Source organism: Solanum lycopersicum, chromosome 2 (assembly GCF_036512215.1).
Source record: "Solanum lycopersicum chromosome 2, SLM_r2.1".
Classification (NCBI taxonomy): Eukaryota; Viridiplantae; Streptophyta; class Magnoliopsida; order Solanales; family Solanaceae; genus Solanum; species Solanum lycopersicum.
In genome coordinates this window covers 45,760,381-46,048,738 of record NC_090801.1, presented here as the reverse complement: position 1 = coordinate 46,048,738, position 288,358 = coordinate 45,760,381, and the positions used below count along the sequence as shown (strand labels likewise).

The following is a 288,358-nucleotide window of genomic DNA, read 5'->3' as shown; positions in this document are numbered from 1 at the left end:
GTATTTAGCGATGAATTTTTCATAACATATAGTTAATTATTCACTACAAATTACAAATTTTAAGTCTCGCAATTTAACAACTTACATATTTTGTAACAATTTTTTCACTATCACTAAATTAGAGGTTGATTAGAGACAGTAAAATCTATCACTAATCATATCATATTACTATATAGAAGAGTGAAGTGAGGGACGACCAATGACAAAGTTGTAAATAATCTCATTTTCGAGGGAAATATAAAATTGTAATTATGATGACCATGTGTCTATCTAAAATTATGGGACCCATTTTTTTAGAAGAGTACTTATTATTTTATTATGCTTCATTAACACCTTTTCTTTTTGCACTAAAATAAATATGATTTAAAATATATCAAATGACAGTAAAATTTTTTTAATAAGGAAGCATTAAAATAAAAAATAATATTAAAATAGATAGATAGATAAACTAGATGAAATTAAAGTAAACTAAGAGTCTTACTAAATTGGGATAATTCCCAAGTACCCCCTCAACCTATGCCCGAAATCTCAGAGACACACTTATAATATACTAAGGTCCTATTACCCCCCTGAACTTATTTTATTAATAATTTTTTACCCCTTTTTAGCTTACGTGGCACTATCTTGTGGGCCCAACGATGGTTGACTTTTTTTCGAACTAGTGCCACGTAGGCTAAAAAGGGGTAGAAAATTACATATAAAATAAGTTCGGGGGGTAATAGGACCTTAGTATAGTATAAGTGTGTCTCTGGAATTACGGACATAGGTTGAGGGGGTACTTGGGTATTTTCCCTACTAAATTTATAATAATAGTTATTTGGTAAGAGTTTAAAATTTTAAGAATCAAATATTGAAGAGAAATAATAAATATTTTTTCCTGTAATTTACGTGCATTGATAATAAGAATATTTTGATGATGAAATGTTTTATATTTCAAAATTAAACAAATCAGAATTTATTTAATTATAGTAGATTCTTTACTTTATTTACTTAATATTGTTATTCTTTTGTCTCAAACAAGAAGTTAAGAATCGAAACCCATGAAATCAATACATTGGTTAGAGAAGTAAATAAATTTAAGTTGGTTACTATTTAGAAAGAGATGGAAAAATAGCAAATTCCTAATAGAAATTTTAATAATTATGCGATATTCATATGGAAATTCAATTAGTTATACTTTGCTTCGCAATAAGGCCAATTCGGATATTTGATTAAGAGAGAAGCAATATCACATAATGTTGATGCACTATATTCTTTGATGGTTATTATATATATATATATATATATATATATATATATATATATATATATATATATATATATATATATATATATATATATCATAGGAAAATAAAAAAATTTTGTAATGATAAATTTATCCCTAATACATTAAAGAACAGAATAATTTTCTGTATATAAAATATAGACATTAGTGGCGAAAATAGATTTTCTTCAACTACGAAATACATTTAACTATAGAGACAATTGATTTTATCACTGATTGAAGTAAAATAACTCGCGACAATATAATTTTATCGGTAGTAATAACCTTTTTAGTGACAAAACATACTATTAACTACAAAAAAAATATACATACTTTTTACGACGTGTCAGAATTGTTTGAGGATTTGGGAACGATTTTTCTTTTGTAGTTAATATAATGTTTTCAGCTACGAAACACTAAATCGTCTTTGTATACTTTTAGACGAATTATTTTTTGTTTCACAAGATTTTTAGTGATTTGAAATATGATTTATAAATGACGATATTATTTGTTCCTGATAAACGAACTTGTTGTAGTGTATAGGCATGAATTTCTCAACTCAAGGACCTTCATGGGTAACATGTAGTAGCCCCATGATTAGGAATATAATCCATAAAAAGTTCATGCCAAATTTTTGGGCATGAACGACTCGAGTTAAGGGTCTATGGAATTCATGTATATGATTTTTCTCATTTTCATACTTACTTCATCAAAACTTAGCCCAAATCAATAGTTGATCTCAACGGATTCACAATTGAACACAAAGACTTTCTTGAACTCTACTCTTAGCTCTTTGTTGAATTTGAATAATGAATAAAAGAGTTATGGTTCATGATATGAAGGATCCGATGATAATGTAGACTCATGAATACATTTTCATCATTCTCATACTCACTTACTCGAGTCTTGAAACAAGTTATTAGAAATTAGAGAAGACTCCTCAAAATACTCAAAGGGACTTTTTAAAAAAATTAAAGATTCAAAGAACTCTCAAGATTTAACTCTTATCTCTACATTGAATTTGAATTATGAATTCAAGGTTATTATTGTGGTAGGAAAGATATCGTTATGATTAAATGAATTTTAGAGATTTAATCATGATGAACGGTCAAGAAAACACTGTATGGAAGTGAGTTCGCAACACATATATGCATTTTAATATTTGATCACGAAATAATAAATTTTAAGATTGAAATATTGGGCCCGTTAAGGGCCCTTTCATATCTAGTATTTATACAAAAGATAACTCTAGGCCCGCCTACGTGGTGCCACCACAAAAAAAAATCCCTTTTAATTTATTTATTTCCAAAATTACCCTCTCCCTTTCATGAGAAGTCACGACTTTCATAAAAAGTTGTGACTTTTATTGAAAAGTTGTGACTTTTATCAAAAGTTGTGACTTTTATGAAAAGTTGTGACTTTTATGAAGAGTTGCGATTATTATGAAAGGTTGTAAGATCTATGAAATGTTGTGACATTTCCAAAGAGTTGTGACTTTTCTGCTAAGAAATAATAGACATTTGTTCACACTACTCTTTATTGTCTATAAATAGAGGGGCTTCCTCTCATTTTAAAATATCGAAAAATCTGAACTGCTTCTTCTTCTGCATAGTTAAATATTTGATTATGAATTTTTTCTTCTTCTGTAAAATTAAATATTTATGTACTTTTGTCCTTTTGAGTGACTCACTAACAAGAAGACATTGTGTTTTTTGTAAAAAGTTGTGACTTTTATTGAAAATTCGTGACTTTTATGTTGTAACTTTTATGAAAATTTTTGAATTTTATGAACAGTTGTGATTCTTATTAAAGGTTGTAAGATCTATGAAAGGTTGTGACATTTCCAAAAAGTTGTGACTTTTCTGGTAAGACACAATAGACATTTGTTCCTACTATTGTTTATTGTCTATAAATAGACGGACTTCCTCTCATTTTAAAATATCGAAAACTCTGAACTTCTTCTTCTTCTTCTTCATAGTTAAATATTTGATTATGAATTTTTTCTTCTTCTGCACAATTAAATATTTGTGTAATTTGCTCCTTTTGAGTGACTCACTTACAAGGAGACATTGTGCATTCAGTAGGCCCGATTGTTCCTTTATGTTTCATTCTATTGTTGCAGATCTTGGTATATTTTCTTACTGTCATTAATTTATGCTTATGATATTAATTATTATATTTGAGTGCATGTTTTTGACTTTGTTGTTTATATTTATCTTTTTGGAAAGTTATTGTCATAAGTATTTGTTAGTACAAACTATACATAAATTCACCTACTGAAGATTCACATTTTTAAAGAATCCAATTATTTACAACATTCTCCAAAGAAATATTTTCTTCTCCATTAGATCAAGCCTACAAATTTATATGATTTTTTGTTATTAAAACTAGGGATAATGCCCAAGTACCCCCTCAACCTATGCCCGAAATCTCAGAGACACACTTATACTATACTAAGGTCCTATTACCCCCCTGAACTTATTTTATTAATAATTTTTTACCCCTTTTCGACCTACGTGGCACTATCTTGTGGGCCCAACGATGGTTGACTTTTTTTTCAAGCTAGTGCCACATAGGCTAAAAAGGGGTAGAAAATTATTTATAAAATAAGTTCATGGGGGTAATAGGACCTTAGTATAGTATAAGTGTGTCGCTGAGATTTCGGACATAGGTTGAGGGGTATGTGCGCATTATCCCTTAAAACTAGGAACTAGTTATAATTATATGATACACAATGATTACTATTCTCTTATATCAAAGTACTTATTTGGACTTTTTCCCATCGTCGCTTTCTTTTCTTTAATCCTTTAAGGGATTCCTTAATGTTTTGTTTGTGCACAATTTCAATTATAAACACTATCATAACTATATTACATATGAAATTTTGGATTATGGAAAACACATTATGACTACATATTAGTTATTGGTATATTATATGATTATGGAACATTTTATTCTTGATAAACACATTAGTATTATATATATATAAAATAATATTTCAAATTTAATTGAAAGTGTTATACTAACGAAATTTGCAATGAAGAAAATTCATAAAAATATTCATGTGAGTTTCTAATTAAAGACACCATGTAACCATGGTAAAATGAAATTATGTTAACTAGGAAAAAAATAAATTTTCCTTCTTTTAATAAAACAGATTGTATACTAGAATTGAATAGTCTCTATACTATTGAAAAAACATATATAAAAATACTATAACATCAAAATAAAAGAATAGTTCTATTCTAATAAATCTTAAAGAAGAAAGTTATAACCGCGCGAAGCGTAGACCCATTTACTAGTATATATATAAAGGAAAAATTAGTAAAGTTGTCAAAAATAATAACTTATTTAGTAAAAAAAAATCCATACTTTATAAATATTAGTAATAATGTCAAAAATGTCATTACTTTAAAAACTTTATGTATCCCAATTTTTTTCCTATTTTATCTCCATTTTTCAATTAATTTTATATATCCTTTATAAAAAAATTCTTCTCATATTTATCTTTTAAAATTCTTAATTCTCTCTCCCATTTTTTAAAAAAATTCTCTCTCATATTTATCTTTTCTGATTTTACTCCAACATTCAAGTTGCCAATATTTCTGCCATATATTTTGTTTTTTATTTTAATTCAAAAATTGGATCAACAAGAATTCATTTGATTAAGGTATCCTAATTTTTTTATATTTTCATATTTCTTTAATGATCTTGTTTTTGTTTAAATCTTAAAAAAAATTATTTGTATTTTTCAATCTTCGTGGGGGTTTACTCTCCAATGGCTGAATCCAAAAGACTTACTAGAGGTATTCATCTTAATCAACCAATTTCTAGTGATTTTTCATCCTTTAATTTATTTATTACTCATGAAATAGCGGATAATGTAGGGTCCATTGCTAAAATGAGGGAAGAAGAGGGTCAGAACATTTACAAGACCCAATTGGTGTGCAAAATCTTCCTCAAATTCATAACACAAATGTAGAATTTTCGTCTACTTGTGGGGATCTTGAAAAAGAGGATGACAAACGAATAGTTGTCGAACAATTTTCTATTAGTCTGTTTTGTATTTATAGTTCTTTTTCAGAATTTGGTATTCTTTTTCAATTTGTATTCAAATCACTATGTATACTATCAATATTTGTATTTATTAAAAATATCATGTTGCATAGTTTAAGAATCTTATATTTGTCCCTAATTTGTATTCATCCAAAGGTATGTAAACTAGTTATGTATTTTATTTATAAGAAGAAGAACTTTCTATTAGTTTATTTATATTTGTATCAAATACAAATACAAATAATAAACATTTTGGAATTAATACGACTTAGAAAAGAAAACAAGTTTCTGAAGAGAAAAATAAATACACAGTGAAAAAACTATATGAATAAAAATGTATTTCTTAAATAACTACATATTTATTTGACATACATATTGGAATAAATACAAACTTAAAATAAATACAAGCTTCATTATACAAAATACAACATGAAAACTAGAATGAATACAAATACAAATGGTATACATATTGGGATAAATACGATTTAAATAAGCATACAAAATTCCAAAAAATAAAACAAATACACTGTAAGAAAAGTATGTCAAATAACAGATAAAACTATATCTATTCAAATTTCTAAATTAAAAAAATTTAAATTTAATAGATAAAACTATACGTATTATCATAAAGTTTTATAACAATAATTAGTAAGAATTGACTATAAATTTTTTTGATTATATGATTTTCATAAAAATAATTCGTGAAAAATTCATATTGAAATTTTATAGGTGTCGTACTTCTTTAATTGCGTGACTTTCATAACAATAATTAGTGGAAATTGGATATTTATTTTGGTAAATAAAAGTGTTTAAAAATAAACAAAAAAAATTAAGAAACTTGTATATTGAATTTTTTTAGAACAATGGAGAAAGGTGTGTTTATAGAAAATGATTAAAAAAGAAGAAAGAGTTGAAAGTTGGTGTATTTTGATAAATTGTAACTGATGAATTAAGCATTTGATTTTTAAAAAAGATAATGATCTCCGCTAAATTTCTCCAATCTGTTTAATTTTAACTAAATATTGAAAGTGTTGTTAATGAACCCTCTTAAATGATAAAATATTGACATATGTGGCCCCACCACAAATCAGAATTTCCTTTTATATTTATTTCTTTCCAAAACAAGTTTCTCTTTCATGAAAAATCGTGACTTTTACGAAGAGTTGCGACTTCAATGAAGAGTTGTGACTTTTAAAAAATTGAGACTTTTATGAAGAGTTACAACTTTAATGAAGAGTTGCGACTTTAATGAAGAGTTGTGAGTTTCATGAAAAGTTATGATTTTAATGAAGAGTTGCCACTTTTACGAAAAGTTGTGACTTTTCATGAAAATTATGACCTTTCCGAAGGGTTGCATCTTTTCCAAATAGTTGTTACATTTATGATAAGGCATGATAAATATTTATGTACTAGCCCTTTGTTTTCTACAAATATAGGGTTTTCCTCTCATATTATAACAACTAAAAGTCTAAACCTCCTCGTCTTGGTCACAACTAATTTTTTGTGTACTTTGTTCCTGTTAAGTGGCTCACTGACGCCGTTTCTTATGTTATAGATCTTGGTACTTTTTTTACAATCATTAATTTGTACTTATGCTTTAAGGATAAATGGTAAGATGCAGTAAATTTTATTTTCCTTTACATTATTAATGTTTGTTACCACATAAATCTTGTATGTGAGATAATATAGTGTTTTAGTTTTAATAACTGATAAATTTAATATACTATTTTATAAAGTTCTCTAATATTAAATTTCCGCGCAAAGCGCAAGTAATTTTAATAGTTATTTATATTATTAGTGACAAAAACAAATGTCATAATTAGATCCAAAATTTTATCGCTAAAATTTAAAATATTTTACCCTTAAATCCTAAATTGTAAATTTATTGAGACTCAAAAACCTAAAAAAATCATCTATATATTCAAATAAAAAAAATAGCAACACAACAAAATAGACAACTAATAATATATGTATTAACTACCACAAAATTGCGGATTTGGCAAGATCAAATAAAAGTCGTAATTTGAAAAATGTGTTAGGTAGTGGAGCCTGATTAATTTTAGGCTTTCCTATTTATTCTCTATTTTAGGCTTTCCTATTTATTCTCTATTTATTCTCTGTAACCAAAAATACTCTGATTTATTAATATAAATATACCTCACCACCGTGAAAGTTTACTCACGGGGTGTTACCACGAAATATTGGGTTTTCTCTTTCTCTCTCTAAATCTCTCATCGCTTTTCTCTTGAAAGTTCTTGTGTTCTCCATTCATCTAGTGTGTGTGTGAATTCGATCCTAAAAACTGGTCTCAGAGCTAAGGAGATTCAACACGATCACAGAAGATGGATAATTCGAAGCTTGGAATCGAGAAGTTTGATGGATCCGATTTCAGTTTCTGGAAGATGCAAATCGAAGATTATTTGTACCAGAAAGATCTTCACGAACCGTTGACCGGGGTGAAGCCGGAATCCATGACGAAGGAGAAGTGGTAACTCCAGGATCGCCAGGCTCTAAGGTTGATCCGGTGTACTTTGTCAAGAAACGTGGTGTTCAACATCGTGAAGGAGAAGAATACGTCCGGTCTGTTGAAGGCACTGTCAAACATGTATGAAAAACCATCGGCTATGAACAAGGTATATTTGATGCGTAGATTGTTCAATTTACAGATGTATGAAACTGGATCCGTTTCTGATCATATAAACGAGTTCAATATGATTGTGAGTCAACTCAATTCTGTGGATATAAATTTCTAAGATGAAATTAAGGCGTTGATTTTGATGTCATCTCTGCCCGAGTCTTGGGATACTGAAGTCTTGGGATCTGCGAAACTGAAGTCTGATGAAATCCGTGATGTTGTTCTTAGCGATAGTATTCGCAAACGAGAAGTGGGAGATTCATCGGGCAGTGCTCTCAGCGTTGATCGAAGGGGGAGAAGTAAGACGAAAGGCCAAAATCAACATGGTCAATCAAAATCAAAGAATCGAGGAAAATCCCTGAACAGATCAAACGTGACTTGTTGGAACTGTGGAGAAAAAGGGGCACTTTCGGACGTACTGTACAAAGCCAAACAAGAAACAGAATCAGAAATTTGGAGATGACAATGATTCTGTAAATTCAGCAGAGGACATTGGGGATGCTCTAATCCTTAGTGTGAACAGCCTGGTTGAATCATGGATTTTGGATTCTGGTGCATCTTTCCATTCGTCTCCAAGCAAGGAGTTGTTCCAAAACTTCAAATCTGGAAATTTTGGAAAAGTATATATTGCTGACAATAAAGCCTTAGAGATTGAAGGAAAGGGGGATGTTTGCATAAAGACCACCTCGGGAAACCAGTGGACATTGGAGGATGTCAGATATATTCCTGGGATCAAGAAAAATCTTATCTCTGTTGGTCAGTTGGATAGCATGGGATATGCAGCAGAGTTTGGGAAAGGTTCGTGGAAGATCGTGAAAGGTGCTATGGTAGTAGCTCGTGACACCAAATCTGGAACCTTGTACACCACTGCAGGGTGTATAAACATGACCGCTGTTGCTGAAGGTGCTTCCGGTTCATGTCTGTGGCATAACAGACTTGGACACATGAGTACTAAAGGAATGAAGATGCTGGTTGCAAAAGGAGTATTAGAGGGTCTGAAGTCTGTTGATATGGGTCTTTGCGAGAGCTGTGTTATGGGCCAACAGAAAAGAGTAAGCTTCACAAAGACTCCTAGAGAGCCAAAGAAAGTGCGGTTGGAAATGGTCCATACAGATGTTTGGGGACCATCTCTAGTATCATCACTTGGAGGATCCAGATTCTATGTTACCTTCATTGATGATTTCAGCAGGAAGGTATGGGTTTACTTCTTGAAGCATAAGTCAGATGTGTTTGCAACTTTCAAGAAGTGGGAAAGCTGAAGTTGAGAATCAGACCGATTTGAAAGTCAAACGCCTAAGGTCTGACAATGGAGGAGAGTATGACAAATCAGAGTTCAAGGCATTCTGTGCAGCTGAGGGAATCAGATTGATGAGAACAGTTCCTGGTAAGGCAAGGCAAAATGGAATTGCTGAGAGGATGAAGATAACATTGAATGAGCGTGCAAGGAGTATAAGGATACACTGTGGGCTGCCCAAAACACTTTGGGCGGATGCTGTGAGCACAGTTGCATACTTGATCAACAGGGAACCATCAGTTCCTTTAGGGTTCAAGATTCCAGAGGAGGTGTGGACAGGAAAAAGAACTCAAGTACTCACACTTGAGGACTTTTGGTTGCACTGCTTATGTTCATGTTGATCCAGAGAAGAGAGACAAGCTTGATATCAAGGCTGTGAAGTGTTACTTCATAGGATATGATTTTTATTTGTTTGGTTACAGGTTTTGGGATAACAAGAACAGAAAGATCCCGAGACATTGTGACGTGACATTTGATGAGTCTGTCCTATACAAGGACAGAGAGCAGAAGGTTCTAGAGATTACAAAGCAAGTGGGAGTTGATGTTGAGTTGGAGAAGAGTAACCCCAGAGATGTCGAAGATGATACTCAACCAATTCCTACTGAAGATTATGAAGTAGAGCAAGTTACACCTGAGCAGGTGTTAAGGAGATCATCCAGATCCATCAGGGCACCAGATAGGTATTCACCTTCATTACACTATCTATTGCTGACTGATGAAGGGGAATCAGAGTCTTTTAATGAGGCCCTACAAGTGGAGGATTCGATCAAGTGGGAGCAAGCCATGGATGATGAGATGAGGTCACTTGAGAAGAACGACACATGGGTGTTGACTGAGCTACCTGCAGGGAAGAGAGCTTTGCTGAACAAGTGGGTGTTCAGAATCAAGACTGAACGAGATGACAAAATAAGGTTCAAAGCTCGTTTAGTGGTTAAAGGATATTCGCAAAGGAAATGTATTGATTATGCTGAAATATTTTCTCCTTTTGTGAAGTTAACCTCTATTCGAATTCGTTTGAGTATTGTTGCATTGGAGAATTTGCATTTAGAGCAAATGGATGTAAAAACAGCGTTTTTACATGGAGATCTGGACAAAGAGATCTATATGCAGAAACCGGAAGGATTTGTGGTTCTAGGCAAGGAACACATGGTGTGCAAACTCACCAGGAGCTTGTATGGACTAAAGCAAGCACCAAGGGAGTGGTACAAGAAGTTTTACTCTTTCATGACCAAGAGTGGATTCTGCAAAGTTGAAAAGGATCATTGTTGTTACTTCAAGAAATACACTGATTCATATGTCTTTCTACTGTTGTATGTGGATGATATGTTGATTGCAGGATCTAGTATGAGGGAGATTAACAATCTGAACACAAGGTTGTCTGCAGCGTTTGAGATGAAAGATTTGGGTCCAGCAAAACAGATTTTGGGGATGAAGATTTTTTCGGGATAGATCTGCTGGCACTTTAAATCTATCTCAGGAGTTGTACATTGAGAAGGTGCTGAGCAGATTCAGGGTTAATGATGCTAAACCCAGGACTACTCCATTGGCAAATCACTTTAAATTGTCAAAGGAGTAGTCACCCAAGACTGCCGAGGAGCGTGATCACATGGCACTTGTTCCATATGCTTCAGCAGTTGGTAGTTTGATGTATGCTATGGTCTGCACTAGACCTGATATAGCACATGTAGTGGAAGTTGTTAGCAGATACACGGAAAACTCTGGGAAAGAGCATTGGGAAGTTGTGAAGTGGCTTCTGAGATATCTGAGAGGTACATCCAGTACTTCACTTTGTTTTGGCAAAGGCAAGGTGACTCTACAGGGTTTTGTGGATGCTGATCTTGTTGGGGATGTTGACTCGAGCAAGAGTACACCCGGGTACATTTACACCATAGGTGGAACAGCAGTGAGTTGGATGTCCAGGCTTCAGAAGTCTTTTTCTCTTTCATCTACTGAAGCTGAGTATGTGGCAATAGTTGAAGCTGGGAAAGAGATGATATGGCAGGCAGATTATCTTGAGGAATTGGGCAAGAAGCAGAGCGAGAAGATTCTTTACTCAGATATCAAGAATACCATACAATTGGTGAAAAATCCAGTCTATCATTGAAGACAAAGCACATCAGAAGGCGATACCATTTCACTCGCAGGGCAGTGGAGGATGGTGTTATGTGCTTGGAGAAGATAGAGGGTGCAAAGAACCCGGCAGACATGTTGACGAATGTGTTGATGTTGGGAAACTAAGGTTATGTAAAACCTTGATTGGTCTCCTTTAGTTGTTGCTACAGATGTTGCGGTGCGGTAAAGATGTTGATAATGAAGAGATTTTTTTTTGATAATGTATTTTTTGGATGACTGAGTTAGTCTCCAAGTGGGAGAATTGTTAGGTAGTGGAGCCTGATTAATTTAGGTTTTCCTATTTATTCTCTATTTTAGGCTTTCCTATTTATTCTCTATTTAATCTCTGTAACCAAAAATACTCTGATTTATTAATATAAATATACCTCACCGCCATGGAAGTTTACTCACGGGGTGTTATCACGAAATATTGGGTTTTCTCTTTCTTTCTCTAAATCTCTCATCTCTTTTCTCTTGAAAGTTCTTGTGTTCTTCATTCATCTAGTGTGTGTGCGTGAATTCGATCCTAACATAATGAACTTAAAATATTCTAGGTCACTTAACAACAAACCCTAACTCATAAAGAACATACTTAATTTAAGGCGTTTCAACAACGTAATTTCAAATTTATTAAGAAATGAAAATCATAAGTTAAAAGAAAAAACTTACAAATCCTTAAAAGAATAAACCCCAAACCTTAATTAACACATAAATACTACAAATTTTACCATAAATAATAAAAAAAATTACATAATCAAAAGGGATGATTAGAAAATGACACCTCTAGACATTTAAATAAGGAGAAATGCATAATATTATATTTACTGATATTTACTTCATCGTAACTTTCTCATGAAATAATATTAAGTGAGAAAATGAAAAAGAATTTGATGGATTAATTAGTTTATCGGGTCGGAGTCAAGATTTTTTTAAAAAAATATTATAATGATAGTTTGATGTAAAATGAGGCATTTGGGGAAATTCTAGAATTAAGAAAAAAAAGTGGTTAAAAATATTACTTTAAGAGTATTTATGAGTATAACAATTCTTAAGTATTTAACGGCACTGACACACACTCAACAAATACATGGCACATATATGAAAGAAATACATATGCGAAGAAGCCCCAAATTTAGCTCTACGCCTACATCCTCTACGATCCTTTTACCTTTGTCTTGATAATTAACCCTCTCCATGTTAGCAAAAACTAAAAAATCAAGAAAGCTATTGAATTACAAACTAAATAAACTTAATGGAAAAAAAATCTATAAAAGTATGAAATTCATTTTCGTTGATAAATGCTTGGAGAAACCTTGAGGCATTTGAGAGATTTTAAAGAAAAATTTTGCAGGTGTGAAAGTGGGGAAAACATGAAGAGGTATTTCATTTTTGTGGGTGTAAGTGACAATGACGAAATATCTCCTTGCCATGTGTTTTAAGAAGGGACTTTGGAAATTAATCCAAAAGTATAATTTAGCTAGAGTCTAAATAAGAAGTAATTGATCAAAAGGATTTAGGATTGGAATTGATAGACACATGTTTATGATTTAGAACTCAGGGATTAGATAGAGGAAGAGATAAGAAACTGTATAGGCCGGTCAAGTAACAGAGTGGAGGATCCAAGATCTAAACTTAGTGAAGTATATTAAAGACAAGAAAATCATGGAATTTATGGAAAACACAGAAAAGAGAGTTAAATCTAAGATTAGAAACATATACAACTTATCAATACTTATATTATAAAAATACAACAAAAAAAATTAAAATGATATTTTTTTTAATTATCATCATCAATTACTAATAACATTTTGTTTATTCAAATATTTGAGCTCTTTGGAGTACACAATTAAATTCATAGGTTGGGGATACAAAAGAATAGGGTTTATATTATTGAAAAATGATTGTGAGTCGATACATGATCTAATGTCATTCGTGAGATACATGACACATACATGTAAGACTCAACAAATACATATCAATTTGGCTAAACCGTCGATCGACCCTTAAAGTTTTTGCTTCGACATCTTAACTAGACTTTGTTCATTTTAAGTATTTTATGTCATTTCCCATTGCGTCTTTCTGACACTTTTGCTGACATCATATGATGAGTGTAATACACTTATAAAAGGCACGTAAAAGGGTTATTTAACCAATTATTATGTACTATTTTTCTTATTCTTCCCCATTTTTTGGCCACCATTTTCTGAGAGAAGCAAATAATGTGGCTGATCACTTAGCTAAATTAGTTGCTACTAGTGGAAATGGAACCTTCTCCCTCTCATACCAACAATTACCAAAGGAGGCTAAAGGCTTAATACTTCTGGAAAAATGGCAATTTCCCTCGATGAGAAGAAGATATGAAAAGTGCAAATTTTTTGTTAGTTAATATTTTATATACTTAGTTTTGAAAGGAACTTGCATCGGTTAATCCTTTCATCATAATATTTTGGTGCTACTTGTTTCTCGTGTTCCTTCAACAAGTTAGAGGTTAGGTCCATGTCACCCTCTAAATAATTGTAACTTTTTGATATGAATAGACATGGTAGGTGAAAGAGGGTCAATTTTTTTATTGAACACCACTCCCAGGCAGTCTACAAATCTTGTGAACTTCAGCCTTATACTTTCACCAATTTGGCTAAGTATAAAAATACTTAACTTAGTTTTTTCTTAGGCAACAATCAAAGTAACAACAAATCCCACGTACAGGAACTCTTTCCAACCTTTTATTAACATCAAATCAACAAAGGAAAAGGCTTCACGAATTAGTCTAAGGTCAGAAATGTTGGGTTTTATTTGCCCTAAATTTCTCACCATAAATAGGTTTTCTTTTAGGAAAAGGTTTTGGATTGACTAATCCTTTTTCTAGTAGGAAAAGGTTTAGGACTCTATAAATAGAGGAATGTTCCTTCTAACTTAATCAGCATTCACAATGTAGTCTTAAGGACTTTGAGAGTTTTGGTTAAGGGGAGAATTTATGGGTCACAAGCTTGATACGTTATCACTTGTGTGAACCTCCCATGTATTCCGAGTAAATTGGTTGAGGTTGTTTCTCTCTGTATTTTGTACTCTCATATTTATAGTGGATTACTCATCTCCTTTGTGAACGCAGTTCGATTGACCGAATCACTTTAAATTGTGTCTTTTGGTATATTTCTCGTTGTCTTCTTACTCGTAATATTTTGAAGTTTGCAATGGTAGCTTCCGCGTTTACACCTGCTTATTTTCGATCCTAACAAGTGGTATCAGAGCCAAATTCAATTACAGAGTCAGGTTCATTTGTTCGATAATCAATTATTGAATCAGGTTAGAAAGAGGTGTTCATATTGACGGGTGTAGTTCTAGCAACAACCTTTTTGATAGTAATGAAGATTTTGTTGGAGAAATTATTTCAGAGAGGTTCTTTGTGTTGAGACATAAATTTCGCAAAGGAGATTCTGGAGAGGACAAGCAAGTTGTTGAAGATTAAGTGAAGAAGGTGGACAAATTTATTTTATCAGAAATTCAGGCCAAGGGGGAGATTTGTTGGGTTTTATTTGCCCTAAATTTCTCACCAAAAATAGGTTTTCTTTTAGGAAAAGGTTTTGGATTGACTAATCCTTTTTCTAGTAGGAAAAAGTTTAGGACTCTATAAATAGAGGATTGTTCCTTCTAACTTAATCAGCATTCACAATGTAGTCTTAAGGACTTTGAGAGTTTTGGTTAAGGGAGAATTTATTGGTCACAAGCTTGATACGTTATCACTTGTGTGAACCTCCCATGTATTCCGAGTAAATTGGTTGAGGTTGTTTCTCTCTGTATTTTGTACTCTCATATTTCTAGATTTCGCAATTACACCTGCTTATTTTCGATCCTAACAATAATTAATCTCCCTTGCCTTAGACGAATTTCCACCCCATATAAAATTCTTGCACAAGGCAGTTGCAGCAGTTACATCGGCGGTTACACCTAACATATGTCTAATACTTGTCCTCACAAAATTCAACCTAAGTTCCAGCACTAAATATTCTAATAGATATAATATTTTCGAATTCAAAATACATTATAACACATAACAAAAATTAACCATTCTAACACTTTTAGAATATTTCAACCTATTCCAACACTTCGAATATTTAAGATTATTCCAACACCTAAAATTATTTCAGCCTGCTTCCAACACTTAGTTTTATTTCAGCTTTTATCTTGCCAACGTCAAGTCCACAACCTTGCCTTTTCAAGCCAACACCCTGCCATGTCTTGTTGACGACTCTGCCCACATGTAAGCCTTGTACGTCAAAGCTGCCTTGCCATCACAAAGTATCTTAAACACTATGCTGCTTACTAATTCTTAGTTGCACAACTGCACTGTTATGCCCACATACATGCCAAGGCAAATACCAAATCCTTGCGATGCCTGCACGTCATTAGCCCAAATAGACTAGTGGTCTAACAGACCACCCGCACCACTTGAACTCGATGTTCTCATAGAATCTTTTTTAAGATAGTCATCGATTTGAGCATCAAACTGTGATGAGTCCTTAGCTTCTCCCACATTGCATCAAATACACTTGCCAACAACTCGGTGATCAAGGATCTTCTCAATCTAAGAATCAAATTATGTAGGTACTGATGGAGGAGCCTTCTTTAACCTGTTCCTGTTCGGATCATCTGCATCTTCAAAGTAAAGTTTCAAGAAACTCACATGGAAAGTAGGATGAATCTTTAATTTTTCTGGCAGGTCCAATTTATAAGCAATTTCGCCTACTCATTTCACCACTTCAAATGGACCATCATACTTAGTAATCAACATTGATGTCTAGTATTACTTGCAATATGTTTCCAGATTTGTGGAGTAAGTTTCAACAACACCTTGTCACCCACATTGAGCTCAACAGAACAACGATGTTGATCAGCATACTTCTTCATGCGTCATTGATCCTTGCACAAACTCTCTTGTGCCTCACATAACATCTCAAGTCTCTCCATTGAAACCCTTTATGCTGCTGGACACTTTTCCTGATTTTTAGACGTAGCAACATCTAGTTGTGTCATAGGCTTCTTGCCTAGTACTATTTTAAAAAGGCTTATTTCTGTTACAGACGACTTATGCAGATTATAACAAAATTCTGCAGTGTCAACCGATGCTACCTAGTTCCTTTGAATTGTTGTCACATAGTGCTTCATGTATTCTTCCAATAAGTGATTAATCCTTTTCGTTTGTCCGTCTATTTATAGAAGATTTGCAGTAGAAAACTTTAATTTAGTGCCCATCATGTTGAACAAAGTTGTCCAAAACCTGCCTAAGAACCTTGTAACCCTATCACTCACAGTGTCAGTCGCAACACCAAAGTATTTAACCACATACTTATAGAAAAATCAACAAGAATCTTAGATGAACATAATTCAGGTGCAACAATGAAAACAGAATATTTCGAAAACATGTCTACCACCACCATTATTGATGCATTGCCATCTACTTTAAACCTAGAAATGAAATTCATGCTTACCGATAACCAAAGACTTTCTTGAATAGGCAAAGGCTGCAACAAAAAAGCTTCCTTCTTACATTTAGTCTTGTCCACTTGACAACATGACAAGTCTTCATGTACACCTCTATGTCATCTTCTATCTTTTGCCAGAAATAAATACGAGACAGTAGAGCTAACATCCTTTCAACACCCAAATGTCGAGCCCAAGTAGAATCGTGCGCTTCCTTCATTAAATCTTTGCATAGTCCATCCTAATTTGGTACAACGATTCTCCCCCTTTAAAATATAGCAATTCATCCTCGATCCAATAATGTTTCATTGTGTCATCTTGCACTTCACCCATCCATTTAATAGAAAACGAGTCATTTGCAGCACACAACCTGATTCTATAAAAGAAATTAGTTCCAAGTTTTGAAATTGAATATACTGCAAAAAAATACCTCTGTTCGACTCAATGCATCATCAACTTGATTATGTTTTCATGGCTTATGTTCCTGCATGAAATCATACTCTACTAGAAACTCCTGCCATCTTTCCTGTTTTGGACTGAACTTCTTTTGTGTCTTGAAGAATGTATTGGCTACATTATCAGTTCTCACTACAAATCGAGTTCCTAAGAAATAGACTCTCCAAACCTGCAGGCAATGCACAACAACAACCATTTCCTTCTCATGTGTCAAATATATCTTCTCGGCATCATTCAATTTTTGACTTTAAAAGGCCACAGGATGACCATCTTGCACTAACAAGCCTCCAATAGCTTTATCACACGCTTGTGTGTTTACCTCAAAAGACAATTCAAGATCAGGCAACTTCACTATGGATTCAGACGTAATAGCTTCCTTCAAATTTTGAAAAGATTATTCACATCGTACAACCCATACCCACTTAGCATCTTTTTTCAACAAATCATTCAAAGTCGCTATCCTTTTTGAATAACCAACAGTGAACTTTTTGTTATAGTTAACCAACCCAAGAAACGATCGCAAATCCTTAACATTACATGGTGACTGCCAATCAACAATGACCTTCAGTTTCTTAGGTTCCATTTGAAATTGTTTTTTACTAACAAGACGCCCCAGAAGTTCTATTTCTTGTTGAGCAAATTCATACTTTTCCATCTTAACATAAAGTGTATATTTCCTCAATCCAGACACCACCATACTCAAGTGATTGACATGTTCATCTAATGTTCGACTATTGATAACAGTATAATCAAGATAGACTACTACAAAATCATTAAGATAGTAGAACAACACGTTGTTCCTTAAGTTGGAAAAGGTAGTCGGGGACCATATTTAGTTACACATGTAGTCTTAGTTTCATCACCTTTTTCTATTCTAACCTGCCAATATCCTGCCCTAAGATCAAGTTTTGTGAACTAGCATGTTTTTCTCAACCTGTCCATCAAATCTTGCGCTAATGGAACCGGATACTTATTTTTCACAATTGACTTGTTCAGTGCCCTATAGTCTACACACATTCTCATCATCCCATCCTTCTTCTTTTGGAACAAAATATGAGTACCATAGGGAGCCTTAGATGGTTGAATCGGACTATCATCCAACATATCGTTCAACTGCTTACGCAATTCAGCCAACTCCTTAAGAGCCATACGATAAAGAGTCTGTGTAAGAGCAACCGTACCTGGCAACAAGTCAATCTTATGATCAATCACCCTTCTTGGCAGCAAATTCTTTGACAATTCAGGTGGTATCACATCAGCAAACTGTTTTAGTAACTCAACCACACAATCAGGCACCTCTACTGTTACATCAGGCTTCAATGCGACTAAGGCACCAAGTATAGTTTCATTACCCTTATTTATCCCTTTGTCAATTGACATAGAAGCAACATCTTCCCATGTCCTTCTTTGCAACATTACTGACTTTCCCAAATAGATGAACACCTTTCACAAATGCCGCATTGCCCTCACCCGTAATCATGATCCATGTAAATGTGAATAAGGAATAAACTGGAATTTTCTCAGAAAATCAATACCAAGTATCATTTCAAAATATCCTAACGGAATCACCATTAAGTTATTTTTTTCCACCAAATTTCAAGTCAACAAAGAAACCCCATAAGTCATGCCTACAATAGCTTGTGCCTTCGCATTCACCGTTTTGACTTAGTAAGGTCTTTTAATCAATTTAAGACCCAATTTTGCAGCACTATTATCATCAATAAACGTATGAGTATCCCCCGTATCAATTATAGTCATCACACATTTTTCTTTTATCTACATTTCCATATGAATCAATGAAGCATGTGGATTTGAAGTCTTAGATGCCCCCTCAACATTATTAACCAATGTTATATGACTAAAAGATAAAGCTAATGGATTGGACATAGTAGCTACGACTTCCTCTCCTTCTTCATCCAAATTCAATTTTCCAGCAAGCAAAGCATTCACTCTTTCCCTGTTAGGACAAGACTTAGCCAATGAGGACCACTACAAGTCCAACAACCTTTAGAATTTTCATCCTTGTTCTTTGGCTTGTTTTCTTTATTTCCTTACTTTATTGGTGCCTTCCCCTTATCATTAGCACAGTCTTTACGATCCTCTCTTTTCCAGTCTCCTTTTTTCTCATCCTTTTTCTTCGATTTCGAAGTAGAAGGAACATCATTAGTAGGTCGAGTCATCCGAAAATCTACTAACGAATTAGTAGTAGCAATTACCCCTGGAAAATCCTTGACATTCTACCTTTGAAGTTTGTTTTGGGCCCAGCCTTGCATACCCGAAATGAAGTTATGTAATTTATGCTCATCAAACATGTTTTGAATGTCTAACATCACTGAGGTAAATTCCTTGATATAATCTCGCACTGAACCCATCTACATTAGCCTTTTCAACTTATCCCTTGCAAGCCCAAGAGGCGTTGCAAGGAAGAAATTGATCTCGTATTTCTTGCATCAATTTATCCCATGTATCAATTTTAGGTCGTCCAGCACTTAAATCATCTGCATTTCGAGTCCTCCACAAATTTTAGCATCAAAATAAATTGTAGTAATGTTCAGCTTGTCTAATTCATTAGAACCACATTCAGCAGGTTTAACGGTTTATCTATTCTTATCGTCTTATTTATACTTATGTTGTTTAAGTATTAGTTTGAAACTTTCAGTAACATTTGAGTTGTAATTTTGTTCTAATTACACCGAATTCAAATTTAACTATCCAATTATGTCTATGATTTAAATTAGGATCACAAAATTAATAACATTCTTCGGTTAATCCCACCTCTTTTGCCTCGCATCCATGCGCATCTGCTTCTGAAGGTCCCTCCTTTCCTTCCGGTCCATCTCAGTCTCCATTGGTGGAAACAAAGTTGTCCTCATAGTTAAAATTAGATCAATTTTTTGCATCCACTCCTCCTCAGTCTCCACTGGTGGAAATGAAGTCGTCTTGTTAGCAGAAAATGAATCACTCATTTGCCTCCATTCCATTTGACTTTTCATTGGCGGTATGAAAGCTATCCTCATAACAGAAAATGGATCATTGATTTTCCTCCTCTCCATCTTAGACTCCATTGGCGGCAACGAAGTTGTCTTCATAATTGGAAATGGATCATTACATTTCCTCCCTCCATTTCGGTCTCCATCCTCAATCTCCACTCCATTTCAGTCTCCATCGAAAACGAAGACGTCCTGGTAGCATAAAAATGGCTCATTCCTTTGCCTCCAGTACTCCAACGAATATGTCTTCATAATTGAAAATGGATTATTCTGTTGCCTCCACTCAGCCTTAGTCTCCATGGGCAGCGAAGCACGCCTGATGTTACTGTTATTATAACTATAATGCTCACCATTAGCCATTGATGAAGAATGGTTCAGTATCTTTGATTTTTTCGGAGAAGCCCCAAAACCACTCAGCCCTAAAGTTAGCTCTACACTTAGCAAAAAAACTAAAAAATTAAAAGAACTATTGAATTACAAACTAAATAAATTTAATAGGAAAAAAACTGTATGAAAGTATGAAATTCACTTTTATTGATGAATGCTTGGAGAAACCTTCAGGCATTTAAGATATTATATAGAAATTCAAGTGTGGAAGTGGAAAAAACATGAAGAGGTATTTCATTTTTGTGGGTCTAATTAAACATGACGAAATAGCTCCTTGTCATGTGGTTTAACAAGGGACTAGGGAAATTGATCCAAAAATACAATTTAGCTGGTCTAAATAAGAAGTAACCGACTGAAAATGACACTCCCTTTGTATTTATCTATTGAGAAACACAATGGAACTTGACACGTGTCCGGAAAATCACTGCATGAAAATTTGCGAAAAGTTTTCACTTTCACAGTATGAATGTGAAAATATTATTTATACATTTCTATTTTGATTCGAAAGTTTTCCTGGGAAAATTTTGTTAAATGTTATATAATCCAATTATTTTAACTCACAGAATTACTGCATTTTTTAAATTTTTCATAGTTTATAATAAATGAATTGTTTAAAATCTAAGATAATTGTTGATTTTATTTCTTTATAGTAAACATTCTTTTTAAAGAGGTTTTTAACTACTTTACCGAGTTATTAAAAAATCATCAAAAATAATATAGACTCGGAATTTAATTGGAGATCCAATACGGACTCGGAACATCGGGTGGAAAACAAAATAAATATATCTATTAATTAACCATAGTGGTTTGGAGTTAACAACTAGACGGTTATACAAGTTATACTTTTTAGTTAAACAAAGAAGTATCAGTGTTTTGATTTATTTTTAAATATCAAAATAATGATTTTATTCCACCAAGTTTCTGTCATTTTTAATTGTTTGGTTCTTCTTTTATGAAAATCACTAATTGTATTAGGATTAGTTATAGCTTTTTTCTGATTTGCTTGTTGTCTACAATTTTTAAGTTATTCTTTCTTCTGTTTTGGAGATCACTAATGTTGTGAGGCTTCTTTTATTGGTTTTTTTAACATTTTCTTATATTTTGATATATTTTGCGCTTCTGAATTGTATACATCACTATATAATTACTTTCTTGAATTTGTTGTTAATTTACTTTAGGGAAAATACATAAGTATCTCCCCAACTTATGATTGAATTTCCAGAGACACACTTATACGATACTAAGGTCCTATTACCCCCTAAACTTATTTTATAAATAATTTTCTACCCTTTTTCAACCTACATGGCACTAGCTTGAAAAAAAATGTCAATACGCGCTGGGCCCACAAGATAGTGTCATGTAGGCCGAAAAGGGGTAGAAAATTATTTATAAAATATTTTTATGGGTGGGTGGGTGGGTGGGGATAATAGGACCTTAGTATCGTATACGTGTGTCTCCGAAATTTCGGACATAGGTTGAGGGGTACTTCTGCATTTTTCCTTTATTTTAATAACTCTTTTTTGTATGTTGATTTTCTTATTTTTGAAGATTTATATAGAATGGTTAAGCTTAACTAGATTTTTCACTATAGTCAAGTTGATTGAATAAGGGAATCAAAGTTTCTATATTCTAGAAAAGCTAAAATGTAAAAGCAAATATTATTAATTTGGTATCTTTTTTTATAAGTATTATCAACGCGTATAATAACAAATCGAAATATCAATCTATGTCGATATTGAACAACTGATAATTGTGCTTATTTCTTTTGAAACATATTATGAAATAGAAGACGATGAAATAACGTCATTATAAGCTTTGTTAATGATCAATTCAATGTTATAAACCTATTAAGGATATTAAGTTAAGTGTTAGTGTTCATACTAAAATCCAACACAATGAGTCACTTTTAATTAGAGGTAGGTGAATCACAAAGCGATTCAATCTATCTTCGTAATGTGAATGTGTTTGTACCTAACTAACAACATATTTAGTATTTTCATAAGTATTTAGAGAAGAGTATAATATACACAAAACTAATTTTTATTTTCATGTGATAAAAAATTATTTCTGATAAACCAAAAAAAGAAAAATTCAAAACACAGGTATAAAAACCTACATATCAATTATTCGAAACATATGTTTCATTAGTTAGTACTCTTTCATATTGATATTTGAATAATGAGAAACGAACAAAAAAAATACAATATAAGTTTTATATTTATATATATAGAAGTATGAAATTCACTTTAATTGATGAATATTTGGAGAAACCTTCAGGCATGAAAGTATGAAAAACGTGAAGAGCTATTTCATATCTGTGGGAGTAAGTGAAAATAACGAAATATCTCGTTGTCACGTGGTTTAAGAAGGGACTTGGGAAAGTGATCCAAAAATATAATTTAGCTAGAGTCTAAATAAGAAATAACCGATTGAAAATGACATTTGTCCGTTGTAATTATATACTGAGAAACAAAATGGAACTTGACACGTGTCTGGAAAATCACCCATTGAAGATTTGCAAAAAAATTTCATTCTCACACTACTAATGCAAAAAATGTTATTTATGCATTTCAATGTTGATTTCAACGTTTTTTGGGCAAATTTTATTAAATGTCATATTATCATATTATTTAACTCCCTATATTAATGAATTTTTGGATCTTTTTCATAGTTTAAAATAAATGAATTGTTTATTGTTGATGTTTTTTCTTCATATAAACTCCACGAAGTAGTGATAGGGCCAGAATTTTTAATAAGGGGGTTCAAAAGGTAAAAAATATACATACGAAGTAGCGAAAAGGGGTTCAACATCCACTATATGTACCTAAAATAATTATATTTTTTTAAATTTTTTTAAAAAAAGTATAGTGTTTTGATTGGTTCTTGAATATCAAAATAATGATTTTATCCCTACGAGTTTCTGTCACTTTTAATTTTTCGTTCTTCTTTTCTGAAAAATATCAATTGTATCAGGCTTAATTAATGTTTCTTTTCTGATTTGTTTGTTATCTACATTTTTAAAGTTATTCTTTCTTCTGTTTTAGAGATCACTTATGTTATGATATTGTATCAATGCATATAATAACAACATAAAATATATGTAGATGTAGATGTGAACAATTGATCATTGTGCTTATTTCTTTTGAAAAATATTCGTATGAAATAGAAGACGGTGAAATAAGGTCATTATAAGCTTTGCTAATGATCAATTCAATATTATAAACTTATTGAGGATATTAAGTTAAGTGTTGGTGTTCATAATATAATCCTACATAATGAGTCACATTTAATTAGAGGTTCGTGAATCACCAAACAATTTGATCTATCTTTGTGATGCAAAATTTTGAATTCATATGTTTAGACCTAATAATAACATATTTAGGGGTCGTTTGGTAGAGTGTATAAGAAAAATAATACATGCATTAGATATATATATTAGTATTTTTTTTCTTGTTATAACTAATGCAAGCATTAGTTATATACAATATTGTGTATTAAGTTGCGTATTACTAATACCAAAAAATTCTAGGTATTAGTAATACATAGCATTTTAACACTTGCATTAGATTATGTAATTACAAAAGTACCCTCAAAACCCTTTAAAAGAACATTTTCCATAGTACTTGTTTCATCTTCTCTATACTTCTGTACTTTGTCAAAGAAAATTCAAGAGTAGATTTTTCTTCCTTTTGCTCAATCAAACATTGTTTGCTCATCTTCATAAGGTTAGTACTCTTATCTTTCATTAAAATATGTATTTTTCAACATCTCTTTCATAGTTTAAGATGAAATTTAGGTTTAGCTCGTTTTTTTAATATGCTTTGAGCTCATCTATTTCACTCTTTATATGGTAAAAAATTAGGAATTTATACACATACATACTTGTTTAAAAGCTTTATATGTATTCATTCATATATTTATGGAAAATATAGGTGTTATTATGGATCTTCAACCATTATCAGTATTGAATATATTATTCTTGTGGAGTGTTTCAGCAAGTTCTTGTTCTCATTTTTTGTCTTTTCATGGCTAGTCATGGTCATTCTCTAAGAAGACAATGTCGAAACAGACGTGAGGTTACATATCATATGAGTGCTCGAGTTCCGAAAATCATTTCTCACTTACACTATATCATAAATGATAATGGTAGTGTATGTATCGATAAGTTAAGAATGTATAGAAATGCCTTTCACACTTTAGTTCTCTTAACTAAAGATATTGGAGGTCTGACTGATAGTAAAAGTATGTCATGTTGCAAAAAATTAGCAATTTTTTTAAATATCCTTGCTCATCATGAGAAAAATAGATCCATCAAGGTTGATTATATTAGATCAGGATGGAGCGTAAGTCATGCTTTCAATGAATGCTTGAGTGCTAATCTCAAACTAACTCCATTGCTACTTGTTAATCCTAAACCGGTACTTGAGGATGCGACTGAAGATCGATGGAAATGGCTTTAGGTAGGTGAAATTATCTCTTAGCATCTTTTAACTTATATAAACAAAATATGCAGTTTTTATAATAGTTTTAGAAAAATATTATATATTTTGAGATAACACTATAATTTATCTTAAAGGGTTGTTTAGGTGCTCTAGATGATACTTACATTCCCATTAGAGTTCCAATCCAACACAAACCAAGATATAGAACAAAAAAAGGAGAGATAGCAACTAATGTTTTGGGAGTTTGTTATAGAAATCTCAATTTTACTTATGTGTTACCTGGATGGGAAGGTTAAGCTGCCGATGGTCGCGTATTACGAGATGCTATAGTAAAGGAATGGTCTGAAAATTCATGAGGGTAGGCCTTTTATATGCTTTCATGTTACATCATAGAAAGAATGACACTAGTAACTAAATTATATGTTTATATTATAGGTAACTACTATTTGTGTGACGAAGGATATACGAATGGAAATATATTTCTTTCACCTTAGCGAGGTTATAGATATTTGTTAAAGGATTGGCGTCGCGATAATACATCGCCTCGTTGTAAAGAAGAGCTTTTCAACATGAGGCATGCTAGACCTCGTAATGTAATTGAAAGGGCATTTAGTTTGTTGAAAGGACGTTGGGGAATTCTTAGAAGTCTTTCATGGTACTCTGTTAAGGTTGATAACAAGATCATTAGTGCTTGTTGTTTGATTCATAATTTCATTCTTAGAGAGATAGAAGTGGATCCCTTAGACATTGATATCGAAGAACAAATGGAGTATCAACACGAGAATATTGATGTTGGTGAATCGTCGGAGGAGTGGACCACTTGGAGGGATGAGTTGGCCCAATCAATGTGGAATGCAAGATTTAAAAATTGACATATTGCTACATTTTGAAATATGTTGCTACTTGTTAGCTATAGAACCTTTTTGGACTTTATTTGCATTTTAGAACTGGCCTAGTATAAATTGTTGAACTGCCAAAAAGTTCTGTTTTTTGTGACCTTAATTGCACGCCCTTATGTACTCATCACGTCTCTTTTGTTGTATATATATGCTTTAGTTTATAGTGAATCTTATGACATTTGGTTCTTCCTGATTTTTTTAATGATTTACCGCTTAAGTTCTTAGAGGCGTAATGAATAGTCAAATATCATCAAATAAGAGATCAAAAAACTCAGGCAACACAACACCTTCAACACGATAGACATGGATTTCAGAAGAAGAACAAACTCTTTAGAAGGACTTAAAGAGTTGTGTGCTAATGGTTGGAGAGGTGATAATAGTACCTTTCGACCAGGACACTTGATGGAGTTAGAACGTTATATGTTGTTCATCTTGTATTTCGAACATACTTAGAACAAAACTTTGAAAATCTTTGTAAGAAAACAAAGTTTAAGAACATTTTCACAACTAGAAAATTAAAACTAGTAGCGAAAATAGAATCAGAAAAAGATTTTATAAAAAATATACGATATATTTTTCTTAAAGAAGAATTGTTGTTAATATGTGTCTAAAGAATCTTACTGATTCCAACAAACTTTGCAGAAACACCAAGGTACCAAGTTTAATGAACCAGTGAAGAACAAAAGAAGAGAAGAACTAAAATTAATTCACAAATCTAAAATTTGTAAAACACGTACCAGAGTCTGGAAAATTTTTAATAGGAAAAAGATCAAGTCCACTGAATTCACAGTGTCCCCTTAAGGAAATTATTCCCCTCTAGTATCCGAGGTTTGATTTGGAATATGACCTCCCAGGGTAAAATGATCTCAATCACCAGTGTATAGATACCAAAAACTCCGGTGTCAGCGAACCACTCAACGACAGTAAAGTACACTTAGAATACTAGATTTAGTAGTTGACGAAGAAGTCCATTATTATATATAAAATGAAAGGAAATCCAATTTATAGAAAACAAAGGATAGTGCGAAAAGGTTCTTATGGTGCCTAACCGGAAAGGTCACAAACCTTTGGAAAAGTCACAATCTTTCAGAAAGGTCGTCACCTTTCATAAAAGTCACAACTCTCCATAAAAGTCACAACTTTTCATAAAAGTTACAACTTTTCATAAAAGTCGCAACATTTCATAAAAGTCACAACTCTTCATAACAGTCACAACTCTTCAATTTTTCATTCACGCCTTTTTAAAATCCAACAATCCCTCGCATGAATGGGGAATGACTCGAAGACAAAGAAACAGACAAGTATGTGTACTTTACAAGCAAAAATTAATTGCATCTGGATAAGTAGGTTTCCCCGTGGACTTTCCGTAGTGAACATATGTCGGATATACTCGGTCAATCGGTAGATGCGATATCTTTGAACCGTCGAACTTTGGTGTATACCCAGACAACCATATGTCACACAATTAACCCTTTACCATTTATGGTTCTTACGGTTGTGTTCGTTTTAGCCATGAACACCTCCTGGTTTCATAAGTGTATAGAGAGATGGACTTTTGACAATCATCTTCTTTGAAGCGTCTTACACTTCACACTCACATAGGTGATTTCTAACCGTGTTATCACGTAGATACACTATTTGGTCAACTCTGCCAAACTTAGCAAATCATTAAAACCATTAAGCTTTATTAACTCATTAACAAGCCTTAATGTTGTATCCTTGTCCCTTAGCATTGTCTTCATCATGAGAATGGATTGAGTTTATTGACAATGTCGAACCGTCATTCACAACTTTTTTTTTCTCCTTGAATCTAGCTCTTGGGATCTCCAGTCTGCTAGATAGAGTTACCGCCATGATGACTTGTCCTAAGCCGTATATTCATTCCCTTAGATGATCTTTGAACTTTCTCTCTAGTTAGGCCTTTTTTAAGTGGATCCGACACATTATCCTTTGACTTTACATAGTCAATTCTGATAATCCACTAGAGAGTAGTTTTCTAACAGTATCATGTCTATGTCGTATATGACGAGACTTTCCGTTATACGTCATGCTCCATTCCCTACCTATTGTATCTTGAATGTGAAAGTGTATGCATACTAATGCCAATGGTTTGGGCCAAAATAGAATATCTATTAAGAAATTTCGGAGTCTTTTAACTTATTCACCGACCTTATCTAGAGCACCTAGCTCAAAGATCATTGTAGAGCTAGAAATACATGTCTCTTTTGAAATATTTCTAAGAGACTGCTCCTCTACCAATAGTAAATACATATCCAATCGTGAATTTTACTTCATTCTTCCGATGATTCAATTTGCATCACTATATCTTTCAATATTGTTGGATATTGTTATAATGCAAGATATATTTTTAAGTATTATTTTAAATACTCCAAAACTCTATTTATTGTCATCTAATGAATTTATTTGGGATCACTTGTGAACCGACTCAGTTTAAAATAGCAAAGGCTATATCTGATCGCACACACTATATGATATACATCATGCTTCCCAAAACTCTAGAACAATCCAATTATGAGTCACTTTTGTTTTCACTCTTTTGAAATGCAAAGATCACATTTATTGGACACTTGACAATATTGACATTCAAATATTTGAACTAGTTAAGTACCTTTTCAATGCAATGAGACCGTGAAAATGCTAAACATTATGGAGTTCTATGAATTCTTATATCTAAGATCGCATTAGCAACTCCAATAATTTTCATTCCACTTGCTTTATAGCATACGTTTAGTAGCATTTATGTCATTAGTGTCTCTATTGATGATCAACATATCACCAATATACAAACAAACAATGACCTTATGATTTTAATGTGAACACATTTATCACTTCCATCATTCTTCAATCCATTTGCCGACATGGTTTGATTGAATTATGTCATTGTTTTGGTGCTTCCATAATGTGACTTAACAAGTTCACATACTTTCTTTTATTTACCAGGTACCACAAAACCCTCGGTTGTTCCATATAAATTTCCACCTCCAATTCTACATTTAAGAATATTCATTTGATGAATTTGGAGGTCATATACCACAGTAATAATTTTTTGCATCCGAATGGATGTAATTCTAATTACCAACGAGTATATATATCGACAAGATCAAAATCTTATTTTTTTTTTCTAAAGCCTTTAACACAAAATCTTGCTTTATATTTTTCAACAGTTTCATCAAATGTTATTTTTCCTTCTAAAGAATCATTTTGAACCCAAAGGTTTATTTTCTTGAAGAAGATCAATTAACTTTCAATATTGTTTATTGACACCATCTTTCCAAAGGATGAGCTACAGAAGACACAAAAAATGTTACAAAATCATATTCAAAGGAAGTAAATGTCCTTTAATATTTTACTAAGCCTCTGAATCCCTTTATTAAGTACATTATACTTTTCATTTCCTAGGCCTTTTAGACCCTTCTCTAGACTACTCAAGTCTAATTTTACAGTCCACAGTCATAGGTCCTATTTTAATTCTTTTAGGAATAGGAACTTGGACTTTGACTAACTCCCACACTTTGAAATACTTCAAGTTGGATTTCCTTCCTTTACATTTCTCATATGGAAAAGATTGTATTCTGATCAAACAAAATCGCTTTCTTTCTAAAAGGACAAAACTTTTTGTTGATCCCTTTTGCACTAAGGATAGTTCCTCCACACAAGTTTTGTGTAAACCCGAACTTATAAATAATGCATTCATCATTTCTTTCAACGTTAGGTTTTTCATTAGATTGAGGTGAATATGGCAGTAGTTTGATATATATTCCACTTTTCAAACATATTTCCACACAATGAGATTTATACTCTCCATTCTTATCACTTCTTATATTTTTTCACACTGATTTTCAACTTCGATATTACATTGTCTAGACATTTCTATTGCTTCATCCTTACCATTCAGCAAATAGACATAGTCATTTATAATGCAATTCTCAATAAAAGTAACAAATACTTTTTCCCACCATGAGATGGTGTTAATATTCATATCACAAATGGCAGCGTAAATCAATTCTAAGGGATTAAAATTCCTTTCAACAGATTTATAACAATGTTCAACATACTTAGATTCCACAAAAACTTGATATTTTTATTTATTACACTCAAAGTTAGGCAAAACTCCTAAGTTGATCAGTTTTCGTTACAAGGTTTTGTAATTGACATGACCCAAGTGTTCATGTCACAAACATTGATTCAAGCAAGTAAGAACAAATAAAAATATTGAATTTTAAAAGCTCTTCGCGAGGTAGATTTTTCCTCACTAATATTTTGTTCCTATTTCTTACAATTTTGTGTGATACAAATATTGTTTAGATTGTCAAATGTCCTTTTTAGAAGGACATTTCCATAACTTTCAATATGATTGTTATAGAACTACCCATGAGCAAAGTTTCATCGGGTTCAATAAAGACAATATAGTCCAAATGTTATTTACAAAAACATAACAAATGACTATTCACAAATATTCATGTCTATGCAAATACTTTTATTATAATAGACATATCTTTTCATGAAAAATCACAATATTTTAAGTGTTTTGTTTTCTCATAAAAGAACACAATTATTTTGAACAAGTATATATATAATTTGGATGTTTCATACTAGTCACACTATATACTAGTAATAGAGAAACTCAACAACCACAATACCAAATATACTCAAAGAATTTTGTGGGTATAACATAATACAAAAGTATCATTAAATTTCATACCTTTTGCTCCAAAGTTAAATTAGACACCAAGTCTAATCATAAGCAAATAACCCCCACATTTCAAATGTGATCTCAAAAATATTTTTTAAGTATTTGAAAATAGTTTTTCCATATATTTTATTGTTGGAAACATTATTCTACGAAAGAATTATAGTGCTGCAATTCTCTTTGGCAATGTTTACACAATGTCAAAGTTCGTTCCATAGAAATATAAAATCACAAATTCTAATTCACTGGTATTTTTCTTCTATCATAAATAGACATACCACTTAGTATTTTAAATACCAACAATAAGGGAAAAAAATTATACAATTTATTTCTATAATACATTGAAGTTTATAGAAAATCAAAAGTACAACATTGACTTATTATGTGAAGTTTTCATATTCTTTAAACCACTTGCATAGTCCAATTTATCCAGAGTATAAAACCACAAAAGTTATTAGTCTACAAAAATCAGACACACTAACATTTCTTACGGAGTATAAAACTACAAAAGTTTTTTTTTCTCTCCTCCAACAGAATAACACATATTCTTTATCACATAAAAATGTTTTTCTTATCAAATAGTCTTCCAACTATAACTTTTTGACATACTATTTTATCAAACAAAAATATGCATCTCTCATTGTTGCAAACTAAAGAATTTTAAAAGCAACAATATTTGCGAAGTAAAATTCATTCCACAACATATGGTTTGCATATCTTTTTCCAAAGATACACATAATAAAAAAAAAACAAAGATGATAACTCTTAGAAACTATTTCCTCCTTTGATAATTTAATAAGAAGGTTACCTGGTAATCTTTAAACAGAATACAATAAAAATTTTCTGTTTACATTCTCACTTTGATGTTGCTAAACAAAGCAACGAATCATGGAGAAGTAATGCATTTATATTCTACTTCCATGATCAGATTCTCTCAATCAGGAGAATACAAAAATACTAACAGTTAATAATAATTTCCTTAAGATTGTTGTTCATCTTGTATTTCAAACATACTTAGAACAAAACTTTGAAAATCTTTGTAAGAAAACAAAGTTTAAGAACATTTTCACAACTAGAAAATTAAAACTACTAGAGAAAATAGAATCAGAAAAAGAATTTATAAAAAATATACGATATATTTTTCTTAAAGAAGAATTGTTGTTAATATGTGTCAAAAATCTTACTGATTCCAACAAACTTTGCATAAACACCAAGTTACCAAGTTTAATGAACCAGTGAAGAACAAAAGAAGAGAAGAACTGAAATTAATTCACAAATCTAAAATTTGTAAAACACGTACCAGAATCTGGAAAATTTTTAATAGGAAAAGATCAAGTCCACTGAATTCACAGTGTCCCCTTAAGGAAATTATTCCCCTCTAGTATCCGAGGTTTGATTTGGAATATGACCTCCCAGGGTAAAATGATCTCAATCACCAGTGTATAGATACCAAAAACTCCGGTGTCAGCGAACCACTCAACGGCAGTAAAGTACACTTAGAATACTAGATTTAGTAGTTGAAGAAGAAGTCCATTATTATATATAAAATGAAAGGAAATCCAATTTATAGAAAACAAAGGATAGTGCGAAAAGGTTCTTATGGTGCCTTACCGGAAAGGTCACAAACCTTTGGAAAAGTCACAATCTTTCAGAAAGGTCGTCACCTTTCATAAAAGTCACAACTCTCCATAAAAGTCACAACTTTTCATAAAAGTCGCAACTTTTCATAAAAGTCACAACATTTCATAAAAGTCACAACTCTTCATAAAAGTCGCAACTCTTCAATTTTTCATTCACACCTTTTTAAAATCCAACATTATATACACAAACATCATTCTAGAAATGGATTGAAAGGTGAACCACACATCAAAATAAAATGAGATACTGGAAAACATGCTATGGAAGTATAACTTTATTGAAGACTCGAAGTGGATTGGGATTTCAATATAGTGATGGAAATAATAGTTGACGATCCAAAACATTGGATTGACTTCATAAAGGTAGTTAATATATTTTTGTTTTTCATATGGTACTTTCCTTATTAGTTACTTTCATATACAGTAGCATTTAGCCTCTCTTTAGATCCTTTTACAATTAATTAATATCATATTGTTCTATTTTTTTAAATTTTCTAGATTGATCCACAAGCCAGAAAAATGAATGCTAAGAAATGGCCAATGTTTGAGGATTGGGAAGAAATCTTTGGTATGGATAGAGAAACAGGAGAGTTCGCTGAAGGGCCCCTAGATGCTACTGAAGAAATTCAAAAGAGTCAAGCTCCACAACATTCTAATGAAATAAGTTTGGGATTTCCTATTGGTGCTGATCTTGATGATGATGAAGAAGAAGAATAAGAAAATGCTTACCATAGCTCTAAAGTTGGTACTGAAGAAGCTGAAAATGCCACTGGACAAGGTGGATTTGCTACAGCTAAAGATTTCACCGAACCTAGTACATTTACTGGAGCTGAAAATGTCACTGGACCTAGCGTATTTAATGAAGGAGAAAATGTTGCTGGTTCTGAAAATGAACATGTTGGATCCCGAAAAAGTCATGAACAAGGTGAGTATTCAAAAAGATCATCTTCTAATGTTAATGAGAAAGAGAAAAGCAAGAAAAGGAAAAAAATAGTAGAGGATGATAGTGAGACATTTCTTAAGGGTATGATGGAAGTTATGAAAAACTTTACTGGAGTCAAGATAAAAGAATTGGTTCTTTGATTGAAAAGATGGGGAATCGTGATCGATCTGATGTTCGTGGTCAAGTTTATTCTATTATTGAATCCCCTGTATTTGAGTTGTGCACCACAAAGCAACGTACAAAAGCTGCAATGATTCTCTCTAATGACGACAAAAACATGGAATTATTTTTACGTATGGGTGAACATGATCGTCAGACACTGATGTGTATGGTTGTCCATGATAAACTTTGAAGTACTATGAACTTGTGATATAAGTGGCTACACTAGTTTAGTAATTTTTGCTTGAATCACTTCAAAGTGTGACAACAATGGCTTCTTTTGGCATCTCTAATTATTAATGTGCGCATGAGCATGTTAAATCTTTTTGGGTTACAAAAGTTTTATCAAAATATCTCAACTCTTGTGTCAATGCTAAGCACAAATGTAATTATATAGTTGTTATTACAACTCTTCGAATTCTAGTGTAGCCATTTACTTTTAAAATTCTGAAATGCAATTATGTAGTTGCTATGACAATTTTATAATCTGTCTTGTATTTCTGTGTATGGTCTCTGTTTTTCATTGTTAATTTCATTATGAGTTGATGAATGTGTGTGATAGAAGAGGTGAAGAATTTCACTTCTATTTGTTTGAACAGTGTGGCAGATGATTTAGGCGGAATATGGGAACTGTAAATTTCATCTGGAATTTAACTAAGAAATATTTCACCTTTGGGTCTCTGATTGTTATGCTAGTATTGTTCCTGTTGGTGGCATTTCAATGTCTCCTACATTTAATCAACATGATGACAGTTCCATGAGATCCTTGACTCGTAACTACTTTTTTCTCTATTTTAAGTTCTTAAAGTTTCATGCTGCTACATGGATGAAACTATCAGCTAGTCATTATGGTGAAGGTGACTTTGTTGTAGTGGAGAAGCTTTGCCTAGAAAAATACAAGTTTCCATCGGCGATGTGATTGTCTTCAGGTAACTCTTGACGAGCTACCCCAAGCTTGTTTTTCTATTGACTCAAGTAACTGCTTAACCGGTGTACATCTTATTTAAAGATTTTGTTGATTCACTCTATGTTGCTGCTCGAACTATCTGAAAGATTCGATGAGTGCGTGTTGGATCCTGCAAAAGTAGTGTATTTTTTGACGATCCGACACGGTGTGGCAGCTGTTTTAGTGAGTCCCCACAACATATCATTCACTAACCTGTTGGGAGTATGACTTAAGTTACTTGTCGATGTTACCATAGGTGGTTATTTAAGTTTAGTTGTTAGAGTATCGAACCTCACAAATATGTTTGTATTGTTTGGGTTGAGAAATATACTCTGTCTACACCTCTCCTTTTGGAAGGTTTGATATGGCATCTGGCCATGGAATCAATATCGTATTTGCTATTTGGATACCTTATTTTTAATGATAAGTCCCATTGTGACAGAGAACATGGTTTCATACTTTATGTTTTACTTTCTTGACATTGCTCGTGTGACTAGCTCATAGATTTTAAATGACATCTTGTTCATAGATTTCCAATGACATCTCCTACTACTAAAAAACTCCTCTGAATTGAGTATGTGATCTTCCATCCATAGTTAGTGTAACTAAAGCAAATCCAAGGCTTTAAAAAGTTTTTAGTGGAAAAGCATACATACATATATATATATATATATATATATATATATATATATATATATATATATAATATGTCTTTATGGAGAATTTCTCTTGAAGATAAAATCGAAAGAAAGATGAGAAGCTCTGTTGTTGTTAATACCTTTTTTCATGGAATACTCATTCTTCGTTCTTTTTTCTTTGATAATTGTTGTGTCCGGGCCAGGTTGCGTGCACCTTAGCTAATAATCGTTTTTCATTCTTGAAAGAGTAAAGTGCATTAGAAACTATAAATTGTAGTACTTTAACGCATATTGTTCTTCTTTGAATGGCATGTTCTTGGTGTCTTTAGAAAAAAATTAATATATCAATCAAGATGTCCTGCTTCCACTCAGTTGATGAGCACTGGTAACTTGCGCTGGATTTTAGATCAATATAACTTGTTTTTTTCAGGGTGGAGCTTGAACTCAAGATCTTTTGGCCCTGTACGTTACATAATACTCCATATTTTCCTGCTCATGAAAAGGAATTTAACATAGAAAGAATCCAATATACTTTGTAAAGTTAATACAAGGTTACGTTAAGACACTTTAGCTAATGTAGGTGACATACAAGATCAATAGCTAAATACTGCAATATTTGACCCAACCTCCTACTCACTTGTGGTGAATGGGTGAATTTAACTTTTGGACATTCTAGTATGAATAAGTTGATCTTTTGGACGTATGGTGGCAAAATTGTGAAGATGTTTGACATCTTCTTCTTCTTTTTAAAGTCTTATTTTAATGTAGTAACAATTTTTAATTTTATATTAGAAAAAGAAGAAGAATAGGAATAAATAATGTTTTAGCAAAGAAATCTTTTTTGATGTTTTAGCAAAGAACCTTGTTGTAAAGGAAGTGAAAAAATAAATAAAGTGTAAAGGATATTTTTGTAAACATACACTTTTAAAATAGAAATTATGCAAGATTTGTTTTTTCTAATACATCAAATCAAACAGTGTATAAAAATAATGATTGCATAACTAATGCAAGTATTAATAATCCAAGCACTACTAATGCAAGCATTACTAATACACCCTATTTTACATTATTCTTATACACTCTACCAAACAACCCCTTAGTGTTTTCATAAGTATTTTGAAAAAGGGTATAATACACACAAAACTTATTTTTATCTTTAAATGATAGAAAGTTATTTCTCATAATGAAAAATTCAAAACATATGTATAAAAACCTAAATATCAATTATTCAAAACATATGTTTCATTAGTACTCTCTCATTTTGATATTTGAATAATGAGAAAGAACAAAAAAAATACAATATGATTTTTATATTCATAAATATAGAAGTAATAACAACACACATAGACATAATAAAATAATAATAATAATAGGGATGCATTTGATGTTCTATGATTGGTACCGTACCCATCCATTTAATTTCTTATATAATTAGTCGACTGAATTCTTATAATAATAATTACGGAAAATGCACAAGTACCCCTTCAATCTATGTCCAAAATCTCATAGACACTTGTACTTTATTAAGGTTCTATTACCCTCTCGAACTTATTTTATAAATAGTTTTCTACCCCTTTTCGACCTATGTGGCTTTATAATTGAAAAAAATTGTCAACACGCGCTAGACCCACAAGATAGTTCCACATAAGCCCAAAAAGAGTAGAAAGTTATTTATAAAATAAGTTCAGGGGGTAATAGAACCTTAATATAGTATAAGTGTGTCTCTGAAATTTCGAACATAAATTATTGAAATACATAATTACCCTCCTGAACTATGCCCAATATTTCGGTCCTACTTTATCATATTAGTTGTATATTAAGGTTTTTCTTATATATATAAAGAAAAATATGTAAAACATTAATCATAATAAGTTTAGAGGAATCTTATTACTCAATTTAATTGGATGACTATTTAAAATTTTACTTTATTAGTAAAGATTTGATTCTTCACCTTGCGATTTTCTTTTCTACACCGAATATAAATTAAATGAAATAATATATGTCTAAATTATTATTTTACCTTTTTCAAAATACACACTTAACTAATACTACTTCACTAGTAAAATAATCTTCACTTTCTGAAATTAGATTAAATATATTATTATTATTATGATAAAAGATCATGATGATTGATCATGGAAAAAATTAATAAAGCTTTTTTTTTTTTATCTTTTTGTATTTTAAAATAAGCTTAATTTGCTAAAGCTATTACCCAAATAATATGATTAGGACTACAGATGTTGGAACTTAGTTTTATAATAATATTGAGTTGTGCACCATCTGTTCGATAGGATGACATTATTGTTGTTTTTAAGGGAAAATACATAAATTTCCTCTAAGTTTTTTTTCGAAAAATTAGCTATTTGTTTAAATTATTATAAAGATGTATTACACAATTAATATTTAAAAATAAATTTAATACCATTTTAAAATATATAACACAATTCTTACAATATGTGATATACTACATTGGTTGCTACCTCAACACTATGTCAGTGCCACATCAGAAACTACATTCTTTTATATTCTTTTTTTTTCTTTATGATTAAATTTTTTATTAATTTTATATTTTATACTAATTAATTTATAATTAATTATTAAAAATTTTTAATAATTAAATTTTTTTCAATAAATCTCACTCACTTTATCGCTAATTTTGACAGAAAAAATTATTCATTTCAACTCATACCACAGTATTCTTCGTCTTCTCCACCAAAAAAACACCCAACTCATCACCAACATAACCCTACCTATACAACGCGTTCCCTCTTCTTTTCTGACAAACTAGTAGCCACCAAACAGCCACCCAAAACTTAAATCAATCATCAACAAACACCTAAATGAGACCCATTTTCCTTATCCCTTTTTATTTTATTTTTTGATTTATTTTTCAGGTGTTTTGGCGAGCTCATAGCTTTTGTCAAAATTCTAATAACGTTCCAATGAGTTTCACACTTTCAGATATGAACAACTAACAAATAACAATAACAATCAACACCACCGGACTATCGTCGTTGTGATGCTTTGAGGTTGTGGCGGGTAAGGATGTTGTTTTTTTGTTGCTTTTTTTAATTTTAATATTCCTAAGTTGTGTGTTATTTTATTTTTTTTGGTCTTCTTTTGTCATTTTAATTTTAAGTTTGAATAGATTAATTTTTAAGTAGTTTAGATATGTAATAGGTTGACATGATAATTCAAAGGAGATCTGAATTTTCTAGATAAATTCAAAGAGGATTTATGCCTTTTCCTAATTTGAGTATAATAAAGCGTGAGGGGGAGAACCTCGTGACTTGAGTTGTATGAGTGCAAATTTCCATTTGTGGTTTAGGAGAGAGTGCTAGTATGAAGAATCCCGTTAAAGTAGCCCTATTTAGAAATCAAGGTAGGTTTAGATAAAACAGAAGAGGAAACTTTGTAAGTTAGAAAAATATTCACTTGAAATTTATTAAAATTGCTCTTTTGATTTGAAACTTGTTTTGTGATTTGTTATTTTTAATATAATCGAACATTATTAGAAAACTTACAAAATTCCATTATCTAAGAGTTAACTATTTAAATACATTTTGATTGTAATATTACAAATTTTGTTAGATTTTGATGTATTCAGATATATCCACATACATATATCTCGTGATATAAGGATAAGTGTAATTTATACTAGATACATCGTATCCACTAAACCCTAAATCATCTCCAATAATAGCAGCAATTCAGATATTTGAAAACTTGAACATTTTTGCCCCTGAAACTCATGTGGTTTATGACACTGATATGTAGAGCTTAATTTCATGCTCTGGAGTCTTCTTTTGTTTTCCCTCCACTTGAGAAGGATACTTTAGTCATACCAGCCTAATGTTTACTAATTTTGTGGTGTTGATTGAAAATTCTAAAAAAACTTGTGGTTATTCCCAATTTTTTTAATTGGGAAATATTGACTGATTGTTGATTTGTTGTCTAAAGATATTTTTTTTTATGTAAGGTTTGCTGAAAAAAAATGATTTTAGATCTCAAAAGAAAATATTCATACTTACTTATGTCTAGGTTCATTTAATTATACATTTTGATGAATATTTAATAAGTTAGTGATTCTAACATATTTCTGATGATAGTTAAATGTCCTACATAGTTTTGTTTGACCTTTTCCCTAACTCCTCCTGGCTATTTATAACACAAATACATTAAATATGAGTCATTTCTTTACTACAATTCTATTTAACATTGTAAATGTCACTTTATTTTCATTAATTTATTACATTGAAGGTAGATTTTTCTATCCAATACTTCACACCCTACATATGTTTTTTTTGCTTGTGTTTGGCAGTAGAAGATTGATATACACTTTAAGCTATGAGAATTTTCTAAAATGTTCGTGATAAAGTATTTCCAGTAAGATTTTCAAAAATATTTCATATGCTTTATTTTCTTATGAAAAATACTACTAAATCGATAAATTGATAGGATTGATATCAACACTGGGCAACGAACAAAGTAATAGTTAAGAGACAATGGAGATATGTGCAAGGGATCCAAATGAAAAGTTCAAGATACTCCATGTAAGTTTTCAACTGGAAGAATAATTGGACTTCTTGTGTTCATGAAGAAGGTATGTGACAATACTATATATTTAAAGTTTTAATATATTTGTTTATGGAAAATTGAGCCAATAGATTTCTCAAATTTGGAGAAATGATAATTCTGCTAAGGAAAAACTTGACTAAGCAGATGATATATTTGTTTGGTCACTTTTAAAGTGAATTTTGTGGGGTTGTATCTAATATATAAAAGATCGGATGTTAGATTTGGATGATACAAGAGTATATTTGTGCATTACACTCAGTTGAAGAAAAGTAATGATTTATATATTAGGGATTCTAGAACTACTTACGTTCTTAGAATGGAAATTTCTTCTTATTAAACTCACATATGGAAAATATTGATATTATCTAAGGCGGTATATATGATTTACTATCGAAGTCAATGATCCTTATGAAAATATGAGTGAAAATTGAAACATTTTATTTGAGTTGGATAAAATTTAACAAAATGATTAAAATGATTTATCAACAAATGAAAATTCTAAGTCAAAAAGTAACTTACAAACCCTTTAAAAATCTAACCCCCAAATTCTAATCAACACATAAATACTGAATCTTACGAGAAGAACAAAAATACACATAATCAAAGAGGTAAAACATATATGTTAACACATAATTGTTAGATATAGAAAAAAATAAAAATTAGAAAACATTAAAGCTACCAGTTGATAGCAAATCTTAACACATAAAGGAAACAACTTACATTTAGCAAGAAATGATTTTTTTAGTCGAACAATAACATAGAAATACTTGAAAAGGTTGAACCCCAAACCCTAATAAACACATTAATATTTAAAACCTTACAAGAGAGGAACAAAATTACAGATAATCGACTAGACATAATTAAAAAATGACATATTTTACAATATTTAGAGTAGCTGAGATAAATTATATTAGTCTCTGGTGACAGAATGCTTTGTTAAATGCTTATTGTTTGATAGAATGCTTAGAGATCATTAAGTTGTAACAATTGTATTGAGTGGCTAAGCTACCGTATATGGGTTGCTTTTGATGCATAATACTAAGAAATTACATGTTTGTGTTTTTTGAGCATCAAAATTTTAGACTTAATTCTTTTGATCTTCTTGAAACTTAAAAAAATAATACTAGGTGTAAAAATTATTATTGTGTCACATTTGTTAGTATCTTCTCTACATATATAAAAGGTTTTGGTCGAAAACAAATTAAAGAGATAAACTTTTTGACATTTTAATTTATAAATTTGTACTTACATACCAAATTGAAAACTTAATGAAAAAGTTCTCTCTCTCTATTATGAAATGTTTGAAAGTGTAGATGTGTTTTGTTAAGGTTGAGTAACATAATCGAAAGAAAAGAAAAAATAGAATCTAAGTTTTTTTAATTGTATATTAATAAATGTTGCATATACATAATTGTGATAGTCATTGTGATTTGATTGACTGTGACGTTAGAGTGAAAAAATATATTAATGTTTTCTTAAAATTTAGTATATTTCTCACGTTATTGAGATATCATTTCTTGATGCATTATTTTGGAAAGAAATAATAGGTGATGCATGAGAGGTGCCACAAGTATAGTATCAAATAAATTTAATATTTTGTTGTACTAGAACTCTAGAAGGGTAGAATGATGCAATGTGAATCTCAAAATTTGCTAGTAATGATGAGTTATTATTGATGATGGTGTTGTACTAGAGTTGATTAGTGATCAGACTAAATGGGTAACACAACTCTTAGTATGTATTCTAAATGAAATAAAACTAACATTTTCTGTGGTAAAATTAGATACATCTGTTTAAGACGTAATGTGATAAAAGAACTCTTGTGAGACTCTTAGCGCAAAACCACAATAACGATAAAAATTGAGCAGGTATAATGTGATAGAATAAGACCCTTGACTTACAAAAGAATTATTGATTCAAATAAGTTGTAAACTTCACTGATTGTCCTGTAAGTTTAATCTTATTTACCTATCAAGATAAAAGAAGATAATACAAATTATGTTCCGATAGGCTATAGCATACATAGGTAATAGGTGTACTTGTTGGTAATGGGCACTTAATTGAGTGTTGTAGAGGACTAGTTCTTATAACTAACACCAAAAATTACTTTCGGTTTGAACTTGAAAGTGAGGTTGAAAGCTTGATGTAACAACTTTTAGGTTGTGCTTTCAGCGTAGTATTGGAAAGTTCGTTTTGAGAACTATGCCTCAACGGCTTTGGTACAATAGCGAGGTGCACACACATCATGAGTTCAAACTCTGTTATGAACACGATTTAGTATTTAAGTAAAGAAGGATGTAACATGACCCATTATCCATTGAGCTTTCGAGACAAAAACAACAAATTTATCGATCACAAAAAGCAGGTTTCGAAGTTTTGACTTCAATTCATGTTGTACACTCTATATAATATGATAATACAGTTGAATACTATCTTGCAATACTCAAAAGAAAAAATAACCTAAATACACACAGAGGCGTATCCAGGAGGGGGTCACTGGGTTCATGTGAAACCATGCTCCCCTCCTGAAATCATATATAATAGTATTATATTTAAAAAAAATAGTTAAATATAGATGTGTGAATCCACATATGAAGTATCGTATAATTTTGTGCGATGACGATTGGGTGCACCTCTTTAAGAGAAGTAAGAAATTTGAATCTTTTATTTGACAAAAAGAGGTTAAAGTAGATTTTATTCTTAGATTTACCTTTTCGTAATAGTGCACCAATCATCTCAAAATTCTGAATACACATCTTATTTTACCTTAATCTCCAATGTTCTCTATCATCTAAAAGTATTTCAAAAATATCTTCTCGAATAAATCACTCTCCTCTCGATGTGATACATTATATCCCCTTTCAAATACATCACTGCCTTGATACATCCTCACCTATGTATACGGATGTTGCTTATGTATATGTAAGTCAAGTGTTGTATCCAGGTGTCATATCCCCTCTTTGATACATTCTTCCCCTCGCGGATAAATCCCTCACCTATGTATTCGAAAGTCGAGTCATGTATCAGGAAGTCAAGTAATGTATCCAAAATCCATAAATTTTAAGAGATTTTTGTAATTTAAAAAATAATAGGAAAATAAAGTAATTAGTTGTTAACACAATCAGATTTAAGTAAACGATGCATATTTAAAGCCATATCGTTTTCTTGATGTTTGAGCGGAATATCAATACTTTCATATGTCCATTGGACTACATGAACTACAAGGTCATAATAAAGTCTGTAGATGCATAGGATTCATTTAAGGATGGGTTGATTGTTTTGGTGAAGGTAAGTTCAATCGGAAGAGATAAGTTAAAAAGGAAATTCGCCTCGATATTTTTCCTTGCTCCACAAGACAACAGTTATTGTGTTATCAATGATGTTTTTAGGTATGTAGAAGAAAATGAGATTGATACCGTCTCAGAAATGATTAATTTACTTGAGGATGTGTAGTTAGAGGTTCCGACCCCTGATCTAAGTTAGATATCTTTTCTAAATCAATAAGTGTAGTTGTTCTTGTTTTCTCTTAAAATCTTTTACCATCTTCATATTGAGTCCAAAAGCTACTCATGTCGTCGATCCTCCAAATCTTGGCCAAGTTGGATCACATGTAGAAGAAGATCAACATGTGGCCAACGACTCTTTGGAAGATGGGATACATGTTGGTGATGAAAGAAAGATTGTTGTGGAAACTGAATCTCGTTTAAATGAGGATCAAAACCCAGCAAATTCAGAATCCGCTAATTCTGTTGCCCAAGAGGATTCTCCAAAGAAGTCATATGCATCAATTGTCACTTCACAAAAAAAGAAAGGACCATCAAAATTCTAGCTACCCACAAATACTTCCAGAATGGCTCTTTCAAAGGCTGTAAAACAGCCGGTTGCGGCAGTAGCACAAACTGTAGCTCTTGAAGCACCAAATGCTACTGCCCCTAGTAGAACTAATGTGCCTGAAACTAATGATACTGAACATGAATGTATAATATCCTTGAAACTTGCCTGAAATATACTCGTTACTTCCATCTTGTGATGGACACATCTATATGTGACAAAAGAATGAAATAGGCATGTTCGTATTTAATTTTTTAGCAAATGAAGGAGCATGATAAGTAGATGTGGTTTGATCTAGATGTTGGATTATCTGATCTACTTGCATTGTTATGCTTACTCCGCTTTAGACTTTCTCATTGTTTACAGTCCCAGTAAGAGTACTTGTCAACTGATTTAATTCCATTTTAATTCTTGGAGCTGAGATACTCCATTTATGTTCGCAATTTGACTCTAGACGTTACTGTATCCTAACTCGAAGTTGGATTTAAGAGATATAGGCCTATTAAGAAAGGAGTTGTAGTTAGAAGTAACAGGGTTGGTTCAGCATACATTATATTCATCTTGGTCACTAACACCTACAGATTGTTATCATATGTCACTTATTCTCTTTGCTGCAGCAAAAGGATTCTGATTTGGCTTTGTTGAATTTGTAGATGTGAGCTCCATGAACAGTGCCATACAGGTTTGTGCTCCCTGAAATATCATTGCATCTTTTTTTATAGACTTTAGAATGTGTTTACTTCCTAGACTTGTTAGTACATGATATGTTGAATTATTAGTCTATACAAGAAGATGCGTGATGAACCATTGATCACCTTATAGACTGAATGTACATGGTCAATGACATGCCAGACTTCGGAATTTTTTTGAAAGACAGTAGAGAAGTAGAGAAGTTATAATAACAATTTTGATGAGGGAGATAGACAACGCTCGATCATCTACTTTCTACCCTAATACTCAATCTCCCTATCATCTTATCTAGGACCATGCCTTCGGTAGTCAGCAGAGTGTCATTCCTTTCTAATTTTCTCTCAGCAGCAACTCTCATCCAAATCTTGGATTATTCATCCCAAGATAAATAATCCCACAAAAGTGACCAATAGGCCAGTACAAATAGCTAAAAAGTTGTAGTTTGGAAGGGCATCCAAATTGAGAAATAATCGGCTCACGCCATTCGAGGTGGCCCAGCCCAGCATTCATTCGCAAATCCTGTAGTGTAATTGAGACTGCTAATATTTAACATTCCATCAAACCATTTTTCCTGTACATAATTTGGAAATACTAACATTAAGCGCTGTGAGTTAGTACTGTGAAAACACGAGTCACGGGTCACCCACACAAAAAATTGCGAGTGAAAAGATCCCCCAACACTTGGGTAAACAAGGGGGGAGGGGACGAGAACACAAAGTAACATCAATGTCAAATTTTATTAAGTTAATATCACTAGTTCACTACACATCTAAACTGTTCCGCTGCTTGCACACTGGCAAACAAATAAACTAGATCAAAATTTACCACCAAAAAATTCATCCAGCCACATAAAGTATGCTGTAGCAGAACTCTGACTAGGGCCACCTCTCTGTCCCCTTCTCCCTCTTAGTTGATAGCTTTCACCCACTTCCACCTTGAACCCTACCACGCCCTGAAAAATTGTGTCCTCCAAATTCATTTCTCCCGTAGCTCCGACCTCCACCAAAGTTTCCGCGGACCCTGAAATTGTCATTTCGGAATACTCCTCTTCTTAGAGAGAAATGGCCTCTAATGCTACTAACTTACATCAAATTGAAAAAACAGGTTTATAATGTTATATGAAAAAGTCATGGTCTAATTTGTGAATCATGCGCTCTGATAACACTTATTAGCTTATGAAGGGTGCTTAGGGCGTCATGTGAAAGCGTACAATTGCAAATCATAAGACGACAAATTAGATGACACATAAAACGATACTAAAAGACATAATATTTTTATATGATATGGCCAACTGGACTACATAATTAAAAACTAATAAAAAGACCTTAAAACTGTAGAGAGTAACCCCATAAACAAAATTCTCTAGACAACTATATTGTGGATGTTATTGTATGTTCTTGATATGAGAAGAGGGGTCGTCAATTTATAGATCCCCTAACTTTTCCTCCAAGGAAAGAATAAACCAAATATGGAAGAATATTATATTTTCCTTCAGAAAAAGTAAAACATTTATAAAAAAAATGTTGTCTTTTCTTTTAGGAAAAATAAACTTCAAACAAGGTAAAAAAATTAGGGCAAAACTCTAACAAATCTCCTCTTTTGACTTGAATTTTCTGGCATAACAATCTTGCTTTTCTTTCTTCACAAAATCTTCATTATCACTGCTGCTTGCATGATTTAAAACTTAATATGAGTTAAAAATTCGAGCCCTGTGTTAAAAGTAATTATCAGGGTTGAAAGTGGAGCTCATGCGTTAAAAGTAATATGCATGAGTTGAAAGTGGAGCTTATGCGTTAAAAGTAAGATGCATGAGTTAAAAGTGAAACTCATGCGTTAAAAGTAAGATGCATGAGTTAAAAGTAGAGCTCGAGCATTAAAAGTTTGCAGGGGTTTGAAATTGTTGAAAATTGGTTTTGCTTTAAAGGATGGAGCATTTAGATATTATTGAAAACATATTTGAAATATTTTTCTACACATGTAGTAGCACAAAAATCTTCATTATCATCAAATTTGTTGCAAATTAGTTTGAAATCACTTGAGTGTGTCTTCGACCTCATTGAAGCATTAGATCATTGAACCATTGGATCTTTTAACCATGCGTTCTGAAAAAAATTTCAAATATGATTTCAATAATATCTAGCTGCTTTATCCTTTAAAACAAAATCAATAATCAACAATTTCAACCGATGCAAATTTTTAATGCTCGGGCTCTATTTTTAACTCATGCATCTTACTTTTAACGCACGAGTTTCACTTTTAACTCATGCATCTTGCTTTAACACATGAGCTCCACTTTCAACACATGCAGATTATTTTGAACGCATGGGTTTCACTTTTAACCCTGATCGTAACTTTTAATACAGGGTTCCAATTTTTAACCTATATTAATTTGTAAATCATGGTAAGCAGCAGTAATACATGAAGATTGTGTGAAGAAGAAGGATCAAGATAATTATGTTAGAAAATTCAAGCCAAAAGGGGAGATTTGTTAGGGGTTTGACCTGATTTTCTTACCTTATTTGAAGTTAATTTTTTTTAAAAGAAAAGTTAAAACATTAACATAAATGTTTTTACTTTTAGTGAAAGGAAAATATAAAATATTGTTTCATATTTAGTTTATTTTTTCCATTTAGGAAAATATTTTGGAGTAGCTAGTTCTTTCCTTCTAGGAAAATGTTTTAGGACTCTATAAATATAGATTTGTTTCTTCTGACATATAACAAGAATAGCCACAATGTAGTCGTTTAGAGACTTTTGTTTATGGGAGATTATTTTCTCTATAGTTTTAATGTTTTTCTTTATATTAGTTTCAATAAAATAATATTTTCATTTTTAGTATAAGTTTTTGCTATCTGATTTATTAATCATATGATTTGCAAATTATAAGCTTCCACATGACGTCATAATCACCCTTTAGAACCCAACACAATTAACTCTTACAATTTGATAGTATGAATAGATTGTAGAATCTGATGTCTGAATTTTTTTTATGTGAACTCAACATCCAAAACTTTTAATGATAATACACTCTTAAACTTACCTCTAGTTGTAGTTCTCTTCATATCGACAACAACTTTACGAGACCCTATGATAATGGGTGAAGCCTGGAAAAATGAATAGTCGCAGTGATGCATCTTCATATCATGTACTAACAAGTCTAGGAAGCAAACACATTCTAAATTATAGAAAAATGATGCAATGATATTTCAGGGAGCACAGACTTGTATGGCGCTGTTCATGGAGCTCACATCTTCAAATTCAACAAAGCCAAAGAAGAATCCTTGTTGGTGCAGAAAAGGGAATAAATGGACACATATTAACAATCTGTTAGTCAGTGAACCAAGATGAATATAAGGTGTGCTGCACTAACCCTATTACTTCTAACTTGTACACCTCCTTGCCTTAACATGCCCATGTCTTAAATTCAGCTTCAAGTTGGGCTACAGTAACATCTAGAGGCAAATTTGGACATAAATAGAGTATCCCTCAGCTGCAAGAATTAAATTTAAGTAAATTAGATGACAATGTACTCTTACAGGGACTGTAAACAATGAGAGTTAGAAGCAGAATGAACATGACAATGCAAGAAGATCGAATAATACAACATCTAGATCAAACTCAAAACACATCTATTTATTGTGCTCCCAAATTTAGCAAATAAATACGAACATCCATATTCCTTTCTGACATATAGATGTTCCCATCGCAAGATGGAGTAATGAGTTTATTTCAACCAGGTTTCAAGAAATTATACCTTCATCTTTAGGATCATTAGCTTCAGGTACATCGATTCTACTAGGGTAGTAGGATTTGATGCTTCAGGAGCTGCAGTTTATGCTACTGCAGCAACCAACTGCTTTATAGCCTTTGGAGGAGCCATTCTAGAAGTATTAGTGGGTACATAGATTTTGGTTGGCCCTTTCTTTGTTTGTGAACTGACAATTGATGCGTATAACTTCTTTGGAGCATCCTCTTGGGCAACAGAATTAGCTGATTCTGTATTTGTAGGGTGTTGGTCCTCGTTGAAATGGGATTCAGTTTCCACCACAATCTCTGTTTCATCAACAACCTGTCTCCCATCTTCCTAAGAGTCATTGGCTTTTTCCTCAACATGTTGAACTTCTTCTGCAGGTAAGCCAACTTGGTTGAGATTCGAAGGAACAACCACATGAGTGGTTCTGTATTCAAAATGAAAATTGTAAAATATTTTAAGAGGATACAAGAACAAGAATATTTATTGAATTATAAAAGAGATCCAACCTGGATCAGGGGTCAGAACCTCTAACTGCACATCCTCAGTTCCATTAATCACTTCTGAGACGGTATCAATCTCATTTTCTTCGACATACCTAAAAACATCATTCAAAACAAAATAACCCTTGTCCTGTGGAGCAAGGAAAAATGTCTGGGCGATTTTCCTTTATAACTTGTCCCTTCCGATTAAGCATCCGGTCACCAAAACAACCACCCTATCCTTAAAGTGATCCTGTGCATATGCAATCCTTATTTCGGCCTTGTAGTTCTTGTAGTCCAACTAACATATCGAAGTGTTGATATTCTTCTCTATCATCAAGAAAAGCGATAAGTTTTTACATATTGCAAGATTATTTTCAATTCATCACCTTATTATACAATTCTTGCAAATTATTCTTCAATTAATATCTCTAAACATGATTTTTAAAAAGGTGCAACAAAGAACAATACAAAAAATACAATTTTACATGCTACTAATCATGTAAGTTTAGCAACACTTTAAGTACACAATGAGTCGATTTAAGGCAATAGATACGAGGAAGGCATTTTCTAGACCAAGGGAATTCTCCAAGTCTCAAATAATTGTTTTTGCCAGCTTTTACCACCCAATGATCTACTTATCGAAAAGAAGATACCAAGGACTTGGAACATCTATATCTTGTAAGACAGACAGGTTGACAAAGTACTAAGGACTCTGCCTAGATCATGGGAAATAAAAGTTACTGCAATTAGAGAAGCATCTAACCAATATGACTTTGGATGAACTGGTAGTAAATCTCAAAACTTATGAGATAAGTGTTGACAAAAGAAGTGAAGGAAACAAAGAGAATTATCTTGGACTTAAAGATACAGAAAGTGATGAATCGGAAATATATGATGATGATCTGGAACTGATCAGCAAAAACTTCAAGAAACTCTTCAAAAGGGGCCTAAATTCTGGAAAAAAAGGTATCACCCATAAAAGAAAAAATTGCTGAGAAACCACAAGGAGGAGGTTGCTTCAAGTGGGGTAAAACAGATCATCAGATTAAGGATTGTTCTATGTGGGAAGTAGAATGATAAAAGGAATGAGCCGAAAAAGAGAAGAAGGAACTTCTCAACAAAAATAAAAACAAAATTAAAGGAACAAGCAATGTAAGCAGCTTGGGAAAAGGTTTAAACATGTATGACGAAGACGATGAGGAAATTGCTTTGATGGCCATAGAAGAGTCAGAACCTTAACCTAAATAAGACTCTGAAGGAATTGAGGTAAATCTTTTTTATTTAAAAGATAAACTAGTAAAGTTCTCTAAGAATAGTTAACCTTCTTATTACTCACTTCCATAGATAAAATTCAAGAACTAGTTAAAACCAAGAATCAATTGCTTGCTTCCATGACTAGTTTAAAGTTTGAGTATATTGATATTGAAAAACTCAAAAGTGAACTACAAGAGAAAATCAAGAAATTTAAAACTTACAATCTAGCACTAAAATCGGAGAATATAAAACTAAAAGTACTTGGTAAAGAAAAGGCATGCAAACAACCCAAGCATGAACTTGAAGTGAAGAAACTCAAAAAATGACTTAAATCTAGAAAAAGAAAATTCTAGGAGAATAAATCTTGAATTGTCTAGGATAAAATCTGATCTGGAAAGAGGTAACAAATGGACAAAATTTTCCATGATAGTAACACATCTAGATATCAATAATCAGACCATAAGAACTGGAATAGGGTATGAACAATCTATGATTGAGATTCCTTTGTTATGAATTATTTGTGGTAACTCAGGACACGCTAAGCAAAATTGTCTGAAATACAGAGTTAACTGCAAAAAAAATAAAACAAGAGGAACTTCTAAAATTGTTCAAAGGAACATGTATACTCAAAGAAAAACTAATCTATCCAAATGGGCTCATAGAGATCTTATTCATTCTTTTTAGCAATACAAAGGACTCAAGATAGTCTGGGTTCCTAAAATCTAACCTTTGAATCTGCAGAAAAAGTGAGAGGAGGCAAGCAACATTCACAAAAGAACATATTACTCCAGATGCATGATTGAATCGAGAAGAAATTCTTCTCACTTGAAAAAAGAGGGAGGAACGGATGAATAACATTGACTGTGAAAAAGAAAGGTTGAAAAAGAAGGACCCAAGAATCATGCGAAAGAAACAGGTGCAAACTATGCAGTATTTAACAGTTTTGCGCATTCAGATTGATCAGAGTATGTAACTTGTGAGTCCATCAATCAAAATATGATCAGACAAGGAATATACCTTTAAAAGGAATAATTTGTAACTTGGGGTTAATTAAGGTCACACGAGTATCCCTCAATGGCTAATGAACATTGCGCATATTGCCCTCTAATCTTGAAATTTATACTCATTTTTGTACATTAAGTTGCATATCTCCGTACCACTTTTAAATTCATACTAATCATGCACTATAACATCATATTTGCATCTGGTAGAGGAGAGACACTTCGTAAAAATCAAAATTTAGCATTATCCGGAGATCTAAGGTATGTGCACTATAATTATTCATAATTAAATATAAAATCAATGCACTTGAACCTCTTCCTTCCACTTGTCCCAAAAGATATATTCATGCCCTTAATACTACTAAACATATATCTTCTTAAAAGCCTTATCAAAATTTGATGGTCTATGGTTGAGTTTACTTTGGTGGAGGACACCTCTACTTTGGTGCCTTATAAAATATAGATTGTGGTGTAGAAAGTAGATTGTGTTGGTTCTTAGGGGGAATCTGTATTAGGTCAAGTCTTGGAGGATTTACCTTGTGAGGGGGGTATTTTGGGACCCTACACTTGAATAAAGTTTACTTGTTAGGCTCAACTTGGTCACATCTAGTGAGGGGAAATCAATGGGAGACCCATCTGTTTTGAACCTAGTTCCTCAATTGAAATCATATAAACTAGGAGTTAGGATTGATGTCAAAAAGTATTATTATAGTTGGTTTTGCAACTGATAGCACCACGCCCAGGGAACAGAATGAGAGAACATGTTCCTCTACACATGATGTTCAAGAAACAGTTTGATTGAGCAGAACTTGTTCTACACGATTGATTGAACAAGTCCCTTAAAGGTGATATAAAAAGATTGAGCTTGGTAAGACTAAGGCTACCTTTGAAATTGAGAAGGCTGCTATTTTGGTAATCCAAAAGATATTTTTTGTTTCTGAAAAATCACTCATATTTATCATCTCATGCTCGATCGTTTGATATTACCTAGCCACTCTAGCCTTTGACTTCCAATTTTTTTTCATCGCAAGTGCTTGATTCTTTATATAATATTGATTACAGTTGTGGTGTATATGCTTCTTGATTAATGCTAATGTTGGTTTGAGTTTTTGGTTCATGTCTATCTCTTATGTTGTGCAAATGCTTTGCTATATCTAATTGAGTTCTTGATTTTTAAGTGTTTGTGTAGGTGATAGCCCTAGTGGCCATTATTACGAATTTGTAAACCCAATTGGTCTAACTTAATCCTCTAGTGTGTTTACTTTGTGTATTGACTTTTAAAAAACTGACATAACACAGATTGATATATTCACACAAGAAGCAATGTTTGTTCACATCAAAGGGCGCGAATTTACATGATTATGGAATTAGTGTATTTTGAAGACTCAATAAACATGGTGTAGAAGGAACTGTTAGTAGGAATACTATTTATACTTACTAAGTCTGAGTGAAACAAGGACTAGGAAAATAAAAATAGTATTCGCAGAAAATCAGAAGTCTTACACAAAGAAGGAGTTAGTGACCAATAGAGTTTTCTTATTCACTTAAGGGGAACGGTTTTATAGCTAATTAAAGAAAATTGGTTACGAAACTTTCTTTCAACGCAAAGTGCCTACTTCTTCAGTTTCGAGCACTGTTTGTGGAGTTTTGTTCACTCTTACTGCTGAGATGTTGTCTTCTATATTGAGGGTACGAATAAGGGATGGGTTCACTATGTCAAACGTGATTGACCATTGGAGGGAAACATCTCAACGATTGAAATAAGTCAATGATTTTCTAATCATCCTACTCTACCTGAATACTCTAGAATTGATAAAGGAGCCATTCTACCCCTGCATTGATTATTGTTTGATGTGGTCCATAAAAAATCATTCTACCAAGAAAGTAGAAAAGAACGGAGTTTTTGACTAATGTCAAAAGGGGGAAGCAACGTGCATATGAGTTACCCGTTATTACGTGTTTACTTACCTATTCAATGCAACCGGATGATATTTTTCATTATCAAAAAGGGGGAATTTGTTATAGTCTCACTGTTTTGAAATATGGCAAAGTTATGTAGAACAGGAAGTAACAACACATTCCAGCAGAATCCAAATCTGAATGGGATAAGCTTTCAGAAATAATTCATTCAAAGTCAAGTCAAAGTAGGATAACTATTTCCTACTTGTTAAAGGAAATAGTTTGAAGCGGAAGTAATAAAGAGTCCAAAACTATTTCCTATTTGTTTAAGGATATAGTTTGAGAAGAGACGGTGAAATCAGAGTTGTAGAGGGAGTACTTAATTAATAATATTTTAAGGCAATCTGTTGTATTATTTAATTAAGGACAAACCTTGTGGAAAGGTTGTTTATCAAGTTCAAGTCCGTGAAGAAGTTCTAAGGACACGAGGATTTCTTTGCAACGGCAAAAGGAAAATTGGTGTCCAAGTTGAGTTCAACAAGGATTTGTAGCGGCAAAGACAAAGTTGACATGAACAAGGTTTTGCTGGTTTTTCTGCGAACCTGGACATGCCCCATCAGGATGCTGCGACCTTGGCTGGAAATGTGGCAGGATGTCACAATCTCCCCCACTTAATGATGCGACGACTGCGACGCATCGCTGCAAGAAATCCTGGACTTTGCCATTGAACTGCCACAAGTCTTCATACTTCTCCCAAGTGGCTTCTTCAGGAGTCTGTCCCTTCCAATGTACGAGAAACATAGCATTGGCTTGTTGTCCTCGTTTATGCTTGGCTTGGTAATCTATGATGGTGTCAATTTCTCGATCATGCGAGGTAGTAACAGTGATAGGGGCCCATTGCGATTTGTTCCGGCTGGGATTGTCCTTATCTGCCCTGGATGCCCAGCCCACGGAGTGTCGTGGCTTTCTTTTATAATACGCCGTCTGATAAATCCAAACTTGGGTACATAAACTCTCCGGCCAGTGGTAAGCAAGAATCCATCTTCTACCCAAAACCGTTTGGTTTGGCCTTGAGCAACCACTTGCATTATCTTCTTGGCTTCCAGATCGCGTTGCATACCATCTTTGATTGCACCTTGGAATTCACTACGAACTGAGGAAATGGACGCTAGATCAGTCTTCCTGCTCAATGCATCGGCCACTACATTTCCCCTTCCTGGTTTATATTCCAAGATGTAGTCAAATTCCGCCAAGAAATCTTGCCATCGAGCCTGCTTTGGAGTGATCTTCTTCTGCGACTGAAAAAAGCTAGTGGCAACATTGTCGGTTTTCACCACAAATTTGGAGCCTAGTAGATAGTGTCTCCATGTGCGTATACAATGCACAATGGGCGTCATCTCCTTTTCATGCACGGTGTACCGTCGTTCAGCTTCATTTAACTTCCGGCTTTCAAATGCTATTGGGTGTTTCTCCTGCATCAAGACTCCCCCAATGGAAAAATCAGAGGCATCTGTATGGATCTCGAAGGCCTTTGTGAAATCAGGCAGCATTAAGACTGGTTCTTCTATAACCGCAGTCTTGAGACCTTCGAAGGCTCCCTGGCACTCTTCGCTCCACACCCATGGCCTATTCTTCTTCAATAGTTCGGTCAGTGGGGAGAATTTAGCGGAGTACCCACTAATGAACATGCGATAATAGTTCGCAAGTCCAAGAAATGAACGCATCTCGGTCACCTTTGTAGGTGCTTCCCAATCCCGGATTGCCTTTACTTTTGCCTCATCCATCCGAAGTTCTCCTTGGCTAATAACATGGCCTAAGAAATGAACCTTGGGTTGGGCAAACTCGCACTTCTCCCGTTTGACATAGAGTTGGTTATCTTGCAAGATTTTGAAGACCTTCTTCAAGTGCATCACATGCTCCTCTAAGGTGCCACTGTAGATGACTATGTCATCTAAGTACACCACCACGAACTTATCTAAGTAGGGATGTAGAATTTTGTTCATCAGCGTACAAAAGGTGGCAGGTGCGTTGGTTAAGCTTAAGGGAATCACCAACCATTCGAATGCTCCATACCTGGTTACGCATGCTGTCTTTGGTTCATCCCCCTCTGCGATGCGCACTTGATAGTAGCCTTTCGAGAGATCCATCTTGGTAAAGTACTTGGCCTGTCCAAGACGGTCAAATAAATCTGCAATCAGCGGGATCGGATATTTGTTCCTAATTGTGACCTTATTGAGCGCCCTAAAGTCAATGCACAAGCGCATCGACCCATCTTTATTTTTCTGGAACAGCACTGGCGCACCATAAGGTGCCTTGGATGGACGGATGTGACCGGCTTTGAGGAGTTCTTTTAACTGCTTCCTTAACTCATCTAACTAGGGTGGGGCCATGTGGTAAGGTGCATGCGCAGGTGGCTTGGCTCCAGCCTCCAACTCTATCATGTGGTCTACCTCGCACCTTGGAGGTAGCGTCTTTGGCAGATCATCCGGCATCACATCTTTGTTTTCCTCGAAAACAATTTCTATGATTGGTGGCAAGGGCTTCATAGCACCATGGTCTTCACCCGAACTTGCAATGGTGGCTAAGAAGGTCGGTGCTCCTTTCTTCAGACCCTTCACAATCTGCATAGCCGATAAGTGGGCATGTCCATCTTTCTTCTGCACCTTAAGAAGAGGTACCATACATGATCCTTCCCCTTCCATCACCATGAGTGTTGAAGGTAGGGATCAATCATAGTGTGGCAACGCTGAAAGAATTCTTGCCCGAGAATGATATCGGATATGTCCAAAGGAGCGACGGTAAAATTCGTTTTACCATGCCATTTTCCTAATGTGATGCTGACCCCATGAGCGATTCCACATACGGGAGTTGGTGGGGCAGACAGGAAATTCAAAACCCTTGAAGAATATTCCCTTGAGGAAAATGACAATATCCGGAAGGAGTTGGAGGTACGTCAGCGGACAGAACTAGCAATGAAAGAAGCCATTACTTCCTTAGAGTTCAGGTTCTTAGAAGCCCTTGAGGCGATAGAGGCGCTGAAGAACAAGGTGAAAACTCTCGAGGAAGATAGGGAGGTTGGTGGATCAACATCACTTGACCAGGAAAGGGAGGCCAGAGTCGAGTTTCCCAAGCCACCAATATTCAAAGGTGTCCACGACGCCCTAGAGGTGGGAAATTTCCTATGGAACTTGGAGAATTATTTCAAGTGTAATCGGGTGAGGAGTGATGTAAACAAGATCAACACTGCCGTGTTGTATCTTTCTGATGTATCCATGTTATGGTGGAAACGCAAGGATGCCGAGATTGAGAAGGGCATATGTACCATCAACCCATGGGAACAATTCCGTGAGGAATTTAAGAAAGCTTTCATCCCTAATAATGCCATTTATGAGGTGAAACGCAAACTCTGAGAGCTGAAACAGACAGGAAGTATTCGGCCATATGTGAAAGAGTTCACAATCCTGACACTTCAAATTCCCCAACTCACGGATGAAGACATGTTGTTCCACTTCATGGACGGACTACAGAATTGGGCCAGGACAGAGTTAGAACGGCGTCAAGTAAAGACCATAGACGAAGCCATCACTCAAGCTGAAACCTTGACAGATTTCAAACATGATCGTTTGGACAAGGCGAAGGGCAAGGAGGCAAGGGGCAGTCATGCTAAAAGTGGGGGAGATCGTGGCCGAAGCAGAGAACAGCCGGCACACCCCAAACAGCATGACACGCCCAAACCGGATGACAGACGGTTTGAACGCCAAAAGTACTCAGAGAAGCGGACGCAGTCCAGCAAAGGAGATGGGTACTACATATGCGGAGGACCAAACGGCTATGCCAGGTGCCCAGAGATGAAGAGTCTTGGTGCCTTCCTCCGTGAGCGGAAGGAAAATGATGCGCAAGAGAAGGGGAAAACGGCAGACACAACTCAATTAGGCATGGTTGGAATATGTGGTGCCATAGCCAAACAGGCCCACAAGCCAGGGTATTTCAGTACGCAGTATGTGGACATCTACATCAATGGGCAACAAGTTCGGTCTATGGTAGACTCCGGGGCTGAAGCCAACATCATGACCAAGACGGCGGCAGAAAAGTTGGGACTGAAAATTATTCCAAGCAACAATCGCCTCAAGACGGTCAACGCCCCACCAACTCCCGTATGTGGAATCGCTCATGGGGTCAGCATCACATTAGGAAAATGGCATGGTAAAACAAATCTTACCGTCGCTCCTTTGGACATATCCGATATCATTCTCGGGCAAGAATTCTTTCAGCGTTGCCACACTATGATTGATCCCTACCTTCAACAACTCATGGTGATGGAAGGGGAAGGATCATGCATGGTACCTCTTGTTAAGGTGCCAAAGAAAGATGGATATGCCCACTTATTGGCTATGCAGATTGTGAAGGGACTGAAGAAAGGAGCACCGAACTTCTTAGCCACCATTGCAAGTTCGGGTGAAGACTATGGTGCTATGGAGCCCTTGACACCAATCATAGAAACTGTTTTGGAGGAAAACAAAGATGTGATGCCGGATGAGCTTCCAAAGACGCTACCTCCAAGAAATGAACGCAGCTCGGTCACCTTTGTAGGTGCTTCCCAATCCCGGATTGCCTTTACTTTTTCCTCATCCATCCGAAGTTCTCCTTGGCTGATAACATGGCCTAAGAAATGAACCTTGGGTTGGGCAAACTCGCACTTCTCCCGTTTGACATAGAGTTGGTTATCTCGCAAGATTTTGAAGACCTTCTTCAAGTGCATCACATGCTCCTCTAAGGTGTCACTGTAGATGACTATGTCATCTAAGTACACCACCACGAACTGATATAAGTAGGGATGTAGAATTTTGTTCATCAGCGTACAAAAGATGGCAGGTGCGTTGGTTAAGCCGAAGAGCATCACCAACCGTTCGAATGCTCCATACCTAGTTACGCATGCTGTCTTTGATCATCCCCCTCTGCAATGCGCACTTGATAGTAGCCTTTCCGGAGATCCATCTTGGTAAAGTACTTGGCCTGTCCAAGACTGTCAAACAAATCTACAATCAGTGGGATCGGATAATTGTTCCTAATTGTGACCTTATTGAGCGCCCTATAGTCAATGCACAAGCGCATCGACCCATCTTTCTTTTTCTGGATAAGCACTGGCGCACCATAAGGTGCCTTGGATGGACGGATGTGATCGGCTTCGAGGAGTTCTTTCATCTGCTTCCTTTACTCTTCTAACTTGGGTGGGGCCATGCGGTAAGGTGCATGCGCAGGTGGCTTGGCTCCAGCCTCCAACTCTATCATGTGGTCTACCTCGCGCCTTGGAGGTAGCGTCTTTGGCAGCTCGTCCGGCATCACATCTTTGTTTTCCTCCAAAACAGTTTCTATGATTGGTGGCAAGGGCTCCATAGCACCATGGTGTTCACCTTAACTTGCAATGGTGGCTATGAAGGTCGGTGCTCCTTTATTCAGGCCCTTTACAATCTGCATAGCCGATAAGTGGGCATATCCATCTTTCTTTGGCACCTTAACAAAAGGTACCATACATGATCCTTTCCCTTCCATCACCATGAGTTGTTGAAGGTAGGGATCAATCATAGTGTGGCAACGCTGAAAGAATTCTTGCCCGAGAATGATATCGGATATGTCCAAAGGAGCGACGGTAAAATTCGTTTTACCATGCCATTTTCCTAATGTGATGCTGACCCCATGAGCGATTCCACATACGGGAGTTGGTGAGGCGTTGACCTTCTTGAGGCGATTGTTGCTTGGAACAATTTTCAGTCCCAATTTTTCTTCCGCCGTCTTGGTCATGATGTTGGCTTCAGCCCCGGAGTCTACCATGGCCCGAACTTGTTGCCCATTGATGGAGATGTCCAGATACTGCGTACTGAAATCCCCTGGCTTGTCGGCCTGTTTAGCTATGGCACCACATATTCCAACCATGCCTAACTGAGTTGTGTCTGACGTTTTCCCTTTCTCTTGTGCATTCTTTTCCTTCCGCTCACGGAGGATGGCACCAAGACTCTTCATCTCTGGGCACCTAGCATAGTCGTGTAGTCCACCGCATATGTAGCACCCATCTCCTTTGCTGGACTGCGTCCGCTTCTCAGAGTACTTTTGGCGTTCAAACCGTCTGTCATCCGGTTTGGGCGTGTCATGCTGTTTGGCGTGTGCTGGTTGTTCTCTGCTTCGGCCACGATCTCCCCCAGTTTTAGAATGACTTCCCCTTGCCTCCTTGCCCTTCTCCTTGTCCAAACGATCATGTTTGAAATCTGTCAAGGTTTCGGCTTGAGTGATGGCTTCGTCTATGGTCTTTACTTGACGCCATTCTAACTCTATCCTTGCCCAATTCTGTAGTCCGTCCATGAAGTGGAACAGCATGTCTTCATCCGTGAGTTGGGGATTTTGAAGTGTCAGGATTGTGAACTCTTTCACATATGCCCGAATACTTCCCATCTGTTTCAGCTCTCGGAGTTTGCGTTTCACCTCATAAACGGCATTATTAGGTAAGAAAGCTTTCTTAAATTCCTCACGGAATTGTTCCCATGTGTCGATGGTACATATGTCCTTCTCAATCTCGGCATCCTTGCGTTTCCACCATAACATGGCTACATCAGAAAGATACAACACGGCAGTGTTGATCTTGTTTACATCACTCCTCACCCGATTACACTTGAAATAATTCTCCAAGTGCCATAGGAAATTTCCCACCTCTAGGGCGTCACGGACACCTTTGAATATTGGTGGCTTGGGAACCTTGACTCTAGCCTCCCTTTCCTGGTCAAGTGATGTTGATCCACAAACCTCCCTATATTCCTCGAGAGTTTTCACCTTGTTCTTCAGCGCCTCTATCGTCTCAAGGGCTTCTAAGAACCTGAACTCTAAGGAAGTAATGGCTTCTTTCATTGCTAGTTCTGTCCGCTGACGTACCTCCAACTCCTTCCGGATATTGTCATTTTCCTCAAGGGAATATTCTTCAAGGGTTTTGAATTTCATGTCCGTCCCGTTCAAGCGCCGGCCTAAGATCTCAATGGTTTGATTGGCCATTTCTACCCTTGCAGCCCACTCTTCTCCGACAGCAACATCCACGGCATCCTCACCGGTGTCTTCGTCACTTCCATCGACAATTGTGGGCGGGTGAGATGTTTGCACCTCGCTTGGTGTGAGTTCGGGCAGATTGGCTTCGTTTCCCTTCTGCTGCTTCTTCCCTTTCTTGTTCTTCTTTCCTCCATCCGGGCGGACGTTGGTGGTGGTGCTAGCGCCGATAACGTCTCCTTCGTTCGTCATTTTCTTACGATGATCCTGCTCTGATACCACTTGTCACGGACCTAAAGATTCTGACAAGACTCCGTGCGGAACTTGACGGTTTACTAACGATTCTTTCACGTTCTTGCAAACTCAAGTAAGCCTCTAAACTCGGATCACTAAGAAAATAAGAAGAAAGACACAAAGACAGAATTTCGGAAGAGGGGACTTATATTATTTGTTGGATTATTGGATGCCTTACAAATAAAATGATCTACTATTTATGCTACTCTAATGCCTAAGAGTAAATAAATGCTGAATTAAAAGTCCCTAAGTACATAGACTTTAGAACATGTTCTTCATTCTTAGAACATGACTCTAGCTCTTCCAAAAAGGCTCCTAGAATTGTCTAGTCTGACTCAAAGTCTGCCCAAGTGTCTAGATTCGTCCACAAGCCTCTCAAAGACTCTTGGGTCGCCTGGACTGCTTGCCCCATCAGAATGTTGTGAACCTGGACATGCCTCATCAGGATGCTGCGAACCTGGACATGCCCCATCAGGATGCTGCGAACTTGGACATGCCCCATCAGGATGTTGCGACCTTGGCTGGAAATGTGGCAGGTCAAACCGTCTGTCATCCGGTTTGGGCGTGTCATGCACAAAGTCCAATCAAGACATCTGTCTGAACCTGCAGTATCCTACGACAATGGGACGTTAGTACAAATGAAAATGTATTTGTATGCAGTCAAAAGTGAAATCATGAATACCTGTGGAAAAAAAAAGGAAAATGCACAAGTACCCCCTCAATTTATGCCCGAAATCTCATAGATACACTTATACTATACTAAGGTTATATTACCCCCTGAACTTATTTTATAAATAATTTTCTACCCTTTTTCGGCCTAGGTGACACTATCTTGTAGGTCCACTGTGTGTTGACATTTTTTTAAGCTAGTGTCACGTGGCCAAAAAGGGTAGAAAACTATTAATAAAATAAGTTCAGTGAGATAATAAGACCTTAGTATAGTATAAGTGTGCCTCTGAGATTATGGACACAGGTTGATAGGGTACTTATGCATTTTCCCAAAAAAAAATAGGTAAAAGAGATGCCACCTAAAACTAAAACACTTATAGCCTCTATGGTTCATATCAGACCTCGAAGTAATCAAATATCCATATATGTTTGAGTAATCATATGGTGTGAGTGTGTGTTTATGTGCACAAATGCATGACACACCCAACCAAATTCGTAGTGAACCGACATCATATTCATCAATTTGTGGCCTTCTGTGTCTCATATGTATAAATATAGGTAATAGTCATCATACCTCCTGATTATAGACAGGAAGTAGAATGTGTAGCATATAATATCATGAATTCATTATGCATATATATATGTTACCATTGTCATGCTACCAATCTTGGACTGTTGATACTCTTGGTCTCATAATCATGTAATTCGTTCCGTATAACATGTAAATGTCTCGTAGAACCCCGTATGCTTATAAAACAAACCTAAATACCTAACTCAACTTTAGAAAAGTATTTAAACCAGAAAATATTCACAAAGATCTTAAGGTGTTTAAGGAATCTCATTGTGTCTTATTTAACTTACATATGGCTATTTAAATCTATAAAATGTTAGGATCGGAAATAAGTAGGTGTAAATGCGGAAGCTAGCAAAGCAAACCTCAAAAGATCACGAGTAAGAAGACAACGAGAAATATATCAAAAGACACAAAGATTTAACGTGGTTCGGTCAATCGACCTACGTCCACAAAGGAGATGAGCAATCCACTATAAATATGAGAGTACTAAAAACAGAGGGAAACAACCTCAATCAAATTCACTCGGAATACATGGGAGGTTCACACAAGTGATAACATATCAAACTTGTGATCCATAAATTCTCCCCCTAACCAAAACTCTCAAAGTCATTAAGACTACATTGTGAATGCTGATTAAGTTAGAAGGAACATGTCTCTATTTACAGAGTTCTAAACCTTTTCATACCAGAAAAAGGATTAGTCAATCCAAAACTTTTTCCTAAAGGAAGATCTACTTATGGTAAGAAATCAGGGAAAATAAAACCCAACAAATCTTCCCCTTTGCCTGAATTTCTGACAAAATAAATTTTTCCACCTTCTTGACTTAATCTTCAACAATTTGCTTCTCATCTCCATAATCTCCTTTGCAAAATTTATGTCTCAACACAGAGAACCTCTCTGAAACAATTTCTCCAACAAAATCTTCATTACTGTCAAAAAGGTTGCGGCTAGAACTACACCCGTCAAGATGAACACCTCCTTTTAACCTTGCTCAATCATCGATTATCAAATCACTTAACCTGACTTCATCATTGAATCTGGCTCTGATAGCACTTGTTAGGACCGAAAATAAATAGGAGTAATGCGGAAGCTATCAAAGCAAACCTCGAAAGATCACGAGTAAGAAGACAATGAGAAATATAGCAAAAGACACAAGATTTAATGTGGTTCGATCAATCGACCTACGTCCACAAATGAGATGAGAAATCCACTATAAATATGAGACTACAAAATACATTGGGGAACAACCTCAACCAAATTCACTCGGAATACATGGGAAGTTCACACAAGTGATAACGTATCAAGCTTGTGACCCATAAATTCTCCCCCTAACCAAAACTCTCAAAGCCATTAAGACTACATTGTGAATGCTGATTAAGTTAGAAGGAACATGCCTCTATTTATAGCGTTCTAAACCTTTTCATACCAGAAAAAGAATTAGTCAATCCAAAACATTTTCTTAAAAGGAAAACCTTTTATTGTAAGAAATCAGGGCAAATAAAATCCAATAAAAAACTCATAATAGACTCAAGCTCTTGACCCGACTTCAACTTACCAAGTTAGTCATTTAGAAACTCAAAAAGAGACTGACAAACTTAACTTGATTTTCATGAACGACTTCAAGTTGGTAATAATATGAAAATAGCTTGATAATGTAACCATCTTACATTTCAATCTCACTCATATGAAAATAGATTGATAATATAAGGAATGGGAAACTAGAGGAAAAAATAACTTTAACCGTCAAACATATTTCAGAGTAGGGGTTGTACAAAATCGAATCGAAAATCGAATCAAATCGAAGACCGAGTCAAATCGAAAAAAATCCGACTAGTGATTTGGTTTGACTTGGTTTGGTATTGAAAAATGAAATTCGACTATATTTGGATTGGTTTGGTTTCAATTAAAAAAACCAACCCGACACCAAACCAATAATTTTGTAAAAATTTTATTTTATACATAAAAATAGCTACTTCGATATAATTTTTAAATATCTCTTATACTTTTTCCATAGTTTTATCTTTTAATATATTTATTTTATGTATGAAAGTTAGAATTCTTAATGATCTAATAAAGATTATAGCCGAAACATGTTAGGTAATTATAATAAAGTTTAAATAAAAATAAAATTTTAAATATTTTTTAATTTCAGTAGGAAATATTTTTTATAAATATACATTTTGAAGGGGAATAAATGATAAATGGTCTTTTCTAAATTTAAATTTGGATGGATTTTCAAGAGAAGTTTTTTTAGGGGGTAAAATATGCATGCCATTTTACTTATAAGGAAAAAAATAGGTGGAAAAGATCAGTTAATACTATTTGATCTCCTCTCCATGTAATTTTAAAAAGAGGATATAAGTTTTTAACATTTTTAGAGAATTTTTAAAAATAGATAATCTTTGTTTAGGTATAAATATAGATAGCGCTCCATGTCAAATCATACATACAAATACAACCTTTGAAATTGTTAAAAAAGTGTAATGTCTTGGAAGATGGGCAAGAGTAAGGCTGAAGGTGATTTTCCCTTTGTGAAATGGATTACGAAGGATTTCAAAGGGGTGAGGTTTGTTGAAAGTGATTTGCAATATCTTTACGATAACATGGATCCCGTGGTGGCTGTAATAGCAGAGAGAGATGGCGAGGTGATGATTCCTGTGTGGGATTTAGACACCGGTGGTAACTATCTCCTCAAGTTGAAAAAGGACAAGGATGGTGTGTTTGGATTGTACGAAGATTGGATTGAAATTGTTGCTAAGCGAAGAGGGTTTGAGGGAAATGAAGCGATTGGTTTTTATGTGAACCAGGTGACTTTGGAGCTGACATTTACCGTCATCAACCCAACAAACAATGTCGCTGGAAGTTCTAAGTAGAAGTAATTGTACCTTCTTTTATGTTTAAAAAGCATGTACAATAAGAGTTTTATATCAAAATATATCTCAACAATAACATGCATTAATAAAATAGTTAAATTTCAACTTGATGTGCCTTTTTCATTTCCCTATTGGAATAATGTGAAGTGTGTCAGTCAAAGTTGGTTGCACATAATTTAGTGAAATTGGAAAGTAAAGCAAATATGATGAAAATTCTACTCAAGGCATCGTATAGAATTTCCATCATATCTACCTTAGGCATTCAATGAGGTGGAATTAAATTAAATTGAGCGTACTAAACACAAGTTAGCATGGATAAATAGGACGTACTAAACACAAGACTACGTTTCATTTTGTCAATACATCCGATACTTAAAATCTATTTGACTTGACTAATCTAGATCTGCATCGAGTTAATCATATAGTTCCGGTGCAAATAGCAAGAATTTCTCCACTTCAATAGTTTGAGCCCTAAATTTGTGATTAAGAGAAGGACACCATTTTTTATGTTCTACATAACAGAGTTCATATCTATATCCTGTTAGGTATATTCACTCAGTTTGGATATACTAATCATTGAGTACACAAGCATTCTTTTATGATTTCATTTGTGGTGTATAATAACATACATGCATATGAATCTGAATAAATCACACGAACTAATTTATTTAAAAAAGAAAAATAACTTGTAGATTATTTTTCTCTTAACAAACAAGATCATCATTGGTAAGAGTTGTATATAGTGATCGCAAATGGACGGGTTGGATCAATGTAGACGGATTCAAAATGGGTAAACATAAAAAGGATGATAATTCAATATGGAGAAAATATTTTAGTTTCTTTTTAGATGAATAATAATGGATATGCTTTATTTAGTTTCATTATTTCATAAAAACAAAACAAAAAACTATAACTTTTCAATATAAAATAAATTTATGTAATAACAAGATGAAAATATTTTTAATTTCAAAGTAAATGAGTATTTGAATTTAGAACTAAAACATGCTTAATGCACTTTAAGCAATGTCAATACTAATACATGATTTGTTTATTTTACGTTATTATTTGATTATCCAATATAAAATTAAATAATAGAATGTAATTATAATTAACAAAGAAACGTAAATCTGTATTATATATTTTTAAAGGGTCAAAAACTTCACTTTTTCAATTATAGAGAAGGATAGTTAGTTCTATAAAATCATATCATATATCATTATAAGTGGGAAGCTCCAAAGTGAAAAGTTAAATTACCATTTTGTCCCTCTACTAAATTAAAACTTTTATAATTTTCATATACATATACACACACACACACACACACACACACACACACATATATATATATATACATACATATATATATATATATAATCTTCTCATTTTCATTTCAAAATCTTGACCTTTCAAATTTCTCACACAAATTTTTAAAAAATACAAATGAGTAATTATTCTTTAAAGACAAGAAATTAAAGTAGATGCACGTATCTCTTAAAGTTAAATTTCATCTCTATCTTTTTTTATATTTATTTTAATAGTATTTGACCTTTCAATTTTCCACTAGTCTTTTCATGTTTTCATAATTTTGTTGTATAAATTTAACTTTTGTAAGAAAAATTTTAATTTACTATTCCTACAATTCTTGTGTGTAGGAACTCTAAAATTTATTTCACTCATTAAATTTTTTTTCTTTCATCTCCCAACTTCTTTTTACATTTTCATTCATATTTTAATATATAAAATTTCTTTGTTTTATTGGTTGGACATAGTTTAATCTTTTCAATAATATTTATTCTGATCAATCTTTTCACATTCATTAAATACTCTATAAAGTGTATCATAAGATGGGTTTGTCCAATTATTTCATTTGTCTTCTTTGGTTAGATTTCTCCTCCAAAAAGAGTCTTACTTCAGATAAATCTATTCCAATATAATTGATATAGCTACAAATATTAACCAACACTTTTTTTGTATTATTGCTAAGCTAGCAGCATATTCACTTCTTTTAGTATAATATCTATTTATGAAAAACTTTTGTTGCAATAAAATTCAAATTCAGATACAAGTTGATCTGTGAATGCCTTTGCATATTTGAACTTTGAAATGTGGACATGGACTATGCTTGGAGCACACAGGTTCATAGTTGACTGTGTGTTTGTGTAGTTTAAAATGGTATGAAATACACGTGCGTTGCACGTGTTCGAGAACTAGTATTATTATAAGAGGGAACCAAAAAAGTTAAAAGTTGAATTACGATTTTACCCTTATTATAGATTAAAATGTTATAAAGATATTTAACTATTTAATTTAATTATTAAATTATATTATTTTAATCAAAATGTTAATGACTTTTCCACTTCTTTAGAATATTTTTTAATTAAAATTATCTAATTTAATTTTTTTTCTTGAAATTGTTTAGAATATTATTTTTTGTTTAATATTTATTTCGGGATTCAATGAATTGTGATTATCAAAGTTGAATTTCTTTTTTTCTTTTTACTTAATAAAAATATTTAATAAATAAAAATAACTAATCTAATTAGTAGTATTATTTAAATTGTTACACAATCTAATTAAATAGGAGTAATATTTTAATTATCTCCCAAATTACAACAGCCTATATTCAATGTTTTGGAAGTGCTAGCTTTTTCATCTTCCTAAAATTGTCCTCTATTCAATATTTTGATTTCGTATCAACCTTCTGAAATTATGAAACATTAATGTGAAGTTCATGAATTTGTCAAGCCCTTAGTATAGTTTATCTTTTACTAAATAATTATATATGCATTTTCCCATTAATTTTAAATTTGTTATTTTTTTTAATTTTCATCCGTTAGAAAACTTTTTATGTACTCTATTAAGTTTTATATAAATACACATAACAATTTTTTAAAAAAACATAGGATGCAGTTCCAATTGATTTGCACAGTAATTTAGATAAGTATATTACTATTCAAAATATATCATACAATTGAAAACTTGAGATTCTTATAGCCGATTGCATATTTGAGCCAACAATGTCGAAGAACCATTTCGTTGTAGTTTACCTATCAAGTGATGTTGATTAATTTGTTAAAATTGTTGTCTTTATTTTGTTATTCTATAATTTATCCTACACTTTATATATGTAAGTACATGTATTACTATAGAAAAAAAATGTTATATATGAGAATATATACTTTAGAGGTTTAATAAAAAAATTTGAAGTTATTAGTTTAATGCGTTGTTGCAATACATGAAAAACATTGATTTTAATAATTTGTCTTGTTATCTTCGATATATATATAATACTATTTTACTAATTATTAATGTTATATTCAAAAAAGAAATAACTCAAAAGTTTAAAATCAGACAAAAAGTGATCTTCCCTTTCAAATTCATACAACTCATATTATTTTCTTTAAAAAAATTACTTGAATGAAATACACGTGTGTTGCACGTATTCAAGAACTAGTAACATAAAAAGAAAGAGAAAATCATACTATTTTTAGTGATATCATGAATTTTAAGTGAATAAAGTTAGAAGTTCAACCCATTTGACTAATTCATATTTCATCCATGGTTTACCAATATCTTATTCATATTTTTATGGGTCAAATATGAATATCAGCGCACATTTTACCCATGTGAAATATGACTCACCCAACCATTAACATGTGATCGAGTTGAGCGAATCACTAAAATATGGGCTCATTTTGCAAGCACTAGTCATATCATAAGTTTGTTAAATCGATATACACGTTAAAAGTTAGGCAATTAAAAGTCTCATGTGAAAACCAATGATATTTTATGAGCTCAAGCAATTGTGTACAAAGCAAGACCAAAGAACTATTACTACTAATCTACAAAACTAGCGAAGATACAACAAGAAAATATACAATTTCATCCAAAGATGAGAAGGAAAAATGAATGCAACCTCTTCTCAGCCTGAATCTACAACCTGTAAATACTGGTAAATCCAGAACATAACCCTCTTCATTCTTCTCCAAATCTTCTTATCCCTCATGAAGAAGCAAAAGTAAACAGATAGATAAAATACAATGAAAAGATTTACATCTTCACATCAATAAATATGAATGTGCTAAGATGAACAAATCAGATGGGGGAACTGCAAGCATGAACTGATGGCCAGAAGGTGAAACATGACGCAACTTCTGTTTAATTTGCAGCTGTTAGAAACTCCATCGAAGATGCTTTTCCATTCTCTTGTAGGAATTTTTCTAGCACAGGCTGTGTACAGGTAAAAGCTGTATGTAAATTGGCATACGAAAAAGAGGGGTGGATATAAGCATGCACGTAGATGAAGGAGTTCCAAGTTGAAGTTTCTGATACATCTAATTTTGTGTATACGAAGCAGTATTTCAAAAGGTGAAGCATTTTACTTAGTACGGGTCGAGGTGTAAGCCTTGAAACATAGGGTGTAAGTCCCATGGATCTATAGGGTTTATACCTCATGAATCTTCAATTTTATAATTTTACTACTAAGGAAATTAGCAAATGTAAACTTTTCAGAAGTTCTACAAACAAATCACCAATAATAAAGAAAAATATTATAAATTATTTGAGAAAGGTAACTACAGAAAAAAAGATAATAACCGATATAATCTTCAAAATGAAATAATCATTCACTTAATCATCGATCTCCACATCTACTAGTCCTTCCCACCCTCACCTAATATTTGCACTAATTATTGTTTATATATTTCAAAGAAGGAGAAGGATAAAAAGGCAAGAGCAATGAGAGAAAATGGATAAAGTTGCCTCAAAACATAGCGTCATGGAATACCTATCCTATCAATTTCACGCAAGATTATCTATAAACTATTTCTGATAGTTTATTTATTTACATATTTTGGGAGAAGTCACTTTAACATGAAACATGACAGCACAAAGTATAAATATCATTACACCAATGATAAAAGCATGATTTATAGAAAGAAAAAAATACTTTAAAAATAATAAAAATCAAATTAACGTCTGGGGTGTACGCTTCTACGCCCGGGGCATACACTTAAAATTCTAGGGTGTACGCACTACGAATCTACACATTTCATTTACGCCCACCCCCGGGACTCGTCCCGAAAATGCCTTTGAAAACACTGATATCAAGCATAGAAAAGCTCTGTATGTTCAACTTTTTCACTGGTTGTAAGCTGAATTCTTGATCAGCTCACAGGTACCAGACAAATTGAGCCATGAGTTAAAGAGGCAGAAAACATATCAATTAACAGACCAAACAACTACAAAATCTTCAGCATGTTTCGGTGCACAATTGATGTGGCAAATCTCAACCTACATCCTTTCGCCTCGAAATTTGTGATGGAACTATTTAACGCTATTTTCTCATGCCAAACTCTACAGGTTCAGAGCTTATCATTGAGCACCAAATAATGTTTTGTTGGTGCTCAATATATGTCAACTGAGATTCTCCCAACCTTCCGCAATTGGGGAAGAAAAAATTTACATGAACGTAAGATTACACCATCACTTTCTTACAAGCTAAAGATAAGTGATATACAGAAAAGGGAAGCAGTCATTGCCTAGTGTCAGGTTGAAGAAGGAATTGTTTTCTAGCATAATAATCCAAATTCAAGAAAGAACAAAATTCAGTTCGGATTAAAAGCCTTGGATGAACCAGTGAAAGATAATTACCAAACTCTAGAAGCCTTGCACAACAATTATTAAGAATAATTCTGGCATTATAGGCAGTAACTTTAGCTTAATGAGTAAAAGCTTTGTCTTTTCTTTTTAAGAAATTCCCCCAAAGGACTTGTGGAAATCCAGCAATATTTGTTCATGCAGATCAGAAATGTCTTATAGCTCATTGTATATCACTATCTCTAATTGTGTCAACCTATGACTTAGGATCTTAAACTACTAGTGTTCCTTTATTTCAACTGTCCTCTAGATGTAATTTCACACCGAAACAAGCATCTGGATTGCTCTCCATACACTATACGATATTTCTTCATTGAACTACTTATCAGGTTTATTTAGTCCATTGATAGATTTTGTTAGAAGCTTGTCAGAAATTAACCTAGCATCATTCATTTTTTTCTTCGAGCATATCTAATGGCAACTTCTCCCATATTTATTTAGAAACTCTAACCAAGTCCAGGGTTCTCTTTCTGTTTGTGGTTAGGTCAGCCAAAGGTTAACTCAGTGCAACTGTTATCATCTAAGAAATTGAAGAGTAGATAGTAGAATAAACTTATACATCAGTTGTCCCCTGAGGATTGATGATTAATACCTCATTGTATGCTTTCGAAAGGAAGAATGGTTCTTTTTCATGCACCCCATCATTATCTGCAATAATTCTCTCCAGATCCTGCAAATTAAAAAAGAAAAATGGCCATTAGGAAAACATAATTTAGAGATAGTCAGTAAACAGGAAACGAACACAAACTATGAGGTCATGTAACACGATATGTTGTAGGTAATTGGTATGGACACTCAAGACTGTCATTTTAAAAGACCAGTGGGATAATCCTATCAAGTGGATGATAACAACATAAAATCACAAGAAGATAATAAACGGGGAGAGAACACAAAATTATGAATAATGTATGAAGATATGTAGAGGGCTTGAGGGTTGGTATAGCATCACTAAGAAAGTCATAGTGAAAGGGCAAAGTAGTAATCCCACTCTCACATAGCCAATGAAAAATGGACAGGCTCTAGAACTCCTATTAAACAATTGAGGAAGTATCAGTTAAATGCCTCAGTCTTGAAATATAGGTACTTTCCAAGAATTTATACACTGTACTGAATTTCAATGCAGCAGAAAATTGTTTGGGGAAGTTGCAATTTTCAATTTAGCCTTTTTGTTCAATTTATATTTTTGTGTTATTGCCTCTTTCTGGTAACCATTCCGATGGAACTACTCCTGTTTTCAGAGATCGATCAGACCTTCCAGCAGCTTTGTCCTATTGTGTTATTCTTCTAATGACTTCTCCAGCAACTTTTTGGGTTGATGCTCCAGAAACATTTCCTTTACGCTATCCACTCATTCAAACTACACTAATTACATTACTATAATACTTTTGGTGACTCCAATTAATTCCCTTCTGTGTGTGCCTTTAGGGTTTAGGGGGTTCTTTAACTTTGCAATCACTAGCAATATTTTGGGGTAAAAGTCAGTGTCATTTTTCTTTCCGCGATTGTTCTCTATTTCGTGAAACTATCTGGGCGACTCGTCAACAATTTTAAGCGGAAAATTTTAAGTTAGGAGAACTACTGAAATATTGTATATTTGTATAGAAACATTTGATTTTTTTTTTTCAGAAATGTAAAGTTTATTTGTGTGGAAACATTTTAGTGGTTACCAAATCAAAGCTAGCTAAGGATTCCTCTAGTATGTTGTTAACTACCAGTGTCAATAAGACTTTTCTCTTAGCTAAGGATTCCTCTAGTATTTACTACCAGTGTCAATAAGACTCTTCTCTTCTCTTCTTCTATTTCCACAGATATTAATCCAGGAATTATTAGAAAATGAATGGAGTCTGGCTTGATTTAATCATTGGGGACTCACTTTGGTGTTGTCAACTTGTCATGGGCTGAGGGCAAAGCAAGATAACAAGAATTACAAAAACAAAACCAAAAAAGACGTTCATACAAAATAGTATGCCAAAAGAAATGCTATCCCAACCAAAAGTCTCAAACTGTTAAGAGGCTATGTTGCTCGGACTCTTTCAAAATGTGGAAGGTTGTGTCAGACCCTCCAAAAATAGTGTATTTTTGAAGGATCCGACACGGGCGAGGCATCATTTTGGAGAGTCCGAGCAACTTAGCCCAGAGACATCACAAAGAACATTTTGTCCAGGACGAATTTTCAGAATGCAGAATTAGTTTTTGCAATATCAAACACATACTTCTACATCAGCTTACCTTTCTTGTCAAGACTTCATACTTGAGCAGCTCCTCTACAATCTTCTCTAGCACTTGTCGATTTTTCTGAAGCATGCCTTTTGCTTTATCATAAGCCATATAGTACATCTGTACCAAATAATCAAGGCAGGATGATTATTGGGTTAAGGAAAATACTGCTCTATGATCATACAAGCAAGCAACATCACTTTTAAGTAACTCTACCAGAAGGTAATTTCTGAATTTCATCAGTATACACTATACAGCATATTACATCAGGTTTTAATATTTCAACTATCTTACCAAGAGCAATAAGCTTTCAGGATACTGGTAGTTTTGCTTTAATTCTGGCTGTTAGACCAGCAATGCTTTGTTTTGTGTTGCAACCTGATAAGATCAATCCTTATTCATGCACATGTAATTCATGTACCTCCCATTCTGTTAGAATCTTGTAAGTATTCTAGGAATTTGTAAATATAGTATATACATCTGCTGGGATCAATAAGCTTGATTTACTTCCTGTAACTATGTATTTTTTATTTTTATTTCGAAAATTGATAATTCTGTAGCTATGGATTTTAATTCTCTTCACTTTCTTAGAACATGTAAATTTAGCTATTTAAACCTCAATAGCTTGAGGGAATAATCAAGCACTGTTTTTCTCTCAGGAACTCTTGCTTGTTTCATTTTCACACGGTACTAGAGCCCTTGCGAGGTAGTCATTCTGCATCTTATCGGTGACACCATCACCATGTCATATTCTCCAGCAAATGTCACTGCATCACTTCCCCTGAGGGTTGTACATCAACCGACGCCACTAAGAAGGTTAAAATCATCCGGCAACGAGATTCCAGAAATCCCAGCCCCAGAGCCTCCACGCACATGCACACACCGGGAAGTCTTTCAATATTTCTGAAGGGGTTACCTTAAGTGCAGGCACATGAGAGATCTTTCGACTACTTGTACTTTCTGACGAGAATCAATCACATGTGGGTTTCGCCTCTTCAAAGTGCACTCTACCTCGACCGACGCCACTAAGGAGGTTAAAATCCTCCGGCAACGAGATTCCAGAAAGCCCAGCCCCAGATCCTCCACGCACGTGCACACACCGGGAAGTCTTTCAATATTTCTGAGGGGGTTACCTCAAGTGCAGGCACATGAGAGATCTTTCGACTACTTGTACTTTCTGACGAGAATCAATCACATGTGAATTTCGCCTCTTCAAAGTTCAATCTGCCTCGACCCATCCACTTACCGTGGCATTCTACCACTGGAGCTCTATTTCTAGAAGGTCAGTCCATTTCCTGCGAGGTACACTGTTCTGGCAAGAAACTTTCTGGTTTTTAGTTACCTCATCCACTGTTTCCAGCACTTGCGATCATAACTTGATAACATTTATTCCCATGAACTGATATTTTTGGAGTTGAAACTCCTTTGATTCATCGAAAACGTAGCTTGGATCAGATGCTTTTGGTTCTAAAACTATGGTTACAGTAACTCAAACCAAGTGCCACAAAACCATTGGTAGATACTCCCTCTGTCCCTAATTACTTGTCCACCTTTCCTTTCTTAGTTCTCTAATTACTTGTCCATCTTGACAAATCAAGAAAGAAGAATTTATTTTTACCTATTATACCCTCAAATAATTACTTTTTAAAAGGCAGAACTTCTTGAAAGTCTTAATTTTTTGTATCATGCATGTCATAATTAATAGGGGTAAAATGGTAAACTCACTATGTCAATAAATATTTTCTTAATAAGTGTGTTCATTCAAAAGTGAACAAGTAATTAGGAACAGAGGAAGTACTAGATAACAATTAAGATGCAGAAGACTAAGCCATTCAAGATCACCTAATCAAACAAACTATGGATATTGAAGAGAAGGTTCGACGAGAAGGAGAAAAGATTGCTGCTAAATTGCGTAGCCTCTTATGAAAGTCAAAACAGAAAAGATTGCTGATCAATTGTGTAGCCTCTCATGGAAGTCAAATGAGAAAAGATTGATACTCAATTGTGTATATCCTTATGGAATTTTATTGATTCTAAATTGATGCCCATGTTTCATCCATTCTAGACCAACTTTATAGTTTGGGAAAAGGATCATGCTCTACACACAAATGACCTCTCTCGCTTAGTTTTTTTAAAACAAGAAACTTGTATGCATAAATAAACGGAACAGTACAAAGGATTTTCCTGAAACCATATTTACAATTTATACTCTAAGGGAATAGATTTCTCCATCCGATATAACACCTAGAACATCAACTAAATCAACAGAATCCTCTGAATAAATCTGTTTACACCAAAAAAAAACAAAAAGCAGAAGGCAATTCCATTTGATCTTGTGCACTGGATTACTCAAATCTCCAAAACACCTTGAATTCCTTTGTTTTCAGATTATCCACCAAATGCTTGCAGGGATAATTCTCCATACGTTCCTGTCTTCTACCTGGACTCCTGCTTCCTCCCAACTATGTAGAACTTCAGTGATCTTACCAGGCATTATCCAAGAAATGCCTCTAAGACGAATGAAAAGTCTCCAAAGCTAAACTGTAATTTTGCGGTGTCGAAATAATTGATTCACGGTCTCTGCTTTCTCTACACAAAGAAAATATTTTGAGCATTGAGTTATATTTCTTCTTGCCAGAGCTATGTCCCTTCAATATGAGCAAATCAGCCCCCTCTTGAAGACCACTGAAGGATTCCAATGTGTAGTGAAATTCTGTCACCCTCTGTATCTCCCAATCATTTTGATTTCTTCTGAACCATCCATACTCTCTCCTTATTTCTGCCATGGTCTTCCGTTGACGCACCACTAAGTTGTCTATGTCAGGAAATCTTTCCTGATGATTACCATTCCCTAGCCAGTTGCCTTTCCAAAAAAGAGTTTTCTTTCCATCATTCACTTTGATGAGTGAGTTTTCCTTCAAAAAAGTCCAGTGAGCCCTGATGGATCTCCGTAGGCTAACCCCATATGGGGCCTCCCATTTACCAGTATCTGAAGTGAGTAATTGTCCTTGTCGAGACTCACCCCTTTGTATAGCATAAATATTCTCTCCCCCTGTATTTTGAGATACTGACCTTTCTTCATGCACCGACTTTACTCCCATTGTTGTGATGTCTTTCTTCCCCCAGCTACTTCAAGAACAACTGTGTCCAAAGAGGTTTGTGTCCTTGCATGCTCTGTTTATAAGAAGAGTGAATGTCTTGTTCTTCGAGGAACGAATCAACTTTAAAACCTTCTTTCGACTCCCTTTGTATATCATTTAAAATATAAAGGCCCACTCAATCAGGCCAAATTACTCTATTTTTTGGCTTCTAGCTGGGCCCCAAAATAAAGCCCAATCTTGAGAAAACAGAATTTAACTCCTGAACTTGCAAGTCATGTGACTTTTACACTTGAAGCCCCAATTATATTACAAGTACACATCACGTGACACTCTCCTGCCAAAGCCTAATTATTAGGGATTTCCGGTACTTCTTTTGTCAGCAGAGTTTGATTGTGTCGGGTGGATATTAAGAGATGATGGAAAGACGTCTGTAGGAACTCTAGCGACTTCTCTGGTTGTCGTTGATACCATTTCAAACCTGGGTTTTTCTCTCTACCCATATTGGTATGAAATATAGAACAACTCTTTCAATGATAACCTCATTGGGAACTTTCCGACCATTACCGTCAACTAAGATTCTACGCCATTTTAGATGGTTCTTGAGCTTCGTGGCTATCCAATGTTTTACAACTATCACTTTGCTAGAGGAAATAAAACATTGGCCCTAGATTGAAAACAAAATGACCACCAACAACAACTAAGCCTCGATCCCAAACAAGTTAGGATTGAATATGAATCCGCAATAATCATATTTCTGCATTTAATGCATCTTAGGGCAACATTGTACAAAATACACTTGTAAAACCAAATAACCAACTGGCATAACCAAATGATCAACTGACAAAAATATTCAACAAGTCACTCACCAGATTAACTACATAAGCAACAAGCTTTCTACATACAACAGGCATGCACCCAACCAAGGAAGAGTGTTGTGAGTGTACCGGGTTAAACTTATATCTAAATAAATAGGGATAATGCACAAGTACCCCCTCAACCTATGCACAAAATCTCAGAGACACACTTATACTACTATACTAAGGTCCTATTACCCTCTGAACTTTTTTTATTAATAATTTTCTACCCCTTTTCAGCCTACGCGGTACTATCTTGTGGGTCCAACGTTGGTTGACTTTTTTTTCCAAGCTAGTGCCACGTAGACCTAAAAGGGGTAGAAAGTTACTTATAAAATAAGTTCAGGGGGGTAATAGAACCTTAGTATAGTATAAGTGTGTCTCTGGGATTTCGGACATAGGTTGGGGGGGGGGGGGGGGGGGGGGTAATTGTGCATTTTCCCAAATAAATACGCAAATACAATATACTGACATTGAGTGTCCTACATATAAATTTATTCAAATACCTGAACTTAACCTTTGTCTTCACGCATTCTCCAAACCTTTTCTTTTATTTCTTATCAAAAATGTTAAGAAACCTCCTGGTAACACGCCCAAGCACACTAAGACTACTATATGTACAGTTCAGATAAAGTCAAGCCAGATGGTGGGAGCTATAAGAGGCCCAAATGACAGTTCTTCAACAACCTTACTCTTACAAAGATTAAGTACCATTTGTGGCCCACAGTACCATTTAAGCAAGAAAATTTTGTACATAGAATCCTCATAGAACAAGAAAATAATCTTTTACAGATCATCAATCAAAAGGACCACAGAGTATTACTCATAAGCAACTTCATACCTTTTCCACTTTTGCAGCCATCTCATATTCAAAATGGTTTCCCATACTCAAAGTCGTGACCTATTCAGAATAGCAACATGGAAAAGAAGACGATAAGACAAAAATATATCAATGAAAAAAAGCAAATTAGTTGTGCACCAAGATATACAATGGGCAGTCAGTACTTTATGTTTGGCAAATGTTTGTACCAGCACACATATTTATAAGAACAAGTGTTAAACGACATTGGGTTCTTATTTCCATGTGGAAACTTTTTTAGGCAAGATACTTTCATGGAAGAGATGTGGTTCAGTCATTAAAATAGAGGTGAATGATTTTCTAGTTTGGTTCCACCCCTAACTGTTTGTGGCCAAGGTGGTCATAGCAAAGAACTTGATGTGGTTTACAAGTCACCACAAGGTGACTTGTAAAATATCATTAATATGTCTAGGGAAAGAGAAATGGTTCACAAAAACTATGACATATGTATAGCTATAGTGAAGATAAAAAGAAGCAGTATTAACAAAAACAAAAATTGCAATAAAGCTCTAAGGTCTGTTGGGGCTTTAACCGCAAACAAAGTGTAGGCTTTAATGAAAAAAGATGCAAATGGAAAAACAACACAAATATATATGTTTATTGCAAGAATAATTATAAGCATGAAATGACAAATATATGAACCAAAGACATTGAAAAAAGAAATCCGATAAAGTAAAATATCAATTGTTTAGTGTTGCCTCTTCAAAGGAGGCTCATCGGCAAGGAAACATATGCCTTAGAACCTTGATGATGACACTGAAGAACACATTACGCGATGCAAAGCGCTCAACACGTGTTGAGCCTCGCTTCATGGCTTAAGGGTGCTTTAAGCGCACCTTTGACAACAATGAAGAGGGGAAATATGTTGAATGAAATAAAACATCATGCGGACAGGGAAAATAAAGGTAAATACCGAATTGCCATGATGGTAAATTGTAGGACTATCATCAGGGCCCCAACCATACTGAATCACCATCCTTGTAGCTATCTGTCACAAAATACAATAAATTATTAGGACCCAGACTCCCAGTATCCACAGCAGAAAACATGAAAGAATTATAGTTCAAGAGGGCCAGAAGAGTCTGTACAACCTCTTCAGCCTGCTTCAGCTCTGAAGAAGAAAGAATGTTTTCTTCCCCAAATGGAAGCAATAGCTGGGCTGCAACATAAGAACCAAAGCAAAAAACTAGTCTCTTCTCCAGATATGATCTTGATTCAACATTCCCGCTGATAGAATCATTTTTAGCTTTGGTGATCTTTGTACACCCAATTCCCTGAAATCAGCAGGAACTTTGTAAAAGTCAAAATCTTCCAGGACACACCAAGCACACAATCCAATGAGGCAATATTACATGGACTTAGGTATGAGTGTTAATTGTATGCACCCCAGGTAATATTACATGGACTTAGGTATGAGTGTTAATTGTATGCACCCTACCCTACAAGATACCAAAAATTATAGGGTAAAATCCCTAAGGAGTTAGTGGGAGTGTCAACTTACAACTCACCTAACCTTATGGAAGACTGCTCAAACCACAGGGGCAGAAAAGAAGATTTATTACATGAAAAGCTGCAGGAGGATAGTGAGAATAAATCAACCCCCGGAGAGGGTTTCAGTACTGAATATGCTCTCATAAGGGTAAGAAAATGTACATAAACGCTACGTTCACAATTTACATTCATCCTTTTTAGTTCATTAATTTATCACAACTCTCACTGCGTAAAGCTACTCATTACAGGTAAAATGGGTAAAATAAAAAATTTAAAGTTAAATTGTTCCCAAATATAGAAATGGTCATTTTTCTTGCAACAGACCTATAAGGAAAGTGTCACATAAGTTAAAACAGATGGAGTAATAAAAAGGAAAGTGTGACAGAAAATGGGGCAGAAGGACATTGATCCTCTTACAATCCAAGTGGTGCTTGACATTCTTAGAATGTCACAGATATCCTAGAATTATTAGGATCTTGTAAATACAGCATAGCTTGATTTATGAACTTCAAAATGCTCCCAGTATCCTTTCCCGAGGTTCAAATCTAAGGTCCTTTCTGGGCCTCTAGAGTCCATATACTGGTGAGATTCGATCACCGGAATCCACCATTTCTTCCCTTATCTTCAGCAACATTTTCCTGTCTTTCAGTCATGGGAGACGACATCTTTTACTTTGTGGGTAGGTTTATCGTACAACATAACAAGGAAGGTGTCTAGAGCAGAGACATGGTACGATTGGGTTGAAATAGGTTGCAATATGATGACAAGGGCGAGCTTCAGCCAGAAGACAATGTAATGGACAGTTCATGTGTCATGAGGTGGAAGTTTCATGACCATTATTTAGCACTTTTGTTGAAGGAATTCGACAAATTTGGTCGATACATTAGCATCACTAATATGCAAGGTAAGAGGAAAGCAGTAATAATCAAATTCCTGAGTAGACAATCAATTCAGGTTTGGATATTGCATCCACACTAATGAAATTCATAAATGTCATGGCAAAAGAGGGCAGTTACATTAGCACATCGAAATACAGAAGAAGGGTCGTTATATGCAGAAACTGTCAGTAACAATAAATGGACTACAAGAGAAATAAATGTTGCTAGAACCAATTCCATTCTCAAAGTAAAATGAAATTGTTTAGTATCTTTACTATTTTGGTGTAAACAATAATGTTTAGTGGATGTAGATCAAATTGTACAGTTCATAGGAAATTTGTAATTATCGTGATGAATTTTGAAGGTGACCAGCATATCATAATGCTGAAGAATACAAACTTGCAAACTCTCAAAAAAAAAATGTCTGTAAGCATCACAAACCACCACTCCACACCCAACACCGTCAGTCACCACCATCACCACCAACCATTCGAGCAATCAAACTACCGCCATCACCATCAGCAACTACCGGCAACCACCTCTAACAACCTAACCACCTCCACCACAATGCTGCAGTCCTGTCGGACAATTACTACCACCAACAACAACCACCTTAAACCTAATATGTTGTGGATATAATATCGAAAAAAAATTATAATTACTAACTTTTTGATAAAAATAAATTATAAACACTTAATATTGAGAAGACATAGTCTTTCTTATTCAGTATTCAGTATTCAGTTCTAAAAAACATCTTTATATTTAAATGTATATTCAGAAACAGACATCTTAATCTTGTTAAAAAGAACGTCGGCTTAGTGGGACTCTTACTCTGTAGAACCATCACTTCTCTCATAGATTAATAACATTGGTTCAATAAGTTTCTCTAGCATTCTCTTTTAAAGTACAATCACACTTATCATAACAAACAGCTTCTAATGAAAAAACAGAATACAGTACCTCCCAAGAGAAAGGCTCAAGCCACAGATTATCCACAACATCAAAGTTTGGTAAAAGAAGAGCAATTAAACTCCGACCTGCAGCCCAAACAGCATGTGGAAATTTTGTTTCCATTGTCCACTACAAAAAGATTAAACGAACAATTAATTCATGTTGAGTCACACATGAGGAGACAAAAATGATGTTTTCAGTATAGGCAGTTTTAATTGACTATTAGCTAAAGATAACTCTGCCTTAGAAATTCTAGAGCTAGTTAATCTTTAGTTAACAAAGTTGTTGAACTACTAACAACGAGACTGAAGATTTCACTTGAACTCCCTGGCACTTGAAATCCTTTAACTGATGAGAAGCAAATTCTTTTTCTTGTGAAACTGGATGAGAAGCAAATTCTTAAGTTTAACTATTTAGTATTATCCACTGCAAAATGCCTAAGGAATTCATCAACAAGTCATGCCAAGCAGTGTTTGTGTTATGGTCCCCTGATATGGATTTGGTTATGGGGTGCTGAAATATTATATCTGATGTTTTCTTCCTACGACCTATTGTCTTGGTTTGTTAAGAAAGAACCTGCTGAATTTGAAATACTCAAAACTTGGCTAATTTTCTGCTTATATTTCCTGAGACACACAGATATATAAATACAACACTTATAAAATAACTACCCCCTAGAAACTAGGACATGACTTCCTAACTTAACTGGAATGAAAAATTGCACTATTACAGGAAACTAACTACAAATAAAAAGAAATTACTGCTACAACTGTAAGATAACTAAGAGTGGTAACATTACTCTCCTCCTTCAAATCGCGCTTGTCCTCAACCGCTAAGTGCGGAAATAAGCATTTCCCTCCTTCCCAGCAAACTCTTCCTCGTCGTCTTTAAAGTTAATCCAGAGTTATTTCTTGCATCGATGACCTCGGGTGAATGGTTCATCACAATTGAAACAAAGTTTCCTAAGTCGTCTTTCCTCCATTTCAGATTTGGTGAGTTTCTTCACAATCTGGCATGTTGTTGAGGTGATAAATTTGTTGCCTTAGATTTGCAAGCATCTAACGATTGCTAAGAAACGGATTGTTCCTTGTGTTCATGAAGTAGGGATAAACACATCGTCTTAGCCAAATCAGAAGGACTATGCAACTCAACCTCAATTGCTATATAATTAGCAAGACCACTGATATGAACTTCACTTTTTGTGATTGAGTGAGTGTACCGCCCGCGAAATTAACTGCTCAAACTTTTCAGGGTAATTTGTCACTGACCCGATCTGGCATTACTTAGCCAACTCTCCCAATTTTTGACTACTGATTGGTGGCCCGAATCGAAGGTTACATTGACATTTGAATTCATCCCAAGATGGTTGAGCATATCTATATCTAGTTGAAGAAACCAAAGTTGTGCATTGCCTTCTAAATGAAAAGAAGCAAGTCCAACCTTTTCTTCTTCTAGAGTTTGTTCGTGTCGAAAGAAGTGTTCACATCTATTCAACCATCCCAAAGGGTCCTCTTGGCCATTAAATCGTGGGACATCCAATTTTCTATGTTGAGGAATGATGAAACTTCCTCCTACTTCTAATCCTGACCCTCTTGCCACTTTATTTTTTCCCTTCCAACCACGATTCTTACTTGTATTTTCATTTGAATCACAATCAACCTTAGAATTCTCCAACTCCTTTGTGAGTGCATCCAAACGAGCATTTATTGCTTCGTGGCCAAATTGGTTGTACATTCTTCTTGAAACAAGTTTACCAATTGTGCTAGTTGATATTGAATTTGGTCTCTCATAACTCCCGTCTCTGATACCAAGTTGTTATGGTCCCTGATATGGATTTGGTTATGGGGCGCTACAATATTATATATGATGTTTTCTTCCTACGACCTATGTTGTTGGTTGAGACTTTGAAGTACCCAAAAACTTGGCTAATTTTCTGCTTATATTTCGTGAGACACACAGATAGTATAAACACAACACCTGTAAAATAACTACCCCCTAGAAACTAGGACATGACTTCCTAACTTAACTGGAACGAAAAACTGCACTATTACAGAAAAATTACTACTAAAAAAAATTGCGATATCTATTAGATAACTAAAGAGTGATAACAGTTCGACAATCTTTTGTTTATAGTCAAAATTTTATTGATTAAAAGATGCTCCCAAGACTACTCCCAATACTCCCCTCTCTCCTACTTCATAGGAGAGAGAAAACTCTCTTTCCGGCAACTCCTTGCCGAAAACGTCCTTTCTTTCTATTCTCAACTCCTACATTCTGTGGTAGCTTTTTCACGAAACTCTCTTTTTTTTCATTATTTTCTTCTTTCACTAGGAGAGATATTCCTCTCTTGATCTTTAATGGAGGAAAACAGGATATATTTCAACGCAGGCTTCAAGTCTTTCGATATCACAAGATGGACAGTGGGGAGAGACATTTGGTTTGAATGGGTTGAGAGAAGTCGCAAACTAATAAGAAGGTCTTCCATGAGTGCGAAAATTATCAAATGGCTATGCACAGTCCTCAAGGAAGCATCCAAGGATAGAGAAAAAGGAATCAGAAGATGGAAGTACAAAGAAAAATTCACTGAGACTTTCTGCACTAGGAAAGTGAATGAGTATAGTAGATTCTTGAGCATTTTAACTCTTACTGGTCGGGAAAGAGTAGTTATACTAGTTCCAGAGTTAGCTATAGATGTTGGGTGGGATGAGATAGCCTCTAAGATAGAGAGGTTCATTCAATGCTCTCACCAACTAAAGAATGCAGGACAACCCAAACTTTTTAAGAAGGACCTCTCTTATGCCATAGCAGCTGGGGAAAGCAAATGGAGATCAAACACTTCGGGTGAGACGAAGATATCGTACAGTAAAGAAAACTTTCAAGTTACAGATACACCAGGAGCAAGAGACACTGGACTTTTCAAGAGGTGCATTGTGGGTTCTTTTGATGAGGGAGAAACACAACTTCCCTCTTTATCAGACATCAGGAGATGGATAGGAGATGGCTTGCAGTCTCTTGGAAAGGAGTGTTTGGGATCAACATTTACGAGATGGCCAACAATATGTTCCTCTTCGAATTTCCAAACAGGCACATGGCAGAACAAATCGTACAGAAGGAGTGGAGGTGGGAGAAGATCAAATTTAATCTTCAATGGTTGAACCTGGTAGTAGGATGTGAAGATTCCAATAAAAAAGCCAAATCCACTTGGATTAGAGCTTTAGGAGTACCTCTACAACTCTGGTCATAAAGAATCTTCACAGAAATTGGAAATCTTTGCAGATGATGGGTCGAAACTGAGGAGGAGACGGGTTTGAAGAACCATTTGAAGTGGGCAAGAATTAAAATCCGTGGAGATGGAAAAAACTGCCCGAGCGAGATTTCGATTAAAGAGAGACTGGATAAAAAAATTTATCCCTATTTGCGTAAAGAGGAAAGTTTGATTCCAAATCTTGACGCCGGCGGTAGAAGAAAATCATCAGCTAGTCATGCCGGAGTTGGGAGAGTGTAGCAAAGAAACTGGAGGTCTACCACTGCCACTGTCTTTGGACCAACAGGTAATAGAGCTGTCTCCTACACAGAAAGGACAAAACTTTTTGAAAAATTCAGAAGTTGCGCAGATGGAGCACATGGGGCTCCCAGATACAGCTGGAGTCTTTTTATATGAGATCCCACACTCATGTGCTAAGGAAGTGGGACCCAAGTCTGTTTGAGAAACTTTTTGGGTTGAGACAATACTAAAAAGAAGATTGGGCTTGACAGAGCAAATATCATTTTAAATGACTTATCAGGGCCAAGTGAGGTAGCCTTTATTGATCCTTTATGCTTTGAAATAGAGGACCATGCTCCAGTTCTTAAGAGCACTCTTCTACACCTTGATACTACAACAAAGGAAGGGCATGCAGAAAATGGGAACTCAATTATAAATACAGGAGATGCTTCGAATCCCCCCAAACCGATAGCGATGGAGGTTAGCAGTGTTAAACCAGATTTATTTTTGGAAATTCAGAAGGGTCAAAATAACACAGCAAGCATGCAAACTGACAAATAAATTGAGGAGTGGGTGGTGGAGGATGCGTATCCCATACAAAATGACATGAGCTCAGCAGTACAAAAAGAGGAGACATCTATGTGGGTAAGACAAAATCTTGTCAAGCTGGGAAAAATGTTTGGTGTGGATTTTCAAGGACATGAGGAGGAACCTCTGGAGCTACTTATGCAAATAGACAGTTGCAGAGAAGCTAGGAAGATGGAAAGTGATTCTATTAGCAAAAGGCCGAGGTACAAGGGGGTTCAGGAATTGAAAAGGCTGACTTCTTTTGATATTAATTTCAGATCTGAGGGGAAGAGAGAGGGGGAAAGAGGACAAAGTTTTACAATGAATGTAAAACTTGTGTCCTGGAATGTTAGGGGACCAAATAGTGGGGATAAGAGGAGATTTGTGAAGAGTTTAATCTCCAACTGGAAGGCTGACATTGTATGTCTACAAAGTTAGTGGGGGAGATCCATGATATAATAAAAGAGATTTGGGGTGGTAGATAGGTTAAGTATGTTTGTTTACAAGCAAGTGGCACTAGGGGGGGGGTGCATTTTGATGTTATGGGACAGTAGATCATGGAAAGGGGAAGTGCTGGAAATAGGTTCCTACACCTTCACCTGCAAGTTTGAGACAGTGTTTCGAGATTTCAATTGCCACATAACAGGGGTCTATGCTCCTAATGGCAGAGTTGAGAGAGAGCATGTGTGGGAGGAAATAGGTGTTGTTAGAAGTCTTTTTGAGGGACCTAGGGCAGTGTGTGGAGATTTCAACATCATAAGATATCCATCAGAAAAGAGAAATTGCAAAAGGAGAACTCTAGATACGATAGAGTTCTCTGATTTTATTGAAGATATGGTCTTGGTGGACTTACAATTGGTAGGGGGTAACTACACTTGGTTTAAAGGGGACAATAACAACGTTGCTTCTAGAATTGATAGGATTTTAATTTCCAAGGAGTGGGATGCCAACTTTAGCAGAATCCAACAAGTGGTGTTACATAGATTGTGCTCAGATCTCAGTCCCATTGCTCTACAATGTGGAGCTTGGGAGCAAAACAAATCCTATTTTTCAAGTTTGATAATTGATGGCTCAACACGGAGGGTTTTGAGGAAAAAATTAAAGAATGGTGGGAGTCTTTGTATTCACTGGTAAGCCTGATTATATCCTTGGGTGTAAACTCAAGGCTGGCAAATTAAAGGAGTGGAGTAGAACCAGCTTGGGCAATCTAGTGTTACAAAAGGTCCAAATCCTAAATCAGTTAGCTTGCTGGATGCGGTAATGGAAAATAGAGTCTTGTCAGAAGAAGAATCTGCAATGAAGGCATCTTTGATTATGAACTATGAAGAACATCTTAAAAATGAAGAGATAGCATGGAGACAAAGATCAAGAACTTTGTGGCTGAAAGAGGGGGACAAAAATACCAAGTATTTCCACAAAGTGGCCAATGCACACAAAAGATGCAACAACATTGATCAACTGATAATTCAAGATGAAACAGTGAAGGATCCAGAGAGAATTAGAGGGGAGATTATTGGTTTTTATCAGAAGCTTTACTCAGAAACCTCATATAGAAGACCTTCCAGCAACCTAATCAACTGTCCAATGGTCACTGAAGCTGAAAACGAACTGCTACAAAGGGAGTTTGAGGAGCAAGAAGTACTAGCATGTCTGAAGATGTGTGCCATGGACAAAGCTCCTGGTCCAAATGGTTACACAATGGGGTTTTTTATCAAGTGTTGGGATGTAGTGAAGAAGGATATCATGGATACCTTTAAGAATTTCCATTCTCACCATATCTTTGAGAAGAGCTCTAATGCCACCTACATTGCTTTGATCCCAAAGAAGAATGGTGCCAAGGAACTGAGAGATTTTAGGCCCATCAGCCTCATCGAAAGTGTATATAAGTTGATATCCAAAGTGTTGACTGAAAGGCACAAGAAAGTGGTTGACAAGCTAGAGGATGCTCAACAGATGGCATTCATCAAAAATCGACAAATAATGGATGCCATTCTAATTGCAAATGAAGTAGTAGATTCAAGAATTACCCAAGGAAAGGCAGGAATTTTGTGCAAACTGGACATAGAAAAGGCCTATGACCATGTGAACTGGAAGTTTTTGTTGAAGATGTTTGCATGTATGGGTTTTGGAAGGAGGCGGATTCAGTGGATCAAGTATTGCATCTCTACTGTCAGATTCTCAGTCCTTATAAGTGGTGCACTAGAAGGTTTTTTCCCTGCTCAAAGGGGTCTGAGGCGGGGAGATCCCCTATCTCTTTTCCTTTTTATCATTGTTATGGAGGGCCTAAATAACATGATAAAGGTGGCTAGAGAGAAAGAATGCATCAAGGGCTTTGAGGTAGCCACAGCTCAAACCTCATATCAAATGGCAACATGGAAGTCACTCATTTACAGTATGCAGTAATATTTTATGATGCTAATGAGGGACAACTTTTGGTTTTAAGATCAATTTTGGTGTTGTTTGAAGAAGTCTCAGGTTTGCATATCAACTGGAGAAAGAGTCAGTTGTATTCTATTAATAATGTTTCTAATATGGAGGAACTGTCATGGATTTTGGGAGGGGAAGTAGGTTCTTTGCCTACCATTTATCTGGGCATGCCCTTAGGAGCCAAATCAAAGGCTTAGAACATCTGGAACCCAGTGATTGAGAAGTGTGACAAAAAGCTTACCAGATGAAGATCTCAATATATCTCCTTGGGAGGCAAAGTCACTCTCATTAATTAAGTTTTAGATGCCTTACCTACTTACATGATGTCCATCTTCCCTATTCCTAACAGGGTGATACAAAGACTTAACAAAATTAGGAGGGATTTCTAATGGAAAGGGACAGAGGAAAATAATTCCACTGTCAAACATTTAGTCAAGTGGAACAAGGTTCTCTGGGGGAAGAAACATGGGGGTCTTGGAGTAAGGAATTTGAAAAAGCAGAGCAAAGCCCTTAGACTAAAGTGGTCATGGAGGTATTCTCAAGAGCCTCAACCGTATTGGGGGAAAGTCATTCAAGCAAAATATGGAGAAGAGAACAAATGGATGACAAAGGAGGTACTTACACCATATGGGGTAAGCCTATGGAAGTCCATCAGAATCTTGTGGCTCTCTTGAAGATCAATATGAGCATCAGGGTAGGAAATTGCATCAAGACTTCATTTTGGGAAGATAAATGGTTGGCAACTTTAGCTTAAAGAGTATCTTTCCACATATGAGTGACTTGGCAGTGAATAAACAAGTGAGTGTAGCTGAGGTTTGGACACAGCATGGATGGAATTTCCAGTTTAGAAGGAATTTCAATGACTGGGAAATCGAGACTGTGACTGATTTTATTGGTAGGTTGGAAGCTTTTACAGGAACAAGCGATGAACATGATAGATTATGGTGGAGCAGAAATAACGAAGGCACATTCAAGGTAAACTCTGCATATAAGTTGCTAAATCAAGATGGACAACAACCTTCTCTTTGGCCTTGGAAGAGATTTGGAAACCTAAAGTCACTATCAAGGTGTGATGTTTCACCTGGCTTCTGGCAAGAGAAGCAATTTTAACACATGAAAATCTCAAGAAAAGGAAGTTAAGTTCTCCATGTGTTCTAGATGCTATTTATGTGGGGAAGAGGTTGAGACAGTCAATCATCTATTTCTCTAGTGCAGAATAACATCCCAGCTATGGAGGATTTTCATTAGTCTCAGGGGTTTTGCTTGGGCTATGCCTAACAGAATCACACATCTTTTATACAGTTGGGGAGAAGTATGGGTGGGAGCTGCATATAGAGATAGATGGAGGATTGTCCCAGCCTGTATAAGGTGGACTGTTTGGAAAGAAAGAAATGCTAGATGTTTTGAGAGCAAGAATAGTGATCTCCAAAAGATCAAACAAAATTGTATCAGGCTTTTTTGTTTCTGGTGCAAGCAAATGTATTTAGAGGACACTCAATCCATTATAGATATCCTAGGTTCCTGTTAGGATTCAGATTCAGTTTTCTTACTTTTTGACAAGCTGTAAATATGGTTTGGTGCAACCCAAGCACTGGTTTCAATGAATATATACAATGTTACCTTCTCAAAAAAAAAAAAAATATTGATGTTCTGGATAAACCCTGGTTTACAAAGAAAATAGAGGACCTATAGGAAATCTGAATATCTTCTGTATAGATTTTTTAGTCTCTCAACTTGTTATAGTGTCGTTATGATTGGCCAAATAGAGGCAAAAAGACTTTATTGGTGTTTGAAGGAAAACAAAATTCTGCACTTCTTAACGAGATAACTAATATTTAAACATATTTTGGAGCACAGATGATATTCCATCAAATAGAGATGATTCACTAGCTTTTACAGAGCTTCGATTAAATCACCTGCAAAAAAGAGTCTTTTTTTAAAACAAACTGGTAACTTTAAAAAAGAGCGTTTTTGGTGTTCATAGATCAATAAGACAATATCATGTGTATCATAAAGAGCAGAAATTGACAATCTTGTAATATAAGGGTTGAGGGTTCTCAAAGCCAAATGTATCAGCACAGGAAACTCAGTTAAATCACTTTTTGGATAGTGCTGGCTGTAGTAAAACAGCCGCTCATGGTGGAAGTGAATGGAGTGGCAACCAAGGGGGCAGCACTGGGAAAATAGCCCCACATGAACTTATGCATTGGAATTAAGGAGCGAGTGGAAGACTTTTCCCTCCACCTTTCAAAAGTTTGCTCTACATTTCCTTGTTTATTCCAATTTTCATTGATTTCCCATTATAATGCGACCTTGTACAGTTGATTCACTAAAATTTATGCATATGTTTGTTGTTAGAGGCTTTTCTACTTGTTACATTCAAATCATCAGCTTACGTGATTAGAAGGAAGGAAACAAGGAACCCTACATAAACAATTACACATAGTAACAAAAAAAGTTGTGCTATTTTGATCGAGGGAAGTTTTCATTTTTGTTTCATTTCCTAGTACATCAAGAGGAACAACCATTCCTCAAACAAAAAATATATCATCTAAATGCTACTCCCTCCGTTTAATTTGTTTAACCCACTTCTCTTTTAGTCTATTCCAACAAGAATGACCCTTTCCTTTGTTAGCAACTCTTTAATTTCAACTTTCCAAATGGCATTTTAATACCACAAGCAGGGGGGAGCTACAGCCTAGTAAGGTTGGTCAGGTGAACACCCTTCGTCGGAAAACTATACGTCATATGTAAGTAAAGTACTGTCTAATATATGTATATTGAATACATTGAACACCCTTATGCACAATATAAGTTGGTGGTCTGGCAGGAAGCACGCAAGTGCAGAGCTCACAGATCCCTGGTTCAATCCCCATTGCTGTATTTTTTTAAACACAATATTTTCCTGTGCTAATTTAGGTCTTTAATTTGAGGTGGTGATTCGATCCTCATTAGCTGCGTTTTTAACACAGTATTTTCTAAAACAGAAATAACACCTAATTATCAATCTTAAATTTTGATTAACCAAATAATTAAGATTTTTTTTATATTTTCGATCTATATTAAATGAAATTATTACGTATAACGTACTCTCAAGAAATTATTACGTATAAGACACTTTCAAGAAATTATTTTTAAAGATAATATAAAAGATCACTATCCAGTATTATATTTTATTATTACTTACAAACCATTCATTTAGAAAATGTAAAATAGTTAAGAATGTTATTATGGGGAAAAAAGTTTCAACAGTTCTCTTGAATTTTGAAACTTTAAATTACTTTGGATCATGTGAAAAGTTTCAACAATTCACTTAATATGAACTAGAAGGGTATATTCAACTAGTAGCTAAAATTGTTTTTGTTGACCTTTCCTATTAGTTTTGATTTATGCAATCGATAGTTTTATAATTTTAAGTTTCCGTATAATTTAGTAATTTTATGATATTTAATTTAATTTTTAAATTTGGGTGCACCTACCCATCCGTAAAAACAAATATTTTGTGCACCCACTCCGCTAAAAAAGAAAATTTATCAACTCTTTTATAGTTTGAACACCCTTGGCAAAATTCCTGGCTCTGCCACAGACCAGGAGATTAAAGGGCATTTTGGTTATTTCATATATCTCCACTGACCACAAGATTAAAGGGCATTTTGGTATATTTCACATATCTTTAATTTTAGACCACAGATTCACAAGTCTTCTTTACTTTCTTAAACTTCATGCCAAGACAAATAAGCCCAACAAATCAAAATGAAGGGAATATTACATTTAAACCAAAAGGCAATAAACAGGAAGCCTAGGTATAGCTTTACTACTAAGTGGGGTCAAGGAAATACAGTAGCATACCGGATATCTAATCATTCATTAAATAAATACTGACAAAGGAAATCAAAAATGGGAATGCTTACATCAAGAGGAGGATTTAGCAATTCAGTTCCATTGCTTATTTGACCATAAGGCTCCATTAGATCAACAACACTTTCTAAATTCTCTTTCGTCAATGTCAATCCAAGATGGTTCACCAGCATTCTACTAATTTGCTTAACAGCTTTGGTCTTCCTTAACCATTTCGGGACAAGGCTGCTGAATGTCTGCAGAACAGCAAACCAATTATCCAGTTGAAAAAATGGCTCGTTCTTTTTGTACGCAGAAACTCGGAAGTGAAGTTTAAACATTGAGATATGTTATGAATTATATACATAACAATAGAAGAAAATAAATGTGTTGAAAATCAGCCAAAAGTAGCTGAACATGGTAAAACTGTCTTGCAAAGAAACTTCATCAACTTTACCTTCTGAATCCTTTGCAAATATCTCAATGTGTCAGTGTCTTGATTTCATCATCATAAGATTGGTTTTAAGAGATCCGGGAATTCTTTTTAAAAATATCGGTTTTAAAGAGATTTGTTCGCATGAAATTCAGGACTTTAATGTATATCATCAGTAGAATGAGGATGTCAATTATCATAGATGTCATATTGATTTTCTGTGGTGCTGAAAGATAACAAGTGATACAGCTTAACCTAACTTTGTTTACTTTTGAAGCTATTTCAGGTTTACACATGAATATGCTAAAGAGCACTATCTACCCAGTGAATGAAGTTATAAACCTGAAGGAGCTGGCTGATATCACGAGCTGTAACATTGGCTTATTTCCTTCCACATACTTGGGTCTTCCTCTGGGTGATCAGTGTAAATCCACTGAAATTTGGACTGGGGTTATTGAAGATTTTGAGAAGAGGATGGCAACATGACAAATACAATATCACTCCTTTGGTGGCAGAGTAATAATTGCCAATCATGTTCTAGACAGCTTACCTACTTATTATGTGGCCCTGTTCCCAATTCCAACTGAGTTATATAACAGATTTAAAAGATAAGAAAGAACTCCTTCTGGGAAGGCAACAGGGAGAGGAACACAAATTTTATCTCATCGAATGGGAGAAGGTCACACAACCAAAATACCAATGAGGTATTGGCATTAAGAACCTTGCAGCCCACAACAAAAGGATGACGATGAAGTGGCTTTGGAGATACAACTTGGGAGAGGCAGGACTCTGCAAAGATGTTATCATAGCTAAGCATGGAAGGCTGAATCAATGGATTACAGATATTACTACACCTCCTTATGGAGTGGGACTGTGAAAAGGTATTAGGATGTTGAAGGACACATTTGATCAGAATGTTTACTTTTTGGGCAATGGTTCCATCCTAAAATTTTGGACAGACAAAGGGCTTGGTAATAACACTCTTCAGGAGGATTTCCCAGATCTGTTCAGAATTGCTCAAGATCCCCAATCATGTTATTGCTGCTAATAGAGAAGGGATCAACTGAGACCTGATATCTAGAAGGAAAATGCACGATTAGGAAGTGAATGATCTGGTAGATCTGTTTGCTAGACTACAAAATTGTCACATTAATCCCCAGGCATTTGATAAGCTCAAACGGGGACACCAAAAAGGAGTTCAAACAGTCAAAGAAGGGTACCAACAGTTGTGCTCTAGGAACCCCATGATAGATAACTGGCCCTGGAAACTCATTTGGAGGACCAAGCTACCTCCTAAGGTTGCTTGAATTACCTGGACAGTTCTATATGAGGCATGTCTCACCCAAGACAACATAAAGGAAAATCCAGCTCCCAAACAGAAGATATATGTGCAAAAAGAGGTTGAAACCCCCAGACACCTTCTTCATTTTTTTAAAGTGACCTTCTTTATTGTGAGGTGGCCTCAGAATTATGGAGCATGCTTTTTTGTCTCTCTGGTCTCAATTGGACCACCTCCCTCACAGTTAAGGAAGCTTATGAGAGTTGGAGCCTATGGAAAGTTGACAAAGCCATCAAGATGATCTGGATCATGATACCTGCTTGTATTTTTTGTGTATTTTGTTAGAGAGGAATAGGAGATGCTTTGATGGAGAGTCAACTGCTTTAGGCATATTGAAGGCTAGGTGTATTGCGAATTTGTTTAGTTGGTCCAACATGTATCCTGCTGAGAATGCAGAACAACTTCATTAACTCACTAGTTCTGGCTTTAGATAGTTTGTATAGTTTAGCCAGAGATTTTTTGTAAGCTCAAATGCCATAGCTAATAATTCTTGCATCTTCTTGATGCTGTTATTAATACCATTTACTTTATCAAAAATGCTGATGATGTTGTAGATGTTCCCTTTTATCATGTTCTTAAAATTCTCAGAATCTACAAACTAATGTTCAGTATAGGAAAGAGCAATGAGATCCATGGTCATCTCACTTTCTCCCTTTTCTAGTTTTCTCATAGTAGACTCACGGATAGACTCTTATCTTGTTTGCCTCTAAATGTGAGCTAACAGCTTGTAACATATCGTCATGAGACTACTAGACAGCTATATCCAATCCTACTGACAGGCTTTATAGCTTCGATAAGTGAAAATGTTTCTAACACAACCTTAACAGACACCATCAGATATTCATTTCAAGATGTAAAGATCCCAATTATTCTCCACACTTTTAAAATAATTACTCACTGGAGATAATGTATCTACAAGAAGTTCAAGCCCCACTATATTTGCAGCATTCTTCAAAGAGTGTGAAAAGAGCTGAGCTACTCATGAAAGTGAACAACAGATAACAGTATAGAGGAAGAAAGCATCTCACATGATGGGAAGCGAACATTAAAACAAAAAGTGAGGTTTGTCTAACAAAAAGCCTGATAACTCTCACAGCTTATTTCATGATATACTGTTAGCTGTCTCATATTAGAAAGTTCTTTTACTACGTGCTCTTTTTATTTCATGTTTAAGCATATTTACTTCCTCAAAATAAAAATTCTGTTCTCTCTTCTTTTGGATCCCTTCACATTCAAATGATAGATTAGTTATCTGAAAGGAGCTTGAAGTACATGCTGATACACTGTAGTATTTTAGCATTGCAGTAATTACCGCAAACCAGCTGCAGTACGTCATAAGCTCATCTATGTCCAGGAATTTGCTTCTAAAGGCGCTACCTTCCAAGGCCACGGGAACAAGTTTCAGTTCACTTGGACGCAAAAGAGCTGTTTTCTCTGCAACCTGTTAGGCAAAAGTAGCGGCTTTAAAAAATGACCAGTACTAAATTTGACAAAGCTCTTCTGTGCTGCGCTTAACATATGACAACAACCACTTCTAAACCAGTTGAAAACAGAAGAAGAAAGCAAAGAGTAATCAACTTAAGATTCACAAAAATGTACTAACCTGTGACCCTATAATATGCAATAAAAATCATAAAGAACTACCAATATAGGTTTAAATTGTTGCTGCTGAGACACTATCACAAAATCTTAAATCATTTCTAGTTAAGGTAATCAGGAATCCAAGTTAAGAGAAATTAGTGTACATGAGAAATTAAGCATCCCCATGCATGATCTAGGTTGATTCTCTATCCCCATATGATCAAGAAACTTCTCAAATTAAAAAAGGTGCTGTTTAAGAACTGGTTTCAGAGTAAAGTAGCCTGAGCTTCTCTTCAGTTCAATAAACTTGAAGGGCCTATATGATCCTCTGACGAAAATGAGAACTGGTGAGTTCAAGAAGAGTTGAGTCTGCAGATAAGAGACCAAATAAGCGCACCTTTCTCCAATCTACAAAATCTATAAGCTCTTCATCCATAGTTCCTTTTGCAGCTATCCTAAGTATCTTCTCTCTTTCAGCTTGAGTAGGCCGCTGAAGACGGAATATCCTATCCATACGACCAGGACGCTGCAAGGCCTCATCGATTTGCTTTAGATTTCTAGTAGTAGCCATCAAAACCACCCCATCCTGTTTTTCAAACCTGCAACATAAGATGGTACGAGAGAATAGTAAGAAACTAAACATGAAGATGCAATTATTTCAGTCAACTTAGATTATACTTTGACCAATTACAAGTAACAATACCCAAAGTATGTCCTAGTTACAGTTTATAATATGTGAAAATCCTCTAGAAGAACAAGATCCAGCACAAAACTGATGCCCTTGCTTGCAACAAAAACATTTTGGATATATTATCTAAAAACTATTACCCCCTCCATCAAAATTTAGGGTGTTTGACTTGGCAGGGAGCTTAAGAAAGATTCGGAAGAGAGGATCAAGCACTTTGGAAGGAAGTTATCAGTAACAAGTATGGCCAGAATAGCCATGGGTTTCCGATATGGTGAATATCCCGTATGGTGTCTCGGTGTGGAGAACTATCAGAAATTTATGGGGCCAACTACAACACAGCATTAGACACAAAGTGGGGAATGGGACCAGGGTTCTTTTCTGGAAAGATCACTGGATTGGTCAGGACTCCTTGATGTCTTCCTATCCGGATATATATATATATCCTTAGCTCATCTCCAGATGCAATGGTAAATGAGGTATGGTCTGAACAAGGGTGGAATTTCAGCTTCAGAAGGTTCTAAATGACTGGGAGATAGGGAGTAGCCGAGATGCTACAAACGCTGGATGATTTAAGGGCACAAATCTGGAAGTTGATGTAATGATTTGGAAACACAATCATGATGGTATGTTGTCAGTCAGCAGATTGTACAATAGGAAAGTGAAGGAACTGCCAGGGGAAATCTCTGGACCATGGAGTAAGGTATGGAAAAATAAAGTGCCAACTAAAGTGAGGTGCTTCTCATGGCTAGTGGCTAGAAGGGCATACCTAACTCATGAGAAGCTGCAAAGAAGAGGCTTTGAAATAGCCTCCTGGTGTTCACTGTGTAATGAAACAAATGAGACTAATAGCCATCTGTTCCTCCACTGCAAAGTCACTGCTCAATTATGGGCCATTTTTCTAAGCAGAACACACACACACTGGACAATGCCAGAGCACACTGCAGACCTTCTCAGTTGCTGGGTGAGAAAAGGGGGGAGTAAGAGCCAGAAGAAATGGTGGAACATGATACCCTCTTGTATATGGTGGACTATTTGGAGAGAAAGAAACAAGAGGTGTATGGAAAATACTGCAAAATCAGTACAAAAGATCAAATGGCGCTGTATGAAGACCTTCTGTTTTTGGTGTAATAAGGAGGGTATAGAGGATGCTGGACAGGCTTTAAACTTCTCTTCTTTATTCGTTGAGTAGCAATTTCTTGAGTTGGTTTTTCTTTTTTGGGTCACTGATGTAAATCTTTTTGATGGTTGCATACCCTCATTGCTGAGGAATACAACTTTACTTTATCAAAAAAAAAGAAAGAAAGAAAGGCTTTTGACATTTCTAGTCTAAAACAAGCCATAGATACTTGTGTTATTATATATTTTCTCATTGAGGATAAATGAAAAGTTTTAAGTCAACTTGTTTCTAAATATGAAAGAATGACATTCTTTTTTGGAACAGATTAAAAAGAAAAGTATGACACATAGATCGGGACAGAGGAGAACTGCAACAAAGGGGAGATCAAAATGTATTTGTCAAAAGCAAAATCAAGTGTGACATTAGGAAGTCACACTTGAAGTGACCGAAGAGGTGACTACTCCTTATGGGTCAGCCTTTGGAGGTCCATTAGGAATCTGTGGATCAAAGTGAAGTACCGCTCAAAGGTGAAAGTTTTTGATGGGAGACAGACCATGTTTTGGAAGGATAATTGGCATGAGAAAGGAAACTTGGAAGAATTATTTCCTGACGTTAACAACTTAGTTACATTTCAGTTTAGCAGATTTATGGACACTACAGGGGTGGAACTTCAACTTCAGAAGACATCTAAATAACTGGGAAGTTCAGAGAGTAGCTGAATTTCTCAACACAGTGGAGCCTTTTAATGGACTTCAGACAAAGGAGGATACTCTATGGTAGACAGGAAACAATAGAGAAGTATAAAGTTAATATAGCTTATAAGCTGATGGATCAGTCAAACCAACAAATTACAAATTGGCCATGGAAACAAATATGGAAAAGCAGAATACGACATAAAGTATCTTGTTTTGTCTGGCTGTTGGCCAACGAAGCAGCCCTTATTCAAGACAATGTCATGAAGAGAGGGATAACCTTATGCTCTAGATGCTTTCTTTGTGGGGAGACTTTAGAGACGGTTAATCATCTGTTTCTACACTGCAAGTACACTCAAGTTCTCAACGATTATGGAGTATCTTTTTGAGTATCAGATGCATCTTCCGGACTATGCCTAGGAAAGTTTCTGAGGCTTTACAGAGTTGGGAGGAAGTAAGAGTACTGGCAAAAGACAAAGGCAGGTGGAGACCTGTCCCTGCTGCAATATGATGGGCAATATGAAAATAGAGGAACTCTAGGTGTTTTGAGAGCACAGAAACCAGTGCAGAAAGTAAAGCTCAACTGCATTTTGCTATTATGTTTTTGGTGTAATCAGTTATACTCAAATGATACTCGCTATAGTTGATGTTTTAGACTCAATTTAGCCAAAGAGCAGTAAGAAATGGGGCCATTTGTATATAAGGTTTCAGTACAACCCATTTACTGTTTTGTGATATAATACAAAGTTACAAGTTCAAAAAAGAAAAAAACAAGTGTGACAAGCTTATTTCTTGCTGGTATAGGCAAATTGCCATTCCTAAAATAATAAGTGACACCGCGTACAGGCCTTCAAGTTTTGCAGATACTTGAATAGGTTTCACCAAATTGCAGATCCTCTGAGCACCAACAAGGCCATGAATTTACTAATATATGAGTATTTTTTTTGTTTTTTTTTTGAGAAGGTAACAGTCTTGTATTATATTCCAAAAAACAAAGCTGCCACAACTTGTTACAGGTTTACTAATTACAAATGAGTATCAGGAAGATCTTTAATCCTAATAAACAAAAATTACAAGGTGCCTAAAGCATTCATTACTAATATATGAGTATTGATTAGCTTGATTTTTCAAATATAAACTACATTAATCTTCCGTCTTCCAAAAAGATTGATTTTTGAATACCCAAAGAAATTCATCCATTTTTTAAAAAAAATTAAAGTTCCCAAAGAAATTCATCCATTTAAGTAATGTTTCAGATAGTACACCTTTCTAAGAGCTAATTTGTCAATGAATTGAGAAAGTAAAACGATTCTCAATTGGGCCCACAAACTTTTGCCTATCAAGGCTAGGCTAAATTCCTTTTCACTTTCACTAACTTTCTCCTTCAACAAACCAAAGAAAATGATTTATAGTACTCCACTTGCTCCACCAAATTCCCACTTATAAATTCTCTTCTAGCATCCCTATTTTTGAATATTGTGCAAAGGACAACAAATTTCCAAGATCATGTAAAAAATCGACAAGGCATAATATATAGATAGACACCTTAAATTGGCCTTAACGAGCAAGTAAAGACCCAAACTAACACGGGGCCAACTTAAACCAAGTTCATGTGTCTAGATGTGCATTCTCAAAGTGTAGGTCTTTACATGTCAGTTAAGTCCAAGTTAAGGTGTCTATCTACGTGTTACAACTTACACCCAAAATCCAATAACCTCAACTTACACACATGCCCAGGATTGAACATCTAGAGCATTGACTATAAAATTGCAGCCTAACATTGAGTAACCCAACATTACAGATAGGGTTAGCTGTAATAATATATTAAGAAAATGAACCTTGAGCCTAATACAAACAAAAAACTAGTTCATGACGTGACAAACTACAGACAATACTATTAACCCAAGTGAGAACTGAGGTATAAACTGACTGCATTAATACATCTAATAGTAATGGGGGATGCATTTCACCAGAACAAAGAAATAAGAAAGACATAAAAGCAGGATGATGATGAAGAACAAGAACAGAACATTATGTCTTAATAGGATGCAATGTCTTAACAGTAGGAATGACCAATGTAAAAACATTTTTTAGGAATAAGAACATTTACTTATTATTATAATTTGTTTCAAGGAAATTCAATGGAGAATTCCCCATAGCTAAATGAGTACTAATATTATTCTAACTAGGCAGGGATTTGTTCGTCATTTTAGGTTGTTCACTTGGAACACAAAATTTGAACTCCATCTAACTTTTTGGCATGAAATTGGCAATGATATTCACCTGAGAGAATGGACATACCTCATTGTAGATGACTGTTGTAAACCTAAAACTACTAACTTGGGTTCTTTCTTCTTTTACCAGCTTAAACCTTTAGATAAAATGGCAGACACAACTTTATACGATATCAAAGTGACACAGGTCCTATATTCGAGTCCCACCACCATCCGTCAACAAAATATCCCTACGTTCATTCTTGGCTTAAAATAAAAAATTAGGTTTGCACATGAGAAACCATATGCTAAGCTAAGTTGCACAGACTCTTCACTTTCGATGCCGCACCCATGTCGGATTCTCCAAAAATACACTACTTTTGCGAATCCCACACGCACCCCTTGACATTATTGAAGAGTCTGAGCAACATATATGCTAAGCCTAATATAGGCCAATTGAGTATCTTAATTAAGCTTTTATATGAGTTGGTAGACACAACTCAACAATGTAAAAGAAGATAAAGTTGAAATTTAGAATAATTACAAAATCAACAAGGGTACTTTATGGAAGAATTAACAGCTAGTAAACCATATCAGTTCTTTTTTTTCTTTTGACAACCGAGGAATCCCCTGGGAACAGCTAACCAACATCAGTTGACCCACAAGTTCCAAACTCGAGGAAGTATAGCTCCCCTTCTACCCTGCTCCAGCTTAAATATTGGGATCTATGTCAAGATGGCATGTGTAAAAACCCGCTTGTGTAGGTGGGGAAGAAAGAGTTTGAGGTCGGGTAGGACCACATACATCTTGGTTGGTTCCACTACTGAGGATCTATCCACACATCCAATATTGTGTCCTTACCACTAATTAAAGCCCGGGGTCTTCATATCAGCCTACCTTCTCCTTCTCCACATCAAAAACAGACATAACTATTATAGAAGATGAGTTGGGTAACTCAACAATAGCTATACGAGGCCATTTTCCTGGTGAATGAGTTACATCAAGATGATGGTTTTCAGTTGCTGCAATATCTAAATTTGTTAAAACTCATTAACTCACTTACCCATCAAGTTCCACCAAAAGTTGATTGATGAATGCTTCATGATCCTGCTTCTTAGTGTGGATAAACTTCCCTCTGACTCCAGCAAAGAGGTCAAAATCCTCCACAAATATGATTACAGGAGCCTGAACAGGATAATGCAGTTAGCAGATATCACTACAAAAAACAGCTCAGAAAAATGCACCAGATGTGTTCCTTGACATGATACACTATATTATTCCTTCAGTATTGTTGACTTCTCCTCAAATTATTTGTGAAAGACTCGGTCAGTCGAGGAAAGATCATAACATTAAGGGGGTGTTTGGGTTGACCTTTTTTAAGTGGCTTATAAGCTAAAAGCTATAAGTTGGGGACACCCAAATTTCGGCTTTTGGCCTTTTTTGTACCTTTTTAGCCTAAAAAGTGCTTTTGTGTTTCCGGAACACTTCCAAAATTAAAAATGGGCTTTAAAGCCAAAAACTACTTAAATAAGCCAATCCAAAACACCCATAAGTCATTACAGTAATGCTTTTACAAAAAATTTTCTTAGCAGTCTTGCATAAAGTTAATTATGAGCTCCACTCCAAGATAAACATGTTTTACTTGTTTCCTTTCCACAAAAACATGCATGCAAATAGACCTATAAACTTTTATGAGTACATGCAAAGGGAGATATGTCTTTATTTATTATCCATGCTATATCAGCAGCCAATTCCAACAAGACCCTCCTCTTCTTCCTTTATTTACTTTGAATCCCAGAATAACGAAAAGAAGAAGATGCAAATTACACCATAACCAGGTATTGGAAATTGTAAGGAGAGGCAATACAATACACAAAGAAACCAGACTGACCAGATCACGTGCTGTTTGAAACAGCTCTCTAACATTTGATGCACTTTGGCCAACCCACAAACCAGCCTCTAACTGCTGGGCTTTAACTTCAACAAGTGGCACCTTAGCTTCTGCTGCAATTGCCATAGCTAGGGTTGTCTTTCCAGTTCCTCTCTCCCCCACAATAAGAACTCCCTGTCATATCACACATGAAAGTGCAAGCATAAAGCATCATTTTAGCTCTTAACATATTTTGTGGATATGCACATATACTCACCCACGCACACACAAACAATGCTGCTGGGTTTTTTTGGGTGTAAAAGTGGTAACCGTTTATAAGAACCATTGTTAATCATACAGTAGATTGGCCATATATTACAAAGAATGCTCATTATGGTACAAACATTTTTTTATTACTTATTTGGAAGGTTATTAACATAGGAAATGACTGTGCATGACTGCATGCATTGCATTATGACTATATGTTGTTAACCAAGCCAAGTTGGTGTGTGTTATACTCCTTTCACCATTAAGCAGATGCTGAATCTTGTTGCACCAGTATCAGAAATAAATCTTACCTAAAGACAAACTAACACAATACACGAGGACTTAAAAGGATCAATTGGAGTATAAAGGTAATATATCGGAGATCTAGATCAATTTACATCTGACTTGATGTCAAGCTAGCACATCAACCTCGAATCTGCACATAGAAAAGCCATTGAACTTTACTGATACACAAATTGACAACAACATACAGCAAGAATCCTTCTTGTAGGACCAGAGAGATTATAATTATTGTTGAGGGGACCATAAACTTCATTTTAAACATCAGAATGCATTACACCATAAATGGTTTCTCCTCAGTATCATTCTTTCTCACAGGTTTATCGTTTATTTTACTTAGATAAGCATAAGATATTTAAACAACCATATGACTGAGTTCTTCATAGGAAAGTGAAGGCCCTTAATACATTAGTCTATGCATGTATATTTGTTAAGTAGAAAGTACATAGTGGAAGTACCTTTTCACAGTCACAAATTTCTACACATAAGTGCACTAGTAAAGAAACAAATCTCTTGGAAAAAAGCAAATTTACCACCATCTTAAACTAAGAAATTCTCAAACACCACTTGCAGTAACATACCCGAGGGGCACGAGCTCCCATTTCTTGAAAAGCGCGAGGGTTTTGCAGAAATGCCACGACCTCATTAATCTCTTCCCTCATAGACTCAATGCTTGCAAAGTCCTTCAAACTTATAGGTGGATTCTTCACCCTCTGGGGAACAAAAAAAGAAGATTGATCACCAAAAGCAAATATACCAAGGCACTGTCATGATAAAGAACAAAAGTGCAAACCTTCATCTGATCAAAAGCAGTACTGATTGGATCAACACCCGCCTTCTTCTTTTGCTTTATTCTCCTTGTCCTAAACCTAAAATATGCTTTCTGCAGCAAATTGTAACAATTATTAATAAACTTGACTAAAAAAATTATTGCAAGAAGTAACAATGTTGCAAGTCGTTAATTCAAAAACATATAACTTGACCACATGCAATCCTTTCAAGGAAATTGTCCTCGACAAAAATTGTCTTGAATTGTAAAACCTTTTGCAGAAAAGCAAAGATATGAGCTCGACTAGACTACCATTGATCAAGATGTTCTTGATATACGGGCAAGTTGTACCCCATTCTGTCTTTTATGGATTCTAAAACCTGTGCACGTTTTCAATTTAAAAGCATCATTTTGAGATATGAAAAACTTTACAGTAATGAGATAAAAGAGGTGATCCAGCACAAGTTCCTCATAGAATGCCCTGGAAAACCAGAACTGACACCCAATGGAAGGACAATAAACAATGCAAAAAGGACACACTACACCTCAGTCTGAAACAAGTCGGGTCGGCTATATGAATCCTCACTGACTACATTACTCCATTTAAACTATAGCATGCCCATACTATGCAAATATATATTAGAAGTATAAATCTCTATAAAATTAACCAGTCCTAGAAAGCATAAAAACCTGCTGCAAAAGTTCTAATGTTTAAAAATACTATAGAGTTATATGTATTGCCTATACATATCGTTTTGTTCCATGTGCTCTTATGATAAATCTTCAAACTACAGAAAGGACGCTTGGTAGAAATATATGGAGTACATATTTTTCAGCAATCTCAGATGAGCTAATGAAGCAGATCAGCAGTGGAGGAAATATGACATGAAATCTAGAAACCAAAAATTTCCGAAGGTACCAGATGACAATAATTTTCAGTAGTAGACAGATCCTTTGGATGAAGAACAATATCAATGTAAACGGATCAAAAGGAAGAAGAATAATATAAATGTCAACCATAGAACTAAGGGTGGTCTGGTAGCTTAATCCTTAAGGCTACATTGTATTAGCCTCCACATGCAAATATATATCACACTAAGCCTCCACATTTACCATTAGTTGGTTTGACTGGAAACTAAGTATCCTATTTAAATCAACATCCATGCAAACCTCCCCCCTCCCCCCAACTCCCCCTCCAGGAGAAAACCCAATGAATACCACTAATATGCCCCTAATTACCTCGCCTTTCTCCATTGCTTTTCACACACCTCATATTTTCGATTTTGATTTATCTTATTTGAACTACTTTTTGTTTAGTGATTTCGATATTTATTTTCTTCATACTTCAACGTTTCTGATAGCTTTGGGAAACGAATCTCCAGTTAGTTCCACTCTTCAATCATACTTGCATATAGTTTGACAATTAATTTTTCTTAAGTATATATATTCATGACTGCTTGGTTAAAGTTCATCGTTTTATCAGTTTCCTTGGACACTATTCCAAAAATCAATTCTAAGAGCTAATAAAGATTATTTCAACCAGGCTACTTTGTTTTCTTTAAAGTAGGGTTAATCTTATGAAAAAGTAGAACCAACATAGTGCTGTTTACAAGATGTACAAAAGACATAAGTACTTTCACAATAAGCTAATTAGGGAGCAAATCCAGCATATTTTCTGCCATTTTCAACTTTTAGTTTCATTGGAGTAACGAAACTAATTATCTGAATTAATTCTCTAAGATCAATTCTAACAATCAGAAAAGATTTTGATAAGCCAACCAAAGGCCCTTAGAAAAGAAATTCTAGAGTATTTGCTACACAATTAAAATTATCCTCGTCACCCTTGATACCTGAAAAAAATAAGTGTATGTAAACCTTTTATCAACATTCCTATCACACCACATTGCATGCCTCCTTAATGCAGTTCTTATATTTCAACGATTCGACTATAATAGGCTCTTTTCCCATCATCGAAATAAAAGATCCCAAACTTGTCTATTATCTTTTTTCTTTTGACATGTTAGCAACAACAACAAAAAGAAAGGAAAGGAAATACTTAAATGAGTGTGAAGAAGATATACTCCAGTTCAAAGGTGACAACAGAGAAACCATCACACAAAAGATCATCAGCACTCTAAATATCAGCACAATTTACTGGTATAAACTAGGTTTTTCTCCATATTGGAGCCTGAAATTTTGAATTCACATTTTCTTTACAACCCTAGAGTTTGAACCAGCTCCTACACACCTCGACCAATTCCACAAGGTACCTGCTGTCCCCACCAGCACAGGTACCGGGTAACTCTGTCAACAAGGCTCGGACTTATAGGAAGAACTCACCTAGCGTTTTTTTCTCCATTGGAGACCTCATCATTAACCACAACGCCACACCCTTGATAAAAGCTTTGTAAACATGTATATATATTATTTAAACAAATTAAAGGGTGTCATAGTTACAAGTTTTTGCAAAGAACCACTTAATAGAAGAGTTAGTAATACAACAAAAAGCACCGTACGGAACAGCAGAGAAATGAATGCTCTTTGTAGTAAAGAGATATTACTCCCTCCGTTTCAATTTATGTAACCCTAATAGACTGGGCACGAGTTTAAGAATGAAATGCAGACTTTTGAAACTGATAGTATTAAATATGCCATAATATGGCCACAGTACTTCCGAAACTTGTGGTCTTAAACATGCTATAATGTGTGTGGCTATAAAAGCTTTTCACTAAGGGCAAAATGAAGAATTTAAAGTTAATATGTTTCTAGATTTAGAAAGTAGACATACTTTTAAACATATTAAAAAGATAGGGTCACATAAACTGGAATGGGAGAGTAATAACTAAGACATCAAAGCAAAGAAGCTATGGCCCACTTCATTAGAGAATGCTCTATGTTACGGCTTAAACACAAATATACAATAGCCCAGACACTAGATACATAGCTGAGTCGAGGAGGTAACTATACCACTCTCTGCAGCTTCCGTATGTTGGGATTTATCCTTAAAGGTCCATAACCAAGAAGTCGTGGAATTTTCCTCTTCATAAAGCGAATCACATGATACAATACATAGCCATATACTGCAGTTCTAATCAAAAACCAGAGATACCACTGAAAATCATCTTTGTTTCTTGATCTGAAACTCATTTCAGCCTCAGATTGCCACTTCAAGTACCACGTTGAAGCAACAGATTGATCGAGATACTCTGGCCACGCCATACCCAGCCGCATCCTCACCTACACCACAACAGCAAGAGACTGCTCTGAAAACACAGTTAAAAACAAGGAGGAAAATTAAACAATAAAGCAGGGGTCAAGTGAAGGCTATGATAAATACCCGATAAGGGATGACAAATTCCACAGTAGGGAAAACAATCATCATCATAATATCATCATTTACATTTCTGAATTTCTCACAAATCCAGTCTCTTCCGCGCGCAACAAGTTTTAGAGACCACAATCCATTTAGACATTGATGACAGAGTCTTGTGACCAAGAGAAACTGTTGACGGAAGTTCAGCTCTGAGAAAGGAATCCACATCAGCTGAACCGCAGTTGGGATACCTGAAGCAAGCATTCGCAGGTACAAGGCATCAAAACCTCCAAAATCTTCATATATCACTTCATATTCCTGAAACAAAAATGACGAGGTTAAAAATCAATGTCACATTTAAATCAAAAAGAGAAATCACTGCGCAGATGGAGGATCATACCTTGATATCAACATAATATTCTCTATCATCTCCCTTCAACATAACATACATGGCAGCCCAGTCATGTCTGATTCTAGCACTCTCAAGAAGCTTCTTGGACACAGCATAAGGAACAGCCACAGGATCCATCTCCCACCTATTTCTTTCTTCATTATACCATGATTTTGCCACCACTCTATCCCGATCCAGGAGGATCCTTTCCTATAATAAGAATCTGGACGTCATTATAAAGCAGATGCCACCATTGATAGAGCATGGTGTCTTGCACGGAGAAAAGCAATGGCATCATTATAGGCAAATATAGTTTTCAAATAGAACCAACAGATTAGGTCACCGTTCGCATTCACTGCCAACCTTAGTTGGGCAAACTCACACTTCTCCCGCTTGACGTAAAGTTGATTCTCCCGCAAGATCCTGAAGACTTTCTTCAAGTGCTCCACATGTTCCTCTAAAGTGTTACTATAGACGACTATGTCATCTAAGTATACTACTATGAACTGGACCAAGTAGGGATGTAGAGTTTCGTTCATCAGCGTGCAAAAGGTGGCAGGTGCATTGGTTAAGCCGAAGGGCATCACCAACCATTCGAATGCTCCGTACCTGGTTACGCATGTTGTCTTTGGTTCATCCCCCTCTGCGATACGCACTTGATAGTAGCCTTTCCGAAGATCCATCTTGGTGAAGTACTTGGCCTGTCCAAGACGGTCAAACAAATCTGCAATCAGCGGGATTGGATATTTGTTCCTAATTGTGATCTTGTTGAGCGCCCTATAGTCAATGCATAGACGCATCGACCCATCTTTCTTCTTTTGAAACAGCACTGGCGCACCATAGGGTGCCTTGGATGGACGGATGTGACCTGCTTCGAGGAGCTCTTTCAACTGCTTCCTCAGTTCCTCTAACTCAGGCGGAGCCATGCGGTAAGGTGCATGCGCAGGTGGCTTGGCTCCAGCCTCCAACTCTATCATGTGGTCTACCTCGCGCCTTGGAGGTAGTGTTTTCGGCAGCTCCTCCGGCATCACATCACTGTTTTCCTCCAAAACAGTTTCTATGATTGGTGGCAAGGGCTCCGCAACACCATGGTCTTCACCTGAACTTGCAATGGTGGCTAAGAAGGTCGGTGCTCCTTTCTTTAGGCCCTTCACAATCTGCATGGCCGATAAGTGGGCATATCCATCTTTCTTTGGCACCTTAACAAGAGGTACCATACAAGACCCTTCCCCTTGTATGGTACCATCTTTCTTTGGCAACGCTGAAAGAATTCTTGTCCAAGAATAACATCGGATATGTCCAAAGGAGCTACGGTAAAATTCGTTTTACCTCTCCACCTTCCTAATGTGATGCTGACCCCATGAGCGACTCCACATACGGGAGTTGGTGGGGCGTTGACCGTCTTGAGCGATTGTTGCTTGGAACAATTTTGAGTCCCAATTTTTCTGCCGCCGTTTTGGTCATGATATTGGCTTCAGCCCCGGAGTCCACCATGGCCCGAACTTGTTGCCCATTGATGGAGATGTCCACGTACTGCGTACTGAAATCCCCTGGCTTGTCGGCCTGTTTGGGCATGGTTGGAATATGTGGAGCCATAGCCAAACAGGCCGACAAGCCAGGGGATATCAGTACGCAGTACGTGGACATCTCCATCAATGGGCAACAAGTTCGGGCCATGGTGGACTCCGGGGCTGAAGCCAATATCATGACCAAAACGGCGGCAAAAAAATTGGACTCAAAATTGTTCCAAGCAACAATCGCTCAAGACGGTCAACGCCCCACCAACTCCCGTATGTGGAGTCGCTCATGGGGTCAGCATCACATTAGGAAGGTGGAGAGGTAAAACGAATTTTACCGTAGCTCCTTTGGACATATCCGATGTTATTCTTGGACAAGAATTCTTTCAGCGTTGCCAAAGAAAGATGGTACCATACAAGGGGAAGGGTCTTGTATGGTACCTCTTGTTAAGGTGCCAAAGAAAGATGGATATGCCCACTTATCGGCCATGCAGATTGTGAAGGGCCTAAAGAAAGGAGCACCGACCTTCTTAGCCACCATTGCAAGTTCAGGTGAAGACCATGGTGCTGCGGAGCCCTTGCCACCAATCATAGAAACTGTTTTGGAGGAAAACAGTGATGTGATGCCGGAGGAGCTGCCGAAAACACTACCTCCAAGGCGCGAGGTAGACCACATGATAGAGTTGGAGGCTGGAGCCAAGCCACCTGCGCATGCACCTTACCGCATGGCTCCGCCTGAGTTAGAGGAACTGAGGAAGCAGTTGAAAGAGCTCCTCGAAGCAGGTCACATCCGTCCATCCAAGGCACCCTATGGTGCGCCAGTGCTGTTTCAAAAGAAGAAAGATGGGTCGATGCGTCTATGCATTGACTATAGGGCGCTCAACAAGATCACAATTAGGAACAAATATCCAATCCCGCTGATTGCAGATTTGTTTGACCGTCTTGGACAGGCCAAGTACTTCACCAAGATGGATCTCCGGAAAGGCTACTATCAAGTGCGTATCGCAGAGGGGGATGAACCAAAGACAACATGCGTAACCAGGTACGGAGCATTCGAATGGTTGATGATGCCCTTCGGCTTAACCAACGCACCTGCCACCTTTTGCACGCTGATGAACGAAACTCTACATCCCTACTTGGTCCAGTTCATAGTAGTATACTTAGATGACATAGTCGTCTATAGTAACACTTTAGAGGAACATGTGGAGCACTTGAAGAAAGTCTTCAGGATCTTGCGGGAGAATCAGCTTTACGTCAAGCGGGAGAAGTGTGAGTTTGCCCAACCCAAGATACACTTCTTGGGCCATGTGATCAGCCAAGGCGAACTTCGAATGGATGAGGCAAAGATAAAGGCAATCCAAGACTGGGAAGCGCCTATGAAAGTGACCGAGCTACGTTCATTTCTTGGACTTGCGAATTATTATCGCAGGTTCATTAGTGGGTACTCCGCTATAGCCGCCCCACTGACCGAGCTGCTGAAGAAGAACAGGCCATGGGTGTGGAGCGAGGAGTGCCAGGGAGTATTTGAAGGTCTTAAGACTGCGGTTACTGAAGAACCAGTCTTGATGCTGCCCGATTTTACAAAGACCTTCGAGATACATACGGATGCCTCTGATTTTGCCATTGGGGGAGTCTTGATGCAAGAGAAACACCCCATAGCTTTTGAAAGCCGGAAGTTAAATGAAGCTGAACGACGGTACACCGTGCAGGAAAAGGAGATGACGGCCATTGTGCATTGTCTACGCACATGGAGACACTATCTACTAGGCTCCAAATTCGTAGTGAAAACCGACAATGTTGCCACTAGCTATTTTCAATCGCAGAAGATCTCACCAAAGCAGGCTCGTTGGCAGGATTTCTTGGCGGAATTTGACTACATCTTGGAATACAAACCAGGAAGGGGCAATGTAGTAGCCGATGCATTGAGCAGGAAGACTGACCTAGCGGCCATCTCCTCAATCCGTAGTGAATTCCAAGGCGCAATCAAAGATGGTATGCAACGCGATCCGAAAGCCAAGAAGATAATGCAACTGGCTGCTCAAGGCCAAACCAAACGGTTTTGGGTAGAAGACGGATTTTTGCTTACCACTGGCCGAAGAGTTTATGTACCCAAGTTCGGATTCATCAGGCGGCGTATTATCAAAGAAAGCCACGACACTCTGTGGGTTGGGCATCAAGGGCAGAAAAGAACGAGGGTGTTGATTGAGGCCTTCTATTTCTGGCCACGAATGCGGGAAGAGATTGAGCAGTATAAGCAGACTTGTCTTGTGTGCCAACAAGACAAGGTAGAGCAAAGGCAACCAGGAGGGCTGTTGGAGCCACTACCCGTAGCTGATCGTCCATGGGAGAGTATATCTATGGATTTCATCACTTCTTTGCCGAAGTCAAACGGGTTTGGCACAATTATGGTCGTAGTGGATAGATTCTCCAAAAATGCTACTTTCATGCCTGCCACAGCCGGTTGCACTGCTAAGGAGGCTGCACAATTGTTCTTCAAAAATGTAGTGAAGTATTGGGGGCTGCCGAGGTTCATCATTAGCGATCGGGATCCTCGTTTCACTGGGAACTTTTGGAGTGAACTCTTTGAAATTCTTGGTTCAAAACTTCACTTTTCCACCAGTTTTCACCCCCAAACTGACGGCCAGACTGAACGCGTCAACGCCTTGTTTGAGTGCTATCTTAGGCACTATGTCAGTGCGCACCAGAAAGATTGGGCTAAGCTCCTAGACATGGCGCAATTTTCTTATAACTTGCAGAGGAGTGAATCTACAGGGCGCACACCGTTTGAGTTGGCAACAGGTCAGCAACCCCAATCTGTTGGTTCTATTTGAAAACTATATTTGTGGGGTAGCAAGGTTGTTTCCGATAGAACTGGGATCAAAACAGAAGTTAACCGGAGCAGGGTTGCAAGAAGAAAAGATTTCAGCAAAATATCCAAATACAAAGCACGTGAAGCAATAGATAATAAAAAACATTGAAGAATAATAAACAACATGATTACTTAATACTAATAGGGAAGAGATGGGGCTAGCCCCCTGCCTCCCCCACCTAAAGAATAACAATACTCAACTAACTACTAACCTTCTAACCTAATCCTCGACTTCCTTACTTTCCTACCTAGGGTAATGTCCTCAGTCAGCTGAATTTGTGCCATGTCCTGTCTAATCACCCCACACCCCTCCCTGATTTTTTGTCAGCCTACCTATACCTCTCCTACCTCCTGCTATGACAACCTCTCACGCCTCCTAACGAGCATCTACGCACCTCCCCTTCACAAGCCCCAATTATCTTAACCCCACTTCCCTCATTTTGCATACCATGGAAGCCCACCTTGCCTCATATAACTTGGTTCCTACCCATATCTCTCCTGATATGCCCACACATCCATATGAGCGACCTCATCTCTTACATTCATTTTCTGAACATAGACATTCTTGACTGGACAACACTCCACCCCATTCAGCAATGTGGGTCTAACCACCACTATGTAGAACTTGCCTTAAGCCTAGACGACACCTTATCACATGGTACTTCGAAAATGAACCTCAATTTCGCCCGCCCCGCGCCCATATGATGTGTGACATCATCATCAATCTCCCCGTCTCCTTGGATAATAAACCCAAGATACTTGAAGCTCCCTCTCTTGGAAATGACTTGACATCGATCTTTACTTCCATCTCCCCCTCGTGCATTATGCCACTGAGTTTACTCTCCAGGTGCTTTATTTTAGTCTTGCTGAACTTGAAACCTTTAGACTCTAGGGCATGTCTCCAAACTTTCAGCTTATCATTAATTTTACCACTCATCTCATCAATTGACATTATGTCAAGTTCCAGATGTAAATCACAAAGTAATTGATGACGTCAATTACAAGATACAAAAACACGAGGTTGATCTCGAGGCTCAAAAGTTCCCAAAAAAAAACTTGAAAAATATTTCATTCTCCATTAAGTAAAATTCATAACTTTGCTTCCCTTTCTTTATTTTTGAGAAGTCACAAAATAGAGTGCCTTTAATCAATACGACCAATCTGGTAATAGAATTTCTTGGGACAAAGATAGCAGGAGCCAGCGACTTGCAATAGCCTGTACAGTAATACCTAGACCTCCTTTTAGCTCAATATTTCTATTAATTAACTACTAACTCTTTCCATACCATAACCAGGTCATTCAAAATGCTTAAATGTGAAAGCAAGTAATTTTCTAAATTATACCTTCTTATCCTACCTAACAGGCACCTCTGTTTATCCATGAGACCACAACCTATACAAACTATAATGAACAAACCACTCACAATACAGAGTCTTTAACTTCTAGATCACAAAATTGAAGACCAAGATATGAGACTAAATCAGTAACTACGAAACACCGGTTAAATGAATACAAAGTAACTCTTTACATTTTTTTTCCTGAAAAGTGGTAATGTATACAAAGTAAATCTTACTACAGAGAAAAAGATAAGCTATCGATCGCGATGAGCAACAAAGGGAATTCCAAGATGATTAATCTACTGCTAAATGATAAAACTGCTGATATATAGTACTAGAAAGTAAAAGTAGAAGTGATGATTGCACAACCTAGCATAAGAAGGAAGAACCAAGCATTTTAGCAAAAGTTACCTGTTTCTCAGCCATATATTTTTTACCATGCTCAACATTCTCCAGCAAATCCCTCTTGAGGTCTGCTTTAACATCCTCACGCCATTTCTTCCAATCATGATGCAAGTGGAGGCTAACGGCCTTTGGAACTACAACCTCCTTGTTTCCAAACATCCACTTCAATTCTATTTCAGGGAAACCCTTGACAACTTCATCCACTGGTGTGTTTACAACAAAACGTTTTTCATTGCCATATCTCTTCATTTTTTTCTTAATACGACTCTCAAGATTCCGTTGCATCTCTCTTGAGTCCTTAAGTGCTTGTTCTATTCGCTGACCGAACACCATAGAGTCTTGATCAAAAAGGAGTATATTGTCATCATCTTCCAAAATATTGGGTAGAACTATCTGCTCCAACAAATGTCTTTGAGCAGTTTGCAATTCTTCTTTTATCTCAGATCTAGAAAGCTTAGTGACAGGGCTTTTAGGCACGCTGCAAAGACACACAAGTATATAGAGCAATGTAAATGATTGGGAAAATATAGTTCACAAACAACATCAATAGTAAGTCTTGTTGTAAACAAAACTAACCTCATCTAAAGAACAAAAGGATATCTACAGCCTACAAGAATAACATGCTAAATGTCAATTATCTAGTCGCCAGTATAAAGTAGATTAGCTGACCATGGAACAAGTGCAATTGGCGTTGGAATTAAATTCTAGGTAATAGAACAGTGAACTAAACATTAAAACGTCTAGATAATGTATTGCTGGAAAATACCAAAGCAATTTAGGAGGTTAAATCCTAAAAGAAAGTAAAAGCAATCAGTTCACAACAGAGCCATCTGTTTTAGGTGCCAACTAAGTTATCATGCACAAAGGGGCAGTTCCTTCCCAAGATATCCCCAGAACCTAATTGCTCAAATAAAAAAATAAGGCTCAATGCCAAATTCATGCCAATATCCATCGTTTAAATTAATAAAGCTTTGCTGCCATTGCTTGTACAAAAGATATGTTGCGCTATTATACATCAAAAAAATTGTGTATAAGCTACTAAAATTCTAACAATGTCTTACCTCTCAATGCTTTGCAGCCTCATTTTCCTCAGAAACTCCGTAACCAAGATTTGACACTCCCTCTCAATAGATGCAAGTTCCCTCACACCAATGCTCAATGCAAGTGTTTCTCTCCTCATAATCTCATCATCTATCTCTGCAATCCTCTCCCATACCCTGTTATATTCCTCATCACTCTGTCTCACTTCCTCATCCAATTTTGCAACTTTTTCCTTTACTACTGCATCTTTTTCATTGCCCTTAGCCTTCTTCAATAAACTTTCCTCCTCCCTCTTATTCTTCAGCACTACATCAAGAATCTCGTCGGAACGATTGACCAAGGCATTTCTTTCCCCCTTTAACAATCTCAGTTCCGCATAGAGACCATTCATGATCTCCCCTTGCAACTCATTCCTCTTCATGTTGACCTCCTTTAGCTTTTCCTCCACACATTTCACATCCTCTTTACCAGATTTCACCTCCTCTATCACTCTAAGCAACCCTGTAACCGTCTCTAACAATCTCTTCGTACAATGTGAATATTGATGTCTAGTCTCAAGGGCATCTTTCCGTTTATTACTAGTTTTCTGTATCAGCTCAGCTGCGGCGGGGGGCGGTGCAGCAGCAACAGAAGCAGTAGCAGGGAATTGAAACCCGAAAACCGGGCACAATCCAAATGCAATAGAGAATAATGTGTACACTACAGGCTTTAAGATGGGTTTAAGAGGATTTTGGTCATCTGGGTTTGTGTCTTTTTGGGTGATAGAACATTTTATAAGTCTAGCTGGGGCTGAAGCAATAGGAATTCGTAAAAGACTTATGGGTTTACCTGGTTCATGGGAAGAGAGCTTTTTCGACCGAATTCGGCAATTGGAATGGCTATGGCGATTCAAGAATGGATTTTGAAGATTGAAGAATGCGGCAGTAGTAGTAGTAGAAGCATACATAATGAAGAGGTGTTATCTAGTCATGAAATTGGAAAATGGAGAGTAATGGCATGGTGCAGAAAGTTGAAGAGAAGCAGAGAAGAAGTAGGATAAGACCGGCGTTGGGGTTTTAAGTTTTAACCAAAAAACCCAGAGAAGAGACGGCGAGAGCAAATAGAATCCCAAATTAATCATGGGCTCTTCTTGTTCTAGTCTTTTTGCCATTTCTCTTTTCTTTTTTGTATTTCTTTTATTTTACTATCAAATATTTTTCATTTATTTCAAATTCTAAAATTAGAGTTATATTTGATCATATCTTTTTAATTAAGAACATGTAAAATTTGAATATATATGTTTTTTCAAATATAATTATATTTTTAATTTCTAAATTCTAACAAAATTATTTAACTTAACTAAAAAAAGTAATATCTCAAAATATAATATCATTAATTAGTTAGATCTCTTTATTGGCGCATGTTAAGCGACCTCTAAAATGCATTCTCTCCAATGGTTCGGGGACGAGCAAAGAGGAACATTAATACACAATTACTGGAGAAGAGGATTGAAGAACCTGCTCAAATAAAAAGTATATATTCAAGCTACCGTGGTAGCAATATCGCTAGTTATTTTTCTTTTTAGATTTGTACTTTATAAAATAAGGCAGAAATGGGTTAATTAAAGACATGGGCAAGGAATTCTTTGTTTGTTTCCATGTGTGCTCTATTCTAATATAGAAAATATAGATTTAGGTGACAGTATATATTAGATATGTTTATCTGGTTTTGAATTAGTGAAGAATATGTATATATTTCTCTGCACTCTTGTACCACGGTGAGTGCATCTCATATTGGACGTGTCGGACTATTATGTTTCCAACATCTCGTTGCAACTATGGTCATGTCTATAGGTCTAGGATCAACTTAAGACTTGTCAACGGATCGGAACCGGTTCTCGGATCAAAATGAACCGGTATCGAACCGAACGGGACGTGTTGATCGGTATGTTGATTGGTACTGGAATGAACCAGATTGGAATTACCGAAATAAATAATCGATTCTGTCCCGTTCCACTATATACTGAGATGGAATCGGAAAGAACCGGAATGGATCGTATGAAACGGAACGGGATAAACGGGATGACATTTTTTGAAATTACGAAAATATGATTATTTTTTTTATTTTTCTAAGTTTAAATTAATAGTTTTTAAATTTATACTATAATTTTTTACTTAAGTTTATTTTAAAGATATTTTTTTAATTTTTTATTATTATTAAGTTTGCAAGTAAAGTGTAATAAAGTTCTCAAAATTTAAATCTTTTGAAGTTTATACTTTATAAGTTATTACTTATTATTCATTAATATTTATTTTATAAGTTATATTTATAACTTGTGTCTTGTAAATTATAAATAAATAAAATTTGTAATTTAAAAAAAAAATAAATTAAAATAAGGATAAAACAATTACAAAAATTAAAAAATATCAATTTAATTTATTTAAATTTGTAACAAATTACAATTTCAATTTACAACTATTAGTAGAGTACATAGTTTACGCAGCCACCTTCTAGGAAGGGTTCTGTTTCAACTAAGTCTCGAATGTAATACTAATAGTTGTATGGTCCTGTAAATTCTCTTTCTAACTCAGATATAGATTGATTGTAATCAACTTCTGGTCTTGTTAAAGCTCGTTAACGATCTTGAAGTTCGACGCCATCATCACTACCACATCCAATAGCTGAATTTATGAAAAGTTCAAATTGACTATCTAACCTTGAAAGTCCTTGATTTCTACGCTCAACATTTATCCAGTCTCTAAATAACACTGATATCTTCAAGCTGTCTTCTGCTAACAAATATATGTGGTCTCCAATTTGAAATCTTGTCGCGCTGAAAACTACCTCCGAAGCTACTGATGATCCTTGAATTGCAAGTACATCCTTCACCATCCTACTAAGTTTTGAAAATTGAGTTCCACGATTCCTCCACCAGTTCAATAGTTGCGGTATACCTTCATCGTTTGTAATATCATCCGAACCCTGTTCAAGATATTTAACAAATTTACATTTATTAGAAGAGTCAAGACCAAGTTTATGTTTCACTCGTCCATGAGCACCTACTTGATTCATAGACGTTTGAGGATTTTCAACATTATCTAAGAAAGAATATTTATCATACATTTCTTTAGCAAAGAACTTATACTATTTTGACATGTTACCAAATCAAGTTCTTGTTCAGGTTGAATATCTAAATTCCGATAAATGCATTCAACTAAAGTTTTTGCACCTTATTCTTTATATTCAGAGTTGAAAAGAATTGCAGTTAAATAAATTTAATGGATAGGGGGAAAAAATCTTAAATTTTGTAATCATAACTTCAATAGCAGAGGTAAATAAAGCATTTATATTATATTCAGAAAAGATAGATGAAATCTCACATATGTATATTAAAATTTCAGAAATAGTAGGATAATATATTCTAGAAAAATTTTTAGTAGCATCATAAAATGATTTCAAAAATATTCTAAGTTCATTTACTTCATCCCAATCACTATCATTAAGTTTTAATTCAGGATAAACATTATGATTATTAAATAGCATAGTAATAGGTTGCCTATATGCATAAACAACTTCAAGCATATCATATAAGAAATTCCATCTAGTTTTTACATACTTTAGAACTTTTCTAAACGGAAGTTTAAATGCATTACAAAGTTCTTTAAATTAATTAATTCTACTGCTACTATTTATATGAAAATGTAAAAATAAGCATTATCAATTTTATCACAACTATTTTCAAATGATTTCACAGTGTCACTAACAACCAAATTTAATATATGTGCTGCACATCTAACATGAAAAACATATTTACTAATAGGACAAGGTCTAGGTTCTAAGCATATTAATAGCATTTAAATTAACAGAAGCATTATCTAAAGTAATACTAACGACTTTATCAGAAAGATCGAAAAAATTTAAAATTTCCAACACAGTAATAACAATATTAATTTTGGTTTTTTTCTTTTGACAAATTTTATAACCAAGAATTCTTTTTTGTAAATTTCAATTATAATCGATCCAATGCGCAGTAACAGTTAAATAGTCAAAACCATTAGGACTACGTCCCATATCAGTAGTAATAGCAACTTTACAATTCATTAGTTCAAAATAGGCACGTAAAATATTGACAGTGTTTTTCTTGAAATTCAAAAATATCTCTTTTCACCATGCTTCTTGATAAACCTTTATAACTAGGATTATATGTTTCACGAATATATGCAATAAAACCCAGATGTTCTCCAAAACTAAAAGGTAAATCACAAACAACAACCATTTTAGCAAAGTTTTCACGATCACGATCCTTGTTATAGATTCGATGTGTAAGAGGACCACTTGGGTTCGAAGTATTTAATTCACTTTAAACCATATTTGATCCTCTAACAGATGCTTCAACACTACAATTTTCAACAACTTCAAGAGAAGACATATATGCAAACCACTCTTTACTATACTTGTTAATCAAATGTTTTTTAGTCCCCCGTTGAACCTTCAATCCCACCAGATGTTTGAAATGTCGTTTACAAATATTACATATACTAAAAGTTTTTTCTTCATTCAAATAACAAAAATTTCCACACATGTGATTTTAAAGAACGTTGTACCTTGGTCTTACCTCTAGTTGGAATAATAGGGGGACGAGTAGTTTTAACCGGAGGTGGAGCTTCAGTACCTATACTATTGAGGTCGGGGCTAGTCGGTGTATCATCTAAATCTACTTCTTCATCTAAATTTAATTGTTCATCCATTTTCACTTCTTCATTTTTTTGATTAATACCATAATGTCTTTCATAGAGTTCGTGGGGGATCATAGGAGTACCCGAATTAATATATATAGGACCAGGACGGGAAAAACTAGTTTCATTCACATACATAATTCATTTGTGTTCATTCTAACAAGAGGAATTTTAGATTTAGAAGAACTAACACCTTTATTAGTTTTTTAAACTAAATTTTTTACTGAGTCTACTAGACCTTTTTACTTCCACTTTTTTTAGAAGACTCCATGATATAAAATTATAAATTACAAAATACAAAACTTAACAAGAATAATAATATAATAAGAACAACTTACAAGTTACAAATAATAAATACAAAAAATAAATATAAGATTAGAGAGTGGAACGAAGTTATCAAACGTTTGTGTAATAACAAACGATTATAATGAAAATTAAAATATTTGTAACTTAAAATTTTAAGAAGATTCCTCCTCCGAAATACACCAAATGATATTAAGAATTCAGAACTTGAATTGAATATTGAAAATCTGAAATTTTATAATTTATAATCCGTAATCGCTAAAACTTAGAAATATGAATGGAAATATATATTCTCTCAAACTTCTGTATGTATATATAGTTTTTAGAAATCAATTCTGATTTGTAAAACAAAAAAAGTAGTTGTTTTAATTTTTCCATTTTAAAACGACCGTTGAGAAAAGGGAAGTGGGGGGTTGGATTGGAAAGAGGGACTGCAGCTTTTGATAAAGCTGCAGGGCAGTAGCAGCAGGGCAGGTGGTCTAGTCAGGGGCGCAGAGCAGCTTTTAATAAAGCTGCCACCTGCCAAGTGTCAGGGAAGGAGAGGGTGTGATGGGTAATTAATTTTAATATATAGAAATTATACAAAATATAAGATATAATTTATATAAAATAAAAATTATACAAAATATAAAATATAAAAAAATTAATATATATTAAGTAAATCGGACCTAAACGGGACCCGACCGGATCAAAACCGAGAAGAATCGGCACCGGTATACCGGTATAAAACCACGAATCCATTCCGTTTCGTGTACCGATTCAGACTATCCTGTCCCGTCGCATATGCAATCAAAACGGGACGAACCGAAACGATACAGGTACGTCCCATTTCGTCGCCCAGTTTTAGATCAACTATTTAACTTAGTGTTATTATTAGTGTAAATGTATAATAAATACCCTAGTATTATATAGAGTATATGATTTGTAAAGTTGAATTTATACAATATAGGTGTATTTATTTATTAATTTTAATTTATTGACTTTGTCTTCATGTTCGTGCAATGCGCAAAAGAATAACAGAACTTTTAATTGATTTTTTTGAATAAAAAAATTCAAAGAATTATTAATATTAAAAGACGTAATATTTTTGGTATAAATAATAGATAATTATCTGTCAAATTATTCAAATATTCTTTGTCATAATACTAAATTGAAAAGTAATGATAAAAAAAAAAAAGATTAATAAAGAGCGATAGATATTGGGGTTTGAATCTAAGAGAAAAATATACAAACAAAAAAATCTATTGTATTTGTATTTTGTGTTTAATTGTGCATAATTGGTTTCTAAAAAAATCAAAATATCACTAAATACATAATATTTTATTATAAGAATTAGTTGGTTACTATATTATATTTCAAGATGTAAATAAGGGGTAAGACTTGTGTCTCCCTCTTCATTCAATGAAATACAGGTTACTATCTGGAATTTTATTCTTTTAAAGAAAAATATTGATCGTCTTCTTGAAATTCAAAAAAGGAAGGTCAAAGGTTAATATTTTTTTAAAGTTTCATCTTCTTACATGCACAACCCGAGTTCTTTATTACTTTAGGACTTGGGTAGCTTATTAATTTTACACAAAAATATATAATAACACAATATATCCGGTATAATCTCATAGATAGAGTTTGAAAATGATAGTATGAAAGAGAAAAAAAGGTTTATGTAGAGATATCATAAGAAAATAGTAAAATGTTAATTAGGGAAAAGGGCAAAACCCTCTATTTACTCTTTAAAAAAACTCAAATTGATGTTTATTTTTCAAAATAGCATCAACGTGCTAATATTTAAGTTATGCTACTTTGATAAGAACTCATACATAGAAATCTATTAATTAAGGTATCACAATATGTATATTCAAAAGATTGAATTATTAAATTTATATTTAGACTAACAACGAAGGCTAGTACAATGAATAAATACCCTAAGTTTTATCAACCAATTTCAAGATTTGCCTCAAGCCACCAAGGGACCATACCACCTTGATAAATGACAATTGCTTAGTTTTAGGTTTGAATAAGACAAATTCAACTTCTTCATTAGCTAAATTCATTTCTCTTATCACTATGCATGAAATGAGAGTTATATTCCTGTGCATATAGTAGAATGACATTTTGCAAGTGTTAAGTTTAAGTACCTTTGTCTTATCCTCATGCTAATTGATAGAATAGAGGTACTATAGAATCTCATTATTTGTTATATAGGTCAGCTTATTCACCTTGTTTGTTGTGGAGGCAAGGACTCATATCGTTGTTTTAGTTTTACTATTTAATACACGAGGTCGAGTTTAAATTCAAACCCTCTCATCACCTTCAAGTTAGAGGTGAAATAGATTATTTTTTATTGATTTTGTCTCATGTAAGAATAACGAAACTTTTAAAGAATTTTTCTTAAATAAAAAGATATCCAAAGAGTTACTAATATTGAAAGATAATGAAAGAGTTACTAATATTGAAAGATAATGAAGTAACGTTTTAGGTATAAATTATAATTAGTTATTTGTTAAATTATTCAAACTTCTTTCTCATAGTACTAAATTGAAAAGTAACGATAAAAAGAAAAAGGAAAAAGGACAATAAAGAGAGAGAGATAGTCGTTGATGTCTGAATTTAAGAGAAAAATATGCGAGAAAAATCTATTGTATTTATATTTTGTTAAGCAAATCTATGATGTAGTAGTATAATGTCTTGTTATGAAAAAATCCGAGATCATTCTCTGTTATGAATTATGAGATATTGATTATAAATTTTATTTTATTACATTAGTAAGTAAGGTGGTTTTTTGTATTGTTATTACTTGATTATGTGCATGATACATGTAACTATTGTATACAATTTTACTAAGTAACCTACAATACAATAGTATTAGTATAATGTCTCATCATCGAAAGTATTCACTATTTTAAATTATGAGGTGTTAATCATAAATTTTATTTCTCTAAATTAGTTAAGATGTAAAATAGTTTCTTCGTATTGTTATGTGCATAAAATGTGCAAGTATTGTACACAATTTATCAAACAATGTACAATGTCAACATTTTTGGGTATACATATAATAATAAAAATAAGAATGAATTAAATTATGCGTGATTCAAATATTTTGAAAGAATGTTATCTAAAATATAAGCAAAATCAAATTTAAATACCACCTAACTTTTTTTTGCTAAAAAATTGTCACATCAATTCCTTATAAGAGGTGAGTCTTCAAGTAGTATATTTCCTTCTTCTTTCAAATTATTTATTTTTCTATTATACATTATCAAAAATAACTTTTAATATATTTTAGATTATAGAGCAAATTTGTTTATATGGAGAATTTAATTTTTTGTATAAGTGAAAGAATAAAATAAAAGTATATATTCAACCCTGAAGGTCGAGCTATCATAGCTAAGACTGGCAAACGGACAGGACCGGGTCAACAGGACCGGTTTTATCGGTAACCGGACCGGTACTGGTTTTTTCTTACCGGATTTTCTTACCGGTACTGGATTTTACCGGACCGGTTTTACCGGAAAAGTCTACCTGTTCCGCCCGGTCCGTTAGTAACTGGTTTGGAACCGGGTTGGATCGGTTTGGAACCGGGTCTTACCGGTTTTTCCATTTTTTTAATTATTTTAATTATTATATAATATTATATATTTATATTAAAAATTCAATTGAAAACTTTAAAATTTATATAAGTTTGAAATTAAATTTATACTTTAAAGTTTATATTGAATTTAAAGTTTCAAATTGAATTTAAAGTTTTATATTGAATTTAAAGTTTTTTAAACTTTATATTGAATTTAAAGTTTGAAATTACATTTAAACTTTAAAGTTTATATTGAATTTAAGTTTTAATATAAACTTTTATTAAAATAATTAAAAATTAAATTTATAAAAAGACATTAATTAAATAGAAGAGACTATTATAAAAGAAAAAATCAAGGCGAATAGCCGTATATTTATTCAGATAAATAAATTATACAATACAAATATTAGAAAGAGAATAAGAGTACATAATTTAGGAGGAATTGAATAGTAAATTAGTAATTATTATAATTAAAATTTTAAATATCATGTTCACTTGCCTTTATAGGCGTGTGACTACACCCTCTTGCCAACTCATCTATATTAATGTCACATTAGGATGATCAATGGTTAGAGGGGTTTAATATGTTGTGTTATGTTGAGTATAAAGGTTCAGTTGACAAAATGTTAAGTAGAAGAGTCCACAATATAAACTGATACAAATATAAGGGTCAACCAGATCATTCCGCCTGTTATGTGGTATGTGAAAGTAATTAATTCAGAATGCCTTTACATTGATATACATTGTGTGTGCAGATACACTCCAGAAGATCTCTATCTAAAATGAGTCAATGTGCGGTTATGCTTCTGATTCTAGTTTGTCACATATGTTAGGCGGGGTGTACCACCAGTTAAGTTGAAATAACTTTACTACCGGTACGCTGACCCTCCACGACTCGAGTTGTCTGCTCGAGTAAATCCATTTTATACATCTTTTATATATATGCTACACTTATAAAAACTATCTCTGGTATTCTACATTTATTTGTATCATACGTATTTGACCTAGAAAAATCTAAGATAGGTATCCACTCTAGATCAAAATATTAATTTTATGTGGTATGTGAATATAATTGGTTCAGAAGGCCTTTACATTGTTGACCAGCTTCACAATAGCTTTGTGAGTTTTGGATTTTAAGAAAAAAAAGAGGTTGAAATAAAATGGCGTCTTTCAAGGGCAAGTCTTTATTTTCTTATGAACTACACACACCTAATTCTCACTAAAATGAGATACGTTGACATCGTTTCTTGGTTCGATGTTTGTAAAAACGTGTATCTCATCTTTTAAAATTTTTTATTTTACTTTCTTTCCTACCTCGATTAGAGTTTGTCCTAGAACATTAATTAGATTTTCTTCAAAGGTACAAATGAAATCTCCGACCAAATGACAGGGTTCAAAAAAGCCATAAAGTGAAGGATTTCCAGAATTCACAATCGTTAACACAATACTCAAAAATCTGTGGTGATGGTGGACTGACATGAGAAGTTATGAGCAAAAGAGAGTGAAAGAGAATTTGATATATCTAGTGTATCTAATGGAGATTGAACTTAGAAGGAATGTGATCGAGACATTGATTTCTTATTAGGATCCAAAAAATAATATGTTTCGATTTTTTGACTTTAAATTAATACCAACTCTAAAAGGAATAGCTAGCTTTATACGAAAGGGGTCCAATATTTGAGGTGCTAATCTCTGCAATAAAAAACCAATAATCTTAAAGACTGTTGATGCCAAAAAATTTCTGGAACTTCTCAAAATCAATCAAATAGAGAAAGAGAGCTTGAGAAATAAGTGGATCTTATTGGACTTTCTATACGAGAGGTACAACCAAAAGGATGGATTCAAAAACTATCGAAACCAACTTAGCAAACAAGGCCCAAGTGGGTGAAGAGTCTAGGAAGGCGAATGGATGCTTTGCCTTCATGGTCGTGATTTTACAACTATTGTTTTTCCCAAACGGCACAAGCATATTGACATTCGTCGGATTGTTGTGGTTAAAGAGTTGACCACAATGGAAAGTCCAAGTACTTTCAAATGATCATGGAAGATATGTTCAGTGTATTAACTAAATGCGTAAGTGGGGAAATGAATTTTGAATACTGCAATATCTTGCTTCAGATATGGATTTTGGAACACATTTATCACCATGATCGTGCGTCCAGATTCACTCTCGACCGGTGTAACTATGTTTTCTTATACAAGGAAAGAGAATCAAAAGTCAATTTTCCAAAAGGAATTTTAGCGTGTGAAGAAAAAACACTAGGTGTTCACGTTTGGTGAAATAGTGTGGAATTATTACTGGTTCCCAGCTAAGATATCATTTGCATGTCCAGTGATATCTTGTTTTTTGTGTTAATTGGTCTTAAAGGTTTTCAAATCCATTCCCCACTTCGAGTTATGCGTCAGCTGGCTAGAGTTCAAGAAATTCCACCCAATGATGATATAAGTAGGTTTGTATATGACACTCCGCCAGGTTTTGTCTTTAATAGTGAAAATATTCTGAAATTTTGTTACGATAGTATAACTTTTGAGCTAAGTGAAATGATTATGGAGAAAGATAAAGAAAAAGTGGTTCCTGGTTACCTATCGTGATTTCGTGATCCAATGACATTTGGTGACACTCTCGAAGAATATAGTAGGAAAAGAAAGACTAACACATTATAAGATAGTTGGGAAAAAGAGTTGGTGGCCAAAACTGTCCAAGGCAGTCCACCTACGGATGACAATCGACGTTCAGTAGCCTGGTCGACACCCCGTAGGTGGTGGGCGTTGTCTGGTCCTTATCCTGGGGAGCAAAAATCCAGTTGTAAGTCTTTGAACCCATCGTCGGAGGCCAGGACGACCCGTGCATGGACCTACGCCCCATCGATGGGCAACCGTCGATTGTGGTCTATGTTCCTGCACAGGTCACTATAAGTTGAGGGGTGATGTTGTAATTTTACCCCACTTCCAAATAAGAGGTTTGGTTGTTATTTAGGGATATTTTGGGTATTTTAAACATGTATATAAGTGTTTAACACTTAGAAGATTTCATTCTTCTAAAACAAAAACCCCAAAATCCCTTAAGAATTTCCAAAGACTCCATTGAAGTCCAAAATCAAGGAAGAGCTTGGTGTGACAAATTGAGTGGAGATTTTTCATTAAAGTGCAGAATTATCATCATTAAGGTATAGTTTTTGATCCTTGAAAATCGTTTCATCAAGGAGCCCAACTCTCAAGATGTTTTCTGAAGTTTTCAAAGTTGAATTGTCTAATTTCATGATTCTACCATGGGTTCTTGCATTAATGATTTCTTAACATTGAATAATGATTTAATTGATATTGTATTGATGATTTTAACCTAAATTACCTATGAACCCATGAATTTAGATGAACTCTAGTTTTTGACTAAGTTGTGGGTTACTTGATATTGATCTAATGTTGATGAATTCTTATGTAGTTTTATGTGGGCTATTCATTGATGTAATAATTGTGGTAAATTGATATTTAGGTTGTGTTAGATTGATGAAGTTACCTTGAATTGACCTAGTTCATTGATTATTGTAGTTTTTATGTTGAATTGTTGGTTATGGCCTTGGGTAAGGGTCTTGTGTTATCGGATTGAGTAATTTGACATTTGATTAAGGTGTGGATAACGGAGTGGGGGTATGCTGCCTTATTTTCTTTATTTTGTTATTATTTATACTTCAATTGTGTTGTGATTGGTTTAGTCCACTAATGATGGTGGTGTTATTTGAATTGATGTGGCTTTGTCGGTGTTACTTTATGTATTATGATGATCATGACCTTGTCGGCAATTACTCGAAGTATTATCATGATTATGTGAAGTATGATAATGTTTATCTATATGTGATAGTGTATATGTTCTTTTAATGATGTTATGATAGAATATATGATGACTTGAGAATGATAATAGTTGTTCCTATGTGTTTCTAGAATGACTTGTAAGATGTGCTAAAGTGAACTATGTTGTGTCTTGTTTAGTATACTTGTGTCCCTTACTTGATATATGTATGAATATGAATATGTGATGTCTTGGCTTAGGATTCTAAGGGTCTTGTATGTATGCATGTTATGTGGAACCTTGAACCTAGTGGTAAGGTTATGAATCTTGAAGTAGTAAGCCATAATGGTATCCTTCATGTGATGAATGATGGACTTGAGGTTGATTCGCTGGAACGACATCATATCTAAACTTGGAAAAGTCATAATGATCTTCTTGTCGCCATTGTAAGTAGGGCTGGGCATAAACACCGGAAAATCGAACCAATTTTTTTTGTATTTCGGTTTCGTTTTTTGGTTTTCGGTTCGGTATTCGGTATATATTTTTGTATTTTTTGGTACTTTGGTTCGGTTTTCGGTATGTAATTTTGTGTAATTCGGTCTTTTTGTTTACCGAAATATATTATATTATATTATAATATATATTTATATTATATTAATTATTAATATTAAATAATAAATATTATAATTTAAAATTAAAAATTAAAAAGTAAAAGACTTTTTGATATAACTATTTTTAGCCCATTAAGCTGAAAATCAAACAAAAAAATTTGTAAATTTTTAAAAGCCCAACTAAGCAGGCCCATTAAAAAACCGAAATAACAAAATCGAATCGAAATAATAAAAACCGAACCGAACCAAAATATTTCATTTTGATATTCGGTACACAATTTACAAAAACCAAAAACCGAAAAAAAAACCTGAAACCGAACCGAAATACCGAAAGCCCACCCCTAATTGTAAGGCAGCCCTTAGCAGACCTCTTTGGTAGGGTAAATTTAATTGGTTTATGAACTAGATGTGAAACCTTTTTGTATGAACCTTAATGTGAATTACTCTAAGAGAACAAAGGCTAGCACCAAGTGAGTATGGTAAGGGGAAGTAGTTCTAGTTAAAGCATGAGACTAAAATACAAAGCACACCCTTCATATTCCTTAACCATTTACCTACATGGGATGTGTCTAAGTTCTACCCTTAGCAAGTAGAACAACCTTATTGGAGTAGGATAGAACTCCGTATTTCGTGTTTTGCTATCATGGTCTATGTTGGTTATTGCCTATTCTTATCATATGGAATACCTATTAACATAAGAGAATTTCTATGATGTTTAGGTGGTGGTATGCGACACTATCTAGACATTGCACAATAGGCTTTGAAGGTGTTATTTGAAGTTCTTAGGTCTTATTTAAGACCATTACTTGAATGCCCTTTATGTGATGTATGAGTCTCTTAATGGACTAATGAACTAATGACTTAGTTATGAAGTATGTAAGTGAATGAGTTCCTAATCTAAAGTGACATAAGGATTCCTTAGCTAAAGTGTGAAGAGGGCATAAGGGATGATCTCTTCATGTTTTATATTTGGAAGTCTTGAGAATAACTCTAGTTAGGAAAGATGTTTGGTGTTGTAGACATGATTTAAGCCTTAGGTAGTCTTAAGGTTTATTTAGGTAATCTTGAAGAGGTCAATCATGAACATTATCTTCTTGATTTACTTAAGTAGGTCTTTTGTTAGCCTTTGGAAGGAGAATGTCACATCATCTATGTGTTGGTGTGTTTACTGAGAATGATTCTATCCTAAAAAGTCTATAGGATCTCTTGAGTGTGTGTGTAAGTGATTGTATGGGTGGTCGCTTCACAACTCACTAAAGTGAGACTTAGAATTCACCTTTGGTAGAAGAATCTTACCTTGATGTTCATGATACTTTGCAAGTGTGTGTGTGACTCATTATAAGTAATCTTAAGGGTCGTTTAGGCACATATAGAGAAGGTGTATGGCGATCTCTCTTTGTGTGACTTAAGTAAATCTTAAGATATATTTGAGTGGGATAACAACATGGTAGAAAGTGATTAAGATGAAAGGAAGTGAATTCACTGTAACAGTGAGGTACTTCATTGTACAGTGAATTAAACTCACTGTAAAGTGGGTTCTAAAATTATGATATTTAGCTTAAATGATTTCTTATGTGTTTCTAAGTTGATAAATGTTGTTCTTATGATTATAATGTGATTTCTAAATGAAAAGATGCATATTTCAACTAAATGTCTGTTTTCATAATTTTATGCATAATGTCATACTTAATACATGTGGTTGTACTAACTTCATGCTTTTATCTATTTGTATAGTTCTTGGTAGGTGAGGAGATTTTGGAAAGTGAAGACTTGGACCGTAGCATCATTCAAGAAAAGTTTAAGTATGTCCTCATTTGACTCGAGGGAATATATGTCTTTTATGTTTTCTATTTGGAATATTATAATAAACTAAGTATTTGTATATTCGTATTTTGTATGGGCCGTGTCCCAAGTTTTCTTGTGTCTTAAGATGATGAGATTGAAATTTAGTATTTTCCTATGACTTTATATGAAAGAGATTTTAAAGACTATGTTGTATTTTAAGAAAATTTTCAATTTCGCACTACTTTTCACTATGTTTATCCAATGAATGGTATGTAAGGGCTTGTACAAGACCTCTGAGAGGTCAAGTACGCTGGTTGGAATCCGAGATTTCCCCTAACTTCTAGGGTGTTGTTTCGGGATGTGACAGGGGAAATTAGCCAGTTAGATGATAGAATTCACTTGGCACGACAAATAAAAAAGAAGCAGATTTTTGATATCTCTCAATTGAAGAGGGACTTAGTGGCATCTTAATAGGTCGGGCACTATTAAAAGGGAGAACTTAAGCAGTAGAAGGAGTAATTCGAGAAAAAAGGTCATGTTGGATGCATCAGCTAGAGAATATAAAAGAAAAATTGGTCATTGTGTCGATATTGAAGAAGGGGCAAAGACAAATGATCATTGAGAGAGAAATACTTCGCCATCAACTTGAAACAGTAGTGGAGCGAGAGGATCTTTTTAAAAACAATCTTGGTGATCATCAGGCTTGGTTAAATAACTTCCATCAAAATATGGGGCGTCAAGTTCATCAGCTGGTAGAAAAAACCTTTTATGTTATTAAAAGTCATCACTGTATGAATGACCAAGAAATGGCTGCGCAAGCACGGGCCATCGTTCTCCATTTGCTGAAGGTGTTGTTGAATCTGTATGAGACCTTGAGAGGACAAATAAATCCGCAGGAAAGTGATGAAGATTGAAGTAAAGTTTAGTTGTTTTTGTTTGTTTGTTTGATTCATTTTTGTTTTTTTAAAGACTCGAGATGTTTAAGTTTAAATTTTGGTGTTCAAGGAGATAATGTTGATCAGGGTTGTGTTTAAACCCATTGGATTTATCGTATTGCTTGATGTTTTTTGGAAATGAATGAAAGGGATTTTTCTTGCTATACCAAATTAATTTTATTGAGTTGTTTAAATTTTTGAACTACGTAATGATCTGATTCATGCGCGACATGATACGTCGGCGACCTTCAAAGGGTCCGATCAAAACTATTTTTTTTTGAAAATAGAGAGAGAGAAAAAAAAAAGAAAAGACAATGATCGAATCAAAGCTAGGATGAGACGATGTCCTTCTGAACTCATGTTACTATGTGATTAAAAAACTTGTGATTCATGTGTAAAATTGTAAAACCCCTAATAAGCTTTTGGTGGTTGCTATGTGGTAAACTGGCTTACCACGTCTAAGGTAAGAGAACCAATGACAATCAATACTGAAACTATGGGAAGCCTGGGACAATGGCTAAGACCACCAACGTCTAATCCTGGTTTTCTTGAGATCACTAGTATCACTATCTTTATCTTCTCATCTCCCAATATCAAACCTTTTTTCCCTCCATGGTATGGTACATTTCATAATTGTAAGGTCGCACCATAAACAACACGCCCTCAAGGCATGTCATTCAGGATAATTCAACTGTCATGATAGCTATACCAGTTTATACTCTTCCACAACAAATTGAGACGCAGAGAGCATCTCAAGAGGGACAATTCACTACTCATCCAGAGTAGTAGAATACTCCCGGATATCATTTGGGGGCCTTAACTCTGTACAATTTGGGTCCTTCATTGATGTTACGAGGCCCACTCAAGGCTCAGAAGAAATGTTGGAAAATATAAAAAGCATCAAGCAACACATGAGGAGTATGCAAAGAGTTAGGAGGGCTCAAATGTGTCGCATTCAAAGAATTGTGTGTGTTCCCAAATGTAGACCTTCCACCTAGATTCAAAACCTCCAAGTTGATAAGTATGATGGGCACGGTGATCCCATAGCTTACCTTAAGAGATACTGCGATCAACTTCGTGGCGCAGGGGGTAAAGAGGATCTGCTCATGACTTATTTTGGTGAGAACCTGACTGGTGTTGCCTCAAAATGGTTTGTAGACCAAGAGATCTCTCATTGCCACATATGGGATGATATGACTCAAGATTTTGTTAGACAATTTTTGTACCACATCGACATTATACCAGATCGCAATACACTATCTAATATGAGAAAGAAGCCAAATAAATGTTTTAGAGAGTATGTTATGAAATGGAAGGAACAAGCATTCTGGGTCAAGCAATCATTTACTGAGCAAGAATTAGTTGATATCTTCATAGATGCTCAAGATCCTAACTATTTCCACCTCCTAGGCAGCAGCAATGGGAAGACTGTTTCACACAACAATCAAAATTGGATAAATTGTCGAAAGTGGTGCCAAAATAGGAAGGCTTGTGAGCAAGAAAACAATCAAAGCCACAACACAGGCCATTCAAGGTGGTTTAGGAAGTTTTGGAAATTGTAAAAGAAAAGAGGAAGTTTCTTCGCTGGCATTCGGGTCAAGGGGTGCTTAGAGAAATAATAATTGTCCTTATTACCAATTCAGCGACAATCTAGCTATCCTCAGCATTACTACCCTTATGTCCCTCAATATCTAGTATCTCCATCCCCATACATAGTCTTCAATGCTCAGTCATATGTGTATCCTCTCAGTCGGCCATATTTTTGGGGCCCAAATCAAGGAAACTTCGCTCGCAACAACCACCATATCAAGTCCCTTACAATCCTCATCATATACAAAATTATGCTCATGAGAAAACACAAAAAAGGAAATTCACTCCATTGGGAGTGTCGTACTCCATCTTGTTTAAAAAGTTAAGAAAGACAAAAGTGATTGAGTGTATCATACCACATTGTCTGAATCCAAATGCTCTAGGTTTTCAGGCTAATGAAAGATGTGAATATCATTCAGGGTCCCATAACACATAACTGATAATTGTTGTACCTTGAAGGGGGCAATAGAGAAGCTAATCGATCATGGAGTTTTGGTTGTGACAGATGATCAAAACACTCCCAATGTGACCAATAACCCACTTTTAACTGCGATGATCAGAAGTACAAACTCCTTAGATAAAATGGGAAAGTTGTTTAGGAAGATCGGAGAGAAAGACAAGTCGATAAAGAGTTTAAAACTAGTGTATAGGGTTTCAATCTTGATACTAAAATTTTGTGATTTCCGAGCATTTTGAAAGGGATTGAAGTTCAAGCTTGTATGCCAAAGTAGTATTTTACAAAAGATTTTTTCATAATACAACATGACCAAAGTTGTTTGACAAAGTTGAAAGAATCTATCTTTGTTAATCCCGTCCAACAACTTACTATAAATGATTCAAAGGCTGTCACTTGGAACTATAACAAAATCACGGTGGTTTATCTAGGAAAGAAGATTATCGAAGAGGTTGATAAAGCAGGAGGGTTGACACGCTCCAGAAAATGTTATTCTCTAGAATAATTATGAAAAGGAAAGATGACTCGAAATATCCAAATACCACTTAAGAAAATATTTGTTGAGGAAGACGCAGAAGAATTTTTAAAAAATCGTAAGGTTCCATATTACTCTGTTGTGGAACAATTGAAGAAGAAGACCCATGCACAAATTTCATTGTTGTCTCTACCCTTGTACTCAGAAGAACATCGTCTTGTGTTGAATAAGATTTTGAATGAGGCACATGTGCCGAAGGAGACCACATTAAATTAGTTAGAGAAAATGGCCAAGAACATTTTGAGTCAAACACCATCACTTTTACTGATGATGAGTTGCCCACGGAGAGAGCTGGACAAACAGAGCTTTGTTTCTTACAGTGAAATGTGAAGGGTGTTATGTAAAGAGGGTCATGATATATGGGGGATCAGGTGTAGAATAATTTCCTCTTTTTACGCTGCAAATCTTGAAAATTAACTCGGACATAATTTGTCCCAACAATGTATTTGTTCGAGCTTATGACGACTCAAGGAGGGATACCATTGGTGAAATCAAATTAAAGATGAAAATTAGACCAGCGAACTTTAATATTGTGTTCCAAGTAATGGATATGGATACATCTTATAATTTTCTATTGGGAAGACCATGAATCCACATGGATCGGGCAGTCCCATCAACTCTGTATCAAGTTGTTAAGTTTGAATACAACCATCAGAAATCATTGTTCATGGGGAAGATGATTCACCTATTTACAGTGATCCATCCATTCCATACATTGATGCAAAAGAAGGATGTGATTCCGTTGTTTACCAGTCTTTTGACGTTGTATCATTCGATCACTTTAAAGAAGGAGACACTATCATCCAACCATGTCTCTCTTCTTCCACTTCAATGCAACAACGACAATGCTCAAATATGGTTATCAACTCGATAAATGTTTGAGACTATGTTTGCAAGGAATTGTGGATTCCATTACTTTCTTAGGTTACCAAGGCACCCATGGCCTCAGATAGCTAAGAACCACAAAAGGACTGTTGGGCGCTGCCACAATCGATTCCCCATATTTCTCATTCTTTTATCAAGCCTCAAGGTCCAGAATTGAAAGCTTTTTTTACTCATGAGGACATTGAAGAAGTTATTGAGGATCTCAGTCAGATATTTTGTGAAGTAACATGGTCCAAGTTGGTGAAGGTGTAAGTCATGCCGATGTGCAGCTCGTGGGCTCAGGTGTTGATCTAAGAAATTGGTAGGTTACTCCTTTCCCCATAAGGAAGGAGTCTTGGTAGTTTGTTTTGCTACTCTTTTGTATTTTGTTGTCAGGGTTGTGATCCGATTGTGTCAATGTATTTTGTATTAGTGTCAACCCTTCTAATTTTAAATCTCAATGAAATGAAGTTCAGTTTCATAATACATTTTGTCTTTTCCCCTCTCTTAATTATTGTTTTTTATTTATCAGTTTTGTAAATGCCGGCTTTGATAACATGACATGCATGTGGAATTCACTTTCAGATTTAAAAGAGTTGTTTATTCTTGAATCAGCGAGTCAAGAGGTTGAATATGATGAAAAGAGACTTTTAGGGAAATTAATAGGGAACTGGAACAGTTTGAGCACAAACCTAAGACTAATCGTAGTGAAACCAACTCTTGTTTGAATAAAAAAATGTGTTTGCTTTGTCTTATAATGACATGTTAGGTTTGAGTGTTGATTTAGTGTTTCATAAGTTGCCCACTCATCATGATTTTCTATCTGTCCAACAGAAAAAAAGGAAATTCAAACCGTATGTGAGTGAAAAGATCAATGAAGAAATAATTAAACAACTAAATGCAAATATGATCCAAGTCATTTGTTACACTGCTTGATTGACAAACGTTGTTCCTATGCCAGAAAAGGATGAAAAGAGAAAAGTTTGTGTTGACTATCAGGATTTAAACAAGGATAGTCCAAAGGACAACTTTTCAAAACAAATATTCACATTGTAGTTGATAATATGCAAAACACGAGATTCAATCTTTTGTGATATGCTACGTGGGTTGTCACCAAATCTTGATGGATGAAGAGGATGCTGAGAAAAATGCTTTCACCACTCCATGGAGAGTTTATTTCTACAGGGTCATGTTATTTGGTCTTTAAAATGCTGGGGCGACTTACATGAGGGTTATGACATCCATGTTTCATGATATGATACATAAAGAAATTGAAGTCTATGTTGATGACATAATCATCAAGTCTGAAAAACAAGTTGACCATGTGCAAGATCTGAGAATTTTTTTAAAAAAGTGCGAAGATATGATCTCAAGCTTAATCCAGCAAAATATGCATTTGAAGTTCCATCTGGAAAACTTCTGGATTTTATTGTTAGCAAAAGGGGAATCAAATCGGATCCTTCAAAAAAAAAAACAATTCAGGACTTGTCACCCTGAAAAGTAAGATCGAAGTCATGAGTCTATTTGGGAGGTTGAACTACATCAACATGTTTATTGCTCAACTCACAACCACTTGTGAGCCCATTTTTTAAATTTTTGAAGAAGGATGCTGCTAGTACATGAACAAAAGATTGTCAACAAACATTTGAAAAAACCAAGGAGTATTTGTCCAACCCTCCCATATTGGTCCTGCCTGAACTTGATAGGCCTCACTTTCTAAATCATTCAGTGAAAGATAATTCCTTTAGGTACGTTCTCGGTCAACATGATATCCAGGCAGGAAGGAGAAAACTATCTACTACTTGAGAAATAAATTCACTAGTTATGAGGTCAAGTACACCCTCTTGGAAAGGACATGTTGTGCCTTAACTTGGGTAGCTCAAAAGTTAAGGCATTATATCTTGTCCTACATAACGTACCTCATATCTAGGATGGATCCGTTAAAGTACATCTTTTATAAGCCAATGCCAACTTACAGACTCGCGAAATGACAAATTTTGCTCACTGAATTTGACATTATATATGTCACTCAAACTACAATGAAAGCCCAAGCTTTAGTAGACCACTTGACAGAGATTCTAGTCGATGATGACTAAGAACCATTAAATACATATTTTTCAGATGAAGAGATCAACTCAATTGAGGAAGTAGGTTCATATGGAATTTAGGCCTGACAATTGTACTTTAATGAAGCAATCAACGCAAAAGGCACATGGATTGGGGAAATTGTAATATCGCCCAGAGGGCAACATGCTGGGTATGTAGACCACACATGAATGGTTATTTCCTTGCAAAAAAGATACTTTGATCCGAATATTATTGGCTTACCATGGAATGGAATTACTTTTGCTTTGTGAAAAAATATCATCAATATTAAATTCATGGTGATCTCATTAATACAGCTCCTTCAGAGTTGCACCCCATGACCACTTCTTGGTCCTTTGTTTCATGAGGAATGTATGTCATCAGACCAATTGAGTCAAAATCTTCTAATGGACTTCGATTTATTTTGGTCGCAATTGATTACCTTACCAAATGGGTGGAGGCGATCACTTTCAAAGAAGTCACTAAGAAGGCGGTCGTGAATTTTGTCCATTCGAATATCATTTGTCAATATGGTATCCCAAGAGATATCATCACAGATAATGTTGTAAAACTTAATAGCAATATGACGAAGGAAGTATGTGAGTAGTTCAAAATTATGCACCACAATTTTACTCCATACCGATCAAAAGCCAACGGAACTGTGGAGACAACAAAAAAAATATCAAAAAGATTTTTTAGAAGGATGGTTCAAGGCACCACTCAATGGCATGAGAATTTTCCTTTTGCACTTTTAGGATATCGCACAACCGTGCGCACCTCGATTGGTTCAAGTCATTATTTGTTGGTGTATGAAACTGAGGCTATTATTCCAGCAAAAGTCGAAATTCCATCTCTTTGAATTATTATTGAGCTGAAATTGAAGATACTTAACGGGTCAAAATTCGACTAATGCAGCTCGCATTAATAGATGAAAAACGATTGACGATCGTTTGTTTTGGTCAGCTTTATCAGCAAAAGATGGATCGTCCATATTATAAAAAGGTGCACCCAAGACACTTTGAAGTAGGTCATCTGATCTTAAAGCGCATTCTCTCGCACCAAGAAGAAGCCAGGGGAAAGTTTGCCACAAATTGGCAAAGTCCATATCTTATCAAGGAAGTGTTGTCCAAAAGAGCATTGCACCTTACTGATGTGGAGAAAAAAATCACAAGTATAATTGTCAATGCGGATGCAGTCAAAAAATACTACATCTAATGCATTCTAAGATACAATGACAAGTTGGGAGAATAGATACATTTGTTTCAAAAAAAAATCCTCTCTTTGAATGTTTGAACTATGTTTGACCTGATTTCAAAAGGATATGTAGGATATCTTCTAGGGTTCATTCATACCAAAAAAAAAAATCAATTTTCTAGTATTTATGGAAACTGGACATTTTTTTAAATTTTATTTTTGACGGAATAGTGTCAAATTGTAATTCCATTTATAATTTTATTCTAGAAACCGACATTTTGATCAACTTTAATATGATAGATTCAATGTGTCTTGCGCGAAAAATTGATCTTCAAAGGCAACGTTGTTTGAGTAAATAAAAAAATACTTATGAGTGAAAAACCTTGGGGGCACCATAGGTTAAAAAAAAAGAAATTAGTGAATCTTATGAGTGAAAACCTTAAGATAAAGTGAGAGAACATCATGAAAATGACCAAGTGGAAGAAATCTACAAAGATGACCATTTCTCGACACCTCTGCATGAAGGATACATAGATCAGCTTTAAATTGATAATGATTCATATTTTGAGAATTAGACAACTCAAACATATCAGTGGTCAAGTCCAAAGTGCATGTCATGGTTCACATAAAGTCGACATATGCCTCCAGATAAGTTCTCTTTTTGATTTTTCTTTAAGAATGAATATCCTTCCTTAAGTTTATAGTCTTCTTGATCCAATCTTTCACACTCTTAAGTTTGATATTTTTCTAGTCTTTTCAGCATAATCCTTTGATAAAATAAGGTAAAAGATTACAAAGCTTACAACGATTTTTCAAAAGGTAAAGTTGAGTATATGAGTTGACATCTTATCGAGCAAGGACTCAAAACTCATGAAGGAAAGTCTCTTAGGTCATGAAAAAATATGCAAAAGGGAGAATTCATTCTTCGGGACATCAGTCGCATTATGATCTTTGGTACTTCCTTGGTAGTACCAAAGATCAAGGCCCCTAAATTGACAAAGAGCTAGGAAGTTTAGAGTCGGAGAAATTGGTCAAGAGTATGGTCAATTCATCAAAGCATCAAGGCAACAAACCAACCACCACTTTCAACTAACAATTTCTTTTTTTTTTCTTCTTTTGCTCAGCACAGGAACAAAAGAAAATGCGAGATTACAATTAAAAAATAAAACATCACAAAAATTAAAGTTCTCCAAAGTCTTCATATGTTTGTTGTTTCATCTCATGCTATTCACATTCTTACCTCTCATTCAAAAGCTTCGTGCAATATGCACAATTCTTAATTTTGCACATACGTAAACGTCCTTTATCAATGTGCAACACACACCATCCTTTATTTATGTGAAATAAGCATCAATACAAACTCCGTGCAATACGTACAAATTTGAATTCCGTGCAATACACATATGTATTCATTCATGTGCAATATATATCAGTCTGAATTTTGTGCAAAACACACCAATTTGAATTTCGTTCAAATACACAATCATCTTCTATTTACGTGCAAAATGTATCAATCTTTACTTCATGAGCAAGACATACCAATCCAAATTACATGCAATAAGCATCGATATTGCATTCATTTGCCATCACAAGTCTTCTTTCATGTGCAATGCGCACCAGTTCTTATTCACATGTAATGCACATTAATTCTCTATTCATGGAAAATAAACACCATATGCATATCTTGGGCAATACGTATCAACACTTGGATTATACGCATCATATTCACATTTGGATAATACACCCAATGTTAGGTCAATCCACAAAGACAATGGGTCTTATTTAAAACTCTTAGGGCAATACACTTATTCCTTCTTTTCTTTCTAGGGTTTTACATCCTAGTTCAAGATTCTCATTTTTTCTTCTCATTCTCTAAAAGAAACACATCCTATTTGGGTTCTTTATTTTGTGATCTTGAATTTTGAGTTTCAATCGTCAAGTCAAGTTAAAACATGCATCTGGGAATGACACAAGCCGCCAAAATATCATGAAGATAAATCTCAGAGATAACACACAAAACAAGTCTAAGATCAAGACGAGACCCTAAGAATCAAGTAGGGACCTTGTAACTCATAATGTAGAGAGACATAGTTCTCTAGCTCTTTTCTTTGTAACTATAGATAGAAGATGATGACAAACGATATGATGCAATCTTTTGACCACAATTTCTAATAGTTACGGCTATCAAAATTTCTCAAACTCTACTGACATGATATCCTTTTAATCAAGGATATGTAGGCAACCTCCGAAGCAAGGTTCAGTCATCTTTTTCAAAATAACTTCATCGGAGTTTGAAACATAAAAAAGCACTACGTTCACTTTGTCTGCTTGAGAACTCTTCATGTTTCTAATCAAAGAGGGGCATGTTGTGAACAACTAATTGTTGACGTATTTATTTTACTCGTATAATATATAGTAATGTATTTTCTTATGTTTTTCTTTTTTGTACTTTTGGGTTGTTTGTCTTTGTTTGTGTTATTATTTTATTGGCTCAACATACCCAATTTTATTTGAATTGGGCTGATTTAGAAAAAAATTTTATGGCCCAATCAATTTGAGCCGATCCAATAGAAATGGTCAAGATTGAATCTCAACCATTCATGATATTGTGATCCAAGGGCTATTATGGGACCCTAACAAAAATATAAAACTTCAAAAATCAATTTTTATTAGCATTTTTAATTTTTTTCTCCCTTTTTGCTTCACTTGTCACTAGTGGGCCACCGCCACCGGTGGCCACCACCTTTTTTGTACGGAAAAATCTTCAAAAATTAACCATATCTTCCTTTTATCCTTATCTACAAAAATTCACAAATCATTCATCCTTATCCATAGTCAAACTTCGTAGATCTAAGAAAAATCAAATATGGATCTTCACTTATTTCCTTATATTTACGAAGTTCTGCTCATTCTCATCCCATATCGTTTACATATATGTGTAGAGCTCTTCAAGGATTATCCATTCATATAAACTTAATGTCCAAAATTCATCAAAAAAAAATTCGGCAACCCCCATTCACCCGAAAATTTATGTCAATCTTTTCCCCCTCTCTACCTCTATCTAAATCCATCACTATCATTTTCTTTTAATCATATAAGTCATTTTAGTGTTGAATTTTGTATTATTTTGTTGGTGTTCTTTAAGTTTATCATGTTGAAGTTGATGGTTTGATTTTTTTTAATTTTGTTTTTTGTGTTTAATCATATAAGTCATTTGTTTGTTTAATTTTCAAAATAGTTTATATGTTTGAATTTTGTGTTAGTGGGCTAATTTGCTTTTGATTCTTAGGTCTTGGTGAAATGGGTCAATATTTTGAATCTATTTTAGAATTTTCAGATGATAAGCTATTATTCAATTAATGAATAAAAGAATGGAAAAATTAGTCAAGTAATCATAATTCCTAACTTAATTAGTAAAAATATCTACACTTTAAAATATTTAGTCAAAATGTGAATATTTTAAAAATAATATAAATACTATTATTTGTCTTTCCTTTTGTTTCTCAAAACAGTCCAATATTAAATATATTCACTATCCATTTAGACTTCTTATAGACTTTAGTACCAATAAATTTATTTACATCTTTAATATTTTCAAAAGAAAATTCTCTTTTACCATTTTCACCATTATTGTCTCTCATTGTTGAATAAGAACTAATTATTCAAGTTCATATCAATTTGTTCAAATCTATCGATTAATTCAAGAAATATCTCAATACATAAAGGTATTTTCGTAATCATCTTTTATTTTGCGAGATTTCATAAGATTTTATTTTAGAAATAAAAATTATGTTGAATTTTGGATTGTATGTATTACAATTTTTTCGTCATTTCTTCATTTTTTATATGAGTTTGTTAACATACTCATCAAATATATATGCATTTCAGAATTTTAGTATTTGAAACACTATTTTTATGATCTTATTTTCATATTTGAGATTTAGTAGATTGTAATTTGTAGTAAGCCACATAAGCATTCATACATAATATATTGTTTGAGTTTTTTTTTTTATATATTCATATTTAATAATTTCGAATTTTGCTTATAAGGTTATTAATTCACAAATAAACACAGATTCAGATTTGAATTTGGTGAAAAGAATTGAAAAAAGAAACATAGCAGACGAAGAAGAAAAAGAGAGTCAAAGAAGAAGGTTGCGAAATTGTATTCATATCAGAATAATATTCATATTAATTTTTATTTGTCAATTATTTTTCTTTTTTTAATTAGGAATTTGTATTTTTTTAATTTGTAGTCATTCAAATACGTATCTCATATGAATTTGCATTTCTTAAGCATAGATGTATCCTATTTTTTAACAGTCAATTTATATTTTTTTTAGAATATTGTATTCTAATTATATCATTTTCACTATGTATTCTTATATGAATTTGTATTTATTAAACATATATGTATCCTGTTTTTCAACAGTTAATTTGTATTTTTTTTAGAATATTGTATATTGATTATATTATTTTACTATGTATGATATATGTTTTTCAGAATCTTGTATTCTTATTTCTTTCATAGTCAATTTGTTTTTATTTTTTTAGAATATTATATCCTTCCTCAACAAATTTATTATTTCCACCAAGTATGTTATTTTCCTCCAAAAATCTTGTACCCTTTCATAAATCATATTCATACATATTGAGATACGTGTGTGTATATATATATATATATATAGTAATCAAGTAATACAATTTTTATCACCGGAATACAATTTATAGTTTGAAAGAAAAAAAATTAATTTTAATTTTAATGGTAAAGTGAGCATATAAAATGTAAAAAATATTGGTATACAATTAAAATGAAAACATAACAAAGGAAAGTTGATCTAATAGAATGAAAAAGTTATTTTTTTGAAATTGTTAATGATGAGAATTTTAAGTGATATGTTCTTCTCAAAAAACTATTATCTCACTTTTTCATCATAAAACTTTTTTGTGTTTTATATATATTATTATACGATATTCTAAATAAAAACTAGAATAAATAGATTTACGAATAAAATACATATTGAAATAAATACGAAATACAAAATTTTCGAAGAAACAAATAAATACACATGAAAAAAATATATGAATACAAATATGTTTCTTAAATAACTATAAATTAATTCGATATCTATTGGAATAACTAATTAAAAAAAGATTAAGATTATGGAGAAAAAAAAAAGAACAAAGTTTGAGTTTTATTTGAAAATGTAACTAATGAGAATATTAAGTGATCTTTACCCTTTTTTGAAATATTCTCTCCCTTGATTTTCTCCCTTTTGTTATAAAATAATTCTATTCTTTAAATAAAAACAAATAATAAAAACATAAATAAGATACATGACAAATTAAAATTTTGACATTTTACTAAATATTGAAAGTGTTGCTAATAAGCCCTCTTAAATGTTAAACTATTGACATTTTGGAAAATTTTCCTAAAAGAATTGTGTCATCTAAAATGACTTTCGGGCTAATTTTAGAATTTTCTAATGACTCATTAGTTATATTCAATTAATGAATAAAAGAAGTGAGTCATCTAAAAGGACAATGCTGTCTTTTAAATAAACTGAAAAAAGAAAGAAAGAAAAAAGAAATTTCATTTGTCATCTTGGGTGTCACATTGGGAAAACAAAGAGTCAAATGCATGCATTATCTCTTAAATTTTCAAGAAGAGTTTTGGGAAGAGGGGGGGGGGGGGGGTGAATTTAATGTTCTACACCTATTTAAACCATTCTTCTTTCATTTCAAGGAGAACGAAAACAGAAGAAGAAAAAAACAAGAAAAAATTGGAAGAAAGATAATCATAAGAAGAAAAAGTCGTCTTCTAAAATATATATTTCATCTTTGACTATCTTTGATTTAATCAAACTTGCTTCTATTATTTGTTGTTATCAACTTTAGTTATCTCTCCTACATTTCATGATGTAATCTTCAATTATTGTTCATGTTCTTTTTTATGTTTTGATTAAGTTGTTTGTATTAAGTTTGTTTGATTTAGTTAAGTCTATTGTGATTCTTATGTGATTATGATTATTATTTGCAAATATATATTTATTACTAATAGGTGTTTAGTTTAATTTTACCTAATTATAGAATTAGTAAGTAAACTCATACTTTGCTAAAAAAAAATAGCAATCTCACAGTTTTTTAGTTTCTAGTCACTTAAAAAAAGGGGGTTGTTTTTTTGTGAAGAATATAAAATTAGTCATTTTTACAAAAAGAATAAATCTGGTCATTTTTACAAAAAATAAAAAATAAAAAATGTAAATATGATCTTTTCATAAATTTCATTTTTTCTCTCGTAAATAAAATATATGAAATGACTATTAAATAAAAATACAAGATCGGCTAATTTGTCTTAGTGATCTAACTAATAGATAAAATTGACTATTTTTGTAATCTTCTTTCAAAGAGAACAATGTAGCCATTTTGTATAAAACTAGTATATCACTACTTGTTTAAAAAGGAGACTCGATTATTATTCTATAAAACAAAAAGAAATTTCTTTTTTTTCTTTTGTTCTTATTGTCAAGAAGTAATACTTAAATGTTTATTTGTTTACTTTTGATTAAAAAAAATATTAATAAACAATTGCAAAAAAGTTATATGTTGCAACATATTCCTTCATTCATTTTTTTTATCATTATTAAAGAAAATTGAGTAATTAATTATCAAAATTTTTTTATAAAATAAAATTTTAAATACCATCATGTGTTCGATTATGATTCCTTGTATGTATTTTTTCTAAAAAAAGGTCTTTTATGTCTGGTTACACTCTTAGGCCAATCAATTTCTTATTTTTATTAAAAAAAAATAGTAACTAAGACAAATTTACTTTTTTTTAATCAAAAAATTATTTTTAACCAAATATAAGTTAATAAAGAAACCGTGCTAGAACCACGAGACTCGGGGGTGCCTCATACCTTTCCTCCAGTCAATAAATTTCTTACTCAATCTCATTTTTCGTAGACTAAAAATAAAGAGTTTTTTTTTTTTAAAAAAAAAAGTTAGATTAGGAATTACCAGGTGACTTGGAACACCTAAAATTCTACAAAAATATTTTACTTTTACTTTAGTTTTTTTTTTTTTAAAAAATAATTCTTTATATCCTAAACAATTGTAAAAAATAAATGGAAGAGGTGTGACATTCGAAAATCAAAAAGAGGTAACTTACTAAATCTAAAATAATATAGGACATTTAGAATATTTGATCAAAGCTCAAAATCTATAAGTGTCACATAAATTGAAATAGAGAAAATAACATATATTATTTGAAATTATATAAATGTACTATAAGTCACAATAATTAACAATTTCAAAATAGATATATGAAAATTTTGATTGATTCTCAAAATTCTACCCATGTCATATAGTTTAAGATAAAAAAAAAAGTAACATATATTATTTGAAAATAACATAAAATGTACTATAACTCATAATAATTAAATTACTTTAAAATCTAAAAGACACATACAAAATTTTCCTAGCTTTCCAAAATGCTATCAATGTCACATAAATTTGAGATAAACAAAGCAACATATATAATTAAAAAATACATAAAATATTATAAATTATAATAATTAACAACTTAAAATCTAAATGACTTACAAAAAGTTTATTTGACTCTTAAAATTCTATTGATATCACATAAATTAAAATGAAGGAATAACATAAGTTGAGCATGTGCTAGCACGGAATACTGTGACTAGTATATACATATATGTGAAAAAAACTATGGGGTTTGCTAACAACATAATGAACTCATTTATTTTATTTTATTTTTAATAACCAATAATTGGCATCATTGGCCATTTAGCAAAGTGGATCAAACAACCTTTTTTGTTATATTTTATTTTTTAGACAAACTTTTTTAGTATGACGATTTTCAAAATTTGTCTTTTAACGCCGTATTCCTAATCAAAAAGTCTGGATTTTTAGCTTTCATTATATTTGATAGACTTTGTAGTTGACGTCAATTAGGTGGGATATTTTGCAAATTGTAAATACTATGTTTTTATTTATTACTCTATGGTTATCATTATCTTTAATTACATTTGACTTGAAATAAGCCTAAAGTACTTGTGCACAAGCAACACCAGAGTAGAAAAAACAATTGAATTACTGACTATGACTTGTGATCTAAAAGTCCAATAGTTTTTATAATTTTATTTAGCGTCTCTTTAACGTGTTACCATATTTTAGAAATTAAAAATTAATAATGTAAGCTTTTATATCTTTTTGTCTCATCCCAACGTATGACTCTAACACACTAATAATAATAAAATAAGAGAAGAAAAATTAGTCTTATGGACGTCGTCATTAGATAAGCTATACCTCTGACAAATTAAAGAACTAAATAAGATATTTAAAAATCATCTAATCTTTTGATAAACATCTACAATAACTTGTATTCCTAGTCAAACGGGTTGTGTAACATGTTTCAACACATCAGTAAAAGTAGTGTAAATTAACAACACATAGTTTTAAGTGGAAATTTGTACCCGACTCAAAAAAATGTAAAAATCACGTCTCAATTTTACTAAAGTCATTGATTTCCCAATTCTTCGAGTTGTTCTCAACTTGAAGACTATAACCGTACTTCAGTTCATAACTTACTAAACTAAGGATACATAAAAACTCTTAACGCAAAGAAAAACTCCTAAAATGGTTCTTTCCATCAGGCAAGACAACAAGGCTATAAAGTGTGATTATATCCTTTTAAGTACGTAAAAAGACTCTTTATATATGGGAGTGGTTCAAGACACTTCTTTAAGATTGTTCAAACCACAATCAATTCAATAAGGTTCAATCATATACTTCTGTTGAAGGGCTAAACCCTCAAACTAAAATTGTGTTAGGTGTTATAGTGAGAGGACGTATCATTGAGAAGAATTATGATCATATCTATGCATTATTGAGCAAGTTCTTAAACAATGATTGTAATTGTGTAGCGACCTGTTTCTACCATTATATGGAAAAGTCAATGGGAAAGGAATTTGGGCCAGAAAAATTTTGAGTAGTAACTTAAAAATTTCTAGCCTAGATCGGACTTGGACGAAATCTTAGTCAAGTGAGGTCTAGGGCAACTGGTAACGAAGGGGGAGATCTAATTATGAATTTGATCACATGAGTGGATATCCAAGATGTTAAGGGGCCTTCATGACTTTATGGAATCGAACTCGGGCGAGTATAACTCCCAAAAATAATCTTGACGTGAAAGGGTAGTTTTAGAATGTCCAAGTTTGAAGGTGTGTTGTGAAATGGGAGCTTGGAACTCAAATCACGAGCTTCTGTCTCCGTGCAAGCCGCCGGGGGGGGGGGGGGGGGGGGGGCTGTGGTGGAATAGGGTCCGCCATGGCGGGCCAATTTAGAGTTAAGTCGAGAAAAAAAAATCCCAATTTCATTATTTTCTACAAAACTTTGTTTTTAAATGCTAAGGGACGTTCCAGGGCAGTTTTTTGACAAATTTCCAAGACTTCTAGTGCTAAAGGTAAGGAAATTACAACCCTAATTCGTATTTCAATTCTTATAGTTTAGAATCTTGTGTAACTATCGTTGGGGGAGGGGGTGGGGTTGGCCTGAAGTTGATGGTGGAAAAAACCCTAATTGAGTATTAAGATCTTGGGTTTGGCCTTGGATTGATAATTTGATTATTATCCAGGTAAATTAGGTCTTTTTTTATTGATCCTTGCGTTAATTACTTGTTTATAGACCAAAAACAAGCTGAAAGACTCCGGAAAGGGAAGACTCGAATGTATTAGGAATAATCAAGCTTGGTTTCGAGATAAGTGATAGTTCAGTTTCCTGTTTGTGTGATGTATGCCGCTTAATTGCTTCATTGAATGCATTTTTGTATGTGAATAGGGAAATTTGAATCAAATATAATGGAATGATTATGTGTGAACAATTACATGTCATGAACTTATTACTTGATTATATGACTATGAGTATTGTTTAATGTTCATTATGCGTGTGATTGTGACTGTGGTTGTGTTGACTGGATTGGCTGTCATGTTTCAACACATATTGAATCGGATGCCACGTTTCGACACATATATTGGACCGGATGTGACGTTTCGACACATTTATACTAAATTGGGTGTCACATTTTGACACACTATCAGCTTGAGTGTGGGTTCCATGAGAGGACCGCTTGTGTTGATTACGTTCATATCTAATTGTCATTGAAATTGGGAAAGTGTATGTTTCTCCTAAAATGAATACTGGATTATGCATTCTATATATGGGTGCTTATTGTGTTGTAATTGCTTGTGTATATTGTGCTTTTTGAAGGTAGTTGTGTGATCCTACCAGTACACCGTGCGTTGTGTATTGATACTGCACTGCCTTTTTTCTTTTGTTGAGCATATGACATCTTCAGGCAGCTACTAAAAAACCTCAACTAGGAGATTATTGATCGAGACCGGATTCGAGGATGAGCCCGTTCTTTCAGATTGCCATGGTCCTTCTTTTGTTTAGTCCACTCTCTTCGAATTCAAACTAGGTGTTTTAAACTTTTATTATATTGATTCGGGATTGCTGTCCTTTCCTTAGACCTGTTGATTGGTAGAGTTTTGGTACAATGACTTTCAGGTTCTAGGATTGAACTTTCACAAAGATTGTGTTAATTAGTTGTTTGTGTGTAAACTTTCAGAGTTTATGGAAACTCCATTGTTAGTTTGTCATTTAAACCTGCTTCCATATCTTTAAATGCTTAGTTTTCATTAAGTTGCTTAGTCTGGTTGTAGTAATGGTTCTCCTAGTGGAGGTGTGGATGTCAATCACGACAGTTTGAATCGTGACAGACTGAGAGAGTGATGTGGATAGAAGTAGGTACATAAGACTGTAGGAGTATTAGATCTTGATGTGGTAACGATGTTATCTACAAAGATGTCTGCAATTCAGACTCAGCTCTACAAGACATCTGTTTCTGGCTACTCAGTCACATGTGATCACTAAGGTTTGGCTAGGGTTAGGTTTTTCTTAGAGAGCATTATTTGTTGGCCGACAGTCATACGTTATCGACGATCTCTCTAAGACGTTATATATGATTCTTATAAAAATTAAATGAAAATGTATATTCGTTTTCTCATCTATTCATGTAAGTACTAAACCAGTGACCACTTGGAAATGGTTTTTGCCAATGTAATTGAACAACTTTAGAAGAGAACAAATTACTTGTCGAATTTGAAAACAAATTACCTTCTAAGCACTCTAAAGTCAAAAGTTCATTGCTTAATGAAAGTGACTCTGGAATAAAAAAGAACACTACACATAATCAATTGATATTTACACCAAACAAATTACTAAATGATGCTTTTTGCCATTTATCATTTAATAATGATTAATTAGTATTTATTTTCACTTCAATTTTTACTTAACCATAAATAAACTAATGTTAGTTAATGTAAGTATTTTTTATATATGGACAAGTGTCATCCATCGAATTGTAAATGTTAAAGCATATTTGGACCACAATGCACAAAAAGTAGACAAGAGACAAGTGTTTTTTTTTGACAATTGTAGATAAATCAAATAAGTAAATATTATTTGTCTTCTAACTTATTGTAGCCTTCAAAGGAAGAAGCCAAAGATGCCAAAATCCTTTCAACTTTGTTCTCTAGGAGAACACATGAGAACCGTGTGAAATGTCATAATAATATTCCATCACAATACGGAACATAAGTTATGGTATAGTGATGAGATTGTTCCTCCTCTTGATTAAAAAAATTTGATTCGCCTCTGAATATGAAGAAAATTTTATTTAAAATATCACCTCTAAATAAATCATATAAGCGCGATTCAAATTTATTCAATCCTCCAATACATACGAATGAGAAATCAACTAAATATTCCATCACAAGAGCTATTAATGTCATGCATGGCTGCCTCATCCTCTTTCTTTGTTTTATTGTTTTGAATGGTCCAACTAAAAACCTAACAATATGCAGCTATTTTCTACGTCAATGTGTAAGCCACGTGAGGATTAGTCAATGGAATCTTAGTCAACTATCCTTTTGTCTTTGATCAACCTCCTTATTGTCCATCGTAGGGTACGTTTAATTTTTTTTCGAAAAATGTTTTCAAATTTTCTTTTAAGTTTAGTTGGTCAAAATATTTGAATTTGAATTAATCTATAAAAGTAACTTATTTTAGAAACAAATAAAATTACATTTTCAATAAAAAACAACAAAAGAAGTTTCACGAATAACAATTCATATCTGATAATATGTTAAAAATTAAATTGGCTAAGTCTTTTTTAACTTCATACTCTAAAAACACCTTCTAAATGTTATTCATCGATTTTCTTCAAATCTCAACTAACTCTTTGTCCAAACGCCTACTAAATTTTCTCTTTCTTGCTCTAGGTCTTTTTTTCTTCTTTTGGTGTGGGGAAGGTTTATTTGATTACTTTGCATAGCTATATGAAGTGGTATTTTAAGTATTTTATTATATTAAAAGTATATAGGTAGGGTGGAAGTTGCAAAGTGAGACCAAGAAATATGGTCTGGTGGAAAATGAGTTTAAATTTTGGAGCGTCATACATATTTGACATTGACATTGCAATTTGCATGGGAGGAGCCCTTTAATAAATGAGAAAACTTTAATTGTTGTCCTTACTTTAGTCTTCCTTTCCTTTTTATTGTATTTCATCTTTGAAAATTGAGACATATTATATATATATATATATATCTACATTTTATTTGGTCTTATTAAGCAATAAAAGAGTCTGATGCCTCGGATATCGATTTTTGTAGAAGACATGAATTATTTGATATGATATATTATAATATAAATAATCATTTAGCTTCAATATTGGGCTTATTTGGTTGTTAATATTTAAGGGCTTGATTTGTTGGTAAAAACAAGTTTTTTAGCTCAAAAGATTTCCATTTTCCAAGTTTGTAAGTACGTACTTTAATTTCAAAGTGTATATATATTTAGATATTTTTAACTTGGTGTGAACTAATGACCAAGTACTTCAACTCACTATTATTTTTTCTTATGCATATTCGATATTGATGTGACACATAAATTTTAAGGATGTCTAAATGATCATTTTGTAAGTTGGATAGTTCAACTGATATGGTGAAGAAAATTTGAGGTGTCTAGTTAACTTGACATATAAATTTTCAACGTTTTCTTGATGATTATTTTGTAGGTAAAGCGTTTAACAATCGATTAAAGAAGTATTATCGTATTATGTTGGCAATTTTTTTCATTAATATATTATATCTTTTCAACTTTCATATACCAATTTGTAAAGAACTTTAAATCTTAATAAAATAAGCTGAATTAAAATACCAAATCTCCTATTTCAATGGAAATACATGGGTGAGGGATTATATCATGTAAAAATAGAAAAAAAGAAAGTTGACCAATAAATTAATTTTTTTTTCTATAGGCTATTAGCTGTTTGGCTACATTTTTTCCATGAGTAAGACTAATGAAGAAAACACTTCATCTTCTTTAATCAAAACGTTTTCTTTTAAATTTTCCTCAATAAATTAATCTTTTTAAAAAATAATTATATTTGAAAGATATAATATTATATAAATTTTAAAGTGGTATACTAGCACTTAAAAAAGCTTTTCACAATTATTTAAACTATGTAAGTTTGATTAACATAACTGCTTATGATAAATGTAGAATAATTATTTAAAATACACTACTGAGAGTATAAAAAATCTATATTATAAATAAATTTATTTAATTTACATCCAAAATATGGTCAATGAGTGCTAGGCCATAGTTGGCCCCACACTTTGGTACTACTATAATTAAAGAGTGGAAAAATAATAGCCCATGCATAGACTTTGGTGTAAAATGTTCTTGGGTAGGTTAGTTTTAAAATAGTCTTATTTGTATTACTGGCAGTTCTAGTCACATTTGTCAAATATGATATCACAAAATGTTTGATAAACTTTGACATCTGATTTAAATGGGAATTATTAAAAAAAAGTTTATCAGATAAAATTAACAGAATCCCAAAACAGACAACCAAAACTAGCAAAAAAAAAATGCACCTTTACGTGTGAATTTTCTTTAAAATCCTTCTTTTTTAAAAAAATAAATAAAATTCCCATTAAATTTAATAACGAAAATTTATTAAAAAATTAATCTTGACAAAAATACTACTCCACTTTTAACAAAGTTAAATGATCAAACCATGTGATATATATTACACGATTGCTTTTAAAGTATCCCGAGTATAAGGAGTATTTTTTTAATTAATTTTCTCATATTAATAGTGGCAATTTAACATTTTTGTGATTGTTCGCTTGTGGTCTCAAAGAGTTAACTTTAAGATAATTTTTGAATTACCTTTTAAAAGATACCATTTGTTTTAACTTATGTTATAGTGTTTGATAGGGTACAAGATTTTAAAAAAAAAAAAAACAAAAAACAAAAAATTGTAAAAATTGTGATCAAAATAGTACTCTCTTTAATTTATATTAAGTGAATTATTTAGATTTTTTCATAAATCAAAATAGTTGAATAATATTCAAGAGAATTGTTAATTTTTTTTTAGATATTTATTCTTCATTTAATGAGGATTCTTAACTACTTTTTAGTTTAAAGAATAATAATTTCGGAATAATTAAAAAGGATAATAGTATAAAGTAATATTTGATTTATGTTATTAAATAATTTTTTTTAAGCGATATCTCATATTTCAATATTTCACTTTATATAAATTAAAAAAAAATATTAAATTTATGTGTGCTTAAAATTTATCTTTCGTGGTAGGAGAAAAACCTGAGAGCATTCCAACAAAAGAAGAAACAACCTAGTCAATTGATCCAGATGATTATTCAGGAATCCATATAAAGCTAGTAGTTGTGTCCAACTCTCCAAGTGGTTCATTCTATATGATTTAATAAATATTAAAAATGTTCATTCTATTTTTAGTGACACTCACTTGATCTATAATAATTTCGATTATTTAAGAATAATCAATCTAATGTTACAATGTCCATTCCAATTTTAATGAGATATTTCTTTTTGATTTGTCTTTGGTAAATAAATTGTATTATTAACAAAGTAGGACATTCAAGTAAACAACCCTAATAGTTAGTTTAAGCCCAATCTCAAAATTAGAATAAAACATCAATATTAATAGTATAACTTACCTAAATCCGATAATGTAAAACTTAAATAATATTTTATCCTTATTCTTTTTTAATTTACAAAAATTTCTTCAAAATCAGTGCTATCCAGATACATAAAAAATAATTCAGATTCATTAATTTCAATACATTAAAACAAAATCAATTACACTTTTAAAGGAAAGAGAGTCAATTTTGAATTTGAGTTTCACAAATCAAGCTAATCAATTTGTTGTTAGTCTTTCTTAAATGGTAACAACTTCAATTAATTCAAAATATAAATTTTAATCTCTCAATTCTTTTCCAAATTCTCCTAGCTTCAAACAATTCAACAAATCCTTCCAGAATCAACAAAATCAAAATTCATTTTTTTCTCTCTATTCATCGTCTCATGTTCATTCAAATTAGATCCAAATTTGCCCAAAATTTGATAAGATACATAATGAATAGTTGTTGAAAAATAATCTCTTTTGTGAATCTCAAATACAACATTGTAGTGGATCAATGAGATGAGAAAAACATGAAAATCCGATATATAGTAGAAGGAAATCACAAGAAAATGTTGATTCTGCTACTTAACATACCCTTCATCTTATCTCGATCTTGGCACCACAGTAAGAGATGGTAAAAGAAGTTACTGACCACTTCAATTGGTATTTCAAAATACATTAGTTGATATATCATAAATTTGTTCTTCTCATCCTTTCTAAAAAAATCTCAGTTTTAATCAAACTTGTTGAGAAATTGTATTGATACAACATGAACATGTCCATCTTGTTGAGACATTATGAAACCTGAGAAAGTGAGATGAGGTATGAATGATACAAAAGTGATGAAATTATGGTTCGTCAAAAAATTAATTTGTGAATCTCAAGTCAACCATTGCATTTGATTTAAGATCAATGAGTTGGGGAAAAGCTGGCGATCTGATACATCGTTTGAGGTGAAGAAATAAGAGTTTGAATTTTCAATGTATCTGTTATGGATCGATACAACCAACAGAAAGGCAGAAGAGATGCATAACTTTGATAAATTATTCATACCTTTTATAATGTGTGTAATCATTTTTTGAATTTTGTTTCTGAGATGGATAGATTTATCAATACATTACTATTTATGTATCTCGTTTAAATTGATAAGTGTTGTATTTTTACCAGATACATTAAATAAGTAATTGTTGTCCATAAAATGTTCGAGATTGATACATTCTTTGTGGTAGTTGCTAAGATACAATTAGTAGAAATTCAAATTTACGTATCATATAGAAAATTGTATATTTGTTCATGCAATAATAGAATGTTATATATCCGCTACATTATATCATGTATCAATTATATGATTTAGTAGATGTAATATTGTGTTCCATAAAATTGTGTCTCTAACACACAATTGTGCAGTTGTGTTTGATAAAAAAAACTTGTATTTGATATTAGCAGTGTTTAAAAGACAAAATGTTGTGTACATAATTCATTATGTTGTGTAATATTGTGATCTCACATCTATCAGAAAACGATGAACGATAAAAAAGCGGACAAAAAATCAACAATATTATCTATTTTGACTTCTCCTTCTTAGCTATTACTTTAGAATACCAATATACATGAACTTTTCCCTACATTTACTTTTGAAAACAAAGGTACATTCTCCTTCTCAACATTCACTCTTGTATCTTTTTTTACTATTAACATAGACGTCACCTATGAATATTGATCCAAAGTCCTTACCAAAGCCACCAGTAGATTAACTTTTTGCCTTTTTAAGCGTTTTTTCACATATATTTAGACGACGAAGATACATCCTTCTTTGAGTAGTTGAGTAATATTAACACTAAAGAATGGTCATGTCCATATATATCAAGAAATAAAGACTAAAAGCAAAAAAATTTGAAGAAACGACTTTGAAGGAAACACAGTATATCAATTGAGTAATTTGAATTTGATTGATCGGAGAGAGAATCCTTTTGAAAATAAAATAATATGAAAATCCTAACTGATAATAGAGAATCCTTTTGAAAATAAAACTGATATAAAAATTGTAACTGATAAAATTGTAGAGTAAAATTAGGGAGAGAATAAAGGAGTGGAAAAAGGAAGGAAATCACATGTCAAGATTGGGATAGTATCTGCTTGGCTTAAAAATTGAGAAAAAATAAGGGATTTTAGAAATAATAATCTTTCAAATCAAATTATTTCAGAATTGAACTCACTTTTTATTTTCAGATGATAAAAATTTTATATAGGGTAATGTTTTTTGTTCCCTAACAAAAAAAAATAATAGATATAGTATTTAAAAATAATAATAATAATAACGATATAAAAGTAATGTAGTAATTTTATTTGTTTAGTGGTTGACGCTAATTAGTAGTTTAAAGCAAAAAAAATCAAAGGCCTAATTTTTAATTATTTTTTAATTTTTTATTTATTAGTTGCAAAGTTATTTCTTTAGTTTTAATAAACAAACTTTATTTTTTGTATGGTCTTAAATCAAAATATTTTTTAATTTTGTGGTCTTAAGCATATTACGTGGAAGTTCAATTAAAAAATTGATATCAAATAAAAAATATTATTTAATATTTCGAAACGAACTAAAAAATGACAAGTACATTAAAAATATGATATAACTTTTTGTTAAAAAAAAACTTATAATAATTTTATTATTACTAAAAAAAATTGGGCTCTTCAAATTTGGAACTTAAGGCGGATGCCTCATTTTTATAGGATTGACTCAACTCTACATATTTTTATACTTCTAGTCTTTCGGAATAGGAAAGGGGATTTGAAATATATTTTAACTTTGATTGAAATTATTGTTACGATATCAAACTTTATGAATGATCTTTTATCCCTTAGACTATTTAATAATGTATTTTAAAGGTATATATGTGCCCACTGGACACATTACTGTTTATAATTATGCAATATTTTTTGTGTCTACGTGGACACATATATACTTTAAAAGACATTATTAAATAGTGCAAGGGTAAAAGGTACTTTCCAAAGTCTGATATCGTAACAATAATTTTGACCAAAAATTAAATATATTTAAGATACTTTTCCCTTCAGAATGACTCAATTAGTTTGGAGGGTGGTCATCCACATGAATGATTCACTCAATGTTTTCAGAGTCAAGTCTGTTGCATGTGTCTTACTTAGAGCAGTTTACATTCACTGTGTTGATTGTAGCCTATTATAAAGTGAGAAATGCGCACATAGTGTTTATTCAAAGAATAGAGACCATGACAAAGATTGGAACAATTACAAAATTTATCATGGAGTTTTGAAACAAAAAATAACTATTTATCTTTAAAATGTTTATTTTATCATATTTGTTTTTGACTATAAATTTCAAAAATCTTTATTTATTTTTTAAACTTTTATCTTAAATTAAACTAATTTATATAAATTGAAATTTAGGGATGAAGTAGCTTATAACCAAGTCGTAAGTGAGGTGAGAAATTTGTGCTTAAAACTAGTTGACTTTGTTGTCACTAGCTAGCTTACCTTTTCATTTTCATTTTGATCACGCCTTACTAGTCGGGCCGGTGAGTTTCATCTTCTTCTTCTTTCTTTCTCTTTTTCTTTACTTTAATGCGAACAAGTCAATCTCAGTCTTGACATTTTTTTATACTTGGTCCCACTAGCCCACCCTTGACGCACCACCTTACGTTATTATTTTTATCACAATCTTCTCTTTTGACCACACCTTTTCTTTTAGTCTTCATCTCAACCTTTTATATACCCTCTTCCCATTTCATCTTCAAAAAAAAGTCTTCACAATCATTTTTTTTTCTTTTTATTATTGTTTCATGATTAATTGGTCTCTTATGGATAAAGGATGGGGACTTACACTTGAGAATAAGCCTTTTTTTGGGTTTAATCATATGATGAACCGTAGAGAAGAGCAATTAGTAGCTGATCATGACAAAAAAGAAGTTGATTTCTTCTCTCATCATAATAGGAAGGCTATACATCATGATTTTATAAAGAAGGAAGATTTGAATAGTACTACTATTACTACGCCATCGAAATTCATTGTAAATGTAAGTAATTCACAATCATGTACTTGAATGAGTTTGTATTGTAGACCTTTCTACTTACCGCTTTGGCATCTAAACCTCTGAACCCATCAAATGTTGGGATTCAGATGATACATGGGTCCATCAGACCATTTCGTTTTAAATCTTTGTACTTGATCACAACTTGTAAACTAAAATTGTTCCTAATGATTTAATGTATGGCTATATTATATATAGACTGGTTTGCAACTTGTGACTGCAAGTGATCAATCAACGGTAGATGATGGGGAGTTAATACTAGAAGAAGAAAGAGCTAAAAATGAGGTAAAAGGACTGGACTATTCATTTTCTTATTGAATTTACTACATATATATATATATATATTATATATATATATATATCTAATTTCATTTTCTCTTAATAAACAGTTAGCAGAACTACAAGTTGAATTGAGAAGGATGAATGCCGAAAATCAACGTTTGAGAGGGATGCTTACCCAAGTCACCAATAATTATACTGCACTTCAGATGCATCTTGCTACACTAATGCAACAACAACGACAAAACATTTCAATAACTCAAAATACACATGACCACAATTTTCAGATTGTGGAAGCAAAGTTAAATCAAGAAAAAATCGTTCCAAGAAGATTCCTGGAATTAGGTCGAAGTGGTAACGATCTATCTCATAATTCCAATTCTTCATCAGAAGAAAGAACAGTTTCTAAATCACCTCGAAACGATACACAAGTTACAATTATGCATAATAAAGGCAGAGAAGAAAGCCCAGAATCTGATAGTTGGGTACCTAACAAGGTCCCCAAATTGAATTCCTCAATGCCAATTGATCCAACAACAGACGCAACCATGAGAAAAGCTCGTGTCTCTGTTCGTGCCCGATCAGAAGCTCCCATGGTACATATTCATCATTTACTAATAGCACTGTAATTTATTTATTTTTTTACATTCGACCATTGGAAACAAAACTAATGTAATAGTTGCAAATATTTTTAGATTAGTGATGGATGTCAATGGAGAAAATATGGACAGAAAATGGCGAAAGGCAATCCATGTCCTCGAGCTTATTATCGCTGCACTATGGCTGTTGGTTGCCCAGTACGAAAACAGGTACCCATAAATCATGTTCAATATGATATATAACTCTATGAATAGTGCGATAATTTGGTATATATTGAGCTTATTCTAAAAGTTTGTTTTAATTGTATGATTTTGCAGGTTCAAAGGTGTGCTGAGGACAGGACAATTTTGAATACAACTTATGAGGGTACACACAACCACCCTCTACCACCAGCGGCTATGGCTATGGCATCGACTACATCAGCTGCAGCAAATATGTTGCTATCAGGTTCGATGTCAAGTGCAGATGGTGTGTTAATGAATCCGAATTTCCTAGCTAGGACTATGCTTCCATGTTCGTCAAGTATGGCGACTATTTCAGCATCAGCTCCGTTTCCCACTGTAACATTGGACCTAACTCAAAATCAAAACTCGTTGACTTATAATCAAAGAAGTACTCAAATTTCTCAATTTCAAGTTCCTTTCCAATCGAGCCCTCAACATCCGAACTTTATTACATCAATGCCACCACCACCAATGCCTCAGGTTTTACATAACCAATCAAAGTTTTCAGGCCTACAAATTTCTCAAGACATTCATCATCCTCAACAATTACAACATGTTCAAAACCACCAATCATTTTCCGACACGCTCACCGCCGCCACTGCCGCCATAACGGCCGATCCCAATTTCACTGCCGCGCTGGCCGCGGCAATCTCGTCCATAATTACTGGTCCTGGAAAAGAACAGTAGTTTTGATATCATCTTTGTAAAATTGTTAATTAAATAATTAGTACCGTAATATTAGTAATTTTCTTGGTTCTTTGATTTACGAGGCTATTTTGGGCTGAAACTTAAAGATTGAATATATACATGTTCATATTATTATTTTTTTGCTAAAAGGGTTTGAGGAGATGAAGAAGAGTATATATTTTCATTCTTTCATATTTTGTTACTGTTAAAATAATATATATCGCACAGGTAAAAAAATGAATTTTGAGTTTAACTAATTAATTTGGGAGGTTAAAATTTTGAAAGTCATATTAAAGAGATTGAGCATCAATTAGGGCATTCAAAAATCGAATCAAAATCAATATTTCATATCAAAAAAAAGTTATTGGTTTGTATATAATTTCTAATGAGTTGTTAGTTTTAGCAATTTTGATAACCGTTTTGATTTTTTTTAATATTGGGTTATTTATACTTAATGATTTGAGGTTTTATCTAAATAACCCGATAGTAAATTAATTATATTTCTACTTTTCGATATATATGTCATTGACAACTTAGAATTTAGTTTCATATTTTCAGTTCTGAGTGTCTCAAACTTTTGATTATTCTACAAGGTATCGATATTTCTTTTGAACAAAGATGACAATCTATCTATTCAGATACATAATTCATTTAAAATATTAAATATTTTTTAAAAAAATTGTTCAACATTCAAATTCGAAATCTCTATCAACAATAAATTTTGATCTTTCATTTATTCAACCCACGCCCACTTAGATGTCGTTTATCTTTAAATTGGAGCACTCAAATAGGTCATTCACTATTATATCAATTTTAAATTTCTTGATTGAACGTGTAAGTTATGACTTCGTGGTCACCGTACTTATTACACCTTATAACAACGTTTACCAACTACCTTGTAGTTCCACGTGCTTCATATGTGATGATAAGCTGCACGTAAATATTTATTTATATTGAGTAATATATAAAATCATGCAACTTTATCATAAGTAATTTCATAACGTGAATTTAAATTCTACTTTTTCCTTTGATTTTTTGTTTTCTTAAAATATCTAAGTATTTATTTCATTTGAAAATAATTCGCTTATGAATATGAATAAAATTTGGCATGATTATATAGTTTGATCTATTTATATGACTCAATTACTCTCTTCGTTTTATTTGATTCTTATTTACTTGATACTCTTTTTAAAATTATTTATTAGTAATTTATTTAATAAATAATTATCTTTATTAGTTATGCTTTAAAAATCTTAGTTTGAGTAGTACTATTTTATAGTAATAACTGATAATAGCGAGAAAAATAATGATCTCTCTTAATTTGCTATAATGGAAAATTTAAACAAATCTCATATACTAGATAAGTATGAATTAGATTGATATTTTAAAGTATCCATTATTGACCACATCAGCCTTAGCAGTGTATATTTATATTATTTCGATCGTGATGCTTCTAATTTGCAGTAATTGATATCCAGCAAGTCTAACTAGCAGTTGATGATGATATATTGAGCTCGTAACTAGCATAATTCTTGATAGTTAAAATATTTGATTTAAATTTTCGGAAAATCCGCAGCCACTTTCAACACAAAAGGTAAAATTTTCGTTTTTATGCAATATCTCGTAAATCACACCAAAGATGAAATTTGTATTAGATAAGTCAACTTTGGTGTAATGAGCTCGACCAGAAGGCAAACCCGTTGATTTCGCTGGCAAGGAATTTCAGACCTGAGACCTTCAACATGAAAGTGTCACCCCAAACTACTGGAGAGTCCAAAGGATAATATGTGAATAATGCATGGGGCAAATATCTCTAAATGTTTCAATAACTTTATAATAATTTAAGAATTCAATTTGAATTGATAAAATTTTTTATTTTTGTGGAGGATGAAGACTAAGAGCGTAAACTTGTCTCTCAAAAAGGTTGCCCCATAAGGGAAGAATAATTCATGCATATTATTAGAAAAAGATTAGGTCCACATCATTGAATGAAAAAGCTCTTAGTCTACACTAATAAATGTGTAAAAGAAATGAGTTCAATAGCAATGTAATGTCAAATTTATAATTTATTTCAAGGCCAAGTTGTCATTTGTTGGGCCCAAATTTCTTAATTGTTCTTATGCATAGAGGACCCCCATTATTGACTCTAGCCATTTTTGAACTTATTTGTGTTTTTGGACTAAATCTCATTGTTGAATTTTGCTAGAATTAATGAAGGATTCACATTGACTTGTAGTCAATAGGAGGCCATTGCAAGTCTTTGGCACAATTATTTGGATGGATTGAATTGCCCATTCAATTTGCTATTTATATATTTATTCAGTGGTATAAACGTAGAACAAAATAATTCGGTGTATATATAATAGGAGAAGAAAAAATGTCACGTATCAACATCAAAAAAGAATTTATAAATTATTAAAATTAATTTAAAATATAAAAATCTAAAAATAAAATAAAATTGCAATCACTAAAAAAAGATCAAATTTTTTGAAAATATATTTAATTTTTTTAAAAAATACAATTTATAAATTAGTCAAGAAGATCTTGTTAAAAATATCCACTGATTCAATATTTAAAAAAGAAACATATTTATAAAAAAAGTTTAAAAAAATTAAAACGACAATTTCCATATGTCCTCAATATATAACTTCTCAATTTATTTATTTTTTAAAACCATTTAATCTAAGAAATATTCAACATTTTAAAAAAAAAATTATAAACTTTTCCATATTTCTTTATTAATATTTTAAAACACAATAAGAATTTTAATGTAGTTTTGGAACTTCCTATTACATTCCAACTTATATACAAACTCTAAAAAAATAATCAACAAAATATTAATAAGATTTTTTTTCAAAATCTGAAAATAAAAATAAAAATTTCAATTTTGATTGCCAATTTAATCTTGCCGGTTACTTTTGAAAACTAAATAAAATTGTAAACATAATAGAACATGCATATATATTTATTTAAGCACTAGCAAACCCTATTCGTTTGATTTGATTTAAAACAATTTTAAAAAGTTTTTCTATAGATATATTAATTTGTTTTCAAATCATGAAAATAAAAAACATTTACGATTTTCTTTTATGCCCTATTTTTAAAAATAGTAACAAAAATTTTCACATAGTTTTCAAATATTTCTTTTATATAAATATAAATAAATCATAAAAATTAAAGTTGTTAATTTTAAATTTGAATTGAAACCGTTTGTGATTTCTTATTTAATTGGACGTAGCAGAATAAATAAAAAGTAAAGCACACGATGCATACATGTCTATTTTTAATTCAAATTTAAATTTGCAATAAAATTTAAATTTGCAATAGTTATCAGATTATAAAATATTTTGAATTGATTTTTTTTTTTAAAGATCTATATCCCTAAGGCCTAAACAAAGAAACAGAAACAAAATTAGTCGGAAAAAAACCCAGCTAAAATAATTATCACGTTGTGAAAAAATAAAATTATTAATTTTAGGGAAAAGGCTCAAAATTTTCAGAATTATTTAGGCCATCAATTAAAAGTTGGCTCATATGTCATTTACTGTTAAAGAAAAATAATGTCACGGAAACAAAATTAGTCGGAAAAAACCCAGCTAAAATAACTGTTACGTTGTGAAAAAACAAAATTATTAATTTTAGGGAAAAGGCTCAAAATTTTCAGAATTATTTATGCCATCAATTAAAAGTTGGTTCATTTCTGTCATTTACTGTTAAAGAAAAATAATGTCATTATTTTTTTTAGAATTATTATTTTTTATTAAAAAATTGATAACGTGATCGAATTATAATTGTACACATGTCAAAAATGATTTTGCAAAATCACTGTTAAAAAATAATGGCATGAATGAACTTTTTCTTTAACATTAATGACATTATTGACATAAATGAGCCAAATTTTTAACTAATGACATAAATAAATATTTTCTGAAAGTTTAATGGTATATTTAAGTGTTTTCCCTTAATTTTATCTCTTACAAGCTGCCACTTTATTCAGGTTAAATTTAGTGTGTGCCCACATTCAACAACAATATCATAAAAAAAGATTCTCTAAATATTTTCAAATTTGTTATCTCTGCTTAAAATTGTCATCGAAATTGCTTTCTGATTCAAATGTTTTTGTTTATGTTGTCATATACAACAACGACATGATTCTCCAAAGTCAGTACAAATATTGTCTCACAATACATATAGAAGTTTCATATGGTGAGTATCCTATTTATTATTGTTATTATTTTTGTCGTTAGTTATTTCTATTGATTTTTTCAATAAAAATTCTGGATGAAAAAGTTTTAGTAGATTTATTGTGACCCATAAATTCTCCTCCTAACCAAAACTCTCAAAGCCCTTAAAACTACATTGTGCATGCTGATTAAGTTAGAAGGAACATTCCTCCTCTATTTATAGAGTCTTAAACCTTTTCCTACAAGAAAAAGATTAGTCAATGTCCATCTTCTTTACTTAATCTTCAACAACTTGCTTCTCCTCTCCAATCTCCTTTGCAAAATTTATGTCTCAACACAGAGAACCCTCTTGAAACAATTTCTCCAACAAAATTTTCATTACTGTCAAAAAAGGTTGCGGCTAGAACTATAACCGTCAAGATGAACACCTCCTTCTAACCTGGTTCAATCATCGATTATCGAACCACTAAACCTGACTCCATCATTGAATCTGGCTCTGATACTACTTGTTAGGACCGGAAATAAGCAGGTGTAAATGCGGAAGCTAGCAATGCAAACCTCGAAAGACCACGAGTAAGAAAATAACAAGAAATATACCAAAAGACACAAAGATTTAACGTGGTTTGGTCAATCGACCTACGTCCACAAAGGAGATGAGCAATCCACTATAAATATGAGAGTACAAAATACAGAGAGAAACAACTTCAACCAATTCACTCGGAATACATGGGAGGTTCACATAAGTGATAACGTATCAAGCTTGTGACCCATAAATTCTCCCCCTAACCAAAACTCTCAAAGCCCTTAAGACTACATTGTGAATACTGATTAAGTTAGAAGGAACATTCCTCTATTTATAGAGTCCCAAACCTTTTCCTACAAGAAAAAGATTAGTCAATCCAAAATATTTTCCTAAAAGGAAAACCTATTTATGGTAAGAAATTTAGGTCAAATAAAACCCAACAAATCTCCCCCTTGGTCTATTTGTTTAACTCAACAAAGAAGGTTCTTAATGTTCATAATTGGTTTGCGGTAAGAAATATCAATAAGAGCACAAGAACTTATGCATTGATTCTGTAACTTTTTTCCCGTCTGTTTTCTTATTATTACTGTAATATTAGATTGATGATTTAGGCATAACACATAAATAAGCACTTTAAATTGATTTTAATTGTTATTTATGTTCTTTAACTTTAGCGGTACATATTTAAATTTATATAAAATTAAATAAATAGACATGTGTGTTCTACAGGCTACATGACATCTTATGTAGCACTTCTCACATCCTACACAACATCTTAAATGCAATGTGTCATGTCCAAAGTGTGTGTTTATTTATTCAACTTTATACAAGATTATGAGTTTGCTTATATATATCTCGAAGAACATATCCTTAACTTGATGTCAACGAACAACTATGAGTCCAACTATGAATGTGCACAAGTAGGCACTTAAACTATTATAAAATTGAAGTAGACACAAATGTCTTACATCATAAGCGTATCCAGGAGGGGTCACCAGACACTGGATTCATGTGAACCCATGCTCCCGTCAGAGGAGGATCCAAAATTTTCAATAAGGGGGTTCATAACCTATAGAAATAGATAGCCGAATGGGGTTCGACATCTACTATATATACATATAAACTTATTTTAACCATGTATAAATAATATAATTATCCGTCGAAGGGAGTTCAGATGCAATGTAGCTCCTCCCCTAGCTCCCATCCTAAAATCATATATAGTATTGTTATATTATTTTTTAAAATATTTAAATATAGATATATGAACCCACACTTGAAGTATCATACTATGTGATTATGAGTGGGTGCACCTCTCTAAGTGAGTTAAGAAATTTGAATCTTTTATTTATCTTGTTTTATTTTATTTTTTAGAATTGGTTAGTGCCTCTCTAAGTTGTTTGGATAGGTAAAAATAACTTTGGACCTATAATTTTAAAATTTTAATTATTTTAGGTGATAGAACCTATATGTTAAGCTGGTCAAATTTATATCTTAGATCCACTTTTTTGTTGTCATATATGCATATTCAAAACTAACTATTATAGTTATCAATTTACGAATTATATTTATTTATTATGTCTTCAAAAATTAATAAAATAAAAAATAAAGACAGATGGAAAAAGAAGAAGAATGAGGTGAAAAGGGAAAAAGTGCTGCATGCATTCCTCCAACACGTAAACTTTCTGTTATATTATTCCGCGTCGTTTTTCGTCACGTTATTCCATCCTTGTTCCCCATTATTTTCTCATACAGACCGTCGATTTACAATCCAACGGTTCAGATCAAATTACGAATTGTTCTTTGCTTTCTCAAAACAAAAATCTCGTGAAAGCCATTTTTGATCTATAAAACAAATCGAACGGTCCAAGTTTAATTCTAAGATTTAACGGCTAAGATCAAAAGAATAGCTGATCTCGATTTTGTTTTTTCTCTTGTTCCTATTTATACATGCAGGAGTTTTTCTTCTCATTCACCCTTTCTCCTCTCTTTGCTTCATCAATCTGGTTAGTATGTTTTCTTATACTCTTTCAATTTTTGCGTTTATCTACATTCAGATTATATGGTTTTGAGTTTAGCTTTATACACATTTGTCTTCTTTTGGCAAGGTATGGAACAGTTATTTCTGGTTTTTTTATTTCCATTTTGGGTGTCTGCTTCAATTTTGATGGTAATGGGCAGTGACAAAGCTACCTGGGGGTTCGTGGGTTAGACGAACTCAATAACTTTTTCGTAGATTCTGTATTTGTACGAAGAAATTAATTAAATATATATGTATATTGATTTGTAAACCCCTGATCCACGGTTCTAAAACCTCCAAACTCTTAATCCTGACTGACTCCACTGGTAATGGGGAGTTTAGGATTATATATTTTCCTGTTTCGTCAATTTTTTCATGTTTTAGGTCTAATGACATTTATCTATGTTTATGGTTTGCATGGTGTGAGGGGTTTTGCCTCCAGGCGTTCTTTAGGTGATAATATGTTGTACTAGTTGAAAGGACCAGAAACTGTACAAATTTCTGAGATGAAAGGCCTGATTTTCATTATTCTCTGGCATTTATTTTTGAATTTATGCTGAATTGGGTACGGAACTTGGGATAGAAAGGAATCAGATAACTGCACCCCAGATTTTCGAATTGAGGCTTAATTGATTGACTGATGTATCTAGTTTCGGCTGCTGCTGTTAGTACTTAGCATTTTCCTATGATTTTGTGCCTAAACCATGAGTTTGCAAGTGATTAGTTTGCTAAAATGTCATGATTTAGGAGGTTTTGAGGGTTTATTAAGAAGAAGAACTTATTTATTTACTTGTCTTGGTTGAATGTTATAATAGTGTTGTTTTCTTGATTGATTGGCTAAATTGAATAATGATTTGAAATCTAATAGGTCAATATGGGAGCAAAAATATTTCTTGTTGCACTGTTTCTCTCAGCACTGTTAATTCCATTAGCCTCCTCATCAAATGATGGCTTTGTTAGAATTGGGTTGAAAAAAATGAAATTTGATCAAAACAACCGACTTGCTGCACGCCTTGAGTCCAAGGAGAGGGACCTTATGAGGCCATCTATTAGGAAGTATAACTTCCGTGGTAAACTTGGGGACTCTGAGGATACAGACATTGTAGCACTAAAGAACTATATGGATGCTCAATACTTTGGGGAGATTGGTGTAGGCACTCCACCTCAAAAGTTCACTGTGATCTTTGACACTGGTAGCTCGAATTTGTGGGTGCCATCATCCAAGTGCTATTTCTCTGTAAGATTTTATACATGGTTATGATACAAAGCATAGTAACGAATGCTAACATTAGCCATGCATCCGTCTTGAATCTGATGATTGTCTATCTTGTTGCAGGTTCCCTGTTTCTTTCATGCCAAATACAAATCTAGCCTATCAAGTACTTATAAGAAGAATGGTATGTTATTTTTTCGTTTTTATATATGGATGCAAATACTTTCTTATGGTCATTTGCTACCTTGTTGCTGTGTGAAACATATGCTGCCTTCTAATGCCACTTATTAAGTGCTGCTAACTTTAGAATATGTGCCTTCTTGTTCATATGGAATATGGTGGGGTGTACAGGGTTTTCTCTCAGAGGGACGGGGGTTTATCTCCCTGTACCCACCTTTCTTGTTGTCCTTGTGTGTTTCTCACAGTGCATCAAGGAATTCTCTTGGAAAGGTTAAATGATGAGTGTGTGTCTCTGAATGTTGGGACATAAATGGAGGCTGTTTATTTTGTATTTCTCAGTACATACCATGGTTGGATTTTGCGAAGAACATTAATGCATGTTATCAAAGGTGAAAAGAGCAAAAAAGCTCTAAGGCCAGTTGGTGCTTTAAGCGCGAAGTGCAAATAAAGCATAGGCTTTAATGATAAAAAGTGCAAAGGGAGAAAAAATACAAATATATATATATGTATGTGTGTGTCTTTAGTCCAAGACTAATGATTACAAACATGAATGACCAAAGAAATTGAAATAAAATAAATTATGATAAAGTGAATTATCAATTGTATAGTGTCACTTCTTCAAAAGAAGCTCATTGGCGAAGGAAAAGTTTGCTTTAAAACCTTGAATACGACAACAGCAGTGCACATAAAGCGAGGTGAAGCGCTCAACACATTTTGAGCCTCACTTCAGGGCTTAAGTGCGCCTTTGACAACACTGATAAATGCTCTCTCTGCGGTGAGCTTTTTGGTGTCTAGTTGTGATTCTAACCTCTGGTATTTTCTGTATAGCTGGAAGATCTTACTTCTTCCTAATTAACTAGGTTTTGCATCTGTGTCTTAGCAAGTTTTTCTTATAAAAAATAATTGCATAAAGAACTAGTTATTGTTGCATTTGTGTTCTATCACAATTCCATTTGCAGTTGACTAGGTTTACTAGATGTGGTAACTTGCTCCTACCTTGTGCATAATACAATCAATCTTGTCAAATGCTTCCACGATACCTTATTTTGCATGGTATTTCCTGTGATATAGTCCGTGATAATTCTTCAATTTGGCATACAGGGGAGTCTGCTGCAATTCAGTATGGTAGTGGAGCTATTTCTGGATTCTTCAGTGAGGATAATGTGAAAGTTGGTGATCTTGTGGTAACAGATCAGGTAACTACAACCACCCCTCAGTTGCTTTAAATTGTCTTGAAGTATAAATCTCATATCTCAAGGTGTTAATATATTAGGAATTTATTGAGGCAACCCGAGAACCAAGTGTCACATTTTTGGTAGCCAAATTTGATGGTATATTGGGTCTTGGATTCCAGGAGATTTCTGTTGGAAATGCTGTTCCAGTTTGGTATGTGGATGATGCTTTGTTTCCTCTCTTTCTTTCCCATAGACCATATTCATGCTCTACACCGTCTCTTTTCCAGATGTTGCTTAACACATTAAGGACTAAATTTTCATGAATGTAGGATATGCTGGATGTCTCTTTTTGGTTAAATTCGCTTTGATAATTAACCTGGGCAGCATCTTCTGTCTTGTCCAGGTACAACATGGTCAAACAGGGCCTTATCAAAGAGCCCGTCTTCTCATTTTGGCTCAACCGAAACACGGAGGAAGAGCAAGGTGGAGAAATCGTGTTTGGTGGTGTTGATCCTAATCACTTTAAGGGAGAAATCACTTATGTTCCAGTCACGAGGAAAGGTTATTGGCAGGTGGGTTATCAATTGGATACTGTCTGCATGTTCATGCTTTGTATAACTGCTATCTTATCTTAGTAATATGATTGGCAGTTTGACATGGGTGATGTTCTGATCGATGGTAAAGCTACCGGTATGTTTTGCTTCTGTACCTGTTGAATTGGATTGCCGAATTAAGGGCTGTTATTGAAAGTCAGTCTCTACCTGGATATAGAATCTGCATTTTATTTGAGTTGCCTATATGAACACATTACGCAGGTTACTGTAAAAGTGGGTGCTCTGCTATAGCAGATTCAGGGACTTCTCTCTTGGCTGGTCCAACGGTAATATAGATAGCCCTCAAATTGGAATATTAAACATGTCAATTTTTTTTTGTTAGAATTATTGTCTTAATTGTTTCCACCATCACTACTAGCATTTCCATTGTTGATTTTCTTGTTTCTCTGAACCTTCCACAGCTTTCTCCACTACAGAAGTGATGTATTCCTGTGATTCATGAGTTAATAACAAGAAGTCCATATCTGTGTTGTGTTTCAATTTTTCATTCACATAAAGGACAGTACTGAAATTGATAATGTCTTTGAATTTACCATCTTTTAGCTTTATTAGCTCGGCCAAGTTCTGCAAATCTTCTTCTTTCTTTGGCTTGTTCTGTTTAATGGCCAAAGCTGCCATAGTAGGTACTGTTGTTTTTTGCTTCTTGCTGATGGTCTCGCTTTTATGATATTTTAAATGAGTGTAACACTTCTTATTCTGCCTCCATCGTTCTCTCTATTTATTTGCTTAAGCTTCTTCTATTTGAGAAGAAAATTATCCAACTTGAAATCTGTAGCCAGTTTTATCTTGTTAACTTTATAAATGACATCAATATAATCTACGGAGAAAAATCTGCAATTGTTTGTCTCGGCAATCGTAGACCTGAAATGTTTCCAAGGCTGATCAGTCTCAAAACGTCCCCTTTCTTTCAGACTGTAATCACTATGATTAATCAAGCTATTGGAGCCTCTGGAGTTGCAAGCCAACAATGCAAAGCTGTAATTCAGCAGTACGGGCAAACAATCATGGATTTGCTGTTAGCAGAGGTGAGTATTCAACTGTTTAACTGCATTTTCATTTGTTTGATGTGCGATGGCTGCAGAATAGCAGTTGGTATCTATATGTCTTTCCTAGTTATCTCATTGGTCAGCTTTTAAGTAGGCACATCCAAAGAAGGTCTGCTCACAGGTTGGAGTATGCACTTTTGATGGAACTCACGGAGTCAGGTTAGTCTTCAGGCTCTATTTGCCCTGCTGGGACCATATAGTGCATTAGTTAATCCATCATGCTGATATAAATGCTGGATCTTGCTGTGGCCTTCTTCTGCAGTATGGGAATTGAGAGTGTAGTGAATGAGAAAGCTGGCAGATCAGCAGGACTGCATGATGGTATGTGCTCTGCTTGTGAAATGGCAGTCGTATGGATGGAGAATCAACTGAGACAAAACCAGACTCAAGATCGCATATTGGACTATCTGAACGAGGTAAAAAGTCCTGTTGCTATAATTTTCTCTTGTTGTTTGATACAGAATGCTGACTGACTGACCGACAGCTTTGCGAGCGTCTCCCAAGCCCAATGGGAGAATCAGCTGTTGACTGTGGAAAGCTTTCTTCCATGCCTACAGTCTCCTTCACAATTGGTGGCAAAGTGTTTGACCTCTCCCCCAATGAGGTATGCTTTAAAATGGATTTTGACTGTAATACTTAGCTATGCCTGTCTAGTGCAACATTTGTCAAACAGGAAAAGAAAAAAAAAACAAGAAGTACTTCTATATTTGAGATTGTGAGTAGTTGGATTTTCCCAGTCTTTCCTGTTCTTTCAATGAATATTTTCCAACATTCAATGTGTAAAGTTGCAAGTCGATGTGTGGATCCTTTTCGGTTTTTTCCAGTTGTGTTCCTTTTAACTTTCTGTCGTAGATATGAATGTATGTACGTACTGACTTTGGATTCTTTTCCTGCTATTAGTACATACTCAAAGTTGGCGAGGGTGATCAAGCACAATGTATAAGTGGTTTCATTGGCTTGGATGTTCCTCCTCCCCGTGGACCTCTCTGGTAAATTTATCTTCCTATGTTTTCTCTTTCGAAGGGTTTATAAATATCCAACTATCCTTTTAATGATGTACTCTCCATGGTTACAGGATCTTGGGTGATATTTTTATGGGTCGATATCACACCGTCTTTGATTATGGCAAACTCAGAGTTGGATTTGCTGAAGCAGCTTAATGTAACTAATGCCTCTACATTCACCCCTCTAATATATAAAGAGAGAGATATAACAAATGCGATTGAATGTATGAGCACTCTAAGGTTTTAGAGAAACCATACTTGTAAATATTTGCCTTTTCTCTGCACTGCTACTATATACATGTGTGTTTTACTGATATTTGTGAAGAGAGCTTAAATTTACTTCATCAATTGTTCCTTGCGTGTGCAAGAATAATATGAGTTCACTTTCTTTATCTAATTTTAGCTACAGAAATCAGTTAGAGAATGTATCGTCTTTTAAGACCGGCGTGTATGGTATGGAAGAAAACATTTTCTGATTTTTTTCATATAACTATTTTGGAGTTCCTGATTAAATTTTAGGACACGTTGGTCATTGAATATGAAGAACAAAGTCAGCTGATTGATTCACGTATTGAACAATGATGTTCAGATACACCTAAAACACAAGACATCTAAACGAAGGACTTAAAAAAAGTCGCCTCAGCCACGTCTCTTAGCAAGAATGACAATCTAATTATATCACCCTTTAAATAAAATATATAGTAAATTCCAATGTTGTCACTGGGAAATGATTATATGGTAAAATTGGTAAAGTAATCTCCAAACTGGACAAGTAAAAATGAATAGAGGATGAGTAACGGTGGACAGAGAAAGTAGTTCAATGTTAAGGTCTAACTAAAATAAGTTGTCAACTATAGTCTTGGACAGTTAATTTAGGACAACTTTTCTGAGCTAAAGTGATAGTTAAATAGTTGGCAACGACAGCAGAGACGGATCACATTTCCTGGTGATAGAGTAATACTATACGTTGAAAGAAGAAGTTTCTAGTATTCATAATGTTTAAACCCCTTTTGCATTACGACATGAAGACTATGATAGAGAAAAATGAAAAACACTCTCAGAGCTTTGCATTCTTACACTTTATCGTCCAGCTTTTGAGCAGGGACTTACCAAGGTAGTGACAAATTCATCATAGAAATTGCAGGTCTTTTCACAGGACTGGGACATGGTTCTTTATGAAACCTTCTTGCTATCAGAACGTGACAACGTACGATCCAGTGATTGCAATTGAGAACGAAGGTTTTGGTTTTCCTCAAGTAACCGGTCATATTCAAGAAGAAATCCTTCTGACTGCTTTTTTAGAGCACCTGCATTGGCTTCAGCACTGCTTGCTTCTTTGGCCTTCTCCTCCAGTTCTAACTCCAGCTGCCTAATTTTTTCACGCAATGCACTTGCCTCTCCCTCCAAAGTTTTGATCTCCTCTGAAGCCCCATTCTTTCCATCCTCAAAGGCTCTGTTTTGCTTTTTCACAGCTTCCATTGTCTTCCTCCTCATACTAAGTTCTCTTATATAATGGTGTAGTCTATCAATCATAAAGGCAAGGAAGAGGGAGAATCCTGCACAAAAGGTTAATTGTGAAATCCAAAAGTCGAACAACACCAAAAGAAACTGGGAACTAGGATAAAATGCTTAAACACTAATAATTTTGCGAAAAAGAGAATAACTATCAGTTGATAGCTCATTTCACATCTCATAGCAGTAACAGTGGAAACATAACCATCATTAGTGACATTTATGCATCATTGTGACAAGATGACTTGAAATGAATCAATAGCTCGCAAAAAACAATTTCCATGCAGGAATGTTCTTCCAATTTTTCTATCTTGATCCATGAGCATTTCCCAACAATATTTTTTCCAAAACCAATAAATCCATGAGGGCTAGTGGCACACGGTTTGAAATTCAATGGCGAACAGGCTTTTCCCCACTACCCTTCCCCATTAAAATACCAAACTTCAGTCTTAGGAAGGTGTAAACCTATGACATGCTCCTAACCCACACACTACATCTTACGTTCTTACCACTAGATCAAAAAGCTCTAGTAGCCCATTTCCTTGAGATTCTTCCTAGTCTAAACTTCTAGTCCTTTTGATTGAAAACTTCCAAATCCAAAAGAAGGGAAGAGTCGAGCATTACTCTTATATATTAAATACCCATATAACCACTCCACAGTAAGATAACGCTCTTTACGGGTATCACTCTAAAAGACGGCTGAGACTTTGTATGTGTACATACATATAAGAAATAGAATAAATAATGATCGTGCCACCTGGAGAACTGATAGAAAGAAAGGTGCCAGTGGTGAAGGGTCAAGTTTTACTCTCAAGGACTCGTCTTTAATTCCTATCTGGTGCACACATCAACATGGTATCTTAATTTTAAAACTTTTTAACTTAATCTTTGTTGAACTTTTTTCTTTTATTAAATTTGGACGAATTGCATTTTCTCTCTTTATTTTAAGCATAAAAGATAAATAGTTTCCCTCTTCTAAGCTGTATGCCTTGAGCATAATTGTCATAATTATTACATTTTTTCATTCAGTTATTTGTCTTTATATATAAAAAGAAAAACATAACACAAACCGAAACCCAAGGTTGGTCAAACAGATCAAATGTACTCTATTTGGATCAAGTAAATGGCAACACCTACGTTCACGATAGTGGGCAACCAGAACCTCATGTTCTAGATCTGCCTCTGCTGGCGATCACGAGAGAGAACAAGGCAAGGATGACAACGTAGTTCATCTAGACAGTAAGCACAAATGTAATTTCACAGATGCAAGTTTCAGAACTATCTCAGTAAATATGTCCTGATTCAAGAACCTGGCAGAATGCCTAGTGAAACATCTCAGCTTAAGAATAACTCTAGCTTAGAAATAAACAGCCCAGAAAGGCCAACACCAGGCCATGATATGTTTGAATGTGTACCTTTACCTTCTCCTTCCTTCTTATACGAGTTGAATAATCAATTAACTAGAACAGCAGAAGGCAGAGTAGTGACTAGAACATAAAAGTAGATTGTATTTGTGGTTGCACTCAAATCATCCATTCTCATATCGAATATTTGCTAAATGCTGACTTAAGAACACATTAAAGAGATTGTTTTGAATGAAAACTAAATTGCCTTTCGGGAGCACCCTCGGCATGTCTTTGTAAAGAATTAATAAAACAAATTATTGAATACAAACGTATAACATATAATTAAATACAAAAACCAACAGATAATGCTATCACAGATATAGATCAACCCCTCCCCCAAAAAGATAAGAAAAAAAGAATCAAAGTGAAGGAGAGTGGTTGAGATGCAGACAGTGAAGAACAGATCAAATAGAATTTTATCAAGTGAGTATAATCCATAGATCATTATTCCATTACACCCTTCTACGGATCAGATATCAATTTTTGGTCGGAAGTAATTTGTAGAGGAAGGCAGAAGTAAAGTCAGAGCATATTCACATGGCAGTTTATATTCAACTATAGTACCGACATAGTACTCCCGTCTTTAAGGTCTTAGCTAGACAGGGAGTTAAGAATTTAAAAATAATTTTAACATATAAGCTAATTATATGAAAAGTACCAAAGTAATCTATTAAATGAGTGGTGGTTAGAGTTTTAAATGACTTTTTATTTTGTATCCCTGTATAAAAGAAATGAGTTTTATATCAAGAGAGAACTAAAAAATCCTGTCATTAATGGTAACATGGGAATGATAAGCTTATTTAGTTTCTACGAAGGAAAATGTAGCATTCTTTGGGACAAACTAAAAAACAAAAACGGGATGAAGGAAGTAATCTTTTATCTAGTATTCACAATGAACACTGACTGGCCTATAGCCAGATGCCACAGGTGAAGAAAACATGCATAAGTTTGCAAAGTTGACTGTAAAAGCAGGATCTCCACCACTCCATTCTAAGCCGCAGTTTTACCAAAATAAATGAGGTATTGAGGTTTCCTCCCTTTTTTAAAGAACTTAAGTTATGCATTCTGAACATTTTTTCGAACACTCTATGCTTAAAGAAATGAAGATCGATGATTTTATATAGCAGAGGATAATAAGGTCGACAACAGTTGTGGTGCAAAAAGAAGTGTGTCAAACTAGCATTTAAAGTTTTTAGCATGTCCCATTCAATCATTGATACACAGATCGTCATGAAATACTCATAAGTAGTCACTTATCAAAAGTAATAAAGCATTGTTTGGAGAGGACTGAATAGAACCACTATCATATAACAAGGTTCTCAAAAAGAACTAGAGAATCAAACTCTAATTTGACACTTAAGCTAACAAACTGAAAAAGTCAACATTATTCAGATCAATTAGACCTTCATTAGTATAGACTATATACAAATGAAATAAAAGGTATAAGCTTCACTGAATAAACAAACTATAAAAGCTGTAATTCCTAGTAAATCACTGATGCTTACTCATACTTCAGAAGCAGTATACATATGAACAATAATTCAAATCATTCAGTTCAAAAGTTGCAGGGATAAGGGAAGAGAAGAGTTTCAGTTTATAAATGCAGCAATACAGACAACAATGAAGCAAAATAGATATACTAGAAAACATAAAGAAAAAGAAAAGTATCATAGAAGAGGGGATTGAATTTCCAAAATCAGAACAAGAGGAAGGTTTATTTATAGGTAGGTGGATTTCTACATACATATGTGTGTATAGCTAATATAAATGAATGTGTATAGTTTGAGTCTGAGATGGTAGTGCAGGTGAACCCACTGTTTGCATGCTGGAGAGCTGATACTGCATACAAGCGGTGGATGCACGTGCACGGCATGTGCTATAAAAGCCATTGTTTCATTGCGTAAAGCGATGAAGCGATGATTTAGGAGTTATAGCTTCATGCGTGAAGCCATACATTTCAGAAAAGCGTACGCGTCAACGATGATGCAACTGTTGAGGATTTTGATTTTATCTTTATGGTAATTTTAATTTTCTGTAAACTTTGTGTTTCACTACAAAGAAGCATGCACTTTGCTTCACCATATTCGCTTCAAGCCCCATGAACCTTATTGTTGTTTTACACCTTTTGCTTTGAGAAGAAGTACACTACTATCTCACACTCAAGCCTCATTTGTTTGCATTGAGATAAAGACATTTGAATCTGAATGCACATTTAAATGATAAAATGTTGCTCTAGATCTGGACACTGAGTGATACAGACTGTTTGTTTTTCTTTGAAACTAATTTTTTTTTGAAACTAAGACTCTTTGTTTTTTCAACATCTGAATGTGCATAAATTATTTATTTTTAAACATAAGAAATATATAATTTGAATAAAAATTAATTAAATATTAGGAAAAAACATAAATTTAATAAAATAAATCATTATTTGATATAAAGAATGTAACTTTATGTTCGCTAGTAATGGTGGAGATGGTTTGTGGTGGTGGTGGTGACAGGTAGTGTCAATGGCTAGTAATGGTGATGGTGATAGTTGTGATGGTAGAGGTGGTTATTGTTGTAGTGAGCGATGCAATGGTGGCGGTTAGTATGGTGCTGACGGTAATTGTGATGGTGGAGGTGGTTAGTGTTGTAGTGACTGGCGTGACAATGGTAATGGTGGTTGTGATGGTGGAGTTGGTTGATGTTAGCAGTTGGCGGAATTGGTACTGGTGGTGGAGTTGGTTGATATTAACAGTTGGTGGTATTGGTAGTGGTGGTTGACAATGGTGTTGGTGGAATTTGGTGATAGTTGTGATGGTGGAGGTGGTTAGTAGTAGGAATTGGTCGTGGCGGTGGTCGTGCTTGATAGTGTTGGTGGAGGCGGTGATGGCAGCAGTGCATATAATAATTACAGAGGTGGTAGGTGTGGTAGTGAGTGACAATACTTGTTGTCAGTGGTAAAAGTGGTGCTAGAGGTGGTGGATCGAGGTGGTGGTGAAAATTTTCCACACAAAAATATAGGTTAATGATATTAAGAATCAGTAAATAATGATCAAGATCTATTACACCGAGCGAGTGCTAACTTTCATATAAAAAATACGCTTAATGACCTAAGGTTTGAATCATTCAGATTTAGAATACAAACAAATGAGGCCTCAAACTATGTTCTTTATGCATACAACAAATTTGAAGGAACATCTGCGAATATGTATACCTACTACCTCCAAATCCGAAATCTGCCTCTACTGGCACAATGTTGCAGTCCACGCACACATATTTTATATAAATTTAATTTATCAATTAATTAATTTACATCCATAAGTTTCAGAAATAATTAATACTTCATCAGTCAAATTGTGGCACTTTTGTATTTCGATAGTCTAATTTTTAGTTTTGACCATTAATTCACACAAGAAATTAAGATTTTAGAATAAAATTTATTAAAATAATTAAAACACCTTGACTCTCGAAATCCAAAGGCGCCGAATAAATTGGAACGGTGCAAATAGTATAATCACATCGGATAAACAAGTCAACATCGAAACTGGTAAATTAAATTAGAGAGATAGAATATGAGAGTTCAGTTACCCATAAGAGAAGCTTCTAGAAGATGTTGAGCCAAAAGAATCTGATCAGTAGGAGTAATATCACCACCTTCATCAACCCATCGCGTGTGGATCGATGCAACACTGTAGATTGTAGACATCATAACCACGAAAACAGTTCCAGCAACAGTTTTCACAATGATTGGTCCTCGTCCTCTCTTCACTCGATCAAGCCCCATTATAACAAGCTTCCTCAATGGCGTTTTGAAGACGAAGATGATGATTAATGCCATTTCAGCAAAAATCAAAGTGAAAAGTAACTGAATCATAATTCAAATCGATTTCAGAGTCAGCTGACAAGGGCGACCACCACGAAGAAAAAGAAGAAGAATTTGATTTGGAGAGGTTTTTGCATCTTCAATTGCATTTATGCATACAACTCTTAATTACACTCAGGTCCTTCAACTTTTTAGAAATGTAAATTTGGTATTCTTTGGTTGGTGTACTGGGTTTGGGGCTTCTTTAATTATTATACTTCCATTTTCATTTTCATTTTATTTTATTTATATTAATAATAAGTAGTAGTATTTTATTATTAATTATATAATTAGTCAAATTTAGATTTTTAACATATAATTGATAAGATTAATTTATAAATAAAATAAATCTCAGATAGATACTTTAAGTTTTGTAACACTTGGTGAATTTCTTTTATGTTGTATTTTTATACGAAAACTATCAAAATTTCTTCAATTGTTATACAATTTTATTTGAATAAAGAAGATATTTAAATATTCTTAGCCAAGATAAATAGCTACTCATGTTTCTTTATAAGTAAATATTAGCGTTTACAAATTTTCAAACTAATGCTTGAAATTTTATAAAGATCTACTAGTCAATGATGGTGGTAAATATTAAAATTTTTAATACAATAAAAGTTATATTGTATGCATAATCTTTTAACGCTGAGCATGAATTTTTTAAGTTAAAATAATGAGTCAGTCTTCTTCTTCTTTCTTTTTTTACAAAATATAAATTCATGAGTCAAGTTTACATTTCTTTAAAAATTAAAATAGTGATTTGAAATCTCAAAGTCATATTTATTTATTTTTTAGAGAGAATGAAATTTGTAATTATAATTTCAAATTGCATATATAAATTTGAAATCATAATTTTATACCGTTTGTCTAAACGCAAGTTTAATATTAAAGGCAAAATAATACAAAATTAGTTACTTTTATCTTCGATTTATAATTAATACTAATTCTTTTGAAACGAAAACTTTTACCAACCTTGCCAATTAAAATGTGACAGCTAGTATAATATAAGCCTAAATTGACTTGTAAATGAGGCTAATAAATCCTTTGTACATGTGATTGCTTTACTTTTTATGAATTAAAAAAAAAAGTAAATTCCTAAAATAAGTAATTTGTTTGCTTGTTCTGGTTTGGAATTAATTATATCAAATGATAGAAACTTCCATTAGGATTAAATTAAACAGAATTTTGTTTTCACATTAATAAACAAATGAGTGGAGAAGTTTAATCGTTCAACAATAGTCAAAATTGTAATGGATTCAAATTTATGGTACTCAAGTTAGAATTGTTGTTCCCCTTTGAAAAGAAAAAAATAATTTATTTTTCTATACTTGTATAAGCATAGCAATGAAGGCTCAAAAAAAATTTAATTGAGAGAGTATTATTTTATTTTCTTTTATATTATTTTTCATTTTTAAGTAATTGTATAGAATATTAATAAGCAATTAAAAATTTTGAAGTACATTTAGTGTGAGGGTGATTCAATAAAATAAACATTTAATAAATACTCCCCAGACCCCGGCCTAATTTAATGGTTATCTTTTTTATAACATATTAAGTTATTTTTATTTAACAAAAGCAAATTGAATTTTTTTTTCTTTTAAATTATGTATAAAAGTGAATTGAAGAAAAGGGGTGTGGAGTATTTATTACCTTAATTTTGTTATAGGCATTCATGCCTTGGGAGTATCAATAATAAAATTTCAACAATTTAATGTTTCTACATACTCCAATAGAATTTTTCTATTGGAAATTTGTTACCATTACAACAACAAGTAAGATTACAAGTTCCTTTTTTTTTTTCTTATTTTACTACTCTTTTGTGTTCCAATTTATATATTGCCTTCTTAGAAATCGATAATCATTAATATTTTTTATTCTATAAAATCAACATATGAACAACACTATTCTTTCCTGTTTTATCCATAAAAGTTATTGCCCTTAAAAATATAAATTTAATTAACATTGGACAATTAAATGATTAATTTATATTTATTAGTCAGTTTAATTAATCAAATTAAGTTTAATTTATATTCACTTATTGAAAATTTGATTTCAAAAGGACACTATACTAGGATGATAAACTTATCTAATTTCTTGAGAGACGTAAAATCTAAAATGGTGACATAGAAAAAAGAACGAAGGGAGTAATAACGTATGTGATAATGTAAGCGGAAAATAAGCATATGGTGAAGAGGAAGCTTCTGCACCAACAAGGATTGTACTGGAGTGGTGAATACTCTTTTATTTTTTGATATAAATATCGAACACCGAATATAAAAATTTAATTAATATTGGACAACTAAATGATTAATTCATATTTATTAGTCAGTTTAATTAATCAAATTAAATTAATTTATATTCACTTATTGAAAATTTGGTTTCAAAAGGACACTATACTAGGATGATTAACTTATCTAATTTCTTGAGAGACGTGAAATCTAAAATTGTGACATAGAAAGAAGAACGGAGGGAGTAATAACATATGTGATAGTGTAAGAGGAAAATAAGCATATGGGGAAGAGGAAGCTTCTGCACCAACAAGGATTGTACTGGAGTGGTGAATACTCTTTTATTTTTTGATATAAATATCGAACACCGAATATAAAAATTTAATTAATATTAGACAACTAAATGATTAATTCATATTTATTAGTCAGTTTAATTAATCAAATTAAATTAATTTATATTCACTTATTGAAAATTTGGTTTCAAAAGGACACTATACTAGGATGATTAACTTACCTAATTTCTTGAGAGACGTGAAATCTAAAACAGTGACATAGAAAGAAGAACGGAGGGAGTAATAACATATGTGATAGTGTAAGAGGAAAATAAGCATATGGGGAAGAGGAAGCTTCTGCACCAACAAGGATTGTATTGGAGTGATAAATACTCTTTTATTCTTCAATATAAATATCGAACACCGAATATAAAAAATAAGTGCCTGTTATAGCTAACTTGTACTTAAACAACTTAATTGTTGAGCTAAACATTAGCTTCCAACTACAATTCATTTTGGCTCATCGAATTGAAAATACTACTGATATACCTACTATACTACTTATATGAATACATTTTTTTCCCCAATAGACTAGTTAGGCACATAACTAAATATTAAAGGCTAGACTAAATTTTAATTTAATTCAAGCTCGATTATACTTCCAAACATACTGCACTAGATAAAATTACGTCTATGTCTAAATTGTTCGATATTAATGGTTTTTTGGTGTATATAAATAATAAAAGCTAGAAGGGTTGAAAATAGGTTTTAAATTTTAATTGTTGATACAATTATTTATTCAAATATAAAAATTAAAAACACTTCTCCTGTACTTGATTAATAAAATTAGTATAGTAAGACAAATCATCTTTAAGAATATTGTGTATTTCTATAAGAGGAAATATTTTGTGTCAATGTATTACCATTTGTCATTTTAAAGCAACCACAAACGTTCAAGTATTCTTTTTATTCAAACATGGTGTTCGTTATTTATTTTAAGTTTCCTTCGTGAATTGATGTCATTTGTAGCAGAAGTCTATAATTATGTCTTATTAGTTTTACTTTAATTATTTTTGAGCTATGTTGAATTTGAAGTTTTGATGATCGACAACTAGTGTACATAAATCGAATTCTTAACATGTCATAAATAAGGGACAAACGACTAGACAAGAATCAACTTATTCACAAAATCAAGTGCAATCTTGAAAGATTTAGTTTATGGCATAAATAGTGGATCAAGGAACTAGAACTCAACATGAAGATATTACTATATTTGAACACTTGAAATTAGAAGAAACCATATGAAGGCTTTCTTGATAGAAATGGTACAATGTCTGTTTGACACACAAAGCTAAATGTGCTTGTCTACAAAATTGTCGTTCCAACTAGTTTGAGAGGTCAAGAAAATTGAATAACAGATGACAATAGCTCTCCTAAAAGCAGTTGTTGCCAAGGTCCTGCCTAAGAAAATAGGGAAGCTCTTTTAACAGTGACATAATATCCTAAAGCATGTCAACCAATACCGCAAAGTGTGATGTAGATCAAGATTGGCAGCTCAATGATATATGAGATGGTGCACCGCTTAAGAAATCACATTAGCCAGACCTCCACAGAGAACTTTGGTTATATTACTTGCTCAAAGTATTCATTCCCAAGTCAAAATTTTGACAGTATTCACACATGAGATTGATCACATATTCAGTGAGGGTAGAAGGGAAATACTCTTCTTCAGGGTTTTCCGTGCTCGCCAGTGAATGGCTGCTGCAGTTTCTGATGTTCCCAACTGAACAGTAGTTTCAAGGAAAAAAAAAAAGAATCAGCACTAGATATGCTTGCTCATTTATCCATAGTCCATGACCATGAGTAACATCACAAAGTTAGAACATACTAATAAATAGCGGCAGCAAATACTTCCACACCCAAAGCCCATTTAAGAAACCTCCCCACTACCTTCAACAATCGCTGGATCATAATCTTTTACAAAAGCATATGTAAATAATTAGTGGCACAACACACATCATTACTCACACTAATGAGTTAAGCCAATTAAACAATGCCTTGAAATACTAGAAATGCTACTTGACTCCAAAGGCTGACCACCCCAGCAAAAAAAAAACCTTCCCAAACAAAAAATGAATAAATAATAGGCAAAGGAGGATAATTCTTGAATACATCACTATTAGAGAGAGGACATTAGTATTTTTTTAATTTTATGTTCATCGGCATGATTCTTTATCATGAACCAATCGAAAATATTTGCTGTTGCGCTGACAATAAGACTTAAGAACTCATGACTTATAACCATGCCAAGATATGTGATCATTTAAGAAGGCACTTCTTTTTAGGTTAACAACTGGAGTTGAAACAGCGCACACCTTTTTCCTCTAATTCCCAGCATATCTCTGAACATTTTCTGCTATCTATTTAGTGAGAAAAATAATTTGTTCGCCAAAGGAGGAGGAGAAGGAAATATTGCGTACCTTGACTTCCATATTATAATAGTCTTGCCACAATCTGACATCTTGATCATAAGTTGTAAGTGAAGTTTCAAATAGTTTTCGCACATTTCCAAGACTAATCTTATCTCCACTAGACGCAAGGTTCAATTCCAGCTCAATGCAATTCCTGTACAAAGAAAGTCCTGGATGCGGTAAAGCAAGAAATCTGCACAAGGCAGTCAATGTCAGTCAACATGTACCTATTTAAAGAAAAATGAAACATCATCTACCATCTCAGCACCCCTAAATTTGATCCCACACATTGGAAGAAGTTTTGATTAAATAATACTTGATAACAAAGTTTTAAGACTGAAGAAAACCCTTATATCACTCAACACTTGGAAGTCCTTCAATTTTAAAGGACACAATATCAAGTAAGAGTTGCACCAGGTTAATCTTTTTGATACTAGTAAGCACGTGAACAAACATGGTACCTAATTTCCTAAACCAACTTTAGAAAACAATTGATTAGCTAACGCAATAATGAAGGACTATGATTTGTTCATAAAATGATCCAGTTGGAAGAGGGTTCATTTTGTAGACTCTATTCCCTTAACCTTAAAAAAGTGGGCTAAAGATAGATGTCAGCACATTCTTACCACGCTCTTAAACAAATCTTTCTTTAGGTTAACGTACAGGAGCACATTTACTATAACAGAACAGTTTATCAGACATAGATGTTTGCAATAATATATACATGGCAATAATCAATCAGCAGTAGCATACCTCTTATACAACTCTCTAGCACTCCCAAGTCCATCCCTTTGCAGAGCAAAATTGACGATGGTAGCAGAGAGGGAAAAACCATCATCACTTCCACCATCTTTGGCCAGTAAAGATATAGAAGTCTCAACCAACTTGTCAAAGAATTTCTTATGAGTGGAAAAATATTTGAGCGCCTGCATAATATGTAATGCAAGTGGATCTTAAGATTTTTTTGGGAGTAAATGGATCTACGAAGTTCAAGCTTATTAACATTCCACTCATTCAACACTAGTAAAACTAAAGCATAGAAGGAAATCAGACAGAATGGCATGTAACAATATTACTTGAAAGAAAAATTAAAACGATAAACGAAGAAAATTCATGCGCTTGATCAAAATACCATGGAACTGGCTCCAAGAGGTCCTATTTTTATTTTATTTTGGCACTGCGACCTTCCATCCAAACAACTACAGAGAAAATATCAATGTTTCTGTTGGGTAATATTAGTTTAGTCTCACATAGACATGGACGAACCCGCACTTCTTATGAATGCAAATCTATGCCCAAAACACAACCAATAGTGAAACTGTGATGCCTCATGCATCCGTCATTTACTTATACATCTCCAACATGCTAACATGCTCAACAATGTAACATAAACTGAACTCAATGGGATCTGCAAACATATAAAGACTGCTCAGACTTGTATTCACATATGTAATCACATGAAGCACTACAAAATCAAAAAGAAAATTAAAAGCACAACACAAATGATAGTGAAATGGAGTAGCCATGTCCATGTCTCAACCACTGATACATCTCTAACATACTCAACATAAAGTGCACTAAATGGAATCCACTGAAATATAAGCACTGCGCAGACTTGCATCTTATATGTAGTATTGTATCAAGCCTCAATGCTCACAAAGGAATCTATTCAAATAGCAAAAGTGTTTTTTTTTTTTAAAAGAAACACTATATTAATCATCAGTACAAAGACAAAGATGGTGAATTTACATGTTAAAAAAGAAGCAAAAAATGTATCCTTGGTCAGCTTACAAGTACTCTATAATATCTAGTAAGGATTCAGTTTCATCTACATAATTTCCTTTACGCCAAAAATGTATTAGCAGAAGAAATATTGATATATGCAACTGGAAAACAAGATATCATCTATCACAGCTAAGTCAGAAGGAGCAATACAGTTTCTATCACCATCTTATAATGCATGAAAAAGACTCTAAACAGGAGAAGATAAAAGCTTTGGCCTACCATAAGCCATATAGTTTCTGCTTCTGATATGGGAAGTTTCAACAAAGCATTTCTCATGGGTTCAAAGATAGAAGACAGAGCTGCCTTATTTGGAGTACAGTTCTTCTGGATAAATCTCATTTCTATTGAGAATCGTAAAGTCCATAGCTGCACTGCTTCTGAAAATTTTCCAGAACACAATTTCTCCGCCAAAGTCTTAGCTTCATCTACTTTCCCAAGTTGCAGTAGAAAAGAAACATGCTGGCAAGCAAGATCTTCTGTGATGCACCCCATGGTTTCAGCCTTTTCATATACTACCAAGAGATGTGAAATAGGATCCATAGCATGACTAGCTGTACTGAAAAGCTCAGAAGATTGACTTCCCTTGTTTTTAAAATGGATGACATCCGTCAGGAACTTTGCATAACAATCAAACATTGAAGCTGAAGGAACAATTTTTAAACCCTCCTCATAAACCTACAGAATCAATGTGGGTAGTCTTGTCAGCAGGGTACAGATATAAACCATAAAAGGAGTACGGCCGATAATGAACCAACCCCCCACCCCACTCGAGCCCACAAAAAGTATATCAGAATTTGTCGCTCAAGAACATACAGTTGCCAGCACCTGCTAATGAACGGAGAAATTATACAGGCTATTCTGTAAAACAGTGATTTACTACCAATGCACTGAAAGAGTGAATCAAATCATAAAACTAAAGGAAAGGAAGATCTCAAACAGTAAAGCACAAGCCTCGTAATGTTTCATGTGCAACCAAAGACTTTTGGTATATGTCATCTGATTTAGCCATTGGATAAGTATAAAATTGTCCACAACAGTAAAGTTCATATAGCACTCTCTGTTGCACATGAAGGAACAATCTTCCAACCAAACTAGAAGGCGGACTCTCAGAAGAGGTAATTACAGAATTAATGCCACTTTTTCCTTAGACTGAAGAATTGAAGTAAAAAATGATTGAGGATTATTAAGGAATTAAGAACCTTCATTTATAAATAGCAAGCCTAAGTTTCTGGCAAACATATGTCCTTTTAACGTGATCTTAGACATGAAAGATCCAGAAATTATCACATTACAGGCAATACAGGAATTAGATTATAACATCAAAATCGAACATGTGGATCAACTAAGGTTTAGAATTACCTGAATAGCGCTGCTTAATTGATCAACTGTCATTGCTTCAGTAGTCTCTGGATTATTAAGATCAATCACTTCCTGTCTTGCAAGCCAATCCCAATACTTTGGTTCTTTTGAGAAGTCCCGTTTCATATCAGCAAGTATTTCATTTCGCATATCTTCTGAATGACCTAAATCTGTTGCTTCTAGTATGTCAAGAAACTTTGTTCTTAAACTGAAACTGGAAGGGAGGGCTTTAATAGAACCACCATAAACTGTCTGGAGAACACTTAAACCTTGTTTCCTAAACAAATCTAATTTTTCCTTAGAGTCTCCGTCGTGAAGGTTGGATAATTTGTCTTCCTCTCTTTTATCATCAAGGACAATAAATAATTCCTTGTTCTCATCTCTCCACTGTTCCTCTTTAGCACTATTGCCAGAACGAGCTAGTGTTCCCTCATCCTCTCCTAACACAACTTTGCGGGCCTTTAATTTATTTAGGTATGTTAGCTCCATTCGAAGATATTCTACCCAAAGATCCTCAGAAGTTGGACATGCTCTCAAGCCGCTATGCATTAGGGCACGAGCAGCAGCAGCATTTAGGTTGTTATCAAATTCCCAAGCTGCAGCATATATCCATACTCCAGGCACCTTAGGATGAAACCTGATTACCTGCGCAAGGGCCTATTGAAGAACAAAAGGCATGAGAACAGCATAGGACACCTGAGAGCACAGTTTCTCAACATTTAATGATTTTACACAAAGAAAGCCGTCCAAGTTAAGACACTCTCATGCTCCAAATCCTACTTGAACCATTGGCAAAACTTAATCTGATTAAATATATATCTAGCATATAGGAAAGAGCCTTGGTTAGCTTTTTACTTAATTTAATCAGCTTTCTCCACAACCTGTACCCCAGTTGGACTCTAGCACTAGCAGGTTTTAATTATCAAGAGTTATCAGATGCGCTTTATGCAAGAACAAGCGCTCAAAGCTCTTTTTCAGTCAAACAGACAACCTATCCATTTTCAGAGAACTCTGTGCTATTGGAACTCATAAATATAAGAGGAAAATCAACCCCAGACAGATTTTTTCCATTTGCCAGGTTGCAAATGACCATATGTGTGTGAATAAATACAGGTAGGACAACCAATGATTAAGAAATATATATTGATAGTTAAATCCTAAGAAAAGTAAAAGAGTCAAACCTAGAAACTTTACCCAGAATAACTTGTAAACCAACTTTGTAATCAAGGTTTAGTATGTTCACTGCCTTGATTTACAATTATATTCAAAAGTACACATTAAAAGCCTGCAGCTTTGGATTTTTATGTAGAAAATAAGTTGATCAAATTCACTGGTTTGCAGAAAGTGCAAAACTAATAAACTAGGACAACGACAAATCGAACTTTATCAAATAGAAGACATTTCAACATAATAAGAGAAAAATTAACTGGCCTTCAATTATACTCATTAATAATGTTTTAGAACTTGCTTGCTCTTTAATAATATATTAATCTCATCAAGAATCAACTAATCAACTATGCCTCAATGCCAAATAACTTTGTTAAGTCATTTCACTTAGACAATTTAAGAACTCTCTAAATGTCTGGATTATAAAATAATAAACTAGTTGAAGGATAAAACACGAAACTTGAGGTTTCAATTAAACAAGTTTCTGCAAAGGTAAACGTACCTTCTTCATTCGACCGTTCCTTCGCTCCCTACAGAACTCCAAATACTGAAACCAAAGCTCTATATCTCCCTTAAACCTGGTGGTGGCGAGCCTATAAATCTCAATAATCCTGGAAACTCCAGCATAATCTGAAACAGACTTTTTCAGCTTTCTATCGCCTGTTGTTTTCATCTGAGCTTTTTTACGTAGAAGTCTTAGAGAATCGAGACTTTTCTCATAGTCAATGTATGCTACAAAATCCTGTTTCAATGGACTAGGTCTCTTCAGCCTGTACTCAAATTTCCGGCGCTGTTTCACTATTTCCGCTATTTCCTGGCGGCTAAAAAGACAGCGTTTTTCAAGGTCGTCGAGCTCAGGGAGCATACGCTCCAGCTTGTACTGTACAACATCCGCCATAGATTTTCTTCTTCTTTCCTTTGTTTTCTTTGTACTTTGTATTTGTAGTAGAAACAGAGAGAGGAGAGGAGGGTTTGGGAAGAAAAGAGAAGTTGAATTTGGGCTACATTTGTTTGATTTCTAATCCGGCCCATTAAAATGCATATGGGCTTAGCAACTCTGTTGATGGATCTAACTACTTTTTGATTCCCTAACCACCGTGTAGGGGTGTTTATGGGTTGATTATTGGGCAAAATCAAATTAGTCTAATTGATTTTTAAATTCTTAAAGCCAAACCGAATCAATCATAATATATATTTATCGATTTGATTGTATTGGTTTGATTTGGTTCAATTATTCAGTTATTAACCATATACATTAAAGCAATGATTTATTCGAGATGGAAAAAAATTGACAACAATCCATTCAAAACGAATAATAGTTAGAACAATGGATATTATAAAACTTTCAATCTCTAAATTTACTATGAAAAAGAACTTCAGAATTCACCATTTTGTCCAAGAAGAAAGTGACATTGATATTTCTAGTACCATCAAGAATTGTCAGAGATACTCATATATATACATGAAACCAATAAGAAAAATGTTTTCGTATTGAACATTTCGCTTTCATAAATAGATGAAACCAATATAATTTATTGGTTCGATTCAGTTATTTTTTCAAATTTTTCCAACAAAACCAACCCTAAACCAAATACTATGGGTTTATAAAACCTCTAAGAGGGGAGTTGGTATAACGACTTTGTGGGTTCAATAGTACTTTGGGTTCAAAATCCCCTATTGATTAAGCGTAATTGTACTTTGATGGGGAAGGTGATATGAGAGTAAATAGTTTGCCCAGGGGTCCAATTGCGTATCATATAATAATATATATTTCTTTTAATATAGTTTTATATGTTGTCTAATTTATCGTCACATGATTTATAATCATAATCTTGTGCAACGCCCTCTGAAATTGTGAAGCATCATTCCTTTTATAAAGTAGATAGTGATTTGACACCGATCTAATTGGCAAGTTTATAATGGTATACAGGGCCATGAGTATACATACTAAGAATGAGGTAACACAATTTCTTTCTTCACCCTCAAGGACAAAAGAAAACTCTTAAATGTAATATGTGAACACTTATTATTTAGTTTGGAAAAATGTACAAGTATTCCTTTAAACTATAATTGAAATTTTAGAGATATATCTTAATTAAAGGTCTTATTACTCTCTGATTTTTTTGTAATTTTTTGCACCTTTGGTCTTACGTGGCACATTCTGTGACATCACGCAATTGAGGCGCGTGAGAAATATTTGAATGTCATGTAAATAAAAAAAGGTGCACAAAATTACAAAAAATAATAAGTTCAGGGAGGTGATAAAACCTTAATTTATTTAAGATGTGTCTCTGAAATTTCGTCATAGTCTAGGAAGTACTTGTGCATTTTTCCTTTACCCTTTAATTTATTGAATCAAGTGAAACAAATCGAGGCAAACTTGAGATGATCAGTCATAGGTAACAAAATTAATATTTTGTTTTTGTTCTCTTAGGGATAAACAAAAAAACTCCCCTTTTTTTCATTTATGGATCTGACGAAGATAATTTAAGGTAAGGTGAAGCCGCTCCTATCCTATCGCCATTCGCCGGGTCTGGACATGACTCTGGTTCGATTCGTGTTCCACGCGGTAATGTTTCAAAGTTATATTTGTCATTGATTTATAACTTCAATATGACGGAAAAGTAGAGAAAAAAAACAAACATATATTAATACATGGCCAAGTAAATTAAGAAACACATACGTGTTATTAAAACTTGCATAATCAGCCAAACTACAAATTTGACTCATAATATAAGAATATGCCAAATCAAACCATAACATATATATATTTGAAAGGAAGATGAGTAATTCTCCTAAATAATTAGTAACTAGCGCAATATGCGAAGTTAGTTTTATTTGTGTGAAATCTAGTAAATACTAGTAATATATCATATGATGATGAATTCAAGGTTTCTGATTTCCAAGTGATGCTTTAGCTTGGCCACTAGCAAATGAACCATCACCTCCATTACTATCACCGTTAAAACCAAAACCTCCACCGACATTTCCTGACCCGAAACCTCCTCCTCCATTGCTAGACCCGAAATTTGATCCACTCCCAATTTCAGTTCCAAAACCTAATCCACTTCCATTATCAGTTCCAGTTCCTGTTCCGAAACCCAATCCACCACCGTTGTTTGGACCGACTCCCCCCACAATTCCTCCAAAAGGACCGAATCCAATAACCGGTCCTACACCAAATGCGGGCCTACCAAGCCCGTGACCACCCAAAAATGGTGGTAAAATTGGATGACGTACAAACTTCATGTGTTCATCTGATTGAGATTTCATGGAATCAAGGCTCCTAATTGCATTTGTGGATAAAACAAGTGTAGAAGCAACAATTAGGAGAATCATATTGGTTGCCATTGTATAAATGTTAGTAGTAATTAGTAATTAAGATATAAGATGTTGTGATGAGAATTTTGAGTTTTGGAAGCTCAAGTTATATAGTAGTAAAGTAAAGATTAATAATAATATGAAAGTTAGGTAGGAAGATATTAAGTCATGTATGCATTGCGTGTTATTGACTAGTAGTATAATATTTTGTTTACAAAAAGCCAAAACCTTCGTGATCAACCTAACACTTCCCTTACATCAAATTAATTAAGTAGTTCATTTTCATTCCTTCAAATGTACATGCATTAATCTTTTTTAACGTCATCTTCTTGATTTTTATTATACTAGTTAGTTTCATTTCTTCCTTTAATATCTTCAATTTTGATATTTAATTATATTTTAATTAGGTCTCATTCATAGAAATATGACCATGAAGATTTATGAAAATAATAACATACTCATTATGGTTATGATCATGCTTTGACTTTAAGTCATCCACGATCCCTTAAAGTTGTTCGCATAATTCAAATAGATACTTTAATATATATTAACAAGTATTTATCTATTGAACATAAAATGACAACTGGCTTTAGAAATATTTCGATGTTTCACCTTCATATTTCGTATCATTTGAACTTTTCCTTTTAGAATTTATCTAAAAATTATTTTGTATTTTATTTAAAAGTTGATGTTTGATCATGAAAATTTGAAATATAATTTTTCAAATTGAAGGTATATTTCAAATTTGAAAAAGTATGTTAGTATAATCTTTTTTTAAACTCATTTTTCACTTTTGATATTATGTTTAAAACGTGAATGTTATTTCAATTTTTTTTAATCAAAATAAAACATAATTTTATTTTCAACTCTTGCTCCATATATTTCAAATACAACAAAAAGATAAATTTAAATTCTATGTTCAAATGCCAAATAATTTTAATGTTTAATTTAATAACAAGTGTTTCACTATTCTTTTAACCTTTTTTTATATATAAATTTAATTATATTGCATTAGAGATTTATTTTACTAAATTAGTTATTTTTACCATTCAAAAATTATGTTAATTTTTAATATCTTATGTAGTTATGATAAGAATATTATTTTGTAAAAAATATTTTTTGTTAAAAAAATAAAATAAAATAAAACATATTTTCATCTATACCGAGTAAATTTGGGATAGCAATTGCATATAGATTTAAGAATAACATAAAATTAGAAAAAAGAAGGGAAAAATTAGACTAGAGCGGGAAAGAGAAATTAATGGCAAAGAAGAAAAACAAAAAAAGAATCCACAGATAAAAATCTATCTATAATAAAATAATGTATCATACAACTTGTACTAGTTGTACCTCATACATAAATTTTTTTTTTCCATAACCCATTGCCCTTTCTTCTTCATCTTCTTCCCTATCAATCAGACCATCAATTCCTCAATGACAAAAAAAAAAAAAAGGAAAAGGGTTTGATATACCCCTCAACTTTGTCATTTGGAGCTGATATACCTCTCCTTATAAAAATGGCTCATATATGTCCTTATCGTTATACAAACGGCTCACATATACCCCTATCGTTACAAAATGGCTTACATATATCCTTCATTTAATGGAAGTTAAAAAATTAGTTTTAAATTTATATTTGTCACTTCTAAATTTTTTTTAAAAATTATTTAGGCGTACATATGATTCTTCTATCAAAGTTCAAGGTATATTTTAATTTTTTTCATACATAAATTATTTTTTGACTTCTTTTATTATAATTATTTGAGTTTCTTATTCGTATTTTGTTTTTTTCTTTCATTCCTTAGTTTAAAGAAGAAGAAAATAAATTATTTTTTTCTGTGTATTGTAATTTAATTTCGTATTCGAATAAAAAATTTGGTCATCTACAATAAGTTTTACAAGAATATTAGTGAAACATAAATAAATTTGATTATCAAAATAATAATTATAAATTAGTCATTGAAATAAAAAAAAGTCAAAAAAAATATGTTTGACGAGGATTAAATTTACTCATATGGGATTATATTTTTTAGAAAAAAATAATAAAAATTTAGATTAAAATTATTATTATTTTCATTTCCGTTAGAGGAAAAGGGTATATGTGAGCCATTTGTCTACAAGTAGGGGTATATATGAGTCACTTTTATAACGAGAGGTATATCAGCTCTAAATGACAAAGTTGAGGCATATATCAGACCCTTTTCCCAAAAACAAAATATATCTCACCCCATCCCTAATGCACCCACCTAATCTTTTGCTTTTTTCCCCTTCCCATATCACCCATTGTATTATATTCTTTCTGTAATTATTGACATTTTTGTTAAAATAATTGATGTCGCTAAATTATTTCAAAATTGACGATAAAGAGAAATTAAAAGAATATTGATATTCTTTATATCATTTTAAATAAGTTCAATGAATGGTAATAGTTGCTTCAGAGTTTTTGAAAATAGAGATGCATGAATATCGGCTAATATTTTAACTTTAATGGCCTGACTTTTCTTCTTTTTCTTGCAAATTCAATTAGTTTAATCTTCACGAAAATGAAAAAAATTAAGAACAAAACAAAAGGCAGAGAATTTGAAGTATTAAAAATAATGGATTAAAGAAGAAGATGATATAACACACACAAGTAGAGGTGTGTAGAGGAATATAACCAAATTAAAGAAAAAGATCATGACATTTTTGGGTTTTGTTTGATTTTGGACGTTTTTAATTTAAAAAATTCATTGTATTTAATTTGATTTTGGTCTTAACAAAAGAAAAAATCCAAAAATTCCAACCAACCAAACTCTCTCTATATATTGTGTGTATATATTTTATATAAAATTTTACGCTACATATTACTCCATCTGTTTCAAATCATCAATGCAAGGAATGGGGTACTTGTTCTTAATAGTTACTTTATTCAGCTGCCTGTAGTCTATGCACATTCGAAAACTAACATCTTTCTTTTTCACAAATAAAACTGGAGCACCCCAAGGAGATGCACTCGGTCTAATAAAACTTTTACCTAACAAATCCTAAAGTTGGGCCTTTAACACCCTTATCTCAGCTGGGGCCACTCTATAAGCTAGAATAGGAATGGGTCGAATCCTCAACTCCAGGTCAATACAAAAATCAATATCAATCTGGTGGCATACCAGGTAGGTTTGCAAGAAAAACATCCAGAAACTCACGGAATATCGAAACAAATTCGATCGAAGACACTTTAAAAGTATCATCCTGATATGTGCCAATAAAGCTAAAACAAAACTTGCTCACCAATCTCTTAGCACGAAGAAATGAGATAATACGAACTGGGGTGGAAATATAGTCACCCTATCACACTGCTGGATCTTTCCTAGGCTTGCTAAGGTCACAGTCTTAGCAATACAATCTGAGTAGCAAAATTTGGAGAAAGTCAAGTCATACCCAGAATTACATCAAAATCAACCATTTTTAAAATAATCAAATCTATATATCTGATTCTCTCACAAAAGTTATAAGGCAAGACTTATACACCTTCTCAACTATCACAGACTCACCCACAGGAGTAGAGACACTTGTAGACATGTCAAGCAAATCACAATGTAATTCAAGACCAGTAGCGAACGAGGATGACTCATAAGAAATTGTGGATCCATGATCAAACAATACAGAAGCCATGCAATCACAGAAGAGTACCTGTGATAACAACATTAGATGTCTCTGCCTCTGACTTCCCGGGAAAAACATAACAATGAGCCCATTCACCTGTCTGTCCATTACCCCTGCTAGGCTGCGCTCCAGTAGTTCCAATCTGCCCGCCATCTCGGCTGAATTGGTGACCACTATTACCTTGGACACCACGTCCTTCAGAATGACGGCCTCTACCCTAACCACTAGGGTTATGTATCGGACGGTTCGGTTCGGTTTTGAAGTTTATCGGGTTAGATTATTGATTATCGGTTTGTAGAGATGCTAAACCATTTTAGAACCATTAAGATATTGATTTATCGGTTATTGGTTTATCAGTTTTTGATCGTTATCGGTTCGGTTATCGGTTTAACCGTTAAGATTTGACACAAAAGAAAAACATTAAAAATCACTTAGAAACAAGGTGATAGACCAAATAAACCATGCACTTGAGTTCACAAGTTACATCTTGCTCAAAAGCAAACACTTTTACATTGTAGAATAATCAAGTGTTTGAGACAACCAAAACTAAAAGTAGAAAATTAAACTCTAAGTCGAGGACTTTATATACAAAATGGTATAAATATAATTATTTAATTTACTATCGGGTTATCGGTTAACCCGTTAATAAAAAACTTTAAACCGTTAAAAACCAATAACTCGATAATAAAAAAGGATCAAAACCGTTATCAAAACCACTAAACTAATAAACCAATACTATAAACCAATAACTTTTTATCGGTTCGGCTTATCGGCATTGATTCGGTTTTGAATAGCCCTACTAACCACATCTACCTCTAACTGTTGGGATTTTGTAACTTTGATCATATCGAGCCTGACTCTGCTTTGGACAATATTTTCTTATATGTCCAGCCTCTCCACATCCATAACAAGTCCTAGAGTCAAGTGTAGGTCTATGTGAAGACGAAGAAGACTGGAGATAGCCCCCAAACTCAGAAAAAAATGAACAGACCCTCAGCTGAAACCTGCAAGGAAGACTGAATAGGACGGGGTAGATAACTCCCTGAATTCTGCCCTCTAGAGTAAGAACCACCAAACTCACCTCTCTTACGAAACTTCTTCAATGTCGACCCCTTGGTTAAGTCATTTGGCTTCACCGTCTCTACCTCTATCATAAAATCAACCACTTCCTGAAAGGATTTTGTAGCAGCAACTGCCTGTAAAGTTGGACTCTGCAAATCTGAGCTCAACCGCTTTTGCGGACTGAAGCAAAGCTGAGTGGCATACCTGGATAATGCATGAAATTTGGCCTCATAAGTTGCAACATACATCCTTCCCTGCTCTAAGTTTAGGAAATCAACTCTTTTCCTGCCCTCAAAGTCCGGGGTATATACTTCTCCCTGAAAGATCTAGAAAATACTGCCCAAGTCATAGGTGGTGCCTTCGTTGGTCGACACTCGACATGAGACCTCCACCACATTTTGGCATTCCCTTGAAACTGGTAAGTCACAAACTCAACACCAAATCGCTCCATTATGCCCATCTTATGCAAACATGTTCAGATTTAGTACCCTTTAAGACCGGAGGTTTCAACTTTAAGAACTTAATAAAAAGGTCATGTTGATCACTGGTCATTATAGACCTTGTTGTCAATTGAGGAAACGTGCGTATTTCCAAAGATGCATCAATGCATGGAGCCACAACAGCTGCATGATGTACTCTCTGAACCTGAGGTGCTGGTGCAGAAAACACTGGGACGTCTGACCTTGATCAGATAACCCGCTAAGATAAGTGAGAATCCGATTAATCATCTCTAGAGTAGGATGAGGTGATACTTTCTTCTCCTGAATCTGCTCATTTTCCCCTTCATCACTCTCTATCACTACCTCTTCAGTCGGTGGAGAAGTCACCGCTCTATCCCTAGCTGGACCAGGTGCTTGTCCTTTGCCTCTAGTGGGCCTTCTCCCGCTACCTCTACCATGGCCTCTTGCCACTGCTCCCCCTCGAGTTGCAGCTCCAATGGTTAGCTCAGGAGCACCTTGTCTTATCGATATTGGTGTTGGCACAGTTGTTGCTCTAGTTCTGACCATCTGTGAAATAGAGTGAAGAAGGTCAGATACCAGTTGGATCCAAGTAATAGCACGAAAGAAAGAAAAATATGAGTTTTCCTAAAGTCATATAGCCTCTCGAAGAAAGTAAAGGCGTCCCTATATCGTTTCGCAAGACTCTACTAAACTTGTCCTTTTGTGATGAGATCATCTAACCTGATGCTCTGATACCAAGTTTGTCACGACCCAAAATGAAACATGAGTGACACTCACACTTAACCTTCTAAGTGGGCAAATCAAGGAATCTAAACTCCAACATATATCTATAATTCAACTACGAATAGCAATAGAATGCGGAGATTAAAACTTATTAAAGTAACCAATCCAATAAACATCTGAAGCCTAACACTTCTTATCTCCAAAATCTGAAAGTCATCACATCAATGACATTTATTCTCAAAATACCCAACCTAAGAGTATTAAAGACACCAAAATACGTAATAAGATGGTGCATGTCCGAAATTCAAGGACATCATGACATGAATGAGAGGATCCAACACAAGCTAGAACTAATAGCTCACCCTGAACTCTGATGTGCCGGAGACTGGCTAGTGCTGAGGGTGAGTCGAAGTCAATGCTACACTCGCTGCACTCCACAAAAGAAAATACAAGTAGGAGTCAGTACAAGGAACACGTATTGAGTAGGTATCATTGGCTAACTCAAAATATGAAATCAATATATATTAAATAATAATATAAAATCAACTACAATACTTGTCAGGTGGCAAGCAACAAACAACATGAACCAGCATGAACCCTTAGGTTAGAACTTTAGTTGCTTATATCCCATTTTCCAATATACTACCTTATATTTAATTATCTATCTCAATATATCAAATTTTAGTTTAAACTATGATAAAACTGAAACCACTAGTCATAATACCAGTGGCAGCTAACACAGGAGACCCCAAATGACTAACCAAAGAAACCAAAAGTAACACAGAAACCCAATCCAAGATTTAACATACAGAAGCTCAACTTTTCTATCCATTCACATGGCACCTGAGAACATTTATATTATGCCTATCTGAACTCACATGAATAAAGTTTTTCATACAATTTTTCAATACACAAACACTAATCAAAACAATCTAACTAATATTATCTAATCACTGTTATATTCGTTCTTCTCCAATCACAATTTCCTACACCACATTATAATCACTCTTTCAATTCTTGACCAATCATCACGTTTCTCAACTTTGCACCATTCAATTTCTGTTTAATCTTTTTCCACTTTTCATCATATAGATCTATTATCGATAGTTAACCCACAATTATACATGTTAGCAATTAGTAAGGAAGCTTACCTCTAAAAGAACCCCAAATTGATCTTTGATGTAGCCACACAGGTAAACCTTCTCTCACTTGGTTTTTACGCATCTATTTTTTTCTTTTCTGCAGATTAGTTATCACCCTAATTGTATACCTTAAATTATAAAAGTGAATGACCTATTATTAATTTTAAAGTTATTTTCTTTAACCACCAACTAACTTAATTATAAAAATTACCCCACTAATTTCATTATTGAAATTACGAATCGTCCAAAATACCCAATTAGAATCTATCGAAAAAAATACTTTATGAAACACAAGACTTTGGCACTCGAAAAGACCAAAAGGATCGTTACAGAATATTAATAGGGCTGACTTAAAAACTGTTGGAAAAAGAGCAAGTAAGGAAAGAGTAAAAAAGAACATTTGACCCTCTCGTACAAACAACACAACTGGTAGACATTATCGATCGACTCGAATCCACTAAATAAAATCATAAAATTATTAAGAAAATCCGAAACTTGAAAATAAAATTAGTACCCCAATCCATCAACTCACCACTTTTACTATCAGTAGATTTACCTTGGAATTCATACACTCTATCTCACGTCACTCCACTTCCCAACTCTCCCATCTTAGACATTCCACCCTCATATCAGATCATAGATTAATCCTTTCTATCACATAGAGATTTTTCGAATATAAGATCATTACCAACTCTGCTTACTAGTCTACTATTCCCCTCAAGCTCTCATGTCAATACTTTAGCCTTAATAATACTCCAATTATAGAATACGCATAAACAATCCCAATTTAATAAAGTAAGCAAGCATAATTTCAACCCAATTATAAGACAGTATGAACTTATATTCTTACCTAGATATAACACTTGCATGAAACATGTCCCACATGATCACACCATCACAACTAGTTTATATATACGGTTCGTTCTTTCTTAATGGGTGATTAGTTTTAAGGGTAAAAGTAGATCAAAAAGGTGGATGAAAAAGTATTTTTATCGTAATGGATGAATGAAGGGTATATCTAAACCTTTACAGATTGTTTAGAGATATTTTAAACCCTTTTTCGTGATAAATGTAGGAGTGAAGAACAAGGGATAAACAAATTTGTGCTCACAATTTCATGAATAAAATCATTATTTTTATTTATTTATTTTTTTAAAAAAGTAAAGGGATTACATTAAAATTTGGAAAATGCATAAATACCTCAACCTATATTCGAAATTTCATCGATACACTTATACTATACTAAAGTCCTATTACCCTCTGAACTTATTTTATAAATAAATTTCTACCCCTTTTCGGCCTACGTTGCACTATCAACCAGATAGTTTGAAAAAATTGTCAACACACGCTAGCCCTAGAAGATAGTGCCACGTAAGCAAAAAAAAGAATAGAAATTATTTATAAAATAAATTCAAAAATAATAAAATATTAGTATAATATAAATATATCTCTAAAATTTCGAGCATAGATTAGAAGATACTTATAAATTTCCTTTCAAATTTAGCACAAAGATGGTACTAGGCAAACTATACAAATGTAGCAAAAAAAGCAAATGTTATATCCATTGTCTATTCCTGTAGGGATTCGATGACTCTGAGTTTTAGAGTTTTATTAAAGTAAAAATGACATGTCCAAATATGAGTTGGAAACCTAAATAAGCCACAAAAGTGTAAAAATGATCAAAATAAGTCACTATTTTAGTTAGAAACTAAAATAAGCTTAGTGGAAAAAAAAGTTCCACTTTATCTATTTTTTTAAACGTTTTCCGTTAGTATCATAACGTTTATTTTTAATATATAACGAAATTTTTTCTTACACTTTATAAAGTGTAAGTAAAAAATTACACTTTATAAAGTGGAACTTTTTCTTTCACTTTATAAAGTGGAGCTTTTTCTTCCACTTCATAAAGGGGAACTTTTTCTTCCACTTTATAAAGTGGAACTTTTTCTTCCACTTTCTAAAATGAAACTTTTTATTACATTTTATAAGAGAAATATTTTTCACGTTTCGAAAAAGCTTTTTCAGTGTTGTCATACAATTATGTTGATTTGACATGTCATAAAACGGAAAAAAATATTACACTATGTATTTTTATTTTTTTTATTCTGAAAAAAATTTCAATCTCTATTTAAGGTCGTTTAAAATGATTGAAATCACCTACAACAAAAAATCTTCTATATTTTGTTCATTCAATCTAAAAAAAAATGTCTTCTACGCCTAAAGTTAAAGTTTTAATTTATTGGGATGACGAAATTATACATGACGGAAATACCGTTTATTGTAATTGTCCTCCCAAACACAATGCTAAATATCCAATTAATGTTCGATATCATAAATTCATTTCATCAATTTATAAAAGAATGAGTATAAACAGTACTGATTATAATTTGATTATAGTCAGAAAATACTCTACTTCATTTTTATCACAAGGACAAGTTAATTTTGGAGAGTGGATTATCTATAATGACGAATCGTTGACCGACTTTTTGAGGGTTCCAAATGACTACATAGATCAAATCAAGCTAACAATACTTGAAATCTATGTTAGGAAGGAGCCTAAGATTAGTCAACAACGTTCTCATTTATCAGTAGTCGATGTCAATCCCCAATTAGAAAATCGTCATAGCGTTGATGAATTTCCAATAACTCAATTTGTTGATTTTCCTAACATGACTCATTATCAAAATATTCTTACCGGTCGATATGATTTTGATTTAAATGAATCTATCAATGAAAGTGATCGGTAATGCTCAATAATTATATTTCAATCATTATTTGTTGATTTTGTCGATTATTTATTAGTTTATATGATTTATTTTTCTTATTATTATATATATTGTAGCGGTTTACCTCAGCAAGATAGGAATATTGCTCCAAGTTATGGATTAGATTATTGTTTTGGTCAGTCATCACACTTTGAAATGACGGAAAATGTTGGGACATCCTCAAATTTTCATGTCTCGCCTACTTTTGGTGCAGATGATTTTCAGTATGTTCTACGTTTGATTTTTTTATTTAAGTAAGTAAATTGCATGAGCAAAATATTTATGCTTTTTTACATATATAGAGAAAACATTATACAAGATGAACCCATTGATCCTGTGAATATCGATGATCGTGACCTTCCTAATTATGGCTCACTTTCAGCTAGTGATAGTGATGATTTGCCTAATGCTGAGGAATCAGGAGATAATGTTCCATTTGAGGCATCATCTAGTGATGATGATTTTTCGACTCTCAATCGATCGCCAAGACCAATGTCCATGAGCCCGTTTCATAATCATGAAATTTCTTATCTTGATCATCTCCCGGATGGTTCAGATATCTTTGGTGATACATATAATGAGTATACATCACAACGTACGTGGCAAGAACCAAAAGATTTCATGAATGGTGCTATTTATATTGAAAAAGGCATGTTATTCAATTCAAAGAAGCAGTTGCAAAGAGCAGTTAAACTTCTACATTTGAAAGTAGCAAGGGAGTACTTTGTTATTAAATCGACAAAAAAATCATGGCGACTTGTTTGCAGGCGTGTAGAACAAGGATGCCGATTTAGGTTGACTTCTTTTATTGATAAACATACTAACATGTGGAAAGTTGGAAGATACATTGAAGAACATACATGTGATATGGGTACATGTCGCGAAGGACATTTCAACTTGGATGTTGAGTTGATTGCTAACGTCCTCCGTGTTGATATAGAAAGAACGCCAAGATACTATTTTATCTTTAGATGATTCTTATTTAATAAGAAAATATTCATTTTAATTTGATAATTAATATTATTATTACTTTTCAGGTTTCCCATCAAAGACTGTCAAACAGCCGTTCTTAAAGCATATGACATTTCGATAAGTAGAAGAAAAGCCTATCTTGGTTGCAAGCGGGCTTTTGAAAAAGTCTATGGTACTTGGGAGGGTTCTTTTGCCGAGTTACCGAGGTTCATGGAAGCTTTGAAACACTTCAATCCTGGAACAATAGTAGAATGGAAAACAGAGCGGCGTGTCGATGTCATTGAACATGTATTCAACTATGTGTTTTGGGCTTTTAAACCATGCATTGATGGGTTTGTGCATTGTCGTCCTGTTATATCGATCGATGGAACACATGTCTATGAAAAATATGATATCAAGTTGTTGATTGCGATTACAATAGATGGTAACGGCTCTGTATTACCTTTGGCATTTGCAATAGTTGTAAATGAGAGCATAGAGACATGGACTTTATTTTTGGATCATTTGCACTTGCACGTTGTAAAGGGTCGTAGAGGGGTCACATTGATATCAGATAGGCATCACGGAATACTCTCATCCGTGTATAATTCTCCGAATTGGCAGGCTCCATTTGAGTTTCATCGTTTTTGTTTAAGACATTTGAAGGCCAATTTTCAAAAAAAATTTAAAAATATCACTTTGAACAACCTATTATGGGCAGTTGCAAATCACTATCAGGAGAAAATTTTTTTGGAAAAAATGGAAATGATCAAGGAGATTAATGCGGAAGCATATGTGTGGCTAATGAAGAACGATCTTGACAAATGGACATTGCACAGGGATGGAGGTAAGAGATGGGGCATGCTGACAACAAACAGTTCCGAATCATTCAATGGTCTTCTCAAATCAGCAATGGGTCTGCCAGTTACTGCAATGGTAAGACTCACTTACAATCAAGTTGTGAATTGATTTTTTACAAGATCAAAATTTGTTAATCATCTAATACAGGAAAAGCAACAATGGATGCCTAAACCATTCAAGATTTTTGAGGATAATCGAAAAAAGTCACAACGTCACACACTGATCAACTATCACCAACAAAGGGAAAACATATTTGAGGTGCAAACACATATGCATCATGGTCGTGGTGGTAATAAGCACATTGTAAATGCATCACAAGGAAAATGTCAATGTGGTAAATGGCAATCATATCATATTCCATGTTCTCATGCAAAAAAGGGATTTGATCAAATTGGGTATCAAGCATGGGAGCATATGGCACCAGAATTCACTGTGCGTAGCTACAAAAATGCCTACTTTGGACAATTCAATCCACTCGGCGGTGAAAAGTATTGGCCTGATAGTCCCTTCCTTATGATAGCAAATGAAAAATTATTTACGAAAAGTGGGCGTAAATAAAACCACCCGTATACAAAATGAAATGGATGTTCCTACAAGTACACTCACTCGCAAGTGCTCAACGTGCAAACAAATAGGCCATGATAGGCGCAACTGCCAATCACGAAAATATTTATCCATCATTTCAAGAACCTCTGTTCCAAGCCTCCTACGCTGATCATGCACGTGGTGGTTGGTTCCCCAACTAGGAATCACAGTTACATGCTGGGAATGACCAAACTGACGCATTACTCTATCAGGCGAGTGCACTTCAACAATCTCTAGGCAAAACATAGGGACACATGGCATCCATAGAGGCTCATTGACCATACAACAATGAGGCAGTGTATGTAAAATTTCATTGTACAGTGTCCATCGAAACTATTTTTAAAATATAACAATTAAATAAAATCAACATTAACTGATTAGTAATGATAGGTTTGCAAATAACATAATAATTAATAATAAATAACTTTTCGTGAATTTATAACATGAAATAAGCAACACAAAGTTGGCTAGCTTAATGCTGCAATTTTATTTATTTATTGTAAATAAAATAAAATAGTAAAACTATTTATAGTCCAATTCATGTGGACTACTAGAGTCAGCAAAATATCATTTTTTGTTGTATATTTATTATTATATGTATTATTTTATTTAATATTTAGCAATCATATATAATGAAATTTATTTTATGTAGCTGATCCTCCGTCATGCGGTCTAACTGGTCACTAATCGGGATAAGAACATGATGTGACTCGGTATCCCTATCAATTCCACGCGTCCAACGCCTAGCATATGAAAGTAACATGTCACCATCATGTTGAGGAGGAGCTGATGGCTGTACAGGCAAGATTCTCTCCCAACACCAAACCTTGATGTGACAAACAAAATAATTAAATTATCATCATTAACAAAAAAAAAATAGATAATCACATATATATATTTTTATAGCTGTAGGAAAATGTATGTGAATCTTTTTTAAAACTATGTAGGTTTTATAATAATTATTCATATTTATTATGAAGTAAGTTTCAACCTTTGGTTGGACCCTTTTTTTAAAACTATGTAGGTTTTCTAATAGAATAACATTGTGTGCTTTATCAATGCAAGTTTTTATCGAAAGAAGCAAGCGAAGAAAATAAACTATTTGTATGTAATTTAAATATTTTAAAAAATTGAATATAGAAAAAATATTCTTGTACGGTATAATGTTAAAGATTTTTACATTTGAATGTATTTTAAAACTTAAGTAAAGTTACCTGAAAGAGAGGAATAAATCCGCAAATGTCAACCACATTACCGATAGATGCTCGACAAAGTGCACGGTACAAGTAGGCTAGCACTGCACTGCCCCAACTGTACTTACCTACATCGTGGATAGTGATATACCGTGGTTTCACAGTATAATTAATACTTTTTCCTTAAGTTTAGTGTGTCCGAAAGTCTTTTTGTGCTAGTTTTTATATGAGTTTCTCCTTGTTTTGCAGGAAACCTGTCCAAAGTTGAATGCGGAGATTTTGAGTGAAGAAATGCAGAAGAGACCACCTACAGAGCTGATGACGGTCCGTCGTGCTTGTGACGGTCCGTAGGTGGCAGCGTAGAGAAGCTGCTGAAGGAAAATGGGAAGTCTGACCAAGTGTGGGGTTACGTAGCTTGTGACGGTCCGTCGTGGCTACGACGGTCCGGTTCGTCATGATGTTCAGAGAAGTGATCCCAGTACCCAGATTCCAAGAGTTGAAGTGTTTTGAAACGAAGACCCTCGACGGACCGTTGTGCCAATGACGGTCCGTCATACTTGCCGTTGAGGGGAATGAAGAGAGCAGCAGAAGAAACTGCTAAGTATGGGACGACGGAGTCCATGACGGTCTGTCGTGACTACGACGGTCCGTCGCGAAGTCCGTCGACCCAGGCGCGTTTTGGCAGATTTCCAGAAATTAGAATCCTTGTTTAATTAGGTTTTTATTTTTTATAAATAGTTCGAAAAACCTCGTTTTTGAGGTTAGACTCTGCTAGATTAGACATCATATTATTAGACTCTGTGTATTAGTGTTTCGATTTGGAGATTCTTACAAGTGATTTTTGGTGATTAATCAAGCAAATTTTCGGACTTTATTCTTTCTCATTGAAGTAAGTACATGAATTCTTATTTAATATATTTGAATATTGTGTTTATGGATATGAGTAACTAAAGTCCATAACTAGGGTTGTGGAAACCATAGGCAAATAATGAGATAAACCCTAATTAAAAGAACAATTCTAGAATAGTGTCTTGCATGTATTAATAATTCTTTCGTTTAGAAGTCTTTTTAACGGATGACCAACGTTAGAACTCGCCTTAATGCTACTTGCCGGACCAAGGAGGTAGATAATAGGAAAAGAATTATTAACATAGATTTAGTGCATACTATCTAATAGGCTAGTATTGATTGGTACGAGGTAATAACTTAGTCAAATATCGAATACGATGCTTAATATGAGGTAAGGATAAGGGTTAGGATAACAACACAAGTAGCCGGACCAAGGTGCGGAGTGAGATTTTCTAGATGCCGGACCAATGATTTAGAAATACATAACTTATCACTTTGCATGCAAGATACTAGGAAAGAATTGTTATAGTTAGAGTTATCAAGTTATGAACCTGTGGGGATCACTTAAACCCTAGTTACTTTGATTAATTGATTAAAATCCAACATTAAAAGTTGTTAAGTGTCTCTTTCAAGTTCGTTGTTTATTTTCACTTATTTAGAGATAGAACCCCCTTTTTATATTTTTACTTTCCAAGGAAGTTATTGACCAAACGATAGTAATAATAGGTTGAGGTTAAGTCTAGACTATTTTCCTCGTGGGAACGATCCCAACCTCACTAGTTGGGTTATTTACTTGACACGACCGCTTTACTTCTCATTTGAGAAGTAAGTTTGAGAGTATCAGATAGGATCTAGGAACGCCAAGTATTGTAAACTAATAAGGTTTCCTGAAGTGTTCGGAAATAGGATGCCCCCTAATATAACAAGCATGTGAAGTCTAGCAATCCTCTCCACTCGTTCCACTGGAGTAGCATTCTTATCGGATCTACTTGTAACTGATCTCGCAAGTAGCCGGTAATGCTATGTATCCTCACCCGACTCGCACCATCCATATCAGTAGGTGCTATGGTACATCATGTGAGTATCTCTAATAAAGTACGCCATGGATGAATTCTCCGGGTAGCATCCTGAATGTACACAACATCACCATCGATGCGCAAACCAAACAAGACCTGCACATTCCGCAATGTAATCGTGAACTCACCAAAAGGTAAGTGGAAGCAATGAGTCTCTGGCCTCCAACGCTCAACCATAGCTGTAACAAGGGCACGATCATACTGCATCCTGCCCAGACAAACTACATCATACAGTCCGGACCTACGTAAGATCTCCTCAACACGTTCATGAGGTCAGTGCAAACGAAATAAATTCCAGGAATCATTCATGCGCACCGTCCTCATAAGATTACTATATGGTATCTCACCTTTCCATAACAATTCTGATTTATGCTCATGCTAAGAGAGAAGAAGTGTACGATCAATCGGTCCAGGATTCACAACACGCTCCATTATATACTGTAAGAAAAATTATATTAATTCGTATAATATAATTATATTTTGTACATATTAATGCCTAGACAGTTCTGCTTTTTATTTACTTCTATAGTTTTGTTGGACCTCTACGGTAAAAGTGAAATTCTATATTATACCTCTTATTATTTATCGAGGTTCCTCAGCGAGGTTTTAGCTTTTGAATTGTGAAGGGGAGTAAAAGAAAAAAAATACTAATTGAGTAAATAGTGAGAACATATATGATGATCGAGAATATTTTAACTAAATAATGTTTAAAATTCTTAGTTATTAACTATGACTTAATCATGAAGAATGCTTCCTATTATTAATCAAAATCTAACAAAGAATAACGATATAACTCTCTCGGCTTTCAGCTCAAGTTGGTGAAATAACTTGAGTCTGCTAACTCCAAAAGAAATTACTAAAACAAAATCACAGAAATAGTAATTATCCTCATTTAGAAAGAGGGAAAATAAGTGTTATCATTCCAATTAGAAATCTAAATTAGTTATTTGCATTTATTTGCGATCAATTGAGCACTATTAGCTGACTAAATATCAAGAACATAATCGATATGAAAATTAGTCATTATGATATTTTTTTTGTTTGAATAATGAAGCGAGATGAACAATGAAGATTAATGATATAGCCGATCCAACTTGCTTGATTTTGAAGTATGGCAGGAGTTATTGTTGTATGAAACCTCTATATTTTAGTATAGTATTCCAATCGAAGCATAACGAGATTGAGATAACATATACTACAAAGTGGAACCTATATATTTTAGTATAGTATCCACATGTGCAAGTTTTCAGCTGGCATGTGATGCTGCATCAGAAAAGGGGTAGAGAAATGCGCGCTTTAATGTTCATATGTGTGCCTACTAAGCTTCTCTTGTTTCTAAACAATTTTTTTTGTTTTTTTTAAAAAAATTAAGCAAACAATCCCTTGCCGGTAAATGAAGCAGCTTCTCGCCGGAAAATAAAGCATCTTACACACCTCGCCAGAAAATGAAGCAGCTTCTCGCCGGAAAATATTTCAAAAACATTAAAAAAATATATATCATTTTAAAAAATGTTTAATGTTCCACTAACAAGCAGAAATTAAGAGAATGCTAAATCAAGATGTTAAAGAATGCTAAATCAAAAATACTATACTAACACAAGATGAGATAAATGAAACACATTTTAAATAAAGAAAATATGAGATGTCAAAAAAATACCTAATTTATATAATTTGTAGGGACGAATTGTTATGTTGTCGGGTTGTGCTACTCCGAATTTTTTATTTATTTATTGTGGGGCCGCTTCATTTGTCGGATTGGGACCATCAATGTTCATCTTCAAGTAACATAAAAGTCATTAAAGTGAAAGAAAAAAGGAGAAGGTGAAAAGATGAAAGTAATTTTCTATAAAGTGGAAGATTTTCTACCACTTTACAAAGTGGAACTTTTTCTTCCATCTTATAAAGTGGAAGACTTTTCTTCCACATTATAAAGTGGAAGAAAAAGTTCCACTTTGTAAAGTGGAAAAAAAAGTTCCGTTATACATTAAAATACACGTTATGACACTAACGGAATACGTTTAGAAAATTTGATAAAGTGGAACTTTTTTTTTCCACTAAGCTTATTTTAGTTACTAACTAAAATAGTGGCTTATTTTGGTCATTTTTATATTTTGGTGGCTTATTTTGGTTTTCAACTCTCCAAATATAGCTTAAAAAACTTTACATTTTTAAATTACTAACTTCAAAATTTATGATTAAACAAGAGCTTCATATTATGATAGGGTGAAGGTGAACATACTGCTATTTTTAATCACAAATTTTGAATTCAAGCCTCGAACATGATGTTGTTTTTGGAGGAATTTGTATAAAAATTTTCAATCTATGAAAATTCAGCTGCCCTCTGTGTCTCCCAAGTCATTTAAGTTTCTTCTAAAAGTTATTGTTAGGTCTATGATATTCCAATGAAACATCAGGTTTAAGTCAAAGAGGATATAATCTTTTTAGGAAGCACTGCTGGATTCAACACTTGTAACTAAAGGTGTACAACTCTTAGAAAATATTTTTATATCTTAATCTTTTCCAAATTAGAATAAGCATTTACAAATTGTTACAAGGAAAAGAATGTTTAAAAAGAAAAAAAAAACTACACATATCCATTACCTGGCCCCAAGAGAAGTTGCAACAAATGGAAAATGCAGCACAGAAGTGCATATTGATATCATAAGAAGCCTAGAAGGCATAGAATATATCCTCTTGTGCAAACATGAGCACTAGAAAAGTAGTAGCAATGTACACAAAAACAAGTGCTTTGCAAAAGCTCTTAAGACCCTTTTTACATTAATTGGTACCGAGAGAATATTAAGCAATACATCTCTCAACTTTGGACTACTGAGGAGAGATCTCCAAAAGTAGACCATAATGATCACTAGGCAAAACAGGTAGTGTCAGTTTCTTAACTTCACTCTTCACTTTCTTCTCTTTGATGTATGTGAGATTTGGAATTGCATCCTTTCCAATCATCTTAACATCAGTTATACAGAAATCTTGCAGTTTGCAGGCAATCCTGTCTAGACGTTTCTGTAGTGTCCTGTTGGCGCTTAACATTTTGTTTGACTTGGTGTCGTATGTCCATCCAATTTCTTCGGGCTTCATTTTTCCCCAAGCATCAATCCATCCATCAGTTGGAGGAAATTGACCATCCAATTTGTCATCCCAGTTCATATCACCACAAAAGACTACATTTCGTTTTCTGTCAAGCAGCTCCACAGCTTCCTTGGCTTGCTGCACACGTTCCTTGCTGTACATTTGATCCCACTTGGGTGGCCCAGGGCAAGGACTCTCAAGATGGCTGGTGGCAACAACCAAGGTCGTATCTTTCTCAACTTCAATCTCAGCAATACAGAGTTCCCTTCCCATTATAGAATTGCTAAATGGCTTGCAACTGTAGGATTTCACTGCAAGTTTGCTCAACTGCAAATATTTTGTCAAAGACCAAGTTAAACTATAAAATGGACAAACTTTTTTTCAAAAAAACAGCAATGACTCATGTTGAGCAATTATTGATAAGTTCCAAATGTTCAACATTAACTTGACCTATTGAAAGGGAGAGTAAATGTTAAGTACTACTCTCTCTAATCCATATTGAGTGAATTGTTGGGGGTATGAGCACACCCCTTAAGAAAACTATTTAAGGAGATAGATAAAAAGGCTACTTTCCACTATTACCCTTTTGATTATTCTCAGGCTATTTCCCTAGAAAACGTGAAGTGCACATAATAGAAGATAAACCAGGATAGCAAAGAAAAAGAAAAAAACATAACTAAAGCATCGTATAATAGGCCTTCAGAATACACATAAAATACCAAATATTAAATCAAGGTGTATTAAGTAATTACTTGCATGCAGAAGTACCCTATCGTCAATTCCATCACATTTGAAATTGAACAAGAATACATTTTCCACCAACCAGAGTGCTGAAAGATGTCATATATTTCTGGAGTAACCTCCTGAATAGGTATCACAAATTACAGAGTCAATAAATTTCATGCAAGGCATAATTTTTCTTGCAAATTGACGTGTAGATATATAAATGATGATAACCTGAAAACATATAACATCTGGCTTATGCAGCGAAATAAGGTTGCCTATGGCTTTCATCCTCTTGTTCATCTCTATATCTGCAAACCACACATTGTAGGTCAAGATCTTCAACACTTTGGATTTACTGGTTGAGAAAGTTTTGCCTGGTTCCTGTTCCACCGAATCTGCACCACAAATCATTGCACTTAGAAAATAAGGAATAATAGCATCCGGAAAGGTGAACTTTTCCAACACAAAATCTATATATCCCTCAGCTAAACAAAGTATATAATAGCATCAAAAGGCTTAACATCCTAAAACCTTGCTAATAGCTTCCACAATTAAGCCCTTTCCGGCAAACTAAGCATCATAAATCCCAGAAAAAAGCATTCTTTCCCCACACAGTACTTTTACGCTTTTTCCTTTTTATGGAAGAAGTTCCCATGATTATATCTCTCTACATGATCGAACCAGTCTACAAGATCATGAACTAGTCTGCAAAATGATTGGAATACAACTGAAAAAACCACCAATCTATCAGAAAATTTGCACAAGGGAAAATAAGGAACTGCATATCTTGTTGACCCGAAAACCATCAATTAACAAAATCTTTAGATTTATGACAAATATATCATCAAGCACAAACAGCTCATATCCGTAAGCCTCAAAACCGAAACTAGATAGGGCCAACTATGTGAATACTTTACATCCTTTCCAGTCCCATTTCATTCACAAAATCCACATATCCAAACATTTACTCAGATGAATACTCAAGAAATCGCACTAAAACAATGTTCGTGCTACATACAAAACCACTAATCAAGGAACACAATTATATGCGCGAAACAAACATAAAAAAAGTATATATTATCAGCTAATTCATGTACAAACATAACAAACACCTAATATATATTGACGATTAATCAGAATCAAACATAAAGAACTGCAATATACTCGATTGTTCAATTGCTTTAGTAGCAGCAGCCTTTATACCCCTATACCCCATAGCAGCATCAACCTCATCATCTTCAACCCCAGATGGTTCCTCCCTGTTTTTCCTCTTGTTTGCCGCATTCGCACATCTAGCCCTAACAGAATCCTTCACATCATCTTGAACCATAATAGGAGCCCTAGTTATTACTTTCCCCTTGTTACAAGGCCTCAAAGGCAAGAACACATTACCAACAGAAGAACTCAAATCATCATCATCATCCTCAGTTTCAAGTGTAGCAAGTCCTGAAGCTGAAACCCTATTGCCACATATTTCACAACTTATACTATGATAAGGGTTCATAAAGGTACAAGCTTTACATGGCCATTTGGGTTTTTGGACTGAAATTGAAGGGTCTGATGAGATTGATGATGGTGAATCAGATAAGCAGATTTGACAGGATGATTTTTGGGAAGGAGGGTTCAAGAATGTGCAGCTTGAACATGACCAGGACATGGTAGGGTTTAGGTTGAGTTTGATTTTGGGTAGTAAAGTGAAAAGGATTTTTGAAATTGAAACCATATGTGTTTGCCGCTACAGTCGGCGGTGCACAGTTATCAAAAATCAAAGCTGCAAACTATGAGGGCCGTTTGGCCATGTAAGATTAAAATATGGAAAAATTTTCAAAATGTCAATTAGCAACAACTTCAATATTTAGTAAAAATGTCATTTTAGTTTGTTACGTATGTTTTTATTATTTATTTTTATTTAAAGAATATAATTATTTAATAACAAAAAAGAAAAAATTAAAGGGGAATATTTCAAAAAAAAAGGCAAGCATCCTTAATTTTCTCATCAGTTACATTTTCAAATAAAATTTAAATTTTATTTTTTTTCTCCAGAATTTTTACCTTTTTAAAATTATATTCATTCCACAATATACTCTATTTATATTTATTATAGTTTTTATTAGTTTGTATTCATTCCAATAGGTATGCCGAATTTATCTATATAGTTATTTAAGAAATATATTTGTATTTTCATATATTTTTTCCCTGTATAGTTATTTTTTTCTTCAAAAAGCCTGTATGCATTCATTTCAATATGTATTTTATTTGTATTTCTATTTATTCTAGTTTTTATTTAGAATTTTGTATAATAATATATAAAATACGAAAAATTAGTATGATGAAAAAGTGAATGAAATATAAAATTGAAAAGAAATAATTGAATATTTGGTGTACTCATTCTTAAATAAAATACATAACTAGTTGACATACCTTTAGAATAAATACAAATTAGAAAAAAAAATGTCAATTTCAGTTGACATACCATTATTAGTTTATATTCATTCCAATATGTATGTCAAATAAAATGTAGCTATTTAAGAAATACATTTGTATTCGTATATATTTTTCACTGTGTATTTATTTTTCTTTTCAAAATCTTGTTTCCTTTTCTAAGTCGTATTCATTCCAATATGTCTATTATTTGTATTTGTATTCGAATACAAATAAACTAATAGAAAGTTGTTCTTCTTATAAATAAAATACATAACTAGTTGACATACATTTGGATGAATACAAAATAGGGACAAATACAAGATTCATAAACCATGCAACATGAAATTTTTAACAAAATACAAATATTGATAGTATACATAGTGATTTGAATACAAATTAAGAAAGCATACCAAATTCTAAAAAAGAACTATAAATACAAAACAAACTAATAGAAAATTGTTCGCGATCTTCGTCGTCTTTTTCAAGATCCTCATGAGTAGACAAAGATTCTACATTTGCGTTCTGAATTTGAGGAAGGTTTTTCACACCAATGAGTCTTGTAAATGTTCTTACCCTCTTTCTTCCCTCATTTTAGCAGCGGATCATACATTATACACTATTTGTTAAGTAATAAATAAATTAAAGGATGAAAAATCACCAGAAATTGGTTGATTAAGATGAATACCTCTAGTAAGCCTCTTGGATTCAGCCATTGGAGAGTAAATCATAACGGAAATTGAAAAATACAAACAATATTTTTTTAAGATTTAAACAAAAATAAAATTAGAAAAGAAATCTGAAAATAGAATAAAGATTAGAGATACCTTAATCAAAGGGATTCATGTTGATTCAATTTTGGATTAAAAAAACAACCAAAATATATGGCAAAAAAATATTTGCAGCTTGAATGTTGGAGGAAAATCAGAAAAGATAACCATGAGAGAGACAAAAAATTAAATGGGAGAGAGAATTAACAATTTGAAAAGATAAATATATGAGAGAATAATTTTTTTTTAAAAAAAAAGGATATATAGAATTAATTGAAAAATAGAGATAAAATAGAAAGAAAATTGGGACACATAAATTTTTTAAAATAATGGCATTTTTGACATTATTGCTAATATTTATAAAGTATGGATATTTTTACTAAATATGTTATTTATTTTGACTAGTTTACTATTTTTTTCTTAAAATATTGAAGTAAATATATGAACATGAATATTTTAGTATTCCTTTGGTATTTTTGCTAGAAAATAACAGAATGGTTTGATTTGACTCGGAATAAAATATAAGAATTTTTTTAAATTTTGTGATTTTAAATTAAAGTTAAATTAAATATATTAATTTTTTTTTGAATTTTTTGATCTTAAAACATGACAAGTAAATTATTGAAATTAAAGTATTGTAAAAAAAATAGTCCTTTTTTTAGACAAACTAAAAAGAAAAGTAGTTTTTTTTTTAAAACAGAGAGAGTATACAAATATACAATTGGGGTATTCTTTTTACGAAATATAAAATTGTGAATCAGTTATTGTATTTGAAAATGTAAAATCATGATATGAAATTTTCTAATCAAGCATTTTTGGAGAATCATGAAAATAGTAACGGTAGGGGCAAAAATAAAAGAGAAAATCAGGTCATTCAATTGAAATTGAATAATTTTAGTTGATTTGGGTTTTCCATCCAATTGAGGGGTAAAAATGGTGAAAATAGTAACGGTAAGGGCAAAAATTTCTATTTAACAGTAAGAAATAATCAACCAATAAAACAAAGTTGAGTGCCATATTTGACCCTTTTCCTAAAATTAAATAAGGTAAAAGGGTAAATTTATTTTATTTCTTAATGCAAATAATAGCGTGACATAAATCTTAATGCAAATAATAGTGTGACATAAAAAGAAATAGAGGGAATATTTAATAATAAAATGAAGTGCCAAAACCAAAGAAAAAGCCTAAAATAGTCCATTTCATTTTTTAATTACACGTGAAACATTAGTAGTCCCTCGTATTTAAATAATAATAGTGGTGCACTTTTTTATCTTACCTCAATATTTTACCTATTTTTAACATCGATTTATCCATAAGCTTGAAGATTCCTCCAAAATAATCCATCAAAAATAAAATTACCAATTTAATCTGAGAGTAGAATGTAGATGAAGAAAATTTGTGCGAGTACATAATGAGGGGCGGAAGTTTTTGACCCTGGCTCATGATATATGCTACAAAAATGTTTAGTTAATTAAAGAAAAAAAAAGATTTTTGAATTTATAATATCTGACTTTAGGGCATAATATAACAACAGGTTCAAGAGAATTACTACTGAAAGATATACTATGGTTTGAAAAATAATTGAGATGCATTTTGTAAGATAAGAAGTTTGAACTGATGGTTTACATACTATGCCAATTTTTCTTTAGTTTGAGGCATATAATTATCTACAACTTTCAAAAGATATATCAACAATGTAGAGACTTTTCATATTTGAGTCCAAAATAATATTAGTACGAACTAATACAATTAGATGTCGTTCGATTTGAAGTTTATATTTATAGAATACAATGGTTAGTTTGTCACATGTTCAATGCAATACTTCCAATGACCAAATTGAACTTGTACTTGTTCACATTATAATTGAATTAAAGAATAGGAACAGGGAGAAAACCTTGTATATTGTCAAAGCAGCAATAGCAAGAGCAACATCTTTGCCATAGAAACCACAAAATTGAGGCCAGAGACATGTACAAGAATTCAAGTCCCTCTTCTACTACTTCTATCTATTATGTGTAAACAACTATAACATATGAAGCAACATTTGCTTTTCATCTGAGAGCATTCACAAAAGCCAGCAAGGAGTTTACATCCCTCTTTTCTGATGGGTACTTTATTGGCTGTGAAGCGTGCTTGGGGAAAAATAGTATTGTCGGGAAGCTGCCCAGCTGTAACTCTTGTTGTGCAAATGTTTTCTGCTCACCATCTGCCCTGAATTTCCCTACCTTTACACCAGAACCTCCTAACTTCTCTGCCAATTCAACATATGATCCTTCCATTGCCTGTCAACATTTAATTAAAACAAACATTGGTAAAAAAAATAAGAATTGACAACAAATGTTTGGAAACACTTCTAATCGGACTAAGTTGTTGGTGGGATAGAAACAGCTAGTCAATGATTAAATGATCAAATTACCTGGCAGAATTGGCACCAAGGAGCATAAAGAACAACAAGCCAAGGCTCTCTTCGGTCTTCCAGTTTCAATAGGTTCTCAACTCCAGGTCTACTCAAGGTAACAATGCCCTTGGTGTCAAAAATATCAGCAACAGTGTCATTTGTTTGGGTAGCATTGTTCCCATTACCATTCACACTTTCAGCTTTGATGTTTCCTTTATGTAAGCCACATTCCTTGGCCTTTGCATCCTCCCACCACCACCTTCCTTCTCTCTCGTGTTGCCCAGGTAGGACCGGCCTGGTGCAAGGTTCACATCCAATAGAGACATAACCTTTCAAATGCAAAGAGTTCACGGGAACATTCATTGCACGTAGGAAGTTCCATATGTCCTTGCCTTCTACATTAGCCACCGGGTTCCACTTCACCAAGCTTCCAGAGCCACCATCCAATCCCTCAAAAGAGGGGTCTACCTGAACAACCGGAACTTCAGATCGAGTTCCAGGGGACTGATCTTTTCTTTGCCCCGTGATCCAGGCACGCAAACCTTTGAGAGCTCTCCTCAGGGGCCTAACTTTCCTAACACGGCAGCATTCTTGGTGTCCATCCTCATAAAATGAGAAAAGACCCTTGGTCCTAACTAATGCCTGAACTTCAACAGCATCAGGAAACATGTATTCGATGCGAATGCCATAGTGCTTCTCGACAGCATCAAAAAGTTGGTAGGTCTCTGGATTCAACCTCCCAGTATCAAGGCTGAACACTCTAAATGGTCGTCCAGTTAAATGTGCATACTCTATCAAAGCAACATCTTCTGCACCGCTGCAAAATAAAGATAGTATTTAAGAGCATTATCTTAAAGAGTAAATTCGGAGTTCCCTCTGGCATTATTCGATGACGAACAAACACAGAGTCAACAACACTGATCAGCAGAGTCTATGTTGGGATACATTATTTCGCTCGGGATAATTCACATGGAAATTAACACTCAGATACACATTTAAGCATGCATTGTGTTATATAGCATTCCTTGCCAGTGAAACAATCCAAATGGGAACTTCAAAAACATTCAAAAACAATGAAATGAAAGGTCAACAACTAAATCATCTGTTAACATTACATTCAAAATTAGATACTTCACCTTCACTTTTTACTCAAATTATGAATTTAGTTTTCAATTGCTATTCCCAATCATCTTCAAAATTCATAATTTCACATACACAGGATTTCATACAGTAATTTGGACAGGAAAAATACCACAATCTATCAACTTAATATAACAAAGATTAGCACCTGAAAGCAATGGCAATATCATCTCCAAATTTCTCTAGGGCATTATCCATAATCTCAAGAGGTGAAGCATTTTCAAGATCCTTAGCCAATTTCTCAAAATCCTCTGCCTCTATTAATTTCTCTGCTACCTCTGCATTTACAAAGCAAACAATAAAATCAATTTGTTTGCAAAAGAATTACTCGCTCCATTTCAATTTGTTTGTATGTTTTTTCCCTTTTCAGTACTTTTTTGATAAATCTTTAATTCTAACTTTGCATTTTCGAAGCTTTATTTTCTTAAATTTTATAACATACCAGGAGCAACAAAGGTTGCTGCTGAGGGAACAATGGACTCATTCCTTTTAGGTTCAGCATATAGTGGCTTCACAGCACAACGCCTCTGAGTAAAATTCAAGGATTTCTTTGGCTGATCCAATAGCTGAATGTTACCCACTGCAAAGATAAAAATAACCAGATCAAAAAATTGAAACTTGCAAAGGGAGAGAGAGAGAAAATGGTGTACCTTTGGGGTGTTGATGAGAAGATGAAGAGATAGAACCATGAATTGCAGTTGAAGAAGTGAAAGCCAAAGCCATTTTTCTCAAACAGATTGATTTTTTTTTTCCAACTGAAGAGAGGAAATTTTTCAGCAAAAAAAGCTTAAGTTGTTGATGAATTGTGGAAATTGGGAGGGTATTTGAAGAGTTGAAGAGAGAAAAAGAAGGCTAGTTTACAGGTACATTGAACCTGGACGTCTTTTCGAATATAGATGCCAAGTCTGATGTGGCATGGCATTGTTGAATCATCACTGCTTCCATCATTTTATTATTTTTTTCAAGAAATTTCCATTTTGGCTACTGTTCCTAGATTACCATACAAACATTTTTATCTTAATAAATATAAATAAAATGATATAAAATGAGAGTATTATACGTGTGTTTTTCAATGTTTGGTATGAAAGAATGTTTTTCATTGGAATTTTTTTTTTAAACAAGTTTATTTTCAACTTAATTTTTCATGTTTGGTTTGTAAGTGGAAAATATTTTTTAGTGTTTGAACGGTGAATATAAAACATTTTCTTAAAAAATAGTATCTTTTCTCTTCGACTAGATAGTAGAAATAGAACCAACCCCGATAATCGTGTTGGATCCGCACCGACACCTAATCCAAAATTCGACTTTGAATTCTAATCAGAGGCTCGGCAGCTGAATCGGTTCGACCCTAATTCTAAGTGAGACTCAACTTTCAAATTGGGATTCATCCTAACATCCAATCTACGATCCGACCTCGAAATTTTACTATACCTAACACTCTAATAAGGATCCAACCTTGCCCTGATGCGAGATCCAACTTTCAATTAAGAATCGAGCACGACATGCGATTGCGATCCAAACCTGACGACCTTGAACTCGACTCCAATTTCCAACTAAAGATCCACTTTTTGAATTTAGGACAAAACTCTGACCCCCAATTTAAGATTTTACTTTTGAATCGAAATTTGACGCCGACTCTCAATTTAGAATCCAACCTCAAATTCTCACTAGGGACCTGACAGCCAAATCAAATTCGACCTCGACCCTACCTAGCACCTGGAAAGTGGTCTCAAATCGACATTGAAATTTAGGTCCCTTAACGTAAATCAAGAGTAGATATTTGGAGTAGTAATCAATGATTGGTACCCTAAGACTTCGATCTCCAAAATTATTTTTCAACTTCACACCTCAATTTTAATTTTTAACTCAAGTCTTAGGGTATCGATTTTTTATTTCGGGATCAGGTCTGAGGTCATATCTCGAGGATGGAGTCGGTTCTGGGGGTTGGGTTCGGGTCTCAGGTCGGGGTCAGGTCTCGAGGTTTGGTTTCGGGATCGTGGTGGGGGTTAGGTTATAGGTTTGGGTCTCAAGTTAGGGTCAGATCTTGAGGTTGTGGCCGGGTCTTAGGTCGAGGTTGGATTTCGGGTTAGGTGTTAGGGTCAAGGTGGTGGTCGAATCTGAAGATCGAGTCTGGTCTTGGGTCGGGGTGTGTCTCAGTTCAGGTTCGAGTGTCGGGGTCTCTAGTGGGGTGAGTGCTGATTCAGGTTAAGGGCATTGTCTAGTTTAAATGTCAGGTTCCATGTTGGTATTAGGGATCAAATTTCAAATCGTTTGTTGGGGTTAGGTGCTGCATCGATTATCAGGATGAATTTTAATGTGAGAAACTATTTTCCTATAAAGTTTTCTCTTATTAAAAATGAAAGATATTTTCTGAAAAATATTTTTCATTGACCAATCATATACTAGAAAATATTTACACTCACCAATTAAACATGAAAAAAATAAGTTAGAAATCAACTTATTTTCTAAGAAAACATTTTCCTTTGTACCAAACACACCCTGAGACTCGAGGCCTGAGTGCTGATTTTGATGGAAGTTTTAGGGGAACTTTTGTATTAATTTCTGTCTCATGCAATAGTTATATGAATTGGCAACATTTCAATAGCAAGAAGTAATGGAATTTGTTGATGAAAATGTGCAATGTATATTCTTCATTAAATTCAAGCACATTTCAGAGAAAATTTCATGATTCATTTTGGACCATCTAAAAGCACTTCATCTGGTTGAAAGTTAGATGTTTATGGATGACTCAACATTACCTCACTTCCTACCACAGTTCGAAACTCGGTCAATATTGACTCAAACTTCTATTCTTCTTTGCTTTAGTTCAATTTTTTGTTCACGTAGAGTTCAAACTGGTGATGTGCACCTTATTCACACATATGAGCTGTGCTCTTACCACTTTAACATAAACCGTTGCGGCACTTGCCTTTTGGGTTATTTGACTACTTTAGCTCCTCCTGTTGCATGATATTGCTACATAAATATTATATAAGTTCACTCTGGGAGATGTATACAAACCTTGGCAGCATGTATACCGTTTTGTTTTCACAATTTATAGCTCAATGAACACTCTTGAAATATACAAGTTCTAGTTCCTCTAGAATTTCTCTTGGAGTAGAGCATCTAATTATAATATTATATGTTCTTCTTGAGGAAAAATGACAGATGTTTTAGTTGAGCTTCTTTATTGCTATATATAGAGATTGATGCCCTAACTAGACCAACAATCCTCAAGCTATTTTCTACCTTTAAGAATTCAAGGAAACTGAGGTTGGAGCAGCTGTAACTGAGACTGCAAGTCCTTCCATTCCTCTATAAACTTAGTGTAGCTTGAGTTTTTGGCCAAAACATCCTGCGAAATCTCCTTATTTTCTATCAATCTTTTAGCATATTGATCAAACTTTGTGACATCTTCCAACATCTTGAGAAACTTTCTTGCATCACCCTCAGCTCTCACCTTAATAAGACTGTCTCTTGCCTCCTCAACGCGAGCCCAAAAGCATGAATCTTGTGTAGAACTCGCAAACCGGCTCCTTGCAGTAGGATTATCAGTGTCATTCTCAGTTTTCCACCACTTATCGAAAATCTTGTATCTTCGTTCCCTTCCATGCTGCATGTAGTGGCCTTTCACAAGATGCATCCCAGTCCTGTAGTACTCTGCAATATCAAGTGGCTCGACGACGAGTTTGTAGAACTGAGAAGCATTTACCCACTTTGCACGTTTGTGAAAATCATAGGGCAGTTCATTAGCTTCCAACTTGTCAATCAAAGAATCCCAAAACTGAGCAAGTTTGATCCTGTTCATATTGACCTTAAAGCCTCTTTTCGAGGCACCTCTTTGCTTGAATGAATCGTAATATCCCATTTGTTCAGCAGAATTGTCACAAGATGCTTTAAACCACTCTATCTGTGCTCTGAATGGATTGATTTTGGATAAACCAATTGCAAGGTTGGCGCTGTTGAGGTTGCGAGTTCGACCCAACTTTTTTGCCTTCTTCAGGGCTTCCTTAGCATCTTCGAAATTCACTTCCTGTTTGTCAAAGAAGCAAAATCGTTAGACTAGCTCTTGCACATATATCTCAGCAAATAAGAATCAACATAGAGATACAACAACAACAAATCAGTATAATCCCACAAGTGGAGTCTGGGGAGGATTACTCCTACCTTTGAGAGGGTAGAGAGGTGGTTTTCGAAAGACCCCTCGGCTGAACAAACAGTGAAAATAGACAATAGCAACAAACATAATCAACAGCAAGATAATCAGATATCAAGGCGAAACAACATGTAGTGATAGAAATCTAAAAATAAGGGAAATCAACATAGAGACATGTAACCACAAAAAAACTAAAATTAACAAAAGCAGAGCAATTTTCATCCCTATGGAGCAATGTATGAGTACTGAGTATCAATACATGTGATATTGTACCAATAATGCATACATCGCTCTTTCTTGATGAAAATTGCTCAGCAACATTATTAGGTATATGAAGGTAGTTAATAAGAAAGCTTGACGGCATTACATGAGAAGCTATTCCTAGTGACTCCAGTGCCAATGTTATCCCTGCTTTATAGCTTGACTTGGGTATACTGCCTTCCGTGAAGCTTCTATTCTCTATAAATTGCCACTGAACTTTCTGAATGAAATCAGCATAATCAAGATGATCCTCAAGGCTAGAACTTTGTGAACTATTCAGTAACGTGAAGTAAAGCAACTTAATGACAACCATCCCATTATCGACACAAACTGCACCCTTGTTGGTGCAGAACAAGTAGCTCCCAGAGGGACAAAATGAACTCTTACATTCACCTCTTGACACAACTCCAAGAGAATCCAACACAACGTGGAAGAGCTGAGTCTTGTTTTCATAAGAAATAAACTGGAAAGAACATGATGGGGCAAAGAACAGTCTTGGGACAATATCATGCTGTGAAACAACATGACAAAAATGTCCAGCCCATCTCTTTTGAAGAATGGCTCTGGAGAAGGACTGATTGCCAAGCATTGGAGAGCCAAATGTTATGCAAATGACAGAGCAAATAGTTTGCAGGCGGCAGAGAAGCCAGAGAGTTAAGAGGGATGCAATTGCTCCTCCAATTGAGTGTCCTGTTATGACTATTGACTTGCTTGTGTTCATTATTTCTACCATCTGCACATTTCAACAAAACAAATAGTCATAGAATCTGCACATTACCATGTTAAGTGAATTTAATAGAACGAAATCCGATATTATATGCATATTTCATTAACACTGAAGTGATCAAATTAAAAGAGGTGGAATATATACTCATTATATTCCACTTCTTTTTACAAGGTAAAATTTTATGCAGTAAAAACTGTATGATTTTTTAAAATCAATAATGCATTTTTATACTCAAAGTATTCTATACATTTTCATTTCATGTATTGAAAATATTATTGCATCATAGTTATGACTAGTATGCAAATAAACTTTTTTCATTTCGGAAATTGCTTTGTCCATATGATGTAAAGCTCGTTTATGTTTCCAAGCTCTTTTTCTTATGCTATGCAATGATTTTTGTATAAATTTCATTTATAAACATGTATTATGCAAAAAACATGATATGATAATAACATATATTAACATGATATATTCAAATTTTTTGATTCCCTATAGGTACTAAGTAATTCTTCTTAATGTTTGAGTTAAAAATAAGTGTATATAGTATATCTGTAAAATTATATAGTATGTAATAAAAAGTTTGTGTGTATACCTTTCTTCTCTTTTGTCGATGAATAGTCTCTATCAATGCCGCAGTATTTCTCCTTTCAGGCCATGAACAGTGTTTCACCCTGGCGACCGCAGTCTTTGGCTACTTTGTTACTGTTCCTCCTTAAGGCTGAAGATCGCAACCTTCACTTTCGACTATATATGGAGTTTTAAGAAGAATGATATAAAAACTCACTTTTTATTTCATATTAATAATTTTACATACAAACTAAAAAATACTTATCTAGTACAACATTAATGAAATTACTTTTCCCTAACGGGAGAAGTTACTACTCACTCTCAAACCTATTCATTCTCTAGTGTTGCTCTCTGATTTTTTCTCAGAAAAATCTAGTCCCCTGAAATTCTTCCCCTTTTATAGATGTAAGGAGGGTTTTATTACAAAAGAAATTTATTCAAGGTCTTCCTTGAAATATCACATAATTATCTTTTAGTCCTTTTGGATAAAAGATTCTTTCTTGATAATGGACTCTCCATTGTTTTTTCATTATTAGCCGACCTAATTTGACATTTCTTTTAGAAAAGAGGAATTCTCTTTTCTTTATGCTTTCTGACATATGTGATTATGTCATCTTCTTCTTTTTGACGTAAGTGCTGACGTCTTCTTCTTTGTCTTCATCAATCATGATTATGGTCTAATATTTTGCATGCTAGTTTCCATGTTTCTTCCGTGGCTCCCAACCTGTGAAGTTCAATGTCCAATATTCTTTCTCTAAGTTCCTCGGACTTTGATTTTCCTTTGGTAATCAAGACCCAATCACTATCTTGATCGATCACTTTATAGTCTTCTTTGTAAAATCTGTTTAGAATTGCGTATAGAGCTTTTATCCCTAACGCTCTTCTAGTCTGAATCTATTTTTTATTAAGGTGGGGAATCTTTTTATCAACTCCTGTGGCCTTAACATTGAATTCTTTAATTTTTTCAACTGAGATATAGTTGAGTGTTGGATAATAAGATTGCAAATCCTTGCATTCCATTGATATGCTGTAGAACTTACAATATACTCCATTGTCTTGACTAAAGTTTATGATTGCCTCGAACAATCTTGACGGTAAATGAGATATTTCTTTTAAATCTGGTTTTGTGTATACCCGATCTAAATATCCAAATTCAAATAATTGAGCTGTAAAACTCGGTATTCCATTAGGAAATATCGATATTCTAGGAAACAAACTTGTTGTTTCTAAAACACCATAAGTTTCTCCACTTTCTTCAAGGAGATTATAGACGTATCTAGTAAAGGCCAGATACTCTTCTTCCTTCGGATGTTGCTTTCCTACCTGAAAAGAAGAAAACACTTTTGTTCCAAATAAAACTGGGTTAGTTTTACTCTTTGGTTTCCCAGATATAATTTTTTCAGCCTTGGCTGAGGATGAGCATGTTGCTTCATTTGCTCGGCTTTCTTTCTCATCTTTTGATGATGAAATCGGCATATCCTTGCTAACCATCGAGATGTTTTTGGCACTAGGTGCTAGTGGGACATCTTCTGCCACTTTGTTGGGATTAATATTCCCTTTCAGTATTGAATTCTGTAATGGACGTGATTACCAGAAGATAATGATAATCTAATTTTACAAACTGATGCATCTGATTATCATTGGGGAGCAATTTTGCAAACAGATTTAAATGAAATTTGCAGTTACACAAGTGGTACGTTTAACGATGCAGAAACAAGATATTCTACAAATGAAAAAGAATTACTGCAATTGTTAGAGGAATTAGAAAATTTTCTGCATTTCTTTTACCAAAACAATTTGTCATTAGAACTGATAACACTCAAGTTGCAGGTCTAATACATAATAAGCTACCTTCTGAACCTCAATACAGAAGACTGCATAGATGATTTTATATCAAGAAACGTCCAATATGGACAATCAGACGAAAATCCTGGTAAACAGGATATACGAAAAAAATGAAGACAGTGGATGAATCCATTGATGAAAAAGGACAAAAGCTATTGAAAATAAGAGATGAACTTTCAAAGTTATCTGAACAATCTAGGATGTTACAATCCAAATTAAATCAGCTCAGTATTACTCAAGCTGAATATCGATGTTTCCTAGAATATCGATATTTCCTAATGGAATACCGAGTTTTACAGCTCAATTATTTGAATTTGGATATTTAGATCGGGTATACACAAAACCAGATTTAAAAGAAATATCTCATTTACCGTCAAGATTGTTCGAGGCAATCATAAACTTTAGTCAAGACAATGGAGTATATTGTAGGTTCTACAGCATATCAATGGAATGCCAGGATTTGCAATCTTATTATCCAACACTCAACTATAACTCAGTTGAAAAAATTAAAGAATTCAATGTTAAGGCCACAGGAGTTGATAAAAAGATTCCCCACCTTAATAAAAAATAGATTCAGACTAGAAGAGCGTTAGGGATAAAAGCTCTATACGCAATTCTAAACAGATTTTACAAAGAAGACTATAAAGTGATCGATCAAGATAGTGATTGGGTCTTGATTACCAAAGGAAAATCAAAGTCCGAGGAACTTAGAGAAAGAATATTGGACATTGAACTTCACAGGTTGGGAGCCACGGAAGAAACATGGAAACTAGCATGCAAAATATTAGACCATAATCATGATTGATGAAGACAAAGAAGAAGACGTCAGCACTTACGTCAAAAAGAAGAAGATGACATAATCACATATGTCAGAAAACATAAAGAAAAGAGAATTCCTCTTTTCTAAAAGAAATGTCAAATTAGGTCGGCTAATAATGAAAAAACAATGGAGAGTCCATTATCAAGAAAGAATCTTTTATCCAAAAGGACTAAAAGATAATTATGTGATATTTCAAGGAAGACCTTGAAATAAATTTCTTTTGTAATAAGACCCTCCTTACATCTATAAAAGGGGAAGAATTTCAGGGGACTAGATTTTTCTGAGAGAAAATCAGAGAGCAACACTAGAGAATGAATAGGTTTGAGAGTGAGTAGTAACTTCTCCCGCTAGGGAAAAGTAATTTCATTAATGTTGTACTAGATAAGTATTTTATAGTTTGTATGTAAAATTATTAATATGAAATAAAAAGTGAGTTTTTATATCATTCTTCCTAAAACTCCATAGATAGTCAAAAGTGAAGGTTGCGATCTTCAGTCTAAAGGAGGAATAGTAACAAAGTAGCCAAAGACTGCGGTCGCCAGGGCGAAACACTGTTCATGGCCTGAAAGGAGAAATACTGCGGTATTGATAGAGACTATTTATCGACAAAAGAGAAGAAAGGTATACACGCAAACTTTTTATTACATACTATATAATTTTACAGATATACTATATACACTTATTTTTAACTCAAACATTAAGAAGAATTACTTAGTACCTATAGGGAATCAAAAAATTTGAATATATCATGTTAATATATGTTATTATCATATCATGCTTTTTGCATAATACATGTTTATAAATGAAATTTATACAAAAATCATTGCATAGCATAAGAAAAAGAGCTTGGAAACATAAACGGGCTTTACATCATATGGATAAAGCAATTTCCGAAATGGAAAAAGTTTATTTGCATACTAGTCATAACTATGATGCAATAATATTTTCAATACATGAAATGAAAATGTATAGAATACAAGAATACTTTGAGTATAAAAATGCATTATTGATTTAAAAAAATCATACAGTTTTTACTGCATGAAATTTTACCTTGTAAAAAGAAACAGCTACAAATAAATGAATCCTCTTTTGATTTCAGCATTATTTCTTACCATAAACGCTGAGCTACTATGTGGACTTTTACTCATTCTTATGAGTTTTAGATTGAGTAATTCTTTAATTTGGATTTTAAATTCCAATTTATCTTCTTCATTGTATAACATGGGTCTTACTCTAATGATTATACTGGGATCTTTTAGAGTTAAAATTGCTCTTTCATGATATATATTTCCTCTGTTCCTAATTACTTGTCCACTTTTGAATTGACATACCTATTAAGAAAATAATGATTGACATAGTAATTTACCATTTTACCTGTTAATTATGAAGTGGATATTTTAAGAAACTTAAGAATTTCAAGAAAACTACATTTTTCAAAGTAACTAATTGAGGGTACAATAGAAAAGAAAATTGTACTTTCTTTATTTGTAAAAATAAAAAAATAATTTGAGACAATTAAAAAAGGAAAAATGACCAAGTAATTAAAATGATAGAGGGAGTAATAAATATTCATGATAAAAGGTGTGTTTAGTATAGAGTGAAAATGTTTTCCATGAAAATAAATATATTGAGTTCCTTATATTTTTTTGTGTTTGATATGTAGTAAAAATTATTGTCTTAAAAATTATTTATATATAATCTAGATAAATATTATAAGAGGTTGGTGAGTTGGGTGGTCGGCAGCCACCCCCAACAATTTTTTTTAAAAGAAATTGTTTTTAAAAATATTTCAAATTTTTGAAAAAATCATTTTTATGCCCCCCCCACCCACCCAACCCTCGTGACCCCGTCATATATCTTTTCCAAAACAAATTTCCTGGGTTGTAAGTTTGGGTCAGGTCCCTGGTCAGATCTCAGGGTCGGGTTTTGGAATGACCATCGGGGTCTTATCCTAGTTTGGTGTCGGGTCGGGTCCTAAATCAATTACCGGGGTTGATTCTTAGATCAAAAACTATTTTTCTGAGTATTTTTTAGTCTCAAGCTAAAGATTAAAGATATTTTCTGAAAAATATTTTTAATTCACCAACCAAATATTAAAAAATATTTTTCAGGAAATATTTTCTATTCACCAACCAAAAATGAGAAAATAAGTTAGAAAATTATTTGTTTTCCAAGAAAACATTTTCTAGAAAAATATTTTCTTTCCTACTAAACACACTCTTAGTTTCTTATCTATAAATGTGACATAAAAAGGAATGGAAGGAGCAAGTAAATTGTTCAAAATTAAAGAAATTCAAAATGTGACAAGTTCGACCCAGAAGGCAAATTCATTGCTTTCAGTAGCAAGAATTTTTTATTTTTAAACCTCTAACATGAAAGTTTCAAGACGAAACCATTGAGTCACCCGAAGGATTTATTCAATTAACTTATATAAATATACTATAATAAAAAAATATTTACCATTTATAGCAATAACATTTTTCTTTTCACTTGATCACTTTAGCTATTTATAATATAAGTTTAATACATATTATAAAGAATAATTTGTTATTCACATATAATAAAAATTTTATCAATGAATAATATATTTGTCACACATTTTAATACACTTATAATACAATGTGTCAAATTCTTATCAAATAAACATAATATATTTCGAAAAACAATTATAATCATATATATATTTCATACATAATTCACTTTTAATATATATTGCACATTTAATATAGTATTGCTATAAATAATAAAAAAAATATCGCTAAAATTAGTAATTATTTATTAAAAATACCTTTCAAGTAATTTTTCCTTCAAGGAATTATATTCTAGACTTTTTATTTATTTATTATTATTATTATATAAATGTGCATTTTGTTGACGATTTACTCATTTTGAAATGAATTGAGGATTAAAGAGGGAGTACTCTCTCCGTCCGGAATTATTTGTCATGGTTTTTATTTTTAGAGTTAAACTATAAAAATTTTGACTAATATTTAAAGATATAATTTTTCATCATATTAATATGCAAAAAATTGTATTTTATAGTACTTTTCATATAGTTTTAAAATATCTAATTTCTTTATTTAAAATATTGAATTAATGTGATCTAATTTAACTTTGAAAATTAGTCAAATAGACTTTTAAAAAACGTAATATGATAAATAATTCCAAATGAAGGGAGTAATAATTAGGGCTTTGAAATGTTCAAACTTGAACGTCCTTGTCAAAAGTCAAAGAGTCAATAGACATGTATGGAGACTTGTTGGCCTTTTAAATTGTTAAGTTGTGGAACTTACTCATGCTTTTCTTCTTAGTTGTTACCATGGATGTGCCACTAAAAATTAAAACTAGTAGCTTCCTTCTTTTTACACAAATGATTTCCTCTTTTTTATAATTACAAATAATTTAATTTTAATATTTGTCTTTTATCTTTAAGTAAATCATTGACATATTTTATGATTGTCTGTCAAAGTCCACGCAAATTAGGAAAGTAACATTTTGAGAGTCTCAAAATGTTATTTCCCCTAACAAGTTCAGTTTTGAGATAAAATAAAGGGAATAAATGTTCCTTTTTATGCCCAAAAAACACTCTATCCCTTCGGTTTTACTCTGTCACAGGTCGAAAGAAGCAAGCAAAGAGTCTTGCTCTAAAGAAAAAGTCTAGTTTATCAAATTAATCCTATTAAAAATAAGTTTATTTAATATTGAGGGTAAGACATGGGCAAAAAGTTATCTTTTTTTTTCCATAATTTATGTGAGGTAATTTGACTCAGCATAAAATTTAAGAAGAAAAAAAGACTTTTAAAACTTAGGTCATGACTATAAGTTATTTCACTAAAGTCAATATTTTAAAATAAAATTATTACTTAACATACAAATGTGTCTTTTTTTGGGACCAACTAAAAAAGAAAGTAAAAATACTCTCTTCATAATCACTTGTCCATTTTTAGTTGTTTTTAGTTAGTTGCCCATATTGATAAGTCAAGAAGTACAAATTATTTTTATCTATTATAATCTCAATTAATTATTTTAAAAAAGATAGAATTTGCTAAAATCTTAAGTTTTTAAGTCATTTATTTTATAATTAATAGGAATAACATGCTAAATTTTTATTTTCTTGTGAACAAGTAATTAAAAAAATATAAATAAAAAAGATTGAGGGAAGACTGTGTTTTCGTCAAAATTAATAAAAAAAAAAAAAAGCAACAACTGAGAGTGAATAAATTGAAAATTCAATTTTAAGAGCACAAGAAAATTCTTTGTTGAATGCTCATGAAAATATTACTAACCTGATCACGGAATAAATTGTCTATGTAAACTGATTGAAAAAGATGCAATAATCCGGCATGGACCATTGCCGGATCCGGTCCATCCACGCATAACGAAAAGAAAAGTTCATCCGGAAGCGGCACTAAATTCCGGCAACTTTGGTCCACTCCGGCGCCCAATTTCACGCCGGAGAATCCCACATAAGCTGTCTCACCAACTCGATTGACGGCGAAATTGCAACCCACCGATGCATCGGCGACACCACAAACCTTCCATGACTCCTCCAGCAACGGCGTTGACGCCACAAGAGCTGCTAAAGTTTCACTAGACTCGAACCTGCAGGCATCACGAGTTCCCTTTAATTAAGTGAAAAAAAATATTCAAATAAAGTTGTGGAGAAGTTAGTGTTTACTCACGATGAAGCTTCCGATTCCATAATTTTCAATGTTTTTGTGAGAAAAAAAGTGTTTTGCTAATTGAAAAGATTTGGGGGAAAAAAGTATATATTTAAAATAGTATTCATTTTGGTTGTAATTGACAATTTTTTATATTTAGCAATAATGTTATATTTTAATTTTAAAAAAATATCTATAACTTAATTAAAACTCTAAATTTTCTTTTTTAATTTAAATTACCTGTTAAATCAGATAAGTTAGAGAGACTTTGACGTTTGTGCGTATACATTACTCTATACGCGTGCTGTATGAAATGAGTACTAATTATTTGAACTTGACTTCCTCAAGTGTGTGGTACGCAGAAATTTATATTGAAAAATTGTATATATAATAGAAAATTAATAACCTAAAATAAATGGAGTAGTTAGGATTTGATTTAATTGTGTTTCATAGCAATGTCAGGCGCCTCTCTTTCAAATATCTCGCTCGTCACTCTCCTCCAATCTCTCGCTCGCTTTCTTATTTTTTATACAAACATAACTGTATAAAAATTGTTTCTAATTGTATAAAGCAGAGAAAATTGTATAAATACATATATTTTTGTTCCCCTCTCCCCCCCTCTTCCAGATCTCGCTCGCCACTCTCCCAAGTCTCGCTTGCCACCCTCGCCTTTCTCACTTATACAAACAGAAGCGCAATGTATAAATTGCGTTTCTGTTTGTATAAAGCGTGGGAAAATTGTATATACACATGCAAGAACATATGTTTTCGTCCTATACACTTATAATTATACACTAAAAATATTTCTCTGCCCAGTTTCTTTTGCCTTTCTCTCTTTCTCGTTTTATACAATTTTCAAATTATATCTAATTTCTCTCTTTCTTGTTTTATACAATTCGATTCAATTGTATATTCCTTGTCAAATCTCTTTTGTTTTTTTCTCTTTCTCATTTTATACAAATTCAAATTGTATATAATCGTTCTATACACTTATTATAATACAATTCGTTTTATACACTTCGTTTTTATACAGTTCTCTGCCCAAATGTCTTTCTCTTTCTTGTTTTATACACTTTTTTTATACAATTTGCTTGAACTGTATATGTATAGCGAATTATACAGTTTCTTTGTTTGCTATGGAGCGTAACTATGCAAACTTTGTGCTAGAATATATGCCTTCACTTAACAAGCAATGGACCAGGTCCCTTACTACACTAATGAATAAAACAGAAAGTTAAATGCAGTAAAATCAACACGATGATTTTACGTGGAAACCTCCTTACTTAGGGGAGTAAAACCACGACCTGTCTCACAGGATTTTCAATCGTTTTCACTGATCTTCAAAAGCAAAAGTAAAACACGATTACACCAAATGTAAGAAAGAGTTATCAATCTCACAGTTAAGCAATAGTCCCTCTTGCTTAACAAACCTAAGTAGAAAAAACTATCTACCCACTAAGTTATCCCACTTGGACAACCTAGACTTTTAACACTACACAACAATTCCTTTATAGATTAAGGAATAGTTTACAGTTTACGAACAAGAGAATGTATTCCTAAACAACTATACGAAAAACTCCAGAGATTGCTGTTGTTGTTGGAATACTTCTGCCTTTGTTTTTCTAGCAGCCTTTGCAAATATTCTTGAAGAGGTTTCTCTTAAGTTGCAAAAACTACCAAAAATATTTAGGAAAGTGCCTTTTATATGGACAAGTCACTTTCCTAAACCTCTTTGCCATTGGCTGGAAAAGTCACACTTTCTGATGCCATCGGGAAGTGTGCACCTACTTTCTGTACCGTCTCCAGCTGGCAGTCAACTGACTCATCGTCATGAGAGTCTGGTACCTTTACTAGGTCCCTGGGTTTGTTTCATCTGCAATACTCAAGTAAGAACCTGCAACACTCAAGTAAGAAACCTGGTACCTTTACAAGGTCCCTAAGTTTGTCAAATCATCAAAATTACAAATAACATTTTTCCCCTTTTTGATGATGACAAACAACGATCTAAGATCTTCTCCAACTTTGTTCCCCTTTTTTTTATATTCCCCCTCACTGTACATTCCCCCTCACTATATATTCCCCCTCACTGAATTATCATTTAGCTACACACAATTTTACTTCCCTCTTTTGGCATCATAAAAAAGAGATGTAGTAAACCAGTGAGGTCAACATAAACACTGAACAAGATCAAAGCTATCAAGCAATCAATCAGTTAGGGAAAAACATGCACAAAAGAAGATAATTACAACAACAAAGGAATAAATTAACCAGCATGCCATTATAACATTAATACATTAAAAACAAACTGAATATCCATCAACACAGTGATAAGCCACACAAAAAAAATTGACACAGGGAAGGGAGTTGTTCAACAGACTAGGAAGAGGGGGGAGTATGAGACAGGGACTGGATAACAAGAGTGAGTCGTGCATTGGCAGCATCATTATCTTTGATAGCCTTTTCCTGCAGGGCAGTTATCTTCGCCTTCAACTCAGCATTCTCTTTCTCCAGAGCTTTAACCACTAAAGAACCAGGTCCCTCACTCTGTGCAGTAAGCAGTTCTGCTTTGAGTATAACAATCTCTGCCTCTCTACCACTTAACCGCACAGTAAGCTCCTCAACCTCGTGCTTAGGTTGATCTTGATCATCAATAAGTTAGGCCATCTTGCTCTTGGGATAGCCTCTTACTTCAATGCATTCGCACTCAACCAAGGTAGATTCGGAGATAGTCTGCTTAACTGTCCCCATTTTTCCCATACTAAGAGGAATTTGAAAATGCTTGAATACCTTCGTGAGAAAGTATCCGTAACCCATCCGTGAACACCTTTCCTCTCAATGAAAGTTTTGTGGATATGCTCAAGCATTAGACCAGGGAGGTTCAGAGCTTCGAAGCTGCACAACATCTCCATCACAAACAAATCAGCAGTAGTTGCTACTGTCCTCTTTTCAGTATGAGGAAGGAGAATTTTGTTGATGAACTCAAAGACCAACTGGTACTCACTCTTCATGATTTTCTTATAAATCCCAGCAACCATGGTTGTGGGTGTCTTAGAAATCACAGCAGCAAACTCAGAAGAGCAAGTTCTGCCTAGCACAGACCGGGTCCCCTCTTTAGGCACCCTGAGAATTTTGCTTAACACCTCCTCATCCAAAGATATGGCAATATCATTTATCGGTGTGAGGATACTCCCATCTTCCCTATATTGAACATTGTAGTAAAATTCACGTACTTCTTCTTCATGGAGGATGGGGGATTTTTTGTCGAACAAGTGCAACCAAGATTGAATCTCTACCATATCATGCAGAGAATCCATGCCAGGAAGAGTTATGATTCCCATATCAAAAACTCTTCCTGCCAAAACTTCTTGATTTCTCAGGCTGTCAACCACATGACACTCTCAACTTTCCTGGCTTGGGAACCAGGTCCTTGTGACCGCTTTCTTTTTTTCTCAGATCTCTTCCCTTTTGACTTTGTGTTTTCAACCTTCTCTGTAACCTTTCCCTTTTTCTTCTCTGACCTCTCATTTTTCTTTTCCACTTCTTCTCTCGACAACTCAACCACATTAGCTTCAGGTATTTTAAAATTTGATACCTTGAAGGTTCTTGCACTTCTAACTGCAGCAGTAGAACGTGCACTCGCCTTCAAGGCATCAGCCATCAACTTTTGAGCGGCAGACCTATTAGTAGCTCGTCTCCTAGGGGCCTCCTCTACAACCTTCTCTTTCCCTTTTCTAGATTTCTCCCCTTCTCTTCTCTCAACCTTCCAAATTTAAAGGTTCCTCCTCGCTTGCAGAGTTAGAGGAAGATGAAGAAGAGTACCTTCATATATCAGGGGTCTTATCAAAGATAGGTTGAGTGGGTCTTACCTCTTCCCTTTCCAAGACTTCAGTATGCTCTGCCCTTGCTTCTTCCCGCATCATGGCCAAGCTTTCAATCACCAGCTCTTCACTCGCTGCCAATATGTTGGACTCAGAAGCCTTATGCTTGGGTAGATCCCCTTCAAACATATTGTCAGGCAACATGTCTTGAAACGGACCAGGTCCGGTAGGCACGACAGAACTGTTTAGATCTATGGCGAAAAAGGGGTTATCAGGGATGTCTTGTTGAGAACTGGAAGGGAGAGGAAGTCTTTCTTGTGTAGAGGTCGGAGAATAGAAGGCAAGAGGCTCTATTTCACTAAGAGCACTCAACATATGTTTGGAAGAAGATGAGGGAGAAGACATGGTTTTCACACTAGAGAATAGTTTCTTTGAACGGCGAAGAGAAGAAGAAGAAGACAAATTTTGCCTTTTGAAATTTTGCTAAAACCCTTCGTGAACAGGAAGAAGAAGTTAAGAAACAGATGAGAGTTTCAAAAAGAAGTAAGGGTTTTTAAAGAAAGAGAAAAGGTGCCAGGTCCATGATTGGATGCGACGTTTGAGAGAGAAACGATGGGACAAACGGTCAGAGTAACCGATGACTGACACGTGGCATTATCAACGGTCATATTTTTCAGTTTCAATTTAATGTATAAATGCTAACCTGGACAGGCACCAGGTACCATAGCACAGTTAAATTTTATTCCTCAGTTGTTCTAGTTGCTTCCCTTTCTAAGCAGGTCCTTACTAAGAGTGTACCTACAAAAGGCACAAAAAGGATCTTTGTTCAATATTTAAATATTCACACAAAGGATACCTGCACTGCAATTTTAGCCATCAAGGGAGTTCAACTGTTGGAATCTAAGAGCATCATTTGGAGATCAACATGCCCAACTTCAACCGATTTCTCTCAAATTAATCCTTGCTGAGAGCCTTGGTGAAGATGTCTGCAATTTGCTCCTCCGTTGGACAATATGTGAGCACAATATTTCCCTTCTCAACATTATCTCTCAAAAAGTGATGTCTAACATCAATATGCTTTGTTCTCTTATGGTAGAGTGGATTCTTTCCCATACTAACAGCACCGGTGTTGTCACACATAAGAGGAATTGCTTTGATGTGAATCCCAAAATCTTCCAAGTGTTGCCTGATCCACAGCAACTGAGAACAACAAGCAGCAGCAGCTACATATTCAGCTTCAACAGTTGAAAGAGCCACAGAGTTCTGCTTCTTGGTACCCTAAGAGATAAGTGATGATCCAAGGAAATGAGCCATTCCAGAGGTACTCTTCCTGTCAACTTGATAACCAGCAAAATCAGCATCTGCAAAACCAACCAGATCAAAAGTGTCACCTGCAGGATAGAAGAGAACCAGGTCCTCTGTTTTCTTCAAGTATCTGAGAATACGTTTTGCATCCTTCAGGTGTGAATCACGAGGACATGCTTGAAACTGGCATACATTCCAACACTATACACAATATCAAGCCTGCTAGCAGTCAAATATAACAAGGAGCCAATGATTCCCCTGTACATTGTCTGATTCACAAGAGGATCAGATTCTTCTACTATCTAGGGGTATCAATAGGTTTAGAATCAAACATATTGAATTTCTTCAGCAGCTCTTTAATGTACTTCTCCTAGCATATTGAAATCTCATTTGATGATTGCTTGATTTGCAGACCCAGGAAGAATGTCAATTCACCCATCATGCTCATTTTAAACTCCTTTCCCATTAAAGATGAGAATTCTTCACACAAATGTTCTGAAGTAGCTCCAAAAATTATGTCATCTATATAAACTTGAATGATAAGCAATTCTTGTTCTCTTTTTAATAAGAACAAAGTATTATCTATCTTGCCTCGTTTGAAACCATTCTTCAGCAGAAACTTTGACAACCTTTCATACCATGCTTTTGGAGCTTGCTTCAGACCATATAATGCCTTATTTAATCTGAACACATGATTTGATAGCTCTGCATCTTCAAAACCAGGAGGTTGCTTGACAAAAACCTCCTCTTTGAGATCTCCATTCAGAAATGCACTCTTCACATCCATTTGACACAGCTTGAACCCCATAAATGCAGCAAAAGCTATTAAAAAATTCTAATAGCTTCCATTTTGGCAAAAGGTGCAAAGGTTTCATCATAGTCTATTCCTTTTTCTTGATTGTATCCTTGCACTACCAACCTGGATTTATTTCTCGTGATCACTCCATTTTCATCAAGTTTGTTTCTGAAAACCCATCTAGTTCCTATAACTGTTCTACATTCAGGTCGAGGAACCAGGTACCATACCTTGCTTCTTTCAAACTGATGGAGTTCTTCTTGCATAGAATTGATCCAGTCTGCATCACCTAATGCTTCTTTAACATTCTTGGGCTCAATAGATGATATGAATGCTGAGAATGCAACTAGATTTCTTGTTTCTGATCTAGTATGAATTCCAGAATTCAAAAGAGAAATAAGATTATCAAGAGGATGTGATGAACTATGCTTCCATCCTGACTTTGGAGCAGACTGATTTGGCTGATCAACATGTTCTTCTTCATCAAGAGTAACATCATTTTCTGGGGAGTCTGATGTACTCTGACTGGAATTTTGAGTAGTACCAGGTACCATATCATCCTTTTCAACCTCAGCAGCCTCTTCAGGTAGACTATGATTCTGATCATCACAGTTATTTTTCAGTTGTTGATCTGCATCAGCTTTACCTTCTTCAGTCTTCTTTGATTTGAACAGTTTCATCATATCATCATCATCATTTGATTTGTCATTCTTCAAGCTTCCATCTTCATCAAATACAACATGAATGCTTTCTTCAATGCATTGAGTTCGTTTATTGAATATTCTATAAGCCTTGCTGGATGAAGAATATCCAACAAACACTCCTTCATCACTTCTAGGATCAAGTTTTCCCAGATTATCCTTCCCATTATTCAGAACGAAACATCTGCATCCAAATGCTCTAAGATAGCTCAGCATTGGCTTTCTGTTGTTGAGCAGCTCATATAGGGTCTTATTCAAAACAACTCTTATTAGACATCTGTTGGTAACATGACATGTTGTGTTAACAGCTTCAGCCCAGAAATTTTGAGGAAGATTTGATTCAATAATCATAGTTCTGGCAATGTTCACCAAGGTTCTGTTCTTTCTTTCCACTACTCCATTTTGTTGAGGAGTTCTTGGAGCAGAGAAATTATGGCTCGTACCATTCACCATGCAGAATCTATCCAGTGTTGAGTTCTCAAACTCAGTACCATGATCAGATCGAATGTTGCAAATAACTTGATTTAATTTGATTTGAATCATTTTGAAGAATACCACCAACTCTTCAGCTGTGTCTGCCTTTGACATCAAGAATCTCATCCAGGTGTATCTTGAGTAATCATCAACAATCACCAAAATGTACTTCTTGCCATTTCTGCTTTGAACTTTTAAGGGTCCACACAAGTCCATATGAAGCAGCTCTAGTGTTCTTGATGAAGTTACTTGATTTTTGGGCTTAAAGGATGATCTGATTTGTTTTCCTTTAACACAAGCTTCACAGATTTTATTTTTAGCAAACTTCAGTTTGGGCAGATCTCGGACCAGGTCCTTAGAAATCAGTTTGTTCAATAAAGATGAGCTTACATGCCCCAGCCTACGATGCCAGAGATCAGCATTCTCATTCTGAGCACTAAGACATGTTAAGTCATCTCCATGAGACGTTTCTAAGTTTGCCACATACATATTTTTACTTCTGTGTGCAGTGAGAATTACCTTGTTTGTAGTTAGACTCACCACAGTGCATTTCTCAGAAGTAAATTTGACCTCATTTCCTTTGTCACAGATTTGTGACACACTCAACAAGCTGTACTTCAACCCATCCACATGATACACATTGTCAATTGAATCTTCAAGAGATCTTCCTACTTTGCCAACTCCTAAAATGTACCCCTTCTTACCATCACCAAAAGAGACACCTCCTCCTTGGAGTGTCTTGAGTGAGAGGAAGTTTTTTACATCACCAGTCATATGCTTAGAGCATCCACTGTCCATATACCAACATTGACTGCTGCTCCTCTCACTCACCTACACCAAGAATCACTTGTTTAGCTTGGGAACCCATTTCAGCTTGAGTTCCCAGTAGGCAGACAAAGGAGTGATTAGATTGTATTTAGTCCAATATGGTAGATTTTGAAGCTTTCTAACAAAGGACATAGGAGCAGGGACAAATTTTTTCTTTGAAAATATGTGAGTTGATACATGCTTTGAAGGACCTCTTCTTTGGTACATTTTGCCTTTCAGCATAATTAGAGAGCCTTTCACAGGAGTTTCTCCAGCTAGAACACTCACCCTTCAAGTGTCCATTCTTACCACAGTGAAGACATAGCAGATTGTCAGATACAAACACATACTTACTGTGAGGATTATAAGGAGGAGTGATGTTCACACTTCCTAGTCCTTTCTTATTGAAATTACTCTGATTTGTTGCATTTGACAGTAACTTTGAGGATTTTGTCCACTTAAGGGATTTTTCAAGTTCTTCCTTGAGTTTGACAATATCCTGTTCTAATTTGTTACTCTTTTCAAGCGACAGACCACGTTTTTTCTCAGAGTTTTTCAATTTTTCTTGAATTTCAGCTTGCAAACCATTTGACATTCCATTCAATTTTTCAGCTTCTTCAGTAATCTGGTTCAACTGGTTCTTAAGTTCAGAGTTATTTGACTCTAGAGACACCATTCTTGATCTCTTCAAGTGTAACTTTGTTTTCAGTCAAACTGTCAAGTTCAGCATTCATGGTGTCTCTTTCAGATGTTAACTCTATCACAGAATCAATCATGACTTTTGCTAAAGTTCTCAATTTTTTAAAAGAATATTTATCCAAGTCATTTTTCATATCTAGAAGAATTACCTGATTGTCCTCTTCTTCATCTGCTGTGTGAGCCATGAGAGCAAACATTTCATTGAAGACAATTTCCTCCTCATGTACAGCAACCATGGACACATCTTTTGGCTCATCAGGGTCTTCTGAATCACTTGAGGAACCACCCCATGTAGCAAGAGCCTTTTTGACAACCAAATCTGCAACAGCTTTTCGATCTCTCTTGCCGAGTACCAGGTCCCTTCTATTCTCTTTGTCACTTCTTGGTTTTTGATGTTCCTTGCTTTCATTCTTGAGCAAAGGACACTCTCTGATGAAGTGCCCAACTTTTCCACACTTGTAGCAAGTATCACCTTGAGCAACATTTCGAGTACCATTTGTTCCTCTTTTATAAACTTTGTTTTTCCTCACAATTTTTTGAAATATGCTGATGAGATATGTCATATCATCATCACTGGAATCTTCATCTGATTTGTACTTCAACATCAATGACTTATCCTTCTTGGCTTTCTTTTTCGATAAATCGTAATTTCGATTCATCTCGTGTATCTTCAGATTACCAATCAAAGCATCCATAGTCAGCACCTTCAAATCCTTGGCTTCTGTAATGGCATCAACCTTGCTCTCCCAAGACTTTGGAAGAATTCGAAGCACTTTTTTGACTTGTTTGGTCATGCTTATAGGTTCACCCAGACTTCGCAGCTCATTTGTAATGGAAGACAACTTGGTGAACATGCCATGTATTTTTTCTCCTTCCTTCATTTTGAAGTTCTTATATCGTGAGGTAAACATGTCAATCTTAGATTCTTTGACTTGTTCAGTTCCTTCATGTGCAGTCTTTAAGCAGTCCCAAATTTCCTTAGCAGACTCACAGGCTGACACTCTGTTGTACTCATCAGGTCCTATCCCACAGAGAAGAAGAGTTTTAGCTTTGAAACTTTTTTCAATCTTTTTCCTGTCAGCTTCGTCATATTTCTGACTAGGCTTTGGAACAAGAATAGTCTTCTCTCCATCCTTTTCTTCCATCGTCGGAACGAATGGTCCATCCAGTACAATATCCCATATTTCGCTGTCTTCAGCCATGAGGTAATCGTGCGTTCTAACTTTCCACCAACTGTAGAAATGTCCATTGAAACGAGGAGGTCTGTTTGACGACTGACCTTCTTCGAGGTTAAGTGGAGCTGCCATTCTAGAGCAAATATCACTTCCTTGGTGTTAACCAAATAGATAGTGCCCGCTCTGATACCACTTACTAGAATATATGCCTTCACTTAACAAGTAATGGACGAGGTCCCTTACTACACTAATGAATAAAACAGAAAGTTAAATGAAGTAAAATCAACACGATGGTTTTACGTGGAAACCTCCTTGCTTAAGGGAGTAAAACCACGACCTGTCTCACAGGATTTTCAATCGTTTTCACTAATCTTCAAAAGAAAAAGTAAAACACGATTACACCAAATGTAAGAAAAAGTTATCAATCTCACAGTGAAGCAATAGTCCCTCTTGCTTAACAAGCCTAAGTAGAAAACTATCTATCCACTAAGTTATCCCACTTGGACAACCTAGACTTTTAACACTACACAACAATTCCTTTATAGATTGAGGAATAGTTTACAGTTTACGAACAAGAGAATATATTCCTAAACAACTATACGAAAAGCTCCAGAGATTGCTGTTGTTGTTGGAATACTTCTGCCTTTGTTTTTCTAGCAGCCTTTGCAAATGTTCTTGAAGAGGTTTCTCTCAAGTTGCAAAAACTACCAAAAATGTTTAGGAAAGTGCCTTTTATATGGACAAGTCACTTTCCTAAACCTCTTTGCCATTGGCTGGAAAAGTCACACTTTCTGACGCCATCGGGAAGTGTGCACCTACTTTCTGTACCGTCTCCAACTGGCAGTCAACTGTCTCATCATCATCAGAGCCTGGTACCTCTACTAGGTCCCTGGGTTTGTTTCATTTGCAATACTCAAGTAAGAAACCTGGTACCTTCAGAAGGTCCCTAAGTTTGTCAAATCATCAAAACTACAAATAACACTTTGCTATAGCATACAAATATGAATTTTTTATTTGCTATATGTGAAAGTTGCCCAATTTATATATATACTTTCCTTTTTAAATTTGTTCATCTATGTCAAATTTAAAAAAAAGTAAAAAATAGTTTGTAAATTTTTAATTTAAATTAAAAATATGTAAAATAATTAAAATATTTTTTATGTTTATAATCTTAGATATATCAACATGAAAAATTACATTAAAGAGCCGATCTTTAGAAAGTAAAATTAATAAGTTAAAAAAGAGGAGTATTGTTTCTCAAATTGTAACTCTTTTTTTTTCTTTTTCTAATTAAATATTTTCTTAAGCAAGTCACATCTACCACCAACTTATTTATATAATATTCCATAATTTTAAATTATTAAACTATACACAAAATTTAATTAAAAATAAGATATTTGAAATCTGTAATAGTCATAATTTTTTCTTATGAAGTAAAAAAAAGACCTTATAGCTTGATTTTTCCTTGGTCCAAGTTTGGAAAAATGTTCTTGTCATTAAGTACATTTTCTACCATTTTTTTTAATCACTATTCTCTGTGGTAGTAGGGTTTTTCCTTTGGAATATGTTTTTCTAAGTTGTATAAATGTGTGAGATATAATGTTTCAAATCTACTTTGATCAAAATATGATGACTTAAAGTTGTAAATCGATTACATAAGCTTCATTTTGGTGCATTTTCTAAGAGTTGTATCATCTTGATGATGTTGTTTGTTGAGAAAAAGCAAGTTGGTCCTAATAACAATCTTAACGCTAGATCGTTTATTACTCACTCTTGTAGCCTTGTTGATTCTAACATGGTTTGCATTGCAATTATGTGGTCAAACATTATAGAGACACCTTGAGGTTTCAATTTGAAAAGGTACTTTAAAACTTTGGTTCCTCTTTTGGCTTGATCCTGATAGTCTAAGCTTGTTATATTTGCATTATATTACTTGCAACCTTATTCAATAAAATTAGTGATAAGTTGGTATTTTACTAACTTATTCGACTCTTAAACATGAATTGTATCATATTTTAATATTAATAGAAGGAAATTTAGGTCAGGCCATGCTCAAATTAGTAAGTTTGGAATGAAATTGTTGATACACTTGTATGTATCAGACTTAAAACTTGTGAAATGCATGTGCAAATGCAAGTGAAGTTGATGGAAACTAAAAGGGAACATTTATACATGAGAAAAAGAATGTTCTTTATAAGGTTCTAAGGCCAATTTGGAGATATGTGCAATTGTATTCTTCTTCTTGAATTGGGGTATTAGAAGATTGTAGTAGTGAAATAATATATTTTATTTTATTTATTGAAGAAGAAAACATCGTTGGTGATACAACCAAGGTTGGAAATATCTTTTTCCAGTTGAATATGAATACAATAAAGTATTACTACTTTATTTGGACTTTCATTTCCTTTATTATGAGTAGCTAAACTGTTTTTTTAGGGTGTGTTTGCACATGATGGGTGTGTAAACTTGATTACATAGTGACTAAATTGTCTTAGAATTGATTATTATGCATGAATTTACTATTGTCTTCGAGATTTAATTAAAAATTAATGGCTGCAACATTAATTGAATTCTCTAATTATGTCTTTTTTTAAGAAAGGAAAGTGAAGTTGGGTGTAAGGCTTCGATAAAGAGGACTTGAGATTTAATCAATAGAATATAGCTAGAGATAGTCTAAATTCAATTGAATTTTCATTTAAGGGTTAGAACTAGAGATAATCTATACTCACTGAAGCTAAATTTGTTGATTTGAATTGTAAGGTCTTGGGGCTTAGAAAAATTCAAGACATATATATTCATCGGATCGAGAGAACTTTGAATATTACTTTTAGAAAAAGGATAGCATGTTATGATTGGTTCTAGACTAGTTAGTCATTATCTATCAAGTTTGAAACCCCATTGAATTGCATATATTCCTAGTCTTATCTTAAGAAATTTTCTCTCGCTCTGCATAATGATTTTGACAATTGAAATATTCCTCGTTATAATTTCCCCTGTTTTATACGTTTGTCATTAATACAATGTGTTTCCTAGATTGAATTTACAAATAGATAGTAAGTAATTCAATTCATCAATCCTTGTGGATTCCACCCCGATTCATAACATTGAGTATTATTTGTATTTATATCCGTCTATATCTTAATTGTGAGGTATAGTTGAGAATTACTATTTGGCTACAACATCATCATATGGTTTCTATCAATAGTACTTTAGTACTAACTTAAAAACCTAGAAAATCATGTTAAGATGTGCTGAGATTGCTTATGATTAAATATCTATTATTGTGGTATTTTTATCATCTACTAATTATGAGAATATTTTTGCTTATGTAGAAATAAAAATAAAATATAGGGGTATATATTAATTGATATGACGAACCTACGGGCGGGAAACCAAATCTTTTTTTGGCAATCATTGTAAAAATTACCATAAAAAACAATTACAAAATAAAGAGCACTTATTGCTGTTAAAAGGACTTAGGCCTCCGGTAAAAACAAACTAATTATATTTTAAGTGTTGAATGAAAAAACTATAATTTCTTGGCTTCTTTGATTTACTTAAAAAATATAATCTCTCTATCAAATCCTTCTTAATTTGTGTTACAACCTCCTTTCTATGTACACTTTTCCTATTAAATTTCTTCCACTTTCTAGCTCTCCAAGTATGATAGAGTATTGCCCCATTCATAGCTGCATTGATCTCCTTTTGAAACTGCTTTTCCTTTATTCTCTATGGTAACTTCTTGATTTCATTATTCATCAATGTGATACCTACCCATTGTGATAGAATGTATGCCTTCACTTAACGAGTAATGGACCAGGTCCCTTACTTTAATTTAGAAAATTACCAGAAAGTTAAATGCAGTAAAATCAACACAATGATTTTACGTGAAAACCTCCTTGCTTAAGGGAGTAAAACCACGACCTGTCTCACAGGATTTTCAATCGTTTTCACTAATCTTCAAAAGCAAAAGCGAAACACGATTACACCAAACGTAAGAAAGAGTTATCAATCTTACCGTTAAGCAATAGACCTCTATTGCTCAACAAGCCAAAGTAGAAAAACAATCTACCCATTAAGCTATCCCACCTGGACAACCTAGACTTTTAACACAACACACCAATTCCTTTATAGATTTAGGAGTGATTTACAATTTAAGAACAAGAGAATAAATTCCTAAACAACTAGACGAAAAGCTCCAGATGTTGCTATTGTCCTAGGAATGATTCTGCATATGCTTTGTGTTAGCCTTTGCAAGAGTTCTTGAAAAGTGTTTTTCAAGTTGCAAAAACTAAGAAACAAATGTTTAGGAAGTGCCTTTTATATGGGCAAGTCACTTTCCTAAACTTCTTTGCCATTGGTTGGAAAGGTCACACTTTTCTGACGTCATCGGGAAGTGTGCACCTAATTTCTGTACGTCTCCAGCTGACAGTTGACTGGCTTATTATCATGAGGGCCTGGTACCTCTACTAGGTCCCTGGGTTTGTTTCATCTGCAATACTTCAAAGAAGACACCTGCAATACTCAAGTAGAAAACCCGGTACCTTTATGAGGTCCCTAAGTTTGTCAAATCATCAAAACTACAAATAACACATTGCATTCACTTTTTGTCCAAATACATTCTTCAAATAGATGCACTGTAGTCTCCATAGTCTACTCATCACATTACTATCCTCAATTGGAATGTGTAATCTCAATTTCCTCTCTGGAGTGAGTAGTCGACCTTGCACTGCCAACCACACCATGAATCTATGATTAGGTAGAGCCACAACAGTCCAAACCAAATCAACAATTTTCATATGTGCCCAATATCCTAACAATGTCTGATTGCTTCTTCTGATAAAATATTTCCCACTTTTGAGTCAATTTGTATTGTCCTGGCAGTATCATACCTGCATTTGATACTTAATTATTATGTTAGGTTATTAGCATTTTAATATTAATATTTTTGGAGTTATAAGAATGACCATTGGTAGACATTTGTGTTTTAAACTACCAATTTAATCATGCTATTCATCTTTGACTTGGTAGCCATGTAATGCCATTACTTTTGGCTTTATTGGCTGAATTCATTGTGAGATAAAAATATTTCAATAAATATTGGAATGGATAACTTCTACATCATCCATTTGTATTGGTTATCCATCACTTTATTTCATTCTTAATTTCTCCATTACTCTTTGTAACATATGTAACTCCTATAGTAACCTGTGGAACTCCTAAAGCCATTATCTTCACTATTTACTACCTCCATTATCTTCCTATTCATTGCTAGGAAGACTTGTTGTAGTATAAATAATGGTGGTCTTCGTTTGATTTGACACACACAAAACACAAGAGAAAACAAAGAGGGAAAGAAGTAGTCTAAAAGAGAGTTCTTATTAGTATACGCAACTCTAATACGTACTTTTTGTTTTCCGCTGGTGGTTGATTGGGAGCTTGCCATACCCACAAGAGCTTTCGAAGTTGAGGCAAGTGGTGAAGTCGCACTTCCTTCTCGTTGTTGTCCAAGTCTCGCTGCACTTCGAAAAGTAATACTCTTTTTGTTTCAAGCATTTTTTATTTCGAATGTGTTACTCAATCGACTCTTGATTGTGTGATCCGCCTATGTTATTGTTTTGATTCTTTGTTAACTGCAAATCAATGATCAAAACCTTTTTGTTAGCAATATATTCTAAATGCTATATTAATTAGAAAATAATTACAAATACTAGAGACTTAATTAATAATCTTATATAATATAAATAATATTAAAATATAACTTTAAATTACATATTTGAAATTACCATCTCTTTTTAAAAAATAAAATAGAAAAAATATTAATTTGGGTGGATGTGGTAATTTGTTAACAATATACTTTTAGATGTTGTATTACATTAGAAAATAATTACAAATGGTTAAGACTTAAATAGTAATATAATAGAAACAATATTAAAATAATCAAAAAATAAAATAGAGAAGTTCTCCAAATTGACCTACTATTCACCTCTATATAATTGAAGAATAGAGAGTAATTGGAGAACATATTCTCTATTTTACTTTCCAGATATAGAGATCGGAGAACAAAATAGAGATGAGTTGGAGTCTTGGAGATGGTCTTAGACCCTTGCCTTAGAATATTTTTCACAAGGCTCAAGTTCATTGATGAGTTCACTGAACGTGGATCCCTTCACCTTTCTTGAACCTATTCGTAGACCATTGCCTTTGGATATTTTTCATAAGGTTCGAGTTCAAGGTTGGTTTAACTGACGGCGGATCCTTTCACCGTTTTCGTCCGCGGATTGTCGAGCGCACGCGCCCCGCGGTTCACCCAATCACCAGTTGGATCATGATGGTCGAGTTATTCTCCAGAAAAGCAATGCGATTTCTAAGAAAATTCTCCATATCCATAATAATAGTATGGAGAATGGCAGGATTAGAAGATGTACCTTCCGGTTCGGAAAAAAGGTTCTAATAAGACCCCATCCCGAGCCCTTTCTTCCACCTCTCCTCTCCAATCCTCGATCAAACTTGCGTTCCCCAGGCGCTATGAAATGGGGGTCTTTTCTTCGCCTATCGTATGTATCGGCTTGGCTTCGTCCCGAACCAAGGAGGCATTCTGGCGGACGCATGCGTGTAGGAAGGCCGACACGATCGTACGAGGTCACAATTCACCCAACACGATCATCCGGGGTGAACAAGAATTGGGGATCGGATGCGGGCGAAATTCCCGCCAATGGCTGAGATGTTCAGTCGACTCCCTCCCCCTTTGTGGGGTCCCCGAAACTGACCCACGGCACAGCGCCCATTCGCTTCGCGCGCGGGAAGGCAACGAAGTTCAGTTCATGAGACCGCAGCGCAGCGGAGTGGAGCAGCCGCGCTCCATTCCGCCCGTCCAGACGCGGCGCCCTTTCTCATTATCATCTACCACCCACGTCATTTATTGAGTTGAAGTGAAGTCTTTCCGTTCCCGATTCAATTACAGCTGTTCTCGCTAAAGCCCGATCTGATCCCGCTTGAGCGGCAGGGAGAAATCCTGATCTTCCAATTGCGTGTTTTCGTGGCGAAAATGAACGAAAAGCGAGATGAGCGTGCTATTTTCAAATCGATTGATAGATAGCCTGATCTGTTCTGATAGATCGAAAGAGATAGAGAGGGAAAGTCTTAGCCCTTAAAATGCGTTGCGAAGAGAGATCGAAGACGAAGATTTTCTTACGCAGTGCGGGCACTAGATGGAAAAGACTTTGTTTGGTCTTCCTCTTTCCTTCGGCCCATGTTTCAAAGCTAGCAAAAAGTTCGAGCCTTCGGGATCTCTCTTGAACGGCGGTCGGTCAGCGGTGCTAGAGAATCAGTGATTGGGGGAATAATGATTGTCGAAGGGAGGTAGCGGTCTAAGCCGCGTGGGGAAGAGTGAGAGGGGGGGCTACGAGCCCTCTCTCGTTGTTGTTCCCGGACCACCCATCCGTGGAGCTGAATTAGGTTTTTTCGGTGTTCTCGTTGAAACACGCGGGCATACTCCTTGCTTCTGGGGACCACCCTTTCTTCTGTTTTTGAGGCTTCTTTCAGTTTCTTAGTAAGAATGGGTGAGGGTATTCTGCCTAAATGTGAGCCGCCTAACATAGGGGACGGAGGTACGGTAAACTCGGCCAAAATATGAGACCCGAAGGGCCCGGCGCGCACAATCCTATCCTATCCGAGTCCGAGTTTACCCCTTGCACTTCGGACAGCCGTCCGTAGCATCATAAGGAGGACCCCCCTTTCGAGGTACAAAAAGAGTACGGTACATAGGAGGTTGGTCTTTCTCTTCGTTATATCACTTTTCTATCTCATCTATCTTACTTCTTGATTAAGCAGCCCTGGAATCACTTCACTCCGGGCGACAAGCCTACTCATCATCAAAGCAAGTCCAAGCCCATGAAAAAATGGCCTCATTGTCATGGGAGCCCTTTCCTTACTCCTCAATATAGTCGTTCTATACATTAAGATTTGCAGCACCTATTCAGGAGCTGGGGAATCGGCTTGCAAGGAAAATCTTGATTGAAAGTCCGCACCGAAGATGAAATACAGAGTCCCTATATCCTTGTGGTTAGTGGAGAACAGCCATCGGACCGGATTTGTCGTAAAATTGAGATTATTTCGTTTCCTTCCTTATCAGAGAGGGGCCCGCGGGGCTTATTTATTGAAAAAGGGGGAGTGAGGGGGGGGGGGGGGGGAGGAAGAATGGAAAGCCCGAACTTTATTGATGGGACATTTTGATCCCCTTTTCCTCTCATCCTCCCCCGGTTCTGGTTCAGGAAAGGGTCAACGCAAGGATCTTATTTCGAAGCAATCTCTGGAGTTTTTCCTGGAAATAACCAATTAGGTTTACGACGAAACCTAGAAATCGATCACTGATCCAATTTGAGTACCTCTGCAGGATAGACCTCAACAGAAAACTGAAGAGTAACGGCAGCAAGTGATTGAGTTCAGTAGTTCCTCATATAAAATTATTGACTGGATCCTGCAAGGAAAGAAGCGCGCATTCGCGCTACCAGAGAGCGCATAGAGGGTTTGGAGGAGAGGCAGCAAGCGCTGCGGGCGGAGCAGCAAACGCTCATTGTTCATGGAGCACTCGGTCGCCCGGAAGACTAGAATATAAGACTTCGTCGACTATTTTTAGTTTGTTCAATAAGTGTCTGTAGACGCAAAGTAGTGTGTTTCTTCTTCTCATGAGTCATAGAGATGTGAGAAGTTTTGCTTTCGCTATCGACTGACCGTCCTGTTAGCAGTGCTATACTAGATTGGCACCCTAACTGGTACCTATATAGCTACTCCTTGTCAGTTGCTATATTTTTTCACCTTGAGGCTGAGAGGTTAACTCCTTCCACTCTTTCTTAGCCAGGAAGCTTTTTTACCCATTCCTTCTCATCCTTTGTCTGACTTTCTGTAGGTAACTCTATCTAATTCACTCTCTTTGGACTCGTCCTTACAAGTCCACTTTTCACATATTTCCAAGTTGATTTCTCATTCCAACTTCTAATTGACTTTTTACACTTTCGTGTTACAACACTTTAAAAGCTCAACTAGACACCCTAGCCTACTTGTAGTTGAAAACTCATAGAGCGAAAAAATGTCCTAATGTCCAATGACAGAGGTAGTAAGTTTTCTTTTTCTTTCTCTTTTTGTTCCTTTTGTGGGGTCTTTAGTCTCCACTCTTGAAGGAACTAGGATTTGAGTTCACATTACATCAAACATTGTATCTCCCAGAAAGTATGACAAAGGAAATTACTTAGAAGATACCGACAAAGAAATAAACAAGCCACAAGTGCATTATTGATGATAAATGAATTTAAGTTTTAACCATAACATAATATATAGTATAAGAATAATTTTATTGGTGTTTTATATTTGGAAGTTGGTGGAGACGGGAGATGGCATTGACCAAAAGAATAACATGATAGAGAATATAAAATATATTAGAGAGAATAGAATGTTAATAAAGAAAAATGTGATTGGCCAAAATAAATATTTGCGTCTGCCGGGAGTCGAACCCGGGTCTATTGCTTGGAAGGCAATTATCCTAACCGTTGGACTACAAACGCTAAGTTGCTTTAAAATTACTCTTTAACATACTATTTCCTTCGTCTCATTCTATGTGAGATAGCTTGATTCGACACATAGCTTAAGAAAAAAAGAAAGACTTTAAGATAATCTAAAATGAATGATAAAAATTTGTGTGACTATGAATCATTTTATAAAGGGTAAAATGAACATTTTAAAGTTAAATTATTACTTGATATAAAAATGTCATTCTTTTTAAAAAAAGAGATTAAAAAAGAAAGTAAATCATATAAATTGGGACAAGTGAAATAATATTTATTCCTTTCCCAGATATTATTGCTTCTACTTGAATTATTTTTTACCTTTGGAAAAATCAAATGACCAATTTCATCTCCCCCTTATCAAATGTTCCTTACTATAATTTTTGTACCCTATGTACTTCGGGAATTTCAGAAAACTATATAATTAGCCAATTACATTGCAAAAATATACTCATAAATTTACGTTAAATATTTGGGATAATTATATAGAATATCAAACTAATAATATAAAATAAATATAGTAGTTACCGTTTGATTTATTTGTGTTCCATAACAAACTGTTTGTCAGTCTCTCTCTCCCTCATATTCTCGCTCGCTTCCTCTCGCTCGCCTCTCTCGCTTTATACAATAGAATTGTATAAATTGTGTTTCTAATTGTATAAAGCGGGAGAAAATTATATAAACTAATGCAAATACATATATCTTCGTCCTATACACTTATTTATACTATACAAATATTTTCCTGCCAAGTCTCTTTTGTCTTTCTCGTTTTATACAAATTCAAATTATATATAATTTCTCTCTTTCTCGTTTTATACAATTCGATTCAATTGTATATTCCCTGCACAAGTCTCTTTTTGACTCTCTCTTTCTCGGTTTATACAAATTCAAATTGTATATAGTTTCTCTCTTTCTCGTTTTATACAATTCAATTCTGCCTTTCTCGCTTTCTCCTTTTATACAATTCAAATTGTATATAATTTCTCTCTTTCTCGTTTTATACAATTCGCTTTAATTGTATATGTGTAGCGAATTATACATATATAAGTTTGCTATGGAGCGCAATTATACAAACTTTGCTATAGCATAAAATATGAATTTTATGTTTGCTATATGTGAAAGTTGCCCTAAATTTTTAGCCCAACATCATTCGAGATATAACATTATACATCCCGTATATATAATAATATACAAAACTTACATTTTTTTTTACAAAACTATTTATGAACCCGATAAAAAATATTATACACCTAATATATAATATTAAATAAAATTACAAGAGATATTTATACATCGATATATAATATTATACACCATTATATAAAGAAGTGATTTCATCGTTTTCCTCGAATCCAAAACTAGATTCATCCGAAAATACTTTAAAATCTACACCAAATCACCCAAAAATTCATATTTAGACTCCTCAATATAACTTATCTTTTGGAACAGTACACACTCAAAATAAATGTAATTTGCAAAAATCTGATTTTCGGAAAGATATGTCTTTCTATTTTTCTCCTCATGTCATTCAAATAGATAGCCAAAAGTTGGAATAATGATGATCTTCCTAAGAGCATGTTTGGATTAGCCTATGATAAGTGTTTTTAAATATTTTTATAATGTAAGGGAGATGGTAAAAATATGCTTTTAAACATCACTTTTAGGTTAAAAAGATAATAAGTGAAAATTATAAGTTAGAATTCTTAAAGTAAAGTCCAAAGCTTTAAGATCATCCAAATATGCTTTAAGTAAATTAAGAGCTCCGTTTATTTGTTTGGTTCTTGTTCACCCTATGCAATACATTTTTTTAATTGGTTTCTGGTGTCTGATATTTATATATTGGATTCCGAGCAGATCTAGATTTGTGATAAAAAATCTCAGATTACGATATCGGAGACTCGAACTTGAGATATCTGGTTAAGGATGAAAAAATACTTACCACTCTATCACAATATTATTCTTTTTTTTTGAGAAAATACATCAAATGAAAAACTTAAACTTGTCCGCTAAACTTACTTTAGTACAACTTTAGAAATAATTATTTTACCCCCTAATCTCATTTCAAGTGAATTAAGATCCACCCCAAAAGCTGACTTGACAAATTAAAAAAAGCGAGTAAAAACGTTAAAAGTAAAAAAAATAATTAAAAATAAGCCTTTTTTTTTCTTTCCAACCAAAAAGACTCCACCATCTGACCACCTTTATCCACCAACAAAACTCTCCCTTTCTTTCTCCAACCCCCCCCCCCCCCCCCCCCCGGACACCCCTTCTTCGTCTAAACACCCTTACTTATTCCTTCATTTGATTATTCATTTCAAATTATGCTTCAAGATCTTACATATGAAAAGGTTTGTTGATAGTGATTAGGGGTGACAAAATGAGTAAATAACATGGGTATTCATTCTCATTATCCATTTTAAATGAATTCGATATCCAACTCGTTTTAAAATGGGTAAAAAACGAGTAATACCCATACTAGCCATTTAAAAATGGATACTTAAATGAATAAAATGGGTAAAAGCAAATTAAAAAAAATGATAAAGGATTGGGTATTAAAAAAGTTTTTTGTTAATTAAACATGAAACTGTTTTTTACATTTAATTTGGGATAGGAGGGTAGGAGTGGGAGGGGAGTTGGCAGGGGGTAGTGGGTATGGAGGGTCTAGGGGGTAATTTTTTTTTAAAAAAAATTAAAAATATTAATGAAAAAATTAAAAGTTTTGTTAATTTTATTTGGGATGGAGTGTTGAGGAGGGGAGTAGGGATGGGATGTTTGGTCGTACGGGGGTGGGGCGGTAGCTTCTAAATTTTTTTTTGGATGGGGTGAATGTGTGTGTGTTGTGGGGGGGGGGGGGGGGGGAGGGGGTGGCTGGTAGGGGTTGGGTGAATCTTTTATTTTTTTAAACATTTTTTTGGGAGGTACCGGGGTGGGGTGGGGTGGGGTGGGGGGATTAGGGGTGGAGTGAAGTGATAAAGAAATTAATTATTTTTTGTTTTAAAAAGTTTTAACAAGATCTCTAATATAATATGGGTAAATATGATTATTCATATTTAAATAATTTTCAAAGTGGCGTTGACGTGACAATGATATGGCGCTAATGTGATAGTGAAATGGCACATGCTCAATACACTTGTCACTGTGAGATTGGTATTGCAGTACTAGGAGTGAAATTAATTTAAAGATGTTATGAGATATTCAAAACGCCCATGTAATTTAAGTGATATAATAAGTTGTGCTGCCTAAGTTCAATTTGGTTTTTATGTATACAATCATTTGCTAAATTAATGAAATAATTAAATGAAATTCTATATGTTATTTAGTTAGAAGACTTATATTTGGCATAAGACTGCAAGGCAAGTAGTGGGAATTGAGCATTTTCGTTCATCTTCAACAAAAAAGGGTTACAATTTTGATTTGAGGAAGTTCGTACATAATTATATGAAATGAATAAAACCCTAGTAGATGAAGAAAATGCTATTGGTAGTGTTGAAAATAACCCTAACGTACCAAGACATTTTTGCAATTATATATGCGAACACCAAAAACAATTTGTAGTTTTCTACGCACAAAAATAAAGTTGATCATGAACAAGATGATGTGACACTCTCATTAACTAGGAATTTCATCAAATCTTCTTTTGAAAATATATTTTTCCTTGTTTTTCCATTTATATGTTGTGTTTTTTTTTACTATAGTAATTAATCCCTTTGAATTTTGGCAAAACCATTGTAGAAAAAAATCTTGTTTATTTAAATGATTTCAGCAATCAATTAAGAGACATTCTGCCAACTTCTTATCTTCCTAAATTAGACAAAGCAATGATCCATTCTTCTTTATTCACTATCTCTTTGAACAAGGCATGACAAGTGAATGTGAAGATTAATAGTGGTAAAAAGCCTTCACAAGGTGTGTTTCATTTTATGTTACTTTCATATATGAAGTTATGATTTACATTAAGTAATGATCTCAAAATAAATGTTAGCCAAAGTAATATAAGTTACAATTTTTTGCATATTAATATGATAAAAAATACATCATAAAATATTAGCCAAAGTTCTTATAATTTGACTTTAAAAGAAAAAATCATAACAACTAAAAGTATACGAAGATAGTAAAATTTAATTATCAATTTGGTATTATAAGTCTTTGTTCTTTCTTTTTATCCTAAATGCTTCTCTCTATAGCATTTCCATTACTTCTATGATCTGATACATGTACTAACACATCTTCACTTCTAGCCAAAACTCATTTATTTTTGTTTGTCTTATTTTTAATTTTTTTTTGAGAAACATAATTTATTCATCAAAATTACGAGTACAATTTAATTGATTCTTTAATACTTTTTTCGTAAGATATTAATCTATATATAATTCAATGGTTGTCATTTGTGGCGTATTTCTCGACTGAGGATGATTTGAACTTTTGATTCTTCTTTCATAAGATATTTATCCATAATTTGAGGGTCGTTTATATTCTTTTTTTCGATTTAGGATGATTTGAACATGATCTACATAATTGAGGGTTGTTAGTGGTGTATTTCGCAAACTAGGATGATTAAGAGTAGTTGATCTATATAATTTGAGGGTCGTTCTGATTTGGACTTGATCTACATAATTTGAGGGTCGTTACTGACACATATCTTAAACTAGGATGATTTGGACTTGATCTACATAATTCGAAGGTTATTAGTGACATATTTCTCGAATTAAGATGATTTAATTTGATATCTTTATAAATATTCCATAAGTTTAATTTGTGGAATATTTGAGATATCGAGATTTGTTTTGTCTTACATTTTTTTTTATCAGACTGCATAAAAAATTTTCTTAAATTTTTGTGTCATCTGACAAACAAATTGAAATAGAGAGACGAAGCATTATGTTAAACCAATGAACCATCAGCCTATCTTTGGTAAACTGCACCCTTCTACTCCACTTTCTCCTTTGGTACACAATTGGTTGCCAAAAAATTGACAAGTTAACCATTCATAAGGTGAGTAGGTATTCATTTGAAAAATAAAGTAATAATGCCAACAAACTTGCTTCACAAGAAGGCAAGTTATGAGCTGGCTACTCTTTTTTTAAAAAAGGAACAGACAAGTTTGAGAGACAGCCTATCACACATGCAGCCTCACAACATATCAAAGCTTAATATTTTTCCTTAGCCTCCTACTTAACCATACTTAGTTAGCTCCTCCATTATTTCAAACTATCAGTTCCAAGCTCAACCACTGTGAAGACCATAAACAGGTAACTCACAATCCATTATTGATCGATTTTCTGTGATTCGAGGTCAGTTAGTAGCGTATTTGTTGAACGTAGGATGATATGGACCTATTTGATTGTGCCAAAAATGTTAGGCAACACTTTGCTATGAGAAAAAACAATATTTGATGTGTTGATCATTTCTTTCTGAATTAACTGGATATTCGAGATATTTATCTTTCATCCTTTCTTCATAAATATTCTTGGTGAAATTTAAATGTGGAATCCGGATTTAAACTTGATGTATTCAGTATCTAAGGTACTAAACTTGTTGTACTTTTTTCTTTAAGTAATTTTGAGATTATGAGTTGAGATGTAAATCGTTTTTTGAGATTTTTGTACTTTGTTTGCACATTTTACCTAATGTTTTGTGTCGAAAACACTCTGTTTTAGTGATACACAACCACACTCTGTCCTCTGGCGAGAATTTTATATTTGTTATTATTTACATTTTTGTTTGTTTGTTTTTGGAAGGGCTTGGATTAATGGGTACAGAGGCACCAAGTTGGGCAGATCAATGGGGGACAGGAGGATTTGGTGCAATGGATGAAGAGGAAATTAGTAAGAAAGAGAATGATAGTAACAAGAAAAGCAGTGGACTTGGGAAAGCTAAAGCAGTGGCATTGACTAGTGCTAAAAAGATGAAGAATGGCACTTGTGTAGCTATCAAATGGTTAAAAAGTAAATGCCACAAGAAAAACATCATCTCTTCTTCTTGATGATCTTATGTAAATCCAGATCAGACATGTTTTAACCACATTCATTTACAAGGAAAGAGTTATACATTACTAAACATATTAGTTGATTGCTTTGCAATTTCTATCTATATATAATATTACATGCTACTATATATTCTTGATCACTCCAATAAATTTTAAACAGAAACCATACTAACCAATAGAAGGTTTTTTTTTTATTTGTCTCCCAGCCCCCACCCCTTTTGCTCCTTTGGTGACTCGAACTCGCAACCTTTGAATTAGAAGTGAGGAGTGCTTACCATCCAACTAACTCCCTCTCGTCAACCAACGGAAGCTAGAAAAGATGAAAAATAAATGTTGCAACAAGTTGTATATACACATAAACTTAGTTGATAAATAGTACAGGAAAAGATCACTCAAATATATATCTCAAGGGTTCTAAACATGTTTATCGTACTGAGGTGTAGGTACACTATAGTGAGGATGTCCAATTGGACACCCTTCATCGGAAAATAATATCGTATATATAAGGAAAATGATACACAAAGTGATCAAATAACATATTTTGGACACCATTAACAAAAACAACATGTTGTAGCCCAATGGTCTTAGATGCCTTGAAAGAGCCCTATGTGTTCAAATTCCCTCTAACCACAATTTTTCCCCCTCTTTTTTGGACACCCTTCATGGAATTTCTGGCTCCGCGCGCAGATGGAGGTATTATTAAGGATAAGGTATACTTCTTTGAAGTTGTACAACATCTTTACTTACCAGTTGGATGTAAAATGTTTATTTAGAAAGCCAAATGTAACATACTCAGTACTCATGAGATCGATCACATGAACAAACAATCACATAAACTGTGACTCAGTATCTAAATTGTTTAGTTGAGGAACAAGTTTTTTTACTTCGTCCTATATATGAGATTAATTAGTTTGTCATCATTAAAAATTACAGAGGCTAACCTAAAGTTCTAAAACTCAAGAATATCATCTTCTTCTTTTCCTCTTATGTGAACTTGTTGGATAATAGAACATCACAACTTGTTATAATCTTCTGGTTCCTCTCTTGATGTAATACACACGAGATATGCGAGCTTCTCGTAATTTTCCTTTGTACCCATCTGATCTTTGTAACAACAGTTGAAGAATAGGTGTTCAATGTTGTCACTTTCAACATCACACACTTCTCCAAAACAAGACACTCAAATAGTGCTGGAAGAAATTAGTTTTATAATGATCACCATTCATCGTGTTACGGTGCAAAATCAGAAGTGACTTTGTTGGGTAGAATTTTATAGTCTGCAACACTTCATTCACGTAGTATAGAAATACTTAAAGACAACAAACTTAAATAATGAACAAACGCTTTACAGGACGAATTCTTCCCAACCTTTATTAATCTTAAAATCAATACAAGGGAAAAGGCTTCATGAATTTTTCTAAGGCCAGAATCAATCTCCCCAGCCTTAAACGAAATTTCCACCCATATAAATTTTTTGTTACATGCGACACATGTCCAACACTTGTCATCACAGGATTTAAACTAAGCTTCCAAAAATTATATTTCTAACAAATAATTATTCTTATATCTAAAAGAAATAACAATATTCTAACAGTTAGAATATTTCAGCTATATTCCAACACTTGGAATATTTGAGCCTTGTTCCAACACTTTGAATATTTCAGCTGTGTTCCAACACTAAGAATATTTCAGCAAAATCCATGTGAATGCCTTTGCTTTGCCATCGTCAAGTCCCCACATACTTGCCTTGTCAAGCCAACACACTGCCTTGTCCTTCTGCCCAACACACAGAATTGTCATACTTGTATCCCTGAAATACTCATGAAAATCTCTTATCTGTATTCTTATATCTGAAAAGTATTATAATCTCCCATAGCAACTGTTGGTTGTCATGTATACTCCTTAATTGTTCCCACAAACTTGTTCTATCTGCTACAGTGTGTAGAGCATAAATAGCTGTGAAGCTAAATGTAATCTACGTTCCACCTCTAATCGAGGATCCCATAATATCCAGATTCTTGCCTTACTACTAGCAGATAGATAGTTTGTTATATATACGTTGTGTTCAACTCATCAAAAGCCTATCGTAATCAAAACAGTGTTAAGTCTAACAATAATGAATATATAATGCAACGTTTGGAAATTTCATAGTCTAATTCCAAAGGGATGAGCTAGGTACATCTTGGGATAACTTACATGACTATTCTACAAATGCTTATTCCGCTAAGTTAAAAGGTATATAGTTATGTATTATATGTCATACATATATTAACTTAAGCACACTCAAATAGTGTGTAGAAATTCAACATCATGATCAAATATATATACAAATTAATCAAACAGAAACAATATTCTTCAATTAATACTACGTTGGAATTTGTATGTCAATCCCAGGGAAACTAAACTTTCGACATACAAAGCATTAGTTGTCATCGAAATTTAGTATATTCATTTTTTCGCGGGTCATACTCAATAAAAGAACAATCCGTCTTTCTCCATAGTATGTTCCCATTCTCTTCTGCGGACCACTTAGACATTATAATGAATGAATCTAAAGTAGTAAACTTGTTGATACAATTCCACCCATCTTTCTCCAGCAACCAAATCAAATTTTCCTTGCCATCACCCAATTCATGTAATAAAATTTTTCATCTACTAGATGGAAAGATATGACTGCCCTGTTTACTGACATTCACACTGATTATGGTCTAGGTACCTGTGAGAAGAAGAACCAGCGTCCAACATTGATTTTTAATAGAGTATACTTCAACAATGTTGAAGTACTCGTTTATCAAGTAATGTGCACATACATATAACCTTGTAATCTTGGGCCACAAAATCATAGGCAAAACCAAATATTGGAAATGTCGTCAAACAACGATTTTTATTCAGAGATGATTTTGTATTTTCCAATTGAATAATGTCATGCTATAGCCAGGATGATATGACGTCATTAAGAGCAAGCCGCTACATGAAAAAACTTGTATATAAAAAAAGTTAATACGGAATTCTGGGATATTCACATACACAACTTATGAATCGGCATTAATGGATGCTTGCGTTGACTTCATAATTAATTAATTTTCAATTACACAAAGTGAACGAGATTAATGTCCAGAGTCATACATGATTCATTGCTTTAAATTAACACATCGTGCATTACTTTATCAAACTCTTACAATTCCTATAATTTGTCTTTTTATTTTTTTAACTTAACTTATCAAATTCTAACACTTTTAAATTAGTAACCAATCTTTGTTAATATAATAATGATTAGAATTTGAACAGTTCATTAAGTATTTAAGTGTAGGTTAATTAGTAGTATCATGTCAAAAAGAATTTCAAAAAACATAAAAAAACACTATATAAAGGTAACAAATGATTTCCATTTTCTTCAAGTTTTGTTTCTTTAGTTGAGCATCTGATCTTCCTTCTAAGTTTTTTTTTCCTTAAATTTTTCCTTTTGTGTGAACTAAAGAAAATGAGAAATGGAGAAACATGTAGAGTTGATATAGGGATCTTCATTTATATATATATATATATATATATATATATATATATATATATATCATTATGTCTACTTCATAATGAAAAATTAATAATTATAATTTTGAATTACATATTTAAAATGTCAAAAAAATAGTAATAAAAAAGAAAAATTATTAATTCGGAATAAAAATAGTATACTTATCAATAATATGTTCTAGATGTTATATTAATTAGAAAATAATTACAAGTATTAGAGACTTAATAATAATAATAATTTAAATTACATATTTAAAATGTCAAAAAAAATATTAATAAAAATAGAAAAACTGTTAATTCGGGATGAAAGTAGTATACTTATCAATAATATATTCTAGATGTTATATTAATTAGAAAATAATTACAAATATTAGAGACTTAATTAATAATATTATATAATATAAACAATATTAAAATAACTTTAAATTACATCTTTGAAATGACCATCTCTTTTTTAAAAAAATAAAATAGAAATTTTTTAATTTGGGTGGATGTGGTAACTTGTTAATAATTTATTTTAGATGTTGTGTTACATTAGAAAATAATTACGAATGATAAAAAAAATTAAATAGTAATATAATAGAAGTAATATTAAAATAATCAAAAAGTAAAATAGAGAGGTGATCGAGTAGCAGTTTTCCAATTTAACCTACTATTCACCTTTGTATAATTGAAGAATAAAGCGTGATTGAAGAACATATTCTCTATTTTACTTTCCGCATATAGAGACTGGAGAGTAAAAAAGAGATGAGTTGGAGATAATCTTAGACCTTTGCCTTAGAATATTTTTCACAAGGCTCAAGCTCATTAATGAGTTCACTGACCGTGGATCCTTTCACCTTTCTTGAACCCGTTCGTAGACCATTGCTTTTGGATATTTTTTCATAATGTTCGGGTTCAAGGTTGGGTTCACTGACCGCGGATCCTTTCACCTTCCTTGAACCCGTTTTTACAACTCCACTTTTCACATTTTTCCAACTTGCTTTTCTTATTCCAACTTCCGATTGACTTTTACACTTCCGAGGTGTTACAATACTCAATAAAACTCAACTCAACACCCTGACCTACTTGTAGTCAGGGGCGGAGCTACAGCCAATGATGGGTGTGCAGGTGAACACCCTTCGCCGGAAAATTATACCGTATATATAGGTCAAATTACTGAAATTATATATATATATATATATATATATATATATGTTTGAGCACACTAGACAAGATTAGAGACCTTAGCTCAATGGTAAAGAGCAAGTTAGAAGTTTGGATGCCTGAGGTTGGAGGTTTGATCCTCGGTAACCTTAAGTTTTTTAATTAGTGATCAAAACTCACTATAATTCTCCACACCCTTCATAAAATGTCTGGCTCCATCACTACTTGTAGTTGAAAATTCACAAAGCGAAAAATGTCCAACATATTTTGACACAGGTAGTAAGTCTTCTTTTTCTTTTTCTTTTTGTGTCTTTTATCTTTGTCTCCACTCGCAAAGAAACTAGAAATCGAATTCACGTTACATCAAACATTGAATCTCCCAGACAAAGGAAATTACTTAGAAGATGCCCACAAAGGAATAAACAAGCCACAAGTGCATTGATAATAATTGAATTTAAGTTTTAATTAACCATAACATAATATAGTATAAAAATAATTTTAGTGATGTTTTTTTTATTTGAAAGTTCGTGGAGACAGGAGATGCTTACCTAAATTAACCAACAATCAATATATATGTTAGCGTTTGTTTTTGACCAAGTGTTGCTATTAGTATCAAATTATGCATGTAATTGGGCTAAAAGAATAACATGATAGAGAATATAGAATATATTAGACCTTAGAATAATAAAAGAAAAGGAAAACTACATAAATGGGTCATCTTAATTCAAGAAATACTTAATCTCTATTAATATGAATGATAAAAGAAAAATGTGATTGGCCAAAATAATAATTGCGTCTGCCGGGAGTCGAACCCGGGTCTATTGCTTGGAAGGCAATTATCCTAACCGTTGGACTACAAACGCTAAGTTGCTTCAAAATTAGTCTGTAACATACTATTTCATTCGTTCCATTGAATGTGAGATAATTTTACTCGACACATAGTTTAAGAAAAAAAGAAAGACTTTTAATGATCTAAAATGAATGATAGAAAAAATTGTGACTATGAATCATTATATAAAGAGTAAAATGAACATTTTAAAGTTAAATTATTACTTAATATAAAGATGTCATTCTTTTTAAAAAACGGATTAAAAAAGAAAGTAATTCATATAAATTTGGACAAACGAAATAATATTTATTCCTTTCCTAGATATTATTGCTTCTACTTGAATCATTTTTTACCTTTGGAAAAATCAAATGACCAATCTATAATACTTTGGGAAAATTTCAGAAAAGTAAATACTATTGCCAATTACATTGCAAAAATATACTCATAAACTAACATTACAAACTTCTAGCATAAAACATGATTCAATAAATACTACATCTGTCCACTTTTATTTTTTATGTTATGCTTTTTAAAAGTCAATTTGATTAATTTTCAAAATTAAATTAGATAACATTAATTCGATATTTTAAACAAAAAATTTAGATATTCGACAACTATGCGGAGACCTCAAACAAGGTGATCCTCTTTCCCCGACCCTATTTATTTTAGGTGCTGAGGTGTTATCAAGATCTCTTAACAGGTTTCACAACCACCTGGATTACCATGGTTTCTTCATGGAAAAGAGAGGGCCCCAAGTGAATCATTTGAGTTTTGCTGACGACATAATTCTTTTCACTTCAGGAAGATGCAAAACTTTGAAACTCCACATGACTACCTTAAAGGAGTATGAAAATACTTCTGGGCAACTCATCAATGGAGATAAAAGTCATTTTATGCTACACTCTAATGCTTTCAATAGCACTAGAGAGAGAATAAAAAGACTTACAGGTTTTAAGCATAAGTAAAGTCCTATTACTTACCTAGGCTGCCCTTTATTTGCTGGCAGACCTTAGAATGTCTATTTTTCTGACCTTGTTAATAAAGTCGTTGGCAGGATTATAGGGTGGCAAACTAAACAATTTAGCTATGGGGGCAAGGCAATTCTTACAAAGCATGTGTTACAAGCTCTTCCTATCCATCTACTTTCTACAGTAACTCCACCTATTACTATTCTTAAGCAAATCCAAATGCTTATGGCTGATTTTTTCTGGGGGTGGAATAGTGACAGGAAGAAATATCATTGAGCATCATGGAAAAATCTAAGCTTCCCTTATGATGAGGGAGGAGTAGATATGAGGAACTTAAAAGATGTTTGCAAGGCATTCCAATTCAAACAATGGTGAATTTTCAGATCAAAGCAAACACCGTGGGGTGATTTCTTGAAGGCAAAATATTGCCAAAGGTCCAATCCAGTCAGCAAAAAAAGGAATACTAGGGATTTATTAACTTGGAAAAACTTATTGATAAACAGGCCACAAGTTGAGCAACACATCCAATGGAAGCTGCAAGCTGGAAACAACTCATTTTGGTGGGATAATTGGCTAGGTTGTGGACCATTAGCACACTTTACCTCCAGCAGCAACAGACTCAATAATTCCACAGTTGCAGATTTTGGGAAGAAGGGAGATGGAGTTGGAGCAGACTGTTGGAGCAGGCACCAGCCAGTCAACTCTCCAACATCCTAACAACAGAAATTTCCCCCCTCCAGCACCTACCAGATCAGGCAGTATGGAAACCCAACATCCATACTCTCTTCTATGGCATAAGAACATTTCATTTAAATCTTCTTTTTTGCTATGGAGAGCCCTTAGGGGTAAACTCCCTACTAATGACAAGATTACTAATTTTGGCGTTGAGCCATCAACTTGTGTTTGCTGTTTTGACAGGTCGGGAATGGATTCCATAGAGCATATCTTCAGCACTGGAAAATTTGCAGCAGCAGTTTGGAGCAGTTTTGCTGCTACTGCAGGCATGCTGTCGGATTGCTCCTCCCTACAGGCCCTAATACAACAATGGTGGGCTGTCAGACCAAGAAATGCAGCACACAAGACACTACTACAAGCCACACCTATTTTCATATGCTGGAACCTTTGGAAGAACAGATGTGCAGCCAAATATGGGGGCAAAACAGCCAACATAAGCAAGGTCAAATATGCCATATACAAAGACAATTACAAGATGCTTACCAATGCCTTCCCACAGGTTAAATGGCCAGCAAAATGGGCAGAATTGATCCATATGAGTGAAAGGTGCGTGCATGACATCAAGGTGAACATGGTGACTTGGACTAGACCTAAAGATCAGTGGATCAAAGTAAACACTGATGGCAGCGCAATCAATAATCCAGGCAAGATGGGGGTTGGTGGTATTTTGAGAGATAAAAGTGATAGGTTGGTGATGGCATTAACAACACCACTTGGAGAGGGGACAAACAACAAGGCTGAATTAGAGGCAGTCATCCTTGGATTGACTTGGGCACTCGAACTTGGATACAAGAATATAATATTGGAACTTGACTCCCAATTGGTTGTGCATTGGATCTTAAAGGAGGCAGCCCCTCAATGGAGCATTATCACACAGCTGGGAAGGTTACAGAACCTTATTTCTCAAACCCAGAATTTCAAGTGCCTACATGTATTCAGGGAAGCTAATTGGGTGGCTGATGCACTTTCAAAACACAGTCACAAGACAACCACTCCGCAGGTTTACTTCAACATCCAACAAATGCCTAAGGAAGCAAGGTCATACAATCACCTTCACTTGCTGCAGATGCCTAGCGTTAGAAGGAAGAAGACCAAAAGAATTAAGGAACCTCCTTGATTATTCTCACTTCTTTTCAACTTAGCTATAATTAAAATTATAGCTACTTTGAATAGACTAGTTTAGTTTAGTTATAGGCTTTCTTGTAAAGGGAGAGTCTCCCTAGTTTATGTTTTCTAGATACGGTGTATTGAGAGGAGTCCTCTCATTCGTGCTTAGTATTTTGATTACAACTTTTTTGTAAGGGGAAGAGTTGACTTCCTTTGGAAAGTTGACTCCGAATTATCTTAGGTAGGAGGTAAGGTTTATGCCCCCTCCTTGTATTTTGTTTTTGTTATTAATAATAAAGCCTGGGGGGTGTTGCTCAGCCCCTGACCCACCACAAGGGTCGTTTAACTAAAAAAAAAAATTATGCGGAAAATATTATGAATTACGATTCTTTGCTTATTAATATAGTGAAAAAATATATAATAAAATGTAAATCAAATTTCTTATTGTTTGACTCTAAAAAATGAAAAACATGACAATCCAGTCTATAATCATATGCAAAACTTTCATACTTTTTTTACAAAACTATTTTAAACCTGATGTAGAATATTAGACACTTAATATATAATATTATATAAAATTATAAGAGGTATTTATACACCCATGTACAATATTACACACTATTATGTTAAAAAAAACTGATTTAATCTTTTTCCCTAAATCCAAAATCAGATTAATGTATAAATACTTTAAAAGCTACACCAAATCACCCAAAATTTCATATTTAGGTTCCTCAATATAACTTTCTTTTGCAACAATAAGAATTAGGCTCTAGCATACAGATGAAGAAAATGCTATTGGTAGAGTTGAAAATATCCCTAATATAGTATCTTTTGCAGTTAATTATGTGGAATATATACGATATAATTTTTGTTTAGATACAACTTTGTTGTACATAATATTATTTTGTGGATATTATGCATAATATAACATGTTTTTTGTTATATTACTTCTTATTTTGTATTTATTCTATCTGTATGCCTACTAATTTTATATTTTTATCATCAAATTGTATTCAACCTTGACAATGGATACAAATTTTAATCCAAACACAAGATGAGATGGGAACAATGAACTAAACACTTTGTAAAAATAATTTTTGCATTACTAATTCATGCACTATTAATTCCTATATTATTAATTTTTGTACAAAACAAGCAAGTTGTGCCAAAATAATAATTTAATATTAAAGAGTAATTTAATCCATAATTTGTTTATGAACAATTGTATCTGTACTTAGGCTTATAATGAACTAGTGAATTGAACCGCGCTTCGCGCTGAAATAATTATTGTTAAAGTAGTTCTTTTAGAAGACTTAAGTAATAATATTTTAATCACAAACATAAACTAATAAAATTTCATGTTTTAATCTAATTTATTATTAGCAGTTACTATCCTTATAACTTTCCATCCCTTGAAAGTGTTGATAGATTTCGAAGAACAATTGATCTACTCGTGTCTAGATTAAATCATAGTCTTCCTTTGTGTATTATTTAACATATGTATATATGTACTTGTTTTTCCTTTTTCTTTAGAATTTATTGCATAGTTCTAACTTTTAGTTGCACGCCTACTTGTAAAAATATACTTATTTTATTAAATTAGGTCTTTGATTCATTTTTTATATCATATTCATAGATCGATCATATTTTTACTCTTACAATAGTTTAATTTTCTGAATGTTCACATGGAATTCGATTATAATATCATATTAAATTAAATTTAACTTAAAGATTAGTTTTTTTAAAAGAAAAAATTGGTCAAGCCTTAGAAGTTATAAGGAGACCCATAGAACCTTGAAAATTTCTTCCTTCATCATATTTTCTATCACACGATGACACGCGTAATTTTAAAATGTATCCCCTCTTGTTCTCAAGCATGTGAACAGGTAAAAAAGTTATAAAATGTTTTGTATAGTCTTTCATTGAAATATCCTGTGCTATATTTTTGTTGGCTAGTGAAAATCAAGCAAAACGTAACATTGGAATTCAAAGATGCATGTGGCATGAGGTTAATTGAGAACTTCTTAATTAATCTTTCTAAGCCAAAGTTGTTGGTAATATCTACTTGTAAATTGTCGAAACAGTACCCATATATAATATAAAGTCCGATGATACTATGGAATTGGAAATATGCCCATTGAAATGTCACAGCGTAAGACATTTAAATCAAAATACGTTTAATATAACATATAAAACTGTCAATAAAAATTAATATCATTATAATTAATCTCAAAATTTCTCTGTTATCTAACTAACCACCACTATTATCTCCTAAGGCATGAATATAAAAAGACATGAGAAAAAGTAACGTCAGGAAAAGCAACGGAAGCAAATAATTAACATGATAAATGCACTAAAAAAATAATAGCCATCTTCAACTATTATTTAATTGTGTTATGTATAAATGAATAATAATAGTAGATTTTTTTGTACAAAAATCTATAGATTGAGCTACACTTTTTTTTAAATAATAATAATAATTATTATTATCATATGCAAAAGTAAATTTTAATAAATTTTGCAATAATAATCTATTTTAAAGCACCATATATAATTAAGTGACGAAATTATGTTGACCTTTCCAAATGCTCGAGCATCCATTAAACTTTACCTTAAAATCTTGGAGCCACCGCTACTCTAATCAATAGACATTTTCAATAGAGACTACTAACAGAAGCACTATGCGGAAACCTATATACTCCTAATCAATTTGTTTCTATGCACTATGTCGATACAATAGGTAAATAAAGTTCAATAAAAGAGCTAGCAAATACTAAAAAAAATAAAAAATTTCTGTCCAGTAAAATTTCTTCAGCTGTATTCAGGAACTAAGCTAAACTTTCAGTTAAGTTTGAGTGAATTGAGTAACTTCAATCCAAACTTTATATGTATCTTAATAAATCTATCAACTCTACAAATTATTGATTTAATTAAAATCCAATAATATAAAAGAATCAAAATTTGAAACTCATAAGCTTGAAATTGACTATATAGACTCTTTTCGTCCACTATCAAAATTTGTCATACTTGTCATTTTTAGAGTCAATCTATAAAAATTTTGACTAACATTTTACAATATATTTTTTCATCATATTGCTATGCAAACAATTGCTATGTATAGTACTTTCCGTATAGTTTTAAAATATCTGAATTTCTTGTTCAAAATATCAAATAAATGTAATTTAATTTAAATTTAAAATTTATTAATTTGACTTTCAAAAAACACAACATAACAACTAAAAATGACAAAAAGTATTATATATATGTATATATTTCAATTATTGGAATCATACAATTGCACAGAAGAGAGCCTTAAATATCACAATCTTGAATTGTTTGTTACTTTTCCTTTGTGATTTAACGTTAGAAACACTCTTTGCCACAATTTATATGCAGATTCACTCTCATTGTTTATTAAAACATGAATTGACGTGAGTTATCGAATAGCCTTTTGCAATTTAATTAGGAAATGGAAGTTTTTCATTTAATTGAGTAATTATCTAGGCAATTTTAAAATTATTATAAATAAGATAAACACGCCCAGTACTACATCACCTTTTTTGTTATAAATATAGATTAATACACAAATACGCCCACTCCAGAACATGAAGATTACATTTGAAGCTAGTAACCATAAGATAAATTATTTCTCTGTCAAAAATAAAATAGCAAACATCTAATTTAGGAGAAACAAAATTGAGTTCACCTAAAAAAGAGTTCAAAGTGTCTGCTTGCAATCCGTTTGTTTGCCCTTTCTCAGGTGAAGCAAATTTCTTCCCCGAGGATTATGAATTATGATTTTCACCATCCCAACTATGTTCTTGTGAAGATTCAAAGGGTTAATGGTAGTCTTTTGAAACTTGTCATCGTTCTTTTTCTCCTTTCCTGTTGCATTGCGATACTATTGCTGATATTTGACCACTTCCAGCAGCATCCTTATTTCATCCATGGGCAACTGAGCATGCTCAACCTTAGTGTTCTCTTTGTATAAAATCTATATCATCAAGAAGTTATCTCTTCCTAGTGCTCAGCATCAACAATCTTGTGCTTCACGTGATTTAACTTTTTCTTCTCAAAGATACTCTGTTAGACGGAGTTGATATAAACTTTGGCTTCATTAGTTCCAAATTTGACATTACAATATCAATTTAGTAATAAACTACAATCCTCATACTAAAATATTACTTTGTATTTTGTAAAAGGAAAAATGACTATACACATATATTTACATATACTCACTGCAAAAACTTATAAGCAAGATGTGATGTTGTGGACGGGATTGCTATCCTTGTAAACAGAGGTCTTGGTTCAAATCTTTGGTAGAGTACTTCCGTACCAATGGAGCCTTATTATGTATGAGTCCATATATAACTGGGCTTCAGTGCGAATATAAAAAATATTCCATAAAAACTGACACACTTCCGATAGAAAGAACTTGGCAAAACATTGTGAACTTCTGCCCTATTTCTAAGAAAAAGAATATAATTTTATCAGAGTGATATCAGCAAATCATTTTTGTTCCAATGCTAGATAATTCATGATCAAATTACAGTAGCATAGAAGGAAGAAAAGGTTGAAATTACAACCAGAAAAAAGGAAAACAAAAATAGGATAAGTTTTGAGGTATACCTGGAGATGGAGCTTTTGCTCGCAAAGAGGATGATGTGATGGGACTTCTGCGTATAGCTTTACAGAGGCGGCCGAGGAGACATTAATTTTGAATTCAGAATGCCAAACGACGTATGCAATTATTATGGGCTTAATTTGAGGAAACGGTTAAAGGGATACAATTATAACGGTAAATGACGTCTTTCTGTTTTTAAACTTTAATTAGTTAAAAGACATTAATATGGAAAAATAGGAAAAAATTTGAGAAAGTATATAAATCAATTTCCTGATCATTTAGGCATGCCACATCAGCAAACTAAAGATCCTCTTTTATATATATATATATATATATAGATTCATCATCCAAGAAATGTTATTTAATACAGTTTGCTATATTTTATTAATTCATATAACTGCCCATATTTTAAAATAGGAAAATGAAGAGAATAGTTAGTAACTGAACGTGTTTCCTCTTGTGAGTTACTAATTTTATTCAAGTAGCTATATAGTTTAATTTAATTTAATTTAATTTAAAGTAGATCAGAATCTAAACCGTAAAAGGGAACTAATGATTTCTATTTAGTAATAAATAAAATTAAATAAATAAAAATAACAAATAAAATAGATGTGTTTAACTAGATCTGTAGATCCATTTTAACTCTGCCACCCAAATGGAAAGAAAGGAAGTATAATTAAATAATAAATAATAAAAATTATAGTTATATACTATTTTATATATAAACACACGTTATATATTTATTAGTTTGATATAAACACGTATGGATATGTAAATTTTTACTGTATACTCTATATTTTATTCAAATATCTTGTTTATGTTCTAATGATCCGAGAACGTTATTTATTTCTGTAAGGAAGAGATTGGATCAACAACTGTCTCATAGGTAAAATTAAATTTCTTATAAAAAAAAGTATTATGAAACTAATATACCTCTTAACTTTACGATTTAGAATTAACTGAAAAGGCTCAAATATATATATATATATATATATATAGAGAGAGAGAGAGAGAGACTAAGACCTCATTTCTTTGCACTTAATGGAGGTCTGAATCTTAATCATTCAGATTCAGCCTATTAAGTACGTTTAGTTTTTAAGTCTGAATCTGAATCATTTCGATTCAGCCCATTAAGTTCATTTGTTTTATTTTTTAAAAAACCTCTTAATGAGTCTGAAGAGGTCTCAACGAATTATATTTGTAAGAGATTCTTAACAACATTCAGACTCATTTAATAACTTACTAAATAATAAACCATTGTTTCTCTGCTTTAAATGTGCCTTTTTATCTCAAATCTAAAAATTTTCTTTTTGTCTTTTCTCAATGAAACATCATTGTTTTCCTATTGAACTGGTAAGTTTTCATAAATAGTTTTTTTTATATTAATAATTTTCTTGTATTGACTGTGTCAAGAACACAGTTGGTGTATTGGTGTTTATCAAAGATTTTTGAATGAAAAAAATTGTACTCCAAATCATGATTATTAAAAAAAATTTTAAAAAAATTTAATCGAAGGAGATAAATTTTGTTTAAATGAAATTTGTATGAAATTTTATTAATTTAATGTTAATTTACATGCAGATTCAGATATTAAAAACAAACAACATTAATTATTTAGTGTTCAGATTTAGAGACTACATCTTAATATTCAGATGTGTATTCAGCTCTAAACATCTAAATCTTAATCAAAATCTTAATATTCAGATGTATATTCAGATTCAAACCTCTTAATCTTAATGGAAACAAATGTGGTCTAATACATTAATGGCCCATATATGGTTTAACGGAAGCGAAAAAGAATTGATTATAAATTATTATTTTGAATTTTGAATTTTTTTAAAAAATCATTGTATGACTCAATATGAGTATATTTGATCTTCCTCACAAATGAATATTTTTAATTTTTTTAATTCAATGGCTAATTTAGGTGTATTCTTTTGATGATCAAATTTGTTTTTCATTATTTATTTTTTATTGATACAAAAATAAATAATAATATAGTCGGAAAAAAATCTTCCTTTTTTCTCTTTTTTCATTCACACTTCATTATTCTTATTTCTCATAATTTTTTTTAATTTTAAACGACGAATGAAAAAAAATGAAATAAGAAAGTTAAATAATAATAAGCAAATAGATCTATAAGAGATATTTAAATATCTTACAAAAAAGACGTAAAACTAAAAACCATAACTTGTAAGTAACCAGTAAAATCATTTCTCCCCAAAAAATAAATATATGCTACTTATATTATTATAATTTAAAAAGGGAAAAGACTCAAATATGTCATCAAACTTTTAGAAAAGGCTCATTTATGTTATTCATTTAAAGTTTGGCTCATCTACATCATTGTTGTTATAGAAAATGCTCATCTATGTCATCCGTCTTTCCTTCAATATCTCATCCTCTAGGCCTTTGGTGACCGGACGATTTTAGGTCTTTACTTCTTTTTTTTTCTTAGAAAAATTTCAGAAATAACAAAGATAAAAAAGATATAAGGTTGTATAGCTATAGTTTCGGTAACTGCGCTTCATAGCTATAATTTTATTCGTTATGAAGGATGTGGTTTGTATATTTCGCTTGTAAATATACAAACAGGGAAGAATATACAAATGGAGGTTGCGATTTGTATATTTCACTTGCGAATATACAAACATAGTAAGTATATAAATTCTGTATCTATACATTTAGGAATTTTTCAGAACTCCATTTGTATATTTCGCTGCTAATACACAAACATGATAATTTATTATGAATTTTTCTTAAATCGTACACAAATAGCTAGGTAGCCACATATTAAAAAAAATCGAAGCTATAGTTATATTACATAATATATTCTAGATGTTTGTCATCTCGCATAATTTTTCTCATTTTTTTGTTTTCCACCTAGTGTTCGGAGTCCACATTAGAGCCCCGACTAAATATCGATCGTGTACTATAGGGCACATTCGAAAGTGACACTCCCAATATGATTTTCTCCATACCAGGGCTCAAACTCCGAGACCTGTAGTTAAGGGTGAAACAACTTCACCACCATAACCCATGTTGGTGAGTCTTTGCTCTTTAGTTATCTTTTAATTAATTAGGTTTAAACTTAAAAATACTATAATAGATACTCAATCAAACAATACAAGAAAAATCTATGCAAAGGTTCCTATTAAAAGCTTAAGATCAAACAGTAGCAACAAGGTTTTATATTCTTCGCTTCTTGGTGAAAAATTAAATTGCTTCTTCAAGAATATGCTTGCGAAAGAAATGCTTTAATAATGGTGTATTTTGAGGTGAAATTTTAAAAGTAAAAAACATGAACATTAACCAAAACGTACTGATATCAAAGAGAAACTGATACAATTGAAATAACTTTAAGAAAAATCCAATTATGGTTATACATTATAAAATAACTGAAAAATTGAGATGGTATAATTTTTTAAAAGTAACCGGCCGAATTGTCCATTAATAATTTCTTATATATGTATTGTTTTGGCTATGGCCAATTATGTTGAAAGAGATAAAAGAAATAACTAAAATATATTACTGAACTTAATGAAATGGTTCACATATGTCACTCGTAAAAAAGGGATGAGATGGGTTGGAGTTGATTAATAATGAAGGATTTAGATAATATCACATTACACTAGTAGGGCTTTGTTAGCACAAGTGAACCAAGTGTGTCATGTGGTGGCATAAATAACTCCAACTATTAATAAAAGACATGATTGAGGCATTCTGAAACTTTGATGACATATTTGATTGTTTTCTAAATTTATATTTTATATATTTAAAAAGAAGTTCAAATTTCATATTCAAACAAAATTTCGAGTTCAAATCAACGTGATTTCAGATCAGTAATTTTAAATTATGATTTGAAATCATATTCAAACGAGCCCTGAGAAGAAAGGGAAAGAAAAGGTCTACTCTATTTTTAGCAGTGTCCTTCAGTTTTTATGCTTACTTAAGAAGTAGTTGGGGATCAAGGATCTTTATCTCTCACATCTGAGTGCAATGGTAAAAACAATGACTTCCGAAGCTCTCTTCTTTGCTGTGCTGTTATTTTCAGCTCTCTCTCTGCATTTGCAGAGGAGGAGGAGGATGATAATCCTGGCATTGTTATGACTATTACAAAGACACATGCCCACAATCTGAAGATATTATTAAAGAGCAAGTTAACCAACAACAACAGAACAATGCATTTTCTTGGCTATGGAACGTCTTCCATGACTGCTTTGTTGAGGTACAAACACTCTCTCTCTCACTCTTTTCTCTCACGTCATTTTTGATTGTTTTGTGGTTGCAGTCATATAATGTTTCATTGCTGCTCGAATTAACCAGTGGAATGCTGTCTGAGATGGAGACAGACAGGAGTTTTGGCATGAGAAACTTCAGATACATTGACACAATTAAGGAAGCTGTAGAAAGGGAATCCCATGATTTTGTTTCCTGTACTGATGTTATCGTCTTGTCTGGTAGAGATGGCATTGTTGCTGTAAGTTAATGTTGTTACTTTTTTATCATAGTGTTACCTACTGTCAATATCATAGACGAATTCAAGATCTTGAGTTAAGTGGGTTCACATGAGTACGATCTTATTAACGTTGTTGTGCACATTTAGGAGGGCCTCACATCCCACTCAAAACTGGAAGGAGGCATGGCAGGAGGAGCAGAGCAGATATTCTTGAGCAACACCTCCCAAGCCACAATGGAAGTTTAGTGTTGTGCTTGAGAGGTTTGCCAATATTGGAATTAACACTCCTGGAGTTGTTGCCTTGCTAGGTATACTTACTATACACATCCATAATACCTTGAATTTTTCGGATCAATTATTAGCAAAGAAAAAAGAAAAAGAAAATGACAGTTTGGTGCATTAAACTCTATGAATGAGGTCATGGGAAGAGCCATACCACAGTTTGATTATACACAGCCTTATCTTGCATTTCTGATAGATATTTTTCTTCACGGGTTGAACATGCAAAACCCTTTTTCTCTGGTCAATTATTAGGAGTCGGAGAAAAAGAGACCGAAGTTAATTATCTCTCATTTCTCTTGCAGGTGCTCACAGTGTGTTCTTCCCACAGTGTATTAAGTTGGTTCAGCGTTTATATCCCGAAGTGGACCCTCAACTCAACCCTGAACACGTACACCACATTCTTAAGAAATGCCCAAACTCAAAGGCCGTGCATTATGTGAGAAATGACAGAGGCACACCCATGAAGCTAGACAACAACTACTACAGGAACATATTGGACAACAAGGGATTGATGTTGGTGGACCAACTAGCTATAGATAAAAGGGCCAAATTATATGTAAAGAAAATGGCAAAGAGCCAACACTACTTCTTCAAGGAATCTTCAAGAGCCATAACAGTTCTCTCTAAGAACAACCCTCTCACCGGCACAAAGGGTGAGATCAGAAAGCAGTTATCTTGCCAACAAGCACTAGGAACTTGCTTTTCTACTACTTGTATCCTCTGTTTCCACTTCTGTATGTGAGGAGAGGACAAAGATAATATAGAAATAAGGCGGTGTTTCCCAGTTGGTGTTTGTTTTAAATGCAAGTATAACGGGTTTAAGATAGTTTATGGAAGTAGTAGTGACCATGTTCATTACATTCCCAGCTGCTTCTGTAAGTGTCTTAACAGCTGCTACTTTTTAGGCTGTAAGTTTTATGTTGGTGATGGGCCATAATATAAAATGTGTTTGTTCTATCTCTTTATCATAAAGATACGAAGCAGAGTCCATCAACTTTATATTGGATTATGACCCTTCATTGCCATTTCCTCAATCATTAGATTATGGCCTTGAGTGCTATTACAAGTAGAGGACTCGAATGCAAAGACACTATCAGACAGGTGCTAGATAAAAGGACATCTTGTTCATGAAATGTAATGGAACTTTTGCACTATCAATTCATCGCAATCTGGAATTTTTTTTCCAAGAATTGAGTGATGACATTGGAAGGGCACAACGTATGTATTTGTTGAGCAAGTTCTTAGTTCAAGAGAGAAGGCATATTAACATGTACCAATACACTAATACCCTAATTATAGGTTGACAAGGTCGTAAGACCAGAACACCAAATATTCAGAAAGGTCATCAACCCATCCGTCTATATCTTGAGCTGACGCAAAAGGCTTCAACCTATGCTTTTCGGAGCTGTTGTTCTAACTCTTTGATCATCTGAACATTCCCTTTAATCTTTTGACCACCTTAGAAGTTTTGATCTTAAAATGAATAATCATTTACTCAAAAAAAAGTCGACAAAGTTTAGAATGAAAATGCATGCTAATATTGTTTCTTCTCATTTCAACTTATCGAGGGTTGATGCAATGAGGAAAAGAATAAGGTAAAGCTAGCAGAAGTACTTTTTACTTTCTCCTTTTGGGCATTCAGGAGTTGTTGCTTCTGTGAACATCAGTAGTTTTAGGTTCAGTAAGGCTTAACAGAAGCAGTTTTACAAAATACCTGGTTAATTGGTATAGTGGCTCTGAAAAGCATCCATTCCATCGTTGACAATAGAAATAGAATGGCATGCTGAATGCAAATTAGTCAACTATACAGAAGTTGAATAACTAAGTTAATCTACTTACAATAATTAAGTTCGTTGGTCGACATACACTTTTCATCCCCTACACATGTTCATTTTAAATTTCTAGGACCTTGAGCAGCTTCAGAAACATAAAAGATATGAGGTTCTTTATTTTTATTGTAACAAAATATAATAAGGTGAAATGTGTTTCCTTTGAATATCGAATAAATTGAAACGGTGCATGACAAAGAAACTAGTCCCTCTATGACAAAAAAAATGAAAGCATGATACGGTGCTCAAGATCCGCAAATTTAACTCTCATTGGATATTCAGATATTCATTTCTCAAGTACTATAAATCAAACTTTCTTTTTGTTGAAATATTAAAATAATTTTAAAAAAAACTTAATCAAAGAAAAACAGTCTGATTTCTCAAAAAAGTAACACTGCATTCTTTTTGGGGTGGAATGAACATAAATTATAAATATATGAATTTTACCAGCTATTCCGCTTTAAATTCGATGTACACCAAAATGCTTCCTGTACTCCAACTTCTTTCCAACGTAGTCAAAGCAAATAAATATAGATTGGATATACCAGGTATAACAAGTACATCAAGAATACCTCTTCCGCGTTTTCTGAATCTTCTCTTCTTGCAGCCCAACTCTCTCTACATAGTGCTGGCTGCTGAACAGCTCTGCTTGCAAGGTTACTGTTTCAAGGAACTAAAAAGGTTTATCTTGGGGCTGTGTTCCGCTCCTCATCATCGCACAGAACTCCTCATAATTGATCCTGCCGTCCTGTTTAAGTGAAAGAGTATAGATAAAATCTTGTATCATAATAGAGTTACAAATGTTAAAACATTGCATCAGAAAATACTTACATGGTCTGTGTCCACCTCTACTATAATTTCCCTGATGGTGTCCTCATCGCCCATACCATACTCCTTCATAGCACTTTCCAGTTCGTCTTTTGTTATGAAGCTGAATCATATTAACAAAAATAAAGAGGTGAACTTCTCAAAAGGAGTGATCTGTGAAAACATAATGCCTGAGACAGATCCAATCAAATCCGTAGATTAAGGATTTCTTAAGCAGGATTAACTTGTTACTCATGAAACATATCTAACTTGACCGTATTTAGTACAAGAAAAAACCCTCCGACCTCAGGCATTGTGTTTCTAAGTGTACCGGATGACACTTAGCAAGATGAGAGGTGCCTTGGCGATGGCAAGGCAACCTTGATTTGGGCATATGCAAAGGTAAGGACAGGCGGATGTAACTAGCTAACGCATGCATGCAGATTAGTGGGACGACATGGGTGTGGTATGTGCATTGTCATGTGCCAGACGTGTACGAGGCAAGGTCTATTGGTAAGGGTGTGGCATTTTCATCAACATGTGTTGAAGATGTGCATCTAAGGGTGTGTCCTAGTGGTTCATTTGAGAACCAAGAGCTCTCAGATTCAGATCCCAACAAAGACAAAAACACTAGGTGATTTCTTTTCATCTATCTAAGCCTTGGTGGTCAAAGTTACTTGGTACTTGTTCCTGGTGGACAAAGCAGTCGTGCTATGTGCAAGGCACATTTGACCGTTGCGCTAAAAGTTTGAAGTCTATCTGTTCATGGGACGTGGCTTCAGATCATGTCCAAGTGTTTTAGTTGTTTTGTGCAGTCTTGATAAGTGCCAGGCACACCTCTGGCCCTTCTAAACTACCACTGGCAGACCCGTATATATTGTTATCGGGTAACCAGATTTTGTTGTGAGTAGTGCAACTCGAAATCCTCCGTATATTCTAAGAATAAAAGGTGGGGTGATTATACCTATACTTCTGTGTGTTCTTTGTTTACTAAGTTCTGAAAATAATCTTAAGTCCCTAATAAAAGAGAGAAAAGTGTAAGAATGAGTTGTTGTGTATGAGTGACTGTCGTGCACTGGTGATAGCAAAAAATTGACCCTGTAACAACTGGCAACAAAGTGAGAGTTTGTGCTTTGGTCTATGCTGGAAGGAAACCCAAATGCAGAACTATGTGAACGATTGTCAAAACTGGAGACACTCATTGGTGTGACTGATGATGCGTTGATATGGTGGACATAGTAACCCAAATCCATCGTTTGAGGGGATTCATGAGACTGTTTTGGAAAAACGAGTGATGTTCAACAATCCTGTGAGGCTGTTGATGTTCAGATTGAGAATTTAAAGAAAGAGAACGGAAATATTAACCTTGAACTTGTCGTTTCTTCGAAGGGCTATGGCTACTGCTGGCCATGGAAGTACTGAATGTTCAAAGGCTAAGATCCCACAATCTAAAGCATTTGGGAGCGCGTAGTGCTAAAGAATTAGAAAACTTCTTATGAGATATGGAACAATATTTCTACTGTTGGGATGCTTGAAAATGACAAATAAAATCACCACGACATAATACATAAATAAACCCTTTAACTTGGCTCCTATGCCCTCCAACTTTGAGCTTGTATAAAATTGAACAAGTAGACACACATCCTACATGAATAATACATGCCACATAGGACACAAAATTGACATGTAGGGCGAATGTGTCTATTTGTTCACTTTTAAATAAGTTTAAGTATCTACTTGTGCATACTCAAAGTTAGAGGGCATAGCTACCAACTGAAGCCAAGTTAAAGGGCATATTTATTTATTATGTCAAATCACCACCATGTATCTTCCTAGTGATGCTAAATTGTGTTGGAGAACTGAGAATGCAGATGATGAAAGTGTTGGTAGACCCAAATTGATACTTGGGTAAAGATGCATAAGGAGATGAGAGACTAATTCTTGCAATGCATCGTGGATTGCTAGGGTCGTTTGAAAAGCCTAATGCAGAGGGTTTAATTCGCAACTATATCAAGGAATTTTCTTCTTTGATGTTGGGCATTCAGAACATGTCGGATGAGGATAAATTGCACAACTTTATTTCTAGGATGCAGGCATAACACGGAATGAACTAAGGAGGCACAAGGTCAAAGGACCTCCTGGGCTCGATTGTTGCGGCAGGTTCCTTGGTTGATTATTGTACTACCCGTAGATCTGAAGTGCCCCATCCTGTGTTTTTTTTTTGGAGCTTTTGATGGATGAATAATTCCAGTATCTTGTAAATTGTTCAATTTCCGCAGTTCTGCCAACTCTTTTGGAGCAATGCAATAAGGTGGTTGTGCAGGGGGCATTGAACCATACAACAACTCTATCTTGTTATCAGTTGACCTCAGCGGTAGCAAGTTCTTAGGAAATTTAGGCAGCATCACATCGGCAAATTCACGTAACGCTAGTGCAACACAGCCCGGCACTTCAACAATGACATCATGTTTAATCTCGATTCTTGACCAAGGCAGCAAGGGAAGTCTCACCTACCTTTCCCAACCTTTTTCAATAGTCATGGAAGAAATCGTAGTACCTTTCTCTTTCTCTTCCCCCATATGGATTGTAACATTAATGAAAACTAGGCGCCATTTCATGCATAGTCATTAAACCATCAAACTGATCAATCCCGAGGATCACCTTAAAGTCCTCTAATGGAATCACCATCAATTAGCCTTCCCATTCCAATTTCAAACAGAAATAAGAACATTATTAGACATATCCACAATGGCTAGGACTTGGCATTCACGTTCTCGAGACTTGATGCATGACAAACATTTACTCACAGTCAACCCATACTTATGCACAAGTTTGGCAGAAACAAAAGTGTCCATGGCTCCAGTAACAATCATGGTCACTATACTCTTGTCCCCAATCTTTATTTCAATATCTTTAAGTAAAGAATGAGGATTATGGAATCACCTGTAGCGTTCAATAATGTCAGCATACCCAGCAATTGTAAAAGGATTCACTAGGGCAGCAACTTCACTCTCTTCACCATGTTGGTTCTTACCTTAAGCAAGTGTAGCATCCTCACGACGTCTATTTGGATAATTCTTAGCAATATTCAGATGCCGAGTCTCGGGTTAGGGTTGGGTTTCAGGTCCCAACTCTGGGTCGGGTCTCAGGTCAGGGTCAAATATCAAGTCAGGGGTTAGTACTATGTAGATGACACCCAAGAACCATATGTAGGGAAATGTCTCCATCAGTTCATAATAATGAAAACACTCAATAAAAGCAAGGCTAAAATATAGTTTTCGTTAGCCTCCAACCAAAGTTACCCTAACTTATCCATATTGGCAAGCTTTATTATAAGCTACAGTTAGCTAAAGCTTGAAACACTGAAATTATGATCACTTTTGTAGACTCACCCGCTATGGTCTGTGTCAAAATACTGAAAAGCTTTGAATAAATCGTCATCCCTTTCAAGTCGATGTCTATGCATTGTTGCAGTAACAAACTCAATGTAGTCAATCGTTCCATTTCCATCCACATCAGCCTGAAATATGGAACCATAAACAGGATACATAGGACTAAGAAATCTTACAGGAACACCAGTAAACAGATAAATTCAGTAATTTGGATCATACTTACAGCTTCCATAAGTTGCTTAACTTCAGCCTCCGAAAGCTTTGATCCAAGGCGGGCCAATCCTGATTTTAGTTCTTCGTAAGTGATTGTCCCACTATTGTCCGTATCCATGTTTGCGAACATAGCTTTCAAACCTTTAATTTCTTCTTCAGATAAATTTTCTGCAATGACCTGGGATACCAAGAAAATGCTTAGTCTCACTTTTATTGCTGAAGAAAAAATGATGAAAATCAAAGAGACATTCTAAGCAATGACACCCTATAGACAATAACCACTTGTCATGTAGAAATAATAGCTGCAAAGTTAGATTCTACCTTCAGTGCTAGTTTCTTGAGCTTGTTCATTGCCCTGAACTGCTTCATTCTGGACAGCACTGCACTATCTATTGGCTTGTCTGATGCTTCTCCACTTTGAAGCCATGGATGTTCTATAGAAACAAGCACAAAGAGTATTTAGAAAGGCGCATAATTTAATTCCCGCATACTAAACAAGCTCCAAGAAAACGAAGCCCCCAACTCTGAAATCATATAGAAAAAAGACTAAGAAACCTGAAAAACAAGTCAAAATGGAAAAGACTAAGCAGACACCAAAAGAGAAAGAAATGCTCACAAACACATCATAACATTGAACAAAGTGTAAGACATCCTAGTGTACTCTTCTCCACATTTTGAAACTTTGATTTATCAAAAGGAATCTGAAGGAACAAGTATTTGGGCTACTTGTGATGCAATAGAAGCTTAAAGTTCTTAAAGTAACTGAAAATCCAATAGAGGAATCGATCAAATGTGGCCTTTGTATGAGATGCAGCCAACCAAAGATCAAAACACAAGCTTTCTTTGGATGTTACTTGATAAAAAGAGGTAATATTTTGTCTCTAATTCTTCTCTCACTTATAAGAAAGGTGTCGACAAACAACAAAACTATAACCTTCTACTGGTGGCAAAACAACCTCTTGCACTTTCTTGCCATCATCATGTTGGTCACATAGATGTTAAAAACTTCACTCTCTGTAGAAACTTCCATGAAAAGAAATCAACATGAAACTAGAGTGTTTCAGAGAAACTATTTTCTAGACAAATATTAAATATCAATTACTTAAACCTCTTGAGGAAACTAGAGCACTAACTATACAACTCTAAGCTTAAGAAAGGTATACACAACTTTTTCACCTAACTTTGATCTAAACAGTAACTCTCTCAAACACATTGAGAAATAAATATTTTTCTCCCTAACTTTGCTCCAAATATTATAATCATACCATGAATACATATCGTCTGCCTGTCGGCAACAATGGTGTAAACATCAAATAAGTTCTTAAATTCATTGTAAACTCTGTTTTAATATCAACCTAGGTCGGGTCGATGACATGAATCATTTATATATTCTGCTCTTTAAATTAGTTCCTAATATTTGGAAGATGGAAAATATATATCTTGCTAAAAGTTTTGGTAAATGAAGAAACAATCATGAAAGGACGTCCAACATATTTGTTCATTTAAAATAATTCTTTTTGTGTAAACATAATCTACCAAAAAGAAAACACTGTTGACAAATAATTGATATCACTATAAATTAATCTCATCAACAAACGGTTGATCAGTGTTGATATTTGTGAAATACTTTATTTTAAGCTTCAGTTCAAAATGAATTAAAAAGAGATAGTGTTGATAATTTGTTTGGAAACTTTAGAGCAAGCTTTATCATTTAACTTTATGAACATGTAGAACGACTGTAGTGCCCTGGAAAATATCATTAGCTTTAAATGAATCATATTCTTTGAGTGGCACCATTCATCTGGGAGTTGATATTATATGATCAGTCCCATTTTTAGTTCTCCAGCCTACAATAGTCTAAAAATCTGTTAATAACCTTCCCTCTCTGTTACATAATGTATATATATGCATCTTCATAGAGTATACATAGCACAACCATAAGCAAGTTACTATGGAGCTTGAAAACTAAAAAGAGATAGACTATGGGTGAAATGGGTTCACATGTATTATGGGAAACAAAGGGCCTTATGGGGTGTTCTAGGACCTCAAGCTTCATGGGTGGAGAGGAAAATACTCCAAGTGCACAAAGAACTTTAGGTTTTGACTGGAATGAGGAGTATGTCGAACAAATTGATAAATTTTCTATAGAACAACTATATAAAGCTCTTAGAGGAGATTACCAGAAGGTAGAGTGGAGGAGGCTGACTTATAATAACGTAGCTTGTCCTAAGTGGATTTTCGCATTTTACTTGGCATTACAAAGCAGGCTGCTCACAAATGATCGTTTAGCAACATGGGGCTGTGTAGAAGATGTCCACTGCGTCCTCTGTGGAACTGATGGTGATAGCCATAATCATATATTCTTTCGGAGTCTGTTCTCATCCCAGGTGTGGCAGAAGGTATTCTGTTGGCAAAGTATCCATGGGAAGGCTCGAGGATGGGAAGAGGAAACAACTTGGGTAATTGCTGAATGCAAAGGCAAGCAAGCAAGAGCTGAAGTATATAGGATGTCACTGGCTGCAACTATTTATCTTATTTGGCAGGAGAGGAACCAACAAATTTTCCAAAAGATAACAAGAACCCTTACAAGCTGGAAAATTAGGTTGTTCAAGAGGTGCATATGAGAGGAAGAACAAAACCAAGACTAATGTGACGTCCCGCCACCTATCCAGCCAGTTTGCAGCATACGAAGGGGCAGGCGGCCCAAGAGTGCAGCATACGAAGGGGCAGGTGTCCCCTGAGCCTTGGAGAGGCTTGTGCAAGACTCTAGAAGCCTTCTAGAATCTTGGGGCAGACTAGAGAAATCTAGGAGCCTTTTGGAAGAGCTAGAGACATATTCTAGGAATGTAGAACATGTATTGAGTGCATGTACTTAGGGACTTGTATAGCAGCATTTATTTACTCTTAGGCTTAGGAGTAGTATAAATAGGAGAGTCATTGTATTTGTAAATCATCCATCAATTGACTAATAAAATATAGCCCTCTCTTCCAAAATTCTGTCTTTGTCTTTCTTCTTATTCTCTTCGCGTTCCGAGTAGTAAAAGGCTTACTTGAGTTTACGAGATCGTGAAAGAATCGTTAGTAAACCGTCAAGTGCCGCACGGAGTCTTGTCAGAATCTCTAGGTCCGTGACAAGTGGTATCAGAGCAGGTTGATCGTAAGAGAATGACGAACGAAGGAGACGTTATCGGCGCTAGCACCACCCCCAACGTCCGCACGGATGGAGTAAAGAAGAACAAGAAAGGGAAGAAGCAGCAGAAGGGAAATGAAGGGATTCTTCCTGAACCCACACCAAGCGAGGCGCAAACATCTCAGCTACCCACAATCGTCGATGGAAGTGGCGAAGAGACCGGCGAGGATGCCGTAGACGTCACTGCCGGAGAAGAATGGATTGCAAGGGTAGAAATGGCAAGGCAGGCCGTTGAGATTTTAGGCCGGCGCTTGAATGGGGTGGACAGTAAATTCAAAACCCTTGAAGACTTCACCCTTGAGGAGAACGACAACATCCGAAAAGAATTGGAGGTACCTCAGCTGGCCGAGTTCGAGACGAAAGAGGCCATTACTTCCTTGGAATTCAGGCTCATGGAAGCACTTGGCGGTATTGAGTCGTTGAAGGCCGAAGTGCAAACGTTCAAGGAAGACAGGGAGGTTGGTGGATCAACATCACTTGACCGGGAAAGGGAGGCCAGAGTCGAGGCTCCCAAGCCACCGATATTCAAAGGCGCCCGCAACGCCCTAGAGGTAGAAAATTTCCTATGGCACTTGGAGAACTATTTCAAGTGTAATCGGGTGAGGAGTGATGGGAACAAGATCAACATTACCGTATCGTATCTCTCCGATATGGCGATATTGTGGTGGAGGCGTAAAGAGTCCGACATCAAGAAGGGAACATGCACCTTGAACACATGGGAGCAATTCCGTGAGGAGTTCAAGAAGGCGTTCTTCCCTAACAACGTCATCTATGAGGCAAAGCGCAAGTTTAGGGAGTTAAACCAAGAGTGCAGCATACGAAGGGGCAGGCGTCCCCTGAGCCTTGGAGAGGCTTGTGCAAGAATCTAGAAGCCTTCTAGAATCTTGGGGCAGACTAGAGAAATCTAGGAGCCTTTTGGAAGAGCTAGAGACATATTCTAGGAATGTAGAACATGTATTGAGTGCATGTACTTAGGGACTTGTATAGCAGCATTTATTTACTCTTAGGCTTAGGAGTAGTATAAATAGGAGAGTCATTGTATTTGTAAATCATTCATCAATTGACTAATAAAATACAGCCCTCTCTTCCAAAATTTTGTCTTTGTCTTTCTTCTTATTCTCTTTGCGTTTCGAGTAGTAAAAGGCTACTTGAGTTTACGAGATCGTGAAAGAATCGTTAGTAAACCGTCAAGTGCCGCACGGAGTCTTGTCAGAATCTCTAGGTCCGTGACACTAAGCTATGTATTGCAAACTCTGGATTTCTACCCTGTGTAGATTCTAGGTACTTAGCTAGATTTGATGGTGATATTGTAGTAAGGAACTGGTAGTAAAGATAGTAGAGACTGGAAGTTGCTGCGAAACTGAGAGCTGTCCAGTTTGCTTGTGTTACTGATCTGTAATGCTCATTTGGTAATGAAATATTTTACTTACAAAAAAGAAATAGAGATATTTACGGATTTTATGATTTTATTTCCTTGATAGATTTACTTGTACACCTACAAATAGCTCACTCTTGAATAAAACGATAAGCAGATTTACTCCCTAGTGTCTGTATCAGAGCAACGCTGATTCGCTGTGCTTTTTCTCCGATGGTTTTCCTTTGGTCTAGATTGCGACATCTTCTTCCTTGTGAGTGTGGTGCGAAAACTAATACCACCACGAGACTTGATAATCTCTGGCACCTAGGAAAGTCCACCAACATCTGGTCCACCACACGTTGGCGACAGTTGAGTCTCCGGCAGCTAGTCATTCCACACACCGAGTATGAAGAATTTTCAGGCAACTTTGAATTCAATACTTTGTTTTTTGGGAGTAATATGGTAATTCCTACCTGAGCCCACTGATTTCCTTGAATTTTTGACAACTAGAATCACAGACTGCAACAAATTCTCTGGTTGTAACGTGTCAGTGTTTCCGGTGAGTGTTTTACCTTTCGCAATGACTACTGTCTCTTTTTCACTGTTCTTCTGGCGTCTTCAGGCATTTGGTATATTTCTTTGTTTCACTTGAATTGCTTTGGTTTGATATTGCCTAGTTTGTCAGGCTATTTGGCACATACAGATTTTCTTTGCTGTTATTACTTCAGCTATGTTCAATTCCATATTTGATTAGGAGGATCAAATTGTTGAGTCCTCGTGCTTGGTTTGGAAAGTTAGCGATTTAGTTCAGGAATTTGGATGAAGAAGAGCAAGTGTGATCACATAGTCTTCTATAAGCAGTCAACGGTTGGTATTTTTCTTCTATTTGTCTATGTTGACGATATTGTTATCAGGGGAGATGATTCTGGGGGAATTTCTTCTCTCAAGAACCTTCTACATGCCAAATTTCACACCAAAGACTTGGGGAAACTGAAATGTTTCTTGGCCATTGAAGTATCAAGAAGCAAGAAAGGAATTTTCTTGTCCCAAAGAAAGTATGTACATGACCTACTGCACAAACAGGAAAGTTGGAAGCCAAGCCATGTGGCACAGCAATCGTTCCTAATGCAACCTTATTAAAGATGATGGTGGCACTCCAATGGTTCCTAATGTACACCACTTGATTTTTAGTGTACTTTTTTTCTTGAGGTAAAACCTGTAACTGTTTGTCTCGTTCTTGCAATTGCAACACAACAAAGTTGGCCCATTCGTCAACTTGACATCGATAATCACTTCCTGCAATGTTGCCTCGATGAGGAAGTCTATATGCGCCAACCACCTAATTAAGAAGCTTCTACACATCTGACACATGTTTGAAAGCTGCACAAGCTATGTAGGGCCTCAAACAGGCTCCCAAGGCCTGGTACACTGAACTCAAAAATTACTTGGTTACTTTGGGTTTATTAAATGCCAGTCTGATTCTTCATTGTTCATCCAGCATAATTTTGAGTTTACTGTTTATGACTATGCATGTAAAATACTATGGATACATCACCTTTAAGTTGAGGTTGGTTTAAAGCCCTTGTCGCTGTGATAATCAGGTTGTTCTGCACATTGCCTCAAACCTAGTGTACCATTAACAGATGAAACATAGTGAGGTTAATTGTCACTTTGTCCATGAGAAGAATCAAGAGAACATGATTTCTACCAGCTATGTGAAGACAGGAGAGAAATTGGGTGATATACTCACGAAGGCTTTAAATGGGATGCGGGTGGAATATCTTTGTAACAAGTTGGGTATGATTAATATCTATACTCCAACTTGATGGAGAGTGTTACATAATGTATATAGATGCATCTTCATATAGTATACCTAGCACATTTATAGGTAGAGTTTTTTAGGAACTTTATGCTTTTATTTCCTTAGATAGATGTACTTGTATACCGACAAATAGCTCATTCTTGGAATAATACAATAAGCAGATTTGCTCCCTTGTGTCCCTATTTTACACTCTCCAAGTAAGGGGATTAGTAATCCTAAGGGGTAAGGAGACAGTGGAAATGGAACAAAATAGTGACGGTTGCTGTCAAAAAGAAAATCCAAAGAGGATGGATTAGGGATAGAAACATCCAATGCCTTGCACCTCTTCCATCACACATTAAATTTTTTATATCTTTAGTTTTAATTTTGGATTCCAACTCCATTTATGTCTACTATCATAAATTGCCTTATTAATTTTATTTGATTGTAGTTCTGTGTCTTCGTTATTAATAGATTGTATCAATTGTTTTGTAAAGAAAAAATAAAGTATTGTCTACTGAATGTCACATACTTAATCCCCTCAATAGTGCTCTGGCAATCTATAACATTAGTCATGCTATGGACCAAAATAACCACGATTGCTCTCCATGTCTATATAAAACCACATTGTTGCGATTAAGTACTACATATAATGAGAAGATCATGGTGTAGCCTTTGATTACACAAAAAGAAAGAGAGAGATACCAAGAACTTCTGCTGATGTGATTCTGCTTTTCGCATCCTGTGTGAGCATCTTTCGAACAAGATCCTTGGCACTATTTGATATTGATGGCCATGGATCACTATGAAAGTCAATTTCTCCTTGTAGTATAGCATGGAATATTCCCTTTTCAGTTTCTGAAAAGATTTGGCAAAACATGTTAAAGAAGAATGCAGAAAATAACAACCAATAAACTATATTATTATGTTTTTGTCTCTGTCCTTACCATCCCAAAATGGAGGTACACCACTAAGAAGAATATACAAAATAACACCTGCACTCCATACATCTGCTTCCTTTCCGTAACTGCGCCTCAATACTTCAGGAGCTACATAGTATGCACTCCCAACTATATCGCGATACACCTTACCTGAAATCAATAAATAAAACATGATTAAAATTGTGTAGATCTTAAATACAGGAAACAAGGATACCTTATGACAACAATGGCTTGATAACTGCTTTGAAAACAAAATAAAAGCATGGTGGGATCATTAATACACTGTCAAGAAGTGCACATGGAACTGATATAGGTACAATTCTGTTATGAGAGAAGCAGGCTTAGTGGTTTATAGAATCAAATAGAATATAGAGAATCCAAAGTAACGTAAATTGCATGAGAAAAGGATTTCCTGCGAAGTACACCTATTAATTATGGTATAAAGAGAAAGAGATGAGGGGGCTGGCAACGTGATATGAAGTAACACATGTTTATTTTAGGTATTAGTAACTTTAACTTCAAATTCTTTCATTTACCTAACATTTTGTTAATACCACTAATTCAGGTTTCCACATGAAGATCAAACTCATCCAAGGATAACTTCGTAGGTTGACATCATGAAATATTATATTGTAGTAAACTTTGTTCTAGCTAATAGGTCTTATAGAAGTAGTAGTCCTCTTTAACTATAAGTTTGTAATAATCCTTTTGGAATCAGAATATTGATACAATCGCATGTCTACTATAGCAAGAGCTTCCCTCATTAATTCTTGATCATGAAATTTTTATCTAATTTTCCTCGTTCTTTCTTGACTGGTTGTTTTTCTCGACTGCTTTATCTATTTTCTTCATATTCTTTTATAGATCAACAATCCCAGAGGAATTTAAAGAAAAAAAGGCTTCTATTGTGCCACTGCCATTGATTTCCATAAACCGTCAGCTTCTTCACAGCTTAAAAGTGTGTTTCCCTATAGTATCATTGGTGAAAACTAGAATGATGGATCAGTATATATATTGAAGAATCTGACCTTGTTCGATGAAAACAGAAAGGCCAAAATCAGTAGCCTTGATCATTGTATGTTCATCCTTACTAGTCAATAAGAAATTCTCTGGCTTTAGATCTCTATGCATAACCCCCATGAAATGACAAATATAGACGACATTCACTATCTGTCTGATAATATCAGCAGCATCTTTTTCAGAGTAATATCCCCTGGCAATAATTCTATCAAACAATTCCCCTCCAGCGCAAAGTTCCATGACAAGGTGCACGGAATAGTGATCTTCATAAGCACCTTTGAATTCAACAATATTTGGTTGTCCACTCAAATGCTGCATCATTTGAATCTCCCTCTTAATATCCTCTGTGTCTTTCCTATTCACAAGTTTCCTCTTCAATATAGACTTGCAAGCATAATTCCTCCTAGTAGAATTTTCAGTACAAAAATAAATAACTCCATATTGACCCCTACCCAATTCTCTCCCAAGTGTGTAATGTGCTCTAATGTTTTCATAGGGCTTACCCAAAATGGTACCTGGTTGACTACTTTTTACAGTAACTTGGTGTGCATGTCTTTGTTGGGCTGTTGGTCTTGGATGATAATAAACTGGATGTTTGTAATGTTGATAGGATGCAACACCAGTATTCCCTCTTCTTCTTCTTCCTGGCCTATTGCTAGTACCTTTACCATCTCCCTCTAGATATCTATTTTTGCTGAAACAACCACCCATCTTTATGAAACAATAATTTTTTATATTTATTTTCGGATCACAACAGATTTTGTATTGTAAAAAAGAATGCCAAGGGGATCATACTCTGTTTATTGTTTGCATTTCATCTATTTTCTGGTTTTTTTTTCCCTCATTCTTCTTTTTCATGCATCCCCTGTTTTCCTCCAACAGCTTTTTTTCAAACTAGCGAAAATAACGCAATATCTCTTGCTTGCTTGTCCATAAAACCATAACAACATGGATCATCTATCTATTATATACAATAATTAGCTCAAATCTCATATTTTAGTATAATTGATGTATCTCGCTTATCAAATTACTGTATCATGTAATAAATGTACCTCACACATTAGATGAGTGTATCTCGCGCATCAGATGAGTCTATCTCGCGCATCAAACTAGTGTATCATGTATTAAATATACCTCGTGCATCAGATTAGAGTATCTCGCTCATCAAATGTATGTATCTCGCGCATCAAATTAATGTATCAACCTTATATTATTATATCTGTTTTGAAAAAAATTTATAATTACAATTTTTTAAGGGATAAATTGTAAATTTATGATTTCTGTAATTTGCTATTATAATAACATTGGATATCAAATGTTGATAACCAAACTATTCTACAAATATTTGATGACCTTTATACCTTTCAAGGTATAATTTCATATGGGATAAAGTTATAATTTAAAACGTGTACTAATATTGATTTGCATGGACATAAATTCGAATCACAATGAAATCTAATTGGACTTTAAAATACAATGTTAACTTTATAATATGAATAGAGTTGGACGAACATTTAAGAGTCGGACATTAAAATATTCTATTTGCTACAATTTCAAAATCTAGAAAATTTGAAGAGTTGCATACTGAGAAATTCATTATTTTCTTCAACAAATAATAGTTCTCATCCTATATATTGATATATGTATTTTTGTTCAATATAATCCAATTTAATTAATTCTATTTTCTTTTTTCCTATTATTTATAAAGCAGAAAATTCATCGTGGGATCGAAAACTTTAATTTTCTCAGTAAAAAAATCCAAGAAATAGGTATCTTAGGAATTTACATATGCTTTAAAATTAGCATTCATTCATTATCACAAAAAAGTAGTTCTGCTATTACATATGTTCTCAATCTAACTTATCAATCATTTACAATTTAAATCTTAAATTCGTTTCTTCTGAACCTAAACGATAATCTTCTTACTTCTTCAATAAACCTCAGGAATTCTTTGGAGAACGGGACGCCATTGACGTTGATTCCGATGATGATAGCCATGGCTCCTTGAATTGATCAATATTGTAGATAAAACTTGATCTACCGTAACATCTTGCATGTTCAATCCTCTTAACATGTCCTCTAACTCCTTCTTTGTTATTCTGATTTTTGTCCCTCTAATCTTACTATTACCAGTATTAATCCATAATAATCTTTCTTTTTCTACATCTAAACTTGTCATTGGTGCCACACATTCTCCATGTCTCAAACAATTTCCCATCTTCACTTCTAACAATTATGAACATATATATTTTTATTTTATGTATGTTTGCAATTGCATAGATGTTGCTATATTTATATATAGTCATATAGGGTGTGTGGCTTTTTGGTGAAGGTGGCCAAGTAGGATACACATTGGAAAATTCTGTTTTTAGCCACCATTAGTTGACTAATTGATTACTTTCTCTTTTCTTCCTTCCTTTATTTTATTTTTTTATGTTGTTTTTGACTATAAAGGTGTTCTGGAAGTTTGAAATTGTGAACACAATTTATTTATTTTTTTAAAAAAGACTGGAATTTGCTTTATGTCCACCAATTTTTGGCTAAATTGTTATTTTCTTCTCTGTCTTCTAGAACTATATGCTTGATTTTCCTAACTAATTTATGTTATTGTAATTAATTAATCAGGCTTAACCTACTACTCTCTCCTGCCACGTGTCCCAATTTGACCTAATACATATCTAGAACTTGGTTATTAGTCGGTGAGTCAATTTCATTTCAGATATGATAAGTCTATTTTATTTTGCACTTGAAGTATCGATAAGTTCGTCTGATTGTCTATATGATCGATCTTGTGAGTAGATACTTTTTTTATCGTATCGATTTTTCAGTCTAAATAGTAATGAAAACGAGGGTTTCAATAGACGAACTCGCACAAAGGTTAATGATTTAACTATAAGAGAAAGTTCTAATGATTTCGAGGTAACTCAAAAATACAAGTATTTGTGGGTTTAATGCGAAAATTGTTATGGATAAAATTATAAGAAATTTTTGAAATAAAAAATGAATATTTGTGAACAATGTGGATATCATTTGAGTAGTTCAGATAGATTTGAACTTTTGATCGATCCGAGTACTTGGCATCCTATGAATGAAGACATGGTCTCTGGCTTAATAAAGTAATTTCAAGAAAATAAGGCGGGAGAAGGGTTAATTCTTAAAGATTGTAAGTCTTTTCTTGTGACCAATCAATTAAGTTATCATCTTGCGTACGTCTCTAAAAGACTTCAAGGGTCTACCCTATAAAAACACAGTCTTACTTTCATTGCCTTATAGTCTTTGTTATGCCTCGTCTTTCCTTGTTGGGTCTAGACACCTAAGAGAGCAGACTCAAAAGGGAAAAATATGATCTTAAATTTAGTCTAAAAATTTATTCACATTTTTCTAGATATATTATTTACACATACTAATAATTTTAATATAAATACAAAATATTAAGTCAAAGCTCACCCATAACTATCAATATGACTCCACCCCTACTTGGATAGGCCCTTTTAGAGACTTTCCCATGTGCTTCCAAAGGACTGCTCAACGAAGAAACCTTTTTTTTTCTTTTATTTTGACTCACACATCACTTATTTTTGTCGTGGATGATTAGGATCAATATTTTGGGTCTGCAATTCCTTTTTATTCAGGGATAAGAATATTCCAAATTAAAGGATGTGGACCATAGTTTTCATTGGTTATAAACATTTTACATGTTTGACTAGTATACTTGCTTACAGGATAGAATTAAAGCAAAATTGAAATTGGATTCTCTACTTGTATAGTACGTCTATAAAAGGAATTGAATTCGACCAATGCCTAAAACTATACAATATTCATCAACCTCTATTTCCATAGGTGTTGCTCGCTCGGCTTTGATCAAACGATTGATTATAAGAATGTAAAAGCACATTCCCAATTGTCATTAGTTAACTGGAATTCAAACAATAATGTTTCTAAATAGACTTTGTTCGTTTCACACATCATTATTTGTTTCCGAATTAGCATTAATTGTTGTTAGTTTATGTTTTCAAGTTAGACATAGTTGTTGACTTTTGAGATACCGATACCCTAACAACATACAAATTTATTTTTATTTCGAGAGAAATTAAATGATATAACACCCTATATATAATGAGGATATTAAATTTCTTAAATACATACCGTAAAAAAAGTGAACTTAAATATTTAATTAACGTTTATGTTATTCACATTGCTCACTCCATTCTAATTTATATGGCAATTCAAATATCTGGAGTAAAACTTCTTTAATGCATTGAGACATACGATTTAGGCTTAAGTCATCTGCAGCCACTCAAAGTTGTCCACATAATTTATTTAGACACCTTAACTAATTCTTGTGCCAATTGAACACTTTATTTGTTCAAAAGTCATTCCTATTAGACACAAAATGCTGACATGTCAAAAAACGTGTAATTCACTTTTCTTGAGCGCGTTAATTTATTAAAAATAATATTTTTCCTTTTTCTTCTTAATTTATACCCCTAAGTTTATTTTAAAAAAATTAATTAACAAAAGAGAAGAAGGACAATTGTCTTCTTCCCTCTTTCTATCATATTATTCTTTCACCATTTTTATCTTCTTTTTTTTACAGCACACCACACTCCCCCCACCTCTCTTTCTCTCACACTCATTGTTCTTTCCTGTTTTTCTCTTTTTTCTTATATCGATTTTCGTCTCAAATATCTCGAAGAAGTTTCATTTATAATGATGAAAAAAATATGAATAGATTTTTTTGGACAAAAGTCTATTATTTTTTTTCAATTCTAATAAATAATTTCTAATGTATAAA

The 288,358-nt window shown here is 33.9% G+C and overlaps 14 protein-coding genes, 1 long non-coding RNA gene, 2 other non-coding genes and 1 pseudogene across 22 annotated transcripts; 6 read left to right on the top strand and 12 right to left on the bottom strand.

The window, feature by feature from the left end:
- Positions 1–67,734: 67,734 nt before the first annotated feature.
- On the bottom strand, positions 67,735–113,586 carry LOC101259095 (probable inactive ATP-dependent zinc metalloprotease FTSHI 5, chloroplastic). Of its 2 annotated transcripts, none has more exons than XM_004231570.5 (19): positions 112,457–113,586; positions 111,402–111,873; positions 105,276–105,476; positions 104,900–105,193; positions 104,530–104,799; positions 101,587–101,676; positions 101,375–101,506; positions 100,248–100,421; positions 99,420–99,541; positions 94,044–94,245; positions 93,378–93,506; positions 90,368–90,550; positions 79,988–80,107; positions 77,750–77,932; positions 77,572–77,646; positions 76,641–76,700; positions 71,857–71,964; positions 70,220–70,297; positions 67,735–68,199 (listed from the first exon to the last, which is right to left on the bottom strand). In XM_004231570.5, the coding sequence occupies exons 1-19, from the start codon at positions 113,380–113,382 to the stop codon at positions 68,128–68,130; spliced, it is 3,891 nt and encodes a 1,296-aa protein (XP_004231618.2). In that variant the 5' UTR covers positions 113,383–113,586; the 3' UTR covers positions 67,735–68,127. The 2 variants fall into 2 exon arrangements, with proteins under 2 accessions (XP_004231618.2, XP_010315695.2); XM_010317393.4 differs by having other exon boundaries at positions 68,056–68,216.
- Positions 113,587–153,531: 39,945 nt separating this feature from the next.
- LOC101258801 (WRKY transcription factor 6) lies at positions 153,532–155,959 on the top strand. Its single transcript, XM_004231569.5, has 5 exons — positions 153,532–154,005; positions 154,219–154,305; positions 154,410–154,895; positions 154,995–155,108; positions 155,217–155,959. The coding sequence occupies exons 1-5, from the start codon at positions 153,772–153,774 to the stop codon at positions 155,808–155,810; spliced, it is 1,515 nt and encodes a 504-aa protein (XP_004231617.1). The 5' UTR covers positions 153,532–153,771; the 3' UTR covers positions 155,811–155,959.
- A 6,422-nt stretch (positions 155,960–162,381) lies between these two features.
- On the top strand, positions 162,382–168,163 carry LOC101258506 (aspartic proteinase). 2 transcript variants are annotated; one of them, XM_004231568.5, is made up of 14 exons: positions 162,382–162,520; positions 163,403–163,771; positions 163,871–163,931; positions 165,029–165,123; positions 165,201–165,313; positions 165,506–165,674; positions 165,753–165,792; positions 165,918–165,982; positions 166,628–166,741; positions 166,857–166,921; positions 167,025–167,178; positions 167,247–167,366; positions 167,663–167,751; positions 167,838–168,163. In XM_004231568.5, the coding sequence occupies exons 2-14, from the start codon at positions 163,409–163,411 to the stop codon at positions 167,920–167,922; spliced, it is 1,533 nt and encodes a 510-aa protein (XP_004231616.1). In that variant the 5' UTR covers positions 162,382–162,520; positions 163,403–163,408; the 3' UTR covers positions 167,923–168,163. The 2 variants fall into 2 exon arrangements, with proteins under 2 accessions (XP_004231616.1, XP_069149413.1); XM_069293312.1 differs by having other exon boundaries at positions 162,515–162,622.
- A 542-nt stretch (positions 168,164–168,705) lies between these two features.
- LOC101258207 (uncharacterized) lies at positions 168,706–174,713 on the bottom strand. Its single transcript, XM_004231567.5, has 2 exons — positions 174,255–174,713; positions 168,706–169,322 (listed from the first exon to the last, which is right to left on the bottom strand). Exons 1-2 carry the CDS (start codon positions 174,538–174,540, stop codon positions 168,940–168,942), a joined length of 669 nt encoding a protein of 222 aa, XP_004231615.1. The 5' UTR covers positions 174,541–174,713; the 3' UTR covers positions 168,706–168,939.
- A 3,605-nt stretch (positions 174,714–178,318) lies between these two features.
- LOC101257911 (uncharacterized) lies at positions 178,319–184,827 on the bottom strand. 2 transcript variants are annotated; one of them, XM_026029201.2, is made up of 7 exons: positions 184,316–184,813; positions 182,647–183,303; positions 181,507–181,962; positions 180,256–180,428; positions 179,512–179,695; positions 178,920–179,005; positions 178,319–178,814 (listed from the first exon to the last, which is right to left on the bottom strand). In XM_026029201.2, the coding sequence occupies exons 1-7, from the start codon at positions 184,709–184,711 to the stop codon at positions 178,760–178,762; spliced, it is 2,007 nt and encodes a 668-aa protein (XP_025884986.2). In that variant the 5' UTR covers positions 184,712–184,813; the 3' UTR covers positions 178,319–178,759. The 2 variants fall into 2 exon arrangements, with proteins under 2 accessions (XP_025884986.2, XP_004231614.2); XM_004231566.5 differs by lacking the exon at positions 178,920–179,005 and having other exon boundaries at positions 184,316–184,827.
- A 1,612-nt stretch (positions 184,828–186,439) lies between these two features.
- On the bottom strand, positions 186,440–187,291 carry LOC544300 (glycine rich protein). Its single transcript, NM_001247067.3, is given in 1 exon segment — positions 186,440–187,291. A coding segment is annotated over 1 exon segment (465 nt). The 5' UTR covers positions 187,165–187,291; the 3' UTR covers positions 186,440–186,699.
- A 9,791-nt stretch (positions 187,292–197,082) lies between these two features.
- On the top strand, positions 197,083–199,296 carry LOC104645618 (uncharacterized). The gene is made up of 4 exons (XM_010317479.2): positions 197,083–197,150; positions 197,229–197,720; positions 197,964–198,813; positions 198,886–199,296. Exons 1-4 carry the CDS (start codon positions 197,083–197,085, stop codon positions 199,294–199,296), a joined length of 1,821 nt encoding a protein of 606 aa, XP_010315781.2.
- A 5,762-nt stretch (positions 199,297–205,058) lies between these two features.
- Positions 205,059–208,077, bottom strand: LOC101257617 (uncharacterized). 2 transcript variants are annotated; one of them, XM_004231565.4, is made up of 4 exons: positions 207,416–208,077; positions 206,483–206,646; positions 206,278–206,388; positions 205,059–205,852 (listed from the first exon to the last, which is right to left on the bottom strand). In XM_004231565.4, exons 1-4 carry the CDS (start codon positions 207,972–207,974, stop codon positions 205,268–205,270), a joined length of 1,419 nt encoding a protein of 472 aa, XP_004231613.1. In that variant the 5' UTR covers positions 207,975–208,077; the 3' UTR covers positions 205,059–205,267. The 2 variants fall into 2 exon arrangements, with proteins under 2 accessions (XP_004231613.1, XP_010315693.1); XM_010317391.3 differs by having other exon boundaries at positions 207,455–208,077.
- A 3,193-nt stretch (positions 208,078–211,270) lies between these two features.
- Positions 211,271–213,902, bottom strand: LOC101257319 (5'-adenylylsulfate reductase 3, chloroplastic). The gene is made up of 5 exons (XM_004231564.5): positions 213,631–213,902; positions 213,423–213,560; positions 213,129–213,258; positions 211,859–212,657; positions 211,271–211,724 (listed from the first exon to the last, which is right to left on the bottom strand). The coding sequence occupies exons 1-5, from the start codon at positions 213,701–213,703 to the stop codon at positions 211,494–211,496; spliced, it is 1,371 nt and encodes a 456-aa protein (XP_004231612.2). The 5' UTR covers positions 213,704–213,902; the 3' UTR covers positions 211,271–211,493.
- Positions 213,903–215,992: 2,090 nt separating this feature from the next.
- Positions 215,993–226,223, bottom strand: LOC101257028 (lipase-like PAD4). Of its 2 annotated transcripts, XM_004231563.5 has the most exons (4): positions 226,039–226,223; positions 225,643–225,958; positions 217,504–218,130; positions 215,993–217,013 (listed from the first exon to the last, which is right to left on the bottom strand). In XM_004231563.5, exons 1-4 carry the CDS (start codon positions 226,056–226,058, stop codon positions 216,240–216,242), a joined length of 1,737 nt encoding a protein of 578 aa, XP_004231611.2. In that variant the 5' UTR covers positions 226,059–226,223; the 3' UTR covers positions 215,993–216,239. The 2 variants fall into 2 exon arrangements, with proteins under 2 accessions (XP_004231611.2, XP_025884985.2); XM_026029200.2 differs by lacking the exons at positions 225,643–225,958; positions 226,039–226,223 and adding an exon at positions 218,717–219,064.
- A 3,167-nt stretch (positions 226,224–229,390) lies between these two features.
- LOC138342089 (uncharacterized) lies at positions 229,391–230,240 on the bottom strand. Its single transcript, XM_069294274.1, has 2 exons — positions 229,884–230,240; positions 229,391–229,777 (listed from the first exon to the last, which is right to left on the bottom strand). The coding sequence occupies exons 1-2, from the start codon at positions 230,238–230,240 to the stop codon at positions 229,391–229,393; spliced, it is 744 nt and encodes a 247-aa protein (XP_069150375.1).
- Positions 230,241–245,280: 15,040 nt separating this feature from the next.
- Positions 245,281–245,352, bottom strand: TRNAG-UCC (transfer RNA glycine (anticodon UCC)). The gene has a single exon. It is a non-coding gene; the product is annotated as a tRNA-Gly (tRNA).
- Positions 245,353–250,462: 5,110 nt separating this feature from the next.
- LOC101256729 (uncharacterized) lies at positions 250,463–251,409 on the top strand. Its single transcript, XM_019212159.3, has 2 exons — positions 250,463–250,601; positions 251,091–251,409. Exon 2 carries the CDS (start codon positions 251,102–251,104, stop codon positions 251,333–251,335), a length of 234 nt encoding a protein of 77 aa, XP_019067704.2. The 5' UTR covers positions 250,463–250,601; positions 251,091–251,101; the 3' UTR covers positions 251,336–251,409.
- A 5,391-nt stretch (positions 251,410–256,800) lies between these two features.
- TRNAG-UCC (transfer RNA glycine (anticodon UCC)) lies at positions 256,801–256,872 on the bottom strand. Its single transcript has one exon. It is a non-coding gene; the product is annotated as a tRNA-Gly (tRNA).
- A 1,592-nt stretch (positions 256,873–258,464) lies between these two features.
- LOC104644285 (uncharacterized) lies at positions 258,465–259,658 on the top strand. Its single transcript, XM_010317478.2, has one exon. The coding sequence runs from the start codon at positions 258,465–258,467 to the stop codon at positions 259,656–259,658; it is 1,194 nt and encodes a 397-aa protein (XP_010315780.2).
- An 8,625-nt stretch (positions 259,659–268,283) lies between these two features.
- On the top strand, positions 268,284–269,755 carry LOC101248730 (peroxidase 42-like; annotated as a pseudogene).
- Positions 269,756–271,199: 1,444 nt separating this feature from the next.
- LOC101256435 (calcium-dependent protein kinase 2-like) lies at positions 271,200–284,857 on the bottom strand. Its single transcript, XM_004231562.5, has 8 exons — positions 283,572–284,857; positions 282,550–282,693; positions 282,308–282,460; positions 275,576–275,688; positions 275,265–275,432; positions 275,042–275,169; positions 271,674–271,773; positions 271,200–271,590 (listed from the first exon to the last, which is right to left on the bottom strand). The coding sequence occupies exons 1-8, from the start codon at positions 284,272–284,274 to the stop codon at positions 271,516–271,518; spliced, it is 1,584 nt and encodes a 527-aa protein (XP_004231610.2). The 5' UTR covers positions 284,275–284,857; the 3' UTR covers positions 271,200–271,515.
- A 496-nt stretch (positions 284,858–285,353) lies between these two features.
- Positions 285,354–285,792, bottom strand: LOC104645563 (uncharacterized). Its single transcript, NR_158367.1, is given in 1 exon segment — positions 285,354–285,792. It is a non-coding gene; the product is annotated as an uncharacterized lncRNA (long non-coding RNA).
- Positions 285,793–288,358: the final 2,566 nt, after the last annotated feature.

Excerpts from the sequence above, each read along its gene's own strand:
- LOC101259095 (XM_004231570.5), bottom strand. The coding sequence starts at position 113,382 with ATGTATGCTTCTACTACTACTACTGCCGCATTCTTCAATCTTCAAAAT. Across the intron at positions 105,194-105,275 it reads AATATTATGTTGATATCAAG|GAATATGAAGTGATATATGA; the intron begins GTATGATCCTCC and ends TTTTTGTTTCAG. Across the intron at positions 100,422-101,374 it reads TGGGAGCTCGTGCCCCTCGG|GGAGTTCTTATTGTGGGGGA; the intron begins GTATGTTACTGC and ends GTGATATGACAG.
- LOC101258801 (XM_004231569.5), top strand. The coding sequence starts at position 153,772 with ATGATTAATTGGTCTCTTATGGATAAAGGATGGGGACTTACACTTGAG. Across the intron at positions 154,306-154,409 it reads AAGAAAGAGCTAAAAATGAG|TTAGCAGAACTACAAGTTGA; the intron begins GTAAAAGGACTG and ends CTTAATAAACAG. Across the intron at positions 154,896-154,994 it reads CCCGATCAGAAGCTCCCATG|ATTAGTGATGGATGTCAATG; the intron begins GTACATATTCAT and ends AAATATTTTTAG.
- LOC101258506 (XM_004231568.5), top strand. The coding sequence starts at position 163,409 with ATGGGAGCAAAAATATTTCTTGTTGCACTGTTTCTCTCAGCACTGTTA. Across the intron at positions 163,772-163,870 it reads CATCCAAGTGCTATTTCTCT|GTTCCCTGTTTCTTTCATGC; the intron begins GTAAGATTTTAT and ends ATCTTGTTGCAG. Across the intron at positions 165,675-165,752 it reads CGAGGAAAGGTTATTGGCAG|TTTGACATGGGTGATGTTCT; the intron begins GTGGGTTATCAA and ends TATGATTGGCAG.
- LOC101258207 (XM_004231567.5), bottom strand. The coding sequence starts at position 174,540 with ATGATTCAGTTACTTTTCACTTTGATTTTTGCTGAAATGGCATTAATC. Across the intron at positions 169,323-174,254 it reads TCTAGAAGCTTCTCTTATGG|GATTCTCCCTCTTCCTTGCC; the intron begins GTAACTGAACTC and ends CCTTTTGTGCAG.
- LOC101257911 (XM_026029201.2), bottom strand. The coding sequence starts at position 184,711 with ATGGCGGATGTTGTACAGTACAAGCTGGAGCGTATGCTCCCTGAGCTC. Across the intron at positions 179,696-180,255 it reads GCTAGAGAGTTGTATAAGAG|ATTTCTTGCTTTACCGCATC; the intron begins GTATGCTACTGC and ends TGCCTTGTGCAG. Across the intron at positions 178,815-178,919 it reads TTTGCTGCCGCTATTTATTA|TTGGGAACATCAGAAACTGC; the intron begins GTATGTTCTAAC and ends ACTACTGTTCAG.
- LOC104645618 (XM_010317479.2), top strand. The coding sequence starts at position 197,083 with ATGACGGAAAATGTTGGGACATCCTCAAATTTTCATGTCTCGCCTACT. Across the intron at positions 197,721-197,963 it reads GAACAAGGATGCCGATTTAG|GTTTCCCATCAAAGACTGTC; the intron begins GTTGACTTCTTT and ends ATTACTTTTCAG. Across the intron at positions 198,814-198,885 it reads GTCTGCCAGTTACTGCAATG|GAAAAGCAACAATGGATGCC; the intron begins GTAAGACTCACT and ends CATCTAATACAG.
- LOC101257617 (XM_004231565.4), bottom strand. The coding sequence starts at position 207,974 with ATGGTTTCAATTTCAAAAATCCTTTTCACTTTACTACCCAAAATCAAA. Across the intron at positions 206,647-207,415 it reads TAAAGCAATTGAACAATCGA|ATTCGGTGGAACAGGAACCA; the intron begins GTATATTGCAGT and ends TTTGTGGTGCAG. Across the intron at positions 205,853-206,277 it reads TAGGGTACTTCTGCATGCAA|TTGAGCAAACTTGCAGTGAA; the intron begins GTAATTACTTAA and ends AAATATTTGCAG.
- LOC101257319 (XM_004231564.5), bottom strand. The coding sequence starts at position 213,703 with ATGGCTTTGGCTTTCACTTCTTCAACTGCAATTCATGGTTCTATCTCT. Across the intron at positions 213,561-213,630 it reads TTCTCATCAACACCCCAAAG|TGGGTAACATTCAGCTATTG; the intron begins GTACACCATTTT and ends TTATCTTTGCAG. Across the intron at positions 213,259-213,422 it reads AGCAACCTTTGTTGCTCCTG|AGGTAGCAGAGAAATTAATA; the intron begins GTATGTTATAAA and ends TTGTAAATGCAG.
- LOC101257028 (XM_004231563.5), bottom strand. The coding sequence starts at position 226,058 with ATGGAATCGGAAGCTTCATC. Across the intron at positions 225,959-226,038 it reads ATGGAATCGGAAGCTTCATC|GTTCGAGTCTAGTGAAACTT; the intron begins GTGAGTAAACAC and ends TGATGCCTGCAG. Across the intron at positions 218,131-225,642 it reads ACAATTTATTCCGTGATCAG|ATGGTAGAAATAATGAACAC; the intron begins GTTAGTAATATT and ends TGAAATGTGCAG.
- LOC138342089 (XM_069294274.1), bottom strand. The coding sequence starts at position 230,240 with ATGTCTTCTCCCTCATCTTCTTCCAAACATATGTTGAGTGCTCTTAGT. Across the intron at positions 229,778-229,883 it reads AAGTCTTGGAAAGGGAAGAG|GTTGAGAGAAGAGAAGGGGA; the intron begins GTAAGACCCACT and ends TAAATTTGGAAG.
- LOC101256729 (XM_019212159.3), top strand. The coding sequence starts at position 251,102 with ATGGGTACAGAGGCACCAAGTTGGGCAGATCAATGGGGGACAGGAGGA.
- LOC104644285 (XM_010317478.2), top strand. The coding sequence starts at position 258,465 with ATGGAGTTGGAGCAGACTGTTGGAGCAGGCACCAGCCAGTCAACTCTC.
- LOC101256435 (XM_004231562.5), bottom strand. The coding sequence starts at position 284,274 with ATGGGTGGTTGTTTCAGCAAAAATAGATATCTAGAGGGAGATGGTAAA. Across the intron at positions 275,170-275,264 it reads TTAAGCAACTTATGGAAGCT|GCTGATGTGGATGGAAATGG; the intron begins GTAAGTATGATC and ends TCCATATTTCAG. Across the intron at positions 271,774-275,041 it reads TTTGACACAGACCATAGCGG|CTTCATAACAAAAGACGAAC; the intron begins GTGAGTCTACAA and ends AATATGATTCAG.